The 267500-nt window shown below is 36.7% G+C and overlaps 12 protein-coding genes across 43 annotated transcripts in view; 8 read left to right on the forward strand and 4 right to left on the reverse strand.

The window, feature by feature from the left end:
* The window catches only part of LOC306870957 (E3 ubiquitin-protein ligase RNF185), a 10189-nt gene extending 167 nt beyond the window's left edge, over positions 1-10022 (forward strand). Inside the window, exons 2-7 of one of the 2 annotated variants that reach the window (XM_079418567.1) lie at positions 907-1110; positions 1207-1225; positions 1302-1414; positions 2281-2335; positions 5879-5996; positions 7146-10022. In XM_079418567.1, coding sequence (XP_079274693.1) covers positions 944-1110; positions 1207-1225; positions 1302-1414; positions 2281-2335; positions 5879-5996; positions 7146-7243 — 570 coding nt within the window. In that variant the 5' untranslated portion in view covers positions 907-943 and the 3' untranslated portion in view covers positions 7244-10022. The remainder of the gene's footprint in view (positions 1-906; positions 1111-1206; positions 1226-1301; positions 1415-2280; positions 2336-5878; positions 5997-7145) is intronic. The other variant, XM_079418568.1, reaches the window with a different exon arrangement.
* LOC306870958 (uncharacterized protein) lies at positions 8290-11403 on the reverse strand. Its single transcript, XM_079418569.1, has 2 exons — positions 11200-11403; positions 8290-10559 (listed from the first exon to the last, which is right to left on the reverse strand). Exons 1-2 carry the CDS (start codon positions 11342-11344, stop codon positions 10228-10230), a joined length of 477 nt encoding a protein of 158 aa, XP_079274695.1. The 5' UTR covers positions 11345-11403; the 3' UTR covers positions 8290-10227.
* Positions 11404-21865: 10462 nt separating this feature from the next.
* Positions 21866-25237, reverse strand: LOC306871606 (single-pass membrane and coiled-coil domain-containing protein 3-like; the record flags this gene model as incomplete). Its single annotated transcript, XM_079419671.1, has 3 exons — positions 25186-25237; positions 25027-25071; positions 21866-22547 (listed from the first exon to the last, which is right to left on the reverse strand). Exon 3 carries the CDS (start codon positions 22526-22528, stop codon positions 21866-21868), a length of 663 nt encoding a protein of 220 aa, XP_079275797.1. The 5' UTR covers positions 22529-22547; positions 25027-25071; positions 25186-25237.
* A 6654-nt stretch (positions 25238-31891) lies between these two features.
* Positions 31892-35199, reverse strand: LOC306871037 (single-pass membrane and coiled-coil domain-containing protein 3-like). Its single transcript, XM_079418700.1, has 3 exons — positions 35137-35199; positions 34978-35022; positions 31892-33233 (listed from the first exon to the last, which is right to left on the reverse strand). Exon 3 carries the CDS (start codon positions 33212-33214, stop codon positions 32537-32539), a length of 678 nt encoding a protein of 225 aa, XP_079274826.1. The 5' UTR covers positions 33215-33233; positions 34978-35022; positions 35137-35199; the 3' UTR covers positions 31892-32536.
* Positions 35200-55077: 19878 nt separating this feature from the next.
* On the forward strand, positions 55078-58213 carry LOC306871800 (single-pass membrane and coiled-coil domain-containing protein 3-like). The gene is made up of 3 exons (XM_079419968.1): positions 55078-55139; positions 55254-55298; positions 57096-58213. The coding sequence occupies exon 3, from the start codon at positions 57115-57117 to the stop codon at positions 57787-57789; it is 675 nt and encodes a 224-aa protein (XP_079276094.1). The 5' UTR covers positions 55078-55139; positions 55254-55298; positions 57096-57114; the 3' UTR covers positions 57790-58213.
* A 3659-nt stretch (positions 58214-61872) lies between these two features.
* Positions 61873-98211, forward strand: LOC306871066 (3'-5' RNA helicase YTHDC2-like). Its single transcript, XM_079418752.1, has 30 exons — positions 61873-62048; positions 62972-63116; positions 63883-63973; positions 64517-64716; positions 65618-65811; positions 67245-67411; positions 68289-68391; positions 68467-68623; positions 70011-70118; positions 70891-71039; positions 71146-71281; positions 73073-73199; positions 76702-76767; positions 76856-77034; positions 78147-78243; positions 78554-78641; positions 78735-78815; positions 79257-79339; positions 79424-79529; positions 80952-81071; positions 82079-82351; positions 83449-83575; positions 84766-84971; positions 85670-85868; positions 87385-87491; positions 88201-88475; positions 91443-91557; positions 92656-92862; positions 93523-93705; positions 97500-98211. The coding sequence occupies exons 2-30, from the start codon at positions 62978-62980 to the stop codon at positions 97551-97553; spliced, it is 4137 nt and encodes a 1378-aa protein (XP_079274878.1). The 5' UTR covers positions 61873-62048; positions 62972-62977; the 3' UTR covers positions 97554-98211.
* Positions 98212-101819: 3608 nt separating this feature from the next.
* LOC306871163 (golgin subfamily A member 2-like) lies at positions 101820-126688 on the forward strand. 16 transcript variants are annotated; one of them, XM_079418891.1, is made up of 28 exons: positions 101824-101935; positions 103412-103540; positions 104685-104768; positions 105906-106025; positions 107049-107101; positions 108068-108131; positions 108499-108558; positions 109292-109372; positions 110249-110287; positions 110366-110428; positions 111066-111159; positions 111811-111917; positions 112002-112060; positions 113782-113923; positions 114004-114093; positions 114186-114293; positions 115696-115783; positions 116158-116294; positions 118522-118740; positions 118817-118930; positions 119371-119595; positions 120487-120586; positions 120666-120754; positions 120900-121053; positions 121659-121826; positions 122836-122942; positions 123030-123183; positions 124902-126688. In XM_079418891.1, exons 1-28 carry the CDS (start codon positions 101888-101890, stop codon positions 125177-125179), a joined length of 3174 nt encoding a protein of 1057 aa, XP_079275017.1. In that variant the 5' UTR covers positions 101824-101887; the 3' UTR covers positions 125180-126688. The 16 variants fall into 16 exon arrangements, with proteins under 16 accessions (XP_079275027.1, XP_079275021.1, XP_079275030.1 ...); XM_079418899.1 differs by having other exon boundaries at positions 107052-107101; XM_079418900.1 differs by having other exon boundaries at positions 101838-101935; positions 103412-103531.
* A 1008-nt stretch (positions 126689-127696) lies between these two features.
* On the reverse strand, positions 127697-209711 carry LOC306871165 (dynamin-1-like; the record flags this gene model as incomplete). Of its 5 annotated transcripts, XM_079418917.1 has the most annotated exons (24): positions 209433-209695; positions 191112-191185; positions 189988-190137; positions 187941-188144; positions 186822-186920; positions 184532-184692; positions 180908-181050; positions 179808-179943; positions 178420-178487; positions 175243-175381; positions 171469-171555; positions 171321-171391; positions 170330-170381; positions 167936-167947; positions 166357-166470; positions 140012-140121; positions 138898-139009; positions 138779-138790; positions 138521-138691; positions 137549-137790; positions 135747-135953; positions 133561-133597; positions 131499-131547; positions 127697-129703 (listed from the first exon to the last, which is right to left on the reverse strand). In XM_079418917.1, the coding sequence occupies exons 1-22, from the start codon at positions 209591-209593 to the stop codon at positions 133576-133578; spliced, it is 2547 nt and encodes an 848-aa protein (XP_079275043.1). In that variant the 5' UTR covers positions 209594-209695. The 5 variants fall into 5 exon arrangements, with proteins under 5 accessions (XP_079275043.1, XP_079275041.1, XP_079275040.1 ...); XM_079418915.1 differs by lacking the exons at positions 133561-133597; positions 138779-138790; positions 167936-167947 and having other exon boundaries at positions 127701-129703; positions 138894-139009; positions 170321-170381; positions 209433-209708; XM_079418914.1 differs by lacking the exons at positions 133561-133597; positions 138779-138790; positions 167936-167947; positions 175243-175381 and adding an exon at positions 176785-176923 and having other exon boundaries at positions 127701-129703; positions 138894-139009; positions 170321-170381.
* A 3127-nt stretch (positions 209712-212838) lies between these two features.
* LOC306871832 (uncharacterized protein) lies at positions 212839-227978 on the forward strand. 3 transcript variants are annotated; one of them, XM_079420014.1, is made up of 16 exons: positions 212839-212922; positions 214305-214497; positions 214608-214732; positions 215817-215983; positions 216432-216525; positions 218368-218458; positions 218677-218741; positions 219761-219837; positions 220009-220206; positions 220409-220539; positions 222608-222701; positions 223504-223617; positions 224780-224878; positions 225032-225110; positions 225685-225806; positions 227317-227978. In XM_079420014.1, the coding sequence occupies exons 2-16, from the start codon at positions 214352-214354 to the stop codon at positions 227680-227682; spliced, it is 1968 nt and encodes a 655-aa protein (XP_079276140.1). In that variant the 5' UTR covers positions 212839-212922; positions 214305-214351; the 3' UTR covers positions 227683-227978. The 3 variants fall into 3 exon arrangements, with proteins under 3 accessions (XP_079276140.1, XP_079276142.1, XP_079276141.1); XM_079420016.1 differs by having other exon boundaries at positions 220012-220206; XM_079420015.1 differs by having other exon boundaries at positions 215820-215983.
* A 5401-nt stretch (positions 227979-233379) lies between these two features.
* On the forward strand, positions 233380-241587 carry LOC306871361 (surfeit locus protein 2-like). Of its 4 annotated transcripts, XR_013784327.1 has the most exons (8): positions 233380-233650; positions 233769-233920; positions 235406-235509; positions 235585-235791; positions 236422-236549; positions 238041-238348; positions 238462-238762; positions 239870-239972. XR_013784327.1 is itself a non-coding variant. In XM_079419214.1 (6 exons), the coding sequence occupies exons 1-6, from the start codon at positions 233576-233578 to the stop codon at positions 239951-239953; spliced, it is 750 nt and encodes a 249-aa protein (XP_079275340.1). In that variant the 5' UTR covers positions 233380-233575; the 3' UTR covers positions 239954-241587. The 4 variants fall into 4 exon arrangements, 2 of the variants coding, with proteins under 2 accessions (XP_079275340.1, XP_079275341.1); XR_013784326.1 differs by lacking the exon at positions 238462-238762 and having other exon boundaries at positions 239870-240025; XM_079419214.1 differs by lacking the exons at positions 238041-238348; positions 238462-238762 and having other exon boundaries at positions 239870-241587.
* A 2315-nt stretch (positions 241588-243902) lies between these two features.
* Positions 243903-254151, forward strand: LOC306871786 (NLR family CARD domain-containing protein 3-like). Of its 4 annotated transcripts, XR_013784372.1 has the most exons (9): positions 243903-244025; positions 244740-244913; positions 246240-246347; positions 246557-248551; positions 249018-249191; positions 250760-250924; positions 251608-251654; positions 251911-252488; positions 252599-252670. XR_013784372.1 is itself a non-coding variant. In XM_079419945.1 (8 exons), exons 2-8 carry the CDS (start codon positions 244759-244761, stop codon positions 252432-252434), a joined length of 3168 nt encoding a protein of 1055 aa, XP_079276071.1. In that variant the 5' UTR covers positions 243903-244025; positions 244740-244758; the 3' UTR covers positions 252435-254151. The 4 variants fall into 4 exon arrangements, 3 of the variants coding, with proteins under 3 accessions (XP_079276071.1, XP_079276072.1, XP_079276073.1); XM_079419945.1 differs by having other exon boundaries at positions 251911-254151; XM_079419946.1 differs by having other exon boundaries at positions 243931-244025; positions 244638-244913; positions 251911-254151.
* Positions 254152-254803: 652 nt separating this feature from the next.
* Positions 254804-267500, forward strand: part of LOC306871500 (surfeit locus protein 4) — a 12769-nt gene continuing 72 nt past the window's right edge. Inside the window, exons 1-8 of one of the 4 annotated variants that reach the window (XM_079419492.1) lie at positions 254879-255037; positions 255710-255775; positions 258446-258525; positions 258624-258810; positions 262079-262155; positions 262258-262301; positions 263828-264014; positions 265502-266933. In XM_079419492.1, coding sequence (XP_079275618.1) covers positions 258705-258810; positions 262079-262155; positions 262258-262301; positions 263828-264014; positions 265502-265768 — 681 coding nt within the window. In that variant the 5' untranslated portion in view covers positions 254879-255037; positions 255710-255775; positions 258446-258525; positions 258624-258704 and the 3' untranslated portion in view covers positions 265769-266933. Of the gene's footprint in view, positions 255038-255709; positions 255776-258445; positions 258526-258623; positions 258811-262078; positions 262156-262257; positions 262302-263827; positions 264015-265501 lie in introns of all 4 variants that reach the window. The other 3 variants (XM_079419493.1, XM_079419491.1, XM_079419490.1) reach the window with 3 other exon arrangements.

The raw sequence follows: 267500 nt of genomic DNA on the forward strand, positions 1-267500 counted from the left end.
AGCTAACAACAACATCAGCAGATTCTGACGCATTTCCACGCATCTCTATATATATATATCTACATTTCTATAATATTCATATTCGCTGTCTGCATGTGACTGTATATATATTCATTTGATATAATAATTAACTATATTAACAAATATTTTCGTGTATGTTTGTGTTTATCAAGGTTTGTATAGTTAACTCAAATTAAAACTTTTTTTAATTGAATGAAAAAACATTAACTGAAGATTAAATTAAGCTCAAATACATGTAAATAAAATATTGAAATAAAATACAATTCTCAATTTATTTAAACTCGGTGTAATAAAATAACTAAAACTGAAACAGAAAATGAATAAAATATATATGCTTATGTAGTTATGTTTAAAAATCAAATAAAACTACAAAAGTGAAAAAAACCAGCAAAGTCAAATCTAACTAATTTAACTACATTTAATTATATAGACATAATAAATATACACAGTACACACATATTATGTAAAAAAAAACTAAAAAAACTTATTTTGGATGCAATTAACTGTTTGACAGCACTAATATGTGTATATTGGTACATGGTGGTGTGTGTGTGTGTGTGTGTGTGTGTGTGTGTGTGTGTGTGTGTCTGTGTGTGTGTGTCTGTGTGTGTGTGTGTGTGTCTGTGTGTGTGTGTCTGTGTGTCTGTGTGTGTGTGTCTGTGTGTGTGTGTGTGTGTGTGTGTCTGTGTGTGTGTCTGTGTGTGTGTCTGTGTGTGTGTGTGTGTGTGTGTGTGTGTGTGTGTGTCTGTGTGTGTGTGTCTGTGTGTGTGTGTGTGTGTCTGTGTGTCTGTGCGTGTGTGTCTGTGTGTGTGTGTGTGTGTCTGTGTGTGTGTCTGTGTGTGTGTGTGTGTTTAATGCATGTGTTTCTGCTGTGTTTCTGTGGAGGTTGTGTATGTGCTGAGGTCATCGAGGTGAATGCAGAATGGCCAGCGCAGCGGCCAGCGAGAGCTCAGCTTCATCAGCAGTGAATGGACAGGCGTCCGGAGAGAACAGCAGCGGGGGGGCGGCTCAAGACGGCACGTTTGAGTGCAACATCTGTCTGGACACATCCAAAGACGCCGTCATCAGTCTGTGTGGACATCTCTTCTGGTGAGAGCCTGCTGAGTGATGCTCACGAGACTCTCAGGAAAGCTGAGCGTGTAATAACTGCTGTGTTTTCTCTCCTCTGTCTGCATCTCCTCCCAGCTGGCCGTGTCTGCATCAGGTGAGTGTTCAGTGATGATGCTCCTGTGACGTGAGCGTTGTATGAGTCTCCTGACCGTGTCTCTGTGTGTTTGCAGTGGCTGGAGACCAGGCCCAACAGACAGGTGTGTCCCGTGTGTAAGGCCGGCATCAGTCGGGATAAAGTGATCCCGCTGTACGGCAGAGGCAGCACCGGCCAACAGGACCCCAGGTACAGCTCTGTGATCCTCATCAATCATGCTTGTGTTCAGAAATATGACTAAATCATGAGGCAGCACGAAGTAGACTTTGTGTCCATCAAGATCCAAATCAAAAGAGAAAATAAAATAATCAAATGAGACAAACCCATTTGATTTGTTTGATTATACAAACATAATGTGTTTTTATTTTATTTATTTTTTTTACACACACACACACACACACACACACACACACACACACACACACACGCACGTGTATATATATATATATATTAGTGCTGTCAAATGATTAATCACATCCAAAATAAAAGTTTTTGTTTGCTTAATATATGTGTGTGTTCTGTGTATATTTATTTATACATAAATACACACATGCATGCATATATTTTATGTATTTTCATGTTTATAATTATATTCATATAATTTATTTTATAAAAAATATATTTAATATATAAACATAACATACATGCAGTATTTTTATATACATAATATATCTTATTTTGGATGAGATTAAATCTTTAAGTATGAAATAAACAAAAGCATATAAAAATAAAATAATTACAAATATGAATAAAAACCATAATAGTATCTCAATGATACTGAAATAACACTGAATTGAATTAATTGATGAACACAGGCACTGTAATTGATCTGATTAACGACTCTATTGTCTTCTTTAGAGCTGCTTGACAGCTGAAATTAAATTAGTTTCATAATTGATCAATTTTACGACATTACCAGTAATTGTCCTGTTGATCTGCTTCGACTCGATCTGTGTTGTGTAAAGCGCTGTAGACATGAATGTGATTTGACTTGATATACACACACCATGCACTGAAATATAAAACACAAAGTGAATTTTCCTTTATGATTTCAGAGAGAGGACTCCTCCACGACCGCAAGGACAGCGGCCAGAACCAGAGAACCGTGGCGTGAGTATAGTCTTCTCTCACACAGTAAACTAGCTGCGTACTGAGAATTATTCTCATTATTACTCCGTATAACCAGGTTCATAAGATTTTCCTTTTTTCATCAAAATGCTTTTTGAAGCTGTAAATAAAACAGATTACTGGAGTTTAAATTCCATTTCAGTCTGTCTACTTCAACATTGCTTGTGTCATTTAATGCAATTTCTTTGTCATTTTTTTGTGATATTTATTATCAATTTCTGAGTGAAAATTAAAAAAAAAAAAAAAAAAGACAATGACCATTGACAGTTTTTGAGATGTATGCACCACCAAAGCTCCTAAAAGTGTTTGCAATGCGGCGTGGATCATTGCACGAGACGTTTGTGATGAAACTGTTTGGTGGAGGGTGGCTTGTAGGTAATTCATTAGTCAAACGAGCGTCCCGCCGGGGCTTATTAAGGCCGTCTCTGTGGACCGAAGCTGGAAAGAGCTCAGCGCCGTGATGACAACATCTGACCATTAAGATTGCATCACGTTCTGCTCTCTCTCAACTCCTGAAGGTCTTGCATAAGGATTATTTATCATGATAATACTCGTTCGTAGTTCTGCAAAAACCACCATTAAACTCTCAGACGAGGCGTTGGTGATAATCAAAGTCTTCAGATGCTGAACAGACCTCATTTCATTGATTATTCCGGGATCAAACATGCTGAATCATTTGATCTGTTCATAAACAAATCCATCGTATGTTTTTTTTGTTCGTGCTTTTATTTTGTTTTGTTTTTGATGCTAACCCTGGAACAACATATAAAACTACCAAATTTTGATTATTCGCAACAAATAATCATTGCAGTTAATAGTGTTCGCCGTCTGTTTGATTACGTGTCATTTGTAACTAATTGCATGATTTACTGTACATCTCTGCCATAGTCATAAGGCCCTGTGAAATCCGTTTGATTTTTTCCCCAAATTCAGTTTTTCCATTTGAATTTTTCTGGACTCCTTTTTAATGGTCAAATTAAATTGTATTAATCAAAAATTAATTAAATGAATTAATTAAAATCATGAAACTTTTACAATTTAACATTAATTTTTTAAAAGTGTAGCAAAAATGACATGTTTAGGGCCGTATGAAATGTTTAATTTTTTTCTCACCTTATGTTTTATTGTTACCAAATTCTGTGTTTCAGCATGTCTAATTATTTGAATGCATACAAAATGTATTATTTATTCTTACAGTAGCCCCCCCCCCCCCCCCCCCCCCCTCAGAAATTCTGTATTTACATTTTACTGGTTATCAAATGAAATAAAACATTGATTTAATTTATATTTTAATTAATGATTAAAATATATATATATAAATTTATTCATTTAATTAATTTAATTAATAATTTTTTTGGCAAATAAAGGGGATTTACTATTAAAATGAGTATATTTTGTGATTATTTATTTGTGATTTAAAGTTGTATTATTTTTCAACAGTAGTAGTAGTTAGGGCTGGACAATAATTCAATATCAATATGTATCGCGATATATTTTTTTCAATAACGGTGATATGATATTTAAACACATTTCCGATATTTCGATATACATTACCAGTGTTTCTCATACATTGATGTATTTGTGGCGTTTGTTGAAATAACATGAGCACTGTATAGTAGTAGTAGTAGTAGTAGTAGTATAGTAGTAGTATAGTAGTAATTGTAGTAGTAGTAGTAGTAGTAGTAGTAGTAGTATAGTAGTAGTATAGTAGTAATAGTAGTAGTAGTAGTGTAGTAGTAGTAGTAGAGTAGTAGTAGTAGTGTAGTAGTAGTAGTAGTAGTAGTAGTATAGTAGTAATAGTAGTAGTAGTAGTGTAGTAGTAGTAGAGTAGTAGTAGTAGTAGTAGTATAGTAGTAGTATAGTAGTAATAGTAGTAGTAGTAGTGTAGTAGTAGTAGTAGTATAGTAGTAATAGTAGTAGTAGTAGTAGTGTAGTAGTAGTAGTAGTATAGTAGTAATAGTAATAGTAGTAGTAGTGTAGTAGTAGTATAGTAGTAGTATAGTAGTAATTGTAGTAGTAGTAGTAGTAGTAGTAGTAGTAGTATAGTAGTAGTATAGTAGTAATAGTAGTAGTAGTAGTGTAGTAGTAGTAGTAGAGTAGTAGTAGTAGTAGTAGTATAGTAGTAGTATAGTAGTAATAGTAGTAGTAGTAGTGTAGTAGTAGTAGTAGAGTAGTAGTAGTAGTAGTAGTAGAGTAGTAGTAGTAGTAGTAGTAGTAGTGTAGTAGTAGTAGTAGTAGTAGTAGTATAGTAGTAGTATAGTAGTAATAGTAGTAGTAGTAGTGTAGTAGTAGTAGTAGAGTAGTAGTAGTAGTAGAGTAGTAGTAGTAGTAGTAGTGTAGTAGTAGTAGTAGTAGTAGTAGTATAGTAGTAGTATAGTAGTAATAGTAGTAGTAGTAGTAGTGTAGTAGTAGTAGTAGTAGTAGTAGTAGTAGAGTAGTAGTATAGTAGTAGTAGAAGTAGTAGTAGAGTAGTAGTAGTAGTAGTAGTAGTATAGTAGTAGTAGTAGTAGTAGTAGTATAGTAGTAGTAGTAGTATAGTATAGTAGTAGTAGTATAGTAGTAGTAGTAGTAGTAGTATAGTAGTAGTATAGTAGTAGTAGTATAGTAGTAGTAGTAGTATAGTAGTAGTAGTATAGTAGTAGTATAGTAGTAGCCTATTACGCACATTCTTCTAAATAATAGTAGTATAGCCTATTTCTGGCACAGTGTCTTTAATATGTTAAACCTTTTATTTTGACGGGTTGCCGTGAATACCTTTAAAGTTCTATATGTATTTGATATGACGCTAGTTTTGCTCGAATGAAATGGTCAAATGCTCATGAAGTGTATTTATGTCCTCATTGAGACGGAAATATTTACAGATACTAGTCCATATTGCGATATGACTTAAGTGTAATGACCTAATTTTGATTAATTCATCCAATCTTTGATAAATTCCGTGGCATTCCGCGTTAAACTGTAAATACTGTGTTTATGACTGGATTCCGTGATTCCGTCTGCATCGAGGAACTCATAGGGCCCTATAGTCACCATTAATCACCTACACCTAAATATAATGGAGGAACTTAACATTTCCTGTAGAGCTGCTTTGCCATGATTTGTTTCGTGAAAAGCACTATACAAATAAACTTGAATTGAATTTAATTTTTTTTTGTAATTTTGGAGTTTGACAGTGTCATTATCATCATATAAAAAGTTTATTTGCAAAAACGGATAACTCAGTTTTTCAAAAATCTTGTTTTTATTACATTATCATGTTTTTATTGTGTGTTAGTTAGCTGTATTTGTTAGTTATATATATCAAAATAACCCGACTGCAGTTTGATTGAGATTAATTGGAATGCACAATAAAAGTGATCTATTTTTGCAAATTAACTCTTGATACATAAACAATTCTTAAATGTATTTATTTATTAATCTTTCATGTTCCAGAAATGAAAGAAAAGTTTGATGTAAATGAAATGTCTTTCTTAAGTAATAAATGTAATGTAAGTGTAATATAATGCAGTGTTTGTGTGTTTGCAGGGGTTTCAGGGCTTTGGCTTCGGCGATGGAGGCTTCCAGATGTCCTTCGGTATCGGGGCTTTTCCTTTCGGGATCTTTGCGACAGCGTTTAACATCAATGACGGACGACCGCCTCCAGGTGTGTGCTGAACCGTGTGAAAAACACTGGCATCATGTTTTCACTGCATGAAATATAATGCATGTTAGAGATTTTATTATGAACAATTCATCCGTGCATGTTTCTGAAAAGATGCCACATGCAGAACTTTTCATACAGAATCATTTAGTCTCTTAAGCTCCGCCCCTGCAAGCTTAAGCTCATCTGCATACATTTTTGAGAGCCACGCCCACATCTCAACATCCAATCAACAACTGATGCACAGAACCAAGCCCCGCCCTTCATTTATTCTTTAATAATAATCTGTTGCACTCAGATGTAGGTCACAACACAGAAGAATAGATCTGGTTCATCCTGACTTTACTCATCTTTATGTTTATGAGCGATTCTATAATTGGAGAAACATTTGGCATTTCATAAAGTTAAGAAAAAAACTGTAAATTCTTTCTAGTATCTTATCGAAAACATATTCAATTTTAATAATTCAATGCTTGCCAAAACACAAGTTACTTCCTTTTTTTTACTTTTAATGAAAAAACAGATGTCTTTATGGTGTTGTTTGTTAACTGTTACAGACAAATTAGGCAATGTGTAGAAATAACAATAAATCATACAAGGAAAATCCTTCTTGTATCACTAGCCAAACGGTCCTTATATTCAACATTTGGCACTGTTCCTTTTGATATTGTGGCAACAGTGTTGACGTTCTTCAAATAACTCTTGGTATAAGAACCTTTTTAGATTAAAATATTTTCTCAGAGACTTCTCAGTGCTTCAGATCTTATCAGTGAGGGAAAGTGACATCATTTCCTGTCTGTTACATCGCTGTGGGAGATAATGCCACCAATTTAAAGGCAAAATATGATACAGTAATAGCTGACGCAAGATTTATGGACACACGTTTTTATAAGAAAAAAGTTATTTTAAAACAATTGAATGTTGTAGAATTAAGTAAATGAGAACTTAGGCCTTTTATAAATAAAATGAATGATATATTTCAAAAATAAAATATTTTGATTACACAATTATGCATGATGGAAAAAATAATTCACACAATGAAATCATGATTTTGATACTATAAGACACTTTTTACACAAATTATTATATTGTTACTGACTTGTAACATCTTGTAATTCTTTGTTCTTAATTCTAATGTTTGTGTGTCGGCAGCAGCTCCAGGAACCCCTCAGCACGCGGATGAGCAGTTCCTCTCGCGCCTCTTCCTGTTCGTGGCGCTCCTCATCATGTTCTGGCTGCTTATAGCTTAAACGCTGAAGAACTGTATGATCCTGTCGGAGGACTAACGGCTAACTAACCCTACAGTAGTGCGTCAGGTTCAGCACCGGCTCTTTTTCTGTGAAAGAGATGCAGCGCTAGCGTTGTGATCCTGCGAGATGCAGACCACACTGTTTGGCTAATGTTCAGTTTTCTTCCCAGATATGATTTTAAATAAATGCTAGTCTTATTTCTCTTAAGACGAAATCATTATTGGGTTTTTCTATGATTACGGTGCCAAATGATGTCACTCACTGTAGCTAGTATAAAATCACACAAATGCATAAATGTACTTCCTAACAGTAACTTTAAATGCATCAGCGTTTAATTTGAGCTTATTTTAATTCATATTTTTGTTTGTAAATAACTTGTCACATGGGCTGAAGTAGAGCATTTGTTCTTTTAATTAATAATCAAAAATAAAAAAATTTTTTTTTTTTAATGGAGACTTGAAAGCACATGGAAATGATTTAAAAGGTCCTATAATACCTATAATATAATACCTATAATGTAAACTTTGAAGTTTTTGTGAAATATTTGGGAAAGAGATATTATTTGCAGTGTGAGAGGCATAAGCACATGTTGACTGTCCACATGATGATTAAATTTAATTCTAAATGTGTGTTTGATAGTTTTGTTTACTTTAGTGTTTGTTTTTCATCACAATTTCTTTCTTTTGTGCAGTACTGCCCCCATCCATGCAAATATCACTGCAGCTGTAGAGCGACTCGTTTTACTAATACTATTCTCTTCTATTAAACAAAACTAATCAGAATGATAACTGACTTCAAGTATTTAAACATTTTTCCAACATCAGCTTTCAATAGATTACAGCCCATTTGCACTGAAAGCATGTCTGAAATCACTAGAGCGCTAGTTTTCCTTGGGTTCATGTTCTTTATGAGTCATTGGAACAATAGAAAACAACAGAGCGCTTCATTTAGTCATGGGCAAACATTTCATTCTCTGTTTAGCAGTAGAGCACTTCTGAGCTTCTTAAGAAAATACCCCAAAATTATGAAGAAATGAATGCATCGAGGCAGTTTGCACCAGACATTTAATGCATAGAAATGCACTCAAAGAAAATGAGATAATATGAAGGATGCGTTGTGTTTTGACAATGTTATGACAGAAAAATCTGTCCACTAGCAATCCAAAAATGTTTGAACTGTAAGATTTTTTTAAAGAAGTCTCTTCTGCTCACCAAGCCTGCATTTATTTGATCCCAAATACAGCAAAATTTTATTTGAATATATTTTAAAATGTAATTTATTCCTGTGATTTCAAAGCTGAATTTTGTAGCATCATTACTCCTTCAGAAATCATTCTAATATTCTGATTTGCTGCTCAAAAAAACATTTATTGTGAAGTGACATTCAGCCAAGTATGGTGACCCATTCTCGGAATTCGTGCTCTGCATTTAACCCATCCAACGTGCACACACACAGCAGTGAACACACACACACACACACACACACACACACAGCAGTGAACACACGCACACTGTGAACACACACACACACACACAGCAGTGAACACACACACACAGCAGTGAACACACACACACACACAGCAGTGAACACACACACACAGCAGTGAACACACACACACACACAGCAGTGAACACACACACACACACACACACACACAGCAGTGAACACACACACACACACACACACACAGCAGTGAACACACACACACACACACACACACACAGCAGTGAACACACACACACACACACACAGCAGTGAACACACACACCGTGAACACACACCCGGAGCAGTGGGCAGCATTTATGCTGCGGCGCCCGGGGAGCAGTTGGGGGTTCGGTGTCTTGCTCAAGGGCACCTCAGTCGTGGTATTGAGGGTAGAGAGAGCGCTGGACATTCACTCCCCCCACCTACAATCCCTGCTGGCCCGAGACTCGAACCCACAACCTTTGGATTACAAGTCCAGCTCTCTAACCATTAGGCCACAACTTCCCATTTATTATTACTATTAATATATTGAAAACAGTAGAGTAGGGTTTTTTTTTCAGGTTTCTTTGATGATAGGAAGTTCAGAAGAACAGCATTTATCTGAAATAGAAATCTTTTGTAACATTATAAATGTTTTTATCATCACTTTTGATCAATTTAAAGCATCTTTGCTAAAAAGTATTAATTTCTTTAATGAGTAATGATGCTGAAAATACAGCTTTGATCACAGAAATATATTACAGTTTAACACATATTCACATAGAAAACAGATGATTTACATAGGAATAATATTTCACAATATTACTGCTTTTGCTGTATTTTGGATCAAATAAATGCAGGCTTGGAGAGTAGAAGAGGATTCTTTAAAAAAAACATTAAAAATCTTGCTGTTCAAAAACTTTTGATCGGTAGTGTACATATTTGAGTTTTTCTTGCAGTGTGATATTTTACGAAACAGGGTCTTTTGCAGCGATGACTAACTAAACCAAAGCCGAGGCTGTTTATTTCAGCACAAAGCACATTCAAACGCAGATATATACAGTGCTGCTGGAAAGTTTGTGAACCCCTTGCAGAATCTGTGAAAATGTCATTTTAACAAAATAATAGAGATCATACAAAATGCATGTTATTTTTTATTTAGTACTGTCTGGATTAAGATATTTTACATAAAAGATGTTTACATTTAGTCCACAAGACAAAAAAAGTAGCTGAAATTATTAAAATAACCCCATGCATGGTTGTTAATACTGTGTGTGGTTACCTGGATGATCCACGACTGTTTTTTGTTTTGTGATGGTGATGTGTGAACATCTTTTAAGTAAAATATCTTACTCCGGACAGAACTAAATAAAAATTAACATGCATTTTGTATGATTTCTATTATTTTGTTAAAATGACATTTTCACAGATTCTGCAAGGGGTTCACAAACTTTCAAGCAGCACTGTATACAGAGAGAAAGCCTCTGTGATGCTGAAGTGTTGGAAGGTCGCTGCAGAAGTCAGAGCTGCTCTTTGAACTCTGCGTCAAACATGATCTGCTGGATCTGCATCTTGACGGCGGCTCTGTTCTGCGGCGTCAGTCTTTTGAGGGCAGGGACGTAACTCAGGAGAAACAGCTCGTCCTCGTCGAAGACTCGCTTGGCTTTGAGGTTGCTGGCAGAAGCTGATGGCGTTCTCATGTGTATCTGCTCCTCAGGAGACTCCAGCTGCTCCGGAGCCTCGGCGTCACGGAGACGCTTCCTCTTTCTGAGGCGAGCGTCCAGGAGCGTCAGGCTCTCTCTGTAATGCAAGCACCGGCCGCCTTCTTCCCTCCTCAGCTTGCATTCCACCACTGCAGGGAAAAATTCAGTTACACAGCTGTTTATTCTACAAACGATTATCTAAAAATACTCAAAAAAAAAACAAACAATTACACTGTAAAGAAAAAAAAGTAAGTTCTTTCCAAGTTGCAAACAAAGATTATTGGAGTAGTTTACGTTCTACAAGAAAATATCATTCCAGTTTTAAAATGTCACATTTTCAATCTTACTATTATATCTCTTTCTTGACATCTTATTTGTGAAATTCAACAATTTCTGAGTGAAAATTGTTTCAACATTTTTTTTTCAGTGTACCCTGATATTAAAACATGCCTTGTGTGCACAGACTCTTAAAAATAGAAGATTTTTACTGGCATTGATGGTTTCATGAAGATCTTTAACATTCATGGAGTCTTTCCATCCACTGCATTGCTCAAAAGAGTCTTTATAATTGCAAAAAGGTACTTTAGATTATTAAAATGTTCTTCACACCAAGAAAAGATGGTTTTAGGAACTGATCACAGAAAGCTTCACCAAAGCAGTCCTTCTATGGCTTCATTGTTAAGAGCGCAGATGCTCATTTGTAGGATGCATGAACTTGTGAATATTATTTAATGCAGTAATTCCGCGCACGAGCTGTAAACTGAGGATATAATATGTTGACGCACTGACCGGAGAGACCGATGGACGCGGCGACCTCGCGCCACGCTTTCACGCGCCGCTCCGCGCTGCGATAATCGTGCAGCGACGCGTTATAAAGCAGCGGGTAAGCGCGGGCGCTCTGGATGAATTCCTCCGCGTCAGCCATCGAGTTCATGAGACGCGGCGCGGATGAGACGCGTTGTTTAGATCGTATTTCCGGATCAGCACGCTCGCGTCAGAAACGCGCGACTCACGCATCGCCACGGATTGGTAGATCTCAGCTCGGTAGCGGATTAAAAGTGGAAGAAAACACGACTATAAATCAGAACTAGCTCTGCTTTGATCGTTTAATCGATGAAGATCAACTCCGCTCGCGCTGTGATTAAATCTTTAAATCTTCTGATTGTGATCTTGAGCAGAAAACATCTTCACAATGATGATATATACTTATATACTTCATATATATCTCACTTAGAAAACAAATAGAGATTGTAAGTGTTAGAGTCAAATAAAGAGGAAAGATGTGTTTTTGCCGTTTCTTATAGCTTATTCAAACTGATCCCACACACACACACACACACACTCTCTCTCTCTCACACACATATACACACACACACACACACACACACACTCTCTCTCTCTCTCTCACACACACATATACACACACGCGCGCGCGCGCTCTCTCTCTCTCTCTCTCTGGTGTTTTGTGTCTGCAGCGGTGGAGTGTAAGCGCAGATGGAAGACGATCAGGGACAGATACATCCGCGAGAGGAGGCTGTGTCAGCTGCGGAGGGAAGAAGGCGACCGGCGCCTGCATTTCTGGCCGCTCACGTCAGAAGGAGGAAGCGTCTCGGTGAGCAGCCTGACGCCGCAGAACAGAGCCGTCAAGATGCAGATCCAGCAGATCATGTTTGACGCAGAGCTCAAAGAGCAGCTCTGACTTCTGCAGCGACCCTCCAACACTTCAGCATCTCAGAGGCTTTCTCTCTGTATATATCTGCGTTTGAATGTGCTTTGTGCTGAAATAAACAGCCTCGGCTTTGGTTTAGTTAGTCATCGCTGCAAAAGACCCTGTTTCGTAAAATATCACACTGCAAGAAAAACTCAAATATGTACACTACCGATCAAAGTTTTAAAATGTTTTTAAAGAAGTCTCTTCTGCTCACCAAGCCTGCATTTATTTGATCCAAATACAGCAAAATCAGTAATATTGTGAAATATTTGTACTATTTAAAACAGTTGTTTTCTATGTGAATATGTGTTAAACTGTAATGTATTTCTGTGATCTGCAGCTGTATTTTCAGCATCATTACTCCAGTCTTCAGTGTCACATGATCTTCAGAAATCATAATAATATACTGATTTGAAACATTTTTTATTCCCAGATCAGAGTCCAAAGACCAGATTTGACTTTCTGCTTTGTTTCTGTATAAATCTCCATTTGAAGTGGATTGTTGTAGTGAACAGCCTCCGCTTTCGTTTAGGTTTCATTTAGTTGGTTATTGGTGCAAACAACCTTGTTTTGTAAAGTGTCACCAAGTGGGTGGGGGGTTCTTTAAGGTATCAGTGTGGGGAAAAAGCTCCCTGATATTGTTTAAATGATCTCAAATGACATACATGAGAAATAATAATACAAATGGAAGTTGGAGAATTATTAATTATAGCTATATTAGAGCTTCTTGGTCCCGATCTGCTCATTCTGTTGCCTACATTCATCAGTCAGCTCCAATGAGGAACATTTCTGCAACCAAGGGCTCAAAGTAGACGTTTCTTTGCTTTTTACTTGTGCACTTATGCATTTTTTTGTCTTCATATTCATCCATGACTATAAAGCAATGAAACTGACATGGAGAAAGACACAGAATTGTAATTAATAACACATGTTGGCACTAAATGCATGTTCATAATTTCTGAGAGACAGAAAAGCCCATCAATGCCAATCAAGCAGAATCTGGAGCAAATAAAGCAAAAGACTCAGTCAGCAGACAGACGCTGTTTATTTGGACCTGCTTCTGATCCTCCTTATCTGTGTGGCTTAAGACAGATTTTGAAAATCCATTAATTCCTTGATGAAAACCACGCATAGACGGACGTGTATGACTACAAAGGATTTGTTGAGAATGAATGGAGCGTGTACAATAGCATCGCCTTTTATCAAAATGAGACTGTTTCAGTGATAAGACGGAGTCAAGTGTTTCTGCTGTTCACTTATAGGCTGTGAAACTAAGATACAGCTTGATTTTTAGCATCATAACCTATAAAACATGTTCACACAACGTGGATTAAAATGAACTGACCAAGCAAATATCAGACCATTTGTGCTTGTGTCTAATTATTAACCCTCTGGTGTTCATCTGGGGGTCACACTTGTGTTATTCTCGGTCAAAAGTGATCAGACACCTGAACTGTAGCTTTTTTTTAATTTTCAGTAAAATCAATGTATTTTTGTTCGATAATATTTTGTATTTTGAGAGAATTTCATGGTGCAAATGAATATTTATGCAATAATTATGATATTTTTTCCCATTGAAAATAATAACAAAAAAATTATAATATTTTTCTATTAGTTTTCAATTATGGCAGTAGGCTATTTCATGTTAAAATAGATACAATGCCTTTAAAATCCAATTTTTGAAGGCAGATTAGTGCCATCTGGTGGGAGTAAAAAACTTTGCAATTCCATAGTTTAGCCACTAGATTCCTATATCAAGTCAAGCCAAGTTGAGCTTTATTGTCATTCTGCTACATGTGTGGACATATAGTGGAACGAAATGTCGTGTCTCGCAGGACCACGGTGCTATATACTAGTTAAACCCAAGATAAACATACAACAATACAAGTATAAGAGAAAAAAAAGAGCATCTGACTATATAAATACTATAACTACTAGACCTAGTTGCCTAGACATACACAAACTGAGACTGTACAAGAACTTTACATATATACTGTACATGAAATTGTGCAAAAGGATAGAAATAAAAATTGTATATATATTTCATACATTAAATTGTTGTGCAGATTAAGGAGAGATTTTGTGGGAAGCAGCGCATAGAGCAAAAAGATTTGTAGTGCAATGCTCAAGTAAACATTTTCTTATTGAGTCTTTGTAGCAGGGAGTGTTCATAGAAAGTGTCTAGTGTGCATATAGTGGGATGAGTGCGTTACTACAGGTGGTTTGTGTAGCACACTCACCTGTGTGTAGCACACTCAGAATTGCACTTAGGAAAAGTTGTCACAGTATTAATGAGTTGGGTGGGTGGGGGGTCAGAGGGGGACAGGGAGATTGGAGTTAAGAGCTCTCACAGCCTGGGGAAAAAAGCTGTTGAGCAATCTGACAGAGCGAGCTTTGATACTCCGGTACCTTCTACCTGATGGTAGGAGCTGGAAGAGGTTGTGGGAGGGGTGGGTGGGGTCCTTCACGATGCTGTTGGTTTTGCTGGAGCATCGTGTAAGGAAGATGTCCAGGATGGAGGGGAGAGGGGCACCGATGATCTTTGCAGCTGTGTTCACTGTCCGCTGGAGGGTCTTGCGGTCAGCAGCACTGCAGTTCCCGTACCAGACAGTGATGCAGCTGGTCAGCACACTCTCAATGGTGCCTCTGTAGAATGTGGTGAGGATGGGTGGAGGGAGACTTGCCCTTTTCAGCCGGCGGAGAAAGTGGACTGTTGTCCCTTCTTGTTGAGTGACGTGATGTTGGTGATCCAGGTGAGATCCTCTGAGATGTGCACTCCCAGGAATTTATTGCTGCTGACTCTCTCCACGGTTGAGCCGTCGATGGTCAGTGGGGGGTGGTCAACAGAGTTTCTCCTGAAGTCCATCACAACCTCTTTTGTCTTCCCCACATTGAGGGACAGATTGTTAGCACCACACCATTTCGCCAGCTGTGCCACTTCCTGTGTGTATAGATCTACATAAAGGGCTTATAAAGGGATTTATATTTAGACATTTTCAAAGACAGCTTTTTGTAAAGGTTTAGATTTGTTTTTTTAATGTTGGTTTGAAATGTCAGTTTTTGCACTCTTGATATTTTAATAGAGTGTCACCCCTTCATTGCTGTGCACTTTTTTATCTGTATCGTGAATGATTGGTAGATTGTACACACAAAAAATTCTCTGTATTTTTGTATTATTGCATATTTATATTCCCCATTCATTTCCAATGGTGGTCATTTTTGTGTGACTCTTTTTTTTTAACGACCATTTATCTTTTTCAAATCAAGTCCACATTTGTTTGGGTTTTTTTGGTGTGTGGTCATGTAGCGACTGCCATAAAAGTAATCGAGTCTCGTACCATTCTGAGGAAGGAGCAATTTTTAAAATTTCAACACATTTAAAAAAAAAAATTCTGGTCTAAAATGACCGAACGACACCAGAGGGTTAAACGATGCTTTTCCAAAATTCACCCTAAAACTAAACATCACGATTCCTAAAACACTTGTAAACTTGGTTTTATTGCTGGGTTAATATTATATTCATAAAAAATCTAAGCACTCATTTAATACATTTCTGTGTGAGTTTGTAAAAATATCTCAGAGCTTTAAATATTTAACTTCATTAATTTATAATTGTTTATATACTATGTAATTGTTTTTTCACATAACAATTTTTAAAATATAATTTAAATAATGAATTTGTGGTATATATTTTAGTATCATTGAGATATAGTTTTTATTAAAATTTTGAACTATTATATTTATATTTTTCATTTTAATTGTAATTAGTTTTAGTACTTGTGTGTTTTGTCATTTTAAATCTTTTTTGTTTTTTAAATTGTCCATATAGCATTTATTAACTATTATTTCAGTTTTAGTTGCAGTATAATTTTTATTTCAGTAAATTCAGTATATTTTATTTAGTAGTTATTTTAGTTAGATAATAAAATAAAAGAGCTTCCTTGGCAACTAGCTGAAATAAAAAATAAAAAAAATTCATTTTATTTTATTTCAACTAATACATAAAAAATTATGTTCAGTCTTAGTATCTCTGTCACGAATCCTGGCCATGAACGTCCATTCGCTCACCACCAGAGGTCACTCGCTCACTGCATGGACTCTTGCACTGCACTACACTACACTACTGTTACACGCCACCTCAGACTACAATTCCCATCATCCATTGCACTGACGACACACAGCTGATTGCACTGATCACACAGCTCATTACACTCACAGGTGTTTCCCATTGACTCTGATCTATTTAAGCTGTTACCTCATTGCGAAGTCTTGTCATGCAAACATTTCTGAGCGTTTATGCCGTGTGTGATTTCCACGTGTATGACCTGGACCGTTTACTAGACTCTGATTCTCTGCCGCCTGCCTATTCTGATTCAACCTGCCTTGTCATTTGATTATCCTGTGTGTTTGCCGTCTGCCCTGATCTCTAGCCTGAACTCTGACTTTGATTCTGATTTATCTACGTTGTGTTTGAAGCCCGTGATTAAACTCTGCCTGTTTGACTTGCGTTCTGTTTTAATAAAGCTTCACATGGATCCTAACGTCACTGACTCCTCGTTACAATCACTGTAACACTATAGTTTTATTACTATTGTGAATCAGATTTTTTTTATTTTTTTTAAACAAGTTTTAGTTGCGTTTTTCTGGCACAATATCTACATATTTTTTTTTATTAACTTTATTTAATATACATTTGTTTTGTTCATTCTGGTCATTGTCTTACATTGTTAGACGTTCCCTGTCTTGTGTTTAAAAATTAAATAAATCAGAAAGGAAAAGAAAACAGGCGATCAGTATGAATGCTTTGATCTGGAGGGTTAAACAGGTGTGATATGAAGTAAATCTCATGCAAATGCACGAGCCAAAGCCGATCCTCTCAGAGACCTTCATGCTCTCCATCGACATCTAGCAGAATCAAAACACATAATGCCGTGCATTTCTTTCAGCACAACAATGAGGCTTTCTGCCTCTCTGTACATCTCATTTGATACAGTGAGATCTGATTTCTTGTCGACTAAAGCCAGATTACCTCAATCTCCAGCGCTCACTAACACCTTCACAAAACTGCCCAGATTAGCTGGGATTTTTCAGCCACTTTATACATTTTTTCCCCGGCTGTATAGAGGGATTATGTTTTGTCTCTTTGCTTTTAATCTATTTGGTAAATGGGGGTTTGACACAGACAGGGGGGCGATCCGGCTCTATATGAACTCGTTCTGCTCTGAACCTGACGGCATTCTGGCTCAGAACCAGCTACAAATGCCATGGACAAGAAGAGCTCTGCCTTCACTATCGACTGCATTCTGAGCGCAGACAACAACAAGATCCTGGGCTTGGAGAAGCTCTCGGCCCCGGGAGCCTGCGAGCAGAAACCGGCCCCTGAATCTGCAGCGAATCATGACTCGATGGACCTCAGATCGACCTGCTGCTTCTGTTCACACTGCGGAGAGGTTCTGCACCCGGCAGCCAGTAAGAGCGCTTTAATCACATCCCATTCAGTCAAAGACTTCTGCCTGATCTTAAAGAAAAAACACAAAAGATCTCAAAAATGCCTGTCACTTTTCTGCTCTGTTTTCAAATGTGATTCTCTTCAGTGGGATGCAGCAAAGCTATATATTATCGGGTTTTTACAAGATTTTTATATTTTTTACTTAATGAATTTTTGGTGTAAATCAGTGTTATTTTAGTATAATTGAGATATTATATTTTTACTTGACATTATACTATTAACTAACAATTATTATTTTATATTTTCCATTTTCATTTTAAAGTTTTAGTATTTTTGTTGTGCATTTTTGTCATTTTAGTGTATATATATATATATATATATATATATATATATATGTATATATATATATATATATATACTAAGTCTAGCTTTTATTAATTTTAATTTTAGTTGTAGTTATTTTAGCACATCAGGTTAAACTAAATGAAAATCAGAAATGTTTCCTTGACAACTAGCTCAAATAGAATAAAAAAATAAAAGCATTTTTTTATTTCAGTTGATATTTATTTTATTTCAAGTAACAAATGTTTAATGAGGTATTTATCATTGAGTTTTAATTAAATTTTTTAAATCAGTTTTTATTTTTATATTTTCAGTTTTTATTTTAGTAATTTTGTTCGGTGTCATTTTGTAATTTATTGTAGATTTTATTTCATATATGTAAATATATAGTTTAATTAATTTATATTTTAGACTTAGTTTTAGTCATTTTTGTACGTAGAAATGTTTTGGCTGAAGTAATTTTATAAAAAGTGTTACTTTTCATATTCTAGTTTGTTTCAGGTAACAAACATTTTCGTTTTTTTTATTTTTTTATTTTAGTTAATTATAATAATACTTGTTTTAGTTGTAAACTTGCTTAATTTTAATTAAAAATAATATTATACTGGTTTGATATTTGGGTGGAACATGACCAGACTTGTTCTCAATATGTTTGATTATATTCTCTCTATTTAATCTCATGGTTAGGATAATGTTGATCTCTGTGGTTTTTGTCGCTGCCAGCCTGTCATGCAGTTTGGGGTAAGCAGATGTTTGCAGAGACGTGCTCAATCGCAGAAGCTCACAGCAGGGAAAGCTTCGGTCATGTTCAGAGGAGGGTTCGGCGTCACCGCACCATCTTCACAGAAGAGCAGCTGGATGCTCTGGAGGATCTGTTCAGACAGAACCAGTATCCAGACATCAACACCCGCGAGCAGCTGGCCCAGAGAACACACCTGCGCGAGGAGAGAGTCGAGGTGATCCACCACTCGCCTGTGTCTGCATCTCAATAATCATGTCATATTTCACCCAAAAATTATTTACTTGATTTAAAGTAAAATCGAAAAAAAAAACTCTTAAAAATAAAGGTTTGTTATTTTAAATGGATGGTTCAGTGGAGAACCTTTAACAAGCCTGTTTCTTATTCTGGAATTTAAAAAGAAAAACTTTTTATCTCATAATTCAGAATTTTTCATGCAATTCAGAAAAGTCAGAATTGCAAGATGTTAAGTTAAAGTTGTGAAATATAAAGTCATAATTGTGATATAAAACATCAGAATTGTGAGATTAGGTTAGGTTAAGGTTAGGGTTAGGGACAGAATTGCGAGATCAGAATACAATTACAAGATATAAAGTCAGAATTGTGAAACAAAGTGAAACAAAGTGAGAATTGTGATATAAAATGTCAGAATTGCAAAGTCAGAATTGTGACATAACATGTAAAAATTGCAAAGTCAGAATTGTGAGATGTAAGGTCAAAATGACAAGATATAAAGTCAGAATTGAAAAAAACAAAGTGAGAATTGTGATATAAAATGTCACAATTGCAAAGTGAGAATTGCAAGACGTAAAGTCAGAAATGCAAGACAGTCACAATTGTGATATAAAATGTCAGAATTGTAAAGTCAGAATTGTGTAACAAACTCAGAATTGCGACATAAAATGTCAGAATTGCGAGGTCAGAATTGCGAGACGTAAAGTCAGAATTGTGAGACGTAAAGTCAGAATTACGAGATGTAAAGTCAGAATTGAGACGTAAAGTCAGAATTACGAGATGTAAAGTCAGAATTGTGAGACGTAAAGTCAGAATTGAGACGTAAAGTCAGAATTACGAGATGTAAAGTCAGAATTGTGAGACGTAAAGTCAGAATTGCGAGATGTAAAGTCAGAATTGAGACGTAAAGTCAGAATTACGAGATGTAATGTCAGAATTGTGAGACGTAAAGTCAGAATTGCGAGACGTAAAGTCAGAATTGTGAGACGTAAAGTCAGAATTACGAGATGTAAAGTCAGAATTGAGACGTAAAGTCAGAATTACGAGATGTAAAGTCAGAATTGCGAGACGTAAAGTCAGAATTACGAGATGTAAAGTCAGAATTGTGAGACGTAAAGTCAGAATTGAGACGTAAAGTCAGAATTACGAGATGTAAAGTCAGAATTGTGAGACGTAAAGTCAGAATTGCGAGATGTAAAGTCAGAATTGAGACGTAAAGTCAGAATTACGAGATGTAAAGTCAGAATTGTGAGACGTAAAGTCAGAATTGCGAGACGTAAAGTCAGAATTGTGAGACGTAAAGTCAGAATTACGAGATGTAAAGTCAGAATTGAGACGTAAAGTCAGAATTACGAGATGTAAAGTCAGAATTGAGACGTAAAGTCAGAATTACGAGATGTAAAGTCAGAATTGTGAGACGTAAAGTCAGAATTGCGAGACGTAAAGTCAGAATTACGAGATGTAAAGTCAGAATTACGAGATGTAAAGTCAGAATTGAGACGTAAAGTCAGAATTACGAGATGTAAAGTCAGAATTGTGAGACGTAAAGTCAGAATTACGAGATGTAAAGTCAGAATTGTGAAAAAAAGTCTCTTCTCAGTGTATATCTTCACAATTCTTTTATTTTTTTCATTTTTTTTATGCTGGCTTCCATGATGTGCTGTTATTTATTTATATTTAAAGATACTCTTTTGCATACATCAACAGCTGCAAACCTTGACTTTAATGCTGAAAGTCAATATAAATAGCGACTTTGTTTGTTGTAGGTGTGGTTTAAAAACCGAAGGGCAAAATGGCGGCGACAGAAGCGGCTTCCGTTCAGCCTACGAGAACCAGACAACTGGAATACAGTCCTTCATTGCGACTAACATGTACAATATGATATCAGGATCATATCTGTCTGCTGTGTGGAGATATTAAACCCCCATGAACACTAGAAGAGCTCATTCCTCTGTGCAAAACAGATCACAGATGAGAAGTGTTGAGTGTCACTAGCTCTTCATTTATCAACTGACATCATTTGTTTCATACTTGGTATTGAGTTTGCGTACTTGGTATTGAGAAATGCGCGCAGACCTAACGTTGCGTCACCAGACTATTTGCCTAAACTTGTCTGTAGTTTAGACCGCGATGGAAACGCAGACAGCAACAGGTCTGGGGGAAAACGTTCCTGGGACATATTGTTCCAGGTAATTTCGGTGGAAAAGCGGCTCAACCATAATATTTTTAAAAATTATGCGAATATGGAGGTTGAAATACAGTGCTGCGTGAACTCAAAAGTACTACCTTGCGAGCAGGGACTTTCTGAGGGGCAAATTTGTACCCTGAACTTTATTTAGATGCTGGTTCCTCTGGTGGAAACACACCAAGTACCGGCCCAAAGTCCCTAGTTCCTGGGGGAAAGTTCCTGCGGTGGAAACGGGGCTTTAGTGTTACACCGTGTCCTAACTACACGCAATGTGTGATAAAAGGTATCTTTTCCTTGTTAACTGGAGATTTTGTCCTAACTAGCTGTGACGATTCTATTTTAGAAACTGTTTCTATTTCTCCGCGATGCCGCCGCTGGAACAGCAACACCAAGTATGGCAATGATAATCTTAGGTACTGTTTATGTGCTTTATTTACTGTTTAATCGTCTAATGTATGGGTCACCAAACTTTATCAAAAGTAGAAAAACATGGGTTACTTGGATCGGAGTTCTGCTGTACTTTTATGGTTTTTCTAGTGCCTGGGAGGCTCAAAGTGAAGGTGATATAAGAACATTATATTTGTATTATGGGAAGAAGACGACAATCACACATGGTTTTATGACCCTTTAATTGCAGAAATGTGATTTATATCTTTCTTTATCAAATTCTACATATCATTTTACATGGTCACTTTGAGCTAAATTTCTATGTTTTTCAGCACAAACATGTAATAATTATTAGTTTATAATTCCAGCAAACACAAAAAGAAAACATTTTAACCTGATATTTTTTTATTCATTTAAAACCTCAATTTTGATTCGGACATAGGTAATGTTATCCTGATATTGTTCAGACGCTGGCCTGAATTCCTGCAAAGCTCTGTCATACTGTTCCAGATCCGCCTTAAGTTGATCACCCTCAATTTTCCCAATGATGGCCTCAACAATCATGTCGATCCCCAAGAACACCACTGCCAATGCAACACTGGCTAATGTACCTGCTCCAATTATAACATATTTTCTTGTTATGTTTGCCAGAATAATTCCTTTATCAATTAAATAGCCAAATAAAACAGTAGATCCCACAGTTGCAACACCACAAACCGTTTCAAAAGCCTTTGAAATTGCTTTAAAGTCTGTAGAAGACAGAGACAGGTTTCGCAGTTTCTCATACAGGGTGGGTTCCAGCTTCTCCTTCAGCTCCTTGTCAATCCTCTCTACCTCTACCTGTATCTTACGTATGCATCCAATTATCACATCACAGTTCTCCCGAAGAGTAGCACTCTCCTGCAGGTAGATATGTTCGAAGGAGCAACTCAAGTACTTGTTCATAGCATCAATCAGTTGGTTGGTGGCTCTGAAGTTGTTCTTCATCAGATCTTGAAGCTCTTGACTTCTGCGGATGAGCTGCTCCCTTCTTTTAGGATTTTCAGGGTAGAAGATGTCACTCCACATTTTTCTTTATATTAGGATCCTTAAGAAGATAAACCATTTTTAAGGAAACTATTATTAAATGGGCATTAATGCAAATGAGCAGTAAGTAAAAGGTACTGTCTGTAAGAATTAGAAAACCCTTGTTATTAGTGACGCTGGTGGCCGTGAAGTGAATTGCAGCTGTTGACAGAGAGTAACTAATGTTAGTGGACTCCATTTCCAAATTAACATTAGCTGGTGTTTCACTATAGTAAACTGACTGTACATCTTTCATGGGTTCGCTTCATAATTCATTTATCAATATATTTATTATTTTCACACGAACAATTTACAGAATCAAATATGCAAGTATTTCATAATTCATTTGATTCTTTTAGGAGTGTCGTTTTCTGAGATCAACGTAAACAAATGATTTATTTATTTTCCAGAAGAAATATTCAGTTGTCAGGGGGGCACTATGAGTTAATTCCGGACAGGATCTAGAAAAAGGTTGTTTGGCTTCTCAAAAGTGTCTAATAAATACTCGGTGTCCATGTTTCCCTTAAGGCAGGGACACACCAAGCCAGCGATTGGCAGTCAAGCCACATTTATTTTTGAGCATCAGTCGACTTGGTTTTCTTGGTGTGTTCCACACTGTTGTCTCTAGTCAGATGCTGTTAGTTTTTTTTTTTAGGCCAATTCAGTGATTCAGAGTTAGTGAGAGAAATAAATCTGATTGGCTGCTCAGTTTAGTGTACGAGTCGAAGGCTACATTCACACTACAGGTAAATGTGGACAAAATCCGATTTTATTTTTTTTTGCCCACATGTGACTCAAAAAAAAATGTTGCCACATTCAAATAAACATTGCAGGCTAAGTGTCACTAATTAAAGCTGCAGTCTGTAACTTTTTTTGGTTAATCACCCCCCCCCCCCAAAAAAAAGATCCAAATTCAATATTTGAGCAAGTACCAGGCAGTGTTCAAAACTATCTCCTTACTTTAGCCCAATTCACAGTGGTTATCTTATAATAATCTTTTCTAATTTGAGTGGTACGGGTAGGCTTTCATGGGAAATTCGAGCATGGCACTGCATCATTACGTCACGTCTGTAAACATGAAGTTTTCCCGGCTAGTAGGCTATCGCATGTGAGGATCATTTATAGCCTTTTCTCACAGCAGCTAGAATAATTAAATTGATCATTCTGATGGCGGATTGTGATCCAGAAAGGATTATGTGTTTATGAAACACATGTGAATGAAATTAAATTATATCATAGTGGTCTTTAACTCCTCCTTGAACTCCCTGCTGCCTTGTATCGCGATCTCTCATTGGCTGTAGATCATCATCAATGTAATTTTCACACAGCAGGATTTTGAATCACACTAATTTCAGGCGTTTGTCTACAATTTTGCAAAATATTTTGGTGAGTGAAAACCGGGGCTAAAATCATTCAGTGTCACACAAGGCACTGAAGACAAAACCAAAAACACAATGGGCCTCATTCATGAAACACGAGCAGAACGAATTTGTGTAAATAGTTCATAAAGCCGTTCTGATGTAAACTTTCAAATTCAAGAAATTCATGTTCATATTTTCAAAATGTTGATATGAAACACATGCTCATAGCTAGATGATCTGATACACATGCTCCCTACCACGTGTAAATGGTGCACACTTTCGCGAGCAATATCAAGCAGCAAAACGAGCAGTTTTATACAGCTAAAAATAGCTGGAAGCGGTTGAGACCGGAAGCTAGACATATTACATTTACAAATGGCCACGACCACTCTAATGGGAAAAATAAGGTGGATAGCGCAGTGAATGCTTATATGATTATCAATCAATGGGATGCTACATTTTATTCTTTCCGACATTAAAGCACTTGAATACGACAAGCTCATAATCACGACTTCATAAAGTGGGAAATAGGACATTTCTGATAGCACGTGAAGACAGCATAAATAACATAAATGACCTTTACACACACTGACATTCGAGGATTTCACATACATACAAAGGAGCTAAAGGACTAGAGACGATTTATTTTCTTTCTTTTTTTTTATTCCTGGACTTCATAAACATTGGCCTCAATCCCAAACCATATATTTTTTTAAACTGAGTATTCCTTCAAACTGTGAAAATTGTTCAAAATTTAGTTTTCATGTGTTTGTATTAAAAGTGCCAGCTGTTAATTCATTTACTATAAGTGTCCCAACGAGTCATTATTAAATCCTCCCAGAGTCGAACCTAGGCCCATTGTAAAATAACTCTTTTGCCCCGTGTTACACATGCAACTGACCGCATGAGCGTTGCACCATGAATAAATCGCTATCTGAATGCATGAGTTTTATCATTGAGATGCCTTGCAAACTTTGTTTTTTGTTTTTTTTACAGATTTCCACATGAAAAACAAGGGCATGTGAGCTGATGGAATGAAATTCCTGTGCCCACAGTGTCTGCATATTAACACCAAAGTTTTCTCATTAAAGTCAATATGTGTAGAATGTGTAGGAATTATAAGCACTTTAAAATACTCACAGCCTGGTACAGAAGACTCCTTTGTGGTCTCTCCTTTCTCGTTACCTTCAAATTAAAGCAAGATGCAAATTCTGTTATAAAACAAGTTTGTTTACTGATTACAATTTCTTTCTCTAGCAGTGGAAATATTGAACAAATATTGTAAGTTACAGTACTAACCCAAAGTTGTTCAATCAGAGACTTCTGGCTCGGAGGCACTCTTCAGCTCGTGCGTCAGCATCTAATGTAACTCTTGTTATCCCGGATATTTAAAGATAAATTGGTGACCTCCCCAGTGAGGCAATCCAGACTGGAAACGCCCCTCTGAAAAGACAAGCTCCTGTCCTCTCGTCTGTATCACTTCTCACCCACAGCAACAATCTTCCTGCTTTATTTCAATGTGATTTGTTTTATCATTATGTGATGACTGTGGCTCAGTTTGTAAAGTATGAGTAGCTGCTAGATCATTTTAGCTTACTAAGGTAACTTACTGGGCATCTAAATACAGATGACCGTGATTTATAACCATAAGAGAAGGTGCTTGTCAAGAGAAGTGTTGCCAAATTGGCAAATTGGTTGCTAAATTTAGCTTCTTTTTTCTTTTCTTCTTCCAAAAAGCTCCAGGCAAGAAATTTAGCTATTTTTAAAATGTATTTAGCATAAAAAAGGCACATATTTTCATCTAAATGACACAAAACGGGGAGACCATTGAACAGCTAGTCAGCCAAGCAGCAGAAAAAAAGTTGCTTCTTGCACTTGTACAATAATAATTGTTTATTTATGATACAGCATGTTATTAGCTTGTCACTTAGGTACACTCTATGAAAGAATATGTGAAAAATGGAAAAGCTACTGGTAATTTTCTGCCAATACATTGTGTTAAGTAGTAACCCTAAAACACAAAATTGAATGTGTAATTTCAAACACGTGAAAATCAATACAGATTGCTTAATATTAACACATATTTTTACAGACTTTTATTAGAGAGGAGATGAACTCCCAGTACACTGCTTAAAACTATTTTCAGTTTTACTAATTAATAAGAAAAAAAAAGATGAAATGTAATTAAAATATCTGATCATAAAGATGTTCTTTATATTCTTTTACAAATAAAATGCTATTTTATTTATTATTTATTTTAAATAAATTGTGTGCATGATTTAGCCTACTATTTGTTTTTTCCTGTATGTCATGTGCAGGGCTCCATAGATTGCTTAGCTTACAGATAATATGTTTTCTTTGAATCATCATTTTACCAATTATCAATATACCAATTTACCAATTAGATGCCTTGCTAATAACAATCTCTTCACAAACATGACAGCTTTAGGGGTTGTTTCAAAGCAGCTTCACAGGTCATCTCACAACCTTTTTCCAGTGAACCAGCAGTTATTGCTCAAGAATATTATCCTCATCATTTACTGTCAAGAACAAATCACACCCTTTTACTGGGTAACCTAAAAATTGCATATTAATTTCAGCCTTATCTTTCAACATAAGGCCAGAACAGCAATTCTGCTGAAGCTAGCTTTATTGACATCCTACACAGCGACTGACTCACTCCACATGCACTGAATAAGCTTTGCTCATAAATACATGTAATGCACATGAATATAGTGCAGTGTTTAGGATCAGATTGGATTCATTATGATTGATGAATATAATGCATGTAAACATAGCTAGTAATTGAGGAGCTTAAGCACTCGATTCAAGCTCTTAATGGAAGTCACTGATGATTTTAAAATTTATATTTTTATATTTATATTGATGTTAAGGAGCGATGTCCTGATGGCTTTCTGTGCTGACCTTGCAACTCTAGTCAGTGCTTTCTGATCTTGGTCCGTTGTGCTTCCAAACCAGGAGATAATACTCCCTGTGAGTGGGCTCTCCACAGCTCCAGTATAAAAAGTCCTCAGCACTTTTTGTGAGACCTTAACCCTAGCAAACTGTTGTAAATACATTGATTTGCCCTCCTCACAAGATGATATAGGGATGTGCATCTCCATAGCTGAGGCTGATGCAATACGCATCTCAATGCATAGCCAATGATACGATACATTGAAGATGCATATGAAGCAGCTACCGAAGCGATGCGATAAGATTCACCCCTATTACGATGCAGTGCGATTCGATTTCGATTCGATTCAACACAATGCGATTCGATGCAATGGAAAAAATATGATAGCTTTTATTTCTTTGGTTCAGACAGACAGTAAATCATAAATTAACTTATGTGTCTTCTAACGCCTCGAGGCCTGTTTCATAAAACAAGTTTACCAAATAGGCCAGGCTTATTTCAGTTAGTCTGACTCACTGTCAATAGATTTGGTTCCATAAAGTAAATTTAACAAAGATCAACCTCAGTCACTGTCAGTCCCGGCGCCATGCGATGTAACGTTAGGCGAAAGCCCTGGGTGTCACAGTTCGCAAGACAGTGATTCAACTCCCGACAGTGGTGCAGAGGCCTCAAGCAAGGGCCGTCACAGGTGGCAGCACCAGGGGACCTCGGAGTTGAGAAACCCAACCAAGTAATCTTAAAAAACTTTCCTGCACGTGTTTTCTCAGGCAAAAAAAGATAATTCAACAGCTCCTGGTATAGTAGGAGAGACTGGCTGGAGTACTCTATTCATGCAGATGCTGCATTCTGCTACTCATGCAGAACGTTTCCAGCGCCCTCCTCTGCCACAAACACCACATTTACGATTGTTGGATTTTGCGACTGGAAGCATGCAGTGGAAACTGGGAAAGGACTTAATAAACATTCAGACTTGTGAAGCTATGTGGAGGGACAAGGAGAGACGGATTCAGACCGGTAAAGAAATCACAACTTTAATCTATGCAGAACATTTGGAACGCAATAGATACTACTTATCATCAATAATCGATGTCGTCGAGTTCCTTGCAGTGAACCAGCTACCTTTTAGAGGTGACCATGAGGCTTTTGATTGTATGTCTGAAGATGGATGTGGATTATTTTTGTCCTTATTTGAATATACTTTGAGGAAAGATGCAGTGTTTGCCAAGATAGCGCAGACTATCCCACACAATGCTAGGTATACTAGCCATGACATTCAAAACAGTTTGATAGAGGTTATGAGTACTTTGGTGCACATAGTGAAAGAGGTTCGCGAGTCATTTTATACGATAAAAGTGGATGGAACTCGAGACCCGACAGGAAGAGAGAATATTGCGATAGTTGTGCTTTTTGTGAATGAACTGAATGAGCCAACTGAACGTCTTCTGACAATTGCCACCGCTGACCAGGGAGACGCAGAAACACTGACTGACACGATCATTGAAGAATTAACAAAAGCAGGACTGAGTTCTGGGAAAATTACCAGTCAGGTGTATGACGGCACCTCCCTGATGTCAGGTAAACATGGAGGGGTGCAAAAACCTCTCCAACAAAAATTGCACCGAGATATACCCTAAGTCCACTGTTTCAACCACCAGTTACATTTGGTGGTCACCCATGCTTTGGCAGCAGAGCAGGCCTTGGTGGACTTTTTCTCTATTTCTCTCTTTTCTAACACAAAGATATAGGCTGTAACAATGAATACATAAATAAAATGTGTCAGGGCTTGACATTGTGACAAAAGCAATATTCTCATCAGAGTTCAGTCAGCTTTGACATATTTAAATATGCATATTTGTGATATTTTTACCTTTATAAAGGGCATTTCCCCTTGTATTTTTAAATATATGCTTCATATTTCATTTTAAATTCTTAATTTTGATCCTTAAATTAAATTGTTTTAAATATTTTTTGAATATACAAATAAGAAATGTTGGAAAGAATGACACTTTTAAACAAACTAAACTGCCAGCGGTGATGAGAGAACGTGCTTGAGACAGTTTTCGACAGGAGAAATCAATCCACTGATTATTGGTCACTTTCTAAACAATAAAAGTGTAGCGCATCCACTAGTAATTATATATAAATTGGTTTTTACTGATGCAAATATTTTAGAAACGATGTATCGCGATACAAATGCCAACTTGTAGACGATGCACACTTTTTAAACCGATGCATCGCATCGTTAACTTTTTTTGTCGATGCACCGAGCGAATCGGGGAATCTTCCCATCCCTAATCTATATGCATTTTCCAGGAAAGATCTTATGTGAGACATACCCCAAGATATTTAAACCTGCTCACTCTTTCAACTGTGGCCCCACTGATCGTCAAAGGGGTGTAATTCCTCACTTGCTTCCTCCATAATCGACAATCATCTCCTTAGTCTTAATAACATTCATGGAGAAATTATTAAAATGACACCATGTGGAGAGAGCATCCACTTCCTCAAGGTAGGCCTTCTCATCGTTTTTCTAATAAGGTCTAAAACCACAGTGTCATCAGCAAACTTCACCAGTTTGTTAGAACTGTGTTTAGCCACGCATTTGTCAGGGCTCTACCCTGGCAGCTGTCTGTGTTGTCTTTGTTTAATGGTTCTTTGTTTGTCTTGTGTCTTAACACATTGCTTTGTCTTTGTTTGTGTCTACCATGTGTTCCTGTGGTCCCATCTCCTTGTTTCCCTTGGTCACGCCCTCTTGTTTAGCCCTTGCCTTGTCCTCGTTTCTTAACTGTGCTCACCTGGCCCTCGTGTACTTTCCTCCCTTTATATTGTGCTGTTTTTCCTCTTGTGGGTGCAGGTTTGTCTTGTGCCATAGAGACAGTTACTGACTTGCTGCTCTATTTTCAAGTCCTGCCCTGTCATAGTGTATCCTTGCTGCAGTTTTTGCTCTTGATTATCTATATTCTGATTTTTGGTTTTGTTCCACAGTAATCTAAAGCTCATATTTACTAATATCATCTTTAGTTGTTCATCAGTCTTATCTCTAGTCTTGAACTACTTTGATTTTATACTTTAGTTTTTAATTAGTCTCATTTAGGTAGTTCCTTTTACTTTTTGTTTTAATTATTTCCTTATTTTTCCCTTTTATTACATGTTTCTCCTCATGTTGCTGAGTATCTTCTAAAAATGTCTTGTCAGAGTTCCAATCCGGTTTTAGGAAAAAACACAGTACATCCACAGCAATTATAAAAGTATTAAATTATTTAATGGTTTCATTGGATAATAAAAACCATAGTGCTGCTCTTTTTATTGATTTATCTAAGGCTTTTGATCTCGTAGATCATGAAATTTAGAAGCAGAGGCTACTTAGCGTAGGTCTATCAGTAAATACTGTTGGATGGTTTGTTAATTACTTATCGGATAGATCTCAATGTATAAATATAGAGGGGCTCACTTCTAGTACTCGGAATGTAAAGATCGGCATACCACAGGGATCGGTTCTCGGGCCATTATTATTTATTTTATATATTAATAATATTGGGAATAACCTTGTCCATTCAAGTTTTCACCTATACGCTGATGATATGGTGATTTACTCTTCTGCACCAACATTGGACCAGGCTGTGAATCATCTTGTGAATCTGATTTTGATGCAGTTCAGCATACACTGAGCAAATTAAAACTTGTTCTAAATGCAGAGAAATCTAAATTTATGATGTTTACAAAAAGAAAGTCTGCACATTCAAACTTATGCTCAATTACTCTTCAGGGTTTGGAAATTGAAGTAGTATCTAAGTATAAATACCTGGGGTTTTTAATTGATGATTCTCTTTCTTTTGGGCCTCATATTCAGCACCTTGTGATGAAATTAAAGTTGAAACTGGGCCTTTTTTTTAGAGTCAAGTATTGTCTTTCTCTTGCAGCAAGGAAGAGATTGGTAGCAGCTACATTTTTGTCAGTGTTGGATTACTGTGATATCATATATATGCAAGCACCTAAGCATTGTTTACAGGCGTTGGATTCAGTTTATCATGGAGCATTAAGGTTCATCACAAATTCAAAAACCCTTACTCATCATTGTTCTTTGTACTCTCGGGTTGGATGGCCAGGATTGTCTTCCCGTAGACTTAAGCATTGGTATTTATTTATATATAAAGTCATTTTAGGTTTACGTCCCTCATACTTACAGCAGATTATCTTTCAAAAAGATGTAAAGAATTATGGGCTTCGCTCACAGGACTATTATCTTTTAAGCATCCCTAAAGTTTGTACTAATATGGGTAAACGGGCATTCAGTTATGCCGCTCCATTTGATTGGAATCAATTACAAGCAAGTTATGCTTAAAAGAGTTGGTATCACTAAGTGATTTTAGATGTATTTTAAAGGATCTAGTTGTAGAGTCACCTGATTGTAAATGTTTTGAGTGAATTGCACTGTAAAAAAAATAATCGTAAAAAAACGGTCAAATGACTGGCAGCTACGGCTGCCAAACAAAAACCGTAAAATAAATGAAAAATATCTTAATTCCAATAAAGTGCAAAAACTATCATTTTACAGATTTTTTCATTAAAAGTTTTAGAAAAAAACCCTGTTATTTCACAGGTTTTTCCTTGTTTGAATTAAGATATTTTACCTTAATTTTACGGGTTTTGTTTGGCAGCCGTAGCTGCCAGTCATTTGACCGTTTTTTTTTACGATTATTTTTTTACAGTGTGTGTATGTTTTTGTGTGTCAACTAATGTATTTTGTTTTATGCGTAACTAAATGTGCTGCCTATCTTGGCCAGGACCCTCTTGTAAATGAGATTTTAAATCTCAAGAGTTTTTAAATTTCCTGGTTAAATTAAAAAAAATGTGTAATTTAAATTGCTCGAAACAAATGTAAATTACTTAAAAACATACAAAATGATCAGAACTGTTTGTATTATACAGAGCTTCTGCAGTTGATCCCAGCATATCTTTATAAATCATATCCCACACCACACAGAAAGCTCTCCTGGCTCAGTCAGGACTCGAACCAGTGACCTTCTTGCCGTTTGGTGACAGTGTTATCAGTTAATGTTTAAATAAAACTGAATGCCGTCATATCTCATCTCAGGTGAAACTTTGAAATGTTTTTAATTTGTAGTATGCTATGGTTCACATGCAATCTGGTTCATGATGTGATCTCTATAAGAAGATATGACCATAGTGAAAAGTAGTATGTAATTAATACGATGCTTAAAGATAATAAAAACGTCAATCTGGGCCAATATATGCACAGACGGAAAAGATACAGAAACTTACAGGTGGCAGGGATGAAGTTTATGTTTGCGCTAGTGGTTTATATTTGTTTCTGAGAAATCTATTGAAAAACTAGAGAAACGTACATGGCTTTAAACAATCAGAACATTTTAACCGTTTTATATATATATATATATAAATCACCAAGTTAATTGAAAATGTAACTTTTAGCTGTATTTTATTAAGGTTATAGAAACAATCTCTGCTGCACTGAACTTTGTTACTACAGTAACAGAATTCGGCAGATATGATCAGATTTATTTCTTGAAATCTTTAGATCTAATATTTGTATTATAGGAAGACGTGGACAATCAGCCATGGTTTTATGACCCTTTAATAGCATTATTTTATTTTATTTTTCAACATATCATTTCACATTATTTCAATTCTCATATATTTCTGCATCTTTTAAGCACAATGTAATAACATTAGCTTATAATTCCTAGAAATATTTCAACCTGATATATTTTTTTCATGCATAAACTCAATTTTGACTCTGACATAGGTAATGATATCCTGATATTTTTCAGACGCTGGCCTGAATTCCTGCAAAGCTCTGTCATACTGTTCCAGATCCGCCTTAAGTCGATCACCCTCAATTTTCCCAATGATGGCCTCAACAATCATGTCGATCCCCAAGAACACCACTGTCAACACAACACCGGCCAATGCACCTGCTCCAATTCTAGCAAACTTGCCTGTTATGTTTGTCAGAATATTTCCATTCTTAAGTAAACAGCCAAATAAAACAGTAGATCCCACACTTCCAATGCCACAAACTATTGCAAAAGCCTTTGAAATTGCTTTAAAGTCTGCAGAAGACAGAGACAGTTTCCGCAGGTTCTCGTACAGGGTGGGTTCCAGCTTCTCCTTCAGCTCCTTGTCAATCCTCTCTACCTCTACCTGTATCTTACGTATGCATCCAATTATCACATCACAGTTCTCCCGAAGAGTAGCACTCTCCTGCAGGTAGATATGTTCGAAGGAGCAACTCAAGTACTTGTTCATAGCATCAATCAGTTGGTTGGTGGCTCTGAAGTTGTTCTTCATCAGATCTTGAAGCTCTTGACTTCTGCGGATGAGCTGCTCCCTTCTCTTAGGATTTTCAGGGTAGAAGATGTCACTCCACATTTTTCTTTATATTAGGATCCTTAAAAAGAGAAATCTGGTTTTAAGGAAACTATAATTGAACAGGCATTAACCTGCTAGCCTTCACCCCCCAAACTAAAACAGATACAGTTCAAGAAGCCTATCCACTAAAAGCATAAGTTTGGTCTCATTTGAGAGCACACATTTGGCAATTTATTGTAAGCTCAGAATTAATTATTGTCCTAACGAGAAAAGTAATTGATGTCATCAAAGCTTTGTAAAGTTATTAGAAGCATATTTTTATGAAATATCTTTTTGAAAATAAAATTGAACTTGGCCAAGCTTTAATCTAGAAATGCACTGCAGCTGAAGCCACACAACCCTGTTGAAAAAAACAACATATGCTGGTTAGGTAGGTTTTGAAGCATGGATGCTGGTTTCAGCTGGTCATGTGCTGGTCCTAAGCTGGTCCTGAGCAGGAGCTAGTTGCTTAGGACCAGCATAAACTAGCATCCATGCTTCAAAACCTACCTAACCAGCATGGCTCGGTCCGCTCCATGGGCAGTGCAATTATATGGAATACAATTATATGGAATGCAAATACCAAAATATACATAAATATAAAAAAAATGAAGAAAAAAGAATAAAATACAACAACAAATGTGCAAAAAAATAAATGTGCAGGACAGTATACTGTAAACTTAGTAAATAATAATATAAGCAGGAATGTGCAAGAAGAATGTGAATGGCTGTAAATGGTATTTACATAGCAGCAACACGAATGGTAGAAAATTATGAATAACTTACTGATTATTAGTGAATATTAAATGGAGTCATGTTGATGTAATGAGACCGAGTTAGAGTTTAGGAGCCTGATGGCCTGGGGAAGAAGCTCCTCCTAAGTCTCTCAGTTTTTGCCATCAGGCTACAGAACATAGCATGCTTCAACAGGGATCTGACCATGATCTATTTCAAATCTGAAGATGAGTCTAAAACTCTGAAATGTTTTGGTAACACTTTATTTTGATGGTCCCTTTTGAGCATTCTGTTGACAATAAGTACATTTGCACCTACATGTCAACTAACTCTCATTAGAGTATTAGTAGGCTGTCTGCTTCATATCTACTAACTCTTTATTGTGATGGTCTCCCAGCAGACATTCTACTGACTGTAAGTAACTTTGTAAGTACATGTCAACTTATTCTAACCCTAACACTAGCGGTTTACTAATACTCTACTAATGAGGGTTAGTAGATATGTACATGCAATGTTACTTACAGTCAACAGATTGTGTTAAAGGGACCATCAAAATAAAGCGTAACCAATGTTTCATATGATTTATATTACATGTACACCTCTCCAGCCTGCTTATGGCTCTATTCTTTTGTCTTTATTGATGGGTCATCCTGTGTCAAATGAAATTTCAGTAAATTACCCAGCTCAAATGTTTGATTTTGTTCATTTTTTTCTGTAGAATGACAGACATAAATAGTGATGAAAGCCAATATTAAATCTCATTAAGTGATATTACAAGTACTGAAGTATTTAAAGTACATCTACATTTTATTATTCCAAGTCTACTGAAGCCATGAACAGTCACTCTGTGAACAGTCATTTAATTCAAAAGATGCACCTGAACTTTAGCATGACACAAGTGGTCACAAGAGACGATGCTATTTCAAAACCAAAGCTGATGGAATGAAATTCCTGTGCCCATAGTGTCTGCATATTAACACCAAAGTTTTCTCATTAAAAGTCAATATGTGTAGAATGTGTAGGAATTATAAGCACTTTAAAATACTCACAGCCTGGTACAGAAGACTCCTTTGTGGTCTCTCCTTTCTCGTTACCTTCAAATTAAAGCAAGATGAAAATTCTGTTATAAAATAAGTTTGTTTACTGATTACAATTTCTTTCTCTAGCAGTGGAAATATTGAACAAATATTGTAAGTTACAGTACTAACCCAAAGTTGTTCAAGCAGAGACTTCTGGCTCGGAGGCACTCTTCAGCTCGTGCGTCAGCATCTAATGTAACTCTTGTTATCCCGGATATTTAAAGATAAATTGGTGACCTCCCCAGTGAGGCAATCCAGACTGGAAACGCCCCTCTGAAAAGACAAGCTCCTGTCCTCTCGTCTGTATCACTTCTCACCCACAGCAACAATCTTCCTGCTTTATTTCAATGTGATTTGTTTTATCATTATGTGATGACTGTGGCTCAGTTTGTAAAGTATGAGTAGCTGCTAGATCATTTTAGCTTACTAAGGTAACTTACTGGGCATCTAAATACAGATGACATTTACATTTACATTTATTTACATTTATTCATTTAGCTGACGCTTTTATCCAAAGCGACTTACAATTGCTATATATGTCAGAGGTCGCACGCCTCTGGAGCAACTAGGGGTTAAGTGTCTTGCTCAGGGACACATTGGTGTCTCACAGTGGATTCGAACCCGGGTCTCTCACACCAAAGGCATGTGTCTTATCCACTGCGCCATCACCACCCCAAACACATCCCAACATAAATCATATTAATGTGAATAAATCATATTAGTGATTTGAATATCACTAATATTCAAATCACATGAGCCAATATTTAGATGACCGTGATTTATAACCATAAGAGAAGGTGCTTGTCAAGAGAAGTGTTGCCAAATTGGCAAATTGGTTGCTAAATTTAGCTTTTTTTTTTTTCTTCCAAAAAGCTCCAGGCAAGAAATTTAGCTATTTTTAAAATGTATTTAGCATAAAAAAGGCACATATTTTCATCTAAATGACACAAAACGGGGAGACCATTGAACAGCTAGTCAGCCAAGCAGCAGAAAAAAAGTTGCTTCTTGCACTTGTACAATAATAATTGTTTATTTATGATACAGCATGTTATTAGCTTCTCACTTAGGTACACTCTATGAAAGAATATGTGAAAAATGGAAAAGCTACTGGTAATTTTCTGCCAATACATTGTGTTAAGTAGTAACCCTAAAACACAAAATTGAATGTGTAATTTCAAACACGTGAAAATCAATACAGATTGCTTAATATTAACACATATTTTTACAGACTTTTATTAGAGAGGAGATGAACTCCCAGTACACTGCTTAAAACTATTTTCAGTTTTACTAATTAATAAGAAAAAAAAGATGAAATGTAATTAAAATATCTGATCATAAAGATGTTCTTTATATTCTTTTACAAATAAAATGCTATTTTATTTATTATTTATTTTATTTTATTATTTATTTTAAATAAATTGTGTGCATGATTTAGCCTACTATTTGTTTTTTCCTGTATGTCATGTGCAGGGCTCCATAGATTGCTTAGCTTACAGATAATATGTTTTCTTTGAATCATCATTTTACCAATTATCAATTTACCAATTTAATTAGATGCCTTGCTAATAACAATCTCTTCACAAACATGACAGATTTAGGGGTTGTTTCAAAGCAGCTTCACAGGTCATCTCACAACCTTTTTCCAGTGAACCAGCAGTTATTGCTCAAGAATATTATCCTCATCATTTACTGTCAAGAACAAATCACACCCTTTTACTGGGTAACCTAAAAATTGCATATTAATTTCAGCCTTATCTTTCAACATAAGGCCAGAACAGCAATTCTGCTTGAGCTAGCTTTATTGACATCCTACACAGCGACTGACTCACTCCACATGCACTGAATAAGCTTTGCTCATAAATACATGTAATGCACATGAATATAGTGCAGCGTTTAGGATTCATATAAACAGAACCTGAAATCAGATTGGATTCATTATGATTGATGAATATAGTGCATGTAAACATAGCTAGTAATTGAGGATCTTAAGCACTCGATTCAAGCTCTTAATGGAAGTCACTGATGATTTTAATATTCATAGCCATTTACATTAATAATTTAGGATGGATAGTGTATTTGTAACGGGGCGAACGAGACGTGAGATGTATGGATCCATGTGCAGAGATTTTATTAACTGACATGGTCACATTCATGCATGGACCAGACAATGGCAAACAGGTATGTAGAAGACAAGACACAGAGTAGTCCAGTAAACAAAGCGAGGGTCAATCGACGGTGAACGTAATCCAACAGGGCAAAACTAAAACAGATAATCCAGGTACACAGCAGTAATCCAGGCAGGAGCAAATCGAGTCTGAACGGCAAGACGAAAGGGGTAATCCGAAATACACAGGCGATAATCAGAACACAGGATAACAGGCAAGACAAGACTATGACTAAACTATGGCAACTAGAATTGGCTCCATAAAGTAGCTATCACTAAGAGAGTGATATACGCTAAACAATACTCGGTGGTTAGAAAGAAGAAGTCCAGAAATGTTGGGATGTGTTTGTTTTTTTATTTGAATAAAATGAAAACTAAAAGACTTTCAAATCACATGAGCCAATATTTATTCACAATAGAACATATATAACATAACAAATGTTTAAACTGAGAAATTTCACACTTTTATCCACAAAATGAGCTCATTTCAAATTTGATGCTTGCTACAGGTCTCAAAATAGTTGGCACGGGGGCAACAAAAGGCTGAAAAAGCAGGAAATTTTGAAAAGATTTAGCTGGGAGAACATCTAGCAACTAATTAAGTTAATTGACATCAGGTCTGTAACATGATTAGCTATAAAAGGGATGTCTTAGAGAGTCCCTCAGAAGTAAAAATGGGCAGAGGCTCTCAATCTGTGAAAGAGTGCGTAAAAAGATTGTGGAATATTTTAAAAACAACGTTCCTCAATGTCAAATTGCAAAGGCTTTGCAAATCTCATAATCTACAGTGCATAACATCATCAAAAGATTCACAGAAACTGGAGAAATCTCTGTGCGTAAGGGACAAGGCCAAAGATCTTTGTTGGATGCTCGTGGTCTTCGGGCCCTGAGACGAAACTGCATCATTCATCTGCATGATTCTGTCATCAACATTACTAAATGGGCCCAGGAATACTTCCAGAAACCACTGTCGGTAAATACAATCCGCCGTGTCAACTGCAGATTCCAACTAAAACTCTATCATGCAAAAAGGAAGCCATATGTGAACATGGTCCAGAAGCATGTCTGTCTGGAGTCTTCGTGGTTCTCGTCTCGTCTGGATGTTCACCTGCACTGGATTCACCATCACCACTCGTCACCAGCACGCTGTCCATCTTGTCCCTGCGCCACCATCCCATCCGAGAGACTGTACTATATTTTTGTGTCATCTGACCATTAAATATTATTACTCACCTGCATCTTTGCTTCCGCCCCGTTCCTTGTGACACTTTGGGCCAAGGTTCATTTAAAATGGACTGTTTCAAAGTGTTCTATGGTCAGACAAGTCCAAATTTGGCATTCTTGTTGGAAATCACAGATGGATGTTCTCAGATTTCACTCTAGAATACTTTGGGATACAGAGGAGTTAATGATCGACTCAATGACTGTGAGGTGCCCAGGTCCTGTGGCTACAAAACAAGCCCAAAATCATCAGCCCTCTGTCACAGATCTGGAGGGAGGACTCAAATGCAGAATGTGTAAACAGATTTATTGAATAAACTTGTAGACAAGATGAGAGAGGGTGAGGTGGAGAGTGAACACAGTCCAAACAATAGGCAGTGAAAGGCTAGTAGACGGGCAGACTGGGAGAATGGCCAGAGTCCAGTCCAGGATGGTAGTCTACCACAGACCAGGGAGGGCTGCACAGCTCAAGGCCAGTGGTTAGCAGAGGTGGCCAGGCAGGAACATGTAGCGCAGCCCCCCCCCCCCACACTCAGGTCTCACAGGTCCTGCACAGGATTAGCTGTGTGGCAGGATCTCAGCCTACAGGACAGGACAGGGCAGGGCAAGACAAGACGAGACTAGGGACCGACGAAAGACTAAAACAACAAACAACTTGGCTGGGAATACGCCGAATCACAGGACTTGTTAAACAGAGCTAGTTAACACTGATGTACACACAACAGGTTAGAATAATTAACTGACAACACAAGAGGGAAAGGGAGACCCAAATAAAGGAGATGAGAACACAAGGAACAGGTGAGAACATTAAGACAAACGAGATCAGAGACATGAGGGGCAGGTGACAACACTCAGACAAACAAGGAGAGAATGAGGGGGACAGGTGACAAAAACTCAGACAAACGAGGACTAAACAAGGGGGCGTGGTAACAGGTAACAAGGAGGCAGGACAGGAGGAGCACATGGCAGATAACAACAAAGACAGAGCCATGTGCTGAAACACAAAACAAACATAGAAATATGAAACCAAAGACAAGACAGACAAAACAGTGAGGGCAGGATCCTGACACCCTCGCATTAGTGACTTTTGGTATGAGGTGTTTGTGCTGATATGCTTGTTAGGTTTTCACCAAACGTGCTGCTGTGCATTATGGCCAAACATCTCCACTTTGGTCTCATCTGTTCAAAGGTAATTGTTCTAGAAGAATTATGGTTTGTTCAGGTGTAATTTTGCAAACTTAAACCTTGCTGCCATGCTTTTTTTAGATGGAAGAAACTTTCTTCTGGCAAGCCTTCCAAACATGCCATACTTGTCCCATAATTTTCTAATTGTGCTGTTATTAATTTTTTAAATTTATTTATTTATGAGGCACTTTCACACAACTACCGGTTGATCCAAAGTGCTGTACAATACAGCTAAAATAAAACAAATAAGAGACAGCAAAACATCAAAACACAACATAACAATACAATTGACATGGTTAAATAAAAGTTATTGACAGATGTTTTTTAAGCCGGTATTTAAATACAGGCAAAGAGGGCGCAGCTCTAATAGAAGCTGGTAATTTGTTCCAATGACTAGGACTAGCAACAGCGACGGCTCGATCACCTCTGCAATGGAAGCTAGATCTAGGAACAGAGAGGAGACCAAGATTACTAGATCTTAGGGACCTATTTGGTTTATAAATAGAGATTGCCTCCGAAAGATATGATGGGCTTGATTTTGCAAAGATTTAAAAACAAAAGTTAAAATTGTAAAAATAATTCTAGATTTGACTGGTAACCAGTTTAGTGAAATAAGAATGGGCGAGATGTGGTCGAACCTTCATCTGCCTGTAATCAAACTTTCAGCAGCATTTTGGACCATCTGTAATATTATAGAAGAGTGACTTATTCCATAATATAGTAAATTACAGTAATCTAAACGAGATAGAACAAACAAGTGAATAATCTGTTCAAACTGTTTTACAGAGAGTAAAGATTTTATTTTGATAAAGGCCGTAAGTGGAAGAAACTTGATTTGACCACTGCACTAATTTGTTCCTCAAAACCCAGGTTGCAATCTAAAAGAACACCAAGATTTTTAGCACAGGGTGTAAAGTAGGAAGGGAGATGACCGAAATTAAGGGCATATAGTCTTCATATGATTTTGAACCAAACAAAATGATTTCAGTTTTGTTCTCGTTTAACACTAATAGATTCTGCTTTAACCATATTTGTAATTCATTTAGACAATTCAACAGAAGTTCTAAAAATTCTTTACTTTTTTGCTGCAAAGGAAAATACAGCTGAGTATCATCTGCATAAAGGTGGTGTCACAGATTAGCCAGGCTCAGTCACCAGTCAATCACAGCGCACTCCCTCACCTGAATTCTAATCACCTGCACGTCATCATTGGCAATCATCACGCACTCCTCAAATACACACACCTCACAACACTCCAGTCTCTGGTCTCGTTCCTACGAAGAGGACTACCATTGCAATCTAATCTCCATGCCTGACACTTACCGTCTTGTCTACTTACCTGCTGTGTTTCATCCCAAGTGTGTCAGCTCCTGAGTATCTGGTCCACTGTATTGGTGAGGTGTGTGGTCAACTCCTGTTCTGTGTCTCCTGTCAAGAGAAGGATATCCAAGTTACCAATCCTCCTGAACTCCGAAGTATCCTAGAATCATTGCTTACCTGTTTCATTCCATATCCTCTAAGTCTGTCAATAAATACCTGTTCTCATTACGTCGCGCAGTCCGAGTCCTACTTCTGTAACCGGTGGAATGACACTCCATATTTCTCAAAGATGGCACCCATTGACAGCATGAATATAGAAAATAAAACTGGAGCAAGAATTGAGCCCTGTGGCACCCCACAAGCAAGTGGGTGTGAGGGCGAATTATGTTGGCCAATAGAAACACTATAGCTTTTGTTTGTTAAAAAGATTGAAACCATTTCAGTACCTTTCCCTGTAACCCAACAAAGCTCTCCAGCCTGGAAATCAACATATTATGATCAACCATATCAAAAGCAGAGCTTAAGTCTAGAAGCACTAAAGCCATGGTATTCCCTTTGTCTGTTTCTAATAAAATATAATTTACAACTTTTAAAAGTGCAGTTTCCATGCTGTGTAGAGACTTAAAACCCGATTGCAATTTTTAAGGAATATTATTTGACATCAAATGGGACTGCAGCTGGGTCAATACAATTTTCTCAAGAATCTTGGAAAGAAATGGCAAGTTTGATTATAGGCCTAAAGTTATTAAAATTCGAAGAATCAAGATTGGGACTCCTTTAATAATGGAGTTACTGTAGCTGTTTTTAGACAGTCGTGAACAACCCCAGTAATTAGATTAGTGTTAAAAATAGTTAAAAGATCATGTCCAACGGTATTGAAAATCTGTTTTAGAAATCTAGATGGAATGATATCTTGAGAAGATGAAGTTGATCTTAGACGTTCAACAATGCCTTTACAGGATTCAAAGGAACCAGGCGGAAAATCGTTCCACAGCATTGGACCGCTTGATCTCTCAGGTTGAACAGAGTTCCCCAAGGGCAGGTTAGATCTTAATTTAACTGTTTTCTCACTAAAAATGTACAGAATTGGATAACGCTTTAGATTACAGGCCGCAATGTACCAAGTAATTAAACAGAATTTACAGCGTACCTATTTATAACTATAGAGTGCCTCCACAGTACCTACTCATAGGTATAAGGGAACAATATGCAACGTTTGGGGAATAAGGGGGTAATAACCTGCTGGATTATAAAGCATTTATACTGTAAGTATTTTATAATTAAAGGGCACCTATTCTGAAATTACGTGGTATGACACACAAAGTGCAATTTTCCGCGTGAGCATAACTTACAGCTGTACGTACGTGTAGGTAACTGGAAACAATGTGCAAAGTTTGGGGGATAAGGGGGTAATGACTTGGAATATTAAAAGTATTTATACTGTTAGTATTTCATAAGTAATGCGTAACTATTCTAAGAGTATGTGGTATGCATGACGTACTGTGTTTTGCAACAATATTATGATTTAGAACAAGTTGCCTTATTGTAATAACATAAAATATATGATGCAGTATATTTTACAGTACATATGGGGTACTTATTGTATTATTACAACATATATCTTACATGACACTGATACAAATAGTAGGCCTATACTATAGTATAATTTAGTAATTAACCAATTAATTTTATTAATTTAAGTTAAAAACCACCATAGTCGAGATTACTAAAGTATGGGGGAATTTTGTAATGAGTTTCTGGTATGATTTGGTTTAAAAATTGATATGAAAATTTACCTGATGAATTGTGTATGGTCATCTCAGCAGCGAATCATCTCCATTGAGGTGCAGTAGTGGAAAGATAGATTACCTGTTTCCAGCTGCTCCCAGAATATAGCATATAAATATACCATCATAATACACATGTACATTTACCGAATTGATGTTTTTTTGATAGCTGTGGTGCTGTTGGTGCACTTGAGCTTCCGTGTGTGGTTTGAGGCAAGTAGAATAAAATGTACTACAACATTTTTCTTAACTACTACGCAAACATACACCCTTGTTACGTGTAGTTACTGTGTAAGTGTAACATCCGCGGACTGTAATCTAAAGTGATGCCTTGTTACCCTCTTGTTACGTGTAGTTACTGTGTAAGTGTAACATCCGCGGACTGTAATCTAAAGTGATGCCTTGTTACCCTCTTGTTACGTGTAGTTACTGTGTAAGTGTAACATCCGCCGACTGTAATCTAAAGTGATGCCTTTTTACCCTCTTGTTACGTGTAGCTACTGTGTAAGTGTAACATCCGCGGACTGTAATCTAAAGTGATGCCTTGTTACCCTCTTGTTACGTGTAGCTACTGTGTAAGTGTAACATCCGCGGGCTGTAATCTAAAGTGATGCCTTGTTACCCTCTTGTTACGTGTAGCTACTGTGTAAGTGTAACATCCGCGGACTGTAATCTAAAGTGATGCCTTGTTACCCTCTTGTTACGTGTAGTTACTGTGTAAGTGTAACATCCGCGGGCTGTAATCTAAAGTGATGCCTTGTTACCCTCTTGTTACGTGTAGTTACTGTGTAAGTGTAACATCCGCCGGCTGTAATCTAAAGTGATGCATTGTTACCCTCTTGTTACGTGTAGTTACTGTGTAAGTGTAACATCCGCGGACTGTAATCTAAAGTGATGCCTTGTTACCCTCTTGTTACGTGTAGCTACTGTGTAAGTGTAACATCCGCGGACTGTAATCTAAAGTGATGCCTTGTTACCCTCTTGTTACGTGTAGCTACTGTGTAAGTGTAACATCCGCGGGCTGTAATCTAAAGTGATGCCTTGTTACCCTCTTGTTACGTGTAGTTACTGTGTAAGTGTAACATCCGCGGGCTGTAATCTAAAGTGATGCCTTGTTACCCTCTTGTTACGTGTAGCTACTGTGTAAGTGTAACATCCGCGGACTGTAATCTAAAGTGATGCCTTGTTACCCTCTTGTTACGTGTAGTTACTGTGTAAGTGTAACATCCGCGGGCTGTAATCTAAAGTGATGCCTTGTTACCCTCTTGTTACGTGTAGTTACTGTGTAAGTGTAACATCCGCGGGCTGTAATCTAAAGTGATGCCTTGTTACCCTCTTGTTACGTGTAGTTATTGTGTAAGTGTAACATCCGCGGGCTGTAATCTAAAGTGATGCCTTGTTACCCTCTTGTTACGTGTAGTTACTGTGTAAGTGTAACATCCGCGGACTGTAATCTAAAGTGATGCCTTGTTACCCTCTTGTTACGTGTAGTTATTGTGTAAGTGTAACATCCGCGTGCTGTAATCTAAAGTGATGCCTTGTTACCCTCTTGTTATGTGTAGTTATTGTGTAAGAGTAACATCTGCGGGCTGTAACAAAGAAATATTTTTATTATTTAACAATTTTAACAGATTTTTTTCCAAGAACAGAATGCAGTAAAAACTAATTTGCTACCACTTATACAAAATACAAAGAACTGTAAAACACACACACACAAAATCATGTTCTACATTTATTTTTAATAGGCATATTGTCAGTTTTTCTTTTCAGCTGTGGGCAAGAGTCGACAAATTTCTGGAGATCTTTTGCATATGCTTGCAAAGTTGTCCCTGCAGTATATGAGGAAGCAGAATAGTCCTCCCCCGCTGATGCAGTTTTCACCTATGATAACAATTAGAGAAAAATACATTGCAAAAAAAAAAACTGTTAATACATGTCAAGTTTCTGTAATGTAAAGAAGTGTTGCACAAAGCTTATATTTAACCAAATATATAAAATAAGGACTTCTGTGAGGACTCTGTATCACAGCAATGTTTCAAGGAAAATCTGTAAGAGTTGCCAACACTGTGATACGGTAAAGCAATAAATAATAAAATAACAAAGGACTACAAACGTATACAGGTAACTGGAAAATAAAAACAAGAACTTAATAGTATAACAAAATAGAGAATATGCGACAGTCAGTAGTTGACAGTGAATTCCACTCTGATGGGCTACAACTCACCTTAACCCCTGGGTATACCATGTACCTTATGATTTTTTTTAAAACTATGTTTATGCTCTCAGCGTCAAATGCAGAAATGCTAATTCATGCATTTATGACCTCAAGGCTAGACTATTGTAATGCTTTATTGGGTGGTTGTTCTGCACGCTTGATCAACAAACTACAGCTTGTCCAAAATGCAGCAGCTAGAGTTCTTACTAGAACCAGGAAGTATGACCACATTAGTCCAGTTCTGTCAACACTGCACTGGCTCCCTATCAAACATCGTATAGATTTTAAAATGTTGTTAACTACTTATAAAGCCCTGAATGGTTTAGCTCCTCAGTACCTGAGTGAGCTCTTATCACATTATAGTCCTCCACGTCCGCTGCGCTCTCAAAACTCTGGCCGTTTGATTTAGTCTAGAATATCATAATCGACTGCGGGCGGCAGATCCTTTTCCTATTTAGCGCCCAAACTCTGGAACAATCTACCTAACACTGTTCAGGAGGCAGACACACTCTGTCAGTTTTAATCTAGATTAAAGACACATTCCTTTAACCTGGCTTACACATAACACACTAATACACTTCTATTATTCAAATCCGTTAAAGGATTTTTAGGCTGCGTTAATTAGATAAACCGGAACCGGAAACACTCCCCCAGGGGCGGCTCCTGTCGCCCTAACATGACGACGGGGACGGCCACGGCCTCTGGGTGCGGGATGATTGGGGTGGTTTTGATGGAACTCCTCCAGGAGTAAAACCCAGGATCTAAGACTAGAATCGCAAAGGCCGCGATTTAAAACATATGTTGTATGTTTTGAAGTGCGGGCATTCACTAGTTATAACAACAGTGGGGGTCTCAGAGCGATGGTTCACTATTAAGAGGCCGAGTCCGCATTAGTCTATTAATGAGAAGAAACTCACTCACTCCATATAAAGAGTAAGTTGTTTTCGTTCCTTCATATGCATTTGGCTGCCTCCCAATAAAGAAATGGTATGTAAGAAGCATTTCACTTGTACGGGGTGAGCGGGGCACAAATGTGGGGTTAATTGTAACACTACATGATTTAAACATTTCCACACGCTAGCATATTGCTATATCATCACTAGGCTAGAGAAAAATGTCCCAAAGTTAAAAAATCTTTTGAAGATATCGCTGAACATTTATTTAATCATTGTAAAAGTAAATTTCTGGCTGAAATGAATTTGTCATCTTGGTTTGTTTAGGCCTATTTAAAATGAGACACATCTGTTTATTATTCTTACAATTATTTCACAATCATTTTAATCTCCAAACCGTTATAGATAGTTCTGCTTCGCGTCTTTTGCTTTGCTAAAATAAAAAGTGTTGGGTTGTGCTCCGCTCTCCCCTACACACACAGACGGATCACATAAGCATTTTCTGTGCTTAACACCATGATGAGCAACACTCTCAGCACGGATTACATTTCACCGGAGTGAGCTTGAATTTTTATGGACCTTTCATATACTCATCTGTAAATGAAGAAATTAAAACATAAATATTATTAGTGAAAATGTACATTTGTACTATAAAATAAAATGGTTATTTTTCTTAAATACTTAATTTCTACCATATTAAACTTTTAATTAAGATTAAGCTTACCGTAATGTCAGTTGTTTTTTATCTCAAATTATTTGGTGGGTCTTGAAATAAATTAGCCTATACATGTTTAGGTGGGTTGTGGAATGGAAAAGTTTGAGAACCTCTGTCTTAAAACATTCTGTTCTACAACTTTAACTGTGTATGAGTATTGGTACAATATACAAGACTGGTCTTACTTCAAAGCAAACTAAGCCCCCCCCCCCCTTGTTTTATTTTTTTGCTGTGTAATTTACCGTTTTATACCAATTATTTTCTTCTACCTTTTCCCATAAAATATTTGAATTTCTAATTTTCTTATAACTGATATTATGATTATTATCTACAATATGTCTATTATCTAAATATTTTTTGCTTTTCATCCAATTCTTATTCATTTTGTATTAAGTAAAAGCCACTGCCAGATTCAGATGAGAGTTGAAAAGTCAATTCAAGGCAAGTCTGGGTGCTGTATGGCTTGAGCTTGTAGAATTACAATATGCATTAGGCATGTGATGATCATCAGATATCTTTTCACTTTTTTGCATCTCTGACAAAAGAATGTGAGATCCTTGCTCATCTCTTTTTGAGTTGTCATCAGTTTGCACTTTGTGTCATTGGTCTTTTCTCGTCACTCTCTCCTGAGTTTTCTGCTTGTCTGTTTCCTTCTCTTTCCACTTCCTCTTTTCCATTTGTTGGCCCACATCTGCTTCAAAGTATTTAGATCATTTCATTAGCTGTTCCATCAATCATTCCATCTTCACCAGGGTGACTCTTTGCGAGTCGTTGCAATGGTCTTTCCCTCGTTGGCAAGGGAGGGTCGTTACTAGCACGCACTTCATCCCTTACTTCATGCTGTGTGTGGTTGTTGAAGCTGGTTGTCGTATTTTAAGGTTAGAGTTGTGGACCCATGTGTCACTTTGCAACCATTTTGCTGATCAATGCAAGATTCTTCCTCGAGATCATAACTGCAAACTCACTGGTTCTTAATGGTGGAGCAAACCATTCCCTGGCCTTGATGGAACTGCTGTCATCTGTAAATAGAAACCTTCACAGTTTTTGTTAGTGAGATCAAGCATGCTCATTTGCTCATCTGGCCTGTTATCCTTCTTGGTGTGACCTGTGGAAATTTCATGTGGGTTGAGGGCTGTCCTGGCCCCTTGAGCTCTCACAAATCCATTGCTGTCAATACAATGAGTATAGGGCTAATACCCATTTTCTATAATGCAATAAAGAATGTGGTTTTATTCAATTATCTGCATCCTTAGTCATTTTCAGTTCATTTAAAATTTATTCTCAACAATTTGCTACTTCTGGTATTTCTTTGTTTTATAAACTGAGTTCCACCATATGACTGGATAATTTCATAGGCCTATATTGCTCAGTAGCATAGGCCTTTTGACCTGGAAAACACTCAACCCACGTTAATTATGTTAACAATCAGAAAGACAATATTTTATACTTTTAACACAGAATCAGCTCCATCGTGATATGCTGAAAAGAAAGTTAGATGTGGGGTGGACAGAGCAATCTTGCTTGCTTTGCCTTCCCATGTAATGCACTGCACAAGTGTGCCACTGTTTTTCTTTCTGCCACAACAATGACCTAGGTCCTGACCAGGAAACTTAACCAAATTCATTCATGGTCATTATTTTACTGGGCATAATTTGCCCTGTGGGCCCACATATTAAAATTTGCAGCTGTTTTAGCAAAATACTTGATTTGCCTCCGTGTCTCATCAGACACCTTCTTTCACTCCACAACACCATCATTCATACTTTCTCACACTCTTTCACACCCCCCTTTTTGGCCAAAAACATGATTTTGTTTTTTTTCTTTTATTGAAATTTCATCTGATTGTGAACTGAATGGTTTTAACTGTGGAATGCCATGTATTCTGAATAGGATAAAACGAACTCTTTTCGTTACACTCTACTGAGCGTAGACCTGGTAGCATTACACATAGTTTCTGAATCTCAAATGCATCAGGACAACATCAGTCACCATAAAGTTTAATTTAACACCGCAGTATAAACCTCTTTATTTATTTTTTTCCAAGCAAAATCTAATAGATTAATGTGTTTAGAATCATTGTCGTAGGCATTGTGCAATTGAGAGAGCCAATGGTAATTTCTCAAATGTCACTTGCTTGTGTCATTTAAAGTTTAGTCACATACTTTTTGTAATTGCTCATGAGCTACTTTGAGAAGAGAATTGGAGATCTCTGTATAATGTAGGATTCATGACCATCAACATTTCCATCTTATTATCGTCAGTGATGACAGCATTTATGATTTCATGATTTTGGATCTCTGGAGTAATTATTATTATTTTATCTTTTTTGAAAATGGAGTGACCAATATTTTTATTTTATCAGTCATATTTTTTTATTAGTCATCCTGTCTACCCTTTTTTTATTTAAAATGAGTTTTTATTGTTGTTGTTATCTATTTATTTTACCTGTCAGATACTTCCTCTTTCACTAATACACTTCCTCAACACAGTAAAAAAAAGTAGCATCCTGCAGGGCTTTGCCTACCCGTACAGACCTCTGTGTACTTTATTACAAACAGAGCGGTATCCACAGGACTTTGCGCGCATCTCTTTTCTTTATCTGCTTAACGTTTATTGTTATCCTTCCAGGCCCACTTAACAATAAACATAGACCATTGCATGCAATGTATATCTGCTTAATGTCCACTGCCATCCTCCAAGGCCCTCTTGACAGTAAACACAGATTTTCGCATGCACAATCTGCCCTAATTCACTGCTATCCATCAAAGGCCCTCTTAACAGTAAAACAGTTCTGTGCATGCAATTATTTCTTCTGGATTCAAAACCCTTTGTTCTTTAAATTTGGAAGAGCAATTTTTAAGAGTCCTTACCACCAAGGGCTAGCTGGCAAACAACATAAATCATTTATATAAGCAAAAACTGCCTACCTTTTTAGTGGCCACTTAATTTGTGTTGCTCGTCAAGTAAGCCCAGCGTGGTCTTTCACCCTCTGCTCCTTTCCAATCCTGTTTCCCTGAATGGTTTCGACTCGGAGCTCCCGGGGCTGCTGCTTATGAGGTAGGTTGAGCCTGATTAGGAGGGTTTGAGATATGAAGTTCCCCGAGGAGCCCGAGTCGACAAGGGCGGAGACTGGTGAGTAGCTGCACTGGCAGTAAGGATAATGTGGAAACATCATGTTCAAGTTGAAGTGTACTCACCGCTGGGCGTGGAGGTCTCACGGGGCAGTCGGCGAGCAGGCTCCGTGCGTGACAGACAAGCGGTGTCCACTTGCATGGGTTCTGGTACTGGAGGCCCGGAGGCGGGTAAGGCTAGCTGGTGTGCAGCTGCGTCGTAGATCGCCATCTGGGAGAGAAGACGGGAATTCAACCCCAGTCGATATGCACTCAGCAGCGCGGCCTCATTCCATCCGCTGGTGGCAGCAAGCATGCAGAACTCCAGAGTGTAGTCGTCAATGGTGGACTCTCCTTGACGTAATCGCAGGAGTCGATCTTGCACGGACAGCCGTCCCGCAGAGACCCCAAAGACCTCCTTGAAATGGTTGGAGAAGGCTTCACAGGAATTAATAATAACACTCTGGGCATCCCAGCAGTGTTCATTTCGTTGACGAAGACTATGACGAAAAATATTCGTTAACAAACCTTTTTCACAGACAAAAACTAAATAAAAAGTCAGATATGATGATGAAGAATGTGACGAAATATAACTGACACTTTAGTCAACGAATAAAAATGAGACAAAAATATTAGGGAGGGACGAATGGAGAAGTGATCCAATCATAACTACTCTTTTTGTGGGACAAGTTGGGAAGAAATCCAATCAGAGCGAATCTTTGAGGGTAGGCTGACCTATGCAGAAGCAGCAGAGCCATTTTAATAAGCCGCGGCAAATGCAGGCGCAACAGCTAAACAAACACAGCAGCAGTTACACAGGAGGAGAACAAAGATGAGCTTGCAGACGATTGTCTCGCTGAATTAATATGAGTATAAATATTCAATGTCCTTAAATTGAATCAAATATGTACTATTATAGTAGATGTTGTGGTGTTGTATATGGCTGGACAAAGGGTGTGTGTGTGTGTGTGTGTGTGTGAGAGAGTCAGAGAGAGAAAGGGAGCGATCTGAGGAAATTGGACAAGAAAGAAAAAAAATCACAACTTGATTCCCCCATTATTCACCCTCACAGATACAGAAGACATCTGATGACAAAGATGACCATGGGCCAAGTGAAAATAAAGCTAGTGCTGCTAGTGCAACCCAGCAGCAGGCCATCTCTACAGCTTTCCTAAGTTCTTCAAAGTACAAAACTGAATCGAAGGAACAACAGACCAAGGAGCAGGCCATAGCTAGATGAATTGGACGCACAGGTTTACCACTCACAGCAATTGAAGATGAGGACTTTGTGCTAATGATGGAGATAGTAGATAGGACATTCTAAGACATTGTAGCCTAGCAGTTATTTAACTTCTCTTGAGGTACGTGAACATTAACAGTAGTGAATTTTCTGTATTTAGATACCTTGTGCAATGGCATTACAACCAATAGTTTTATCATTATTTTTGAGAATTGCACTTTATTTTTCTTAATGTTTTTGATTTTGCACAGACAGTAGAAGACAGTAAGTTCAGAGTTAGGTGGTTATCTATTTCAATTTTTATTGTACTTCATCTTGAAAGAATGTCATATGCATTGCATATCATTCAGGGACAATGCATATCTTTTTTAGGGAGCATGTATATTTATATACAGCAGGCCTTATGCTTATTTTATGTGAGATTATCTTTGTGAAAAAGCCAAAGTCAGTGTTTTGACATTAAAAATAAAATAAAATACATGTTTTGTATTACAACCGTTAAATCTGTGTCTGTATTGCATATTCAAACCTTAATACCATTCCAAAACAGACTGATGGATACTTCCAATGACCGGAAATTCTGGAGAAACATTTAGTCAAGTCAACTAAGTCCACTGTAGAATTAGTCGACTAAAATCTGCTAATATTTGGTCTACTAAAACTAGACTCCATCCATCCTGGAACACAAGGCCATAGAGGAGTACGTTGAGGAAGCTCTCAAACAGGTGTTCATTTTACCATCCACTTCCCCTGCCACTTCAAGCATCTTTTTCGTATTTGTTAATTTGTTTTTTTGTTTATTGTTATTCATTTGTATATTTATTATGTGTTTTCCTTTTGGATTTTTTAAAAGTTTGAAATAAATTTTTTGTGGGCAAAAAGGATGGAGGCTTGAGGCCCTGTATTGATTATTGTATCCTCAACTCACAGACTGTTAAGTTCAAGTATCCTCTTCCTCTGGTCCCTGCTGCTCACTTTCAGCATCATCAGCTCTCACCTCACTCCTGCAGAAAGGGCCCAAGTCTCTGTCGTGGACACCAGAAGCTACTGAAGCCTTCAATCAGCACAAGCAAGCCTTCAGTACTGCTCCCACCCTGGTACACCCCAGTGCCGACCTCCAGTTCATTGTGGAAGTGGACGCGTCCACTGCCGGAGTAGGAGCGGTACTATCACAGTGGCAGTGAGAACTTCTGAAACTCCATCCATGTGCCTTCTTCTCCAAGAAACTGTCCCCAGTGGACCACATCTATGACATAGGCGATTAGGAGTTGTTAGCCACCAAGCTCGCCCTACAGGAATGAAGACACTGGCTAGAGGGGGCCAAACACTGCTTTGAAGTCATCACTGACCAATGAAACCCTGGAATATCTTCAAGATGCCAAAAAACTGAACCCTCAGCAAGCAAGGTGGGACTTATTTTTCACCCAGTTTGAATTTACAGTCACCTATCTACCTGCAAACAAGAATCAAAAGGCTGATGCATTGTCTCATGTCTACTAACCTGAACCAGTCTCCACCGATCCTGAACCCATTCTCCCTTCCATTATCATCAGTCCCATTCTGTGGGCTCTCGACTAGCAGATTGCCGATGCCACCAGAAAAGAACCTGCTCTGCCGGAGATCCTAAGTGTAAGTTCTACGTACCATCCACTCTCCGCCTTACTCTCATGGAGTCAGTTCATACTTCTCATGACTCTGGTCACCCAGGCAGCCAACAAACCCTCTCGCTCCTCTGCAATCGTTACTGCTGGCCCAACATGACACAGGATGTCTCCCTATATGTAAGGGGCTGCTCAGTGTGTGCCAAGTCCAAAGTCCCATGTTGACTACCAGAAGGTGGTCCCCTTGCCAGTTCCTCAACGACCATGGTCACATCTCGGGATTGATTTCCTCACAGACTTACCCTCATCCGACGCCAACACCTGTATCCTGGTGGTGGTGGATCGCTTCTCTAAAGCGTGCAAACTCATCCCTCTAAAAGGCTTTAGGTTTCTCCAATTATTTCGACATTTCGTACCCGAGGACATAGTGTCTGATAGAGGACCTCAGTTTATAGGGCCTTTCGCACTGCTTTAGTTCCAGAACTAAAAGTACAGTACTAAAGTACTGGGACGATTTTGCGCGAACTATTTCCCAGTACCATTTAAAGGGTTGCATTTGCACTGAAAGGGGGTACAAAGAAATGATGTAAGCCGGTCGACAGCGACATCATTTGTACGCGGCGTTCAACAACGTAAACAAAGAAGAACAATGTTAACAACAGTAGGATGGAGGATGCTGTGATCGGAGTTGTGTTTTTGTTGTGTCTCGCGGATTTCACAATAATGGACATGGAATTTCGACATATACGTCAAGCGATTGAAAGAAGGGAAAGGAGGACTAAGAATCTCCAACGACAATTTTGTTACATTTCATTGAGGCTGATAGAAGCACAAGACGCCGAAGACGAAGTCTTCAGGTAAATGCCGTTTATAAATGCTCTCAGTATGAAACAATGTTTACACGGTATATGTTTACACTGTGTTTTAAATCATGGCGGGTGAGGGCGTTTTCGTATGCGTTTAGCCAATCAGCATACACTTATGACACAGATACAGTAGTTCCTAGAACTGTTTGTTCCTAGAATTTTTTTTTAAATTGTGTAAAATTTGATCATTCCGTCAGCGCTAGTCATGGCAACTTAATGTAAACTGCTATGAATGATGTTTAAATCATCAGTGACTTCCATTAAGAGCTTGAATCGAGTGCTTAAGCTCCTCAATTACTAGCTATGTTTACATGCACTATATTTGTCAATCATAATGAATCCAATCTGATTTCAGGTTCTGTTTATATGAATCCTAAACACTGCACTATATTCATGTGCATTACATGTATTTATGAGCAAAGCTTATTCAGTGCATGTGGAGTGAGTCAGTCGCTGTGTAGGATGTCAATAAAGCTAGCTCAAGCAGAATTGCTGTTCTGGCCTTAGTGATATGTTGAAAGATAAGGATGAAATTAATATGCCATTTTTAGGTTACCCAGTAAAAGGGTGTGATTTGTTCTTGACAGTAAATGATGAGGATAATATTCTTGAGCAATAACTGCTGGTTCACTGGAAAAAGGTTGTGAGATGACTCAATTTGATCTACGTGTTGCCTCACAGCCTGTGAAGCTGCTTTGAAACAACCCCTAAATCTGTCATGTTTGTGAAGAGATTGTTATTAGCAATTAAGGCATCTAAGAAGAGATTTTTACTACATAAATTTATTTTAGTACATTATTACTTATTAGTTTCATGTGTTTCTTAATTGTGTGATTTATTGTGTATTTTGTCTCGTGATTGCTGAGAGGAAAATGTTTACAAACTGGTCTTTTAGGAGCGGAATTTATACATTATAATTAAGTCCAAGCACTTAATCGCTAAAATGATGATTCAAACAAAACATATTATCTGTAAGCTAAGCAATCTATGGAGCCCTGCACATGACATACAGGAAAAAAATTGTAGGCTAAATCATGCGCACAAAAATAGCATTTTATTTGTAAAAGAATATAAAGAACATCTTTATGATCAGATATTTTATATAGGGTTACTACTTAACACAATGTATTGGCAGAAAATTACCAGTAGCTTTTCCATTTTTCACATATTCTTTCATAGAGTGTACCTAAGTGACAAGCTAATAACATGCTGTATCATAAATAAACAATTATTATTGTACAAGTGCAAGAAGCAGCTTTTTTTCTGCTGCTTGGCTGACTAGCTGTTCAATGGTCTCCCCGTTTTGTGTCATTTAGATGAAAATATGTGCCTTTTTTATGCTAAATACATTTTAAAAATAGCTAAATTTCTTGCCTGGAGCTTTTTGGAAGAGAAAAAAAAAGAAGCTAAATTTAGCAACCAATTTGCCAAGTTGGCAACACTTCTCTTGACAAGCACCTTCTCTTATGGTTATAAATCACGGTCATCTGTATTTAGATGCCCAGTAAGTTACCCTTAGTAAGCTAAAATGATCTAGCAGCTACTCATACTTTACAAACTGAGCCACAGTCATCACATAATGATAAAACAAATCACATTGAAGAAAAGCAGGAAGATTGTTGCTGTGGGTGAGAAGTGATACAGACGAGAGGACAGGAGCTTGTCTTTTCAGAGGGGCGTTTCCAGTCTGGATTGCCTCACTGGGGAGGTCACCAATTTATCTTTAAATATCCGGGATAACAAGAGTTACATTAGATGCTGACTCACGAGCTGAAGAGTGCCTCCGAGCCAGAAGTCTCTGATTGAAGACTTTGGGTTAGTACTGTAACTTACAATATTTGTTCAATATTTCCACTGCTAGAGAAAGAAATTGTAATCAGTAAACAAACTTATTTTATAACAGAATTTGCATCTTGCTTTAATTTGAAGGTAACGAGAAAGGAGAGACCACAAAGGAGTCTTCTGTACCAGGCTGTGAGTATTTTAAAGTGCTTATAATTCCTACACATTCTTACTTCCAAAAATTTGTGGTTAATACGCAGACACTATGGGCACGGTAATTTAATCACATCAGCTTTAGCCCTATTCAGATGGTAAATGTTTCTCATATGGAAATATAACCATACATTTGCATGACACCTCAGTGATAAAACTCAAGCATTCACTACTCATGTGGTCGGTTGCATGATTGCTTGCTGTGAATGAAATGGCACATGCTTAAAATAATGAGAATTATTTAATGTAGCAATAGTTTCCTATTAAATTATTTTCTATGTACTGGTTAAAAACAGGAATCTAGATGTGCTATATACAGAAGTTGAAATGGTTTGTCTCGCATTTATATCAAAATGGGGAATTTAGTGGAAATAAGTTAACGCAGCCTCTTATTAATATGATGTAAGCCTAAAGGTGCTAGGTTGATGTTTTTGATGCATACAATCATATGCATATGTGTCCCTGCAGCACAAAAGCAGTCATCAGTAACACAGATATATTTGTCGCAATAGCCAACAATACATTGTTTGGGTCAAAATTATACATTTCTCTTTTATGACAAAAATCATTAGGATATTAAGTAAAGATCATGTTCCATGAAGATATTTTGGGAGTTTCCTACTGTAAATATATCTAAACTTAATTTTTGATTAGTAATATGCATTGCTATGAACTTAATTTGAACAACTTTAAAGGTGATTTTCTCAATATTTAGATTTTTTTGCTCCCTCAGATTCCAGATTTACAAATAGTTGTATCTCAGCCAAACCTAGCAAACACAGAACGTTCCCCTAACGTTAGTTTTTGGTTCCCGTTTGATTATTTTTTGGGAACTAAATACTAATGTTAGGAAAACTTTCTTTTTAGGTTTTTTTTTTTTTTTGTGACCATAAAATAATGTTCCCAGAACGTTGCAGGGTGGTTGTTTTTAAAATAACCTAAGATAACTTCTAGAGAACAATGGTTAGTTTTAGGTTATTTTTATATATAACCCTGTAAAACTATCTTTCCAATGTGTGTGTGTAATGACCTATACAGAGCCCTGAGATTCGTTTAATGCAGCATTTATTAAAATCCAGAAATTATATCAATCAAAATAAGTTTTAATTTGTAATATTAAGCCAGGATAGGACACAAGCAGTGATAACAGAAATCATAACCTCGTGGGTTTGTTTCATCTTCACTTACTGCGTGCGCGCCTCTGTCTGTGTGATTACTGACCTGCAGTGGACTGGTCATACTGGAGTAAAGAGCTTAGGGAAACGTTACAATAACGTTCGAAAAACCAAAAACGAACGGTTGGGGACGTTCTAATAACGTTATGGGAACATTCTACAAACCAAAAACTAACGTTCTATTTCCGTTAAGAAAACCTTCCTGGCTAACCAAAAACAAACCATAAAAAATAACGTTCTGGGAACCAAGAATTGTTAGTAGGGAATATTGTCCTATCTTCACAAACGGAATATTGTTTGTGAAGAATTGTTAGTAGGGAATATTGTCCTATCTTTCCATTGATGAATTGTCCATTCATCAATGGAAAGCTTATTTATTCAGCTTTCAGATGCTGTATAAATCTCAATCTCACAAAATTGGCACTTAAGACTGGTTTTGTGCTCCAGAGTCACATATAAATTGCACACGTGTTTCTGCCAGAATAATGGCCCTTTTCTCCTTTTTGTTAAAAGCACTATATAAATAAAGGTGACTTGACTTGCTCACTTGCATTAATGTCTGTTTAATTCTAGTTTCCTTAAAATGGTTTCTCTTCTTAAGGATCCTGACATAAAGAAAAATGTTGAGTGACATCTTCTACCCTGACAACCCTAAGAGAAGGGAGCAGCTCATCCGTAAAGGGCAAGAGCTTAAAGATCTGATGAAGAACAACTTCAGAACCACCAACCAACTGACTGATGCTATGAACAAGTACTTGAGTTGCTCCTTCGAACATATCGCCCTGAACGAGAGTGCTACTCTTCGGGAGAACTGTACTCTGATAATGGGATGCATGTGTAATATAATGGCAGAGGTAGAGAGGATTGACAGGGAACTGAAGGAGGAGCTGGAACCCACCCTGTATGAGAACCTGCGGAAACTGTCTCTGTCTTCTGCAGACTTTAAAGCAATTTCAAAGGCTTTTGAAGCAGTTTGCGGTGTTGCAACTGTGGAATCTGCTGTTTTCGTTGGTTATTTAATTGATAATGTAGTTACTCTGGCAAACATAACAAAAACGTATGCTATAATTGTAGCAGGGAAATTTGCCTGTGTTAAGTTGGCAGTGGTGTTCTTGGGGATTGACATGATTGTTAAGGACATCATTGGGAAAATCGAGCGTGATCAACTTAAGAAGGCCCTAGAAGAATATGACAAAGTTTTGGATGAATTCAGGCCAGCGTCTGAACAATATCAGGATAAAATTACCTATGTCAGAGTCAAAATTGAGGTGGAGAAAGAAGAAATGCTAGCTTGAAATGCTTTTTTTCCCTGCCTGAAGTGTTTGCTGGAATTATGAATTCATATTTGTTATTAACTTAACAAAATTGTTATTTTGCTTAAAAGCATGCAGAAATATATGAAAATGATATATGGAATAATATGTGGAATGTGGAAAAAGAAAGAATCTAGTGCAAAATAAATCACAGCTCTGCAATTAAAGGGTCATAAAACCAAGGGTGATTGTCCACTTCTTCCATAATACAAATATGGCATAAAGAGATAGGTGCTGCTATCTCTCAATTCAATTCAATATTGCTTTATTGGCATGACTGTAAAAAATATTAATAATAATAAAAATTGCCCAAGCTTGAAATGTATGTGGAGAAATATAATAACAATGAAAAAATAAACATAACAGAATAAAAACATTATAATAATATAAACTTAAATAAATAGTGTAACAAATAAGAACTTGTGTGAACATTTCATACCACAGTGTTTAACATATAAACACACACAGGCTGAGGGTAACTGTGGTGGACAGTAGGGAAACACACTGAGGTCAGACATAATACACACATTACACACGTTCACCTGCTGTCTCTCAGGCTGTGGCACACACACACACACACACACACACACACACACACACACACGCACTCACACACACACACACACACACGCACACACACACACACACACACACAGACACGCGTATCTCGCAGCCAGTGCTGCTGTCTGTCCCTCTCCTAGTATGATCTTTATTTGTTCCTCTTCAGTCATGGCTGTAAAGTTCTTCATGATGTTTGTGAATTTGTTGATGTATATGTCTCTGATTGATTTAAATTGGTAACAGTGAAGTAGGAAGTGTGTCTCTGTCTGGATCTCTCCTGTCTCACAGTGAACACACACTCTTTGCTCTCTGGGTAAGCAGCTCTTTCTGTGTCTGCCGGTCTCGATGGCTAGTCTGTGCTCACTGAGCCTGTACTTGCTCAGGATCTGTCTCTGCTTTGTGTCTTTCACACTCTGGAGATATTCTTCTAATTCATAATTTAATTTTATAGTTCGATAGAGTTGTAATTTACTTTGTGTTTTGGTTTCTTGATCCCAGTGTTCCAGATATATATTTTCAGATTGTTTGATAATTTGATTGATTTTGATGTTTGGGTGAGAAGCAGTGCTGGTCTGAGACTGGCTAGTGAAGCCCTATTCGCACGGGACTAGTATTATCTGGGGACCATGTGTGATTTTGAAATGACCCCCCCCCCCCCCCCCCCCCCCCCCTTCTGAATTGCGTGTGGTGCATTCGCAGGGGATAAACGAAGCCTGTGATTTTACTCAAAATTACTGACTTATCTCCGGGTGTCAAGGCTTTGAGAGTCCCGTTCTATGGTCCAATTAGATGGATTTAAAAAAAAAAGAAACTAATAGTTTTGTGCCCTGTGTCATTTACATTTCACCAGGTTAAAATAATATCTCAAGCTTTATGCTTGATTTATTTGTAATACATTACACCTTTTCAGCTTTCTCTTTCTGCAAACTGTCTGGTGTAAGATATGACAGCATGCCAAAATACTCCATTCTTCGCGAAAGATGGATAAAAATCCGCACAGGAAACAAAAACCTTAAAAAAATGATATACGACCCGCGAAATGCTGGGCAAATCACAGAGATGCTGACTCTCACGGGACTAATATTATCACAGACAACCTCCACAATTATTACAAATGACTGGAGGTCACCAGCTGATACCAATCCCGTGTGAATAGGGCTTTAGTCAGGTTAGTAAGTCTCAGAACCAGCTGACTGAGTGGACTCTTTTTGGGGTATCTCTCACTCGCTCATCATTTGGAGACAGAATATGCACAGTGGTAATTACTGTAATATCAACAAAAATATATCAAATAAAACAATGTCCTTGCCAAGCATTACTGAGTCAATGAAAATCACATTGAACTACAGGTTTGTGTTGCTATACACACACTTTCAATCCCCTGAATAGAATTTCTTACAACAACACAAATCTGCAAAACAGATCAAGGGCTTCGTTAGTTGCACCAGGTGTGCTTGTATTTTATATTTTATATCAAATTAAATCAATGCATATATTTTGAGACAAAGTCCTTCTTAATTTTCAGTTTTGTTTAAAATAATTCAAGTAACAGTGTCACGGTCCTGCTGGTGTGCCCTGGTTGGCCACCAGATGTCACCGTGTGTGTGTGTTTGAGCACATGGCACCAACAACACACAACAAGCCATGTGCTCAAACACACACACACGGTGACATCTGGTGGCCAACCAGGGCCTGTCTGTTGTCTGACCCCGCCCTCCTTGTTATCTCATTATTGTTTCAGTGACTCCACCTGTGTCCTCCTCGTTTGTCTCCCCATTTATTCTCCTGGTGTCTGCAGTCCTGTGCTGTTTCGTTGTTTAAATGTCAGATGTTTGATGTTGTGTGTGTAGGGCATGTCTGCCTGTACTACAGTTCTCTGCCTGTTTTTCCCACTCGGGGTGGTTTTTGTTCATTTTTGTTTCATTTGATTATTAAGAGAAAGACCATTCTGACAGCAATTGAGTCTTCGTCTCTCTCCACCCGTGACAAACCGTTTTTAAATAACGAAAGAATATGTATAAGTATGGTATTCTGGGTAAAAAGCGCCCCCCACAGTAATTAACATGATAATTAATAGATGGCAGACTTTTCCATTTGTTGACATGGTTAGATTCAGATGGTAAATATCATATATTATGTTGGGTGTCCATATTAGAGATAATCACCATGTTTAGAATGAAACCATCATATTTAAAAACATGATATTAATCATATAATGAAATATCATTTATTATACTGTACATATACACAATAATTGGGGTATTTCCAGAAAGTTTTAAACATGCTATTGTACGGCCCCTATAGAAAGAACCTCATCTCGACCCCACCATGCATAATCACTACCGGCCTATTTCTAAACAACCATTCATTTCTAAGGTTTTGGAAAAAGTTGCACTCTCACAGTTCACTTCATACCTGGACACCAGGGATGCAAAACTCTGGATAGCATCATGGTCACATGACCATATAGAAAAAAGATAGCTCTTCCGGGCAAACAGAGTAGTTTTTAAAATGTATTTAAACTTCTTATTCTAACATAAAAAGTCAAAGACTCGTTTATTAGGAGCGAATCGGTTGAATGATTGATTCAAACTGGCTTATAATACAGTCACTTGTCGCCAGCTATTGATGTAACTGTAGTGGATATGTCGGCAGATCTGGGTGTAACTGATTCCATGTAATCTGGATTAATCAAATTAAAGTTTTAATTTACTAATATATGTGTGTGTACTGTGTGTCACGTGTCCGTTTCCATTTAGTTCCGTTTTGTCCTTATTTGGTATTTCCTGTCCTTGTTTAGTTAATTATCATTATTCCTCATTAGTTTGTGTTCTTTATAAGCCTTGAGTTCAGTAACCGTCTTCGTTGTGTCTTAAAGTTATGTTGATGTTGTATACGTTGTTTTTGAGCACCTTTATCCCATTAAAAAGCCTGATTGCACAGAACCCCTGGGGCCTGTACTGCTTGGGGACGACACAACACTGTATATTTATTATATTTATATAAATTCACACTCATGCATGTATATATTTCTGAAAACTGTTATATTTGTATATTAAATATATTTATATATTATATAACATATATATATAAATATATACATGCAAATATTTTCAAAATATACTGTATGTGTGTGTATTTATATACACATAATAAATATACACAGTAGCCTACACATATTGTGTAAACAACTTTTATTTTGGATGCAATTAATCATTTGATAGCCCTAAGCACAAAGAAAATGTGGGTTCAATGTTATTAATTATAAATCTAGTCAAATCTTTCAAAAAAAAAAATGTACATGAGAGCAATGCCAAAATAAATGAAACAAAGTTTCAGTCACCATGTTACAAAAAGAACAATTCAAATCAATTTCATTTTTTAAATTTAACAAGAAAATTATTTACTGGGTATCTACGTAAAATGTTTTAAAGGTTAATTCCTCGACTTTGTTTACCAATAGGTTTTAACCATAATACATCTTTAATGCGTGTGACGCACGCCGCTGACGTCAGTGGCTCGAGCCGCATGCGCAGACGGAGCGCCGCGTCAGTTTCGATTCTCTCTACCGACAGTAACACAAACCGCTTCGCATCGGTGACAGAAACCGAATCAAAGTCTCCGGATTCCTCACAGCTGTCTGCTTTCACCGGTCTGCTCTCCTCAGATACTCCAAACGCGTAAGATGATTTGGTTTTATGATTATCGTCCTGTGAATGAGCAGTGTAATGATGCTCCTGAAGCTCAATGAATGGACTCAGCAGCTAAAAACACAATATTAAGGAACATTTGAGGTAAAACACGACCTTTTCTTGTTCTTTATGCTATGTGAGCAGGTGTCAGTGTGGTGAGGACAGTATTTTAGCGTTAAATACATCAGTTGAAGTTAGCTTCAGAAGCTAACACGCACTGAGTTCTTTAAAACATCATTATATTTCATATTTATATCTTCTGTTTGCTTGTTCTAAATCTTACTTGGGTAGGTAATTATTATAATACAACTAATCAAGTCAAATACAGTACTTTGATATGATTATATCGCTATTACTGTGTTTACGGTAATTGCGGGACCAACACACAGGGAGCGCGCATTCAAAGCATTTTTCGTAATTCTTTGTTTATTTTATGTACATTGCTTAATATTCATGTTATTTATTGCTGTCTTTGTATCTGTATTAGGCCTACTATATTATTCTACCTGCATTCCATGCAAGATTCGTAGAAAAGGAGATATGGGACATTAATACACTTTAGAGGGATATTACGACCCTGTTTCTAATAAGCAGATGAAATGAATGGGCAGTTCTTAAACAGGACGTCCCACACTATATGCACGCCTCATATGAAACTATTTTACTGCAGCATTTTTGAGATATGAGATATTATTACATGTAGGTCCTGCAATTACCATAAGCACACTTAATTACAATCGCGCTGGCGTGACCGCGGGTAAATCATTGAAGATATCAGCTGTATTGTGAAGGCAGCTCATTCATACTCAATTATGTTAATAATAAAAGAACAATTAAATGCAGATATGGAAAATGCAGTTAAATGTGCAGTTACTGACACAATAATCCATTATTTCTGTTCTTGCATGCAGGGAGAAATGTCACGCGGAGGCCAGAAATCATCTAAACAGACGACTTCTCTGAAAGCCAAAGGACTCAAAGACATCAGGATCGATGAAGAGGTCAAAATCTCTGTAAATATCGCCCTGGAGAGGTTCCAGTACAGCGACGAGAAAGGTCTGAACTGAGGTTGAGAACAAAGCCGGCTAAAAGCTCTTTATCATCATTTATTGCTTTTCCATTTTTTATTGTTTTAAGGCATAGATGCCCAAACTTTTTAATACAAAGGGTCGAAACTTGAACTAAAAGTAAATGTTGCATTATATCCACCTATAATATATTAGTTTGTGTTTATCGTATATTATTTAGTGCGGTCAAATTATTAATCGCATCCAAAATAAAAGTTTTTGTTTGCATAGTATATGTATGTGTACTGCGTTTATTTATTATGTGTATATATATAAATACACACAAACAGTATGTATTTTGAAAGTATTTACATGTATATAAATGTAAATATTTATATTATATATAAATATATTTAATATATAAACATTGCATATTTTTATTAATAGCATCATACCATATTTTTCGTTCTGTATTTATATATACGTAATAAATATACACAGTACACACTCAAATATTATGTAAACAAACTTTTATTTTGGATGTGATTAATCGTTTGACAGCACTAATATTATTATTTTTACCCAATTAAACTGATAACAATTTTTTTTGTCAAATTCACTTTTTTTTTTAACATTTCAAAATAAAACAAAACCAAAATTATGAAAATATGCTTCAGTGGCATGTTTTTCCCCTATTTTTCCTCCCTCCTGTGATGTAGCATGGCAGGTCAAATCAAAGGTCATCGTGGGCCGACTTTGACCCTGCTTTGGGCATGTCTGTGTTAAGAGTTTAAAGATGCTGTTGTGTCTCATAGAGCTGGATTTCCCTTCTTCACTGACAAACTCTGAGAGAGCGTTCATACATCGGCTCGCTCAGTCCCTGGGTTATGTCTCAAAAAGCAGAGGGTAAGTTGAATTTGCAAGTCAAATGCAGTCATGCAGAACTGACTTTTATTGCACCTTTACAAATGCATGCTGGTGTACAGCATTATGGCTAAATACCGGCCCAAAACAAGACAGAGGTATTTAAGATTACATTTTTAATTGTTCTACTACTTTTTCCATGATCTGTTTTCCTGTTATTGGTTTCCGACTGAATCAGAGTGGTTTATTGATACCTTAGTGGATTTATCTCTTTCTCAAATGATTATTGTTTGCTCAGATGACCCCAGAGCAAACCTCTGTGCTGCTTTGAAAAACATTATTTTGCTTAAAGTCACTTTTATTTCTATAATGCTTTATACATTACAGATTGTTTAAAAGCAGCTTCACAATAATAAACAGGAAAATAACCCTGTTAATGTTGTAAAATTCATCAATTGTGAAGCAAATAAAATTTATAAGCAGCTCAACTGAAAACTATAGTTATTCAGTGCAATACAGTTCAATAACTCAATAATAATGTACATTATAATAGTAATGTGAATAATATGTGAACTGTTGTCGCAGGAAAGGCTCCAGTCGATATCTCACAGTGAAGAAGAAGGATGGGACGGAGGCGTCTCGCTCCATCATGACCTGTAACCTCTCTCAGAACTCCAGACACATGGTGCAGAGCCTGCTGCAGAGGTTCCCCATCACCCACAAAGAGCGCAGTGAACTACAGCCGCGCACAGAGAGAGCCGTCTTCCCTTCCCCTGACGCCAGCGGTGAGTCTCCTACTGCAGGAGACACCCAAACTCAAAGAGCTTCACCACAACCTGACAAAATAAAAGTTTGGTTTAACTTGAAGAAATTATGACAGAAATATATTCCTATTGTACAGCAGAATGTACTTCTCAAGTAAAATATTAGTAAAATTAATAATAGAATCATACTTATTTTAGAAGTAAATACGTTAAACCTCCATTGTGCAACACTTATACGATTACATTTTAAAAGATAAATTAAACTGTATACTTTTTATGACTATGTTTGATTACCAGCATTTTTTATAATAAATGCAACTTTTGATAATATCAAATTTAATATTAAGTCATAAATACAGAAAAAATAAAACGGGTAATATAGAATTTCTGAAAAACAAAACATTTGATAGGGCACTAATATTGTGAAATGCATTTTGATTAATAAATCATTTTTAAACATGCTTTTTATTTATTACTATTTAATTAAAACGTAGTGCAGAAAAATTAAAACACAAAACACTGAAGAAAAATAAAAATCATTATAAAATTAATTCTGACATTGCATTTCATAAGACCTTAAAAATTAAGTTTTGTTAAACCTTTAATAAATTGTTTAAAAATGTTTTTAATTATTTTTTATTCTTAATTATTTAGACATGCTTTTTGATTACTGAAATAAAATTTTAGCATTAGAGCAGAATCCAGATGAATCAACACAGGAAAAAAAAAAAAGTATTCAGAAATATTAAAACTGGGAAAAAAAAAGTAAAAAATAAATTTTAAATAAAAGAAAATGAAATTTGGGAAAAATAATAAAACATTTTTGGTAATATTTTTAAGTATGGTCTTCCATTTGAATATAAAATAAAATGTTTTTTTCTTTTTCGTTTTATGTTCTTCATGCATTGGCTGATTCCTACAGAGAGTAAAAGCAGGACCAGCGGGCGTCTGAGTCACGGTATTTCTCAGGTTCCTCAGAAACGAGGCCCGTCTGAACTGGACTGTTTCCGGAGAGCGCTGCCCGTATATGAACGCCAGGAGGAGATCATACAAACCATCAGGGAGAACCAGGTGGTGCTGGTTTTGGGTGAGACCGGCTCAGGCAAAACCACACAGGTGAGGACTGTCAGAATCAGGTAGTCAGCACTACTATTTATGTATTGAATTCTGCACTTTCAAACATTCAAACACTTGAGCTTATTTTTGGTGTAATACAGGTGAAATGCTCAAAATAAAGTAAACTTAAAGGGGTCAAAATTCCCTTTTACATGTTGTTTGAACTGAAGTGTGTGTTGGCAGTGTGTGTACACATCCACCCTATAATGATAAAAATCCACCCAGGGTTTTTTTTTTTTTTTTTTTTTATCCCGGTGAATGATAACGCTTCTCTCAAATCAAGCCAGTCTCAGATTCTTGGCTGTGTGACGTCACACAAACTTACAATAGCCTATATTCACGGCGTGCCATGAGCACTTATAAATTCAAGCAGATCGGAAATTATGAATCTGTAGTAAATATAAATAAAAATGGTCCAGTTGTTTATTTTCATTTAGATATACTTTCACTATCATCGTTGTGTTGTTTCTAAACTGAAAAGCATTTCATTTCAGATCCGTTTTTCACTCCGGTCATGAGAGCAGATATGGCAGTTCATAACACAGCAAGCGTCCTCCGTTCTAATGTGTTTTTAACTGTATAACTGAAATTTTAACTACTACCTCCACTATTACCCAAACTTGTAGTGTCGGTGTCCCCAAATCACAGAATGTGCTGCGTTGCCGACATCACGTTCCCATTTTGACAACCCTGACCTCTTGACATGATGACGCAGACGCAAAGTAATCGGTTTAACGTGTTTACATGGCAGAATTTTAATTTTGTTCTGGTTTATCCCACCCCTCTCAAACCGATTAGAATTTAATTTGGTTTGGGCATTTTTATTCTGATTGAGGTGTTTATATGGAGCATTTTCATTCGGATTAGACTTTTAAACCGATTACAATGCCACATATAAACGCACCTAATCTCATGAGAATGGCTCGCCATCCCACGGAGGAGAGGGGCGGGGTCAGCAGAGCTCATTAGCATTTCAAGGGACATGCACCGAAATGCCTCGCTGTGAACAGAGCTGTTTTTGACATGGTAAAATGGGTGTTGTATTACACTACCATTGAGAAATTTTAACCAAAGTACGTTATAGACGTTTCATTGAGACCCTAAACAATCATATCAACTTGTGGAAAATGGGCATCCGATGACCCCTTTAACATGAAGTGAAGCTAGCATATGCTGCGTTTCCAAATGCATGTTCAATGCAAATGCAGTACCTTTGATTTGAAATCACAATTTTCATGCGTTTATTTCATTTTGCATGGGATATAATTAATTATTAGATTTTCATCAACTCATGAACCCCATTTGGGAAACCCTGAGTAAGTGCAGAAATAAACAGCTGTTTTTCTCAGATTTTATTATGCCGAGTGTTGGTTTTTCTGGATTAATGCTGTTAACGAGAGAATAAATCAGTCTGATCTGACTCCCTCTCTTAGATCCCGCAGTTCCTGCTGGACGACTGCTGTCGGAGCGGGATTCCCTGCCGGATCTTCTGCACTCAGCCCAGGAGGCTGGCGACCATCGCTGTGGCGGAGCGTGTGGCGGCCGAGCGCGGCGAGAAGATCGGACAGACCATCGGCTATCAGATCCGCCTGGAGAGCAGGTACTGCGTTAGAGGCCTGAAACTATATTATCTGGGAGTTTGCTGATGATAATAATTCAGCGACGTTTTCTAAGAGTGCTTTTGTGCTGGTTGACTCTCAAAGGACAGGGTAAAAATATATAATTATATATATATATATATATATATGCCATTTTTTAATAAATAGCCTTATTAGATGCGTGCATTTTTTTTGTCAATCTGTTATTTTAGTATCATTGTGATATAATTATAGCTTTTGCTAATATTTTGAATTAGATTTAAAACCGACTCCGTTTTCTAAAACGCTTTTGAAAAATCGCTTGCCCTGCCTTTAATGATTTAATGAAAATGAATAATATTTTAATAAATGCATAAAAATGCAATGATTTTTTTAAATGCAAATTTAATTATTGAATGATTAAAAAAAATAAATAATGACAGCTGATTCATTAGGATTCATTCAAAATGTGGATTCATTAAATAAAGCAAAATAAGGCAAAAACAGACAAAATTGTGTTTAGATTGTAACTCACAATGTTAACTTGTTATTGAACTTGTATAAAATCAATATGACATTTGCAGTCATGCAGATATTGGGGAAAAATGGCACTTTTGCTGGTTTTATATTGTTAAACCATATAAATATGCCATTCAAACAGGCCACATCACACTCTCAAAGCATGGTTTGTTTGTTTTTTGCAAAGCATGTGATATACTTGTTAAATTTAGCTTGCACATTGTTAAAACAATAATTACGATATTATCCTAGACCTAGAAGATGAAACGCATCGCACACTCTTACTCTAGTCAGCATGACAGAACCATGTTTGTGCAGAAGTGTCTCCATATAAATAACTGCAGTCGTGCTGATGAATTGTGGGTATTTGCTCCTCCTCAGAGTTTCCCCTAAAACCCTGCTGACGTTTTGCACGAGTGGAGTTCTGCTGCGGACGCTGATGTCCGGCGACGAAGCCCTGTCCACCGTCACGCATGTCATTGTGGTGAGCAGTGCACTAACTCTAACTCTGGACAAGATTTCTCTGTGTTTTGGATCTTAATGGCTTCTGCTCCGGCAGGACGAGGTGCACGAGCGAGACGGCCTGACCGACTTCTTACTCGCTAAGATGAAGGAGCTGGTCCAGAAGACTCCATCGCTGAAGCTCATCCTGTCCAGCGCTGCCCTGGACGTCAATCTGTTTGTCAGATACTTCGGAGCCTGTCCTGTTATTCACAGTAAGAGAACAGATAGAAAAAACCTGGTCTTTATGATAGAGAAACAATGGCAACACTTTACAATAAGTTTCCAATTGCATAGATGCAAACTCCTCTTCTTTCAGTGACAACTCACTTTTATGAGATCAAAATAGGTCTCATATTTGCTTATTTGTCTTATTTGTATTGGAAATGTAAGACCGATTACCCTTGGCAGCTGCTCGTTGGTCAAACTAGTTCTTAAGACTGGCCCTTAAGTTAATGCAACTGGCCTATGGTTGATTCAATAAGTTAAAAAGGGTAATATTTTATGTATCTGAGGTCTGAGGTGTGGGAACAGTGAAGAGAGAGAGAGGGCAAACATTTAAAAAAAAAAAAAAACTTTTTGTCTTAAATAGCCTGCATAACTCTTCATCTTTCATAACATGGGATTTTGACCAAATATATTCTGTGCAGAGCATGCCTCCGATCCGTGCAATCTTCTCTTCTTACCTGTTTGCATCTCTGCAACTACATTAGTTAACATGAACAAACAATGAAGAATACTTCTAAAGCATTTGTTAATCTTGGTAAATGTTAATTTCATCATTTACTAATGCATTATTCAAATCAAAAGTTGTATCTGTTAATTTTATTGAATGGACCTGAGCAATCAGTGAACAGATTTTATTACTATTGTAAACAAAACGATTAATGAATACTGTAACAAATATAATGCATTAACTAACGGGACCTTTTTGCAAAGTGTTACCAAAACAGCAGGGTTGTCAGATTTCATAACTGAGTTGAATTAAAGTGGCCAAAACACAGTGGGGTTTCACTAATCCAACACAAGTTTTGTGACAATATAATTAAGTTGTGCTGTTATTTGAAGATTTTGCAGAAATGACCGAATTCTGGTTCTTCCTCCAGGAAATATAATAATATGCATCTATGTTAAATACAAGTTTCAATAGATGAAATTTAAAACATTGATTATTAATATCAAGTAATGTTTTCTGTATGAATAGTGCCGTTTATGGGTTTATTCAAGCTGTGAAATTAAACCTTTTATTACAAACTACACCTATATATTTAAATTTCAGTCTATTTTACTTCAATTCTAGTTTGTTTCATAGTGTTTTTCACCGTTTCAAAGCAGCTTCACAGAAAATGCGTGTTCAGGAATGTTCAGTGGCATGTTATTTAAAACAAAAATAATACTTTCTTTAATTTGCGTTTGCATTTCTGTAATTCCACATTGCTACCTTCAGGAATTGAGTTGGAGTTTATAAAGGCATTCTTAAGTTTAATTCTGAATGGAGCACAACCCTGATAAACATCAAATATGAATGTTTGTGTCATAATTCACTGGATTTGATGCCTTCAGATGCGAGTGTTGAATAGTAACGTTAAATTTTCTTTGAAGTCAAAGGTTGTCCATATGAGGTCAAGCAGCTCTTTCTGGAGGACATCCTGAGGACCACCGGCTACACCAACAAAGACATGAAGAAATATAAGAAGGAGGCGCAGAAAGGTGATTTTATAGCTAAAATACACACTACTGGTCAGAAGTTTGGGATGATAATTATGATTTTAATGTTTCTAGAAGAAGTCTCTTCTGCTCACCAAGGCTGCATTCATTTGATCAAAATACATTAAAAACAGTGAAATATTATTATAATTTCAAACAGATGTTTTCTATGTGAATATGTGTTAAACTGTAATTTATGTCTGTGATCAAAGCTGAATTTTCAGCGTCATTACTCCAGTCTTCATTCTAATATGCTGATTTACTGCTCAACAAACATTTCTGATTATTATCAATGTTGAACACAGTTGTGCTGCTCAATATTTTTGTGGAAACTGATTTATTTTATTTTTCAGGATTCACAGATGAATAGAAAAGTTCAACAGAACAGCATTTATTTGTAATTTTTGTGACATTATAAATGTCTTTACTGTCAGTTTCAATAAATTTAATGTGTAATGTGTGAATAAAAGTGCAAAATTCTTAATTAAAATCTTTTGAATGGTAGTGCATCACAATTTCCAGAAAATATGATGCAGCATATTAATGTGCAATCAACAAGCAAATCAGCGTATTAGAATGATTTCTGAAGGATCATGTGACACTGAAGACTGGAGTGAATTCAGGTTTGATCAAATACATTCACATAGAAAAAGATACTTTACATTAAAATAATATTTCATGGTTTTTCCTGTAATTTAATCAAACAAAGCAGTAATGTGTCCATCAAGCGAAATGATTACAGTAGTGAACCCTGCCTCTGTCTGTGTGTGGTCAGAGGAGAGACAGCAGACGTCTCTGACAGAGTGGTGTGACGCCCATATAGACGTCTCTCACCCGGACGCTCCGAGGGAGAAGACGCACACTTGTGTCCTGCAGGAGAACGACCTGCTGGATGACGGCGGCGACAGCGTCTTCAGTCAGATGGTACTTTCTTTGCATGTCATTCTTTCTCCTTATGCTGTTCAGAAATCTCAGGTGTGTTTGCTGGAATATGGTCTGGTTTCAAAGCATTTCTGTTGTCTGTGCACAGAGCGAGAAGGACGTGGCCACGCTAGAGCCCTGGCTGCTCAGAGAAATGGACACCTGCATCTCCAACATCTTCTTGAACCAAGACGCCGATGCCTTCGTGCAGCTCTTCAATCTGATCCTGAACGAGAACATCAGCGGTAGGGCTGTAACCAGGGGCGTAGTTGCACGATGAAATCGCAATCCCAATTAGGCAAAAGCTGTGATAGTCATGCGCATCTTGTCAGTGAAGCACGGTTCTGTGATCAGTAGTAAATCTCCATCTGAAGGCCAGAGAAACTCAGAAGAAATCCAGGAGATCCTTATAGCGGTTGCTGAATTAACAGAAGATTTCACTGCTTTCATTGAGTCAATGTGACTAATAAACACATGACTACGACAATATATGAGTTCTTCATATCATTTTCCTTATAATAAAGTATATACATTTATTCATTTAGCTGACGCTTTTATCCAAAGCGACTTACAATTGCTATATATGTCAGAGGTCGCACGCCTCTGGAGCAACTAGGGGTTAAGTGTCTTGCTCAGGGACACATTGGTGTCTCACAGTGGATTCAAACCCGGGTCTCTCACACCAAAGGCATGTGTCTTATCCACTGTGCCATCACCACCCATATATAATAATGCAATGCCTTTATCATTGCATAGAATACTATGAAATGCGTTGCATTATATATAAAATGCGTGGAGCATTTACTCCACAGAGCCGTAGTTCACTGAGAAGCTACGCAAACAGCTGTCATTATCGTGAATGACATCTTCGAAAATGTATGATGTATTTGAGTTCTATTGAGAAATTACCACTTTAAAATGCTATGGAGAAAGGCACATAAACTAAAAAGAGGAGAAAACATAATCTTGCACCAGCACTTAAAATCTTTTTAAAATACTCAAGACCACCTTGACTAGAATTTATCATGTTTTATTATAGACTTATTTATTGTTGTAAATTTTGTATTTATAATAGTTAAGGGAACAGATTTTCTCCTGTAGATTTATATTACAACCGTGGCATGTTGTAGCTCTTGTTTCTACATGTGCAGACTGCTACATAGATTTATATATTTAAAAAAAAGTCATTATTGGCCTGGTAAAGCTAGCCTTATTATAACAAATGCTATAGTTAAGAACTCTGGTACATTTTCATAAGAGCAAGTACAAGTCAGAATGGAGAGCAAAATGGGTTCTAATGAGTGAATATTCCAAGTGATGGCAAATATTAAATCATTAAAAGCCTGATGAACTGTTGAGGAGTAAGAAATAAACAATATCAATGTTAAGTTAGATTGACTTCCCATGGCATGTTGAATTAGAACATTCTGTCAAACTATAGCATATAAGTGAATAAATAATATAAAATACACTACATATACTATGTAAAAAAGTAATTGTTAACTAGGCTGTTACAGCTCGTTATTTTCTAAAGAAATTAAGTCTAGTGAGGAGCATTTTACGAAATATCAGACTATATACTTAATTATATTTCACTTTACCTTTTAGTGATCTCTTAATTATTTAATGTATGTTTAACTTTTATGAAACAAGTTTTGACAGCAACTCAAATTGTATAATTTAGAACTTAATTGAATGTGCAATTTACATGTTTGCATACAATTTATTAATTTGAGTTGTTAATAAATAGTAATTGAATTTAAGTTTGGGCTCTGTTGTTAATTGTAACCTTATAGTAATGTAAAAGGGCTAAAAAGACCATAAACTGAGGTAGATTTTTATCCCTAAGAAAATTAAAAAGCAAGTTATGTTTAGTTTTTTTCCTCGTACTGTACCGAAACCATACCGAACCGTGACATCAGAACCGAGGTGTGTACCGTGCCGCCATGTTTGTGTGCCATTACAGGCCTATATCAGCGGTAATGAAGTCCAGTGTGCTTCTGCTGTGCTGCTCTCATGTGTTTGTGCTCTCTCAGTGGATTACAGCCACAGCGAGACGAGCGCCACGCCGCTGATGGTGTCTGCCGGACGAGGTTTTCTCAGCCAGATGGAGCAGCTCCTCAGCATGGGTGCAAACGTCAACATCAAAGCCTCCAACGGCTGGTGAGGAGTCAGAAACACACAATTGATATCTACCAGAGCCCTTATTACTGTTAATTAAAGCTAAACCCATAAAAAAACACTTTCTTGAACAAAATAAACAAGCACCAAGTCATTGATCATACACTATATTGTCAAAAGTATTGGCACTCCCTTCTAATGAACAGGTTTGACTACTTTAGTAATTTCCATGAGTACAAATCTTAATGTTAAAACATGTAATGATATTCTAGGGAATTGTGTGCTTCTGATTTTATAACAACAGTTTGTACAGAACCCTTTTCTATTCTAACATGACAGTGTCTCTGTGTATAAGACACGGTTCAAAAAGACATGATTGATTGAGTCGGTGTGGAAGAACTTGACTGGTCTGCAGAAAGCTCTGCTGTGACTTTAAGAGCCAAAAACTCATCATCAAACACAAATGACTAGTGCATATGGGTTCAGTCAATACCCGATACTTTTGTCCATATAGTGTATATACACTGTAGTTTATATATATATATATATATATATACATACACACACACACACACACACACACACACGTATGTATGCATGTACAGGTGCATCTCAATAAATTAGAATGTCGTTTTTTTTTTTCTTGTAAGTTATTTCAAAAAGTGAAACTTTCATATATTTTAGATTTATTGCATGTAAAGTAAAACATTTCAAAAGGTTTTTTGTTTTAATTTTGATGATTAGAGCTTACGGCTCATGAAAGTCAAAAATCAGTATCTCAAAATATTAGAATATTTACATTTGAGTTTCAATTAATGGCCATCCCTACAGTATAAATTCCGGGTATCTCTTGTTCTTTGAAACCACAATAATGGAGAAGACTGCTGACTTGGCAGTGATCCAGAAGACAATCATTGACACAAAGAGGGTAAGTCACAGAGGGTCATTACTGAAAGCTGTGGCTGTTCACAGAGTGCTGTATCAAAGCATATTAAATGCAAAGTTGACTGGAAGGAAGAATTTGGGTAGGAAAAGGTGCACAAGGAATGACCGCAAGCTTGTCAAGCAAAGCTGATTCAAACACTTGTGAGAGCTTCAGAAGGAGTGGACTGAAGCTGGAGTCAGTGCATCAAGAGTCTCCACGCTCAGACGTCTTCAGGAAAAGAGCTACCAAGCCACTTCTGAACCAGAGACAACATCAGAAGCATCTTACCTGGGCTGTGGAGAAAAAGAACTGGACTGTTGCTCAGTGCTCCAAAGCCCTCTTTTCAGATGAAAGTAAATTTTGCATTTCATTTGGAAATCAAGGTCCCAGAGTCTGGAGGAAGAGTGGAGAGGCACAGAATCCATGTTGCTTGAAGTCCAGTGTGAAGTTTCCACAGTCAGAGATGATTTGGGCTGCCATGTCATCTGCTGGTGTTGGTCCACTGTGTTTTCTGAAGTCCACAGTCAACACAGCCATCTACCAGGAAATGTTAGAGCACTTCATGCTTCCTTCTGCTGACAAGCTTTATGGAGATGCTGATTTCATTTTCCAGCAGGACTTGGCACCTGCTCACACTGCCAAAGGCACCAAAAGCTGGTTCAATGACCATGGTGTTACTGTGCTTGATTGGCCAGCAAACTCACCTGACCTGAACCCCATAGAGAATCTACGAGGTATTGTCAAGAGGAAGATGAGAGACAGACTCAACAATGCAGATGACCTGAAGGCCGCTATCAAAGCAACCTGGGCTTCCATACACCTGAGCAGTGCCACAAACTGATCACCTCCATGCCACGCCGCACTGAGGCAGTAATTAAAGCAAGAGGAGCCCCAACCAAGTATTGAGTACATATACAGTAAATGAACATACTTTCCAGAAGGCCAACAATTCACTAAAAATGTGTTTTTTATTGGTCTTATGAAGTATTCTGATTTGTTGAGATAGTGAATTGGTGGGTTTTTGTTAAATGTGAGCCTAAATCATCACAATGAAAAGAACCAAAGACTTAAACTACTTCAGTCTGTGTGCATTGAATTTATTTAATACACCAGTTTCACAATTTGAGTTGAATTACTGAAATAAATGAACTTTTCCACAACATTCTAATTTATTGAGATGCACCCGTATGTATTTTCTTTGTTCTGTTTTCACTTTCACAATTTTGTTGTTTTTGTCATTTTTATTTATTTATTATATTTTTTTATTTCTATATAGATATATAAATTGTAGATGATATGTAATTAGTTTGTTGATTTTAGTACTTGAGGCTATACTAAAAAATGAGTAAAATATACACACACACATATATATACAAATTATATGCAAGTTATATAACTTGAAGTACTAAAATAACTAAAATGAAATGAGCTAAAACGATCAAATAAAATTAAAATCTAAATATTAAAGGAAAACTATGATATTTACCCTAAAATAATGATAATGATAATTAACCCTAAAATAAAATGAATTAATAAAACAAAATAATGGTTAATTAAAACTAGCCATAATATTAAAACAGCATCGTCTACCATGCATTATTTAGTCCTACCATAAAAATTAGTGTTTAATTTTTCTCTCAGATCCACTTGTAAAAAATATTATTTTAGTTAATTTAGTTTTTTATAACCATTTTGTGAAATGAGTTACAGTGAGTACAGTCACTTATAATATAGTTTTGAACTACTTCATCCTTCAGTAAAAGCTTGCTTTGCACATCACATTGTATTAAATTCATAACTCAATCAGCAATGAAATGAGCCGCTTGTATTGTTCAGATCAGATCAGTGTCCATAATAACTTGAGCTGCTAGTCTCTAACAAGTTCAGTAACAAGTAGGCCTGTCACGATAAAAACATTTTGTTGTGCGATATATTGCCCCAGAAATAACAGCGATTTTATTGTCATTTTAAGACCATTTTATGCCACTTAATATATATAATCCTAATATAACAGCATAATAATGCAAGAAGGCTTACACGCTTTCAAATGACAACAAACTTTTAATTCTTAAGAAAGTTTAGATCATGGAAATTAAGTTTCAAAATATTAGACGCACTAAAAGACTTGAATAAACAGTAAATAAACATTTACTAACAAAAAGTGCAAAGTAACAAGTGGAAGAAAAAAACTGCACAAAGAACTTGTTTGGAGATTTGTCCATCTACAGATTTTTCCCTGACTGTCTTTTCTCTGTAAATTAAGGGTGCACACTATTGCTGAAAAACACAGTCACTACTTAGCCATCAGATCCCTAAACAAGGCCATATCTGCAGATGAAACTCTTTCTGTAGAAGCTTTATTTGCACTAGCACCTCATGACTACACCACGTTATGTATGAGAAGCTGCAAAAGACACAGGTGCAAGTGGAATGCAAAAAACATGGTGACATTAATTTTTATGTAAGTATAATGGGCAATATATCACATCACCAAAAATGATTGAGGTCATATATTGTGCGATAAGTCGATATATTGATTATTGCTACAAGCCTAATAGCAATGTCAGCACTTTTTGAAACATCTACTAAACTAGTCAGTAAATGTAATGTTTATTTCAGGACGGCTCTTGACTGGGCCAAACACTTCAGTCAACCTGAGGCGGTCGATCTGCTGGAGTCTCACATGTGAGCCCTGCGTTTGACTTCATTTCACAGATTCTGTCTGTACAGCCCCTGCAGAGGGTAAGGGGTGTGTGTGTGTGTGTGTGTGCAGATGGTGTGTTGAAGCAGGTCAGCTGGACGAGTCGTCTCTGGTTCAGACGGCCACGTCAGAGCTGAATCCTGAGGACCAGGAGCTGCTCAAAGCGTATCATCACAGCTTCGACGATGAGAAAGTCGACCTGGATCTCATCCTGCATCTGCTCTCCAGCATCTACCAGAGCTCTGACGAGGGTGAGACCTCAAACCTGCCCTCATAGTCATATCTGCTGTGAGCAACAACAGACCTGGGCCCGTATTCACAACACTTTATATCTTACCACTAAGAGTTCTCCTAAATAGCAGTAAAAGTTTTTAGCAAAGATTTTTCTCTTAAATCCTATTCACAAAGCTGCTGAGATGAACTTGTGCTGAGGAATAGAGAGAAGACTTCAGCTCAGAGTAAAGGGGGCGGGGTTTATCTCTCTGCTATGGGTGATGTCAGCATGCTTATTAACTATGCACACAGTGATTGGCTGATTGATTTATTCATAGAAATATTGTTTTGAAGTCTTTATTTTGAATTGCTGCAAAGCTAAACCTTTTTTTACTATTAAGATTTTTTTTCCCCATTTTAAGCACAGTTCTTGATCAATTCTTATTATTGTTATACAAAATATTATTCTCATTACTGTTACACTGTAAATGTAATTTTAAAGTTTTTTGTAATGCTCGTTATTTTCAATAACTGCAGTATTTTTTTTATAATTCTCATTGTTTTAAATATAATTGATACAAATTTTTAATAATACTGATGGATTTGTATTACTGTAATAGAGTAAGTGTTATTATTTTACAGTAAGAGAACAAATAGAATGATTTTTTGTTTTTTTTCAATTTAAATAACATTAGCGACAGCAATAGAAGTACTATCATTGAGATACTATTATAGGTTTTTATTATTATTTGAGTCGGTTTTTATTTTTATATTTTCAGCTTTTATTTTAATTTCAGTTAAAGTTTTAGTAATTTTGTCTTTTTGTCATTTTTTTTGTATTTTTTTTTCACATTGTGAATATGTAATTATTTGTTGTATTTGTTGATTTGTTTTGTGCGATGTTTAAAAGTTGAGGGGGTTGATGTGCTTAAATGTCATGAAAATAATGAATTAATAAATAGGCCATAAAATGGGTGATTTTCTTAATGCAGACATTAAGTATAATTTCTTCTGTCTTTTGTTTTCAGGCTTAAATTTGATGAATATGTTCTCATGCTTCACCTTTACATCTTTTCAGCAGTTTGTCTTTTATTCTCTGTTTTAGCATATTAAAGTAGGAATTAATCAGGTTAATATTTTTCATTCTCAGGCGCAGTGTTGATATTTCTGCCCGGCTACGATGAGATTGTTTCTCTGAGAGATCGCATCCTATTTGATGATAAAAGGTTTACAGATCACCAGCAAAGGTCTGTGAGTGTCTGTAGTGTCAAATCCCTTCATCTTTCTGAGTATAACACAGTGTTCAGTGGGAAATTATGGACTTATTTTATCCATGGGGTTTTTAATTGGATCGTTTAAAGTGAGCTGCTTTTGCCCATCCAATGCTTAATTACATCAGAGATAATAAACAGTACTTTCAGAGGCAGAAACAGTCATTTACTGAAAGATTGTTTCATTTCTTGAGAATTGCTTGCAGTCAAACCAGATACATTTATGAAGAAAATAGATTAAAAAATGTCTTCATTGGTTATTGATAAACTAACGGTCCATGGCCAGGTTTCAGGTGTTCATACTACACTCTAGTATGCAGACGTCAGACCAGAAGAAGGTTTTGAGGAACACGCCTAAAGGTGTTCGCAAAATAGTGCGTATCGGTTTCTCTTGTTTCTATAAACTTCACACAGACTCCTTTAAATGTAAACAACTCTCTAAAAAACAATCTCGTCTCTCTCACCAGATTCTCTCGACCAACATCGCAGAGACCAGTATTACAGTCAACGATGTTGTTTTTGTCATCGACTCCGGGAAAGTTAAAGAGGTGGGTCTGCTGTTAAATTAAAATGTGCTGCTAATTTCCTCAGCCTCAGGTCATCTGAGATGTAGAGGAGTTTGTTTCTTCATCAGGTTTGTAGAAATGTGTCTCAGCAATGGATGCTCTGCAGTGAATGGGTGCCGTCAGAATGAGAGTCCAAACAGCTGATAAAAACATCACAATAATCCACACCACTCCAGATGTGCATGACTCCTTTCAAAAACATCTTAATGCTGGGTTTGTTTCAGCTTTTGTCTTCTCCAGATGTTAACTGTTGGTCTTATTCTGATGGCACCCATTCACTGCAGAGCATCCATTTCTTAAAATTACATAAAAAATAATATATTCTGCTCAAATGTAGTCCTTTTTTTACAAATCCAGTTTTAATTTTGTTTTACTGGACAAAGCGGCAGTCTAGAATGAAGCCGATCTTGTGTTGTGCTGCAGAAAGCCTATGACGCTCTGAATAACGTGACCATGCTGAAGATGGTTTGGATATCGAAGGCCAGCGCTCTGCAGAGGAAGGGCAGGTAATTCACCGTCCATCCGTGTCTCAAACATGAGGAGCGTGTGATTGTAGGACTGATGGAGACGCTGTTTGATGTGTTGTTTAGAGCGGGCCGCTGCAGACCAGGCATCTGTTTCCATCTCCTCAGCCGTCTGAGGTTCAACAACATGCTGGAGCATCAGGTTCCTCAGCTGCTGCGCATGCCGCTACAGGTAAACACACGCCACTGCACCAGAGGTCATACAACACAGCGGCATCGTGCCATAATAAAGGCCAGCCGGTGTCCAGTAGCAGTGGGCGGGATGACCAAAATCTTATATCACAATATGAGTCATTTTATATCACGATAACGATATATATCACAATATAGTTCTTTTTTTCTTTTAAAAAGGTTTTTGATATTAAAATTTGATACCATAGAATACTCATAATCCTTGTCACCAATGGCAATATCAAACTAATACAAGCCTAAAAAGAGACAAAAAAACAAAAACCTCCATCTCACTGAAGATCAGAGATGAAATAAGGATAAGAAACTAATTGCAAGCAATAGGATAAATAAACTACAATAAATAAGAAACGCTACATACATTGTGAATATGCTGCATACTGTTTTTAAATAGTATGTGAAACCGTTTGGAAGCTTATTTGGAATGAAAATATTAAAAAAGTTATTGCAACTTTGTCACAAAATTATGATTTTTTTTTTTTTAGTACAATTAAATTTTTTCTTCTCAGAACAGCAATTTTTTTTTTATCTCACAATTGCAATTTGTAAGCTTTGTAATTACAAGTAATCTGACTTTTTTCTTCTTAAATTCTGAATTTACATCTCACAATTCTTTTTTTTTTTGTTTTTTTTCAGCAAGGAATAAAAAAATTTAAAAGGTACTTGCGACTAGGGCTGAACGGTTTTGGAAAATTATTTAAAATTATTATTTATTTTATTTTTTAACCAATATTGCGATTGCGATTTAATATGCAAATATTTTTTAAAGCTCTTTGTTCTCTATTATTCAACAAAGACAAGCAATAAATCATTTTAAAATTATGCAATACATTTTGTTTTGTGAGATGTGAGATAAAAAGTTGCAATTACGGCTTTTACTGTTTTATCTGTGTTGTCATTCCATATGATCCAGAAGAGTCAGACAGTACTGTGCTAAACATATACATCACATTGCATGCTTTAAGCAAGCACTCTTATCTCAGAGATAAATACAAGTCTTTTGCACATTTAATCCAGTTTTGTGTAGAATGTGAGTCAAAAAAGAGATCATTAATGCAAGGACCAATGCAAAGTGCTTTCTTTTATACTGCACATTTTCAAAACAAGTCACATTTATTTCTATAGTACCTTGACCCTATACAATACAGATTCACAGCTTTACATTCATAAACAAGAAAACAACAGTGTTAATGTAAAATTCATCAGTTATGTAACAACTTCAATTTCAGCTTTAAAGAAGCTCTACAGAGGACAGGAGAGTCATTATTCAGATCAATTCAGTTCAATAATGATTCAGTTCAGTAAGAGTGTCAGTGTTGCAAAGTTCATCGATTCTGAGAAATTCTGCACAAGCCATAGACAAACAAGTCTTCTGTGTGTGTGTGTGTGTGTGTGTGTGTTTCAGGAGCTGTGTCTGCACACTAAACTCCTGGCGCCCATCTCCTGTCCGATCGCTGAGTTCCTGTCTCAAGCACCTGAGCCGCCACACCTGCACACCATCAAACACGCCGTACAGATGCTGAAGGTCAGACAATGGCTGCTTTTGGCCAAAGGATAATTTTATGCATGTAAACAGCTGCTTTCTCAGTTGGATTCAGAAATTCCTCATGCAGTGTTGTATACAATTATGTGCAAAAGTTTGCACCCCCTACAGAAATGTATTTTATTGAGCATCATATTTGATCATCAGACTTTTATGGCTCATATGTGAACGTGGACCACAAAACCAGTCATGAGGGTCAGTTTTTTTAAATTGAGATTTATGCATAAATAATCTTTCCATTCATGTATGGTTTGTTATGATAGGACAATATTTGTCTGAGATGCAACTATTTGAAAATCTGGAATCTGAGGGAGCAAAAAAATCTAAATATTGAGAAAATATTTAGTTGTTGTTGTTGTAATAAATAAAGTTGTTCAAATGAAGTTCTTAGCAATGCATATTACTAATCAAAAATGAAGTTTTTATATATTTACAGTAGGAAATTTATAAAATATGATCTTTACTTAATATCCTTTTTGACCCATACAATGTATTTTTGGCTGGTTTTGTGCTCCAGGGTCACATACAGTCTGATATAGTGAGAATATGGAGGAAAAAACAGCTCCGCTTTATTCAAACTGAGCAAAAATATGAATTCGCTGCAGGTGCTGATATTAATATGATCAGATCTTTATAACAGTAGAGCAGATACTGACATAAAATGATCTAAATATCAGCGGTCGCTCTATATCTCCAGTAATATGTCTCAGTAAGATGAGATGTAAATGATCCAAACATATAATGCAATGCTGATTGAGAGATGAAGAAATAAACGCTCCTCAGAAGATGTGAGATGAAGATCATTCCTCCGCTGAGGAACAGAGAAAGTAAAGCTTCTGGAAACAAACGCTCCTCAAAAGATCCTGATGATCAGATTTGAGACGCACTGATTTTACTAAAAAATGATTGATGGAGAATCAAGTAAAGCTGAGCTGCTTCAGTCCAGTAAGAGTTCATCTGGAAATAATATGACTAACTCTTCCACGCAGACCATCGACGCCATGGACCCCTGGGAGAACCTGACAGAGCTGGGCTATCACCTCGCTGACCTGCCCGTGGAGCCACATTTAGGAAAGATGGTTCTGTGTGCGGTGGTGCTGAAGTGCTTGGACCCCATCCTCACCATCACCTGCACACTCGCCCACAGAGACCCCTTTGTTCTTCCCGCTCAAGCCGCTCAGAAGCGTGCTGCCATGCTGTGCAGAAAACGCTTCACTGCCAACACCTTCAGCGACCACATGGCTCTGCTCCGCGCCTTTCAGGTCAGACTCCATCAAGATATCACTTAATAGAGCGGAGGAACCATGACGTCACTTTGTAGGCAAAAACCCGGAAGAGAGTTTGCATTTTAGCACTTCCATCGTCCCAGAGTCTCTATGGGTTTTTAAATGGGAGTTAGTAAAGTATGTTAACAAAGATATGACAGATTTTTGGTCCACATTATCTTTAAGGTGTCTAGTATTAATATATGAATTCACATATATTCAGTTTTGTTGAGTGTGGTCATAGAGTGAGTAAACATGTTGATTGCCACAATAGTGGCTGCTGGGATAACAGTGAACTCAGGTTTACATAGAAATCCAGTTGCAGTTGTTAGAGAAAATGACAAAATATTGCACTAAATCAAATGTTCAGATGTTACAAATAATATTGATGTTGTAATACTGATAGCACTAATATAAACATTTGAATATATCTGTTACAAAAAAGTAACAATTTAGTATTTTTTTTACTTTTATCTCAGTGTTTCAATAACATGTTCCAAGTATAAACAAGAAGTTAATATTGTGTTACATTTTAGACACAACATTCTCTGTTTTGATCAATTTCACGAATGAAAATGGTTCCAGTCAAAGTCACAGAACTGTTGAGCGTCTCTGATCAATACACAGCAGTGATTCGTTACTGAAACTGATTCAGTGACTCATTCATAAACATACACCACCTTTGCTTCTGACTGAATTGGCCTTTTGAACAAATCAGTTGAATCAATGATTCAATGACTCACGCCACCTACTGGCGCTTTGTTTCATATTTAGAGTATCTTTTTTATATATATAATTTTAAAATATCAATATTTATTTAAATAAACATTCATTTTTAACCACACATTATTTGTGCAATGTTGAATCCAACATTTCTTTCTAAAGCTACTGTTTGTAATGTCTATTCAATGTTTTTTTCATTTAAATGATCTTTGGGAGGTAATTTCTCAGCCAAAATTGATGTGCAATTAGTTCGTGATAAATTAATTGGCACATTGCATAATTAATTAGATAAAAAATTGTAATTGCTTGACTGCCCTAGTAATTATGCGGTTATGGTAATGAGCCGTGTGTGTTTGTGTGCACTGATGTAGGCCTGGCAGAAGGCTCGCAGTGACGGCTGGGAAAGAGCGTTCTGCGAGAAGAACTTTCTCTCTCAGGCCACCATGGAGATCATTGTCGGGATGCGGACGCAGCTTTTGGGACAGCTTCGAGCTACAGGTGAGATTTTCTCTGAGATTCTCCAGCAACATACACAAACCAGCATCACAAACTGTGATTCTAAAGAAAATACTGGTTGAGCATCTGAAAAAGATCCACTCATCCCATTTAGCATTTTGAGAGAATCACATCAGTCTATTGTTTTTGGGTTTTTTTACAGTGTCATTTCTTCTTATTCTAATTTAACTAGTATCTGTAATCAGCCTTGCAAAAAACCCTCTATTTCCACCACTTCTCTGATATACAGGCATGCTCTGAGTAAAATAAAGCTCTATCAGCAGATTTTGTGGTGTAATGTCAATGACAACAAAGCATTTTATCCCTCAGTTTGTATAAAATGACAAAAATCCTGTTACGCATATACAATGGAAGAAAATATGCAGAGCTAGAAGATTAATGTCAAAATTTAACTTTACAGCTGAAATAATAATCAAGATTGTACTGAATAATTAAAATGGCTCACATTTCTGCTCATTAAACTCTCTAGAACCAGTGTTGCTGTTATTAACTAAAACTATAAAAAAAATGAAATAAATTTGAAATAAAATAAAGTATAAATATTAGATTAAAAACTTTGCAACCAGCTGAAATAAGTATTAATTGAAGTACTAAAATGACTAAAACTGAAATAATTTTTTTTAAAGTGGAACACAAATATATATTTTTTTTAACTAAAATAGCAAGTCCACATATCAAAATTACTAAAACTTAAAATCAAACTAAAGTACTAAAATTGCTCAAACTAAATGTAAAATAAAAAATAATAATGCAAAAATTAAATTACCCCTAAACTAAAATAAATGACAAAAGAACATCATAAAACTGAAAATATGAAAATAAAAGTTCATTCGAAATATTAATGATAATACTAACTCCCAATATAATAGTATATAAAGAATACTAAAATATCACTGTCCAGAATTTTGCAAGTGCGAGTGGAAATGATTTTCTGGCATTATGCAACAGATGTCATCCGTAGAGCTTATACTGAACCTGAAACAGTCTTTTAAACACAGTTATTGAAATTGTTCTCATGGCTACTGCGTGAAGAATATAGAAGGACTTGATCTCAGAGTGTGTCATGGAAATACGTTAATGCTCAAAATCAACTTCCTGTGTTCATCTTTGCAAATAAGAGCTTTGTAAGAGTTCCGATCCGTCAGAAGCTCTGCTCTCGTGTGTTTCTGCAGGGTTTGTGCGAGCGCGGGGCGGCGGGGACATCCGCGACGTCAATCAGAACTCTGAGAACTGGGCCGTAGTGAAAGCTGCTCTGGTCGCTGGCATGTATCCCAACCTGATCCATGTGGACCGGGACAGTCTGAGCCTCATGGGCTCCAAAGAGAAGAAGGTTCGCCTCCACCCGACCTCTGTCCTCAGCCAGCCGCAGTACAAGAAGGTCAGTGACGCGAGAGGAGCCAAAAAATGCAGAACACACTGGTCTTATAAAAAAAAAAAAATTACAATTGAATATATATTTTGGTATTTATATGTTTGTTTGTTTTTATTATTATTTTAGTAAGATCAAAATTATTAATCATTATTAAATTACAAATGCTAAATAATAAATTAGTAATTAGATATATTTTCTTATTATAGAAAGAAATACATATAGTTATATAGTTTGTGTGTGTATATATACCTATAATATAATTAATTTACTATTATATTTTTGTGCATAGAGAGAGAGAGAATTTAATGTATTGATTAGCAATTATAATTATATTATAAAATAATTTTAAACTATTTTAAAATTATAATTATAACTTATTATTATAATTTATTAATTATAAATAATGTTGTTTATTTATAAAAAATTATATAGTTATAAAGTTTGTGTATACACATATATAAAAATGTATTATATTTTCTGTGTGTGTATATAGTATTTGATGTATTAATTATCAATTATAATATTAAATTTGAAATACTACAAGATTATACATTATAAAATAATATAATTTCTTAATTATTGTAATGTTAATTATTAATAATTTTGTTAATTATATATATAGTTTATGCTGTTTTCACCTTCTGCATGTTCAAGTAGATATCGATAAGCGTCTATTCACTGTATTATTTTTTTTCTGTACCCAGATCCCTCCAGCCAATGGGCAGGCGGCAGCAGTGGAGTCCCTGCCCACTGATTGGCTGATTTATGACGAGATGACCCGCGCTCACAGGATCGCCAGTGTCAGGTGCTGCTCTGTGGTCACGCCCCTCACCGTCGCCATCTTCGCAGGAAGTGCCAAACTCCCCAGCTCCGCCCTCCAGGAGCCCGACGTCCACAGAGGAGGTACCGCCTACCTCACAAATACACAAGTGTCTTTATAGACGACACGTCAGGTTAACTATGCTATACTATGTTTAATATTTTCATTTTCTAATTCCCAAATATTAATACTTACAACCTTTATAGTATTGAAGAGACTACATGGAATATTTGTAGAATGGAAAACATGGAAAATTCATTGGTCACACAGATCAGAGATATAACCGCAAAAAAAGTTTTTTTTATTAGCTGATGGAAAATTTTCTAGGTGGGACGCCACATCCAACAATTTTAGCACACACCCCAGTATGATTTATCCCAGTATAACAAAAGGAAAAGTATTAAGACTTGAAAGATTTTAAATAAAGATAATTGTTTTACCAAGTTCTAGATTGAGGGTGATAATGATTCCCACAAAACTATTTTCTGCAAGCTTTTTTCAAGATAAATTTAATTTTTTCACCTTTATTTATGTAGCGCTTTTAACAATACAGATTGTGTCAAAGCAGCTTTACAGTGTCAAATAGGAAAATAGTGTGTCAGTGATGCAAAAGGACAATAGTAAACACTTTTCAGTTAAAGGCCGTTCATCATTGAATTCAGTGACTATAATTCCAGAGCCGGAATGAAGAAACCGCCCCTGTATTTAATAGTATTATTTTTATGTGGTCTGTAGGGCTGTCAAAAAGAAAAAAAATCTAATTTAGAATATTCGTTAAATTGAAAATAAAAATCCACATTTGAAGCCACTGGATGCGGCGCTGCTACGTTCTTCATTCAAAATATTGCGGAAAAAGAGGACATCAATGCAAAGAAGATCTAGTTTGCGTCAAAACTGAAACCAAGCCGTTCACACAGAGTGCATACTTATTGCATTTTCTCGAGGGACATCTATCACCGTCACGCTCACATCTCGCACAAGAGAGCCGCATGAAGCATTGAAAATTAATGCAAGTTAAACATGTCTCCAGACGCTTTTTCCCCATCCCACTGCATCTCATGTTTTTAAATAGAAAAAGTACTATTTGTAAATAGGTTTTCAGTCTTTTGTATTAAACTATACATGCATACATGATGCTGTTTTGTTTCTAATTGTTTAAGCAACTTAATTAATTATATATGGTTTATAAACATTATTTTAAACATTATGCACTTTTTTCAAAGATAGTCGTATTATTTTATTGCTTTGAAGAAATGTGTATTAGTAATATTTTGCTCATTGCGCCCTCTTGTGGCCTCAGGAGAGAAGACAAAAGCTTTTTCCCCCCCAACTGAAATTATGCCTTTTAAATTTGAATATAAATATTTAAGTACAAAATTTGAATTTAGTTTTTCAACCATTTTGACAGCCCTAGTGGCCTTTGACATCAGAAAATGTGATTTAAATGGGCAAAGAAACTTTCTTATTGGATGTCAAGTGACATTTATTTCAATAGTGTTTTATACAATATAGACAGTTTCAAAGTTTATCAGTTGCGCTGTGTAAAACAGTGCTAAAGTGGTGTTTGTGTGTGTGTGTGTGTGTGTGTGTGGTGTGCAGCGGACTCTGTGAATGACAGCAGTGACAGTGAGGTGGAGGATCGCTCCAGCGCTCGTCTGGCTCACATCTGCATCGACGACTGGCTCCACTTCAAACTCCACCGAGAGGTGCGCTTCAGTCAACACTCAGACATTTCACTCTTAGCTGTGCACTGAATCTAATCTTTGACTTTCAGAACATTTAGCAATATACACAAGTCACTCTATATACTAACTTTTAGAAGTTTTACAAGTTTTTGAAAGAGTCTCTTCTGCTCACCAAGGATGCATTTATTTAAACAAAAATACAGTAAAAATTGTGAAATATTATTATAATGTAAACTAGCTTTCAGCATCATTACTCCAGTCTTCAGTGTCACATGATCTTCAGAAATCATAATAATATGCTGATTTACTGCTCAACAAACATTTCTGATTATTATCAATGTTGAACACAGTTGTGCTGCACAATATTTTTGTGGAAACTATGATACATTTTATTTTTCAGGATTCTTTAAATATAAAGGTTAGCATTTATTTCAAATAGAAATCTTTCGTAACTTTATAAATGACTTTACTGTCGCTTTTGATCAATTTAATGTGTCCTTGCTAAATAAAAGTATACATTTCTTGATGCTGAAAATTCACATTAGTACCTCAAACTGAATGTAATTTATTTTAATATAATATAAAAACATTAGTACCTCAAACTGAATAATAATAATATTAAAATGAACATTACACTACTGAAGAATGAATGCGCAGACCCATGACTGTGTGTGGTGTTTGTGTGTGTGTTTGTGGTGTTTGTGTGTGTGTTTGTGGTGTTTGTGTTTAGACGGCGGAGCTGCTGTTCGGTCTGAGGCAGCGCTGGCAGAGTCTGTTCCTGCGGCGAATCCGTTCTCCATCCAAGTCCTGCTCTCAGCTGGACGAGGCCACCATCCGCGCACTGGTGTCGGTTCTGTCGGCCGAGGAACAGAGCGCAGGCCTCCAGCAGCCCACCGGCATCGGCCAGAGACCTCGACCCATGACCGCAGATGACCCCCCGCAGACGCCGGCCGGCCGGAGCGCAGTGGAGCATCAGGAGCAGGAGGAGCGCAGAAGCCCAGACAGGTGTACCTCTGTGTTTTATACATCCATACGACTATGCATCATCACCAGTGTTGGGAAGGTTACTGCAGAAATGTAATAGGTTATAGATGACAAGTTACCCTATTTAAAATGTAATAAATAGTGTAACTGTTTCAATTACTTTATTAAAGTAATGTAGGGTCATTCCATTAAATCGGTACCTTTTCCACTTGGAAAAATTGAAAGAAAAAAAAGTTTAATCAATATTTTTTTAAATATCCATGAAATGAAGACACCTTAAAATGTCAAGAAATTGTATTGTCCAAAATATAAAAAAGGTGCGCACGTATCACAAACCCAAACAGGGCTCAGGTGCAGGAAAAGAAAGTCAAACTCTAGCAAAAGAACAAAGGTGATGTCCACACACTGTTATAACTGCTCCATAAAAAAAAATGTTTTTATTACTAGTGCCAAGAAATTGTATTGTGCCATCTCAGGCTATGATGTAATTTATTATTTAATGACTATTTTTCTACCTCATGTTTTGGTATTTGTCAACCCTGTTACCGACACAAGTGTTACTATATTTGCTATAGTTTAATTAGAACTCATATGCCACTGAATGATATAAGCATTAGCTCAATAATATACCGAGGGTGACCTTTTAAAATTTTTAATTTTACACAGACAATCTTTAAAAGCAGGGTCAGACCTAATCGATGTCAACCCTGTTACCCACGTGTCAAAACCTGTTACTCTAAAAACTAACAGATTTGACCATTTCAAACAAATGTGCTAATTGCTAGCTAATAGTCAATTTCACAAAAGCACATGTTGTATATTTTGAAAGGATTTTACTTGTAGATATTTATTATATTAAATGTAAGAAATAATTGTTTAAATGTACATTTTAAAAATGGTAACAGGATTGATCAATCATCAAAAATAGAGCATTATAGAGGAGTGAGAGAAACATGCTTGTGTGTTAAGTGTAGGAATCCTGGTTGAGAGAAGATGTAAGCTCCTAGATGTGATGTCACGAGAATGTACTTTATTTTACAGGGGTTTCTTGATGAAGGTAACAGGGCTGACATGAAATCTGAGGACACCAATAAAATGAGTTATATTTTATAGAAGAAATGCATACTTATGCTAAAAACAATGCTTAACAATGAGACTATATTTAGAACAAAATGCAAATGTAATATTTACATAATTTTGCCTTCATTGTGCAAAATAAAAGTCCTGCTGAAAAAGAAATATCATAGTGAGGGAGGAACTGGACAAAAACCTTACCCTTACCAGCATAAATGCTATTTAAATTATTTAAAATAATATTTAATTGACTTTTTTGATGTAATATTGATGAAAGCATACATTGTATTATGTTTTTAAATTGCACAATTATTATTTGTTATATTAAATCTATGTTCGGTTATGTCTTAGGGACGCAAAAGGCACCGATTTGGTGGAATGACCCTGTAACTGATTGCATTTGATTACTCTTCAACACTGATCGTCACAGAGATTTGACGATATGAATATTGATACAGCTGTCTCAGTTTTGGTATTGTGGCACGTGTGCAGCAGTGGACTGTGTGTTTAATTTTAATACAAGAAAAGCGTTTAAAAAACATAGCGGAAAAGTGAGTTAAAAAAATAAAAATAAATAGCATAATATACAGGCTACAACAAGGTTTAATCTGGCCGCAGAGGAACACAACCAGGTTGCCTGATATAAAGAGACCTAATCCCCGAAACAGAGCCTCACACTCGTGCAATACGGAAATATCTGCCAAGTGTGTTACTTATCTTTGTGAACCTGGCAACCATGAGTACACGCTCTCTCCACTGTGGATAAACACACTGGCGCCGTGTTTCTCTATTAACAGTGAAGCTGTGGCTTTAATTGCCTTAGAAACTATGATGTTACCAGCTCCTTGGTGAGAAAGATAATGTAGCTCTTCAGGGATTTTGTTGATAAAATTGCGGGGCAGCGCTGAGAATTTGAGTTGCTGAATGTGCTGTGAGCTACAGTGAAGACAGCGCATTGGTTTAGAACGCAGGTGTGGGTGAAGGGATGAGAGCGAGGACTCACTTGCAGGAGGAAATAGGGCTTTATTAATTATAAAATCAACAAACAAAAACTACCCCGTAGGGGAAAACAGACTGACAGGACTTCACACAGGGTAACATCGACGACGAACCGGCACAGGACTGCAAAAACAAGGAGATTATAAAGGGAGCAAATGAGGAGGGTAACGAGTAAACACAGGTGGGGCAAATTAACCAATAATCAGGAAACAAGGTGGGTGGGGTCAAGACAATTGACATGAGAGCACATGGCACATAGAACCAAACAAGACCAGCCATGTGCTCACACAAAACAAAAACACAAGCACATGGCCAGCAAAACAAAAATCACTAACCATGTGCAAAACAGGACATGAACACGTAGCTAATGATCCGAACACCACGCCCCAACATGAAACCGAGCACGCAGACGAAAGAGCGCGCGGCTCGAGCACACTCGAAGCCGCACGCTCACCAGAAAACAAGACAAGGAGCGAGTGTCAGGGCTCCGTCACAAAACCATGAATAAACTAGACCGAAGTGACAGAACCCTGACAGAGAGAGTGTGTTAATTTGTGAAATGATAACCTACCAGCAATGTAAAGATTTTTTATATATATATATTAGTATGAGTGCATTACAATATAAATTTATTAGAACGAGTACATTATTATTTATGGGTCTTTTAAACAAGATGTAGAAAATTGTACCTGGTGGAGAAACATATGCCATTATCTCTATATTGTACTGTGGTAGAGTTATGGAGGCGCTTTATAATGCAGAGCTCAACTAGTTAGCACTGGCCCTATAGTATGCAGTGTTTAATAAACAGCTGTTTTACTGAATTCTGCTGAGGTGAAGTTCAGTGCAGTCCTGTATCATGGCTTTGCTGGTGATGCACAGGTCCTCTGAATAACACTGTGATGTTTCCCGCAGGCCTTGGCTGGCGTCTCAGATGAAGAATCCCAGAGCTCTTCCCTCCAAACATCTGGGAGAAGAGAACGGCCCCGTGAAGAGCGCCGACGGACCCTCGTCCCCGTCCTCAGGAGCAGTACGTCACGGCTCATATACTTACAATTAACTTTGGTTGCAATTTAGGTCCAATATTTTTATATAATTTTTTTTTTTTTTTTTTTTAGGGCTTACTTTGGTCATACTTAAGTTCCTATCTATTTAATTATTTATTTATTTATTTTGGTTGCGCTTAAAACATTTTTTTTTAAATATTGTAACTTAAGTCCAACCAAAATGAGTCCTAAAAAATAAATAAATAAATACAAAAAAATATTGAAACTTACTGCAACCAAAGTGAAAAAAATATAGATTTTTTATAATATTGGAACTTATTTTTTTAGGAGTCTCTTTTTTTTATAGAATAAATTTTAATTTCATTTTATGTTTTTAGGAATGCTTTTGGTTGCATTATTGTAGTTTTCATTTTATATATTTTTTTCTATTCAGTGGTTCTCAGTCATCTTCGAGGCAACTCTAAAAAGGCATTAATTATAATAAATAATAACATTAAAATATTTTATATATTATTTTTTCCATTTTAATAACTGTTGGTTTTCATTAAAGAACATAGTTTTTTAAACTTTTGTGATCGCAAAATTAATCGTGATTAATCTAATATATCAAATCTCCTAGTTTGTTAATTAAAAAAGCAATACATTTAAATAAATAAATGGACTTTAATAAAATAATCTAATTATTCTCTAATTACAATGTCAACCTTTACTACTACATTATTAAAATCAAAAGTGCAATCTGTTAATATTATTTTAATGGACCTGAGCAACATGAACTAACAATAAACAGTTGTTTATAAACAATTAATAAATTAATATTAACTAATGTTAACGAATGAGACCTTGATGTTTAAAGTGTTACCAAAAAGGTTGAAAACAAGCAGCTTTTTTGACTCCATTGGGGAAGTATTTTGTTGGACAATGGTGGATGTTTGAGTCAAAAAGTTTGTGTTTGCTGATCTAAACGATTGTCTGTGGTAATGAACATCCGACTGGAGATATAACCGAATCTATCGGGTGAATTCAGGTGTCATTTGCTGCTGTAATGCTGAGCAGAAAGTGCTGTAATGGACCTGATGTTGTACTGCAGTTGTTGACTGATGTGTGTGTTATTAATGCAGCGCTGCTCGTCTCCGTCCGCACGTCTGCTGCGATCCAGCGTCTGCTACTTCATCATGAAGAGCAGTAACATGAGGAACATCGATCTGTCCCAGCAGAGGGGAATCTGGTCCACGACGCCCAACAACGAGCACAAGCTGACGCGAGCCTTCGTCGAGAGCAGCGCCGTCTTCCTCATCTTCTCCGTTCAGGGATCCGGACACTTCCAGGTCTGTGTCCTTCAGAGCGCAGACTTGACTTTCCCTCAACGCCATTTATGATGACACATACGTGACTGCCACCTTCCTACAGTTAAAGCAAGAGCTCACACAATTTTTTAAAAAAGGACAATAATTTGTCAAGTCAATTTATTTATATATTTTACAAAAGCTCTGAACCGCTGAAAAAATCTTAGATCTTAGATTATAGTTTGATTTATTGATGATTTATTTTTCTCTTGGAAAGTTATTTCTCTCTTCAAAAAAACATTAAACTATTTTCTGTCTTCAAAAAAAAAGACTTTTTTGGTATTCAGAATTTTTCTTTTTTTTTCTTTTTCTTTTTTCTCTTTTCAAAAAAACTTTTTTTTATTTTTTTATAATAATCATTTCCCCCTTCAAAAAAACTTCCACCTTAATTTTTTTCTTCATGTGTGGTTCAGAGTTTCTGTAATATAGCAGTTTATACCATAAAGATCGTGTCAAAGCAGCTTCACAGTAATCAACAGCAAAAAATAACAGTGTTAATGTTGTAAAATTCATCCATGATGAAGCTTCTTCAGTTTCAGCTGTAAAGCTCAGGTTTTGTTCTCCTCTGATGGCGTCAGTCGTATGTCTGGGTCTGGTGTGTTTGGCCAGGGTTATATGTCTGGTTCTGGTGTGTTTGGGCAGGGTTACGCGCGCATGGTGTCGGCGGTCAGCGGCGAGCGCTGTCTGGACTGGGGCTCGGCCGGTCTGGGCGGCGTGTTCGGGGTGGAATGGATCCGTAAGGAGAATCTGCCGTTCCAGCTCACGCAGCAGCTCCTGAACCCCTGGAACGACAACAAGAGAGTGCAGATCAGCCGAGACGCACAGGTCAGAAAACACACACACACACTCTCACACACAGAGTATGTTTAACTGATGATGATGACGGTTAATGTGTGATACGGCTGTCAAAAAAACAATTGAATTTTTAATATTCGTCGAGTTTAAAATATAAATCCACATTTGAATTTTAATCAGTGAGACACAAGATGTGAAGATGATGTAGGTGTCGTTGCATTTTAATGTTTTTTTTTTTGGTCTATCCAGCTGAACCCACTAGATGCGGCGCTGCTGCGTTGTTTATTCAAAATATGATGTTGATGTTGTTTGCGTCAAAACTGAAACCAAGCCGTTCACACAGAACACATATTTATCGCATTTTCTCGAGGGACATCTGTCACCGTTGCACTCATGTCTCACACAAGAGAGCCGCATGTTTAGAAAGCATGTAAAATTAATGCAAGTTTGACTTTTAAAAAACACATCTCGAGACTTTATGGCAGTTTTTCCCATCCCACTGATTCTCATGTTTTTAAATGAAAAAGTACTCTTTGAGATTGGTTCAAGATGGCGCCGCTTTGTTCGGACGGCGTCCAGGTCGCTCCGATAAGATTGTTTTTATTTAGTTTTTTACTTATTTTTACTTTCTCTTTTTACACATTTCACGTCGGCACTGATCACCTATAACAAAGAAACACTTTTGGACATTGGAAACCACTACACCAACCTGTTCCAGGACACTTTAGCCATGAATCCAGCATGGCCTCTGGAGATTCTTCGGAACGCAGAGATGAACAATACCCCCCCGAGGCGACGGATCAAGAAACGTCCATTCTGTCACGTTCCTGCTCGCCTCATCTGGAACATCTTTCCATTATTTGCCGCCCATTTTATCTGCCCCGCGAGTTTTCATCGATCATTGTTACTGCTGTTTACATTCCACCACAGGCGGACACCGGCTTGGCTTTGTCTAAGCTCCACGATGTGCTCAGCGGCTACATTAACAAACATCCTGACGCTGCCTTCATCATCGCGGGGGACTTTAACAAAGCCAACCTCAAGCAGGTCATGCCGAACTTCCATCAACATGTATCCTGTCCAACTAGAGGACCAAACACACTGGATCATTGCTACTCTCAGTTCAAGAATGCCTACAAAGCCCGCTCACTACCGGCTTTTGGCAAATCGGACCATGCCGCCATTCTCCTCACACCGGAATATAAACAAAGGCTCGTTCAGGAACCTCCGGTGCAGAGAGTAGTGACGCGCTGGTCCTACCACTCAGAGACTATGCTGCAGGCGGCGCTTGATGACGTCGACTGGGACATGTTCCGGGCGAGTTCTTCTGACGTCAGCGAGTTCACGGATGTAGCATTAAGCTTTGTAAACACGCTAACCGAGCAAGCTACAGAAACAATAACTATAAGGACATTCTCCAATCAGAAACCGTAGGTGGACAGATCAATCCGTGCCGCGGTTAACACACGCACTGCAGCTTACAATGAGGCTCTTCTGACCGGGAATATGAGCGAGTACAAAGCATCGTGCTATGCTCTCCGACGCGAAGTAAGAGCCGCTAAACACAGATACAGAGAGAGAATTGAGTCTCATTTCCAGCTCAACGACTCTCGACGGATGTGGCAGGGACTGAGGACCATCTGTGCCTTCGGAAACAAATCCTCCGCGGAGGTGAGAGCAGATCCGTTGCTGGCCGACGAGTTAAACATCTTCTACAGCCGCTTCGATGGCAACGGTGGCGGCGCGTCTCTGCCGTCCAGCATGTCAGGAAGCAGCAGGCAGAGCAGCGATGATCCTGTAATCACCGTATCGGAGGATGAGGTTCGGAGGGCGCTAAAGAGAGTGAACGTCAGGAAAGCAGCTGGACCTGATGGGATAACCGGCCGTGCTCTGAGGTCCTGCGCAGATCAGCTCGCTGGTTTGTTCACATCTATCTTTAATGAGTCCCTTGCTACCTCCGTGGTTCCCACCGCTTTTAAAAAATCCGTCATTATCCCTGTACCAAAGAACAATAAATCCTCTTGCCTGAATGACTATCGCCCAGTTGCCCTCACATCTATAGTCATGAAGGTTTTTGAGAGACTTGTAAAGAGCCACATTTGCTCCTCCATCCCTGATACTTTGGACCCTCTTCAGTTTGCCTATCGCCCAAACAGATCCACGGACGATGCCATCTCTCACGTCCTCCACTCTTCCCTCACACACTTGGACAGCAACAATGGGAATTATGTAAGGCTGCTATTCATTGACTATAGGTCAGCTTTCAACACTATAGTCCCCATCAAGCTGGCTTCTAAACTCACAGACCTCGGCCTAAACTCCTCACTCTGTGACTGGATTCAAGACTTCCTCACCGGCAGACCTCAAGTGGTGAAAGTTGGCCAGTTCACCTCAAACTCCATCACTCTGAACATAGGAGCCCCACAGGGCTGTGTCCTGAGTCCCCTGCTCTACTCTCTCTACACGCATGACTGCTTGTCCTCTCACAGCTCCACATCTATTATCAAATTCGCTGATGATACTGTGGTTCTGGGCCTCATCTCCAACAACGATGAGACCGCATACTTGGATGAGGTAGAGAGACTCACATCATGGTGCCAGGACAACTGTCTCTCTCTGAATGTGAGCAAAACTGAAGAGCTGATCATGGACTTTAGGAAGAGACAGCAGCGGCCCTACAGACCCCTGTGGAGAGGGTGAGTAGCTTCAAGTACCTCGGTGTAAACATCTCCGAGAACCTGACTTGGACTACACACATCCAAACACAGGTTAAGAAAGCCAGGCAAAGACTGTACCATCTGTGACAGCTGAGGAAATTCAGGGTCTCACCAGCAATCCTGAAAACTCTCTATTCAGGGACCATAGAAAGTGTATTGACTCAGTGCATCTCAGTGTGGTATGGAAACAGCTCCAATCAGGACTGCAAAGCTCTACAGAGAGTTGTGCGCTTAGCTGAGCGCATCTCAGGGTCTGCTCTCCCCTCTCTGCAGGACATCTACCTCAAACGCTGCAAAAATAGAGCTGTCAAAATCATCAAGGACTCTAATCACCCTGGTAACCAGCTATTCACTTTGCTTCCATCTGGTAAGCGCTTCCGTAGCCTGATGGCAAAAACTGAGAGACTTAGGAGGAGCTTCTTCCCCCAGGCCATCAGGCTCCTAAACTCTAACTCTGTGTCATAACATCACATGACTCCATGTTAATATCACCATATCAATAAGCTATTCATAAGTTTTCTCTACTTTTTTTTTTTTTTTTGCACATTCCTCTTTATTACTATTTAAGTCAACAACATACTGACCTGCACATTTATATTATATTTATATTTTTTATCTTTTATTTTATTTTATTCTTTTATTTTTTTCTACTTTTCTTCTCTTAATATTTGTATTCTATATAATTGCACTGTCCTTGGAGCGGACCTGACCTACATTTCACTGCTGGTTATACTCTGTATAATTGTGTATGTGACGAATAAAAACTCTTGAATCTTGGTTTTCAGTCTTTTGTATTAAACTATACATGCATACATGATTCTGTTTTGCTTCTAATTGTTTAAGTAAATTATATATGGTTTATAAACATTATTTTAAACATTATGCACTTTTTTCAAAGGTAGTCGTGTTATTTTAACGCTTTGAAGAAATGTGCATTAGTAATATTTTGCTCGTTGCGCCCTCTTGTGGCCTCAGGAGAGAAGACAAAAGCCCCCCCCCCCCCCCCCCCCCAACTTAAATTATGCCTTTTACATTGGAATATAATTTGAATATTGGTAATTGATATTGGTAAGCCCTAATGTGTGATCTGTGTGTGTGTTTGAGCAGGAAGTGGAGCCGCAGACAGGAAGTCAGCTACTGCAGCTCTGGGAGCGAATCTGAGCCCATCACATACATCACTGTGATCTTTACGTCATTTATGAGAATTAATGGACTTAAATCTTCTTCTTTCTGGCTGTATAACATGAATAGCTTGTTCTCAGGGTGAGTCAGGCCTCGTGAACGTCAGCGATAAATGTTTTATGAATCTTGTGTTTTAAACATCTTCACCGAATGCGTTGGCTCTGATCAGTTCAGTGTGCTGCTTTTAATTGCTGTGCAAATGTTTTTGTCATCTATGATGACTTTGCACAAAGTGTTCACTATTTCAGTGTTGAAATGTTTGTTTAGCAGATAAAGAGAAAAATATGAAATATTTTGTGAAACGGAAGGACAGTTTGTTTGGAATTTCTGTGTTCTCGGTTCGTTGTTTTGTCTGTTCGCTGATCATCAGCTCTGCTTGAAATAACTGACATGCTGATGTTGTGAATTAAACACTGAAAGCTGCTATAATAATCCAGCCTGCCATTTTAATAGTGAAAACAAAAAAAATACAGCAAAGTTGTTTTCTGTTGGTTGACTGTTCATTTGTGCCATCGTAAGTTTTTATGAATGTTCAGTCTGTTCATTTCTCATGTCATCTGTAGTGACGCAATTGTGTAATTTACAATAAAACATTGCAGATGTTTCTCTTGTACAGTCATGGAAACATTAGATCTGAAAAACTCATGAAAATTATTAAACACTCCAAAATTAATAATCTCTAAGTCATGGAAAATAATACATGAAAATTTAATAAAATCTCCAAAAAGTCAGGAAAATGAACCAAATCTCGAATAGTCATGAAAATGTATAAAATCTCAAAGTTATGAAAATTTTACAAAATCTCAAAGTCATAAAAATACTGAGCCCCTTAAAGGGACATTTGCAAAAATAAAAAATGAAGACTTTCATGTGCGCACGAGAAATGTTTTGCGAGCTCATATGTTAGAGTCACTGGTTGAGTCACGACTTGTGTGGGGAAGTCATGGCCTAATGGTTAGAGAGTCGGACTCGTAATCCATAGGTTGTAGGTTTGAGTCTCGGGCCGGCAGGGATTGTAGGTGGGGGGAGTGAATGTCCAGCGCTCTCTCCACCCTCAATACCACGACTGAGGTGCCCTTGAGCAAGACACCGAACCCCCAACTGCTCCCCTGTTTGTTTTCATTTCTCATTAAGGAGAGTTGACTGGGAGGGTGAGAGCAGAAAATTAAGTTAAAAAATAAGGGCCATCCTAATGTGTATTTCTCCAGTACCAACAACAGAACCGTTAACATCAGAGCTTATCGATACTCCGATCTTTCATAATTCAGCCCCAGGGCCCATTTAACCCGTTTAAATTCTTCCCAAACATGAAAATATCCAAATGATGTGCCATTAGTAACTCTTTGAAATAATCTATATTTATCTTTTATTATTATTATTTTTTTATTTTTGAAAAGTGTGCGAAAAATTGTGTTTTACAGGCAGTTTTAGCTTAAAATGAAAAAGAATGTAATCAATAATTATAAATTAATTAATTTAATAGCCTATTTGAAAACTAATTCTTAAAAATAAGCATGAAGTGCTAATTCTTAAAAATAAAGTCGTAATATTTTTACTCAACCAGGTAGTTTGAATACATTTGATGTAAAAGCTACTGGAATATAAAAAATGTCAAATTTTATCCATCCATAACATAAAAGTCATTTAGATCTAAGAGATTGTAAAAATAGTAAATAACAAACTTGAAGAAACATGAGGTCTGGTCTGTCAAAAAATTATTCAGACGATGCAAACTATTGAAGTGACAAAGTTGAATAGTTTCAGCAGATGGTTCTCTGCTGTCTGACCAGTCACTTCTTAATCTCATCGTAGTCTCCATCGATGGCTCCTGCTACAGAGGCACAGGAACATTAGGCTGAATAGACAGATGTTATATTTAAATTCACTGAGTATAATATCAGCATTGCTATTTTACTGTCTTAAAGATGTATCAGACTCTATTACATTCATTTCCAATGGATTTCATATTATTTAAACATAATGAACTGGAATCAATGCGCTTGTTTCACAAACAGCTTGTTTAATCAGCAATTGAGTCACGGTTAAACATGAGACTTAACCGTCCACGTGCATGATGGAGTGCATCAGAAAGGAGCACAATTACAGTACATCTGCTGAAATATTTATTATATACAGGTGCATCTCAATAAATTAGAATGTCATTGAAAAGTTCATTTATTTCAGTAATTCAACTCAAATTGTGAAACTCGTGTATTAAATAAATGCAATGCACACAGACTGAAGTAGTTTAAGTCTTTGGTTCTTTTCATTGTGATGATTTAGGCTCACATTTAACAAAAACCCACTAATTCACTTTCTCAACAAATTAGAATACACCATAAGACCAATAAAAACACATTTTTAGTGAATTGTTGGCCTTCTGGAAAGTATGTTCATTTACTGTATATGCACTCAATACTTGGTTGGGGCTCCTCTTGCTTTAATTACTGCCTCAATGCGGCGTGGCATGGAGGTGATCAGTTTGTGGCACTGCTCAGGTGGTATGGAAGCCCAGGATGCTTTGATAGCGGCCTTTGGGTCATCTGCATTGTTGGGTCTGGTGTCTCTCATCTGGTGTCCTCTTGACAAGAGTTCAAGTTCAAGGTTCAGGTCAGGTGAGTTTGCTGGCCAATCAAGCACAGTAACACCATGGTCATTGAACCAGCTTTTGGTACCTTTGGCAGTGTGGACAGGTGCCAAGTCCTGCTGGAAAATGAATCAGCATCTCCATAAAGCTTGTCAGCAGAAGGAAGCATGAAGTGCTCTAAAATCTCCTGGTAGATGGCTGCGTTGACTGTGGACTTCAGAAAACACAGTGGGCCAACACCAGCAGATGACATGCAGCCCAAATCATCTCTGACTGTGGAAACTTCACACTGGACTTCAAGCAACATGGATTCTGTGCCTCTCCACTCTTCCTCCAGACTCTGGGACCTTGATTTCCAAATGAAAAGCAAAATTTACTTTCATCAATTTTTTTATTTAAGGTTCTCTGACCCCGAGACTCAACTATTTTCTGCAGTTCTCCAGCTGTGGTCCTTGGAGAGTCTTTAGTCACTCAAACTCTCCTCCTCATCATGCATTAGGACGATATAGACACACGTCCTCTTCCAAACAGATTTTTAACATGTTTAGTTGATTGGAAACTCTTAATTATTGCCCTGATGGTGGAAATGGGAATTTTCTCTGCTCTAGCTTCTTTCTTAAAGCCACTAATTTGTGAAGCTCAATTATCTTTTGCTGCACATCAGAACTATATATATATATATATATATATATATTTATTTATTTTATTTATTAACATTTGTTGCTTATTGCATACTTTTTCATACACTATTATTTAAAAAATAGTAGGCAGTATGCACTGTGTACTGGGCAGTAAGCAGTAAGTATGCCATTTCGACCACAGCCAGTGTCTTCAGATGAATACATTAAATTTCAGCAAATGTAGCAGGTAATCCGAGATGGTCCTCACTGCAGAACAGGTGCAGGTGTGGTTGGATCTAGATGCAACTTCTCCCACCTTACATTTACCTAAACCCACCCATCTCCACCCCCTGATCCCTAACCCCACCTGTCTCCACCCGCTATGTGGATCTAACCCCGCCCCCTGGATCTTCTGCAGTGAGGGGCTACTGGGTAATAATTCCATGCATACAGAAAATTCACATACTATTCAGTTTTCACACAGCATACTGCAGTATAGTAGGAGTTGTATGATAGTATGCCATTCGGAACATAGCTTCTGTACTGATTTCAGTACACTTGAGCTATATTTAACAGATTCTGGCAAATATAGTAGGTCATCCGGTAACATCCAGGAAGTCGTGGCCTAATGGTTAGAGAGTCGGACTCGTAATCCAAAGGTTGTGGGTTTGAGTCTCGGGCCGGCAGGGATTGTAGGTGGGGGGAGTGAATGTCCAGCGCTCTCTCCACCCTCAATACCACGACTGAGGTGCCCTTGAGCAAGGCACCGAACCCACAACTGCTCCCCGGGCGCCACAGCATAAATGCCCACTGCTCCGGGTGTGTGTTCATGGTGTGTGTGCACTTTGGATGGGATAAATGCAGAGCATGAATTCTGAGTATGGCTGTATGTCACTTCACTTTCACTTTTATTTCATGCATACAGAAAATTTGCATACTATGCGCAGCATACATACTGGATACTGCAGAAATAGTAAGAGTAGTATGATAGTATGGCGTTTGGACCACAGCCTCACTCACTCTCTCTCTCTCTCACACACACACACACGAGCGCGCGCATGATCTGATGACGTGGTGCCGTTGGCTTCGCTCAGCTGCGCGAGAGGATGGCGGACCAGAACAGGCAAATCAAACTCGCTGCAGCCAAGAAAAAGGTATGTTTATGTACTTTCACATCTTCTTTTACTCTCTTTGTGACAAAACACAACTAACGATCGTAACTAAATCGCGTCCGAGTGTGTGTGTTTCATCTGTCATGTTGACATTCCACGTCTACCGGTCTCTCCGCGGGCCTCGCATCCGGCTGCCAGCACTCCTGGACGGGCGCGGCTCTCAGGAAAGCCCGGGGACTGAGCTAAGGCAAGGCCTGGATACGAACTCATTAGAATTTGACTCTCTATCCGCGTTTATAACGATTTAAACCCGTCAGAAATGCGCTTTATAAGTGTCTGTGAGTCAGTTTCAGTTTAACTTGGCATGCTAATGTTGTTAGCCTCTGTGTTTTGGCGTTATTAACAGAATAAAAACAACAACAATGTGAATCAGCTTAAAATAAACTAAAGCTACACCTTAATTTAATGTCATTTTAGAACTATTATTGACTTTAGGCTCATTTAACCAACTGATTAGTGTTAGCTTACTTGCTAACTGCTAGTTAAAATGACAGCTCTAGTTGAAACAGCTGGTTAGTTTAAGAGTAAAAGTGCTTAACTAATGATTTAATTTGCCCTCATTGTGCTCTTCACATGGCTGTTTTGAGGTTTAATTGATCAAATATGTGATTATTAGTGTTTTTGTTCAATGATCTAGGAAGGCAGCCACTTGGTGCCCAGAAGTGCTGTCTAGTTAGGGAGCTCGTGTCTGTACTAGGTTCTGATTCACAGCTGCTGTCCTTTATGCTGTCTGTGGCCTGGAAAGTCAACACAGCTTGAAAAAAATCATCCCTGGAATTTAAGTTATGGCAAAGCAAGGCTGTCATATGAGAGCTGATTCACACCCAAACCCACTCCTGCCAGCCTGACCTGCTACAGACATGTCCTCTATCACAGCACTGGACGGGAGGCTACTCTCAAGCAGAATGTGCACTTGTTGTCATATCTGAGCCTTTCTGTCGTGTCACTGGTGCAGTGGAACTTGATTGAGTTATCTTGATTTAGTTTGTACACACTTTCACAATGCATTCCAACCAGTGTGTTTAAACTGTGCTAGAATTAGGACAGATTATTGACTTGAGATTGCTGTGGAGTCCTTCTGCCTGTCAGTGGCACTGGTGCATTGATGCTTGATTTAGTTAAACAGCAGCCAAATACTTTAGTTATTAGCCAAAAATTAATATTAGCTGACAGTTTATTCACCTTTAGGTCATCCGAGATCAGGATGAGTGTGTTTCTTCATCAGGTTTGTATAAATGTGTCTCTGCATCAGTGTCTCAGCAATGGATGCTCTGCAGTGAATGGGTGCCGTCAGAATGAGAGTCCAAACAGCTGATAAAAACACCACAATAATCCACACCACTCCAGTCCATCAGTTAACATCTGGAGAAGACAAAACCTGAAACACATCCAGCATTAAGATGTAATATGATATATGTAATATCAAACATAAACTCTTTCTGCTCTTGTGTCCTGCAGCTGAAGGAGTTTCAACAGAAGACCACCCCATCCACAGGAAGTGCTGGACCAAAGAAGAAGAGGAAGGTTAAAGGAGGCGATCAGCTGGACGCAGCTGTGGACAGACACTCGCCGGACAATGTGAGTCAGGTGCGTAATCAATCCACGCCGCGAGAAACCAGATGAATGCTCACTGTCTGCTCTGATGGGGTTTGGTCATCTGCTGTGTTTTGACTGATTAATGATGCTTTCCCACTGAAGGAAGTAATCCTCGTTTCAGGAACTATTTGAGGATTTAGTCAGTTTTTGCACGTTGAATGACTTTTCCTCTTCACTATTTTGAGCCCTGTTTAAGCTTCTGCTTTTTGCACAGATTTATTATTGGCTTATAGCAATTAGTCATGTTTGCATGACACCAAACATCCAGTAAATAGACGCTTAATTACAGAGAGTCTGATTCAGGGTTATTAACATATTAACTAAAAATAAAACTGTTCAAAACATTGAAACAAAATATATAAATATTCAATAATTCTTTAACGCTGAAAAATGTTTGTTGAAATTGAAGCGCTAAAAGGACTAATTAACTATATTTTATTTTTGTATAGGTAACATTTCAATAAAGCTGAAATAACTAAAAATGTAAATGTTTATGAAAAACCTGAACTTTTTCTAGTTTTGGTTTAGTTTAAGTTGAAACACTAAAATTATTAACTAACTAAACTGAATAATTGCACTGTACAGATTCGGTATACATTGTATAGTTTTATATTTTTCATAACAATCTCAGCTCTGTTTTTTTCTCCCTACCATATTTCATTTATTTAATTTATATATTTTTTTATAAAATAATGTAATGTATTTAAAGATAAAATGTCATGTGTGTGTGCTTAATTCATTGTTGGTTGTGTTTGTTGTTGCACTGAGGAACAAACAAAACATTTCACTTCATTGCATCACAAGTATATAAAATGTTTTTGATTAAATACCTAGAAAATTAATTAACATTATTGCTGTCAAACAATTAATCGCGATTAATCACATCCAAAATAAAAGTTTTTGTTTACATAATATATATGTGTGTACTTTGTATATTTACTATGAATATATAAATACACAAAAAGTATATATTTTGGAAATGCATATACATTTATAGTTATATTCTTGTATTGATCTGACTCAGGCGCTTCTAACCCTTCATCTTGTGTTTCCTTTACCACGTTATCACGTTCTGTCTTCTGCTTCCTCCTCTCTCACACCTTCCCTTTATCGTCTGCCTCTCCTTCCCCTGTAGATTGAGAATATTCTCAAAGTTATGGTGTCTGATCTTAGTCTGACTAATGGAGTGTCTCAGGCTCCATTTGTCAACAACAGTCAGGTGAGCTGCTCGCTGCTCGCTGTCTTTCTCCTCCGTTTGCTCTTTGATTCATCATCTGTGTTTCCTCGCATGCTGTGAGATCGTCATCACAGGAAGAAGTCGATGTTTGCATCATCTGTTGCAATGTTTAAAGTCAGCATGAAATCACTCATTCATGTTTCCGGTGCGAACGATTCATCAGTGCTCGTTAATTTAAAGAAATACAGTAGATGTTTCACATGCTATATAAATTTGACTCATGCAGAAAATAATTTGTAGAAACCAATTGCAAGGAAATGTAACATTAATGTAGTGCTCTCAAACGATTAATCGCATCCAAAATAAAAGCTTTTGTTTACAGAATATGTGTGTGTGTGCTTTGTATATTTATTATGTATATATAAATACACACACATGCATGTATTTTGAAAATATTTACATGTGTATATTTGTTCATATAATTTATATTGTATATAAATATATTTAATATATAAACAACATATTTTTCTGAAATATATACATGCATGTGTGTGTATACATAATAAATATACAAAGCACAGTAGCACACACATATATATATTCTGTAAACAAAAGCTTTTATTTTGGATGCGATTAATCATTTAACAGCACTAATTTAATTACAAAGAAATGGCAAAAAAAACACATTGGGTTAAACGACTAAAAACAGTGTTTTTCTTGTAAAACACAGCAATCTCATTTGCTTTATTCTGCAACTTCATCAAATCTATTTGTTCATCAGTGCATGCTGTGAATGATTTTTCATGTTGAATTTAATGCATCTTTGACATGCCAAATTAAAAACCTTGCTATAGCACATATCACTGCTCTTTTGTTGATTTTGATTGCTTCCATTGTCCTCATTTGTAAGTCACTTTGGATAAAAGCAGCTGCTAAATAACTAAATAACTAAACGTAAAAGTAAGTTTCAGGGTCTTAATATATTGGGATTGACTATATGTTGAACTGAATGCCTGGAAATGTTTTTTTCTCCTTTATATGTGTGTGTTTGATAAAGATGAGAATGTATGAGCCGTTGAGGATAATGAAGACTGTTGTGCATCTGTACTGTGTGTGTGTGTGCGTGTGTGTGTTAACCCACTGATGGTCTAATGTGTCTCTGTCGCTGTATTGCATCAGGATGATGTGGATGCTGTGAACCGGGTCTCGCAGGAGCTGGAGGAGACCACCGCTGAACCCGTCTTTAACCCTGCTTCTGCTATTAACTCTGAGTGTGTCGCTGATAGCGCTGGCCTGCAGGTCTGTCTGTCTCAGTGTCGCTCTCCTTAGCTGGCTTCATCAGATGCGACATGCACTTTTACAAGTTGTTTGAACTGAAATGTGTGTTGGCAGTACACAACCACCCTATAATGATTAAGAATCCACCCAGTGTTTTCAAATCTAGTTAAATCATTAACCCCTTTCTCAAATCGAGCCGATCTCAGATAAAAGTAATTGAGGTGTTTTCTTAAAAATCTCGTAATCGTAAAACTTTAATCAAAATTGATGCTTAAAATCTGTCCCAGCCACCGCTACTTTATTACAAGAGTATCCTACTGATTCAGGGACAATAATTTTAAATAATTTAAATATAATATCATAATGCTAATAATACTGTAGACACACCCAGTTTTAGTCACTGAAGGATTTATTCGTCGTAAAATAATTACTTCATAATTGTATTGTAGTCTTGCACACATGCTTTACAGTTAATCTGAGTCGTGCATTAATTTGAGTGGTGACAGATATTATGGGAGTGGCTTGATGGAGCGCGGGATATGCAGATAACTTGATCTTGACCCTTAAGAAATGCTGGCACATAACAAATCTGTTGCAAAGATAAAATTTAGTGAATTGCTAATTACTACATTTAAAGAAAAGTTCTGTGCTAAAGTGAACCGTCTCATGAGAATGGCTCGTCACTCCACAAAAGAGAGGGGCGGGGTCAGCAGAGCTCATTAGCATTTAAAGGAACATGCACTAAAACGGCTTGCTGTGAACAGAGCTGTTTTTGACCGGGTATAAAGGATGTTGTTTTACACTACCATTGAGAAAGTTTAACCAAAGTTTGTTATGAACTTGTGGAAAATGCGCATCTGATGACCCCTTTAAAACAAAGCTGTTGTGTCTGTTAACAGTTCAGCTGTTGTTTGCTCATATTTCTAATCTGTTCAGTGTGTGTCTTTTAATTTAGTGTATTGCTTTGTCATTTTGATGTTTTCATGCATTTTCACTCAAGTCTTGCATCTCAGGTTTGTGTTTTTCATTCGTATGTTTTTCCAGCAGAAGTACACAGCAGATGCAAACGGCGATGAACATCCTCTGGAAGAGAACAGGTGAATTTACTCTTTATTTGAGAACAAGCTACTACAGAAATATCATGCCATGAACGTGAATCTTTGATGTTTTATGGAGTGCAACAGTGACAGCTCAGGTTTTCTCATGCCTTGGTTCTGGAAATATTTCAGTTCATTTTCTCTGATGCTTCTTTAGAAAACATTAATTAAATAGTTTTGAATTACACCAAAGATCTCTGTGATGAATCACACAGAACCAACGTTGATTCAAATAGTATTATTTTAGTATCCCTGAAATACTATCATATTTTTTAACCAAAATTTTGAATAACTTATTATATTTACATTTTCTATTTTAATTTTAGTTAAAATTTTACTCATTGTTTTTTGTTTGTCATTTTTTTGTAGCTTTTTTGTTTTTTCCAGAAATGTGTATTGTTTTATTAATTTTTATTTGTTTTAATTTGAGTTATTTTAACGATAAACTAAGTTAAAATGAGAAAAGTAGCATTGGCAACTAGTTGAAATAAAAAAGCTTAATTTTTTATTTCGTTTTGTTTCAGTTAATGTTTAATTAATTTCAAGTAGTTAAAAAATATATATTTTTTTAGTTTAGAATTTTTATTTTGTATTTTTTGCTAACTAGATTTACCCTGGATTCAAAGTGGAAAAGCATATAAAAATACTATATTTTTCACTTATTTTGCAGAAATGTGTCAAAGGCAATGAACTACTCATGCGATAATGTGAACAAAACAAATGACCATACAGTATAAACGTGTGTGTGTTATGTATGTTATCAACTTTAAGTAGTAAAATGTAATATACTTCAAGTTTAGTATATAAAAAATAGACCCAATCTAATGATAAAAACTAGCTTGCTGCTTTCTTCATGCAGACTAACTATACAGCGATGCCCTTGATTCTGTTTGTTTGCTATGCTTGTTTAGTTCAAGACTGTAACACCTCATAGTGTGTTCTGAGCTCGTATGTTTGTGTTTGCAGGCCGCTGTCGTCCACCGAGAGCCTGAGACAGATTTCCCAGCAGCTCAATGGACTTCTGTCTGAGGTGAGTCACGGCTTCAGTCTTTGGGTTTGGTTGGATTGTGATGCTATGATGTTATTAGTTAATGTTATTTTTTCCACCCTGCTTGATTGCATCAGTAGAAAAATCACTTCTGAAGTGGGTAGACTTCTTAAAATTTTAACTCCACAGGTTCCAAATTCTTTTGACCTTAAATGGCTTCAGATAATTACAAACATAAGTATAAACACATTTGCAAGACTTGGAATCGAAGCAGTTTAATTCCTATGTAACACTTGTGAATAACCCAAATATCAACATTTAAACCGTTCCAGAATTAACTGATCAAATGATTCAGGGCAAAGCTTTCAATTCTGATTCAGATTTTCTTTCCTTCTTGGGTTTAATGCAGTCAACAACATACATCAATGGAGACAGCGGCCCGCCGACGGTCAGCGAGAAGGAACTAGAGGTATATTGATATTTTTTTTACTATTAATTCACTTGAGCTTTTATTTATTTTTGTTTTAAATATATATATTTTTATATATATATTTATATTTTTATATATATTTTTTATATATATTTTTATATATAAATATATATAAGTAGACGTGCAAAGCTGTACAGCAAGGTAATTTAGTTTAGTCTAGCGGTTTATAATTACCACTCTGAAGGGTCAGTAATCTTGCTCAAGCGGGATAATCTTATGGAAGCACAAGTTCTTACGATGGAAATAGCTTGTAGTCTGTAGGGGTTTACAGCACTGGCTGATGCTGCAGTCTGTTAAAGAGCATCAGTCACTTGATATCATTTTCACAGTCATATCCCAGATTGATTCCCTCATGGTTTACAGACCAAATCAAGAACAATTTCATCTATTTCTGCTAAATATATCTGTACTACTGTAATCTATGTCTTACCTGGTATAATTGGTTATGTATCTGTCAGTATGTGCGTTATTGCAGTGTGTCCTGTAGGACTAGTTCTGGCATTTGATCCGGTGCTTCCATGATCTCCTGCTACACACTGAACAAACATCCTGTCATCCTGTTTGCCTGTTTATATCCCACATCACTCGGTGTTCAGAGAGTCCAGTTACACATGTAACAGATTCTTAGTGTTACACCATATCACCGCCTGTTTGCCGTCACATCCTCCTCTCTTAGTCTTTTATTTCTCTCTCTCTCTGTTTGTCACGTCAGACTCGCAACCAGGAGCTATCAGCGGCTCTGGACTCCAGCGCGCTCACAAACGCCCAGCTCACGTCCAAACTCCAGACGCTGGTAAGAGCGTGCGTTAAGAGGCTGTGTGTCCGTAACGCTCCATGCTGCAGTTCATTCATTCATATATATATATATATATATATATATAATAAACACAACAGGACATGATCACTGTGCTTTACAGAGAATAAAACTAAGATACAAATGAAAAAGAAAGCAAGCAATAAGACAAACACTCATTCAATAACAATGGAGTTTTTGAAGATGCAACATTTTTTGCTACTGTTGCTACCTTTAACATGCAACATTGTTTCAATTTCTAGTTTTTAAATGGTTTGCCCATTGTCTTGTGCCTCAGACGGTCGTCTTGCATAATAAGTTTAGATTTTAACTTTTACATTCATGCATGTAGCAGATGCTTTTGTCCAAAGTGACTTACAAAAGAAGAACAAAAGCTATTTTTTTTTTATTAGAAATTTAACTTTGCAGGTACAGTATTAATAAACACACACATATAATTAATGTTTATTCAGACACAAACGCATGGCCTAGTAAACTTTGCTTTACTCATCTGTTTGAGAGGTCATGCTGTGTTGTGATATACTTCCTTGTGTGCCTTATTGAGTTATAATAATACATAATAACTGTTTATTATTTTCATTGTTTCATTATTTTAGTAAGTTTTGGATTGGATTGCACATGTTAAGATTTGATGTTAGTAGTTAATATTAATAGGTTTGACGGTTTTAAAGAGCATTTTTCAGATCATACATTTGCACAATGACATTTAAAGATGCATTTTGAAATCATATTATCTTTAACGAAGCATTAACCTGTATTAACTGTCAGGTCTGTTTAACATGCTTGTGGTGGTCGGTTTAATGATGTATTTCTTAATAAGCACACATGAGTTAAAGGTTTGTTCACTGTTTTCAGATGAAGCAGTCTCAGGAGCTTTCTGATCAACTACAGAAGGTACAGTAAGCTGCCAGCAGTGTTATTAGATTGCTCATTTATGGTTTGTTAATGAGCGGCTCCTTGTCTTCTCATTAGGAGCGGAAAGAGTTTGAGCAGAAGTTCACTAAGGAGCAGGGAGCGATACGTGAGCAGCTACAGGTGAACCGATTGCGCAGGACTGAAGTCATGTACTGTTCGCTAATGAATAAGTATGATGGGACCGAATGTTGTACTGTAGTCATTTGCTCACTGAAACGTGAAAGTCTTGCACTTCAGCTTTGTGTATGAATGATATCAAAACAGAACAGGCTAGCTCAACATACAGACTTTCAGCTCTAGAAGTGAATAAACGTCCGCTGAATGCAGATGTGTGAAATCTCGATCACAGTCGGATGGAGGAAAAATACAGAAAAAGTAATAATTACCATTAAATGCATGGTTCACATTGAATGTGGCTTGAGTCTGAATTTCATCTATAAAAATTATATTAATACTCATTTTAGTTTTCTGAGATTTGCATTTAAATAGGGTTTTCCAAAAGGTAATGAACTCAGTTGGTCTTTTAAGGAAATATATATTTATTTAATTGGAAAGAAGCAAGATGTTTTATTGACAGCAGAAGTCATTTACAAGTTTTGGCTGTAATTAAGAGGAAATGTATGTGATGATAAAATTCCACCGTACAAATGGAACAGTAAATGTGTTGAATGTAATTTCATTGACATTAACTTACCAGTGTTGTTAATTAAATGAGGTTTTGTGTGTGTGTTTAATGAAGCGTGTCTTCCACATTCAGGTTCACATTCAGACCATCGGCATCCTGGTGTCTGAGAAATCAGAGCTACAGACGGCCCTGTCTTACACACAGCAGGCAGCGCGACACAAGACAGGTGTGTGTGTGTGTGTGTGTGTGTGAGATAACACATGCTCAGAATTGTGATATTATTTGGGTGATACTCAAAAAACATGCCCAGAACATAGATAAAATATTACAATTTAAACCAGTAATATTACAACCAAGTATGTCATGTTTGTATTTGTTGTACTGCCTTGATTTAAATAAGAAAACAATAACTGCATTAAAATAATTTCTTTACCAACATGCAGTGAAAACAAAGGTCTGATTAGAATCGATCTTTTTCTTATGCAAAGTATAATTTGGGTAACACTTTACTATAAGGTCTATTAGTTAACAACATCAGTAAACATGTACTAACTATTAATCTTAGTTAATATTAATTTCAGTATTTACTCTAATGCATTAATAAAATCACAAGTTGTGTTTGTTAACATGAGTTAATGCACTGTGAACTAACAATGAACAACTGTATTTTCATTAACTAACATTAGCAAAGATTAATAAAGAGTGTAATAAATGCATTGTTCATTGTTTGTTCATGTTAGTTAGTTAAACAAATGACTTTTTCTTTATGCAATATATAATTTCTTTCCTGTTTTTTTAAAGATGTTTGTGCCTTGTGCACATGTTCTTGATCCACCTTGTAATATACTAGCGTGTCCATCTGTGTGTGTTTGTGCAGCAGAGGCAGAAGATCTGAGCTCGCGGCTGCAGGCCAGTAAACAGCGAGTGTCTGAGTTAGAGAGGACGCTGTCTTCAGTCTCCACACAACAGAAGCAGTTTGAGAAGGTACCAGATCCTATTCATTATCAGCTGCATTTGACCAAAACGACACAGTTCAAGTTAAAAAAGCCTTGTCTGCTTTTTCTGCAGCATAATAAAGAGCTTGAGAAGGAGCGAGACAGTCTACGATTAGAGGTCTTCAGGTTTAGGTAAGACTCGTCAGTTGTTTTTTTACTCCTCATTCAGAAGCAGGTGTTATATGTGTCCCTGGAGCACAAAACCAGTCATAAGGGTCAATTTTTGGAAATTGAGATTTATGCATCATCTGAAAGCTGAATAAATAATCTTTCCATTGATGTATGGTTTGTTATGATCGGACAATATTTGTCTGAGATACAACTATTTGAAAATCTGGAATCTGAGGGAGCAAAAAAATCTAAATATTGAGAAAATCTCCTTTAAAGTTGTTCAAATGAAGTTCTTAGCAATGCATATTACTAATCAAAAATGAAGTTTTGATATATTTATGGTAGGAAATTTACTAAATATCTTCATGGAACATGATCTTAATATCCTAATGATTTTTGGTATAAAAGAGAAATGTATAATGTTGATCCATACAATGTATTGTTGTCTATTGCTACAAATATACCTGTGTTACTGATGACTGCTTTTGAGCTGCAGGGACACATATGTGACCTGTTCTGGCTAAATGAGTCACAATGAGCAAATTTTCCTAAATGATGTATGATTCGTTGGAGTCAGACGGAAAATGACTGAGCTACACCCTTTTGAATTCGACAGCAAAGTCAATTTAGAGAAAAATGGAGTTAAAGTTTTCTGAAGGTTCCAAAGCAAAATCACTCAGCAACATTACATCTTTTCCTCCAGTTCTTTTCTTTATAATAATTACTATATTAGTGGTCACTATATCACTTTTTGGTTACACTTTATTTCAAGGCGTCCTTGTTACAGTGTAATTATACATTAAAGTAACGAGTAGTATTAATTAACTACATGTACTTGCTAGATGGTTAGGGTTGGGGTTTGAGGTTACTTGCATGTAATTATGCATAATTATATGTTATTATAATAAATACATGTAACAAGGACACCTTAAAATAAAGGGTAACACTTTATTTTAAGGTGTCATAATACAGAGTAATTACCTAATTAAGTACTTAGTAGTAGCCGTTGTACTACCATGTAACTAAGTTATGGAGCAGCCTGTACTTACAGTTAGTAATTACGTAGATGTAATAGACAGCTACTGTTACACATGTTACAGACCGAGTCTGTTACACAGATACTAGTACACTTAATAAGTACAATCTTGATACATTTTAAGTAGCTTATGTCTGTGTACTTGCATTTATATTTACGTTGTATAATGTCTGCAACACACGTAACAATCTTTTGGTTACACAAGTAGCTCGGTCTGTAACATGTGTAACAGTAGCTGTCTATTACATCTACATAATTACTAACTGTAAGTACAGGCTGCTCCATAACTTAGTTACATGGTAAGTAAATTTTGTTTCATGTAAGTACAACGGCTACTAATAAGTACTTAATTAGGTAATTACTCTGTATAATGGTAACCTTGAAATAAATTGTTACCAAATAAAAGTAAACCGATGCAAAAAAGCAGTAGAACAAATGTAAGAAAGAAACAAATAATTATGCGTCACCTTTTTCATTTTACACAAATAATGATAATTTTAGATGTTTAATTACTGTTTTTAGCATGGGATCGCTAGACAAGGCCTTAATTAACTAATTTTTGTGAAAACCCAATTCAAATACGACATTTTTCCCTTTTTTTTTTTTGCCTGTAGCTCAAAATTAGACTCTGCATATTCAGACTCATTTTGCCAGCACGGGTCACATATGAGTGTGTGTTATATGACTATGTTCTGGTGTCTGTCAGTAATGTGAGCGAGGAGTCCAGGCAGCAGAGCTCAGAGCTGTCGGAGCAGCTCAAGCTGAGAGTAAATGAGAACAATGGCTTGAAGCAGGAGGTCGATGAGCTCCGTAAGCGGCTGGAGATGGCTGACAGCATGCTGCAGCAGGTGAGGAGACGCTTAAACATGTACTGCGCTCATGATAGAGTTCCTGTGATGTGAAATGCCTCTTCTCATCGCTCCTGCAGTTCTCCAGTCAGTCGGGTCCTGCGTCTGAGCACCAGCAGGTTCAGCTCCTCCTGGAGGAAAAGCACCAGGTAGAGGCTCACGCGGCTCAGGTGTGTGCTGCTGTAATTGGGGGCATGTTTGTGTCTGCATTAGTCCTGAACGTCCTCCTGAGTTTCCTGATTTACTCTCTGTGTGTGTGCAGCTGATGGAGTCGGTGGCTCAGCTGCAGGTGGAGAGAGATCGGTACGCTGTACAGATACAGGAGGAGGGATGCGTGTGGAAGGACAAAACAGAGCAGCTTCTGTCTCAGGTTAACACACACACACATACAATATTGCAAACAAAATTGTTGCTCTGTGTGTGTATATATATATATATATATATATATGTGTGTGTGTATGTATGTATGTATGTGTATATATATATATATATATATATATATATATATATATATATATATATATATATATATATCGCATCCAAAATAAAAGTTTTTGTTTACATAATATATATGTGTGTACTGTGTATATTTATTATGTATATATAAATACACACATACAGTATATATTTAGAAAATATTTACATGTATATACATTTATATATTTATATTCTGTATAATATTTTATATTATTATATATTTAATATATAAACATAAAATTGTTCTTAAATATATACATGCATGTGTTTGTATTTATATTATATACATAATAAATATACACAGTATACACACAAATATTATGTAAACACAAACTTTTATTTTGTATGTGATTAATTGTTTGACAGCACTAATATATATATGAAAACAGACCAAATGATTTAAGTAGTTGGGAATATGTGGGAAAGTATTAATAATCATAAAATGACTTGAGGGTAGTTTTATAAGGGATTGAATTTGCATAGAAAATTATATTTAAAAAAGTAAAAAAAATCTAATAAAATGATGCAAACCATCCTTTTAGGGCTGAACAATTTGAAAAAAAAAATTATTTTTCTGATTGTGATTTAAACCAGGGTTATTATAGTTAACTAAATCTAAAACCATAAAAAAGCTCTGTTACTTGAAATTAAATTAAACTTCAACTGAAAAAACCCTTGAATTTATTTTATTTCTGCTACTAAAGCACTTGTTGTTTTCATTTTATTTAATATCTTAAAAAAAACTCAAATAAAAATGGAAAAATATTTTTAAATAATAAAAATGACAGCAAAAATTATAATGAAAACAGAAAAATAAAATAATAAAAATAAAATCTAATTCGGAATATTAATAAAAACTTAAATCGTATCTCACTGACTAAAAAAAATAAGACCCATTTGAACGGTGATATGATAAACATGTAACATCTCATATTGCTGCTGCTTAGACATCCAGACGCTAAAATAAAGGTGTTCAAATTTTGGGTTCACTCTTTACAAGAACAAATTCAAACCTCTTTCAGTAACCATAAAGTAAACAAACAGGCCACAATAACCCTTTTAATATGGCTTTAAAATAATCATAATTCTGATTTGTATTGTGATCTTTATTATTATTAAAGAATCAAACTAAATAAGAACTATTACTTTTGTTGTAATAATGTCTAAAAAAAAAATCAACATAATAATATTTGATGTGTGTTGTGTCTGTGTGTGTGTGCGTACGCGTGTGTAATTTGTGTGTGCGCGTGTAATGTGTGTGCGCGCGTGTAATGTGTGTGTGTGTGTGTGTGTAGGTGCGTCTGATGTCAGAGGAGCGTGACAGCACTGCTGCTCAGATTCAGGAGCTGCAGGAGAAGGTCACAGAGCTGGAGAACGCTGCAGGTACGAGACACGACATTACGTCACATTTTCGTCACATTCTCATTGATCATGATGCAAGAAAACAAAACACAGACCAGTTAGCTTTTTTCATCATGTGTCCAGAAAGAACATTACATTTACATTTATTCATTTAGCTGACGCTTTTATCCAAAGCGACTTACAATTGCTATATATGTCAGAGGTCGCACGCCTCTGGAGCAACTAGGGGTTAAGTGTCTTGCTCAGGGACACATTGGTGTCTCACAGTGGATTCGAACCCGGGTCTCTCACACCAAAGGCATGTGTCTTATCCACTGCGCCATCACCACATTCAGGTTTCAAGTGAGGAAACACATTTCAGACAGAAACATGACAGGCTTGTGTTGTGTCCGCAGCTCTGATGAGTAAAGAGCAGGAGCTGCAGGCCGTGGCACAGGCCCCGGGCCCTTCAGAAAGTGAACTGGCCCTTCAGGAAACCATCAGCAGCCTTCAGCAGGAGCGAGACGCTCTCAGTCTGCAGTACCAAGCACAGGTGACCATGTGACGCAAGCTTCGTCACGCATTTATACTGGAGTGCCTTTGCTCTTAACAAAAATTCACAATAGACTCATGTTTTTCTAAATTTACACATGAAGATAGCTAGATTGTGCAGTATGTGCATCCTTATCGCAGTATGTTTAGATAAATATATATATTTTTAAACGCGTTAGACCAGCCGTTTTGACTCCAAGGCCCCTTCATTCGCCACAACGATATTCTAAGAGCCCCTAGCCCTAGTTTTGTTCTTGAAACTTATTTTAATGTATGGACACTTTTGGGGGGTGTTTTTTCAGACTAGTGGAAAGCAAGCATCCTAAAGACACTGTTAAGTGTTTCTTTTATAGCACTTTATCTATTTGTCAATAGATTTAAATTATAATACATATTTTTAAAGGCCGTTTTCTCAGAATGAGTTTTTTCTCCTGCACCGAGCTCTAAATCTCCTCTTCAGTAGCACTTACACACACCAGAGTCTACATCTTTATTCCTGTCTACGTCCTGAAGGTTTTTACAGAGGGATTTGTATCATTTGCTTGATTATATACATTTTAATCCCCCAAACATTGTGAAAAATTGTGTTTTCTGTCCGTTCTAAGCATTTTGCAAATTAGCGCATATTTCATTAAATAATGACTCATTAGTATATCTAAACCTAACAATTTAAAAACTTGTTATTAATTATTAATAATTACATTAATACATTAATAATTATTATTAACAATTATTAATGTAATCAACCAGCTGGCTAAGTAAGGCGATAACTATTAGGATTCTTTCTTTTTTTACCCTATCCACCTGCAGTGTCTCGCCGTTAAACATTTCAAATGAATATTAAGTCAATAAAATAATTATAATAATAAAAAAAAGTAGTTAGCGCTGAATATTCACATACTGTTTAAGAAATGAATTTACATGATTTTTCCAATTGTTTTACTGGATATTAAGGATTAAAAAATAAATAAAATAAACATATACTCAGTTTATACTCAATAACATTTTATAGCTTGGCATAACTAGAAAAATATATATTAATTATAAAATAAATAAATATAATGTTTATTAGTGCTGTCAAACGATTAATCGCATCCAAAATAAAAGTTTTTGTATACATAATTGATGTATGTGTGCTGTGTATATTTATGTATATATACACACATGCATGTTCATATTTCAGAAAAATTTTATGTTTATATATGAAATGATTTATTTATAATATAAGTTATATGAATATAAATATAGACATGAAAATATTTTCAAAATGTATGCATGTGTGTGTATTTATATATACATAATAAATATACTCAGTGCACACACATTATGCAAACACAAACTTTTATTTTGGATGCGATTAATCATTTGACAGCACTAGTTTTTATACAAAAAATATTTTTTATACGTGTAATTTTTTTTTTATCAACTTAAATGACATACAGATTTTTCTACAGAAACAGTTGTTGGGGATAAATTAAAATTAGATTTTTATTTTTTTTGTTATTTATGACCCTGCAGCACAAAAGCAGTCATGAGTAACACAGGTATATCTGTAGCAATAGACAACAATACATTGTATGGATCAAAATTATACATTTCTCTTTTATGACAAAAATCATTAGGATATTAAGATCATGTTCCATGAAGATATTTAGTAAATTTCCTACCGTAAATATATCAAAACTTCATTTTTGATTAGTAATATGCATTGCTAAGAACTTCATTTGAACAACTTTAAAGGTGATTTTCTCAAAATTGAGTTTTTTTTGCTCCCTCAGATTCCAGATTTTCAAATAGTTGTATCTCAGACAAATATTGTCCTATCCTAACAAACCATACATCAATGGAAAGATATTTATTCAGCTTTCAGATGATGTATAAACCTCAATTTAAAATAATTGACCCTCATGACTGGTTTTGTGCTCCAGGGTCACGTATCTTATTGAATACTTGTTTTGTCTTATTTTAAGTCATCTGAAGTCATATTGAAAACCACTGCATTCAAGGCTGTTAATTTGCATCTGTTTTTAACCGTAACTTTTAGACATGCATTTGAAATATGATGCATCACAACTGTAAATAACTTAAGTATAATCTTATTAAACAATGTGTGGTGTAAATGTTGAAATGCAGCATGGAGACATTTAGACCTGTACAGGCTGACAGAAACGTATTATGAAATCAGACACTCATTACAGAGGTATTTAGTGCTCTATTGTGTCCTGTAGGTGCGAGACAATGAGCAGCTGAGCCGGCTGGTGCAGGAACAGGAAGTGAGGATGGAAGAACTGGAGAGACAGGCAGAGCGGGCCGCTGAAGTGTCTCAGGATCGGCTCCAGATTCTGGAGGACGTCCAGAGCAACAAGGCCACCATCAGCAGAGCCCTGGCCCAGAACCGAGACCTCAAAGACCAGCTGGCTGAGCTGCAGAATGGCTTCGTCAAGCTGGTGAGGGACTCTAGCGACAGATGACTTACGTACGTTAACCCCTGACCCCTGACCTCTGACCTCTGTCCTCCTCCAGACCAATGAGAACATGGAGCTGACCAGCGCTCTGCAGTCCGAGCAGTACATCAAGAAGGAGATCGCTCGTAAGATAGGTCAGCTGCAGGAAGACCTGCACAATGCCAAAGAACAGGTTTGTGTCTGCATAGAAACCAAAGGAGAAGATGTTGTCTTGAAGCAGGGCTTGATGAAGAGCTAATAATTATATCCAGTGGGAAAATAAAAAATAAAAATCTTGATATAGCTTATTGCGGCTATCAAATGAAAGGAAAACGCAAGCAGCTGATAATCCTTTAACAATAAATCTGGTGGTTGGTTTATTTATAAACACACATATTAAATGTATTTATTTATAATATAAATTATATGAATATAAATATAGACATCTAAATATTATCAAAATATATACTGTATGTGTGTGACAATGAATTTAAAAACAACAAGTAAGCATTTCGTGTCCAAAGAGTGGCTGACAAAATATATTTGGGAACCTTTGTCTGAAAGGGACCCTGATTTTTGTGCAGCTGTAGTGTTTGCGCTCCTAACCCGACCGTGTGGTCTTCCTCCCATCAGCTGCAGGAGAAGTGTGGAGAGCTGGCGTCTGCGCAGGAGCAGCGGGATCAGTATCTGTCTCACCTGCAGCAGTACACGGCTGGATACCAGCAGCTGGTGACGGAGCGAGAACATCTGCAGCATCAGTTCCTGCAGCAGGCGCAGCTGATGGACCGGCTGCAGCACGACGAGGTGCAGGGCAAAGTGCAGCTGGAGCAGAGTCACGTTCAGCTTCAGGAGGCGCAGGTAAACACCGTCACATGACCATCTCCCACCCTACCATTAAACACTGCTGTTGACACACACAGAGTGTGCTTTTTTAATTAAAGACTGTATAGTAGAGATGCACCGATTGCAATTTTCTTGGCCAATTCAGATTTTTTTATTTTTTTTATGGGTGATCTGCCAATACCGATTTTTGCCAATTCCGATCTTCTTTCTAAGAACTATTACTATTTATTTGACCCTCTAACTCTAGCACTCTCTATTCTAATTCTATTCTTAAAAACAAATTCTAACACTAGCTTTTCCAATCTTTTTGTTTTCTATCTATTTGGTTTCTTTTTATTTATTACAGTTAAATCAAGGGTTTCACTCTTGGAAATGAAGATATAAAATCATTACTCATTAATTATTACATCCTGCTACAAAAGTAAAAATAATGAATAATTATTTACTATTGTGAAATGAATAATATAGTAAAAAAAATAGTAAATAATTGAATAAAGTAAAATAATATACTTTTTATTGTACAGTGCAATTATATTACAACAGTAATATGTTTCTGCTTTTAAAATATTATTATTAGTACTTTTACTACATAATGGTCTCAGAGCTTTAGGACATGAGTGCTTCAGCTAATAATAAAATGCTTTGACTGTGTACAAAAGTAAATTAACTTAGACACTCTTCAAATTTTATGCTCTTAATGTTGTGGCAGTTTCTTCCGGTGGTAAATGCTATCAAATATCAATCATTTTCAAGGTCTTGTATTGAAGTTAGAATTCCAGTTTTGTGCCAACACTTAAAGAAACACATGTAAATGAGCTCTGTTGTGATTGGATGACATTTCTGCCTGTGAAATGAGCAACAGCCTCCAGAAAGTGGTTGAGGTGTAAATATTACTGCCCCCTGCAGGAGAAAGTGATGCAGCTGGCCAGAGATAACGAGGAGCTGAAGACGGAGGTGCAGGACCTGCTAAACAGCTCTGCTCTGAACATCTCTCACAGAGACGACGGTGAGTCCCGCTTCACACCGAGAAACATCTGCTTCACAATAACTGTACTGATGATTACTGTCCCTGCTGATGTTAAAAGGTGATGGCTTGGAAAGTCATTCTCTCTCAGAGAGCTTCCAGAAGTCACACATCGTCATCCCAGAAGACTTTGACAGCAGAGAAGAGATGGTGAGTTGACACAAAATTTGCCGCATCTGAATGGATTTGGAGATTTACAGATATAATGGAGTTTTTTGAGCTCCGCCTGACATGTTTTCTTTATTAAATGTTAAGTTTCACTCGGAAGTGAATTCTTCTTCTCCTCTGGTTGTAGGAGGAGTTTATTCACTCTGCTCTGTCACGTCTGGAGGAAGAGCGAGATGAGATGAGCCGCCGGTTCGAGGAGGAGAGGAGACTTCATCACGCTATCCGACAGCAGATGATGGCCATGAGCCACGAGCATCCTCATCCTCATCCTCACAGCACAGGTGCTTCACTGCACTCAAATCACACAGACTATTTTATTTTGGGTTTTAATAAACTCTTTAAGACATTTGAGACCTGTAGTTTGAAAACCGGCTTTACACATTAAGATATTTTTTGAAAGAAGTCTCTTCTGCTCATCAAGGCTGTGTTTATTTGATTAAAAATACAGAAAAAGATTGCAATTTAAAACAGCAGTTTTCACTGTGAATATCTGTTAAACTGTAATGTATTTCTGTGATCTGCAGCTGTATTTTCAGCATCATTACTCCAGTCTTCAGTGTCACATGATCTTCAGAAATCATAATAATATACTGATTTACTGCTCAACAAACATTTCTGATTATTATCAATGTTGAACACAGTTGTGCTGCACAATATTTTTGTGGAACCCATGATATACTACACTAAAAACAAAGAAATTAATATTTTTTAATATATATTTAATATATTTTTGACAAGAGATGAAATTACGAAAAATTGACCCTTATGATTAGTTTTGTGCTCCATTTGTTCATTTTAAAATGCACAAAAGAAAAGCATCCAAAATGTGAAACTTTTGTTGGTTGGTGTAGGTGATCTAACTATAATGTTACTCTGTGGTTTGTAGGAGGCTCTGACGGGGTTCCGGTGGAGGTGCACGAGGCTCTGCGGGGAGCGATGGAGAAACTCCAGGAGCGTTTCACAGCGCTCATGCAGGAGAAGGTGGATCTGAAGGAGCGAGTGGAGGAGCTGGAGCACCGCTGCATTCAGCTGTCAGGAGAAACAGACACCATCGGTGAGACGCAGCTGATATACTCATGAAGCTCCTCTGCCATTGTGTGTCAAAACACATGAAGCGCAGGACGCCTCCACCTGCTGTATTTCTCATTTATACTACTGTCATGTCTAAATATAGGTTTGTCTAGTTATGCTATTTCTATTTAGTTAAAAAATATACATTTTAATACGTAATAGTAATAAATATTATTAATAGCAATTTTATTATATTATATCAATTCAAAAAATTAAAATCCAAGTCTATAGTCAGTATAAACCTTTATACTACTACTCAGTATTAAACGTATTCTATTTAATGTATAATATTAATAATAATAAGTACTAATAATTAATACTATTAATATTTAATATAGGAATTTAAATGTTTTAAAAGGAACAATTACTACTACTATATTAAATATATTTTTTTCTACTTGTGCTCAGTTGTAAACTATTTCTAATTAATTAATAATTTGCCCATATTTAGTAATAATATCACAGTAATGACATATTATCACTTCATAACACAATAAATATTTGTAGATATTTTTTGAATGCACTTTCCAGCAAACGACTTCAAATACTTCTATAAAGACTTTTTTACTTTGCACTTGTTTACACTTACACATCTCTAAACTAAATTATGCCAGCCCAGAGAAGATATCTAGATATTGGTTAAAAATGATCTGATTCTTTATTGTTGTTCTTTTTTCCTTTGCACTTAATCCGTTTAATCCCAATTTTTTCCCAGACATGAAAATGTGTCATTAGTAACCCTTTGAAATAATTTTTTTTGGGAAAGTGTGTGAAAAATAGTTTTATTTGTCGGTCACAATTGTGACCGGTGGGATAATGTGTATACTGAATATTTCTGCAGTCATAAACATTGTTATATATCTTAACCCAGCTGTTTGAAACTACATTCTAGGGTTGTTATTATTATGCATAAAAACGTTCTACAACACTGATAGAAATACAGTGATTGTGAATGCTGTTGTTGTGTTGTGTGTGTGTGTGTGTGTGTGTAGGTGAATACATCGCGCTGTATCAGAACCAGAGAGCCATCATGAAACAAAGAAACTATGAGAAGGAGCAGTACATCAACATTCTGGCCAAAGACAAGGAGGAGATGAAGGTACGAGGAGCAGCTGTGTGATGGAGTGATGAAGTGATGTCTGTGGCGTGATGTTAACCTGTGTGTGTGTGTGTGTGTGTGTGTCAGGCGAAGCTAGCGGAGCTGCAGGATCTGGTCATGCGTCTGGTGGGCGAGCGTAACGAGTGGTACAGCAGATACATGAGTGCCGTTGGTAACCCTGACCTCCTGTCCTCCGGAGGAGAGCAGCTCCTTCCCGCAGACGGACACACGGACAGCCCAGGTGCTACAGCACAGTCACGCTCACACCACCTCATACTGATTCAGTTCATTCAGCAAACCAGTTCAACCACAGGCGGCTACACTTTCAGAAGTGTTCGTTCAGTCCTGGAAAAGTTGTAAACCTTTTTATAGTTAATATCAAGTACTGTAGTAATAGTACTATTATTAATAATAATCACTAATACTACTGATAGTAAAAAAAAATTATGTATTAGGACTAAAAGGAAAATTATATAGTGAAGAATATGCCTGGCATTTAATACAGCTTTAACTCTTACAGCTCTAAAAATGTAAAGACTGTCGAGCTCTAAAGGAATCTACAGATCATCAGATTAGACAAAATATCATTTACTCTAATATTAAAATATTATGACCAGCTGATTGTAGGGATGGGCGATATCTTATCGTTTGTGATATACCGCTAAAGATTCTCTTCCCGCGATAATAATGATAGAGTCTAGTTACCGTATTTCTGTGTGCGCCAGTGTGGAGCGACATCGCGGAAGCAGACGTGACATTGAGGAGGAGTTTATCACTAAATGAGGAGCTCGAGCTCCTTCTGCAATCTAGAGCTGGTTTGGTCAGGACTGCACAGGGCACACAAAATCACTCTGAATAAATATAATACAGTAACACGTCTGCGACACAGTTCTGCGTGTGTATGAGTCTGTTTACAAACCTGTTGTCCAACAAAGATATCATTTATTGACATGCTTTTTCTCCAAATTAACTTCATAACATAGTTGAGTGTTTAAAATACTTATTTTTGTGACCAGATGTGGTTCATATCACAGAATGATAGTGTTATACAGTGATAAAGGCCATGTTGATTAGCATTGCATTATTTATATACATTCCTTATAAAAATACCCAAGATTGCTTGAAGAACACAGATAAACCATAGATGTGTCCCTCGAGCACAGAAGCAGTCATGAGTAACACAGGTATATTTGTAGCAATAGACAACAATACATTGTATGGATCAAAATTATACATTTCTCTTTTATGACAAAAATCATTAGGATATTAAGATCATGTTCCATCAAGATATTTAGTAAATTTCCTTCCGTAAATATATCAAAACTTCATTTTTGATTAGTAATATGCATTGCTAAGAACTTCATTTGAACAACTTTAAAGGAGATTTTCTCAATATTTAGATTTTTTTGCTCCCTCAGATTCCAGATTTTCTAATAGTTGTATCTCAGACAAATATTGTCCTATCCTAACAAACCATACATCAATGGAAAGATTATGTATTCAGTATCTGTATAAATTTAAAAGAATGGACCCTTATGATTTATGACTGGTTTTGTGGTTCAGGGTCACACATTTTGTGCAATCGTATGTTTATAGTCTTCAAGTTCCATCAGTTCAAATTTATCTATCCGTTTTATTCAGTGATAACTGGATCCCTTTGTCCATATCAGGGATTTCCTGGAGCGTGGTCAGTCTATTACTTCTGCGATGCATGCGTGTAGTTTCTGCGTAAGAGCGCCCCCTGGCTTCCAGTATGAATTAAAGTCATTACATCACTTGTGTACTCAGTAAAGATAATTATTTTCTCTAAAGAAACAGGATTCCCTGAATTATCCTCATTGATATCTTTATTGCAATAAATACCAGAAATATTGTGATATATTTTTAAGCCCATATCGCCCATCCAGAGCTGATTGTATATTCTGTGTTGTTTTGCTAAAATGTTCCGTCTTCACTCAGCCGTTCTGGACCTGAGCACAGCGGTGGAGGCGTCTACAGCGCCTCAGTCCAGTACTGACCCACAGAGTCGATCCCAGAGTCCCGAGAGGCCTGGATCTGCACCGGACGGCCCGTCCCTGAGGCCCAAAGAGGACGGCACGGCCCGCCAAATCATGCAGCTCCTGCAGGAGATCCAGAATCCTCAGTCCAGACCCGCTCCCTTCCTGGGAGAAAACCCCTGCATCCCGTTCTTCTACCGGCCAGACGAGCACGACGAGGTCAAGATCCTGGTGGTCTGAAAGCGTCCGGCGGGCCCAATCTGAACCGTACCTGCTTGGCTTCTGGAGAGAGCATTTGACGAAATGGACTCACGTATTAAATGGGTTTTCCCTCTTTGTTTCTACAGCGAATAAGAGAGATTTGATGACTTCTGAAGCTCTTCGGCTCCGTTTGGTTTGTGTGTAAACCAGTTATCCATAAGAATATCAGTTTTTGCTGCTCTTTGTCTTTTCCCGTCACCCATTTGTCCTCTTTCACTTTATCAAATAAGTGCAATAGACAGCTGACAGATCAGTGATTCATATATGATTCATTGGTTCAGATATCATTGATTCAGATGTAATGAACTCGCACACTAACTAGGGAATAGTAATGAGTAATATTGATATAATAAAGCAGGTCTAGACTGAAATGAAGAAGTGTTTTCTGAGAAAATCAGATTATGAAGTGTTTGTTCGGTTGCAAAGCATGTAGGGCAGAGTATTGAGAACGAAATGAATCGGATCAAATGAATCATTCGATCTGAATGTGCTTTATGCATCACATTGTAGGTTAGAATCGAGCCGAGAGGGTTCAGTGGACACAAGAAGTTAAAACAGAGTTGTTTTGCTTTCCTAATTGGGATTTATTGAAAGATGTCATTATAATCTCATCCCTACAAACACTCGAGCACCTTGTGTTTTTTCCAGAGCGTGTGACGCCGAAGCTTTCGAGATGTTGGCGATTGTTTGCGGTTAACTCTATGACGCTAGCATCCATCAGCCGAGAGTTTGGAGTGGCGTTTGTATGTGGAGTGAATGAAATGAGAGCTGTACATATATTAGAGAAAAAGATTTGTAATAATTCCTCTTAACGTGAGCAAAGCTTGAACGGTGAGTTCATTCATTAACATCCATCACTCTCATCAGATTTGGCAACACTTGTACCCGCAGCTACACCTTTAAAGAGTGTGATGCATTGTGCATGCCTTATGCTCTTTAGAAGAGTATGCATAGCAATCTACAGGTATTTACAAAATCATTCAACCGATTCTGAAGTAGAATGCATTGTGCATTGCTCTCTAATGCACTATATTTGCAGTGTTCTGTATCTGTATTCACCTGAAGAACATGCATGCGTGTTGATGGACTCTGAAGCTTCTGCATCTTTTCTATCTGCGCTCTCCATGTATGAATATATTTTCCAGTGATTCTTTTGGGCGTGGGCTTTAATCAGACGTTGATTGTTTTGCAGAAGCTGCACCGCGAGCTTGTTCATGTAACAGACGTGTAAATAGTGTAACTGTGTATCATACTGTATATTGACTGGGGGATGCTTGCGGAAGAATCTAGTGCGGAGAGAGGACGGGATGTTTGTGTGCTTTCATACTACGGCTGAACTAAAGGAGAATTCTATTTATTTGGGATAATTACACACTAATCTGTTTTAATCTAGACTGATGGAACACAATGAAGGAATAATGAGTAGTTTGAGCAGAAATGCTTCTGTGGTGATTTTCCTCCTAAATAAACCTGATTGAGCAAAATGAAGCCGTTTTATTTCTGCAGTTCATGATTTGGGAATCGGATATGATTTCATTGTCTGTTGGGGTTGACATGCAGCACATGGTTTGAAGTATTTGTTGTATATTATGATAATGTACTGCTAAAACTCTTGTAATAAGCGTTCTTTTAATGACCTCGCTGAGAGACTACATTCAATGTTTCCACATGAGATAAAAAAAACATGCTTTGGTAAATTCTAAGTAACAATGTCATAAGATATAATATTATATATGAGTCAATGCCAATTTTGACTCTCATAATTGAGTTAAATTGTCATGAAAAATGACATACCAAGTCATAATTATGAGATAAAAAGTTAAGACGCAAGTATAATAATTGCAACTTTTTATGTAATAATTTAGGCTTTTTAGGTCGTAACTTGTGGTTTATCAAAACATGATTTTTTTTTTTTTTTCTTATGTGGCAGCAATGACCTTCCATAGAAATACATCAGCACAGAGAAGAAAAAAACACTCAGCATTTCATTTCATATTTATGTCCCTGCAGCACAAAAGCAGTCATGAGTAACACAGGTATATCTGTAGCAATAGACAACAATACATTGTATGGATCAAAATTATACATTTCTCTTTTATGACAAAAATCATTAGGATATTAAGATCATGTTCCATCAAGATATTTAGTAAATTTTCTACCGTAAATATATCAAAACTTCATTTTTGATTAGTAATATGCATTGCTAAGAACTTCATTTGAACAACTTTAAAGGAGATTTTCTCAATATTTAGATTTTTTTGCTCCCTCAGATTCCAGATTTTCAAATAGTTGTATCTCAGCCAAATATTGTCCTATCATAACAAACCATACATCAATGGAAAGATATTTATTCAGCTTCAGATGATGTATAAACCTCAATTTTGAAAAATTGACACTTATGACTAGTTTTGTGGTCCAGGGTCACATATTTGACTTGTATGCTAAAATAAGTTTTAAATTCTCTGAAAACAAGAAAAATGACACAAAACAACGTCTTGTTACACTGAACTTTAATGATAAACTCATCCGAGCAGAGACAGAGCAGGACACGTTACACACATTCACGCGTTACACACTCAGTATTGTAACACCTTCCTGTCCAAACACAGAAAGAGGCCCGGTTTATTCCTCCGCACACTCCATTTCATAAGCTTCATTTAAATAAATCACTTACCCATAATAATTTAATATTCAATATTCATACATGTGGACTAGTCTCTAAACAGTGGAAGCACAATTTGCATAAATGCACCACAAAGATACGCAACACACTTAAGATACAGTATGTCCATGACAAACTCTTAAATAACAGTAAATCTTTTCCAGTTAGTGGGATTTACTAAGACTCGGAGTGGATTCTGGGAAGGTTTGGTGTGGATGTTGAAGACAGAAACATACTATTGATATACGGTACAGCTGAAACTGTCTGGTCATGCCACAACGTCAACTATCAGCAACAGGGGCCTTATTATATTTATAATTATTACAACAAACGACAGAATTACAGTCCACCGCTTTGAAGGGTTGTGTTCATATTTTCTCCTTTTCAACAAAACAAAAAAGAAAGCTGGAATGATTTCTATGCATGGACCAGCAGTGATATTTAATGTTTTGTTTTTGCTAGATTTTGATTTTCATAATGAATCTTAAATTACAGACAGGAAATCAGAATTTAGATACATTTGCGTAATTTCAATGCACAGGGACAGTTTGTCCACACACACATGAAAAATGTCCATTGGTGGTGCTTTAAGCTATTTTTAATGTCAAAGAATCACGTTTTTATCCAATAAGAACCGATCTCTGTCTGTCATTCAGTTTGGGGTTTGATTGATGCGGTGGAATCGACGTGCTTACACTAAAAATAGCTTGCAGCACCTGTAATCATATGTGGCTATGTTCAGAATATCTTACTACTGTTACTATTTCAGCAGTATATAGTATGTACACTAGTGTGCAAATGATCCGAATACCCAAATTACTGACTACTTTTGCAAAAATGTGCAAATTTATTAGACTTAAAATTCAAAAATAACTAATTTTCTTGCCGAATTAATCATGCAATGAGTTGATAATGTAGCATACTACTGTTTAGCACTGAATAGCGCACTTCTGCATGCTATTTGTTAAAAATAGTAAGCAGTATACAGTATATACTGTACAGCAAGTATTCGATTCTGAACACAGCCTGTGTGTGAAAAACCATCCCGAACGCTCAACAGTCTTCAGCATCAGTCTATACTCCTTTATTAAATCAGTTGTAAACACACACGCATCTCACCGAGCTCGAGAACGTCTGTTCACCCTAAAACTGCACTACTGTGTTTAAAATGACATGAACGTGCGATCAGCATAGATCCGACTGACCGCTGAAGATATTGCACTCTCTAATTCAATCCAGCCCCACCAAAGGTTCAGATTCACTAATGAATGAATGATTTGTGAGCATTATCACTGAAGGTGAACACACGTCCTCGTACCTCAGAGCGTTTCCATAAAATCCCTCTTTTAGAGCTTTTTTCAGTAGATAAACATCCTTTTAAACTGAAAAAGAGATGAGAATGATTTTTTGCAGTGTGGGGAATAAATGGCTTTGGAAGATAAAAGAAAAAAGATATTTTGAAGAACAAATAGTTTTGGGTCCCATTGACGTTCACTGTATTGTTTGTCCATACTATGGAAGTCAATGGGACCCGGAACCGTTTAGTTCTAAGGAAAAAGGAAAATTGTACAGGTTGGAAACACCATTTTTGAGTGAATAATACCTTTAACAGGGATTTCTAGGAGATTTGATGGTTGTGATACTGGATCTCCACAATGAGCGAAACTGGCTGCTCAAACCCAGGATGCAGGAAGCTTTCCGCGTTCCTCCGGGTTCTTTTGCTTGTGTTGGTGTTGTGCTGGTGGGTTTGGCTTGTTTTACTCGATGTGGGGAGGAACAGAAGAAGAAAAGGATGCTAAGGGTTGCTCTCGGAGCGAGAAGGGCCGCCTGTGTTTGACCGGCTGAGCCATGAAAGCAGAGAAGAAAGAAAGAGAAGAGTAAGCATCGAGACCAATGAAGCTCAGCAGATTGACAGGAGAAACTGTCCTCAGAGTCACACGGAGAGAAGACAAACCCCAGCATCTTTACCAGATTCAAACCTTTCCATTACTAACATTAATTAAAACACTTCAATATTACATAATAGTTCACGTTATTCATTTAGAATCAAGTAGAAATGTCATATACGTAGTGCCCACACAAACTATTTGTTCAATAAAGTCACCTAAAATGTCTAAATGTCAATCATTGTGTGAAAAAGTCTGCAGCTTTTTAAAACTTTTCAGATTATTTTGGAATCTCTATGTATTTTATTTAATTATGAATTGTAATTATTGTTTTTATTTAATATTTAAAATTATTTTGGTGGAAATTACTCTTGGTTCATATTTATTTGTATTAGTTTTTTTAAATATATATAGTACTCGCTCCAGAATACTTCATTCTGATTGGTCAAAATGCCTGAATAAATAGTGCTCATCCATTCATTTTTAATGATTCCATTACAATAACTCAATTTTAACAAATACAATGCAACAAAAATATATTTAACTGTAACCTTTAACAAAAACATTTAACTTTCAATTTAAAGACATGTTTTTGTTTAATATAATATTTCGTATCACTCCGCGTTAAAAATGTTTTGGCGCCAACTCGCGTTTCAAACTTTGGCGCCAACTCGCGTCTGAAGACTCAAACGGTCATTGCTCGGTTAAAAATGCCGTCACAGGACTTTTTTGTTTGTTTTGTTATTTTTAGGGTGACAAGGAAACGTTTAATTGATATTTGTTATTTGTTTTAAGTCGGAATTACTTCAGGAGACCATGGTGCACACAAACGTTGTGTGTTTTCTTCATAAACCCGGTTTAAATGTGGTGTGAGGAAACATTAGGAGCTTGTATGGTCAACAGGTAAGACTCGGATTATTCTCTGCCGCCGTGTAGTACAAATATTTTGAACTGTTAAACAAGTGTTTAATGATTATAAAAGCGTATTTAAACTCGGACGTATTTTGCTTTTTCAAAACACTGCTGCATGAAGATTCGAATCTTTTTTATTTGAATCAGTGGTTCGGAATCATGCGATTCATTACGAACGTTTCGAATCTCTGAACACATGAACCAGTGTTTAATGTTGGACTGATCTGAGGTCAGCTTTATAATTTAAGATCAGTGTTGATGAAGTATGTATACATGTCTCTAATCGGCCTGATCAAACTCTCTCAAAAACACACAAAGCACTATAAATTAATAATAGAACGCAAAATATACACAGACTTAATATTGAATAATTTGTAGATTATATTTAATTGAGTACAGTACACATGAAAAAATGGATTTGTTTGTAAGGCGTCGTCTTGTGTTATATATTGTAACGTTATTATATATTCTCGTTGATTTCCATTGTTTCGACCAGCAGGTGTCGCTAGCGTGCGCTTCCAACAAGTGAATCATTTTATGAACCATATGATTCATTTGAATCAGTTGAGTTTTCCTCATAAACACCCCTGTGAAAAACTGTCACTATCGAATGTAATGACATTTAGACATGGGACTTAAGTGCAAGTTATTTTAGTGTTGACTTAGATTGTTTAGATTTAAACAACTTTGTCCATGCTTTGTGTGCAACTTTACAGTCAGTGCTACATACAGAAAGAGACTCGTGATTCAGAGAGGGAAAGACTCGTGATTCAGAGAGGGAGAGACTCGTGATTCAGAGAGGGAAAGACTCGTGTGGAACTATGGGAAAGTTTATTACCCTTTGGGGGAGTTTGGTGTCGTCTTCTGGCCCGTGAGCTCAGGGACCACTGCAGCCCGACACACATACGAAACAAAAACAAAAAGAGCGAAAGTAATGAACAGAAATATAGATGCAGACACGAGCTCATTCCAGAAGATGCAGTTATCATGAGACTCCAGATCACACTTTGGAGAGATAATGCATCCATAAACAGCAGGAAATCAAGCGTCTGCTAGCCAAAAGAAGCTTGAAGATGACAGAAAGTAAAAGTGACAGAAATGCATTTATCAAACCTTGTGCTCGTTCCTCTAACTTTTCTTGTCAAGCTCGTTCTTTAAGATAAGGAGCATAAACAGTGATGGAAAACTCATCAACCATCTGTCAAAGAGTTTGAGTTCATGAAAATGTTGTTCTAGATCTATGTTTCCTAAATAAGGGCTTTCAAACTTCCAGCTCTCAAGATAAGTGTGTTTCCTTTTCTAAATTTTGATTTGACGATGACAGAATTCTGTGAAATGAAAGGTTAAACTGTGACAGAGGGTTGTATGATGTGTGTGTGTGTGTGTGTGTGAGCTGAGGAGCAGGAAGGGGAGGCGTGTCTGTCCTGGCTGTCTGTCACAGGTGTGGGAGGGGCTAATAGTCTAAGAGGGAGGAGTCTGTGGGTCGGTTGGGTCGAGTAGGTGATGCTGGGGGTCGCCGGCTGCCATGGAAACACAGAGAGAAGATGGATGAGTAACACACACACACACACAAAATTATGTTCGTTAAATGTGAAAGAATTTCGTTCAAAATATTTCGTATTAAAAATATTTTTCAATGAGAAATAGAATGATTTTTTTCATTGGATTTCATAAAGCATGAAAGCATAATCATTCAGGATATTTAATCTCATAGTTTTGCCAAAGTTGTGAATCAAATATCTCTTTTTATAATATGAATAACTTTTTAATCAAATTAATTTTAAATAAATTCATATATTTATTTATTGAAAAAAAATGAAATTGTATTTTTCACATTATCTGAACAAAGTCAAGAAATTAATTTAATGGTAATGAAATAAAATCTAAAATAAATACCTAAAAATATATAACAATCTACTAATAATTATTTAATAATACTAATTATACCTATTGTATAAAAATGTATATATTTATATAAAAAAGCAAAACAGCATTTTTGACATTATATAAAACAAAATCCAAGTAATCAATTTAATAATAATTAAATTCTAAAATAAATAAAAATTAAATAAATTATTATTTTATTTATGTTTGTTTGGTTACTCTAAACAAGCATTTTAGACATTATCTTAACAAATAAAATGCAATTAAAAATGATGTATTACTAATCCATGACTGAAAGATCTGTGCGTAACTGTTGTGTGCTTGATTAATATTGATCCTGTGCAGACAGAGACATGTTTAACAGCATTCAGAGATCACGCCATGACAGAATGAGATGCCATGAAGAGACAAACAACATGGACAATATGCATCTGACACTTCACCTTTGACCCCACTGTTCGGTTTCACCCTAAAGGTCACATGTGCAGCGTTTGACTAGATGTTTGTAGTGGATTTTATTAAGAGGGATCATAATAACAATGGCAAAACTGAAATAAAACAAGTGCACGGGGCTGCAGAAGGAAAGGCTTTTCAGATCTTAATTAAACGAAATAAAACCTGATGCACACATTCTGATGTAATGTTTGCACATTACAGCATCTGTTCTGAGACCTGCTGTCCTGGACAAGGATTTGATTGGCTGTTGTCACATTCAGTAATTTAGATCTGCTATAAACATGTAGAAGAATATTCTGTGTTATACAGCGTGATATGCTGTTGATTTACCACAGAAGACTCAGTTTGTTAAAACAGACCTGTCTATGGAAGCCAACTGCAGGTCACAGAGCTTCGGTTGCATTTAACCAGAACATTCCCCTGTAAAGAGTTCATTATCGTTTAAATATAAGCGTCCCAACAGATCATTTCTGGACTGCTGTATGTGTGCGTGTCGGAGGGTCTCAGAGACAGTCGGTCATGCAGAGGGACAGGGAATGGCGAGAGAACCACAGACGTACCAGAAGCGTTAGTCCTCATTGGTCACTGATTGTAATTCTGTGAAAAATAATCAATATCAGCAGGAGGGGTGAAGCCGGAGCGTTGGGAGGAGGAAGAGAGGGATGTGCGAGACACACACAGTTAACATGGAGGAGACAGAAACATCAACACTTCTCCAATCCAAGCTAACCAGAGACTGACGTCCAAAACCTCTGTCTGAAGATTTAACAGCCAATCATGAATTCAAAAGCATCTGGGATAAGTCAGAATCATCATGAGCCATTGATTTATGCAGATTTAGCAATTCAGAGGTTGTGCAGATCATTTATCAGGGACTTCAGCGTTAAAGTTAGGATTTAATACAGGTCAGAATGAAGGGTGTTTGTGTTGCTGTCAGGAAGCAAGCGTTTGCCGTTAGTGTTAGAACGAGTCAAGTCACACACGCAACAGAGGACAAATTCAGCAATGAACACAAATAAAACAGAAACATCCCTCCGGCCGTCCGGTGGACAGTTAGTAAAGCGTCTGTGTGCAGTGTGTGAGGTGCTGACGTGATCCAGACATACATGAGATATGCTGACTGTCAGAGCTGGGTGATATAGTCAAAATATTAAAATTACTGATATTTATAAGCCTTTTGGTGATATTTCATCCAGGTGGATGCTGCACACTGGTGGTGGTTGAGGAGATTCCCCCATTCCATGTAAAGCACTTTGAGTAAAGCACTATATAAATGTAATACATTATTATTATTTTGATGCACTAAGATTTCAGTTAAACAATCATTGTAGGCAAGATTCAAAATGCTAAATACAAGATGTAAACATAGGCAAAAGATTAAGTAATCCATTTGTAATTTTTTTTATCCATATCTGTATATTAAGTAGGCCAACAATTAAGATATTTTTTGAAAGAAACTTATTGAATTTACTATAAATTTATACATGCACATATTTATAATATAAAACTTCAATACTTAAACAACTATTTAAAAATTATATTTTTTAAATTAATATTTATAATTAACACTATTGTTTAAAATATTGGGTTCAGTTTGATTAAATTTTTTTTTCAAGGAGGCATTGAATTAATCAAAAAGTGCCAGTAAAGACATTTATAATGTTACAAGATTTCTATTTAAAATAAATGCAATTTTTTTGTGAATCCTGAAAAATAAAATGTATCACAGTTTCCACAAAAATATTGTGCAGCACCACTGTTTTCAACATTGATAATAATCAGAAATGTTTGTTGAGCAGTAAATCAGTATATTATAATGATTTCTGAAGATCATGTGACACTGAAGACTGGAGTAATGATGCTGAAAATACAGCTTTTATTCACAGAAATACATTACAGTTTAACACATATTCACATAGAAAACAGCTGTTTTAAATCATAATGTTTCACAACTTTTACTGTATTTTTGATCAAATAAATGCAGCCTTGGCGAGCAGAAGAGCTTTCATAAACACAAAAAATTTCCCCCAAAACTTTCAAATGGTAGTGTATTTATGCTAAAACAATGTATGAAAAATGCAACACAGAGATTTCTGTCTCGGGAAAAGGAAGGATCCTGAACCTAGTCTAATGATCCGATCTTTGAACAAATAGGAAATATTGTCACAATATTCGCAGTGTTGCACCAGCAAAATCATTGTGAATATTTGTTATATCACCCAGCCCTACTGAGAACACACTGTGCATCGAATGGTTTAAATCTGTAACGTTTGAACGATAATAAGAGAGACTATGGACATCTGAATCTGAACTGATGACACTTTAATAAACAATGAGCTGAATTTGGGTGATGGATTGCTTATCGTTTAAACGTTGGTATGGTGACCGGTTAACTCACCCACACCACTGCACTTACTCCAGCGGTCAGAGTCTCACACTCCGCGGCTGAGAGCAAACGGATGTTCGTATTAGACTGCAGGACTAGAAGGTTAGTCGTGTCTGAGCATTTCTGAATGCTGCATTGTGTGTCATTTCTGGTGCACTAGCATCATCAGACAGAATCAGTTGTCTTCCATTGGTTGGACAAACATATACTGTAGAACTGCAGATTGCAATTCTATTAGGTGGCGCTAGTGCTGCAGAAATTACACATTTATGCCTCAGTCTGAGTGCATTATGATAGTTTTCCAGCACAAATATGTTATTTCATTAGCAGTTTGTACTGTCTGAGGTAACTGAGTCTCACCTGGGCACGCTGGGTGGAGCGCGGTTAGGCCGGGACGGGACCTGGGGTGGGGCCCCGCCAAAGGGGTCCGGAGAGGCTCCCGGGCGAGAGGGAAGAGGTGGCCCTCCGGCAGCAGGGGGCCCAGGGGCCGAGCCACGAGAACCTGGGCGTGCCGGAGGCCCCGGAGGAGGGGCCCGTCTCTGAGGGGTCGGGCTGGTCGCTGGAGACCTAACAGAGAAATATTGTTTCTTCTTATTTTTTCTTACCTTTTTCTATGCAGCAACAATAACAAATTTCTCTTCGGTGATAATAACACATGACTTCGTCTTAATCAAAGTATGCTCATCTCACATTCCAGCAGCAGGTGGCGCTACTGTCCCTTATTACTGGATAGCACTTGTTTTAAACTGATTGAGGTGGCTGCTTCTGACATCATGACATAAGGCTGAGCTCATGAATATTAATGAGTGTTTGTTGCTAGGGAAGCTTCCTGAACTGTCCTCTTAAAGAATATAATTAATATTCATGAGCCAGGCATTAACCCAAACAGGAAGAGTAAATTCAAACAAGTACACAATGTATCTGTACGTACTGTATATAAGTACAGTATTATTATGGTTTATAATAAATAACGTATTTAAGGTATATATCTATTAGGATATTATTGTACTCCATATACTTTTAATATTTCAATAAATGAAATATAATAGGAATTATTATTATGGTTCATGATAAAGTATTTTATTTTTATTTGACCCTTTAACTCTAACACTCTATTCTAATTCTATCCTTAAAAAAAAATACCAACACTAGCTTTTCTAATCTTTTTGTATTCTATCTACTTGTTTTCTTTTTATTTATACAATTAACTAAAGCAAAAAGGCCTCTAACACTAGCTTGCTCTATTCTTTTTCTATTCCATCTGTTTTCTTTTTATTTATTATATATTTAAAAACATAAAAATAAACCTTGCTACATGTACTGTGTTAAGCTAACTGAGGCTTGTTATAGCACTTGCAATAAATCATTGCTCTTTTGTTGGTTTTAATTGCTTCTATTGTCCTCATTTGTAAGTCGCTTTGGATAAAAGCATCTGATAGATGACTAAAGTATGTATTTATTACAGTATAGGATATTATTTTACATGAATACTAAATAAAATATAACAATTATTATAATAGCTTATAATAATATTTATTCCAGTATAGGGTATTATTATACTTCATAACCTTTTACTACTTTTACTCTTTGCACTGTGATGATGTTGGAAATCTGGAGGATTTGCACATTTTTTAGGGCCAAAAATATCTAAAATGATAACTACTAAATAAAATAATAATCATAATAGAATAGCTATTTTATTAACACATAATTATGATTATAAATAACTTGTTTAGGAGCAGAGAAGTAATTAAAATTCTCACTGACATACATTGAAAAAAATGGCTTATCTTAGTATTATTGTCTTGTTTCTAGTTCCAGTGGGGTAAGTAAAATACTCTTGTTTTAAGAATATTTTACTTGTTTTAAGCAAAATGCACTTAATTTAGTTTTGTTTTTTTCCCTGGAAAAAGACTAAATATCTCAGTAAGTAATTTTGCTTATGTAGTAAAAGTATCTTGATTTTAAGAATGTATTTATTATTTTGAGATTTTGACTAGAAACAAGACAAAAATACTAAGATAAGCAATTTTTTGCAGTGTATCGAATGCCTATTTCTACTTCGACGGACTTTCATTCTTAACTAAAGACATCATTGCCTGGGCATTAGCCCATCAGTTTATCTGTGTGTCATCCATCTGTCCTCTCTGTCCTGAACACACCTTCCTCCAGAGCCGGTGCGCTGCACCTGGAGCCAGGAGTCGTCCACAGGCGGAGGCAGAGAGGTGGAGATGGTGGTGGTGCTGATGTCCCCGATGATGTTCAGCGCTTCTTTGAGTGCGTGGTACATGCGGAGCATTTCGTCGCGCCGCTGCGCCTGTTCGGCCGACTCCTCCATCAGCATGTTCTGATCTCCACACGAGTACAGCTGAGCCAGCAGCTCCGCATTGATGAACTCCTTCGTCTGAGAGATCAGATACTCACGTCAGTGTTCTTCAGTCAGGAAAATCTCTTTTTTTTTTAAATTTAGGGAAATCTAAAAGTGTGCATGGGCCAGTTGCATAAACTTAGCCACCATGTTAAGATTGTGTCTAAACAACTAGTTTGACCAACTAGCATTTGCCAAGGGGTCAGTCTTTTCCAAAACAAATAAGACCAATCTACCTTTGCATTTAAAAAGTTATGACCAGTCTTGAAGAAAAAATTAATTAGTTGACTAACTTTTTAAGACTAGTCTTTATGCAGCCAGTCCCATATGTAGTTTTTGTTGACTATCATACTTGATCCTTCAGGATTTTATGGTTCATATAGTCTGATACAGTAAGAATAAAAAAATATATATAAATCTTCTTTAAAGTTGTTCAAATTAAGTTCTTAGCCATGCATATTACTAATCAAAAATGAAGTTTTGATATATTTACAGTAGGAAATTTACTAAATATCTTCATGGAACATGATCTTTACTTAATATTCTAATGATTTTTGGCATAAAAGAAAACTGGATCATTTTGACCCATATAATGTATTGTTGGCTATTGCTACAAATACATCTGTGCTACTGATGACTGCTTTTGTGCTCCAGGGTCACATGTGATTTATAGTGTTAAGGACTGTCTTAGTTGATGATATTTCATGAATCAAGCCTTGTAGGGATTGAACTAACTGTTCAGCATCTCTGCTGCAGACGAGCTTACATTAATGATCATCAGATGCATGATGGTCTTGGGCATCAGGTCTCGTACTGTCTTGTTGACGATGCCCATGTAAGAGTCCACCAGGTTTCTGATGGTCTCCACCTGCCTCTCCAGCTGAGGATCCATGGAGTGCATGAAATTGTCCGACCCATTCTCATCTCCAGCGTCGCTCTACAGACAACCAGACACAATCACACAAACACGGAAAACAGCAATGCAAAAGATACATACAAACTCAATGCTACTCAAAGCTTGTACCTTATCCTTCTCCTGAGTGACGCCACGGGAAGCAGCGTGAGAGAAAAAGAAAAGCATTTTGAGGTGCATCATTTCTATTTATTCATGCCTACTCACATCTGATCAATCTGAACACACACCACCACGCGCTCAGGATAGACGCCGGCACGCAGGAACGACGCTTTCCACCCGTCCACATCCTCCTGACTCTCGCAGGCCAGCTCCAGCTGACGGTAGTCCTTATACACGTTCCTGTCACCACATTAGATGCATTAGATTACTCTTTAAAGTCAACATGAGTCAAATTTGAAAATGACTGTCCATACTTTTTTTTTAGCATGTTAAAGGTCTTTTAGTGTAATTGTACCTTCTCGTGTCTTTCTGCTGTCAAATCTTGACTGATTTTGATCAAGAAAGCGTCAGAATAACTGCAGTCATATCTCCAGATGAACTCTTACTGGACTGAAGCAGCTCAGCTTTACTTGATTCTCCATCAATCATTTTTTAGTAAAATCAGTGCGTCTCAAATCTGATCATCAGGATCTTTTGAGGAGCGTTTGTTTCCAGAAGCTTTACTTTCACTGTTCCTCAGCGGAGGAATGATCTTCACAAGCCTCCAAAACATCTCACATCTTCTGAGGAGCGTTTATTTATTCATCTCTCAATCAGCATTGCATTATATGTTTGGATCATTTAATTTCTCACACATTATTGGAGATATAGAGCGATCTCTGATATTTAGATAATTTTATGTCAGTTTCTGCTGCACTGTTATAAAGATCTCATTTATTTGCATTACAAGCATCAGAATTTCATCATATAAAAATCAGCATCTGCAGCAAATTCATATTTTGGCTCAGTTTGAGTCTGTTAATAAAACTGAGCTGTTTTCCCTCCATATTCTCACTGTATCAGACTATATGAGACAGAAAAGCCCGATGAACAAATATAATACTCAACAAAAAAAATAAACTGTTACATAAAAAAACATGGCTATTACTTTATATGTCAAGCTTTACAAGAGTAAAATAGAGCCTATTGAAATTGCTAACGCTGATCTTTCTGTGATTAATTCACCAATGCATGTTAAAAATATATTAAAAAAATTACTTCATCCATCTTTGCAATTTCTCTTTTCCCATAATTATTAATTTTGTTCCCACTGAAAATCCTGTTTTACTATGTCACATGACAAAAGTTAAGGCTTTTTATGATGGTTTTTTGCAATCATTATTAAGGATTATGACCTCTGACCTTTGCTCGGTGTTGAACAGGGCAAAGATGTGTTTGCTGGACATGAAGCCCTTCTCCACATCTCTGAACTTCAGATTGTCCACCTGTAGCATGTACTTCTTCTCTTTCTCCTGCAGGGAGCAGAACAGAGTTGACTGAGATGTGAGTGCAAACCAGAGAGCTCCATTATTACATGCTGATGGTGTTGGAAGAGCTCCTCAGTGAAGCCGATTGCTTTCAGTGACTTTGCCTTGAAATGATTCAACTAGACATTAAGACTTTGAAGAAAAGACAGAACAGAAGACAAACAAGTCCTATGCGTAACTAACGTGTTCAGTGTGTTGCTATGCGGTTGCTAGGGTGTTGTGCGTGAGTGGTTGCCAGGGGCATTGCTTTGCAGTTGGTCTTGGGTTCTTGGGACATGGGACTAAACACTGATTTTTGATTAGGTAAAGAAGATATGTGTGTATGCATGCAAAGTTAGTGCACTTTTTGTCTAATCTGTGGGATTTCCCCCCGTATTTTATCATCTATTAAAACCATAAATCGTTACCAATACAGTTCAATGGAACAAACCACTATAGTTAGCTAACAATGGTTTTGGGAAACCCTTGCCAAAAAGTAGTATACTTTAAGTTTATTTTATTAAGTATACTTAAGTTCAAGTATATTTTTAAGTGTAGTTTATGTAGTAAGCATACAAATATCAGTGTACTAGTAGTATAATATTTCAGTACTCCTTGGGACTAAATTGGCCCACATTCTAGTATATAAAAGTATACTTTAAGTATAACAGTTGTAAACTTTGAGTACACAACTAGTTTACATCAATGTTTTTAGCTTGTACTACAACTATACTAAACGTGAATTTATAGGTATACTGATAGTTTACTAATTAACTTCTTGTAGTAGCATTTTTAGTACACTTGGAAGTATAGTCTCTGTAAACTACTAGTTTAGTAGTTTTATACTGTAAGTATACTTGTATGTTTTCTTTAAGTGAACTTTACATCATACTTTAAGTATGCTACTATGTCCCTATTTAGTAATGTGTATATATTTAGTTAAATCTGTACATCTACTTGTAAACAAAAACATTTTATTCTCGCTTCACGCATTCTTTTTTTTTAAACACTTGAATGTGGGTAAGTTTCATAAATAAAGAAATAACCAACATTTTGAACAAAAAGCTGAAAAAAGACTGAATTGGATTCAGAACGATAATTAAAACGTAGATGGAGTCGATCAACACCCTGAAGCTTGACAGTCATTATTACCTCTTCATGGGTTGACATTTTATTCATAGCGTTACACAGTTTTGATGCTGTTTTATGTCTGATGATCGTGTTAGACTACATGTGGAAGCATGGGTTGTTTCAGTTTCACTTGTTTTTTTGGGGGGAATTCTGTACAGAAGATGTGTACTAGCGCCCCCTACCATATAACAATGAAAACACGGATTCCAGGAGCACAAGTATAGCTCAAATATATTTAGACTTTTTCTAAATATAATTCAAGTATACTTTAATGTCATTTAAGTACATTTCTGAGAAGTACATAAGAAGTAGACTAAAAGTACACTTTCCTATTTTTTTGTTTTGTTTAAAAGTATACTAATAGCACACTTGAATAAACTTATTGTTCGTAAAGGAATGCACCCCTAATTGATTAACAGTTAATACGTAGTGTTATGGGTTTGTTTAGATCATTAACATGAGTGATAATAACAGTGATGAGTGACTAAGGTAACAGAAAGAAAGAGTGCAGAGGAAAGAACAGGCTCCAGCGATCGCATGCGTGTGTGTGTGAGTGAGAACTGTATATATATATTGAGCAGAGTGATTTTAGCCTCCGCCACATGCGGCTGGAACTGATTAGAGCCGACAGAGCTAAAATAAAGCGTCTGGGCGGTCTGCAGGCTGACTGGTGCACCACAGTCATCAGGCAGGCCTTCAGGGGCCCGGAGCCCAGCGGGCAAGGCCTGGTATTCCCCTGCCCACCAGAGCGAGCACCGCGCCCTGCCGTAATGCCCGTAAAACACACCGGCCAGCTGGAGCGGACGAGAATAGAACCGGGCACGTGATGCTTCCCGCCGCGGCAGAGAGATTTCTGATTGGTGCTCATGAGATGTTGTAAAATCTCAGTTATGTTTCACTGAAGAATCGTTTTTTCTTCTCCTAAAAGTACTTAACGATAATAATCCAGTTGAAAACATTAACTAAAACCAAAATAAATGAAAAATAACAATATTAATAATTGCTTGAAATAAAATTAAATGTAAAATAATAATAATGTAAAAAATTCAGCTTATTTCATCTAGTTGCCAAGGCTACATTTCTATTTTTATTTGGTTTAAGTCAAAGTACTAAAACAACTAAAACTAAATCAATAAAAAATTATATAGACAAAAAAACAACAAAATTACTAAAACTTCAAAAGTGTAATGAAAATCCAGAAAAAACTGAATACTAAAAAAAAACTAAAACTGTCAGTGTATTAATTATTCTAAAATGTCACTGATTTCCAGTTGGATATGCTTATAAAATTAATGTGCATAATTAGTGAGCATCTTTGAAGATGAATTCATTATTAATTATTTCTTTATTAACTATTTATTTTTGTAAAAACATTTATAGTAGTAGTAATAAATATATATACAAAATGTGTTATTGTTTTTAGTACTGACCTGCATAAGATATTTTACATAAAAGACATTAAAATATAGTCCACAAGAGAAAATAGTAGTTGAATTTATAAAAATGAACCTGTTCAAAATCTTACATCCCCTTGATTCTTAACACTGTGTTGTTAGCTGAAACCAGCTGTGTTTTGTGTTTAGTGATGGTTGTTCATGAGTCCCTTGTTTGTCCTGAACAGTTAAACTGCCTGCTGTTCATCAGAAAAACCCCCCAGCTCCCACAAATTCATTGGTTTTTCAGCATTTTTATGTATTTGAACCCTTTCCAACAATGACTATGATTTTGAGAGCCATCTTTCCACACTGAGGACAACTGAGGGACTCATATGCAGCTATTACAGAAGATTCAAACACTCACTGATGCTCCAGAAGGAAAAACCATGCATTAAAAGCCAGGGGTGAAAACATTTTGAATGTGAAAATCAGGGTAAATTTAACTTATTTTGTCTTCTGGGAAACATGTAAGTATCTTCTGTAGCTTCTGAAGGGCAGTACTAAATGAAAAAAAAAAAGATATTTAGGCAAAATAAGAAAAAAGTGCTTCTAAACTCTGGAGGATTTACTGCGACCACATTTGGGATTTTCTTTCCTCTATGTTTTCATGACTGTCAGGGGTTTTCCGAGTGTGTAACGTGTGTCGGCTTGGTCAGCTGGACCTGGTGCTCATCATCAGATATAAAACATACAGTTGCCACGGTGCAGAGAGTATGACGTCACCTATAAAGCCATAGCAACCGTCTCCTCCACACACACACACACAGAGAGAGTGTCTCTGACTGGGAGCAGTCGCTCAGTGAGTCACTCTTTTCCTTCTCCTCAGCCAGATTTTGGGAAGAGAGGCTTGAGGTGAGGAGAGGAGGGAGACGGGTCTTCTGGGAGGAGGATTATACAAGAGAGACGAGTGCAGAGATGATAGGAAGATCACGGCTGTGCTCTTAAAGGAACAGTGCAGAGAAAAACGGACATTCCGTCCTCGTTTACTCTCCTTCATATTGCAAACCTCTATGACTTTTTTCTTTCTGTGAAACACAAAAAGCAGAACATTCACATTCATTTTCTGTACAAAGCGGTTAATGTCAAGCTCTAAAAAAGAATCTTAACAGTAGCTCAGATGATGTGTGCTATATTGTCATACTGAATGATAGCTTTGTACAGAAAACATAAATATCATTTTTTATGTTCCACAGAAGAAAGAAAGTCACAGAGGTGACAGAATGAGCCTTTTTGGGTGAACTGTTCCTTTCAAAATCAAAGTTTCTGTAAAAAAAAAAATTATTCACTAGATCCCAAACTAGAAACCAAAACACGTACAGAATAATGAAATGCTGTATCAAGAACTTTTTCAATCTTTTGAATCTTAGACAATCTGTCAAAAAGTAATTTTCACAAAAAAAGAACAAATTAAAATGAAGTTGATGTTTAGAACCATTAAGACGTTTTTGCATTTTATGATTATAATTTTGCATTATTTTAATGAGAATTAATCCGATTAATTCCATTATACTATCTATAATGGAAAAATCATAATTTAATGATACATTATTTTGATAAAGTATTTGTTTATTCTGTATTACCTATGTATAATACAATTTGCTGGTGAGATATATTATTTTTTTTTTTTATTTTTTTTTATTAAAGTCAGTCTCCAAATTATTTCAAATATTTAAAAACTATATATTAAAAATTATTTCAGTAACTTTTAAAAATGTTGGTGATATGAAATGATTTGACATGTACAATCATTTTGTTACTCCTTTTATCATGTCAAGCATTAATGCTCAAGGTGCAAAAAGCAAACAAAATAAAAGTTGATAAAATAAAATGAACTCAACTCAAACTATTTTAATTGTCTTAAAAATAGGCAAAAAAAAATCCTTCCTCCCTTTTTTATTTTATTTACTTATTGAAGGATGAAATGTGGCCCAGCAAAAAATAAATAAATAAATAAAAGGGGGGAAAAAACTTTTATTAGAGTAGATCTGCTCTTCTGACATTCCTAACTAAAAAAAAAAAAAAGGTTATTGCAACTTTTTATGAACTGTGAAAAAAGTCAGAATTGTGAGATATAAACTCGCAATTGCATTTTTTTATTTTTTATTCAGTGGTGGAAACAGGAAAAAGACCCACAGAGACTCATATACATATATACAGAGCAGCAGACCACAGCACTTGTGACTTAACACAATCTCACACACACACACACGCAAGGAAGTCATCAGAAGTCAGACATCAGTGTATATCAGTCGTGACCTCTGACCTCCCCAGGTCCCTAAACACACACACACACACTGAATGATTCTCCATATGGTCTTGTAAAGTCTCAATGGCTCTGGGCCTTTAAAACCTTGAATCTCTTAAAACATTGTGCCCTTGGTTTCAGAGCAGAAATCTGATCCGTCTCAAGACAGGAAGTTTGAATCGTGTCAGCTGATACGGAGGGTCCAATCAAACGAGGATCTAAATAACCTGCGGCTGATGACACGCAGAGTCAGATTCAAAAAACATTCCTCTTATTTTGTAACAATTCTTAAGAAAAAATATGATGTACATTTTTTGAGCATGTCTTAAGAAGTTCTCAAGAATTGGATAATTCTTACAAACTTAATTTATCCTAAGAAATCTGTTAAATTAATAGTTCACACAAAAATGAAAATCTGCTGAAAATGTTCTCACTGTCAGGTCATCCAAAATGTAGATGAGTTTGTTTCTTCATCAGGTTTGTAGAAATGTGTCTCATCAATGGATGCTCTGCAGTGAATGGGTGCCGTCAGAATGAGAGTCCAAACAGCTGATAAAAACATCACAATAATCCACACCACTCCAGTCCATCAGTTAACATCTGGAGAAGACAAAAGCTCAAACACATCCAGCATTAAGATGTTTTTAACTCAAATACATTGAGTCCATAATATAGCTTCCTCCAGTGAAAAAGTGCATCTCCTGTTGTCTCTCACATCAAAATCCAGCCACATATTAGTTTAGAGCTGTTTTAAACTCTGCTTGATCTGCAGATTTCTCTCCTGATTCAGACCAGAACACTTTTCACTGGAGGAAGAGTTAGTATGGACTCTATGTATATGAGTTAAAAACATCTTAATGCTGGATGTGTTTCAGCTTTTGTCTTCTCCAGATGTTAACTGATGGACTGGAGTGGTGTGGATTATTGTGATGTTTTTATCAGCTGTTTGGTCTCTCATTCTGACGGCACCCATTCACTGCAGAGCATCCATTGCTGAGACACTGATGCAGAGACACATTTATACAAACCTGATGAAGAAACACTCATCCTGATCTCAGATGATCCTGAGGCTGAACACATTTTCAGCAGGTTTTCATTTTTGGGTAAACTATTCCTTTAAAATATTTTTCATGAATCCAATCTAAGAACGTAAAATAATCCCTTACTAAGAACATTTGACTGCTCAGATCTCGCTCTTTCATTCCTCGCAGGACGTGTGGACCACAGTTTGAGACATAGCTGAGCTCTATTCTGAAACTCATTTCAGTTGAATCTCATTTCTGTTTCAGAGAAACGGATGAAACATAAACTAGAGCTCATTAGAGACGTTTCTTTTCTATGTCCAACCACACGGACAGAGCTGTGAATATTTTCCATTGTTTTGTTTTTGGTGTGACTAATACCAGCGCAATTATAAGAGCGGAGGAAGTTCAGACTCGATTCATAAACACACTTCTCACGGCTGACTGTGGCCCGCTGCACTAATCCAAACAAAACAGCCCCACAAACACACTTTTGAGACACATCATGTCCACGTTCATACATCCGAAAGAACACTCTGCGTCATTTGGAGCGTAGCAGGTGTGATCATACATGTAGAACTAAACCAAAAAATGAAGCAGTATGTAATGTGCTGCTTTAAGCCACATATGTGCGTGTGTGTGTGTGTGAGAGAGAGACTAAAAAGCGCTGGTGTCTTGGTTTTGCATCAAAGGCCAGAGAGACGCAGGGAGGCATCTGGGAGCAATAATGCCGCTCTAACCCCTCATTACCAAAACGACTGCGCCTAGAGCCAAGGCCAACAGCAATTTTCAAAATGCATGTTTTTTTCCCCTCTTTCTGTCTTTAATTCACAAAAGGAAAAAAGCACAGCGTCATTTTGCAGAAAGTTCCCTCATACAGCTCTGTCTCTTGACACACTTGACATCTACGAGCATTTTTGGAATAATGTCACTACTCCACAAGCTACTAACAATAAGTGTCTTGAACTAAACTTGAGCTTTTTAAGGAAGCTTTTTAATGGCAAAATTATTATTTGATATGATTTAGTTTTAACAATCCAAGGAGTATTTATCTGGGGATCTGTGGGTGACAAAATTGGTACATTAAAAAACTAAACTAAAATTTATGGAAGCGCCACAGAATAAAAAAAATAAACAAAGCAAATACAAAATGTTTTCTCACAATTACGGATTTACATCTCAATTCTGACTTTGGTTCTTGTAACTAAGAATAAACTCAGAATTATGAGATCTAAATTCAGCATTGCAAAATGCAAACTCTGAATTATGAGATACAAAGTCAGAATTGAACTTTTTTTTTTTTTTTTTTTTTGTGAGAAACTCGCAGTCACCTTTTTATTTTTTATTCTGTCTTCTATACAAACTAGCCCCGACAAGAACGTAAAAAACTAAGTGTACATTTATTATTATTTAAATATTTTGCAACATGAATAACTTTCTGATTTACTAAAATTAATAAAAAATTAAATACAGTAAAGTAAATACAGAACAGTAATATTTGGAGCTGACATGATACAAAAGTCACTACGTTTACTGCCTGATTTTTATTTATTTTTTGTTTTGTTGCAAAATTGAACTATATTATCGCTCAGCAGGTATACTCCCATAGGGCAATATGTGCCTTGTAGAAAATCTCAATTGCTTGTTTAGTTGGAAAATGTAAATAATATTTTTGCCCAGCTCTAATCGGCTAAATGTGACTTATATTGCAAACACGAACATAATGACTTTCTGTGAAGCAGCTTTAAAAAAATGTGTATAGTGAAAAGCGCTACATAAATAAATTTGACTCGACTGCTTTGTTCGTTTCCCTCCTGCAAAGCCTTTTGCTGAGCTCATATGACGTGATATTTGGAAAGAAAAGATCCGTCTGTGCTACAGCAAAGAGAAAGCAACAGCAGCACAGAATCCCTCCGAACACACACTAATGTGTACAGCAGCGGCGGCGCAGGCATGTTAACTGCATTAACCCCTCAGCGTTCCTGCTTTAAAGCTCCTTTAATGTCTCAAACAGCCTCACACGTAGGTGGAAAGGAGGACGGTCGCCCCTCATTGACAAGGTCACACGCTGACATCCGACATGCTTTTCTGCATGCTCAGGTTTTTCTGTTAGGCAAGAAACAAACATTGCATAACGCAACGTTGTGAAATCTCTGAGTTTACATACTATGTATGCGTGCATCAAACATTGCATCTAAGCTTGCACCTTCCTGTACTCTTACATTTGGCAGATGCTTTTCTTCAAATTGCATTGCATTCAAGAGAAACATTTGATCAGTTCATGCATTGCCTGAGAATTGGTGATGTGTTAAAATCTCTCTCTGGGTTTTTAAGACACCGTGTTAAATTAAACATAGTTAAAAGTAGAAAAACTTGGCAACATATTTATTGTAATTAAAATGAAAAGAAATGTAAGGAATGTAAATCTGAAATGACATGACAGTGTGTTTGGATTCACAGGCAGAAGTGAGATTTGAGTGTGTCGAGCCAAAATGAACTGAACATACTGAACTCTATCATTGCCACCCTCATAAAGAACAGAAATGTTCCCGACAGCCGGGAGAAGTTTAATGAGAGGACGATGGTTTGTTAGCAGTGAAGGGAGGTGTCACAGTAGCAGCGTATACAGAGTCGTGAAGTTAAGCGTCTCTGTGCAGGTTTATGGCGTTTACATCCTCTCAGTGTTAACTGAGAACTGCATTAGAGTTTTATTCACTGCATCAAACATGTTTTGAAAACCAACTGCTAAATAAAAAAAAACTCATTTCAAATAAAACTTTTTTTTTTTTAGAAATATGTCAAATTCAACCCATTATTGCATGCAATTAAGTGGTCTCAAACTTAATTCCTGCAAAGTTTGGCTCCAACCAGAAGTTTCTAGTGATCCTGCAGAGCTTGATTAGCTGGATCAGGTGTGTTTGAGTCGGGTTGGAGCTAAACTCTGCAGCCCTCCAGGAATTGAGTTTGAGACCAATTATTTTTGTAATTTTTTTGCAATTTTTTGTTCATGTAAATTGATCCTGTTTTCCAGTTAACATACATTCCATTAAAATTTACTGAAAATAGTTACATGCACTAATGTGATAAATTTGACTTTAATTTTAAATTAAACATTTAAAAAAAATTCCAGTAAAAATAAAAAAACATTAAGCTTTTTCTTTAATGAATAATTCATTTAATCGTATGCACTAGTGTGTTGAATCCAATATAAAAATAAATTTGAAGTTCAATTAAGACATTCAAAACATTTTTGTGTATTTTCCAGTTCAAATGTTTTAAGAAATAAAAATAAATGAATGCGTTTCATTTTAAATATTATTCATTTAATTCATTATATGCACTACTGTGTTAAACCCTTAAACATTTTCTAAACATTTTTCTTGAATTTTTCCGTTAAAATATGTAAATGTTTAAAAAACAAGACAAAAACTATCCATAGAGAGAGTGCTGAGGCAGCTCCCCGCGGAGGTGTTTCTGAGTCCCGCTCGAGTCTGAGACGAGAAACCGTAGCTAAAGCAAACACAGTCACCACCCAGAGCACCCGCCTGTGACTCACTACCCACAATACAACACTCACACCATCACTGCGGACCAGGAGAACGAGAGCTGGACAAATGGGTGGAGATTAACTAGAGAACAAGAATCTGAAGTGAGTCAGAAACGACCTGATTTTTACATTTCCTCAAAAAAAAAACATGAGCGCCGTTTGCTCGTACAAAACTCACCGGCATTATGCCAGGACGTTGCTAGGGTCTTATGGGTGGTTGCTAGGTGTTTTCTTACAGTTATTCATGTCTGGAGCACACACGTTGAACTTTAATATTATTACTATAGTTGTTAAGCAAGTCTCAGAGTACTAGTAAGATTAACCACTAAAGAGAGCAACAAAACAGTTGAAAAGGTTACTACGTTTCTATTGTCTCACACACTTCAGAAGCATCACTTTTAATCATGTCAACTGCAAGTATTAGAGTTGCACTGGAATGGTTTTGTATAGTGAGGAGTAGGGTTTTATGCGTTCAGTGGATTTGATTCACCACTGACTGCTAAACTCACATAAACCACACCGCAAATAAAACCGTTCTGAGACGGGGAAAAATGCAAAAACTTTTTTTTTGCAGTTTTTTGTCTCCTATAAATTGATCCAGTTTTCCAGTAAAAATAAGATCCTTTAACATTTACTGTAAATAATGACATGCACTAATGTGTTAAATTATTCAAATATGTACATTCGTTAAAGGATGTTTACATGTGAAAATTTCCATCATTTTACATGAGGAAAAAAATGTAATTAATGGCATTTCATTTAACTTTAATATGAATTAATCATATGTGCTAATGTGTCAAATCTGACATCTAAAATGCATTTGATTTAGATTAAATTAAGCATTTGAATGTTCTGCTAAAATATGTTAATGAATCTTTAACATTTACAATAAATCATCACATTCACCTAGGGCTGGGCGATAAAACGATAACGATATGTATCGCGATAGACACGTGAATGATATCAATAAAAAATGTGTTCGATAAAACGTTCGATATTTTTTATTCTTCGTCGGAAGAAAACAAAGGCTGCGAAGCAAGTTTGGTTGCATTTACAAAGGCACTCGCTCTCTGGTAACCTAGCAACGTAGGGAGTGACACGCTAAAAGCCAATCATGTAACAGTATATCATGTTTGGTTGCGCCATATCGTTGTCTCGTGTCTAAGTGCGCACGCGCGGCTGAGAGTGCACGTCTGCAGCCAGACCCTATTGGCTGGTCTGCTGGATTCCTCTTCATAAGCAGAAAATGAGTGCCGCAGCGAGCGAGGAAATTGTAAATAAAAGAGAAAGTCAGCTCCCAGTATGGCAGTTTTTGGATATTATAAGTCTGACCGTAGTCAGACCAAATGTCGTCTGCAAATTATGCAAGACCGTCGTCCCCGCCAAGACTGGTAATACCACGAACTTGATGTACCACCTTAAAAAAATATCAATAATTATCGATATCGACCGATATGAAACACTGATATCGTGATACAGTTTTCAGCCATATCGCCCAGCCCTACATTCACCGATATATGTGACATCATAATTTGTTAAAGGATTTTGACTGGAAAGCGAACTATTTTTTGCTCATGTAAATTGATCTGGTTCTCTAGTAAAAATGTAAATGTTAACATTTACTGTAAATAATCCCATGCACAAACACATTAGGACAAAACACACACACACTGAACTTTAATACTTCGTATTACCGTAGTTTATCATCTTTAAGTGAACCTAACTAAGTGCACTAGTAAGATGAACTTAAACAAGAGCAACATCTGTAAGAAGTGTCCCCTGACAGTCAGCTGCGCTTGGCTTTATATGCAGTCTCTCGTGGGCCGCAGTTACCTCCCACATCAAATCTGGTCCTGATTTCCATCCAGTTACGTGGGGGGGGGATCGAGGGTGATGCTGGGGGGTCATCCAGCATAAAGGCCTCTTTATTCACGCCGGACAGAGAAAGGAAATCGGCTTCAGAAGAAAAAATACGCCAGCGCGCCACAGGCCCGCACATCTGGAGTTATTACAAGCCCGCCGTCTTGCCAAGAAACTCCGACATTCCTGCAGCGCTACAAAGCCACGCAGCTCCCACTCACACACACACACACACACACACTCACGTTTTCCACCCGAACACGCTACATGCACCCCAACCCCCTCCCCGAAATGACACAACACATGCAGCAAATTAATGCGTTTCACTTCCTGTTGACCTTTGACCCTCCACTTCCTGCCGCCTCCCCGAAAAGCAGGAAAAAAATAACAGAAAGCCAGACGGAGGCGGGAAGGAGAAGAACGTCCCGCCTCTTTCTCCGCTCTTGCTCCTTGGCTCTCTCTCACTAGTAAAGTTAGTTAACAGTCCTCTGCCACGTCAAGCCTGCGAGTCACAGAGACCAGGCGCTCGCCGACAGATGCTGCCTCCAGGAGATGTTAGTGGATGCAGGTTTATGATTTATTCAGGAACATGGAATGATGGGAAAAAGCCATCGAGGTCCTGAAGATGGGAAAACTGAGACTAACACTCGACAAACACCTGGACTCGAAGAGGAGGAAGAGGTGCAGTATCTTCATCTTTTATTGGGGAATCTCGAGATTGATGATGTATTCGGTTTAGAGGCGGTTATATCACCAGCGGATCTGACGGGAATCACACAGCAGAACTAATGCGAGAGCAGATGAACGTTAAAATCATCAGCCGATTATTTCAGAGGTCAGTGAGGGCAAAGAAATGTGTGTGTGATTATCAAAGTCAAAATGCTAAATTAATCCCTGAATAACCAGAAACATAAAGCCTATGTATAGATAGATAGATAAACAAATGTATAGATAAAAATACATTGATTTAATAACTTAATTATATGTATGTATGTGTATATGTATATTTGAATTTATATTATAAAATTTGAATTTTTTAAATGATTACCAGAAACAAGTACAATTTAATAAGTTTTTATATATATATAGATCCAAAGCAACTTACAAATGAGGGCAATGGAAGCAATCAAAATCAACAAAAGAGCAATAATATACAAGTGCTATAACAAGTCTCAGTTAGCTTAATGCAGTACATGTAGCAAGGTTTATTTTAATTAAATAATAAATAAAAAGAAAACAGATAGAATAGAAAAAGAATACAGCAAGCTAGTGTTAGATTTTTTTAATGAAAACAAGCAGTTAGTAAATTAATAGAGTGCAAGTCTAAAAGGGGCAAGTGTATATATATATTATAATATTTTTGTCTATTTTTTTTATTACCAGAAACAAGCTTAAGTACTACAATTTATTAATGTTGATATATGTTTGGTGTATAAAAAATGTATAAAAGGCAGATGAAAGGTTTATCGGTTCGTACTAAATCCATGTACTTTCTTTAGCATGCAGCAGAGTTTTAGGGAATTTCTATGTGAAACATGACACCGCAGGGAACGCATCATCACTCTCCACAGGAAGTTTCCAATCAGAACGCATCATCATCTGTGTGTCTCACCTCCATATTCTGCCTGTTTCAGACTCCATCACAGCCTCGTCAGACTCGCACTAACTCTCACTATCACATAGCGACCGCAACGCAAGTTTGGTGCGCTGCGACGACCGGTTTAGTTGCGGACGCCCATCCCGCCTGCCCAGTGTTCAGACTACCTGTTCAGGAAGTAGCGTTTGTACAGTAGTCTGCACATTGGTTAGGCTGGACGGGGATGCTCGAGACGGCCCGTCGCCATGACGACTGCTGAACACATCGCCATGACGACGAGAGGAGATCCACATGATGACAGCGATCACACGACTGATGTGAATTGACTTCATGAATCATCATCTTTTCAGTGTGCAGTGATGTCAAAGAAAGTACGAAATACAAAATAAAGTATAAAATGATCCTAATGCAAAGTGTGAAGAGTGTCACTTTATCTTAGCAATTCACAGCGATGTTTCACCTACAATTTCAGACACAGACAATACTTGCTAAACAATGAACTTTGAGAAATGTCTGAGTTCATATTGAGATTTAGACTACAAATTTGGCAAATCTCAGCACATTTGAGACACTACTGTCGAGATCTCTTCGGAAACTCTGGAGAAACAGCTGAGATATGAAAGCGATTCTGTTTCTTTTGCATATTCATCTGGGTCTGGTTAAATAAGAGAGATGGAGTGAGTCAGAGAGAGAGAGAGAGAGAGAGAAACTAAAAACCAAAGATAAAACAGTTTCTCAATGGGTCTCATATGAAGATCTTCAGGCTTGTCTTTCACACGCTTTCAAACATCCAGACAAATGAAACCCAGATAAACATGTTTCCACTTAAGACTTTTCCTGGATCACAGTGATCCGAGGCCTTTACTTCTGCTTTCACACACACACACACACACACACATTGCAAAGATTTTTCACTATATGCCAGTTATAAAGGTAGGAAAAGTGTGTTTTGCGTATGTATCTTAAAAACATGACGCTCATGGCATGAGATGCTGGAAAAACAACACAATATGCAATGAAACTGCACTGGAAACAATTTTCACTCAGAAATGGGAAGTAACTGTAGAAAGACTGAACTAGTTTTTTCTTGTAGAACATACTCTTAACAATTTAAAAAACATATTTTTTACAGTGAAAACATAGCGACCATCACGATTTAACTATAGTTTGTGAAACAAACTGTACTCAGAAGTGAGTAAAATCTAACAAAACCTGACAAAAATAAGTAAAAGATGATTAATAAATAAAACAAATACATTTTAGCAATAGGTTTGGGTTGTTTTCATTCTCATTTAATTTTCATTAAATAAAGACAGAGGAAGCCGATGATAGATGATACACACTTCTCCGGGTGTGTGTTCACGGTGTGTGTGTGTGTGTGTTCACGGTGTGTGTGTGTGTGTTCACGGTGTGTGTGTGTGTGTGTGTTCACGGTGTGTGTGTGTGTGTGTTCACGGTGTGTGTGTGTGTGTGTGTGTGTGTGTGTGTTCACGGTGTGTGTGTTCACGGTGTGTGTGTGTGTGTGTGTGTGTTCACGGTGTGTGTGGGCACTTTGGATGGGATAAATCCAGAGCACAAATTCCAAGTATGGGTCACCATATTTGGCCGTATGTCACTGTCTAGAGAGTGAGTGTGTGTGCCTGTGTCTGTCTGTGTGTGTGTGTGTGTGTGTGTGTGTGTGTGTGTGTGTGTGATTGACAGGCCTTTGAGGCCATCAGGAGGGATGCTGGTTCATATGCATCCAGGTTTTTCTTCACTCGTGTCTTTTGTGAGTCACTGGTGCTCGATCTGCATGTATGATAATAGCAAGCAGATCCAGTATTACCAACGCTGCCTGCTTCCCCCAAAACACTCGAGGAGACGAGGGAACTCGCTTTGTGAGCAAAAATACATCTGCACTGAGATGTCAGGAGGAAGTGATGTCACTGAGACGCTTGTTGATGATTTTGACAGAGAGTGATGAGGGTCTTGACCCTCGTGTGTGTGTGTGTGTGTGTGTGTGTGTGTGTGTGTGTGTGTGTGTGTGTGTTTGAGGACTCGTCGTGTTCAAGCGTTTCTGCTGCTTTCTGAGCTCATTAGTGACTGTTTTACTTCCGAGTCGGACTGTGTTAGTTTTGGGGCTCTGAGTGCTGGGAAACCGACATCGCCAGCCCACGATAAAATAAATAAACAAGAGAGAGAGAGTGTGTGTGTGTGTGTGTGTGTGTGTGAAGGAGACTTTGTGTTCACAGACAGATGAAAGTGGACTACAGTGCCCCCCTCACTGTCTCTGCCCCACATGCTCCTAGTTAGAGTGACCCAAACCAGCTAACCACACACACACACACACACACATACACACACATTTCTTTGAAAGTCAATGGTTTTATGAGGAGCAGCCCTCTCTTGGCGAGTGTGTGTGAGTGTGTGTGACAGGTCAGGCTCTGGTATGCACATGTGTGTGCCAGCTTTACACGAGACGCCTACCCAGACAGCACTTTAAAGTCAACATGGAATCAGAATGCATTATAAATAAGTTTATTCACTTTAATTCATCAAGGATGCATTAAATTGATCAAAAGTGACAGTAAAGACATTTATAATGTTATTTCTATTTCAAATAAATGCTGTTCTTTTGCACTTTCTATTCGTTAAAGAATTCTAAAAAATAAAATGCATCAGTTTCCACAAAAATATTGAGCAGCACAACTGTGTTCAACATTGATAATAATCAGAAATGTTTGTTGATCAGTAAATCAGTATATTATTATGATTTCTGAAGATCATGTGACACTGAAGACTGCAGTAATGATGCTGGAAATACAGCTGCAGATCAAAGCAAGAGTTTAACAGATATTACATTGTAATAATATTTCACAATATTACATTTTACTTTATTTTTGATCAAATAAATGCAGCTCTGGTGAGCATAAGCGATTCCTGTGCGCTAATTTAGTATAACTAAAATACTTTTATAGTTTTTATTAATATTTTGCGATTTGTTTTTTTTTTTATATATATATATATATATATATATATATATATATATATATAATGAAATTGAGATTTCTACATCATCTGAAAGCTGAATGAATAATCTTTCCATTGATGTATGGTTTGTTATGATAGGACAATATTTGTCTGAGATACAACTATTAGAAAATCTGGAATCTGAGGGAGCAAAAAAATCTAAATATTGAGAAAATCTCCTTTAAAGTTGTTCAAATGAAGTTCTTAGCAATGCATATTACTAATCAAAAATATCTTCATGGAACATGATCTTTACTATATCTTTACAAATATACCTGTGCTACTTATAACTGCTTTTGTGCTCTAGGGTCACACATATAATTTTTATTTCAATTTTAGTACATCAAGTTAAACTAAATGAAAATAAGAAATGTTACAATAAATCCTAGCTGAAATGCTGAAAACTAGCTGGAATAAGTTTTGTGTTTCAGTTCAAGTTTATTTCAAGTAATGTAAATGTGCATGAGGTTAACATGTTGCCCATTAACATGCTGGCTGTTCACCAGTCCATCTTTTCATATAAATATCCACCCCAGCAAGTGTGACGATCAAAACGGGACGATTGAGTGAAACGAACAGCATCATCCTGTAACCTTTTCTTTGCTTTTCCTTTCTGAAAGACTGAGCACGTGTGGAAATCATCAGAGAAAAGCTCTCAGCAGGTCCTGCAAGCTTCGTTTAGCAGGAAAACCTTCCAGTGCTGGAAAATATCCCAGCCAAAAACACGCCAGGGGAAAAAGAGCGTCAAGTCAGCAGAAGCCACCAAAACGGGACGGCTTAAAAATAACCGAATTGAGATCATTTCTTTTCTATACCGGAAAACTGATATAAATAATTCCACATAAAAGTGTGGCATTAAAGCTGAAGGGAAAATGATGATTGGTGAGCAGCAGCCGTGATGGCGCCGCTGTTTGAGCGAAGCACGCGGGACGCTTCGAGGCAGCGATCCAACGTAAATCAAGACAGTGTTGCTTTAACTTTGAAGTGAACGATCAGTTGTGATGCGGTCATGAGACTGAAGCGAGACAGAACCGAGTTCACAAAAGCGTCAAGCCTGAAGTGTGTCATTTCTTGCTTGTTACTCATATCCTGTTTTAAAGTGTAGAGTCACACATTTGTAGGCTGATTACTCCAAATGTTTCACAATCACTCTGTTAGAGCACACTATTTCCCTGTTTAATACTGTAAAGCTGTTTGGCACTATCCACGTTGTAAAAAGTACTATTAGTCGGGGAGCCAAAGTCTCAAAAGCTCAATAAAATGGGTTGAACCTGACATGGTCTGCCATACTTTTTATTTGTGTTTTTTCTGTTAACTTTGACCCTAAGAACCAATAATTGGAGGGTCTGCTCTGCCGGAAATATTGCGAAAAAAAATTGTGGCCATTTTAGTGTATGCACCCTTTATTTTTTATTAGAAAAATGTGAAAAAATATTTTTTTCCTCAAATCCTCAGTGGGTTTGGTAGGCTGTCAATAAATGCATTCCAGGTACACCGAACACATATTCTGACAACATCCACTGAAAAAATAACTCTTAAAACACATTTCTACATGATTTTGCATTAATTTAATGCCAAAAAATTAGGTGTTTTCTCACTTTTTTCCAATATTTTCATCTTTACTTCACTGGCAATCAACTATTCCCCGAAGTTATGACATCAGTCAATATGTCATTCTTTTCACCAAACAGTATACTCATTTCACAGAAAAAATTATAAAAATCCAACCAAAATCAATGGATCTGTGATGATTTCACTAATAGTTGATCAGCAGGCTCAGAACCTCAATAGAATTTTAGGCTACTCTCAAAATTCCGAAAGACATGCTGGATATTTAACATGGTTTTTAATGTCTACATTGAGTATACTGTTTTTAACGACCAAGATGGCGGCGTGAACACATCGCGAGGCTCAGCGTCTCACCAGTTTTTGCAATTTTGCAGTATTTTTCCTGCTCATCTCGGGTCTGTTCTCACTGAACAGCTTTGCCTTAACATCATACACCCGACAGGAGCTTTTGGATATCGGTCTGCACTTTTCCAACAATCTTATAACCAATCATCGACTCATCCCGGAGATCTCCAGAACACCCGAGGCAACGCACTCTGCTCGGCCGGGCGGAAGTGCTCACAGGCGGCGCCGAGATCGTAAACAAAGGCGGGGGAAGCGTGGAGGACTAAGAGCTAAGCTAAAGCTAACACCGCACCGGCTCTCTTTACCCAGCATTTTCCTCGCTAATGTGCGGTCATTGGTGAACAAAATGGATGAGATACGACTTTGCATCACCCATAGTAAGAAACTTTTGGACTGCAATGTCATGGTTTTCACTGAAACATGGCTACATAACGACATACCCAATAATGCTATTGATCTAGCCGGACGTTACACGCTCCGAGCAGATAGAACGGCAGATGACTTCGGCAAGACCAGAGGCGGAGGATTGTGCATTTATGTAAACAAAGCTTGGTGTACGAACTCTGACATTGTTGGAAAACACTGCTCACCTAACCTAGAGTTTCTCATGGTTAAGTGTAGACCTCTCTATCTGCCGCGGGAGTTCACTTCCACCATCATAACTGCAGCCTATATTCCCCCGGATGCTAATGCCAAGCTTGCTATGAACGAACTGCATGCGGCCATTAGTAAACAACAGACTGTACACCCGGAAGCTGCATTTATTGTTGCGGGTGATTTTAATCACTCAAACTTAAAGACAGTGCTCCCCAAATTCCATCAGCATGTCTCCTGCCACACTAGAGGAGAAAAAACTTTTGGATCATGTTTACACAAACATCGCTGGAGCTTACATCGCGACTCCCCTCCCCCACCTCGAACAGTCTGATCACCTTTCTTTGTTTCTCACCCCCAAGTATTCACCCCTCATCAACCGTGTGAAGCCATCAGTGAAGACCATCAAAGTGTGGCCAATGGGAGCAGAGTCTGTACTTCAGGACAAGTTTCAACACACGGACTGGAGTATGTTTGCTTCTCAGGCTGCCAGTGGCTCTCACACGGACATTGACATCTATACCACCTCTGTACTGGACTACATCAATACCTCCATTGACAGTGTCACAACAGAGAAACAGATCACAACGTACCCTAATCAGAAGCCATGGATGAACAAGGAAGTGCGGCTCTTGCTGAAAGCCCGCAACACTGCTTTCAGATCATATGACGCTCAGGCCTACAGCATATCCAGGGCTAACCTGAAGAGGGGCATCAAGAAGGCCAAGCACTGCTACAAGCTAAAGGTAGAGGAGCATTTTTCCAACTCTGACCCCCGGCGCATGTGGCAGGGCATCCAGGTCATCAGTGACTACAAGCCATGCAACTCCACTCCGACAGTCACAGACGTCTCCTTCCTTGATGAGCTAAATGACTTTTATGCTCGCTTTGACAACAACAACAAGGAGACAGCCACCAAGATCACACTCTCAGGAGACCATCAGACCCTCAAACTCACCTCCACAGATGTCTGCACAGCATTGAGCCGGATCAACGCATACAAGGCTGCTGGCCCCGACGGGATTCCTGGACGTGTGCTCAGGACATGTGCAGAGCAGCTCGCAGGGGTCTTCACAGACATTTTCAACCTGTCACTCACCCAAGCAACGGTGCCAACATGCTTTAAGTCCACATCCATTGTGCCAGTGCCGAAACACTCCTCCCCAACGTGCCTGAATGACTACCGCACCGTAGCACTCACACCCATTGTTATGAAGTGCTTTGAGCGACTGGTCCTGGCACACCTCAAGAACTGCCTCCCACCCACACTGGACCCACACCAATTTGCCTATAGAAGCAATAGAAGCACCGAGGATGCAGTAGGCACAGTACTGCACTCGGTACTCACACACCTGGAAAACAACAACACATATGCACGGATATTGTTTGTTGATTTCAGCTCAGCATTCAACACCGTCATTCCCTCCAAGCTGACCACTAAACTTGGAGACTTGGGTGTTAACACCTCCCTTTGCAGCTGGATTATGGACTTTCTGACCAACAGACCTCAGCATGGTAGGTCAGGCCTCACCTGCTCCACCACCATCACACTCAACACCGGCGTACCACAGGGCTGTGTGCTGAGCCCATTTCTCTACTCCCTCTACACCCATGACTGCAGGCCTGTGCATGGATCCAACTCCATCATCAAGTTTGCTGACGACACCACAGTGATTGGCCTCATCAGAGACAACGATGAGACTGCCTACAGGGAGGAGGTACAGCACCTGGCTGCATGGTGTGCTGACAATAGCCTGCTCCTCAACACCAGCAAGACAAAGGAACTTATTGTGGACTTCAGGAAGAAGAAAAGTGGAACGCATGACCCCATCCACATTAACGGGATGGTTGTTGAACGTGTCTCCAGCTTCAAGTTCCTGGGAACCCACATCTCGGAGGACCTGACCTGGACCACCAACACATCCAGCCTAGTCAAGAAGGCTCACCAATGCCTCTTCTTCCTTAGGACACTGAAGAAGAACCACCTGTCTCCAATCATCCAGCGGAACTTCTACCGGTGTGCAATTGAAAGCATCCTGACCAACTGCATCACAGTCTGGTATGGGAACTGCTCAGCTGATGACCGCAAGGCACTACAGAGGGTGGTGAAAACCGCCCAACGCATCACAGGGACACCACTCACCACTTTTCCCTACAGCTGTTTCCCTACTAAACTCTGCCCAATGATACACCACTACAAACTCTTCACCCCTCCCCATCAAAAAAACAAAACAAAAAAAACAACCAATCTACACACTGAGTACTATGTACTGTAAATTTTTATTTCTATGCACTTTCAATGTTCATTGCACTAGTGTTTATATATCTTAATTTATAGCTTATTCATATCCATTTGTAATTATGTTCATAGTTTTTGCTCATAGTGTACATTTACTGCACAATCCATCTGTATAGTATGTTCATATCACCCATCCGTATATCATACTGATAGTATTTAAAAACTTGTAAATTATATCCATAGTACTACTGCCTTATCTGTATATTCTGTACATATGTAACATATTGTAGCCACTGTATATCCTGTACTTCTGCTTATTGCACTTCTGGTTAGATGCTAACTGCATTTCGTTGCCCTGTACCTTACATGTGCAATGACAATAAAGTTGAATCTAATCTAATCTAATTAAGCATCATGGCCTAGGCATTTTTTTAATTTCAACATAACCCTGTTCTCCCAATGGAAATGTGTCACACAAGAAATCTAATACAGCAAAATGACTTTCATTATTTTATTGACTCAGATGACAACTATTATAACTTCAACAGAACAAAATAATTTAACATAACTTAATTAACTAGGTGCAGGTCCCTGCGAGGTGGGATAATCAGGAGAAACTGTTCCTGTGTCTGGTCGTTCTGGTGCTCAGAGCTCTGTAGCGTCGACCAGACGGTAACAGTTCAAAGAGGGAGTGTGCTGGGTGTGAGGGGTCCAGAGTGATTTTACCAGCCCTTTTGCTCACTCTGGATAAGTACAGTTCTTGGAGAGTGGAGAGGGTTATACCAATGATTCGCTCAGCAGTCCGGACTACCCTCAGTAGTCTTCTGAGGTCAGATTTGGTCGCTGAGCTGAACCAGACAGTTATTGAGGTGCAGAGGATGGATTCAATGATGGCGGAGTAGAACTGTTTCAGTAAGTCCTGTGGCAGGTTGAACTTCCTCAGCTGGCGAAGGAAGTACAACCTCTGTTGGGCCTTTTTCACAATAGAGTCAATGTGAATGTCCCACTTCAGGTCCTGAGAGATGGTGATGCCTAGGAATCTGAATGACTCCACTGCAGTCACAGTGCTGTTCATGATGGTGAGTGGGGGGAGAGCAGGGGGGTTTCTCCTGAAGTCCACAATCATCTCCACAGTTTTGAGCGTGTTAAGCTCCTATTCTCTCCTATTCCATCCACTCCTCTCCACTCTTGTCTCTTGTTCAATTCACTCCTGTACTCTTCACGCTCTATTCTCCTCTCCAATCCTCTCCGCTTCTCTCCACTATTCTCTCCTCTCCACTCTTCTCCTCTTCCCTCTTCTTCTCTCCGATTCAATCAACTCCTCTCCATACCTCTCCACTCCAGTCCACTCTTCTTTCCTGGTCAATTCACTCCTCTTTTTTTCCTTCACTATTCTTCTCTCTTGTTCAGTCCACCACTGTTCTCTTCACTCTTTTCTACTCATTCCTCTCTTCTCTTCTGTTCAATCCTCCACTCTCCTCTCCACTCCACTCCTCTTTAAGCCCGGCTCACACTGTGCGATTTTGGCCACGATTTGGTCGTCTGAGACAAATTTTGAAAATCCTAAAAGATTCCTATAATCCTAGGCTAAAATCGGTTGTCTAGATCGCTGGTTTGACATGTTCACCGACAGCCGATTAATGGCCGTTGCGATCAATTTTTTCCTCCGATTAAATTCTGGCAGTGTCAGAAGATTTCAGACACTTTCCTGCAGTGTGACATCTCCTACGACGACCGTCAAACCAAGAACCAATAGGAGCACTGAACTTGATGACGCAATAAGCGAGACAATTTCAAACTTAAACTTCGTTATTTGTAAAAACAATATATGTCCAAAGTAAAGTTTACTTAAAGTTTATTTATTAAGGGGCAGGATGTTTAAACTCGAATAACAAAATTACCTTAAGCTCGCTCTGTAGAACTGGAAGTCCATAAAGTCCTCTTTTGCCCAGCCATGACTTGCTCCACACACGTCGTCTTTTTGTTTTTTTTTTTAACATCAAGGCATGTAATTAATAAAACTAACGCTACACGTTGCTGTTGTTTGCTAGCTACCATTATAGCGAGAGAACGCGGGTCACGTATTGATGACGTAAAACTCCGGACAAGTCTTCTTGAGTAGCCTACGTCCGTTTTTTATCGCGTCTTGACTGACGTACAGTCTGACATTAAGACAACTGTGATCCTACAGTCTGACATGGGGATCATGTTCGTACAGTGTGACAAGCAACAATCGCAAAAGACTATTAAAAATCACACAGTGTGAGCCCGGCTTTACTGTCCTTTCCAATCCTCTGCTGCCTTCTCTTCTCGCTAACTTTTCCTCCACAGCAAACCCAAAAAGATGGGGAAGTCGTGGCCTAATGGTTAGAGAGTCGGACTCGTAATCGAAAGGTTGCGGGTTCGAGTCCCCGGCCGGCAGGAATTGTAGGTGGGGGGAGTGAATGTCCAGCGCTCTCTCCACCCTCAATACCACGACTGAGGTGCTCTTGAGCAAGGCACCGAACCCCCAATTGCTCCCCGGGCGCTGCAGCATGGCTGCCCACTGCTCCGGGTGTGTGTGTGTGTGTGTGTGTGTGTGCGTGCATTTGTTCACTACTCACTGCTGTGTGTGTGCACTTGGATGGGTTAAACGCAGAGCACCAATTTCGAGTATGGGTCACCATACTTGACAATACGTCACGACTTTTTACTAAGATCAGAACAAAATCTGCAAATGGGAAATATTGTGCATTCAGGTGAAAGAAATCTAGATGTTTGACACTACTAGCTAATTAGCTTTTGACAAATCACTCACTCTATATACTGTACAGTACTATATACAAAAAAAGGATGCATAATATATAGTGTGTTTACATCTTACAGAACATTTGTATTGTTCAGTATTAACGTTTAGTGCAGCCCTTAGTGGCTTACTATCTGTCTGACATGAAAAACACTTCAAGGACAACACCAACCTTCATATAAGTGTATTTCTAATGATTCCTCACTCCAAACGTATCCCTGAAACAGCATTTATTCTCATATCTATTTCTTTACCTAGCAAGTCCATTTGAAATTTTCGCAATTTCTCAACTTCCGGTCGAAGCTAAATGGACATATAGGACACATACCCCTCGTAAAGTATACGATTCTGATCCAGTGTTAATTTTGACAAAACAAATTTTTATTTAGTTTTAGTCATAGTCTTTTGACTAAAATGCCATTTTAGTTTTAGTTATATTTTAGTCATCTGAATTGTTTTAGTCTAGTTTTAGTCAACGAAATACAATAAGATTTTAGTCGACTAAATGTAAAATTGAATGGGTTTGGGTAAATTGTAATGCATTAATTTAGAATTTCTCAAAAATTTCCAAACCCATTATATACTCCCAGAGAAAACATTTATTAATTAACCTGTTAATATGAATCACTTTTAAAGCTTGAACATGCAATACAGATACAGATTTAACTGCAGTGAGATAAAAAGTTTTCACAGACGAAAACGAGACTATAACTAAATAAAAAACAGCTTTAAATGACGACAACTATGAGGACAATTTAGTGACCGTTTCGTCAATGACAAAAAAATGTTGTTGATGAAAATAATGACGACAATTACAGTGTCAATGAAATTAACACTGTTCTGAGCATTAAAAAAAAAAGTAATTCTCTACCCCATTCCTGTGAGGAGTTATGGTCGTTTAAAGGAACCACAGAAATGAGCTAAAACGGCTAAAGCTAGCTAAGTAGAGAATGAATGCTGCTACTACAGGGATACATTTGGGATGAGGAATCATCAGAAATATACTTGTTTGAAAACTGGCGTGGTCCTTTCAGTTAATTACTATTACAATATCCATATTACCATTCTTTTCCCAAAACGCTGGGGCAGACCTACCGGTATTCACTGAAGTCACTGTCACTTACCACAGACAATGATGAGCAGCTTCGAAGTCCGTTGGTAACCATTGGTTACCGTTGGTTAGTTGTTCCAGACAAACTCATTCAAATTACTAAGCTCATGTGTGTGTGTGCGTACGTGTGCCATGATGTTAAATATCCAGCATGTTTTACAGAATTTTGAGAGCAGCCTAAAATTCTATTGAGGTTCTGAGCCTGCTGATCAACTATTAGTGAAATCATCACAGATCCATTGATTTTGGTTGGATTTTTATGATTTTTTCTGTGGAATGAGTATACTGTTTGGTGAAAAGAATGACATATTGACTGATGTCATAACTTGGGGGAATAGTTGATTGCCAGTGAAGTAAAGATGAAAATATTGGAAAAAAGTGAGAAAACACCTAATTTTTTGGCATTAAATTAATGCAAAATCATGTAGAAATGTGTTTTAAGAGTTATTTTTTCAGTGGATGTTGTCAGAATATGTGTTCGGTGTACCTGGAATGCATTTATTGACAGCCTACCAAACCCACTGAGGATTTGAGGAAAAAAATTATTTTTCACATTTTTCTAATAAAAAATAAAGGGTGCATACACTAAAATGGTCACAATTTTTTTTCGCAATATTTCCGGCAGAGCAGACCCTCCAATTATTGGTTCATAGGGTCAAAATTAACAGAAAAAACACAAATAAAAAGTATGACAGACCATGTCAGGTACAACCCAATTTTGAGACTTTGGCTCCCCGACTATATATACAGTGCTATTGAAAGTTTGTGAACCCCTTGCAGAATCTGTGAAAATGTGAGCAATTTTAACAAAATAAGAGAGATCATACAAAATGCATGTTATTTTTTATTTATTATGTTCTGGAGTAAGATATTTGACATAAAAGATGTTTACATTTAGTCCACAAGACAAAAACAAAATAGCTGAAATTATTAAAATAACCCCATTCAAAAGTTTGTGAACCATTCAGAAGTTTGGTTCTTAATACTGTGTGTGGTTACCTGCATGATCCACGACTGCTTTTTGTTTTGTGATGGTTGTTCATGAGTCTCTTGTTTGAGGATTGAGGGACTTGAAATTGTACTTAATTTATCTGGAAAAAAAATGATATTTCTACAAAATCCTTTTTTTGAAAATTTTTATCTTCATCCTGTTCAAAAGTTTTCACCCCCCGGCTATTAATGAATCGTGTTTCTTTCTAGAGCATCAGTGAATGTTTGAACCTTTTTTAATAGTTGTGTTTGAGTCCCTAAATCGTCCTCAGTATGAAAAGATGGATCTCAAAATCATACAGTTACTGCTGGAAAGGGTTCAAATATGCAAAAGATGCTGGAAAACTGAGGAATCTGCAGGACATGGAGGGTTTTTCTGAAGAACAGAGCTCAGTTTAACTGTTCAGAACAAACAAGGGACTCATGAACAACCATCACAAAACATCGTAGATCATCCAGGTAACCACACACAGTATTAAGAACCAAAGGTTCACAAACTTTTGAATGGGGTTATTTTAATAATTTCAGCTTTTTTTTTTTGTCTTGTGGACTAAATGTAAACATCTTTTATGTCAAATATCTTACTCCAGACTGTAGTAAATAAAAAATAACATGCATTTTTTATGATCTCTATTATTTTGTTAAAATTGCTCACATTTTCACAGATTCTGCAAGGGGTTCACAAACTTTCAAGCAGCACTGTAAATAATGGTGACTTGACTTGACATCCTAACCGACCTGACTCAGAAAACACGTCTCACCTCATCATCCTTGTACCAGGACAGTGATTCGGCCGTCAGGACAAACCAGTACTCCTTAGCGCCGCCCTTCATGATGCCAATGTTATTGATGGTCAGCCAGCCCTTCCTGATCACCTGAAACACACAAACATCATGAAATACTGGTTTACTGCATACTGTACATTATAGTATATCATGTTTCAAAACAACGATCTGTGTGCAATGATAAACTTATGAAACCAGAAACACAATATAACAGTGTTTAAATCATCCTTAAATCAAGATGCATTTACTGGAGATGCAAAATGGAGAAATGAAGTCTTCTTTTCTGGGAAATTCAACAAAATTAAGTTCATTGTATGCTTAAAACAAGAACAAATATCTATCAGTGGGCAATGAAAACTAGTAGATTTAATTTCTCATTTTGGTCAGATATTTGTTCATTTTATCATAAACTCACTTAAGTTTGAACAATAAAAAAAAAAGACTTTGCTTTTCAAGTAAATGTTTCTTGATTTGAGAATCTTAAGACATTTGCACTGAAGAACAGCTGTGTGTGTGTGCACGTGTGTGTGTGCGCGTACGTGTGTGTGTGCGCGTGTGTGTGAGCGTGTGTTTGTGTTTGTGTGTGTGTGTGTGTGTGTGTGTGTAGGACTGACACATGTAAATGTACTTCTGTATTGTTGTACTCTGACTCACTTCTGTCTCAAGTGGACAGATAAATAAATACTTCACTAAAAACCATTTAGCAAACAAATCAGGCTCTTTTCTATGAAGTGAGTGCTTAATAAGGTATAATACAAATTGTGATATAATATGAATTATAATCTGCACTTTATCTTCTCTTCTGTTCTAATGAATTGTTAAGTGAAACATGTTCAGTGACACATAAGATGTCTGAAACAATGAAAAAGAAAATTATTTTCATGCCATTTTCAACAAATGATTGAAGTTTTTTATTTATTTTTATGCCATTATGTTTTATGATTATTATGGACATTTTCATTCTCATTCCTGTAATCTAAAAACTCTTATTATCATGAAAGTCATCCTCTCTGGAAAATCAATGATTCTCATTGCAAACAATTTTAAGTATTAAACATTGCACTTAGAAATATTTAAAATAATCTTTCAATTTAAATCATCTCCAGACATGTTTAATTGTCAAGAACACAATGCAAACAAACAAACAATTAAAACAGCCCTAACATTTTGTATACAGAATATAATTTCTTAATTCTTTATATTTGGGGTGAATTATGGCCAGACATGTTCTTGACAGGTTTCTCTCATCTTAACACTGAACCGTAGAAAAGCTGCATGAAATACTGCAGTGAATGAGTGCTTGGACTTAAATAGAGAACACGCTTGTGTCAGGAAGATAAGAAGCAAACCCTCTGTAGTGCACACTACGGTCATCTTCAGTGATGCTACGGCTTCAGGGAGACACGGAGAAATGAGTTGATTGTGCAGTGAAAGCATCTTATGCAAGCGCTGAATACAGACTGCATCGCTGATCCAAAAGTCCATATTCATGAGTTACTGTGACGATAAACACTTGTGTAACACGTATGCTTTAGAAAACACACAGACGACTTACCATGATTTCATCCTGATGCATCGGAGTAAAACATGACAGGAAAAGAGAACACGTCAGTCTTGAAAACACAACTGATGTTGTAAAAGAGACAGAATCAAACACAGCGATCTGAGACACGCTCAGATTAATCTCTGGAGAATACAGATTCACCTCCACGTCTGATTAGAACAGATCAATGTGCCTGCAGTAATAGTGCAGAAACCTCATCATAATATCTGACCCTGGACCACAAAACCAGTCATAAGGTACATTTTTTTTAAATTGAGGTTTATACATCATCTGAAAGCTGAATAAATAATCTTTCCATTGATGTAAATATTATCTTTCTCAATATCTCTAAATATTGAGAAAATCTCCTTTAAAGTTGTTCAAATGAAGTTCTTAGCAATGCATATTACTAATCAATAATGAAGTTTTGATATATTTACAGTAAGAAATGTACAAAATATCTTCATGGAACATGATCTTTAATTAATATCCTAATGATTTTTGTCATAAAAGAATAGATATCAGCAAATATTTTAATCAGTATTTAAGAGAATCAGTGTTATACTGTTTTGTGATGAAGCATCTGATTTATAAATCCCAAGCCTTATATGCATTTAATGCACTGGTGCTGTTACAGGTTTGCACTGTTCTGCATTGATGACCTATTCAGCTTCTGCTGGGGCTCATGTCTCAAACACATTCACATCATCTACAGATCAATGCAGTGATTATGATTATACAAGTCTCTCTCAGAACTGAAGATCTGCATCTGCCTTATGATATGGTCATATAACTTGTCTGAGAACAGAAGAGGAAGTTACACACAAACACACATCATGCTGTCCCTCGCTGCCCTTAACAGCTGATTTGAGTGAAGCATCGGTGTGAAGAGCCATCATACAGCAGCACGAGCTCAGCCTCCATCATCAGCTCTCATGAGCCATTAACTTCAGATTTGATCACACGAGTATCATGTGATAAAAGCGTCTGCTAAATGCATAAATGTAAATGCAAAAGTAATATTTACTCTGCTAGGGCTGGGCGATATGGCCAAAAAATGATCACAATAATTTTATTTCATATCAGTCGATATCTATGATTATCACGATAAATGTCAAATCAAGTTTAAAGTAAGATTTTTGCTCCAAAGTGAAAGTTGTTGAACCAGACTGTTATTTATTTTACAAGATAAATGTATTTCTCAGTTTCTGCTTGTTCTAATGAGTGATATTGTTTCAAGTCAAGAAACAGGTTTGTGTTGCCTGATAATATTAATAATATTACTTATTTGTCTCTTAGAAATGCTTGCTTTTTTAGTAGTAGTAGCTGGAGAGCTACATTTTTGTTCATGATCACAATCAGTTACATCTGTAAGAATTGGAGCAACCTCATTTTATACGGTCAAATTTATTTATTCTAATTATTTATTATTATACATGTTTTATTTATCATTGTTCTTGCATAGTAGCAAACATTTATATCATGATAATAACGGTAAAAGCCACACATCGCACCAATACCATGGTAAAAATATAACTATATGGTTTTTAGGTATTTTATGAAAATGCATTTTGTATAAATGCACACAGGCAATAGCTTAATAAAAATACTGTGATATTATATTCCGTGACTCCTTTAATACATTTAATTCATGCATTAATAATATAGTAATAATATAGTACAATTCAATACCCATATTTCTGCCACAATACCACGGTGCAGTAAGTGTTACTACAGTAAATCCATGGTAAACGATGGGGATTAGTGGATTGAAAAGCCCTCCCTCGGTCTCATTGCACAGTGTTTCTCCTGCTTTTGTCAGAGCTTTCATCTGGCTTTAAAATCAGCGAGTCATTTCCTGAGTGGATAAACGGTCCATGTGGTGCTATTAACACGGTTTCGTTCTGCTTTTGGTGCATAAACATTATCGAACATTTATTGATCCCTTCATATCGTTTTGAAATTATATCGCAATGATCATCATTATCGATTCATCGCCCAGCCCTACTGGTGACCCTGCAATACAGTATCACACTTCTTAACTAGCTTAACCAGCAAGGCTTCCTTTGTCAACCAGCACTAACCAATCTGGACTGGTATGTAAACCCATCTCTTGGTTTATAACTAAACGCTGATGATGGAGCTGAACACGGAAGGTTCCTGTAACGTCTGATCTAAGATCAGATCTAAGATAAAGCTTGTACTTGATCTGAGAGAAGCATGAGAACAAACCTGGCCCTGGATCAGTTGATAAGGGCATGAAGATAAAGAATAAGAAACACAGATGAAGAACAGAGAAGGGCAGACGCTGGACACACTTCAGATGAGCATGATCAACATTCAACACAAGAGAAATTAATATAGTCTTTAAACGATGAGTATAAACGGCAGTTCAACCCCCTTCACCTGATTACCAGCCGCTTTCTTCTTGTTCATCTGACTGCTTCTCTGCTGAGCACTAAACAGAACAGAGTTCAGCTTAAATCAGTCATGTGCATACTACTCAATACCAGAAGAGTTCTTCAAATATCTGACTGTCATTGGGTAGCAATTAATATTCATTATAAACAATAATATTTTATTCTTATTATACATTTATAATTATATATTTAATAATAGTAATAATAATAATAATAATTATTAAAAAATAGTATTATATTATTTCTAATTAATATTACAATTTTAATCTTAGTAATAATATATATATATATATACACATAATCATTATTATTTTTCTATTATTATATATGTATTATTTATGATTAATATTAATATAATTTAATGTTAGTAATAATAGTTATAATAATTATTTTAAAATGTATTTTATATAATTTATTTATTATTATTTCTAATTAATATTAACAGTTTAATGTTAGTGATAATGCTAATAATAATATAAAATAATACTTATTAATTGATATTATATATATATATATTATGTAATTTAATGTTAGCAATATTAATAATAATAATATTAGCAGTAGTAAAATTAGTATATAATTTATATTAATAGTTATTTAATATTATTTATAATTAATATAAATATAAAAAATATTAATTTTTAGCTATTATTATTGTTGTTGTTGTTGTTATAATATAATATGATTGTGGCACTATTGGGTCATTTGATGTCCAGTGAACCATGTTAGAGGTCCAGGAAACATGAATTGCATGGAAAATAATAATAATAATGTTATAACTGTAATTATTTTTATTGCCTACATATTATATTATCATTGTTATTATTACTATTTAAATTTTTGTTTTCATATTATTATTCATTTTAATTAATTATCTATTCTAAAATGTGATTTTATGGTCGTTTTAATCACTTTTTATGATTAGGGCTAAATATTTGTGGCACTATAATGAGTCATTTGATGTTAACGTAACTCACTTGGCAAATCCGATGAAGTCTTCATGGTTGGTGTTCATATAAGCCAGCTCGATGTCAATCAGCAGCAGCACCTGACGACCACAAAGAGAAAAGGATCAAATAAGCCGCTGTTTAAAGCAGGTTTATACTGGGACGTGACGCGGCTCACCTGCTCTTTAGTGCGGCTCTCGCGGTCGCGGATGTGCTGCGTCACGATCCGCTCCATCTCCTCTCTCAGCATGGGATACTGGGCCAGCTGTGACACAATCACACGCGTTTGTGATGCAAACACCATATAAACACCACACCAGAGTTCACAACAGGTCGTGACCCGACGTGAGGGATAGTCTCACTAAATAATGAGACAATATAGATTGTCTTTGAGAGAAAACCTGTTGCAAAGTCTGCATACATCCACATAAAGAACACACTATTAAACATAATCTTGTATGCATATGTGGAGAAAACGAGCTGGCGTTAAGAAACTCAATCATGTTTGTATGCATCGACATACAGTATGTCACATGACTCTAAATTTCAGTGCATCACTGTAGTTATTGGTGACCCTCAGCTTTACAATGTCTCGAAATTCAGCCGAATCTAGGTGTTCTGTCCCTGATGAATCATTCACTGCAAGACCAGGAATAAGTCAGCTGTGATTTGATGTTGGGTAACACTTTACAATAAGGTTCATTAGAGTTAACAACATTAGTAAACATGAACTAGGACTGAGCAATACTCCTACAGCATTTATTCATCTTAGTTAATGTTAATTTAAGTATTTACTAATGCATTATTAAAATCACAAGCTGTGTTTGTTAACATTAGTTAATGCACTAACATGAATAAACAATAAACAACTGTATTTTCATTAACTAACATTAATAAATGCATTGTTCATTGTTTGTTCATGTTAGTTAATGCATTAAAGTTAACAAATCACACCTTATTGTAAAGTGTTACCGGATACTGTAATATATGATCAGTGTTGGGTAAGTTACTCTAAAACAGTAATTAATTACTAGTTACTAATTACATCTTCAACAGTGTAAAACTGTACAAATTACTCTCTCCAAAAGTATTTAATTACTTATTACTCATTACTTTCTAAATCCTATATCAACCTCAACAAGTTAATGATACAAAGACAGACATGAAACGGTTCTTTTAATTCTTTCAAATAAATAATAGATAACTAGATAAATGATTCTGCTCACACTTTAGATTAGGGTCCAATTCTCACTATTAACTAACTATTAACTTTGACTTTTGCCTCAATATACTCCTACTTATTAATACTTAGTAAAATAGTTAAGTTTAAGAATTGGGTCGGATTAAGGATTTAGAATAAGGTCTTGCAGACATTAATATGTGCCTTTTAAGTAATAATAAACAGCCAAATATCTAGTTAAATTCATGCTAATTACCAACTAGTTAATATTGAGAATTGGACACTAAAGTGTTACTAATATTCTTATTAACTCAAAGTATTTAAAGTGAGAAGGGAGCATATAAAGCATGCATTTTAAGGTTAGGCTTTACATTTTGATGTTAAATCCACTATAAATGTTTTACAGTCTATACACAGTATTAAGTTCAATTACATAAGAAGCAACTAATTAAATTACTGAAAAAATAAGAGTAATCCCTTGCTTTACTTTTCAAGGGAAAAGTAACTAAATTACAGTAACTAATTACTAGGTAACTAGTTAGACCCAACACTGTAATCTATGATGCTAATGCACTGGAACTTGTAGTCAGTGTAGAATGAACCACACACACACACACACACACACACACCAGCAGAGTATTTGGGGTTCTGTGCTCAGACGCAGGGATGCAGTGAATAGTGATCAGGGATCAGCGGTAGAAATGAGCGACAGGCGTAACAAACAGAGAACAGGGTCCTTGTGTGGATTCACACCGACGGCCCTCAACCTTCACAGCAAACGCTGCATAAATGAGGCTCTTTTATATCATATCATAAAACCACATGAAATCCAATGACATTACTGACAGCCCACACTTCATCTGGCGCTATTTCGTCCGACTTAAGGACATTTACTCGCCCTTGTGTCGTAACAAACGCGTATGATGCTCATTTTTTCTAAAGTGAAAGGAGAATTTCTGAAAAATCATAATGCAGCTCTTTTTCATTTCTGTCAAGCTCCAAAACCAACTGAACCGACTGTGTTTTCCTCATTCAAGAATCAAGTTTAAATTCATATTGCACCTTGATGCATGCATGTGTGCAGTAAACGAGTATGTTTGAATACGCTTCAATCTGAAGTGAATAAGGACTTAATCTTAGGTCCGTTCCTCACATAAAGCTTCAGATGACCTGCATGATTCATATTGACTGCTATTTTGCATATATGATGCTTTTATGGGTGTATTCTGGAGCTTGAAGATTCTTCAGAAAATCTCCTTTTGTGCTTCAAGGAAAAAAACAAGGACATGCGAGTTTGGAAGCTGAAGGTGAGTGAATCGTGGCATTTTTGGGTGAGCTGTCTCTTCTGGTTTTCAGGCACAAAACTTTCAGTCCAAATCCACAAAAGGCAGAATACAATGTTGGAGGGATGATGAAATGATAAAAGAGGAGAGAAAGAGGGAGCGAAAGAGAAACAGAGATGTTCTGGTGTGCTGGTGTAAGAAGATCTTCCAGTCTGAAGCATCAGTTATTCCATGAATGTCAAACAAAAGAGACGAGCCACAATGACGTTATTCTCTCACTAGAACTAAAACACACACATCCAACAGAAAACACACGGACAAGACCAACTGAGAAAACGCCAAACCAGGGAGCATGCGTTGTTAACACAAATTCAGTCTGGGGAGTTTGGAGGATATCTCTACGCTTTGGTAAAAAAGGACACAAGTACTTAGTAAATTAAACTGACACAGACAAAATAAACCAGGATGAGTGGTAAGGATAGACCGATTGTTGCTGGACTGATGGATGAATCCTAGTTTTTGCACAAACAAGATTTAGTCTAAACTTACATGAGCAATGTCTGAGAAGAAAACATGACAAGATCCCTAAACAGACGATACTGTAGATCCCTAGGAGTTCAGTGTAACGTTATTTGATCTTATATGAAATCACAGAACACATAACCAATGGCACGCTTTCTCTCAAATCAGAACTTGAAAAACAATGGGCTTTTAATGCCTTTTTTATGCAAAAACAACAACAAAAATTCAGGTTCAATATGACCTGGACATGTTAATCTCATAGACAAAATATACATTTAAATTTTTTAATTAGCATAAAAAATGTCAAATCCACATAAAAAAATTAGCTACTGAAACTAAATTAAAAAGTAAAATATAAAAATAATTAAAATACTAAAATACTAAAGTATATATATATACTACTAAACAACATTTTCTGAAACGTGAACGTATGTACAAGAAATATAACTTAAGAGACAAATATTTATGACTTGTCTGTCCTTCTTTTTCAAATCTGAATCTGATATTATTTCAACAGCAGATAAACACTCCATTACATCTGTCTTCAGCTGATCCTCAATTACACAAAATCAAATAAACGGCTAAACTGCACAGAAAAGACGTCACAATCCCACAATGCACTGCACTACACAAGCAGAATGAAGAGAACAGATAAACACTGCGAGTGGCCAGAATGTAAAGATGATATGATAATGAAGAGTAACAACGACAGTGACATTTCACAAAAAAATGACAATTTTGTCATCATTTACACACCTTTAATGTTTGAAAAAAGAGGTTTGGAGCGACATGAGGGTGAGTAAATGATGACAAAATGATATTTTTTTCAGTGCATTATTATAAAAGATCCTAAAAGCAGAGTAAAACATCCCCTACATTCATGACCACAGATCATGTAAAGTCCAGCCATCGGTCTATCCGTACATCACAGATAGACGAGGACGAACAGAGCTTCGTTCCGCTTTACCTTCTCACTACATTTGTGAATGGTGGAGACGAGTTCGCTCACAACCATATCTATACATTTCAGGCACGGCCCGTTTAGCTTTTGGATCTGCTTTTTCACTATGGCCTCAAAGGCCAGGTCAGGGGTGAACAGGCCCGTCCTGTAGAGGAAGTCATGGAGGAAGAGGAAGAGGAAGAGAGGAGGAAGAAGAGAGAGGATCCATACAGGTGGAAGAATGACAGACAGACAGCACAGAGGAAAGAGAAGGCAAGTGAGACATTTGGTTTCTCCTCAAGCCATTCGACAGCGGCTCGACCCATGGACAGAAGCTTCCAGAACACAGCTGTGCGAACCGAAGGCAGTCCCAGAGCTTCTTGCATTGTTCTCCTGCCATGCATTTATTCATCGAATCACAGGAGACTGCCGTCAGCCGCATCTCAGCCGTCCTCGAAGCTTCTGCCTCAAAAACAGAGAGCTCAGGACGCCGAGGTCTGCTAGAGGAGCACGTCCTTCATGAGAAGAAGACATTACGCTTGGGTTTTGGATGCTGGTGTGCATCGCTTTGCTCTGGAGAGTCATGCATTAAAAATGAATGCTGTTATAACCGTAAATACTGTAAAACTGCTACGGTAAAAACCTGTTCATTTGTTAACCGTGATGATGGTGCGTTCAAAACTCCAGAAAACACGTTGGATGCATTACAAGCAGCATATATATTAATAGTGAAATTAATTAAATCATTTTTTATCTAAAAGTTGCATGTATAAAATACCATAGTTTCTGAAAGGACAAAAAGTCGTCTTGTAATTTACAATGAAAAGCCATAAATGGACATTACCAGAACTGGTGTCAAACAAACTGTATATTTCACAGGGAAAAAGTCAAATAGCACCTTGAATTAAATGTGAAATTCAGAAGTAAAAAAATCTTAAAAATAGTTTTCTTGTAAAATTTAAAATCCTTGTTCTATTTATAACTTCGAAAAATATTTTTTTATGCAAGATTTTCCTTTATGGGTTTAAGTTAAGGTTTATTGCATTATTTTAGTGTCATGGATTGGAAAATAAATAAATAAAAAATACTAAATATGAAACAATGTTTTAAAGAATATTAAAAATGACTAAAACTAAACTAAATAGAAGAAATATAAAAACAATAGCATAAAAATAAATTCAAGCTATATAGAAGAAATGTGTAAAAACATTATGTCTAAATAAAAAATATTTATTTGGAGTATGTTTGACAACAAGATACTATTTCAGTCTTTCTACTTTAAATTTGACACTTGATTCAATGTGTTACTTGCTTGAAGTTCAATCTGTAAGTTCTAACAGGTTTTTACCAGCATAACCCAGCCTGGAGCAACATCAGCTGAATCCAATAGAAATCAAACAATGAACTTCGCTCATCCAGCGGAGAAGCCTCAGCGTCCACTGCCCTCCGTACAGAAGCTAATGCTGCCATTCTACCCAGAATCCCTCTGTCCACAGCCGCAAGCACACAAACACACACAGACCCCTGTCACAGCACTGGTTTGGCTCCAAGCCTCCAGCAGGCCTTTACCTTCTTGGTACACTGTCTAACGGTATTGACTAGCTCAGAAATGACCATGTCCACACATTTCTGGCACGGCTCTTTAATCTTCCCAATCTGCCTTTTCACAATGGTCTCAAAGGCCATGTCCGGCGTGAAGAGCCCAGTTCTGCCCGCCGGAGAGAACGGACAGGAAAGAATGACAGGCGGAGGAGAGAAAGAAAAGGAGAAATTGGGCGGAAAGAAGAGTGTTAATCCAAAAGAAATACTATAAGAAAAGAATGAAGAACTGAAATAATGTCTCCAAAGTCCTGCTGAAGCTGCGCTCAACTGTTACGTTTAACACATTTAAATATGGTGTTTAATGTATCAAATTAAGTTCAATGTAATCATTTAAATATCACTGAAGCTCAACATATCAGCAAAACTAAAGCTGAGATGAGAACAGCGCCAGTAGAAAGGAGAAACTGGAGAAAGAACGACGGAAAGGGTCTTAGTTTAGCATGTTAACTAATGAAATGATTTAAATATGGTTCACATTTAAACATATCTAATCAAGTTCAGTTTCATTATTGTCTGAAATATCAAAAAACTAAAACAAGAAAACTGGCGAGAATTAATTCAGCAAAAGTAATGTTTTTAGTAACACTTTATTTAAGGCGTCCTTGTTACACGGTACATGTACTTATTAATATAACAATTAATTATGCATAATTACATGCAAGTAACCCTAAACCAAACCTTAATCCTAAAACTAACCATATAGTAAGTGCATGTAGTTAATTAATATTACTCAGTACTTAAATGTATAATTACACTGTAACAAGGACGCCTTAAAATAAAGTGCAACCATGGGTTTTTTTTTTAAGGCATTTAGTTTTGATGCAAACAAAATAATATGCAACAAAAATTGGAAACACTTTACACTTTGCATTAATTAACATTAACTAACAATGCAAAATACTTTATTAATTTAGTTTATTAATTACAACTTGTTTAATATGTTTACTAATAGGACCTTATTGTAAAGTTGTTGTTTTGTTTGCATCAAAACAAAATTCATTAAATAAAAAAGTATAATATTAACGAATAATATTAAGTGCAATAAAGTTCTAAATGAAAACATTCTGAGGCATTCAGAAAGAATTTTCACTCAAAATAATGCTAGTAAATTTCAATTACAAAGAAAACTATAAGTAATAGTAATAAATTATAAAGAAATGCAGAATTAAACATGAAAATTATAATTTTTTCGTAAATAAAACAGTTTTTCTACTTATTTTTTTATATTTTTAGTGAAATTTAGCAAATTCTGAGTGAAAATTCTTCAAGCTACACCATTTTTATTTTTACCATATGTGTTTTTATGGTGGTTGTCAAAAAAAGAAAGTTAAAAACATATTTTATAGACTTTATGAGACATAATCTGTTGGACAAATGGAGGATCGTAAATAAGCCATATGGCAGTAATTATCAAGACAAAAGCCTGATGTTAGTCACTGAAGCCCAAACATCACGCTTCTGGTTAAAGACGAGAGACGCAGTAAAGAGCGGGTTCATTGGGTCTAATCACAAACCCGTCCTCTCCTGCTGCTCTGATCACACAGAGACTCGGAGGCGTTTGAGATCAGATGTGTGGCGTATAACACTGAAGGACAGACGTGCCTGATGCCGTGGATGTTCTTGATGGCGTAGCTGATCTCCTTGCGCAGCTCCTTCTCATCAAACTCCATCTGAGGACACACAACACAAATAATAACCAAATAAACCAGCAATCTAGAACCTCGTTTTCAGACCAGAATATTTCACCAAAAACTCAAAAGTTTTGCATTGTGATTTATTTTCATATTTCATCCCTCCTTAATTATTAGCAGCCCTCTGAAATGTGGGAAAAGTTATTTTATACTACTTTAATAATATAATATTGTAATATATGACCCTGCAGCACAAAAGCAGTCATCAGTAACACAGGTATATCTGTAGCAATAGACAACAATACATTGTATGGATCAAAATTATACATTTCTCTTTTATGACAAAAATCATTAGGATATTAAGATCATGTTCCATGAAGAAATTTTGTACATTTCCTACCGTAAATATATCAAAACTTCATTTTTGATTAGTAATATGCATTGCTAAGAACTTCATTTGAACAACTTTAAAGGAGATTTTCTCAATATTTAGATTTTTTTGCTCCCTCAGATTCCAGATTTTCTAATAGTTGTATCTCAGACAAATATTGTCCTATCATAACAAACCATACATCAATGGAAAGATTATTTATTCAGCTTTCAGATTATGCATTAATCTCAATTTCAGAAAATTGACACTTAAGACTGGTTTTGTGCTCCAGAGTCACATATATAATAATATTAATATATTATAGAAGTTATAAGAATCATTATGATTTTTTAAAATATTTTTTATGCTGCCCTGCTGCATTTATTTGATAAAAAATACAGTAATATGAAATATTTTAATATATTGAAATATATGTAATTACATTGAGTTCTTCATTTTAGTGACGTGTTTCTAAAAGCAGATCGTGGAGACGGAGAAGACAGAGAGCACACCCTGTTTGTTTTCTTTTTTTTCCAAAACCACAAAGTTTTGTTGTAATCGTGAGTGTACACAAAAAAAGTAGACACTTAACAGTTTGGATTGATGTATAACACTTATTTGTGTGACCAAAATTAACAGAGTATTTTAAGTGTCTTTTGCACTTATCTTAAAAAAAACGAGCTGGCATCGCCGGCAATACCGTCGACCCCAGAGGGTTTTAAATTGTAACAATATTTTATAATATAATTTTTTGCTATATTTTAGGGCTGTCATGATTAAAACAGCTGTTTTAATTGTAATAATATTTCACAATTTTTACTGCATTTGTGATTAAATAAATGCAGCTGTGCTGTACATGGGGACTCTGGTGGGCTGGTGTAAATGCAAAGCCTCGGACACATAATTCTTAATGCGTTTATCATGTCCTATCATGTGATTAGTGTGAGTGGAGAAACACCTCTGTGAGAAGTGCATATGTGCTCTCGCACCTTCACCAGCTCGAAGGGGAACCGCTCGTGGAAGATGCGATTGATTCTGGCTCCTCCAGACAGCTCATACGTGTCTATCTGATCTCCAGAGCCCTCGATACGCTTCTCGAAATCCACCGAGAACTGCTGCACCATCCTGAAACCAACAATACATACACTGAGCATTCATCATCTGTAGTTCTCCCTTACGGAGCAAAACTATATGGAAATATAATGCGATATGATAATACATTTCCATGTATTGGAAACTAGTGCTTATATTTTTCCATATACAGCAATATATGCATTGATAATATATGGCTATATATTAGGGGTGTAACGATACATGTATTCGTACCGAACTGTCACGGTACGAGCATCTCGACGAATCCAGGCGCTGATGTTTGGTTCACTGTGTTTTATTTTGAGAAAGTACCAACTGCGCTGTCAAGTTAACAGTGCTGGAACTGATGTGTTTTGTGTGTGTGTGTGTTTTGTGTGTGTGTGTGTGTTTTGTGTGTGTGTGTTTTTTAGCATATTGGAATATATTTATTATTCTGTATAATTTCTAATATACCGTTATGTCATTTAATATATTGCTCATTCATATATTAGGAAATGTATTTTCTTTGCGTAAGGGCTGTCTCAGTGAGCCTGAGGATCTGAGTTTCATTTGGAGCACAAAAGCAGTTGCATAAGCAGTAGCAATAGCCAACAATACATTGTATGGGTCAAAATTATCCATTTTTCTTTTATGCCAAAAATCATTAGGATATTAAGATCATGTTACATGAAGATATTTAGTAAATTTCCTACCATAAATATATCAAAACTTAATTTTTGATTAGTAATATGCATTGCTAAGAACTTCATTTGAACAACTTTAAAGGAGATTTTCTCAATATTTAGATTTTTTTGCTCCCTCAGATTCCAGATTTTCTAATAGTTGTATCTCAGACAAATATTGTCCGATCATAACAAACCATACATCAATGGAAAGATGATTTATTCAGCTTCAGATGATGCATAAATCTCAATTTCGAAAAATTGACCTTTATGACTGGTTTTGTGCTCCAGGGTCAGATATATTCGTTCAGAGATGGTGAATGTGATTGACTGACTGCAGCAGGGCTTTGGTCTTCCGGGACGGATCGTCTGGACGGAAGTTCTTGTATTCCTCCACTTCTTTCTCGATGGACAGCAGCTGGCTCTGCAGTTTAGCGCGCAGCCCGGGGAGCGTGTCACGGATGTGATTGGTCAGTTGCTGCAGAACAGAGAAGAGAAAACAGTGATGAAAATTAAAGACAATGACATTGAAGCTTAATGATTCATTTCTACAGTAATAATAGTCAACTTTATTTTTATATATAGTGCTGTTAAACATTGCTTCTCAAAGTGCTTTGCAAAGTAAAAGCAAAATATAAAACAATTTATACAAATGTAGAAAGTATTTAGTGGTTACAAAAAGTACTAGTCTTATAACATATTTTTTAATAATAGAATGTCTTAAAAAACAAATGGTATTATTTTAAGGACCTTTTAAGTGCATAAATGTATTTTAGTATTTTAAACATGAATACAGTACATCCACAAGGATTGATGATAACAGGTCAATTTATTCCTACTGTAACGTAATAAGGCGATTCACTGAACGAGTCGTATAACAAACTCTGCACTGGATATTAAAATCCAAAATACAATGAAAACACTATTTAATAGCACAGTAACAAGATCAGCAGATTAAGACATTAACTTGTGAGCACAAAACACAAGATACTTCTCTTTCAATATAATTAAGATTTTATTTATATAAACCTAAAACATAAACTAATCTAACACATGAACACAAGCATTCACACGCTGCAGAAAGAGAGAGAGTGAGGAAAGGATGAGTTTAAGAGAATGGAAATGTGAAATCCCAAGTTTATAGCAATATGTGCTATTGCATCGACCTGAACAACCATCAATCACTTATTTATCCCTCGCTTTGAGTTTCTCAATGAGGCTAAAGTTTATATTAACTGCACCTGATTCAGTTAGAATCTGAAGGTACTTGCTTGCGTTGCTAAGGGAATGCCTTGTGTCGTCGTCATTGCAGGAAAGGGGTTCCCCGAAGTGTCTGATTGGCTGAGAGTTCAGTAGTCGTTAAGTGATGTCTTGGGAAGCCGATGGAGTTGTGGCTGGTAGAAGTTTTGAGGCGGTCACAGACTGGAGTCGGAGACGAGGCGTGGCGGCAAAACTTAACTGAGTACGAAACTCACAACGGAAAAGAAAAGAAATTCAACTAAAAGAATAAAAGGAGGTAATGAGACTAGGTGGTTTTCTTCTCATTGTGGCAGCAGCTGGCAAAGAGCAGCGTCAAACACGGTGGCAAAAGAGGAGAAGAGGAGAAGGGCTAAGAAAGAGAGTTTGATGGTGTCCTGAGTTTTTAAACTCGGCTTTCAGACCGTCCCATCTGGACTTCTTGACCAATTAGATACTGTCCTTGCTTGGGGTGTTGCTCTGTTCCTCCACCAGATCAATAAATCAACATGTTATCTGTTCAGTCAGAGGTCCGAACTTTACAGGCTCTTGCAAAGTATACTTTTGAACATGGTTTCTTTAACAAGACTATGATGCATTTGACAAAGAGTTGATTGAAGAAACATTTAAAGCATGATTTTTCACACTCATACATACCAAACACGCATAGGAATCCTTCAGCTATTCAATAATGATTAAAAACACATACATAATATTTGATTAAAACATGATAGTCTAATATATGGGTTACAAACATAATATGGGGTTCTGCATAGAAATGTCCTTTTAGGATGATTTTATGTGCATATGAAAAATAAAGTCTTTGTATAGTTCTATGGAGAACGAAGGCATGTTCTTTAGACAAAGGAATATTGGTTTGGTCTGTCTTCTATGTGGGGGAGAAGTCAGTCTAAGGAAGCTCGTGAATTCAATTGTGGAACATGTGATGGCCATCTCTTTGACAATCAGTCTTGATTATTTGCTCCAAATTTGACGGTCTCCTTCCTGAATTCTTTTGTCTCAAGGTTGTAAGCTGTTCTGTGAAAGAGGCTTGCTGGTTAGTTTGCTTGCTTCAGACTAGCTGGAGCTAGGAATCTGATTTACGACGTTGTCCTGTTTCCTTGGGCCTCTCTGTGGGATTCCAGCTCCTCATGTTTCAATGTTCTGATCGCATCTTATATTTGTCTGATTCAGTCTCTGATATCCTACACTACGGTAATAATAATAATCTTTAAAGCACCATTAAAGACAGCTTCTCAAAATGCTTTGCAGTGCAAAATCAAAATACAAAACAATATATAAAAACATGCTACATATGTCAAGGTCATCTATATTAAATGTATTTATACAATCTAAATACCCTAAATTTTCTTTCAAATAAGAACATATTTTAGTCATTTGTGAAAATTCTGTCAGCTATGTTACTAAGCAAACACCCCTGAAAACTAAAATGTTTAATAATTGTATACTAAAACTTTATTCTATATAGCTCCATTAAAGGTATCGTCTCCAAATGATTTTGAGAAATGAGTGGAAAAAAATGTTTTCTATTCGAAGATAAAGCTGCTCGAGAACATGCAACACATACAAACATTTACTGATATCAGCGACATTAATATAACTATGTTATTATAATAACATTAATATAATGTGCATCCCAAAATGTATATAACACAATTTTAAACTTTTTTTAATTAAACTTTAAACAGATTGTGTGTGATGTGTAAAAATAAAAATCTCCTTTTCAAGAAAAAAAGGAGGAAAGGCATCTTTAAGTGGTAGGTTTTATTTCATTTGTGTTACTAGTGTGTTTTATTTTTAGTGTCTTTGCAGGTGCTTTCAGGTAAGTGATGATGTGACGCGCTAAAGTCAGTTGCTTTTTTGTTCTAACAATTCACAAAAATTCAATATGGTGATTTATCCTTTTATCCAGTAACCTAAAAATATTTAGCTGCTTATTGGTATGTGTAGGAAAATTATCAAAATTAAATGCATCACACAGACTGTATTTCACAAAGCATTAAAAGATCATGTAACAGTATTTGTATCTACCCTTACCAAAAAGAAGTATACTTTAAGTTTATTTTATTAAGTATACTTAAGTAAAGTTCAAGTATATGTTTAAGTATGCTTTATAAGTATACAAATATCAGTGTACTACTAGTATACTTGTAATATCAATACTCCTTGGGACTAAATTGGCCCACATTCTAAAAGTATACTTTAAGTATAGCAGTAGTAAACTTTGAGTACACAGCTAGTTTACATCAATGTTTTTAGCTTGTACTGCAACTATACTAAACGTGAATTTATAGGTATACTGATAGTTTATTAATTAACTTCCTGTAGTAGCATTTTTAGTACACTTGGAAGTATAGTCTCTGTAAACTACTAGTTTAGTAGTTTTATACTGTAAGTATACTTGTAAGTTTTCTTTAAGTGAACACTGAAAGTATACTTTCCTATTTTTAGTTTAAAAGAAGTATACTAATAGCACACTGGAATAAACTTATTTTTCGTAAAGGTAGCCCAATTAATATTCATGAGCTTGGTGTTTCCCCCACAGCTTTATCCTGCAGGTGCTGTAGCTCATCTACTGAAATACTGTTGTTATCTTTAAAACTTGGCTGTGTGTATGTGGCCGAAACGAACCAAACAGAGAGTTTAGGTTGATGTTCACACATTTCAGCTGTTAAAGTCTGTCTGATTGCTCTAGGTCTCACCTGGTTGAGGGTTTTCTGCAGGAAAGGTGTTCCCATGCGGTCGGCCAGGTGTCTGTAACTGGGATGAGACAGAAAAAACTTCCTCTCCGCCGCCATAGCAGCGTTAATATCCTTCTTCCCATCGATGTCTTTCTGACTGCGGTTCACCACACCGATGTACCCTGCAGAAACACAAACACACCAGCGCTAGATGGGTAAAGTGTGGAAGCCCGTCTCCACCACTGAATAAAAAATGTTAAAAAAGGTTATTGCGACTTTTTTTTATCTCACAATTCTGACTTTTTTCACAGAATTGTGATATAAACTTTTTTATTTTTTATTCAGTGGCAGAAACGGGCTTCCATAGTAAAGTGACTGCAGTTCAGATCATATGATCTCGGTGTAATTTGGTGAGAAATGTTGGAGTTCATGCTCAAATCTCTGATTGCAGGCTTTATTATGAACACAGTAAACAATCAAAGATACTCATTTGTGACCCAGGAGCACAAAGCCAGTCATAAGGATCCGTTTGTTGAAATTGAGATTTATGCATCACCTGAAAGCTGAAAAAATAATCTTTCCATTGATGTATGGTTTATTAGGATAGGACAATATTTGAAAATCTGGAATCTGAGGGAGCAAAAAAATCTAAATATTGAGAAAATCTCCTTTAAAGTTGTTCAAATGAAGTTCTTAGAAATGCATATTACTAATCAAAAATGAAGTTTCGCGGTTAGGATAATGTATAATTTTGATCCATACAATGTATTGTTGGCTATTGCTACAAATATACCTGTGTTACTGATGACTGCTTTTGTGCTGCAGGGACACATATATGTGATTTCTCTATTCCTGTGAGTTACAGGACATGCTTTTTTGTTTTGGGAGTGAGTTACAAATATAAAAAGAGAGTGAAAAAGAAAGAAACGTGTGGATTAAGAGTCACACGCCCCAATCTCTCATTCCAGTGACGTCGCTCGAGAAAGCCAGGATCCGTCTCGAGCGTGTTTGCCGTTCTCATGTTGGCCGTATTACACGAGCGGACCGCGCCGAGGGAAGCAGGAGACACGCTTGATGGGAAAACCAGAAGTGTGGACATGAGCTGTGAGTGGAAAACCAGCACGTCAGCACACTGCAGCCCAGACTTTCCCATAAATATCCTTATTGCCCAGCAAAGAAAGAAAGCAACGTTTTTTCCAGATGTGTCAATGAAATGAAGACATTGTCTGATTCTCTCTTTCCGCTGCAGCAGTGAGAAACACAGACGTTACTCCACCAGAGGGAAACAGAGAGATGAAGCTTGATCGCTGATGGAGCTGCTCCAGTATTACCTGCTTAAAGCTCTGCACTCCTTTACCACAGTAAACCACAATAACAAGATGCAGTTTCTTTTTTTTTTATCAAATCTATTCTAGACGTTTACATTTTCCTAAAAAGCAGAGAAAAAAATTGTGAAAAGATGTAAAAATATATATTTTAGTTTATTTATTTATTTTTGCATGAATGTAAAAAAACAAGTGAATTAATTTTTTTTTAATACATTTTTGTTTTGTTAATTTCAGCATTTATTAATGCATTAATAAAATCACAAGCTGTGTTTGTTAACATTAGTTAATGCACTAACATGAATAAACAATAAACAACTGTATTTTCATTAATAAACAGTGTAATAAATGCATTGTTCATTGTTTGTTCATGTTAGTTAATACATTAAAGACAGGGTATGCAATTTTTCAAAAGCGTTTTAGAAAACTGAGTCGGGGCCGAGTACCAAAACAAACTTGTAGCCAATCAGCAGTAAGGGGCGTGTCTACTCATGATGTGGAGGAGAGAGCGCTCGGTGAACAGCCGAGCCGAGCGACAGAAACATAGAGATGGCGGATAAAAAACAAAATAGGAAACGTCTGCGGAACGATAAGGCAAGAAGTGGGACCCGTGTAAATATGGGATCAGCTTTCCAGCGCTGGAGAGAACTCAAGGAGCAGAAGGCCTGCGATCGGACGCCGAGGTTGCTTTGTTTCTTCTGGATAGGTGAGTAACACCGTGTCTACACCGGACAACAGCTAAAGCCTGCCTACACTGGACGCCTGTATTTCAGCCGAGAATGTAGTTGTTTAAAACTCTAATTATTCTTATAATTTAATATAATTAAAATAATTAATTGCTGATGAATGAGGAAAATAAGTGGCTGGGGCAGTTGTTCAGCATAAAACAAGCAATAGAAACTGTTGTGAAGTATGCGTGAGTTGAAGAAATGGGATTTTGAAGGCATTGAGATTATTTGTTATCATGTTTTGATGAAGATGCTCACCTCTCCGCAGCGGCAGCAGCTTGTTCTCCAGGATGTCCCGAGCGTCGGTGCCTTCATCCATTAGATCGAGTTTAGTGATCACACCGATCGTCCGCTGACCTGCTCGCACACGCAAACACACACCGCATAAGAGCACAAGCACGGTCTGATGGTGAAACCAACTTAAAGCTGCATCCAGTTTCTTTGGTTTATGTTTAGTGCTGATCAAGGATTCCGTGGGTCTTTAAGAGCCCTTCCACAAATTAGGCCTTAAAAGGGTCTTACATCAGAGCTGAAAGTCTTAAATTCATAAAGTAATGGCATTAAATATTACATACACTGCAAGAAATGAGTATCTTGTTTTCCAGAAAAAATATCTAAACATCCTTAAATCAAGGAAAACAAGACAAAAATACTGCGGAAGAACATCAGAAGTTATTTTCAAACTTTACATTTCCTTGCTGAAGCTTAATAAGATGTGTTATATGTTCACACGTTATAGACAACAAATCATGTTTTTTCAATTAACCTCAATCCAACTGCAGTTGGGTTATTTTGACTAGGTTAAAAAATAACTAAATAAAACAGCTAACTAACACAAAACAATAAAAACATGATTTTTGAACGTTTAAAAAAACTGAGTTATCTGTTTTTGCAAATAAACTCTTCATATACTCTTCAAATCTCTGAGGAATGTTTCCAACACCTTATTGAATCCATGCCACGAAGAATTACAGCAGGTCTGAAGGCAAAAGGGGTCCGACCCGGTACTAGCAAGATGTACCTAATAAAGTGGCCGGTGAGTGTATTTAACATATATTGCCAAAAATATACCAAAAATGGCCAAAAAAATTGTAGAAAATATATTCACGTAAAAATATTTTGAAACATATTTTAGCAAATATATATTTTTGGCCATTTCTAAAAATTTTATAATGTATTATTTAAAAATATATTTGACTTTTTTTCTGTATGGGTGGGTTGAATACAGAATAATGGATTTTTTTTAATGCATCTTGTTTGTGAACAATGACACAAGAGATGTGAGGCGTTGTGTGTTTAGTGTGTGCAATTCTTTTTGTTTTGCCAGTGTGTGAGCGGCTGAAAATAACTGTGATGTGTGTTACAGATGACACGCACCCTGCGGGTCGACTTCTTTGGCGATCTTCAGGGCGTCAGAGTTGGCGAGATCGGAGTTGGCGGGCGACACGGCCAGCAGCAGACAGTTGTCTTTGGTCACAAACTGCATCAACATGTCTCTGATCTGCTGCTCGATGTCTGCGGGCTGATCTCCCACCGGCACTTTAGTCATTCCCGGCAGATCCACCAGAGTCAGGTTCAACACTGCGCACACAACACACAGTCACGAGTGCTCAACCACAGCAGATCAACATTCATTCCACGATAAAGTCTCAAATACTGAAAAATGCTCTTTACATAAAAACCCTTGTCAGAGCAACAAAGTTACCCCAAATACTGTCCCAACTAGTCAAACACAGCTGAACAAAGAATTTCATATTGTTGAAATATAAGGCTTTGAGAGCACTGCAGCATGAATAAAAAACTAGGATTATTGTTTTGCTGTTTGCTGACTTCATTTAAACTTTTTTGTAGCGCTGTCAAAGATTAATCGCATCCAAAATAAGAGTGTTTGTTTACATAATATATGTGTGTGTATTTTAAATATATTTATATATAATATACATTACTGTATATAAATGTAAATATAGACATGTAAATATTTTCAAAATATACGCTGTATGTGTATTTATATATATATATATATATAATAAATGTGCACAGTACACACACAAATATACAAAAACTTTTTATTTTCGATGCGATTAAACACGATTGTTCGTTTGACAGCACTACTTTTTTATACTTTTTTACACTACATACTTAGTTATATGTGTTGTACTGTGATGTAAAGAGCTCATCTTTTTAACATTTGTTGATTTCCGCCGTTCTTGAGGTTTGTGTCTAGTTTACAACACCCTGTTTGGGGTAAAAATAGGAAAGATAATACTTTTCTCTAAAGACATGTAAAGTATGTCTGTACATCTACAGTATGTCTGCTTCCTGGATATATTAGTCTCGTAAGATATCGGTGCTCCAGGACCGACGTGGCCTACCCCTGGACTAAGTTATCCATTAAGGTTTCTATAATAATTCACTAGGGATGGGTGATACCACTTATTTTGTTTTCGACACGATACCGATACTTTAATAGCCAGTATCGTCGATATCGATTCCAATATGATACTTCTAAACTGAACCTTTAAATTATGAAATTTATTAAATTATTAAATTATAAGAGTAAAATGGGTAATAATACCACAACGTATTTTAACATTCAATATGCCTCGATTGCAACTTATAAAATTATATAAATATTGAAATATATGCATAAATCGTTAAATACATAAATAAATACATAAATAAATAATTGCATACTCATGTACTAACAATGGAATCCATGCTTGTGATTTATTTATATATTTATTTATTAATGTGCCGACAACCGTAACCCTGAAAATGAAATGTGGAGGAAATAAATCAATAATTAATTAATTAAATGAATGAATAAACAAACTTTTTTGATTTAAAATAAATATGATTAAATATTAATGTATTTAATATAAATAATAATATATTTAATTATTTAACGATTTATTTATATATTTCAACATTTATTTAATGATTTAATTTAGAGTAATTTGGCCCTCCATATAAATAAACAAAATCACTGGTAAATAAAACCCTTTGTATCAATATTTATATGAGTATCGATACTTCAGGATCGATTTGCCCATTCCTACAATTCACTGTCATTTGTAGCTAAACATAAAATTGAAAATGTTGGAGACTTTTTACACATTTTTGTTTTTCTTCCAGGACAGAGAATGAATTACCTCAACGACAGTAATTGCTGTTTCAGACAAGAATTTTTCTATTAGCAAAATAATACAATCAGCATTGCATGAACAAACGCATTTAAATTGTCTAAACAAATCTTTACTGAGAAGAACTAAAAACTATTGAGAGAACTCAAAAGCCTCAAGTTGCCTTATTTTTTGAAGTGTTCTCAACTCTTCATGTTTTACAGTGCAAGAATCCACTGAAAGTGAGAATATCTGATGCTGTGAGCGAGGGCTGGAGCTTCATTAATGAATATGAATCTGACCGATAGGCGAGTAGACGCGCAGGTTGATGGGAACAGGTGATATGCCTTTATTCTGTCCCGTGGCACGATCCGTCTCCGCCTCGATCTCCTGACGCACCTCATCGAAATCCGTGAACTTCTTCCCCTTACAGTGGAGGAACTCGGCATATTCTGAGAGGAAACGTTATAAAACACATCATTACAGCAAAACTCTATGTAAAGCCTGACATATGAAATATAATAAGTTTATTGAACCTTTAGACAAAATATTTTACAATTTTAAGTTGAATTAAGTTAGCTGCTACTGTATTTGAAATTGTTTAATTAAATAATAATAATATTGAATAATTGTTCATTTATGACACACCTTGTTAGTGGCGATCAGTTAGTACACTGTAAGAAAAATATCTAAAACTGGAAAAGGTACTAGTAATATTTCAGGACATTATCTGTTATCTATGATCCGTTGTAATCCTATAACCCCAAAACACAAAATACAATGCAGGTAAAAAAACCTGTGAAATATGGAAATTCCCTCCATATTAACACAGTAGATTGTGCCCTATTTTTACAGACTTTTCTTAGAGTGTAGCACACTAACTAACTACTAATACACTGCAGAATGTGTAGTTTTATTTGTTTATTTGTAATCGTTCAAAAATGTGTAAGTTTTCAATAATTCAATGTATTTAAAAATAGCTATTTATATTTTAATATTATGCATTCATATTATTTTACCATCAAATCTAAACATGTATAAAATATTTTTTATGCTGAAATTTGATGTAGTGACAATTCTGCGTCGCGATTACGTAATGACATCATCGTGCAATGACATCACAACATCTTTTAGCAACAAATCAAGCTTCCTCCCTGAAAATTACTTGGCAGTAGGGATGGGCGATATTAAAAATATATCACGATATTTCTGGTATTTATTGCGATAACGATATCAATGATGATAATTCAGGGAATCCTGTTTCTTTAGAGAAAAATATTATCTTTCCTATTTTTTGTGATCATTACTGAGTACACAAGTGATGTAATGATACAATAAGTTATCGCCCGTCCCTAGTTGGCACCACTGAGTGAATCATGTCATTACAAAGGCATCTGATGTGTTTGTGTCCAGACCTGAGGCTCACCTGTGGGGCAGTTGATGAGCTGCAGGACGAGCGGACGGCGCGTGACGATGCCAGAGCCACGCGGGAGAAAATCCCTGTGCAACAGAAGGACAGCGAGGTGAGAGACCATCACAGCAAACACTGCAGCGCTCTGGGGGTCAAACCAGGACTGCATCTGATTCTAACACTCCTCTCTGCAGTGAAGACGCTGAACTTACTGACATCAAACAGTCTGATCATACACAAATACTGATTAGTGTGTGGATGCAAAAGAAATGTTGGAAGTAAAATACACTTTTCAATTTGTGACCCTGGAGCACAAAACCAGTCATAAGGGTCAATGTTTTGAAATTGAAAGCAGAATAAATAATCTTTCCATTGATGTATGGTTTGTTATGATAGGACAATATTTGTCTGAGATACAACTATTTGAAAATCTGGAATCTGAGGGAGCAAAAAAATCTAAATATTGAGAAAATCGTCTTTAAATTTGTTCAAATGAAGTTCTTAGCAATGCATATTACTAATCAAATATGATACTGTATTTATGGTTGGAAATTTATAATATCTTCATGAACATGACTGTTTTTGTGCTCCAGGATCATATTTAATATCAGCCTGTTTGCATTTCCCAGTCTATCAACATTATATTTGAATTGCCTAAATATAATAAATTCTCCTTAAAGTAGGTTTAATTTGATGCATTTTTTTAATTTTATTTTAGCTTGTTGCTAAGGCAACATTTCTCTTTTTTTAATTCAGTTTAAGCTGATCCATTAAAATAACTAAACCTATTAAATAAAAATTAATAAACACTATATAGACCTTTGATAAAAACAAAAATGAATAAAAATGACAAAAACAACAAAATCACTAAAACTTTATATAAAATTAAAATTAAAACAGAAAATATAAATAACATCTAAAAATATCAACAAACTATATCAGTGATACTAAAATAAGTTAGTTTACTTTATCTTAAGTACTTTATCTAAATATCACAGCTTAGTTTATGCTCTGTTGTGTGAATCTATTTCTGCAGGAAATATTTAACTGCAGTAAAGATGCCAAATATAATATATTCTACCTGAATTAGATTTAATTTGATGCATTTTTAAATCTTTTGGTCTGAGAACATGCAGCATTTGCAGAACAAATATTGTCAAGAATATGATGTGCTTCGGACCCGAGGTGGACAAAAAAACAACAACATAATTTCTTGAAGGTTCAGCAGTAAATACTGATGAATATTTCAAAATTGATGCACTGCTGACACTGGTATATATAACTGAATTAATAGAAATAACGACTCTGTTATCTTCTATAGAGCTGCTTTACCGCTGAAACTGAATTAGTTTTATAAATGATGAATTCTACAACATTAACACTGTTTATTTTCCTGTTTATTACTGTGCTCTGAAACAGTCTGTATTGTATTTGATTTGATTAACTTAATTAATCCCAAAGGGAAATTCACATGTTACAGCATCTCACCACAATACATAGATAAAAGAGAAAAGATACTGCACAATACGGTATTTCATACAGCCACCCTTGTTTCAAGCATCAAGCTACACGTAACTACTTGGGACACACAGTTATGCATCCTTACATACTGTGGTCTATTTGAGAGGTAGTCCATTAATCATCTGACCATACTCTGGTGTAATCCATTTACAAACTTATTACTAACTTATTCTTGAGTAATGCAGGCTGGATGGTGTTGAATGCACTAGAAAAGTAAAAAAATGTGATTCTAACGGTTACCTGAAGTCTCTAAATGACTTAGATAATTGCATTAGATAAAATAGATAATTGCATCATCAACCCCAGCACCAGTTTTGTAAGCGAACTGCAGTTTATCCTCAGCAGGACACACATAAATAGATCTAATATAAACAAGATTATGGTCCGATCGTCCCAAAGGAGGAAGCGTACAACCATAGGCTGATTTGTATAATCAGAATCAGAAAGAGCTTTATTGCCAAGCATAATTGCACATAAATAGATTAAATTTGTATGTACAGTTGTGACATATAATTGGAATAGAATAGAATTTGGAAGGAATGGAACATGACTTTTGACCTGATGGAATAAACATGACTTTTCATGCAAAATTATTTTTGAGCAGTATGACTGTGTTAAAGGAGAGCGTTGTGTAATCAATCACAGCAGTAAAGCACCTTGCACTGCTCTGTCCAGATGGCATTAGCTGCAGGTTCTCCTTGACAGCCATAAACACAAGCCGTATGGAGCGGTCATATGGACAGGTGCCACCCTCCCATCCATCCCATCACACCAGCCAATCACTATTGATCTGGAGCGGGACAAGATGAGAACGACCGAGTACACACACACTCCGTATCTGACTCAGCGATGCTCACATCAGCATCTCAAAGAGAGGTGAGTGATGTTTGCCTGAAAAACCCATCAGCATGATGTTATAGCATTGTGGCAGGTTGCTAGAATCGATTTGCAGTTGCTAGTGTGTTAATATAGCATTTTATATAATCACATTTTTGTTACTTGAAGTAAAATAAAATAAAATCTAATATTTAAAAAATGAGTTGCCAAAGAAATGTTTCTCATTTTCATTTAGATTACTGTACTAAAATATAAAAACCAAACTAAAAATAAATTAAAATAAAATACTTTAAAAATGACAAATTACTCAAACGTACAAAAAAAATACTAAAACTTTAAAATTAAAATGGGAAAATAAAAACTAATTCAAATTATATTAATAAATATTAAATATTAATAAATACTGTCCCAAGAAAATACTACTGAAAACATAAAATATATGTAAACTGAAATACAATTAAATATAAAAAAACCTAAATGCTAAATAAATAAATACTAAATTAACAAAAACTAAATGTTTTTTTTCTCCAAAGGAAACATTTTCATTTAGTTTAACTTGATGTATTAAAATAACAAAATTGAAACTGAAAAAATAAAATAAATAATAATAATATAAAAATGACAAAAAAACCCTCAAATTACTAAAACTAACTTAAATTAAAATAAAACGGAACATGTAAAAATAAAAGTTCTAATTAGTAAAAACTATAACAGTCTGTCAGTGATCTCACATTCTGTCCCAAGTTAAAAGAGGATCAATCAACCCCGAGATCTGCGTGCTGTATATTTATAAAATAGGTCATATTACAGCTGCCTAGATTAGAATAATAAAAAACAGAAATTTGACCCGGACGTTTCATCATGAGATTCACCAAAACACTGGCATCCCTGCAGCTGTGTGGCTCAGACACATCCCATAATAACAGCTAAAAATCACAGCAGCAGTGTGTGTGTGTTTCCCTGTGGAGGAGACGCAGAGGAGGACAAAAAGAGATGGATGTGATTCTCTCTCTCTCTCTATCTCTTTGTGTGTCTCTCGTCCCATCCCCCAGTGTCTGCAGGCAGCTGTGATGATGGACAAGAATCTAATCCCAGAGCTCCGCCTCCTCCCCCACCGCATGCAGCGTCAGCATCGCACACACACACACACACACACACACACACGATTACAGCACAGAAACAACACAACCGGCAGACGGCCAGAGAGAGCATTATCCTGCTATATTACATGCTAATGTGCATTAAAGGGGCAGTCAGAGATGGGCACAAATACATCAAAATGTATTTAAAATAAAAATACTGTGTGCGAAAATGTATTTAAATACAAATACAGTATTTTGTATTTTGAAAATACACAAAATACATTTGAAATTGGCCATCCAATGAAGTAACACTATTAAAGCCTGTTTACACCAAGAACGATAATTCTAAGTATTCTAAGTATACAGTGTAGTTGTGTCATCTCTCACTAAATGCTCAAGCTCTTTAAAGCAGAAATGATTCTGATTGGCTGTCAATGTTTTTGTCATTCATAATGTTTTGTGCTGTTATGGTTATAGTTGTGGTGTGCTATCTTCTATTCACGAAGAGGTGGCTCGTGTGCGGTATGCAAGTAGTAGTGTGACCGCTAACCGCGGTAAATAGTAACGATACTATTTTTGTATGAGCTATTGTTATCATTATGACAGCAAATATCTTTATAACTACTTGGATATCACACTTTTCAATTAATTGAATTTGAGTACATTTAGATTAACAATGGGTCTGGTTCTCATCTTATTGATGAACAGGTATTGTAGTTAGCGAGTAAAACTGCAAATTCCACCTGCAAATTATACTCAGCTGCCTCTGTAATACAACCCGAATTCCGGAAATGTTGGGACGTTTTTTATATTTGAATAAAATGAAAACTAAAAGAATTTCAAATCACATGAGCCAATATTTTATTCACAATAGAACATATATAACATAACAAATGTTTAAACTGAGAAATATTACAATTTTATGCACAAAATGAGCTCATTTCAAATTTGATGCCTGCTACAGGTCTCAAAATAGTTGGGACGGGGGTATGTTTACATCTCTTCTTTTCAAAACAGTTTGAAGACGTCTGGGCATCGAGGTTATGAGTTTCTGGAGTTTTGGTGTTGGAATTTGGTCCCATTCTTGCCTGATATAGGTTTCCAGCAGCTGAAGAGTTCATGGTCGTCTTTGACGTGTTTTTCGTTTAAGGATGCACCAAATGTTCTCTATAGGTGAAAGATCTGGACTGCAGACAGGCCAATTCAGCACCGGGAGTCTCCTACTACAAAGCCATGCTGTTGTAATAGCTGCAGTATGTGGTTTTGCATTGTCCTGCTGAAATACACGTCTTCTGGAGGGGAGCATATGTTGCTCTAAAACCTTTATATGCCTTTCAGCATTCATAGTGCCTACCGAAACATGCAAGCTGCCCATACCATATGCACTTATGCACCCCCATACCATCAGAGATGCTGGCTTTTGAACTGAATACTGATAACACGCTGGAAGGTCTCCCTCCTCTTTAGCCCAGAGGACACGGTGTCCATGATTTACAACAAAAAATGTCAAATTTGGACTCGTCTGACCATAGAACACTTTTCCACTTTGAAACGACGACGACGCTTCTGGACCATGTTCACATATGGCTTCCTTTTTTTTGGCATGATACAGCTTTAGTTGGAATCTGCAGTTGACACGGCGGATTGTATTTACCAACAGTGGTTTCTGGAAGTATTCCTGGGCCCATTTAGTAATGTCAATGACAGAATCATGCTGATGAGTGATGCGGGTCCGAAGGACAAGGACACCTTAAAATAAAGTGTAACCAAAACTTCAAATTAAACATTATATTTTTGTTTGATATTGACAGCTATTTGTGGGTATATTACATGTTACAAATGTTGTATTTTTTTAAACTGTTTTAAAGTTTTATTACATTTTTGTTCCTGAAATCCACCCTTCTGCTGGGATCAGAACATCTTGGATTTCCTGAGGATGAGTAAATTATCAGCAAATCTTCATTTCTGGGTGAACTATGCTTTTGAAAACTGAAGGGGAGCGAGAGAAACAGACAGATAGATAGATAGATAGATAGATAGATAGATAGATAGATAGATAGATAGATAGATAGATAGATAGATAGATAGATAGATAGATAGATAGATAGATAGATAGATAGATAGATAGATAGATAGATAGAGTGTTTGTCATTCAGGTGACCTTAGTAAACGTCCTACTGCTTGTTAAAGCTGCAGCTCTAACTGGTTATTGTTAACTCACACTCACACCTACACAACACCACCTGCTCCATTCTGTGTGTGAGTGTGTGTTTGAATAACACACAGCTAGATCTGTGCCATGCCAAGACATCCCTGTCCTCTCAATGTCAGTTGCGGTCGACAAACCTCCATACCGCAAGGTCACACACAAACACACACACACACACGACCACAAACACACAAGCACACGCACACACACACACACACACAAAAACACACAAATATTTGTCCGAGATACAACTATTTGAAAATCTGGAATTTGAGGGTGCAAAAAAAATCGAAATATTGAGAAAATCTCCTTTAAAGTTGTTCAAATGAAGTTCTTAGCAATGCATATTACTAATCAAAAAGTTTTGATATATTTATGGTAGGAAATTTACAAAATATCTTCATGGAACATGATCTTTATTTAATATCCTAATGATTTTTTGGCATAAAAGAAAATTGGATAATTTTGACCCATACAATGTATTGTTGTCTATTGCTACAAATATACCTGTGCTACTCATGACTGCTTTTGTGCTGCAGAGACACATATGATCTTCTATCGTGTGTCTTGTGTTTGCGAGCACACTGTTGTTGTGGAGCGTCAGATTAAAGCAGCGAATGAACGTGGGAGAATCAGATTAGAGGTAATCCTGTTGAGGCCGGCTCAGATTCAACAGTGCGCCGTGATTTATCAATGCACTCACCATCAATACAGAGGAGACCGACTGGCTTCCAACTGTCAGATAGTGATAGATTATAACATTACACATACTGTATTTGTGCAGTACAAACAAGAGAAACAACTGATGGCAGTCTAATGCTGCGGTGTTGAGCAGAACATCACATGATGTTTAATGGAGAGAGTGACAGTAATAGGCTGTTTCCTGCTCTCATACAGCAATTAAACCGTCTGCGAACATGAGCTGAGTCGGATAATAAATGAAAAACATAATCCTTCATTTCACTCACTCCAGCTGCTTATGTAATTCAGAGCCAGTATTATTTTAGTGTCATTGAGATACTTTTACAGTTTTTATTAATATTTTATGATTATGAAATATGAATTATATTATTAAAACGTTTTTATTTTTATATTTTGCCTTTTTCATTTTTAATTAAGTTTTTTTAAACATTTTAAAAAAATGTCTATATAACAAAATAATTTATATACAGATATAAAAAATAAAATAAAATGTTTATTATTTTTTATTTTAGTTTTAGTTATTTTAGTTCAAGTTTGTCACGCTACTGCAGTTTTGGAGCGAGGAACGAGGAGCAAAGAACGTGGAGACGCGGGACAATTCACAAACAACAGTCTTTAATATGCCAACATAGGGTAACACAGGACAGGCAAGAGACACACACGTAGCACGTAGACATTTGAGACCTGACAAGGAAACATGGGGCAGATTACATTTTTAATACAGAGTGAAACGAGGGAAATTGACGAGACACACCTGGATTCAACACAATCAACACGAGGGAAACTAGGTCACGGGAAGCACATGGGGAGCAAAACACACACAGACAGTCCATATTCGTGACATATCGCCCCCCTCCCCTCCCGGAAGGTGCGTCCTCGCGCAACAAAGAAACAACAGAAGGAGGGACAGGTGGGAACTTGGGAGGAGGGTCAGGAGGAGGACGGACACCCGGCAGACAAGAGTCCAGGGAGGTGACGACGGAGGGAGGATTCAAGGAGGAAACAGGAGGAGCCAGGGCAGATCAGATGGAGGGAGGAGCCAGGGAGATGACAAGAGGGACTTGGAGCAGGCGGTGCCAGGTGGGACCCAGGCCACAGCCATAATGGCGACCCACGGTGGAGCTGACAGAGGGAGGAGCCCGACGTGGGTGAGGGTGGGCTAACGACTCCAGGGATCCGACCGACAGCCTCGGAGCCCGAGGCGGAGACGGAGAGCCAATGAGCCAGAGTGACGGGGAGGATCCAGAGGGCCAAGGCGAAGCAGATGGCTCAGGCGATCGATATGGAGGCGGGGATCCGGAAGGCCGTGGTGGAGCCGGAGCGACAAAGGACCAAAGTGAAGCCGAAGGGAAGGAGGAGCCTGAAAGACGTGCAGCCTCTGTGCACGTAACACGCAAATAAACCTTTTTGTCAGTTGGGTCTTCTGTCACGGTACTGCAGTGTTGGAGCGAGGAACGAGGAGCAAAGAACACCGAGACGCAGGAGAATTCACAAACAACAGTCTTTAATATTTTAACATGGGGTAGCACAGGACAGGACAAGAGACACACATGTAGCACATAGACATTTTGAGACCCGACAAGGAAACATGGGGCAGATTACAATTTAAATACAGAGTGAAATGAGGGAAACTGACGAGACACACCTGGATTCAATGAACACAATCATCATGAGGGAAACTAGGTCATGGGGAGCACATGGGGAGCAAAGCATACACAGACGGTCCATATTTCTGACAAAGTTGAAGTTAATTAAAATTAGACATATTGCTTTGGCAACTATCTGAAATTAACCAAATGTAGACATTAATTTCATTTAATGAATTTTTTTATGGTTTACAGTTTTTTTTCAACTGCTTAAACACAAAATCTTTACTTGTCACACAATTTCTGAAAGCTGACACTCAAACAGCAGAAGCACACACCAAATTTGCAAAACCATACACTAATTATTTTCAAAACTTTGCCTCATTTTTTCAAAACTTTACACACAAATCCAAGAATTGCAGACACAAAATGCAAAATTAGGTACTCAAATCAATCAAAGGTACTCTTCCGGTGGCGCTGCACTGCTAGGGACTTGGACTCTCATGCTCAAACTCACCTGATACATTTGAATTCAGATGTGTGTTTTTGAATGGACTATTTGTGTTTTTATATGCTTTTTTAATACTTAGGTTTTGCCTTAAGTATTTTTCTATTATTTGGCTCCTGACGATGGTAACGCGCATGGCGGCTCAAAGACAGTTACTCGTTTGGATCCTGATTCTGATCCTGGCTCTCATGACTCTGGTTTGTCACACACATCCTACAACATCTTGTAACAAGGGGACGCCTATTATATATACAAGAGACGCTCTTTTGCAACTTCGGTTCTCTGGACCAACTACAGCGTCGGACCCGCCGAGCTTGGCGTTCGACGTGAGAAGGCCGCTGGCGGAAAGATGCCAAAGGAGAAGAGGCCAAAGAGGTGGCATAATCCCAACGTACAGGACAGTTTTGAAGAGCTCTAAACCTGTTGTTAAAAACGTGCAGGTGTGGTCGGAAAATAGTATCGAATCTTTGAAGGGCTGTTTCTTTTGCACTGATTGCGACATTTTTAATAGTGTTGATCTAGACAAAACCACGGAAGTAATAACTGATTATGTACATTTTTGTACGGACAACGTGGTTCCAAAAAGCAGGTTATTATTTATCCAAACAATAAAGTTTATATCACCAAGGATATAAAGCATTGTATCAATAGGGAAAAAAATGCTTTTAGAAATCGTGATCGTGTTGCACTGCAATCTGTTCAGAAAGAACATGCACTACAATCTGTTGAATCAGCTGCTAAGAGCGGCAAGGAAAAAATAAAGAGATATCTTAGAAGATAATTTTTATAAGTTTAATATGCAAAGGATGTGGAACTCGATAAAAAACATTACTAATATGCAACCGGCAATAAAAAAAATGTTTTTAACTAATGATGATACGCAAAAAGCAGATGATTTGAACCGTTTGATACTCAAAACTATAACCAAGAATCTTTGAAGGAATTGAGTTCTATAATTACTTCTGATCAAGGGGATAACAGGCTGTTAATTGATTCTAATTATGTCCAGTCACTATTTAAACAGATACGTCCAAAGAAATCTGCCGGCCCTGATGGTATCTCCTCTTATTTATTAAGAGCTTGTGCAGAGGAACTGTCCCCGGTTTGGTGCTCTATATTTCAAAGGTCTATTGACTCCAAAGCAGTACCAGCAATCTGGAAAAAGTCTCTTATTATTCCTGTGCCACAAATTGCACGTCCCCTGGAGAATAATGACTTTAGACCAATTGCTCTGACGTCAATAGTGATGAAGTGTTTTGAGAAGTGTATGGTATCAATGTTAAAAGCAGATGTTAACAACCACCTAGACACACTTCAGTTCACTTATAAGAAAGGTAGAGGAACGGGTGACGCTATCAATACCTTGACGCATTTGGTTCAAAATCACCTGGAGGATTCAGATGCTTGTGCTCGACTGCTTTTTATTGATTTTAGTTCAGCTTTCACTATTCAACCACGTTTTAATGAAAAAATTAAACCAGTTAGGCGTGAATCCTGCACTCATACAGTGGAATTATTCCTTTTTTACAGATAGAACTCAGAGAGTCAAAGTAAACGATAGTCTGTCTCAAGTGAAATACTGTAGTACTGGTGTTCCACAGGGCTGTGTCAGCTCACCGGTTCTTTTCACACTATACACAAATGAGTGCTTTAACAGGCACCCACAGAACTGCATTCTTATGTAATCAGATGACACTGCTATTCTAAGTTTACTGAGAAAGCAAGTAAACAAAGTAAAATCTAAAACACAGACACAAGGTATTGTATGAACTGTTATGAAACTGACAGGAGAAAAAGACTATCCCAGTATTCAGTCTCTTTTTGAACAATGTACATTGAAAGAGGCCAAAAGGATTTTAAGTGATCTGTCTCATGTTTTACATTCCAGCTAGGAACTGTTACCTTCTGGGAGAAGGTATAGGATTGTAAATTGAACAGATTCAAACATTAGTTTGTGTCTGTATCTATCAGGCTGCTGAATCTGGAGCATTGAGTGGAGCAGTTAAAAATAAAAATCTCTCTTCTTCTTTCTGATATTTGTGATGGTGTATATGGATGTGTATGTCTATTGTGTATGATAGTATTTTTAATTTTAGGTGTACCAGGTGATGTTGGAATGCTGGTTTTGAGTCTACTCCAAATTTCCCTACCAGGGACAATAAAGTATATTTCATTTCAAAATGCCTCACATCTCTTGCAAAATGAAGCACGGCATTCAAAATATCATAAACACATCTCAAAAGCAAACATTTGCAAACACCTTTGCCATAATATTCATTCCTGATAGATTTTTTGTGTGATACATAGAGAACTGTGTGTTATGTTTAGCAAAAAGTGTTTTATGAAATTGAAAACTGAGTCAAAGGCTGAGAATTAGTGTCTGGTTTTGCAGATTTGGTGTGTGCTTCTGCTGTTTGAGTCTCAGCTTTCAGAAACTGTGTGACAAGCAAAGATTTTGTGTGGAAGCAGTTGAAGAAAACTTTAATAATGATAATGACTAAGTAAAATAATACAAATACGATAATTCTATTTTACCTTACACCTGACTAAACCCTCATATTTACAGCTTCATTTCTACACGCTAGCATTATAGTGGTGGATTTTGGACATACGCCGCTCACATTTCCTTCAGAATTTAAAACTACTAGTTAATCACTGAGTTTTGCAGAATAAAGTCCAGCCGCAGGTTAATTTGGGTCGTCTGCGGCGCTGGCAGGGAATTGTGGAAATGCTGACCGTTCTTCTGGAGCTGTCCGTGGTGCTGAAATAGGCCTGATGTTCACACACAATCTGCTTCGTGAATGCTGGTTTGTGGTTCATACTAGGACTGGGCCATTCATTTTTTAAATCAATAATTTTATGTTTTGAACTGAAGCAATTATTGTATTGCATTCCATTTCCCGTGATGATCTTGTTTCATAGGTTTCTGTACAAGTAGTTGATCTTATTTTGCTTTTTAATATTGTTTATTATTTTTACATGATTTGTGCATTTTATATTTTCATTTTATATATGTTTATTATTATTGTTATTATGTAATTGTCAATTCACATTTATTTCCATAGTGCTTTATACAATTCAGATCAAAGCAGCAATAGTGTTAATGTTATAGAATTCATCAATTATGAAAAAAATAAAATAAATCAGCTGTAAATCAGCTCTACAGAAGACAACAGAGCCATTATTCAGATCAATGTTGATTCAGTTTATTCCTAGCTTTATTCTTATTTAATAGTATCAATAGTGGGAGTATTCAATCAAAAATCTGAGAAAAAAAAAAAAATATATATATATATATAAAAAGAGTTTATTTGCAAAAACAGATAACTCCATTTTTAAATTTTTCAAAAATCATGTTTTAATTACTTTATCATGTTTTATTGTTTTACTGTGTTAGTTAGCAGTTTTTTAGTTTTTTTTTAACCTAATCAAAATAACCCAAATGCAGATGGATTGAGATTAATTGGAATGCACAATGAAAAAACTATCTTTAATCTGTTTTTGCAAATGAACTCTTCATATATCGAGAGAGATTTAAACTCACATCTACATTTTTTAAATGTGTTTTTCAGTTGAATTATAATTAACGTAATCCACTGTTAAAAAGACAAGTTTTTTCTTTGTTCAGTGAATACATGTTTCTAAAGTCAATCAGTAATCGTGCTAAATAATTGTGATCTGAATATTGACCAAAATAATAGTGATTATAATTTGATTAAGCGTCCGTAATTCATGCAACTCTTCCAATCATTCTGGCGTAGAGCATCATGTGTGTGAACGCCTGCAGTGAATCTGACGCTGCTAAACGAGACGTGGCAGGGAAAGCGTGTGATCCGAGAGCGTTTCACAGCCACATCGATCGGCCGAGGAGCGTGTAAATCACCTGCAGTCGTCTGTCAGCGTTCATAAGACTTCATCAGTCTCGGCAGATTCAGAGGCCAAACAAACGGCTGGCTGAAGCTGATTTCACGCTGCCGCTCCAGATTAAGATGAAGAATGTCTTCATATCAGCGCTGCTTTAACACAACGCATTATCAAATCGCAGCACACAGAACCCTCACAGATTTCATGTAAAAATGCCATTTCATTTTCAAAGCGTTGTGTTAGACTGCTGCTATTATGAAATATGACATTTTACTATATGAGCAATTGTTACTCTGGAAGATGATAACTAATGTTAATGAATTTGTAAAATGTGATTTACATGTATGCATTTAGCAGATGCTTTGATCCAAAGTGACTTGAGTTGCATTCAAGGTATAGAGTTCATGCATTCACTGAGAATCGAACCCATGACCTTGTGTTGCAGACGCCATGCGCTACTGATTGAATTAACATTTTAGAATTTGAATTGTTTTGATCTTTCCAGCATGACCTCATTAGTTATTATTTATCATTCATAAAGTGTGTATGAACAGTTTTTAATGCTTGGATAGACAGAGATATGTACCATATCAATGTATATATATATATATGTACAACCACAGAAATGTTACAAATCCTGTTTACTTTCACAGGAAATTTATTCATGAACCACGAGAAAACTGTGCAATCTTTTGCATAACCATTTTATGCAAATCCATCGCATTAAAGATGACAAATGACATCATGATGGTTTAACAAGCAGTTGACCGTACCTATATATGCCCATAAAATGGAAAATGTCCTTATATATATTTTAAACATTGGTAAAATGATGATGGTGGTGGTGGCAGTATGTGACTGCAGACTAACTGTTTCTATTAAAAGTAAAAAGGATCAACAGCAAGCAGCTTAATCAAGGCCAACAGATTACAAACCCTGAAGAGATGATTGTGTGTGAATGCAATCCTTGAAGCAATGCCTTGATATTTTTGTATGTTACTTTTTCTGTTTCTTTGTTTTGAGCCTCATCACTGTTTTCCTGTTTTTGCTGAAATCTCATAGACATTTGTAGGTTCCCATTATGACAACATGCCCCACTTTAGAGGTCCAACACTTGTCAAATTACCTTTATTATCTATTTATTTATTTTTCTTGAGCAATATATACTGAAAAGTCATTAAGATTGGTTGTAAAATATGTACTGTCCATTTTGTTTATTTTGGAACCAAATTATTCTATGAATGAATTTAATCTATAAAATGTTTTTTTGTAACGACCCTATAGAGATACAATAATATTTTAGTATCACTGAGATAATATTAGTGCTTTTTAAATTAGTTTTTATTTTTTGTTTTCATTTTAAATTAGTTAAAATTTGAGTAATTTTGTTGTGTTTTTTTATAATTTTTATTAGTTGTTGTTTTTTTTTTTTATATGCCTATATTTTGTATATTTTTTTCTTTTTTATTTACTGTTATTTAGTTTTATTTCAATTAACTTTAATGCATCAAGTTAAACTAAATGAAAATGATAAATACTGCCTAGGCAACTAGCTTTTTTTTAAATATACTGCATAAATATTACAACAATGCTCACATCTTACAGCAGGTACAAATTTGAAAGTTTATGCTTTATTTTTATTTATAAGATGCTTTATTTAGAGGTTGCGTCACAGATTGCTCGTGTGCATCTTTATTTAGATGTAATTAGTAGTTTTCCAGAATAATTACAGTCTTTTTGATTTGAGGTCTAAATATAGGATGAGGCTTGTGTCATTATGGTGTAGAAGGTTAATTTTCCCCGATTTAAATAGCACACAATGATAGTGAGTACAGATTGTGCTTCCTCTAACCATCTGTACCCAGTCCTGGTCCTTCAGAAGATACAAAAAATTAATCCCTTTCTGTTGCATTGAATTAAAAATCATCAAAGTATGGTCTTGACATAGTGTGATTTTTTTTTATTCTATCAAGCTTTTCATCTAAATTTTTAATGACTAGATTTGTCTTTTTGTTTACAGGATGGAACTGACACTTCCTCAAATGCTTGTCTTACAGAAGTAATATCTTAATTTATGAACGTTGACACATTGGTGTTAATAAAACAGTTTGGTAATATATGTTGCTTTTACAGCATTAAACATAAGTGAAATCACTAAAACATAACAAAAGGGATAATAGTCAACTTTTGTAGCTTAATGTACAGAATGAAATGGAAACAGTTGGTTTATGTGTCTCTGCTCACACATGAGCTCCCTCAGCAGCAATAGTTGCTGAATCATGCAGCGTAACACTGAGTTATTCACACACACTGCAGAAAGAACAAACAAACATTCCTCCTCAAGAGACATGCAGCCCAAAACCACTCGAGCATGACTCAGAGCGTGCTGCTCAATGAATCAGAGGCTCAAAGCACTCCACCATCTTCCTCTTCCTGGACCAGAGACGGTCCATCACACACCGACTCTAGATAATTGTTTATGTCTGATAACAAACATGATGAGCATTGATGTAGATGTCTTGTGTCTGTTGTTTAAATAAAAACTGTTTACAATGAAGCAATTGTTTATGCTTTAGATGTTTATGAAGATGTTCTGGGTTAATAGAGTGTTTCTAGATGTTTACAAAGATGTTCTGGGTTTTTGGCGTGTTTCCAGATGTGTATGAAGATGTTCTGGGTTGCTGGAGTGTATCTAGATGTGTATGAAGATGTTGTGGGTTGCTGGCATGTTTCTAGATGTTTATGAAGATGTTCTGGGTTGCTGGCATGTTTCTAGATGTTTATGAAGATGTTCTGGGTTGCTGGCGTGTTTCTAGATGTTTATTAAGAAGTTCAGTGTTTTTGGGGTGTTTCTAGATGTTTATTCAAGAGTTTTATTTGTCACATACACAATTATACAGAGTATAACCAGCAGTGAAATGTAGGAAAAGGGGAAGGGGGAAAGGGACGTTCTCTGCATTTAACCCATCCAGGTACACCTGGAGCAGCGGGCAGCCATCAATGCGGCGCCCGGGGAGCAGTTGAGGGGTTCGGTGCCTTGCTCAAGGGTCTCACCTCAGTCGTGGTACGCCGGACCTGAGACTCGAACCCACGACCCTCGGGTTACAAGTCCAACTCTCTATCCATTAGGCCACGACTGCCCCCGTTTATGAAGATGCTCTGGGTTTTTGGGGTGTTTCTAGATGTTCACGAAGATGTTCTGGGTTGCTGGTGTGTTTCTAGATGTTCACGAAGATGTTCTGGGTTGCTGGTGTGTTTCTAGATGTTCACGAAGATGTTCTGGGTTGCTGGCGTGTTTCTAGATGTTCACGAAGATGTTCTGGGTTGCTGGTGTGTTTCTAGATGTTCACGAAGATGTTCTGGGTTGCTGGGGTGTTTCTAGATGTTTACAAAGATGTTCTGGGTTTTGGGGGTGTTTCTAGATGTTTATGAAGATGCTCTGGGTTTTTGGGGTGTTTCTAGATGTTTATGAAGATGTTCTGGGTTGCTGGAGAGTTTCTAGATGTTTACAAAGATGTTCTGGGTTGCTGGGGTGTTTCTCAATATTTACGAAGATGTTCAAGGTTGCTGGGGTGTTTCTAGATGTTTACAAAGATGTTCTGGGTTGCTGGGGTGTCTCTAGATGATTACGAAGATGTTCTGGGTTGCTGGGGTGTTTCTAGATGATTACGAAGATGTGCTGGGTTGCTGGGGTGTTTCTAGATGATTACGAAGATGTTCTGGGTTGCTGGGGTGTTTCTAGATGATTACGAAGATGTTCTGGGTTGCTGGGGTGTTTCTAGATGATTACGAAGATGTTCTGGGTTGCTGGGGTGTTTCTAGATGATTACGAAGATGTTCTGGGTTGCTGGGGTGTTTCTAGATGATTACGAAGATGTTCTGGGTTGCTGGGGTGTTTCTAGATGTTTACGAAGATGTTCTGGGTTGCTCTTGTGTTTCTAGATGTTTAAGAAGATGTTCTGGGGTGCTGGAGTGTTTCTAGATGTTTACGAAGATGTTCTGGGTTGCTGGAGTGTTTCTAGATGTTTACGAAGATGTTCTGGGTTGCTCTTGTGTTTCTAGATGTTTATGAAGATGTTCTGGGTTGCTCTTGTGTTTCTAGATGTTTATGAAGATGTTCTGGGTTGCTGGCATGTTTCTAGATGTTTATGAAGATGTTCTGGGTTGCTGGGGTGTTTCTAGATGTTTATGAAGATGTTCTGGGTTGCTGGCGTGTTTCTAGATGTTTATGAAGATGTTCTGGGTTGCTGGCGTGTTTCTAGATGTTTACGAAGATGTTCAAGGTTGCTGGGGTGTTTCTAGATGTTTACGAAGATGTTCTGGGTTGCTGGCGTGTTTCTAGATGTTTACGAAGATGTTCTGGGTTGCTGGTGTGTTTCTAGATGTTTACGAAGATGTTCTGGGTTGCTGGGGTGTTTCTAGATGTTTACGAAGATGTTCTGGGTTGCTGGGGTGTTTCTAGATGTTTATGAAGATGTTCTGGGTTGCTGGGGTGTTTCTAGATGTTTATGAAGATGTTCTGGGTTGCTGGGGTGTTTCTAGATGATTACGAAGATGTGCTGGGTTGCTGGGGTGTTTCTAGATGTTTATGAAGATGTTCTGGGTTGCTCTTGTGTTTCTAGATGTTTATGAAGATGTTCTGGGTTGCTGGGGTGTTTCTAGATGTTTATGAAGATGTTCTGGGTTGCTGGGGTGTTTCTAGATGATTACGAAGATGTTCTGGGTTGCTGGGGTGTTTCTAGATGATTACGAAGATGTGCTGGGTTGCTGGGGTGTTTCTAGATGTTTATGAAGATGTTCTGGGTTGCTGGGGTGTTTCTAGATGTTTATGAAGATGTTCTGGGTTGCTGGGGTGTTTCTAGATGATTACGAAGATGTTCTGGGTTGCTGGGGTGTTTCTAGATGATTACGAAGATGTGCTGGGTTGCTGGGGTGTTTCTAGATGTTTATGAAGATATTCTGGGTTGCTCTTGTGTTTCTAGATGTTTATGAAGATGTTCTGGGTTGCTGGGGTGTTTCTAGATGTTTATGAAGATGTTCTGGGTTGCTGGGGTGTTTCTAGATGTTTATGAAGATGTTCTGGGTTGCTGGGGTGTTTCTAGATGATTACGAAGATGTTCTGGGTTGCTGGGGTGTTTCTAGATGATTACGAAGATGTGCTGGGTTGCTGGGGTGTTTCTAGATGATTATGAAGATGTTCTGGGTTGCTGGCATGTTTCTAGATGTTTATGAAGATTTTCTGGGTTGCTGGAGTATTTCTAGATGTTTATGAAGATATTCTGGGTTGCTCTTGTGTTTCTAGATGTTTACAAAGAGAATTCCTCCCTACCAAACGCTCACACACTCAACTTTAAGACTTTAAAACGTCAGATCAAATGAAACAGTGACTGGTTTAGCAAACTAATAATAAGGCATGTAGTTTGTATTATATATTTAAGTGCTGTGTTCTATTGGTATTGCAGTGATATAATGCAGCATCAGAGAGTGTGTGTATCAGAAGAAGGCAGATGATGGCTGTTTAAGGCAGATATGTGTGGTTTTATCAGAAGCTCAGCTCAGGTTGAATCTACAGCTCTAGTAAACAACATCCCAGCAGCATCCATGTTTCATGCTCTTTCTTCACAGAACCAGAGCTTACAGTGTTTATAATGGTTTTCACCTTAATGACCTTGTGCATTATTATTATTATTGTTGTTATTAAAGGACACATTAATGGTGATGATGATGCACTAATGCATAATGAAGAATTCACTATAAATGAGGAGGATTATGTAAGAAGATTCAGTTGCGTTGCTGTGAACACGGCTGGTGTTTTTCACCGTTGCAGCGAATGATCCTCCATCATGTCTCAATAACATTTAAAGGTTATTATCAGGATCCTGACGATGACCTTTGCATATCATTGAGGTATGATGGGGGTTGCGACTGAGCCGGAATATAAGGTTAATGCTGCGTGCATTTGCAGTACGCGTATGATTATAGTGTATTAATGATTAATGTGTGTGTTTTAAGAAATGAAGGACTCACTTCCCCACGAAGTTCTCGAGCACGGAGCTTTTCCCGGCGCTCTGTCCGCCCACCACCGCGATCTGCGGCAGGTCCAGGTTCGCGTTCTGTCCGATGGCGGAGAACGCATCCTGCATTCGGTTGACCAGCGGGATCAGGTCCTCCATCCCCCGGTTCCCCATCGCGACTGACCGGCACTGCTCGAGCTTCACCGGAGAAACTGCGATTCCAGCGCCTCGGCTGCTTTATTTCTGCATTGATTATTCTCTCTCTCTCTCTCTCTCTCTGCGGTTCCTCTGAGATGATGAGCCGCTTTTCTCTTGTCGCTAGGCGGCGCACTTTTCAAGTAGGTTTTTTCAGCTGTTTACACAAAATCTTTACTTGTCACATAATTTCTGAAACCTGACACTCAAACAGACAGGACAGAAATATTGTTTTTTTCAACAGCTTGCACACATTTTCAACTTCGCCTCTTTCTTAAAACTTAAAAAAAAAATGCACGCAGAAAATGCAAAATGCCTCACATCTCTTGCAAAATGAAGCACTGCATTTACAGTTTTTCTCGATTGCTAACACACTGTAACTGATTCATTTGGCACAGATTTCCAAACCATTCAGACGATTCTCGAAACGTTTAACACATTTCACCTGCTTTCACACACACACACACACACACTCACACACACACACACACACACACTCACACACACACACACACACACACACACACACATGTTGGTTTTTGTGGTTTATGGGGACTCTCCATAGGCGTAATGGTTTTTATACTGAACAAACTGTGTGTGCTATTGCCCTACACCAACCCTACACCTAAACTTAGCCCTCACAGGAGACTTTGTGCATTTTTACTTTCCCCCAAAAACCTCACTCTGTATGATTTATAAGTGTTTTGAAAAGTGGGGACATGGGGAAATGTCCTGAAAAGTCACCTTCACCTTGTTATACTTGTGTCGTTATACACATTTATGTCCTCATTTGTCACAAAAACACACACATACACACACACAAACACCACACACACACACACACACACACACACACACACACACGTATGTTCCAATTTGCTCAGTGTTTTCTGCAAAACTCTACACAAGAACGGCGTAATTTTGCACAGGTTTAACTGTGTTTTCTTGTAGAAAACACAAACACAATATAACTAGAATCACAAATGAACAGAAATAGCACACATTTATCTATGTGTGAACATTAAGTAGCACAACTGATGACACAGCAGTCAGGGAGGGAAAGAAAAAACGAAGGGGACCATCATATTTAAAACATGATATTAATCATATTATATAATAAAATATAGTTTATTGTTACTACTGTAAATATATATTAAATTATTATTGGATCTCCTTCAATACTTTCAGAATCTTTACTTTTAATGATTAAAATGATTCTGTTAATATATTTTTATATTAATATATTTGAATGACAGTATATTTATTGAACAAAAATTCTTTTATTTTTCAAAATAAGCAGAAAATAGTACAAACATTGCTAAAGTGATTGTTGTGAACTAGTATTACAGTTTTGTACGATTGCTTACACCCTAAAATTAAAAATAACACACAGTTAGTGAAACCTGACACCCAAGGAGCAAAACTTCAGCCCAAATCTGCACAACAAGCACATTCTCAGCCTCACACATTGTTTTGCAAGACACTAAACACACTTCTCAACATTACACACAGAAATCTAACATGTTGTCACTTCTTTGCCATTTTAAGGCACTGCTTTCCAAAATACTACACGTATGAACCAGTTGATCAAACACGGCCCTCAGGTGTGCAGACACTTAGCTGCTTTACTGTAAACTCAACAATCAGGTGTACGCACTTTAAAAAGGCAACAGGTGAAATTTTTCAACAAAAATGAAAGGCAGTGTTTGCAGGAAGAGGAAGAGGAATGAGGAGAAACATCTTTGGGGGGCTTATGGATCCCTCCTTCTGTTCAGATCTGGCCACAAGACCTCGTCAACATCACAGGAGATGTCCTCGCGGGCTAGGCATCGGGGAAAATATGGCCTTGTGTGCCGAATCCACCCTTGGATTGATCCCCCCTCAATGTCTCCGCATGCCTCTTCCATTGCTTGCAGAAGAGTCATGCAGGCGTGTGGTTGCGATCATATGCTTTCCACCGCCACGCAGAAAACAATTCCTCGATTGCATTCAGAAAGGGGCTGTAAGGGGACAGGTATAAAAGTGAGAAATGGTTATGGTTGTTGAACCAGTCTCGGACCAGAGCTGCCCGGTGGAAACTAACATTATCCCAGATGACACCAAACCTGGGCTGCTGTGGTCTGTCCTGTTCACCTGCATGTAGTGCGTCTAGAAATGCAATGATCTGTCCTGTATTGTAGGGACCGAGAGTGGAAGGGTGATGCAGGACTCCTTGGACACTAATTGCAGCACACAAGGTGATATTTCCCCCACGCTGCCCAGCAGGCAATAGAAGCAATCAAAACCAACAAAACAGTTAGCTTAACATAGTACATGTAGCAAGGTTTATTTATTTTTTAAATAATAATAATATATATATATACATACATGCATGCATATACACACACATTGCACATATACATATAACAAATAGAAAACAAGTATAGAATAGAAAAAGCTAATGTTAGAGGCCTTTTTTTAAAGAAATCAAGCAGTTAGAAAACGAATAGAGAGTGCAAGTGTAGAGGGTCGAGCGGTTTGTTTTTACAGTAATTAAAAAAGAAAACAAATAGATAAAACAGAATTACAACAGAGTGCTAGAGTTTGAGGGTCAAATAAAGATGGAAGAGATGTGTTTTTAGCCGATTCTTGAAGATGGGATTGAGTGCTGCAGGTCATTCCAGCAGGAGGGAACAGATAGCCTACACATAACACAATATGATAAATTAATCAATAAAATAAATGAAACTAGATATCAGCACAGTCTTTGAACTGTTACGGTCTGGTGGACGCTACAGAGCTCTGAGCAGCACACAGACACAGGAACAGTTTCTTCCCTCAGGCAATACATCTCATGAACACTCAATAATAAACGTGGAACACACAACACTATCATACATTATTTATTCACCACACTTACTTATTTTTTCATTTCAAATTTGCACATATCAGACCTGTACACATAGTTGTCTATATTATATATTGTGTTTTTGCAGTTTTGTACATTGCCTATCTGTATATTATTATTTATTATCTGTGTCCTGTCTTTCTGTTGCACTGTGGAGCTTCTGTCACTATAACAAATTCCTCGTATGTGTAAACATCCCTGGCCAATAAATCTGATCTGATGTGATCTGATCGTGTAGTGTGTGGTCTGAGACGCAGTCGCTCCTCCGGTCCTGCAGGGGGCGCTGTGTGTCGCTCGCTATGATCGCGCGCAGACCGGCGAGAGTGTGTTAGCTTCAGCGCCGCTAACGTGACAGAGGAGGTTTCAGCAGGCTGCAGCTCGTTTCTCCGCTATTAAACTCATAAACCCGGCGGCAGAGTTCGTGAGTAGCTTTTATTCTGCAGGTCAGCTGACGCCAGAGTTCAGAATACGAGCGTTATGCGAGAGGTTTGCGGGGCGCTGGTGGTGTCGTGTTTATGGACGGCTAGCTCTTAGCGGATAGCACACAGATAAAGAGCACGGCTCTGTCCCAAACCCTGCCGAGGCGCCTATCTAGACAGCATCTTTCTCATTTATAAAATGCAGGTTTTGACCTTTAAACTTAAACAAGCTGTTTTGGGGGTTTTTTTTGCTACTAGAGTTTTAAATATGTAAATGGAGATCTCATTGTAAATGACTTCTGTTATGAATAGTTTTTATCTGAAATAAGCATATTACCTATTAAATAATGAACGGGTTGATTCAATAAAATTACAGAATTTATGCTATTTTTGATGTGTAAACAGATGCAATATGTATGGAAGCCCGTTTCTGCCTCAGAATAAAAATAGAAAAGGTATTTGTGAGTTTTTAGGTGTTTTTTGTGCACTTCTGACAGGAATTCAGATGATATAACAGATAAAAACTAGTGCTGAGTATATTTATTATGTATATATACATACACATGCAGTATATATTTAGAAAATATTTACATGTATATATTTATATTCTTGTAATTTATATTATATATAAATATATTTAAAATATAAACAACATTTTTCTGAAATGTATACATGCATGTGTGTGTGTTTATATATACATAATAAATATACACAGAACACACATATATTATGTAAACAAACTTTTATTTTGGATTAATTGTTTGATAGCACTAAACACAAAATTGCGAGGGAAAAAAGTCATAATTGTGAGATAAAAGTCATAATTACCTTTTTATTTTTATTCTGTGGCGGAAACAAAAAACAGAATTGCAAGATGAAAAGGAAAGTGTCAGAAAAACGAATACTTCTGAGTTTATATCTCACAATTCTGTGCTTGCTAGCACTTTACTTAAAGCTTTTATGCATAATGCATTATAAAAGTAGTTTTAATGCATTAATTAATGCACCTTATAATGCATTGTATGATCTCATGAATAATTATAATCACAGTGTTACCTGTGTTTATATCTTGCAATTCTGCAAAAAAGAAAAGCCAGAATTGAGAGACATAAACACAAAAAGAGTTAAAAATGTGCAGTGTTTTTTTATTTTTTTTTATTGTTTTGGAAATGGGCTTCCATAATAGATGTTCATGTCATATCATGCCCTATTTTAGTTCTAGTCATAAGTAATTTGTTAAAAGGAAAAATAGTCTATTGATCATTAATGTATCATTCACTTTTATGCATTGCTTATGCTCCTCTCTGGATAAAAGCATCTATTGAATGCAGGAATGTAATGCTCTGCACATGTTAAAGCGTGTTATGTGTGTGTTTTCTCTCAGGCTGCAGTGAAGCGGTGAATCTCTGGTATCAACAGGCAGACGTCAGCATGTTTAACCATCACCAGCAGCAGCAGCAGCAGCAGCAGTTTCATCAGCATCTGCGGCAGCTACAGCAGCTGTTCCAGCAGCAGACGCCTCCTCCACCTCCTCCTCCACCACAGCCTCCGCCCGCCCATCACATCACACACGCACGGTACCGCCAGCATCACATTCAGCATCACATTCATGACTCTATTATTTTGTGCTGAATATGATGCATGATGAACATGCATGAGTTTATATCCTCTGTGTTTGTGTTTTCAGGCCTATGGCGGTTCCCGCTCCCGCGCCTCCATCTGCCCGTATGGTGAACCTGTGCTCCGCCACGCAGACCATCATCGCTCCCAACCCCATGCTGCAGGGGGCGCTGCTCATGCAGCAGATGCAGGGTAAACTCATGCATCCTAATATAGCACGCACTATATGTGTCCCTGCAGCACAAAAGCAGTCATGAGTAACACAGGTATATCTGTAGCAATAGACAACAATACATTGTATGGATCAAAATTATACATTTTTCCTTTATGCCAGAAATCATTAGGATATTAAGATCATGTTCCATGAAGATATTTTGTGAGTTTCCTACCGTAAATATATCAAAACTTAATTTCTGATTAGTAATATGCATTGCTAAGAACGTCATTTGAACAACTTTAAAGGAGATTTTCTCAATATTTAGATTTTTTTGCTCCCTCAGATTCCAGATTTTCAAATAGTTGCATCTCAGCAAATATTGTCCTATCATAACAAATTATTTTTATTCAGCTTTCAGTTGATGTATAAATCTATTGATATTCTAATAGAATTTTTGTTAGTATTTTGAATTAGACTTTTGAATTAGATTTTTACATTGTTTTTCATTTTAGTTGAAATTATTGTAATTTTGTTAATTCCATAATGTTTTAAAATATGTTTACATAGTTTTAGTTTATTTATTTTTAGTTAAACGAAAATGAAACTGAAAAATATGAGCTGAAACAAGGTTTTTTAATGCTTTTAATTTGTTAACTCTAATAGCGCTGATATTGACAAAACAAGTTTCCTTGAGATTTTCTTTTCGAGTAGTACTCTCTTGATAAACCTACATTAGATGCATAGATGCACTATATAATTAGTAATATGTATCAAGTAAATATAATTGATATCACCTCAAAATCAAAAGAGAAAAAGTATTTTGAGGCTTCTTTCTAGAACCTTTATTTATGTATGTGTTTATTAATTTATTTATTTAGAGACAATTACACATTAATAATGCATAAAATAAATGTAAAATATTCCAGATTTAGCCAGTTATTATTTGTAGCATTTCTGCAAGACATCCAGGCATTTTACTTTTGAATTTATTTGTGATTCCCATTATTCTTTGTAGTGATTCTCTTAACTCTTAATACAGTCATTTTTTCCAAAATCTAATTTTAGGGGCAGGGCATCCTGTAGGTGTTGTATTGAGTGTGTTTTTGGTCCTGTGTGAAGCAGGTGGCATGCGTGGCTTTGCGATGGGAGGCCAGCAGTTTCCTCAGTTCTTCACTGCGGGGTCCAGAGCGTCTCTTCTGGGGCCTGTTCCGATGGGGGTCGCCATCAAAACCCCACACATGGGATTCCCACGACACTTCACGCCACACACGCGCTATTTCACCAATGTGAGTGTGTGTGTTATCAGCTGTGTATGGATTGTACATTTGAATTTTATTTTTGACATACAACACTTTTCATTATATAAATGATATATTATGGCATATTGAGCACGTCACCATTTTTCCCAGTAAATATATTTCTAAAGATGCTGTTGATATGAAATTTTCACCAGACATCAATAACAACACAAGCAATCCATACATACAAAGAAAACAAATACTTTTCCCCTGTGTCATTCCATTTTATTACACATAACTTAATTTATGAACTTATTTGTTTTGTTTTCTTTGTGTGTATGGATTGCTTGTGTTGTTATTGATGTCTGGTGAAAATTTCATATCAACAGCATCTTTAGAAATATATTTACTGGGAAAAATGGTGATGTGTTCAATACTTATGTTACCCGCTGTATTTGGTAAATCTGTGGCTCTTTTGCTAACTGAACGCACACAGGAGTTTCAGGCTCGTCAGCCGGACAGAAAGAGGGAAAATGAGCAGAAATCTGTGGCCAGCATCGACAGCCAATCAGAGGCCAGCAGCAGCAGAGGTAACTGTGCATGAACCAAATGTATATACAGAGATCCGCAATCGTAACAGAAAAGGAGGAATGTTTTAGTAATTCTACAAAACACTTGTTTCCTGAAGAATAACGACAAGCAGGATTGAAAAAACATACAGCCCTGCATCATATTTTCTGAATGAAATACTTGTTTCTTACTAATTTTGTGCTGGTTATTCACAAAAATAGTGTCAGTTTTGGTCTTGCATGTCACATTTTCTCACAAAATGCGTGATCCGTGCTGGCAAAATGAGTGTGAATGTGCACAGGCTAATTTTGAGCTACATGCACAAAAAAAAAAGTGAAAAATGGCGAATTTGATGTTTTTCTAGCGATCCCAATAGTAATTAAACATCTAAAATTATCATTATTTGTATGTTTTCTAGTACCTTTTCTCCTCTGACTGTTACTCGAAACGTGCGTTCCTGATAAATATACACACATATATAAAGAAATACAGTATTCAAGTATTCACACAAACATAATCTGTTATGCCTGAAGTGAATGTTTGGGTAAAAACATCAGATGTGAAACATTACATTAGATCCGTGCATTACAGTAGGTCTTCATATACAGGCCGTCTGTCTCATTAATGTTAATCTAACGATAAAAGAGGGAATCATTCACTGCTCTTGATTGAAATGCTTTTGTAGTTAATAATGTAATGAACACACTAAAGGGATTTTTACATTTTATTATTTGTTTTTCTTACTTGAAGGATTTTTTTAGATGTAAAATGAAAAAGGTAATGCATTATTTGTTTCTTATATTTGTTCTACTGCTTTTTTGCATCTGTTCTTGTTTATAAGAACAAAGATAAAATTTTAAAAAGGCTATATTGTGATTATTAATAATATTATTAAGAAAAGAACTGGAGGAAAAGATGCAATGTTGCTCAGTGATTTTGCTTTGGGACCTTCAGAAAACTCAATATTGTCTGACTCTATCGACTTTAGCTCAGTCATTTTACGTCCGGTTCCAACCAATCATACATAATTTTAAAAATCTTTTAATGGAGAATTTTTGTAAATTTGCTCATTTTGCCAGCACAGGTCACAAAAGATGCATTTCAGAGCATTTTTGCTTTTGACGACCATTTATAAGGTGAAGAAATCTCACATTCTCTCTTAATCAGCAGAAAAACACCTGAATCTGAGCCAGATTACAACTAATTATCACACATTATTTTATGCCTGATCCTGATTTTAAGGTTAGAATTATGGCCGGTAATAAAAGAAAAATGACATTTTTTTCTGCTTTTATTGCATCCAAACAGTCACAGAAAATCACAGATTTTGTGAAAAAGCTTATTTAGAAACTTGTTCATGTAGAGTTCTTTGACATTAAGTAGTATTTAAATACATTTCCACTCCTTTGAGGATTGTAAGTTAAATTATACATTTTGAACACATTGTTCTCAGTAAAATCAAAGCTTGAGACGTGTCTGTTTTTGTTTTGATAAGTGCATTAAAGCCGATACATAAGTATAGTTTGAAAAATCTTCATTATTTTGTGGCATGATGGGAATTAATTTTTTTTTGCATATCAGCAGGGTTTTTTTTTAATGCGGTGCTGATTAATACATACATGAACATATACAATCCACATACACCCAATAAAATAATCAAATCAGACAATTTGTTTTATACAATAAACAAATGCACAAAACATAATATAAATTAATTTAAAATATAGGAATTGTGCGATGTAGAATCAGAGATTATCATAGTAACGAAAGAGATGCAATAAAATGTTTAGAGCTCTTATAATCTATTTAAATATCTATTTATAATCTATGTAAATCATAAAGCATGTGTGTTTTGATGTGAACAGATGAAGCGTCCGCTGCAGCCGATCCGGGATCTCAGGAGTCTTCAGAGCAGCCCGACGAACCAGCGGCCAAAAAACACAAAACACAAGAGTCAGTGGCTTTACATCTCTCTGTTAATATCACAAGTGTCCTTAAAGACAACAGTTACTTGCTTATTGGGACAGATTCATTATGCACATCACTCCTCTTGTCACACTTTCATTGAGAACGAAGGCTGATTTGATCCGGTTTGTGACGTGTTCTGTTTGCTCTCGGTGTGTTTGAGTGCGTTTGAGGAGGAAAATCATGTGTTTTGTGTGTTTGTGCAGGTCAGAGGAGCCTGTGGAGACAGAATCAGCTCAGAGTGCTGAATATAAGAGCCCAGATCCTGCAGGTAAGGAGGATTTCACCTGATTAAACCTACATCTGTGACCAGCTGGGAGTGATAAAATCATTTGTTTAAAAACATTAAAAAAACAACAGAAATGATATTTGCAGTAATGCCATTACAATCGAGGAATGTTAAACCATGTCAATTTTAACACCAATTTTTCTGTAAAAATATGTTATTGACCTGTTAAATTGCCCTAACCGGGAATTATAGTGTTGTTTCAGTATTAGTTTTTAATTAATTATTTTTAGATTTTATATTTTCATTTTAAAGGTTTAGTATGTTTTTTTGTGCTTTTGCCTTTTAGTGGTTTTTGTCATTATGTCCATGTAGTTTATTTAATTTAATGTTTTTACTGTAATACATCAAGTTAAACTAAATGAAAATGAGAGATGTTGTGCAAGTTTTTAAAAATATTTTATTTCGGTTAATGTTTGTGTAATTTTTCTATTATATATATATATATGAGAGCGACACACACACATACAGCTTTGAAACCACAGGAATAAATTACATTTTAAAATATATTCAATTGGAAAACAGTTTTTTTAAATAGTAAAAGTATTTCAAAATTTTACAGTTTTTTTTCTGTACTTCGGATCAAATAAATGCAGTCTTGGTGAGCAGAAGAGACTTCTTTAAAAAACATTAAAAATCTTACTGTTCTAAAACTTTTGACCGGTAGTGGATGTGTGTATATATATATATATATGTAATATATATATATATATATATATATATATATATATGTGTGTGTGTGTGTATGTATTTATAATACATAATAAAATAAATATACTATATTAACTATAATAACTCCACGTGTAAATCCACATGAACGCCTCACAGCTGTGTAATAAGCGTCATGTTCTGATTGGCTGTGATCGTCGGGTTGCGCAGCACTTTCTTCTGTCTCTAGAAACCATGTGCTTTGAGCTGGAAGTCCTCTCTATAGATGAGCGTATAGTTATGTGTTATGAATGAGCGTGGAGTCCTCTTCCTGTGAGTGATCTGATGTGTTTCAGAGCTCACGCTGCAGGAGGGAGGCGGTGTGGACGGAGCGCTGGCTGCAGAAGCGGATGAACCGAGTCAAGTGGCTGAGGTTTGTACCATCATCTCTGTATGATCTAAGAGACCAGATACACAGTTTTCACCATAAAACAGGTGAAAGAATCACACAGATGCACACTGTAGGAGGAACTCGAGCTGTGGATAGTCAACTCTTTTTTTTCTTCAGATAATGTCAACATGTGTCTTATTTGTTTATCTTCAGCAGGTTGAAAACACAGAAGCTCCAGATAAAGAGGTTGAGCCGCAGATCAGCGACGGTCCAGACGACGCCGCAGGCTCCGATTCGCTCCCTGAGATCAAGGAGACCACAGACACTCCCGAGGAGGTCAAAGACGCAGCGGCAGAGACCTCTAACAAGTTCTTCTGCTATATTTGCAACATCACTTGTCATAACCAGCAAGTAAGTTTCTCTGATATCGTTTACATGACCCGATATATTAGCAGCATAATTGGTGCAAGACTTTGACAAGAATTATGATGCTTTTCATAGCCCTCACTGATGAAAAGCAGTTTGACCCATTGCTTTTGTTCTTCTTTTGCAAGTCGCTTTGGATGAACCCGTCTGTTAAATGCATAAATGTAAAGAAATCTTGTGTGTGCAGAATTTCCAGAGCCATATGAATGGACTGACGCACCAGCAGAAGATGATGGAGATCCAGCACATGAGCAATGCGTGTCTCGTTACGCTGCTGCCGCGAGTCCAGGAGTCCCTGCAAGGAGCTCGCAGAGACGGGTGAGAGATTCTGATGATTTAATGCATTTATGCTTCAGTACCTTACTGGAATCAGGCCATCCAAGATTAGGATGAGTGTGTTTCTTCATCAGGTTTGTATAAATGTGTTTCTGCATCAGTGTCTCAGCAATGGATGCTCTGCAGTGAATGGGTGCCGTCAGAATGAGAGTCCAAACTGCTGATAAAAACATCACAATAATCCACAGCACTCCAGTCCATCAGTTAACATCTGGAGAAGACAGAACCTGAAACTAATCCAGCATTGAGACTAGCGCTGGGACGATAAATCATTGCATCGCAAATCGAGAAATGATTCTGCATCGATTCTGAGATTTTCCGAATGCATCGCGATTCTTTCTCGAGACGATTCTGAGCTTAGTTTTAAACAGCAGATGCTTCAGAAACAGCGGTACTCTGCTTGTTTCCAAATCCTTACACACACTCGAACCTAAAATAATCATTCATAAGATTCGAAAAGGTTGAAGCGAATTACAAGGGTGTTCACAGTGGGCTGTGTTTACATTAATCTGGCGTCATAAAAGCATTCTGAGCCGAGGTGAGATTACAGACTCAGCCGAACACACAAGCGCTCTTCTTCATCAGCATTTGAGTGTGTGGATGAACACTAGCATAGAGCGCCATCTGCTGTTAAAATCGATGCTCAGAATTGATTCCAGAGGAATTGCGTTGCATTCTGAAAATCTCAGAATCGATTCTGCATTGATTTATCGTCCCAGCCCTAATTAAGACTTTTTAAAAATAAAATCTGAGTCCATAATCCATAATAACTCTTCCTCCAGTGAAAAAGTGTTCTGGTCTGAATCAGGAGAGAAATCTGCAGATCAAGCAGAGTTTAAGACAGCTCTAAACTAATATGTGGCTGGATTTTGATGTGAGAGACAACAGGAGATGCTCTTTTTCACTGGAGGAAGAGTTATTATGGATTATTAGGGGTGCGTCGATCCGATATTCAGGATCGGTATCAGCTCCAATATTGGCATTCTCTGTCAGTTCGGGGTATGGGTCAGACTAGATCAATCCAAATCTGATATTAGCCGTATACTACTGTGTTATTGTTAAGCCCCACGAACGCCACAAAAACATCATAAAGCACCATAAAGTTTTCGTGCACTATATTCCAATTGTTCTGAAGCTGCTACATAATTTAATGTGAGGTAGAAATGAATATTTAAGTCTAGTTTACTCTGTCTGTTTTCCTCCATTCAGCGTTCACTGACGAGTGAAGACGATCAAACTCTCTTCAAGATGATTCAATGTTCATAATATTATACTTGACCTGTAAATAAAGATAAATGTTTTTTCAGAAAAGGATTTATCTTGGAGTTTCGTTTTGTTTCGTGTTAGATCACAACACTGAGTAGAGAGCACTATGTTCTTCACGAGCACAGAGATTTAACACTGTTCAAAGAAAAGGCTCAATAAACTATCACACAGATTTAATGCACTACGCATCAATGTCTCTTCCCTTGGTGCTTTGAACTTTTCTATGCGGAGTGCTGTGATTATTATTTTTACTTAATTATTAATAGCCTTTCTTGTTCATATAGAGGTTGATGCCTCATTACTGTGCTGTACATTTAAAAGAAATGTCTTTTAATTTTATAGTAGGCCCTATATATTTATATATAAATATATTACTCTTTTCATGAATGTATTTTACAACCATACAAAGAGCGATGTGTAACATTTTACCAGATTTAATCCAACACTTACTCACTTGTTATTCATTTTGTTCCCCATAATGTTTTTTTTTTCACTAAAATTGAGATTTTATGAAATTATTGTGCACTCATTGGCAAACTTTTGGTGCATTACTACTTTATATTCTAGAAAATAAACAACAGATCTTAATTGAAGAGGAAAATTTCAGTTATCTTTCCTGAAATGCACACACTATATTTAAAGTTGCACAGCTCGTAACTGAAAGCATGCTCATTTTTGTCCTCAGTCTCCTGTTGCAAGAGTGATATGCGTTTGTTTTCACTCCTCTGTTTTTACGCTTCACGCCGCCTGTCCTTCTGAACGGTCTGTCCTTCTGTTGTTGCAGTGAGAAGAGACCGGGTCTGCAGAGATGGTGCTCCACCTGCCAGATGCACTTCACCACTAACGTCATGGAGCATCGCAGAACCAAGGAGCACAAGGTGAACAGGACAATATTCCTAACCAGGGCCCGTATTCACAAAACATCTCGAGGCTAAAAGTAGCTCAAAATCACTGATTCAGGAGAAAATCTTAAATATAATGGGTCTGTCAGTCCTAAACGTACGACTCCTACATTTTAGCTTTAAGAGTATTTCACAAAGCGTTTTAGTGCTAAAACTAGCTCCTAAATCTGTGAAAGGATAGGAGCAGTGAAGAGGAGTCCTCAGCCACAAACTATCCTAAAATAACTGTTGCCGGCAATCTGCCTCGGAGCATAAACATCTAGAAACATTTGAGAATTTGAAATTATGCAAGTTTCATGATTTTAAATAGTTAGACATGCTTTTTGATTAAAATTAAATTTAACCATTACAAAGGAGTCCAGAAAAATATATTTAATATAATTGTAATTGTAATCAGAAGAGAAAGCGTGTTAATGAGGTGACAGAGCTGTAATCTCTCTGCTGTGTTTTGTCTGGATCAGCTGTGGAAGGAGTCGGATCTAATAAATCAATAAATGTGTATAACGACACAGGTATAACAAGGTGAAGGAGACTTTTCAGGACATTTCCCCATGTCCCCACTATTCAAAACGCTTATAAATCATACAGAGTGAGGTTTTTTTGGGGAAAGTAGAAATGCACAAAGTCTCCTGTGAGGGCTAAGTTTAGGTGTAGGGTTGGTGTAGGGCAATAGCACATACAGTTTGTTCAGTATAAAAACCATTACGCCTATGGAGAGTCCCCATAAACCACAAAAACTAACGTGTGTGTGTGTGTGTGTGTGTGTGTGTGTGTACAGCGCTGTAGCCGCTCGTCCAGCTCCAGCTGCACCGTCTGTAAGCTGCTCTTCAGGACACACAGAGAGTTTGTGGAGCACATGCAGTCGACGGAGCACAAGCAGCGAGTCGAGCAGGTGATGATTGATTATGTCGTGTTATTAATACGGTGAATCAAAATCGATCTTTCACTCTTGAAATGCATTGAAAAGTGTTGGGGACGATTGTTTCTCTTCAATGGAGTGTAATATTCATATACGGCATCTGCAACATGCAATTTCCACATAATATCATTTTAATTTGTCCTTTAGTTTGTAAACATGAACAGAAATGTATTTCGGAGTAATGCACTTAATACTGTAGTCTATAGCACATGCAGTGCACTACACTGTAAAAAAAGAAAGAAAGATGTTTTATTTGCCATTTCTGTGGAATTATTTGTGAAATTTGAGCAAAGTTTTAGAAAGTCTCTTGTGTTTTGGACATTTTTTTAAATAGTTTTATTTTATTTCCATCTTGTTTATTTTAGTACATCTAGTTAAACTAAATTAAAATGAGAAAAGTTGCATAGGCAACTAGCTGAAATTAAGTTTCATATTTTATTTTATTTGAGTTTGTTTTATTTCAAGTAAAAAAATATTTAAATGTATTTTTGTTTAAAAAAATAATAAAATAATTAACTTATTTTATTTCAGCTAGTAGCCAAGGCAACCTTTCTAATTTTCATTTAGTTTAATTATTTAATGAATTAGTGTTAAAGTAATTAAAACCCAATAAACTAAAACTAATAAGTAAAAAAAAAAAAAAACTTTATAGATAGATATTTAAATAATGACAAGAACACACAACAAAATTACTAAACCTTTAACTAAAATGAAAATGAAAACATAAAATATAAAAATAAGATCTAATTCAAAATATTAGCAGAAACTGTAATAGTGAAAATAAAAAAAATTTATAAGGCTAATGTAAGAATAAATTTAAATAAGTTATTTTATGCATTCAAATAATTAGACATGCTAAAACAGAATTTGGTCAGGACAAAAATAAAATAGGGCCCTAAACATGTCATTTTTGTTAAACTTTTAATAAATTGATGTGAAATTATGCAAGTTTCATGATTTTAATTAGTTAGACATGCTTTTTGATTAAAATTAAATTTAACCATTACAAAGGAGTCCAGAAAAATATATTTAATATTTATATAAAATATAAAAAGATGTAATTGTAATCAGAAGAGAAAGCGTGTTAGTGAGGTGACAGAGCTGTAATCTCTCTGCTGTGTTTTGTCTGGATCAGCTGTGGAAGGAGTCGGATCTGATGAATGCTGACATGTTTCTGGGTGAAGAGGACGGAGAGTGCAGCGACGACGAGAGAGAGGAAGAGGACAATGGGAAGGTGAAGATCTTCACATGTGTGTGTGTGTGTGAGTGTGTGTGTGAGAGTGAGAGTCTGTCTGCGTGTGTGAGTGTGTGTGTGTGTGTGTGTGTGCTGCTGAGCTGGTGTGACTCTGTGTGTGTGTGCTGGTGTGACTCTGTGTGTCTCCTGCAGGAGGGCTTGTCTGCACAGATGGAGGTCACCCTCGAGGATCTGACCGAAGACGAGGAGTTCGACTCTGACACGGTGTACGGTGAGTGATCATCAGCCACAGACCTCAGGGTTTACTCCCCTTTTGTCACTTACAAAATGTTGGAAGTTTTTTGTTCATATGTGAGCAATAATCTTTCCATTGATGTATGGTTTGTTAGGATAGGACAATATTTGGCTGAGATACAACTATTTGAAAATCTGGAATCTGAGGGAGCAAAAAAATCTAAATATTGAGAAAATCTCCTTTAAAGTTGTTCAAATGAAGTTCTTAGCAATGCATATTACTAATCAAAAATGAAGTTTTGATATATTTATGGTAGGAAATGTACTAAATATCTTCATGGAACATGATCTTAATATCCTAATGATTTTTGTCATAAAAGAGAAATGTATAATTTTGATCCATACAATGTATTGTTGGCTATTGCTACAAATATACCTGTGCTACTCATGACTGTTTTTGTGCTGCAGGGTCTCATATCAGTATTATATCACTCATCTGCTCGCTAGATATCAGCATCATCTTCTGAAAAGCTGTCGATCACTAGTTACACTGAACCTTCTTGTTCTCAGATGTGTTTGAAAAGCATTATTGATTATTCATTCATCGGCAGGCTCGAGTTTTGTGGTGCCCGTGGCTGGTTTCCTCTGTCGTCTCTGTAATCAGTTCTATCACTTTGAGTCTTCGGCTCGACACACACACTGCAAGACGCTCAAACACTTCCAGAGTCTCAAGGTACGATCCGATGCATGTTTCTCCAACAAGCTGCAAACGCAAAACTTTGTCGCTTTCTGTCACCTTTTTGAAGCAAAATAAATATGTTTATTTGTATGTATCAATAAATAATTATTAATGTTATGCATTTATTAAATACTGCAGATTATAAATTTGATTTCGGTTCATTTGCTTGTTATTTAGATTTATTAATATTTTGTGTAAATTGTCCTGTTTCCGTTTATTTCTAGGCTCAGATTCTCATTGTTTTTGTGCCAGATAAACACTTCTTGCATAAATGAGATCATCTTGTGGTTAGCAGTTGGTTAGTTTATGGTATACTTAACTAACTATTCAAAAGGATAGCTTGATTTTATTTTTATAAGTCTGCAGGAAATCAAAATTGATGTTCTTAGTTCATGTTCCTGCCCTAATTGTGAACAATTTATCAGGGAATTTTATTCCAAAGGGTTTGTTTTTTAATCATTTTTCATCTTTTAAAAGACTTTGTTTCCTGTTATTTGTTTCAGTCTCATTTTATATAGAGACATTTTCACCATCTTGTTATAGTAAAATAATATTGATCAAATATCCTGCATTTATTTTCTCTGGAATCAGTGTTATTTTAGTATTATTTATATACTTTTATAGTATTTATTCATGTTTAAAATTAGCGTTTATTTTTGTATTTTCAGTTTTTCATTTTAGTTTTTAGTCATTTTGTTATTTTTGTCATTTTATTTTTTAAATTTGAGATTTTTAGGTTTGTTTATTTTAGTTTTAGTAATTTAATTGAATGTTTTATTCATTTTGATTATTTTTTACGTTTTCAAGTAGCTTGTAACTTATCATTTTTATTTCCTTTTTTTAGAGTTTTTAATCTAATATTTGTTTTATATATTTATATTATTTTATTTAAAGTTATGTTCAGTTTTAGTTAGTGCTGTCAAACGATTAATCGCGATTAATCTTATCCAAAGTCTTGTTTATATAATATATATATATGTGTGTGTGCTGTGTATATTTATGTACTGTATATATAAATACACACACATGCATCTACATATGTATGAAAAATGTTGTTTATGTGTTAAATATAGTTATATATAATATAAAATATAGGAATATAAATATATACATGTAAATATTTTCAAAATAATTCACGTAAATATTTTCAAAATATATTCTGTACGTGTGTGTATTTATATATAAATAATAAATAGTACACAGTACACACACACGTATTATTTTGGATGTGATTAATCACGATTAATCGTTTGACAGCACTAAATTTAGTTAACAATAACACTATTAAATATCCAATTTTACATCATATTATAGAAACAAAATGTTTCTGAATAGTTTGCTATTGACTCATTAAGTCAGCTTCCTCATAATTAATTCAATATTATTATAAATGTATTCCCTCTAATATGAGCTTCAGAAAGGCATCAGAATTGTGAGCAGTCATGTTAAATTAGCAATAAAGTGCATCAGTTGTTAATGATAATGTTGGTTTGTGATTGTGCAGCGTTACAAAGCCTTAAAGAAGCAGGAAGACTCCGGCTCAACCTCAGCAGAACCAGCAGACCACATCAGTCCAGATCAAACCGCTCTCCTCCCAAAACCAGCTCCACAGACCCTGCAGTCCTGCAGCAGTACCTCACATCCCAGCGCCAGCAGCAGCCGCGCACAGGAAGTCCAGCCGCTCGCACAGGAAGTCCAGCCGCTCGCACAGGAAGTCCAGCCGCTCACACAGGAAGTCCAGCCACTCACACAGGAAGTCCAGCCGCTTGCACAGGAAGAAGCTGTGGAGCCGGAGCCCGAGGAGAAGAGCGGCCGGGGCCGGGGCAGGACTCCTGCTAAGAGACGAGGACGAGGAGCGAGACGACGCTGAGACACACAAAACTGTATCTGCCTCAGAGGACCTTAGTGAAAGCACCCGCCCTAGACCGATTCCATGGGTTTGTGCCACAGATTCAGCCTCTGACCCTGTTTGCCATGAGCACACGGACCTCAGACGAAGGGAATGATGGGATACGCCGCTGGAGCACGTGACTCTGAAGGGTTCACTTCCATCGAAACATGTTCAGCTCAGACTTCAGCCCAAAACCAGCCAGATCTACATCCATACCTACCATCAAAATTAAATACTTCAATCTTAGTCCTAAAAATAGGTCTTTTAAAGCAGTTTTTCAGCATTTTATTTATATATATATATATATATATATATATATATATATATATATATATATATATATATATATATATATAGGATTTTCTAGACAAGTCAAAATTGTCTTGTTTACAGAAAAAAAGTCAAAATTAAGTGAGTTTTTGCTTAGAACAAGCTAAATAATCTGCCAATGTGGTAAGCATAATTATCTTGTTTTCTGTTTGTAATAACATATTTCTTACCACATTGGCAGATTATTTTGTCTGTCTGTGTGTATATATAATGTTTTTAATATATAATTATATTTATTTTTTACAATTATAATTATATATAATAAATATGCTAAAATGATTATTTTAGGACCATTATTTATTTAATTATGATATTTATTTTTTATGATAATTGCACACCTTCTCTCCAGTTCTCAGTTACTGTAATGTGAAATATTATCCTCATTACTGCAAAGCAATAATGGCATTATTGCAAAACAGTTGTTGCACTGAATTTAATGTATGCCGTTTTTAATCTTAAAAAATGAATAAGATATGATTTTGCATTACAGTAATGTTACCTTTCGGGGGAAAATGTGCTGAATTGTCATAAATAATAATGTCACAGTGTGAAACACACTAAGAGTTGTACGTGTTTGTGAGGGTCTGTTTGGGTTTGGTGCTGTTTTCTGAGAGACTGACGCTGGACCGACTCCAGAATGGAGCAGCATTCATAACCAGAAGATCCAGAAGAGACACCATGTTCCTGGACCCATGGCTTATTTCTACACACACCGAACCTGTCAGCAGTTCTAGTTTAGCAAACAAGTCCTTTCTGTTTCAGCTGATTGTATTCTGGACAGTCTCACGACGAAAGAGAGAAACAAAGAAAGAAAAATTATATTTTGCAAAAAGAAAATGAAGCCAATTCTTGGGACTTTTTGGGGTTTTCTATTGTGACATTATTTTCATGATAATAAAGCACATTTTCCCCTCATTCTCATTACTTAAAACTAATTTAAAACAATAATTATATAGTGTAATATTACAGTAATGAGCAATATTACAGTAAAAAAAAGTGTGTGTGTATATATATATATATATATATACAGTAGTCAACATTCGAAGTGGATCAAAAAAGTTAATCAAAGACAAGAACACATTTTGGTTTTAGGACAACTTTGATGAAAGGTTTTGATCCACTTCAAATGTTGACTACAGTATGTGTCTATAACATAAAACATAAAAAACATACAAATGTATTATATATGCATAGTATATATTCATTCATAAGAATTTGGGATTAAAATGTGCATAATTAGCATGAAAATGAGAGTTCAAAAAGTATTGATGGGACCTAAATATGCTTCCTTTTTGTGTAAAACTTTATTTCTTTGTGTTTAGGAGTGAAGTTTGACCTGGACGTGTTTTTGAGAGATGGTTAGGTTTCCTGTGTTGAGCTGTGTTGGTTTGATCTGCTGTTTGTGTATCAGAGGAGTGCTGATTATAAGTGGAGTTGAATTGTATTGTTTAGTTGAACACTGGAAGCGTCGGCAGGAATCTGTGCTGATGGAGAAGCACTCTTCACAACAAACCCTTCTTACTCCTACAGCATCAGACCGCATCTCACCCCAAAATCTGACAAAAGACAAATGTAACTTTAATAAAATAAAGCCATTTTTTGGTTTGTTTTTTTTTTGCTATTTTTAATTTTTTTCTTGCCGTTTTTTTTTTTTGCTATTTTTGTAGGACCATACAGATTTTTGTTAACACTTTACAAGACATTTATTCATCTTAATGTTAATTTCAGCATTTACTAATGCATTATTAAAATCACAAGCTGTGTTTGTTAACATTAGTTAATGCACTAACATGAATAAACAACTAGTTTCATTAACAAAGATGAATAAACAGTGTAATAAATGCATTATTCATGTTAGTTAATATATTAACGAATGTTAGCAAATGACACATTGTAAAGTGTTACCAAATGTTTTCTCACATTGTCACATGATTTACAGCATGACAATTAAACACATTTTGCTATTTTTTAATCACTGGCAGTGTAACAATACAGCCTTGATGCATAAAGTGTATGTGTATATATATATATAATTTATTTTATAATTTTTGGGTTGAAATGTGAGCAGTTCATGTTCTCTTTGAAAGGAAGATATGTGTTCATCTTCCGTCAGTCGTGTTATTGATCGATCAGATGCATGTGATCAGATGCGGAGCTCATTTCCAAACTGTATTCAGATTACAGTCAAATCTTATTGATTGTATGATTGCTGCTGCTTCGTTTGATGACTTGATTTGTTATTGCCAGAATAATGTTGGAAATTTAATTTTTCATGTTTCTTATGGAAGGAACCGCTCAAACGTTTCACTGTTTTTTTTTAGAAAACCAACCATCAAACTAGTTCCCAGTAGTCAGGTTAGCAAGACCAGCTTAAACCAGCTGAGACCAGCAAGCCACTTCAGGCTGGTTTAAGCAGGAGATGCTGGCTTCATCTTTAATGGAGATGGGCTGATAGAGGAAGGATTCTGCTAATAACTGCAGCTCCGTCATGGACTCGTGATTCTGATTATGAGCAGATGATAGTGTTTTGAAAGAGGAAGACTTCATTTAAGGCAAGCTAATCACCAGATCAGAGCGGTGTGTCTCATATCCTGTTTTTATTCAACAGCTGACAACAGAACCAGAGTGTTTTATAGCTGCTGAGCTTCATGTGTTTCCCATGTTTGTTTGCTGCATTTGGCTCATTTTCATTTCTATTAAAACATTTGATGATTACAAGGACTTTTGGATTATTTATGAACTTTACAACTTGACCGTTTACATCCTTGATCATAAAAAAAAAAAAAAAATCCCATATCAGTGTTATTTTAGTATCGTTGAGATGCTACATTTACATTTCATCCTTCAAAACGTTTTAACGTTATATCTTCTTTTTATTCAGTCATGATGCCTTCATCCATAGTAGGGCTTTCCTGGAACATCAGCATCAGTTCTATTACTTCTGTGAAGCATAAGTGGATTTTCTGTGTGAGAGCGCCCCCTGGCGTCCAGTATGAATGAAACATTACATGTGTTCATAGCACTCAATAATGGCCAAGCCATCCTATTTTGGGTTAAAAATCTGAAAAATAATACCTCTCTCTAAAGAAATGTTAAGCAAACATACAATAATCCACGCTTTTAGCAGTGTGCAGAGGTTTACAGGAGCTTTTTATTGTTCATTTGTTTGCAAAAGAACTGAACTAAAAACCGAGGTATGCACTGAACCGTGGACTAACTGCATCCCTAAAGCTTTTATATTTATAGTTCATTATAATAACTTTGTCACATATTCATATTGCATATCATATGAGAGTAATAAGCCATTAGAGGCTTTAATCTAATACAGCACAGTTTAGACAGACATCAGTACATATTCTACTCTACAGGTGCATTAGGATGTGAAGGGGGTTTGTTCCTCTAGTCTTCGGCGGACTCTGACTCTTCATCTGGAGGAGGATGAGGAGGATGCTGGTCTCTGAAGTCTCTCCGAGCCTGTCTGTTGGACTCCAGCAGCTCGTCTGGTTTTCCGTTCAGAGCCTCGTTTCTCTCGTCGGTGTCGTCCAGACAGGAGTTGATCTGGTCCAGCATGGAGGAGACAGCAGCCAGACATCTAACCTCACTCTTCATCACCACACCACGTTTACTACGGACTCTTCTAACATGATTCAGATATTCATTCTGACTTTCAGTCGTTTTTATATCATTGCATATGTATAATATGTTATATTAGTATTATTATTTTCACATTATAATACATTTAAATTTTATACATAATTTGTAATGAATAATAAAAATGTAATAACACACACAAACATATATATATATACTTATCAATAAATACTGATAAAAATAATATATTTAAGTAAATTAATAAATACAATAAAAATGTAAAATCTTTATATGAAAGTTATAATTAATATATTAATAATGATCATTATATTTTTAAATACATTTCTATTATATTTGATCATTGTTAATAAACATTAAAATATTTTATAAATACAAATATGACCAAATCTATTTTTATATAATTAGTAAATAAAAATGTGTACTGAATTACATTTTTATTATTAATATGGAGTGACTCATATATATATATATATATATATATATATATATATATATATAATTGGAAGATGTATGCATATATGTATATCTGTGTGTGTGTCTGTGTGTGAGTGTGTCTGTCTGTGTGAGTGTGTGTGTGTGTGTGTGTGTGTGTGTGTGTCTGTGTGTGTGTGTGTCTGTGTGTGAGTGTGTCTGTCTGTGTGAGTGTGTGTGTGTGTGTGTGTGTGTGTGTGTGTGTCTGTGTGAGTGTGTGTGTCTGTGTGTGTCTGTGTGAGTGTGTGTCTGTCTGTGTGTGTGAGTGTGTGTGTGTGTGTCTGTGTGAGTGTGTGTCTGTCTGTGTGAGTGTGTGTGTGTGTGTGTGTGTGTGTGTGTGTGTGTCTCTGTGTGTGTGTCTGTGTGTGTCTGTGTGTGTGTGTGTGTGAGTGTGTCTGAGTGTGTGTGTGTGTGTGTGTGTGTGTGTGTGTGTGTGTGTGTGTGTGTGTGTGTGTGAGTGAGTGTGTGTGTCTCTGTCTGTGTGAGTGTGTGTGTGTGTGTGTGTGTGTGTGTCTGTGTGAGTGTGTGTGTCTGTGTGTGTGTGTGAGTGTGTCTGAGTGTGTGTGTGTGTGTGTGTGTGTGTGAGTGAGTGTGTGTGAGTGTGTGTGTGTGTGTGTGTGTGTGTGTGTGTGTGTGTGTGTGTGTGTGTGTGTGTGTCTGTGTGTGTGTGTGTGTGTGTGTGTCTGTGTGTGTGAGTGTGTGTGTGTGTGTCTGAGTGTGTGTGTCTGTGTGTGGGTGTGTGTGTGTCTGTGTGTGGGTGTATATATAATATATTGCATTAGTCAGAAACTATTAAAAATCATCAGTGAGAACAAATAGAGTTACAAACTAATTCTAAAGTAAAACATCCGGGTATATTACAGTAATAAGAATGAGATGATTGCAGTGAAATTAGAACGCATCTTAATTAAACGCATTAATTCTTAATTGAATTCATCTTCATCCTCCATGAGTCCATCATGGATCTCCGTTTGGTCCAGACATTTTTATAAATAAAATAAAATTATTATAAATATATATATAATATACTGTCTATATAAACATGTTTAATAAAAGTGCTGAACGTGAAAGAGACGAACAGCTCAGTATCACGAGCGTCCTGTAACGCGCCTCATCAGAAATATAAACCCCTGCTGTCTCAGCTCCAAATATTTCATTAGTCTAAATACTGATTATATTAGAGACAATATATTAATTCTGAGACGACTTTAAAATCTCTTACGACTTCGCGGCTTTAACAACGACCGTTTCTGGCATTTCGCTGGACAGTCCCTGGTCCTACGTCGGCGTCGTGTTTATATGACGTCGCGCTACGCAGCATGTGCACCAAAACAGAAGCGTTTATCTTCTTAGTTTGTGGTTTAGTGTGTTTTTTATTTCCAGCGTTGTTTTGGTAATAATTACAACAACAGGTTTTCCTCATATAGACTTAGTTTGTTAATATTTTATTTTTGCTGTTATGGAGGATTTACCGGAAGATTTGAGATCGTTTCTACAGAAGAATCCTTGCTTTCAGCTCACAGACTCGAAGAAGGTCAGAGTTATGACTCGCATGGCATCTGTTCTGATGATCAGTATGAAGAGCTGAAGGCGTGTGTTTGCTCGTGTCAGATGATGTTGAGAGTTTGTGTGTTTCTGTCGCTGTTTGTCAGATCCGCTGCTCTCTGAACGAGCACGAGTTTCCCTGCAGCCTCCCCGAGCTACAGCGCTTCACCGCGGGGAACAAATACAAGAAACTCCGCGCTCAGGACGAGTTCCACTACAGTCAGTACGAGCCGCACATAGTCAGCAGCACTAAACAGCCGTGAGTACACTACACTACAGTACACTACACTACACTACAGTACACTATACTACAGTACACTACAGTACACTGCACTACACTACAGTACACTACACTACAGTACACTACACTACAGTACACTACAGTACACTACACTACAGTACACTACACTACAGTACACTGCACTACAGTACAGTACACTATACTACAGTACACTGCACTACAGTACAGTACACTATACTACAGTACACTACACTACAGTACACTACACTGCACTACAGTACACTACACTACACTACAGTACACTGCACTACAGTACACTGCACTACAGTACACTGCACTACACTACACTACAGTACACTACACTACAGTACACTGCACTACACTACACTACAGTACACTACACTACACTACACTACAGTACACTACACTACAGTACACTACAGTACACTGCACTACAGTACACTACACTACACTACAGTACACTACAGTACACTACAGTACACTGCACTACAGTACAGTACACTACAGTACACTGCACTACAGTACACTACACTACACTACAGTACACTGCACTACAGTACACTGCACTACACTACACTACAGTACACTGCACTACACTACACTACACTACAGTACACTACACTACAGTACACTGCACTACAGTACACTGCACTACAGTACACTACACTACAGTACACTGCACTACAGTACACTACACTACAGTACACTACAGTACACTGCACTACACTACAGTACACTGCACTGCACTACAGTACAGTACACTACACTACAGTACACTGCACTACAGTACACTACACTACAGTACACTACACTGCACTACAGTACACTGCACTACAGTACACTACAGTACACTGCACTGCACTACAGTACACTACACTACAGTACACTGCACTGCACTACAGTACACTACACTACAGTACACTGCACTGCACTACAGTACACTACACTACAGTACACTGCACTACAGTACACTACAGTACACTGCACTGCACTACAGTACACTACACTACAGTACACTGCACTGCACTACAGTACACTACACTACAGTACACTGCACTACAGTACACTACACTGCACTACAGTACACTACAGTACACTACACTACACTACACTGAACCATATTTGTTTATATTTGTGTTTTGATGTTGTTGTCTTCTTTTATGAGGAATAATTTCATTATTGAACAGCACTTGGTCAATGCTCTGTTGTTTTAATAGTGCGTTATAAATAAACTGATTTAGGTGTCATTTCTTTTCAGTCTTGGTTTATTTCCAGTTATCGATTTTAATGCTTGTCTCAGTTAGTTAGCGAGATGACATTTCTAGTTTTTCATCTACTGTTTATATTTGGTTTTATTTCAATGAACAAAAATGTTTTAATAGTTCTAGTTCCAGATAATAACTCGGGCACAGTAAGAACATGCATTAATAAAGTGAATGAGTTTTGATTTCATATTCATATATTTGCGTTGTTTTTCCTCAGAGATCGTCTCTTCTGCAAGCTCACATTACGTCACGTGAACCGTGTGCCGCAGCATGTTGTGCGTCACGTCAGCGGCAGACGCTACAGGAGGGCTCTGGAGCAGTGTAAGTCACAGCCCTGTTTCTTTGACCATCACAGCTCTGCATGAGGTTACTGAGCGCTTGTGTTGTTGTGGTCAGACGAGGAGTGTGTCCGGCAGGGGGTGGAGTTCATTCCTGTGCAGCTCAAGCAGAAGAAGAGACCCAAAGAGGCCGCAGGAAGTGAGGATCGGGCCACAGGAAGTGAGCGGCGAGGCAGCAGGAAGCAGGACAGCGGCGTCTGGACCCTGAGCTCGAGCGACGGCGAGGACAGCGACTCCTCGGACAGCATGTCCGATCTTTACCCATGTCAGTGCTGCTCTTCGTTCATAGTGCTGTCAAACGATTAATCATCTAAAATAAGTGTTTACATAATATATGTAACCCTCGAGCACAAAACCAGTCATAAGGGTAAATTTCTTGAAATTGAGATTTATACAAAGCTGAATAAATAATCTTTCCATTGATGTATGGTTTGTTATGATCGGACAATATTTGGCTGAGATACAACTATTTGAAAATCTGGAGTCTGAGGGAGCAAAAAAATCTAAATATTGAGAAAATCTCCTTTAAAGTTGTTCAAATGAAGTTCTTAGCAATGCATATTACTAATCAAAAATGAAGTTTTGATATATTTACAGAAAAATTTATAATTTTGATCCATACAATGTATTGTTGGCTATTGCTACAAATGTACCTGTGCTATATATATATATATATATATATATATATATACACACACATGCTTGTATATACTTAAGAAAAATAAGTTATGTTTACATATGAAATGTATATAGAATATAAATATATACATGTAAATATTTTCAAAATATATACACAGTACTCACACACACATTCATGTAAACAAAAACTTTTATTTTGGATGTTATTAATCGTTTGACAGCACTAATCGTTAACGTCAGCCGTGTATCTCTGCAGCGTCGGTGTTCACCGTGAAGAAGCCGGACGATGAGCAGAACGCCAGTGATGCTGAGGAAGATGATTTTCAGACCGATGATGATGTGTCTGAAATGGAAGTAGAAAACCAGATGCAGAAACGCAAAAAGGTGAGTGTGACTGAATCAGGTTTGCTGTGATAATGAAAGTAAAAAATGTGATTTACATGCAGTTAATTCACAGTGTCACATACACTATATTGCCAAAAGTATTGAGTCACCTCCTTCTAATGAACAGGTTTGACTACTTTAACATGTTTGACTACTTCAATTTCTATGAGTACAAATCTTAATGTTTAAGTATATAATGATATTCTAGGGAATTGTGTGCTTCTGATTTTATAGCAACAGTTTGGACAGAACCCTTTTCTATTCTAACATGACAGTGTCTCTGTGTATAAGACACGGTTCAGAAAGACATGATTGATTGAGTCGGTGTGGAAGAACTTGACTGGTCTGCAGAAAGACAAGTCCTGATCCCAGCTGAACTCCTCTGGTGTGACTTTATATGCAGACCTTGAGCCAAAAACTCATCACCAAACACCAATGACTTGTACGTAAGGGTACTGACATTTTAGACACGTCCAAAACTGTTGCAACAGATGGAAATACAATTTTTAAATACATGATTTATGTTTTTATCTTTGTTCTCAGTTTTGTTAGTGCCTTCTTCTGTTCTAAAGAAGGGGGTGTCCCTTTTTGGCTCAAGGTTTTAATAATGCCTCTGAAACGAAGTGGCCTATAAGTGAACTGAAGTGAGTAGTCTCGTTGAATTGTTTAGAACCCAACTTGATGCGCCCTCTATAGCTGCCCAAGAATGAAAGCTTGCCATGAGAGGACGGGGAACTTATATTGGCCTGTGAGAGAGTGTGAAGAGGAAATTTGCTCTTTTGAGTATGTGGGTCCACTGTCCGAAGTCGAAGTATAAGTGGTGGTGATGGCGCAGTGGATAAGACACATGCCTTTGGTGTGAGAGACCCGGGTTCGAATCCACTGTGAGACACCAATGTGTCCCTGAGCAAGACACTTAACCCCTAGTTGCTCCAGAGGCGTGCGACCTCTGACATATATAGCAATTGAAAGTCGCTTTGGATAAAAGCGTCAGCTAAATGAAAATGAATAAAAGTATAAGTGCAGAGGTGACCGTGCTTTCTCTGTTGTTGCCCCCAGACTCTGGAATGAATTACCTATCACAATCAGACTTGCTCCCTCTGTATCTGCTTTTAAGTCTATCTTAAAAACTTATGTTTGATAAGGGTAATAATAATTTGTATTAATACTTTCCTGCCTTACATTTTATTTTATTATACTTTGTGTACTTTTTAGTAAATGTGTTTTTATTTTATTTTTATTCATCTTTTGCTGTAAAGCACATTGGACAACCAGGGGTTGTAATTAATGGTGCTATATAAATAAATTTGCCATTGCCATCACAGCGGCAAAACACTTGGGTATGCACCGCACCTGCAGGATGTGACCCGCGAGGAACAAAACTCCATCGCTCAGGTGTTCAGAGGGATGGAGGATGAAAGTGAGCTGTTTTTGAGGCAGTTCTGTCTGAGGCCACAACTGATCCTCTCCTCTTCCTCTCTGCTGGATCAGGTCAGCTTAGAAGGCTCAGGGTCCAGCACTACTCGAGGTCGGGGACCTTGATGCTTCGAAAACTGGAAACGCTTCGCCATCCGGGAGTGCTGCTGAAGCCCAGGCTCGGACTTCTGTTGAGGCAGGGGTCTTCTGGTGACTAGCAGTTGCGGAACCGGAGCGCTTGGGGAAGAAAGTGATGCAGTGCCTGCGACGTCTTCTGAGCCTCCAAAAAACACCCTGCAAACCCATCCATGGTGATGCTGAACAAGCCCTTCGGCGAGACTGGCGAGTCAAGGAAGGCCATCTTTTCAGCGTCCCTGATCTCGGTAAGGTTCAGCCAGAGGTGGCGCTACAGCACCACAAAGCTGGCCATCGTCTTGCTGATTGCATGTGCCATTGCCTTCGTAGCGCGCAGAGCCAGTTCTGTCGCTGTGCACAGTTCCTTGAAAGCCTCCTGGTGCTGTTGGCTGGACTTGTCATTACTGTGGAGAAGCTTGGCCTGGAACACCTGAAACATTGCCATCGTATGCAGTGCTTATCCAGCCTGACCGGCCGCTGCATACACCCTTTTGGCTAGCGCCGAGGTGGTCCTGCAGGGCTTGGAGGGATGCACTGCATGGGCCTTCAAGCCGAGAGCAGGTGGTGGGCACAAATGAGCAGCAACTGCTGCCGGAGCCTCCCCACTCTTCTGCGTCTGACGCTGCCAAGGACACGGAGTCGTCGGGCGGTTATGTCTTCATGTAATTTTTGCTATATTTCTAAAAGCACTTAAAGCACTTTGAATTACCACCGTATGTGACGTGCTATAAATAAATGTGCTATATTCAATTTTGGATGCATTTATATCAGGCTTTAGAGTGCACCATAGTACTGAAACAGCTCTTTTGAAAGTTTGTAATGATGTACTCCTCTCTACAGACTGTGGAAATTCTGTTATCTTTTAGAACTAACAGCAGCGTTTGATACAGTTAATCATTCCATTCTCATTTCTCGTCTAGAGCACTATTTGGGCCTACGGGGGTAATGATCTGAAATGGTTTGCATCTTACTTGCATAACAGATGTTGTGCAGTTAATATTGCAAACCACACTTCATCTGTAGCCAAGCTTACCTGTGGAGTCCCACAAGGTTCTATTCTTGCTCCCATTTTATTTTCTCTCTATATGCTTCCGTTGGGGAATATTTTTAGGAAACATGGAATTTCCTTCCATTGCTTTGCAGATGATATTCAAATCTACTTACCATTTAAAAAAAAAAAAAAAAAAAGATATAAATGATATCTTCGAGGTCTTTGCAGCCTATTTGAAAGACTTAACCAATTGGATGTCTACAAATTTCTTGTACCTTAATGAATCGAAAACTGAGATGATTGTGATTGGTCCAGCATACCTTTCTTATTTCAATTCATCAGCCCTCCAGATCGCTTAGGTCAGTGAATCAAATTCGACTAAAGGTGCCGAGATGTAGACTTAAATATAGGGGGGATTGAGCGTTTGAGGTAGCCGGTCCCAATCTTTGGAAGAGCTTACCACAATACATTAGATCCGCACCCACTTTGTCCATTTTCAAGCATAAACTTAAAGACTACATTTTCTCTCCTGCTTTTAATATATATGTGTATATATATGTGGCCTTTTGTTTTTTTCTTATTTTACCTTTGTTTAAGGGTTATATTGTTTTCTTTTTGTTGGTATTTAGTTTTATCTTTGAATTGTAAAACACCTTGGACAATGAACATTGTAATTATATGGTGCTATATAAATAAAAGACTAAGACTATAAATGAACTTGCCTTGCCTATGTACATGTTTTTAGGCTTTAATGTGTAACTTCCCTCTTGTTTTTCAGGTTCAGTCTGTTGGATTTACTAAGAAGTTTAAGAAGAGCAAGAAGAAGGGTTTTAAACATGTTGGCAAAGTCAATGGAAAATAATAAAGTTTGTAACTCATGGAAACGGTTTTCACTGTCGTCGTTTCTGGATCTGAATAAAGGTATTTTCATACGTAAAGATGCCTGTGAGTGTGTTTGACAGCACTCTTAACAGATTTACATCATAGCAGTCTTATTGTACTGCCATTGAGATACTATTATGGTTTTTATTAATCGTGTACATTTTAGTTTTTTTTTCTCTTTTCCTTTTAATTTGTTAGGTTTAGTAATTTTGTAGTGTTGCCATTATAATCTATAGAGTCAGAACTGTGATGCTGTCTAAAACCTGGATGCCTGAATCTCTTGCAGAATTATGAACAAAATCTGAGTAGAAACTAGTTTTCTAGAATTTGCGTATATTAATATAAACTAATTTATGGGGAAATGTGTGCTGTTCGCTTTGGCCGAAGTTTGTGTGTAATTTGTTCTAGCAACATGCAATATTTTTGTACTTCCCTTTCCTGTTCCTTGGTAAAAGGTACTTGAGTTTGCTGTTGTGAACGGCTGTTTTCTGTAAAGCTCAGTGTCTTCAGCTCTCAGACGTTAACACACACTGTATTATTGAATCATTTGTCAATATGGAGCTCAGGTCACTTCATCTATTGCCCTGTACGTTTGTCTGATAATGCTTCTTTATATGACTGATTGACATAATGAAGCCTGTATTACAGTTAAAGTGGGAATTCAGTGTGTTTAGATCCATATTGGAAACACTGAATGGATACTCATCTGGTTTAAAGACTCTTCAGTCGTTCCTGTTCACACTGAGAGAGAGATCACTGTCACATCAGATGCATCTCACACGGGCAATTACAGCTGCAGAGGAGAAACCAGACCGGACCGGACCAGACATGAGTGATGCTGTTTCTCTGACCACAGGTCACACACATAAATACCACAATAACCTATCTGACAGATTAGGAAAAGATCTGCTAATATGACTACTACGGCTGTCTGTAGTTTAGCAATAGCTGGCTTGCATTTGTTCTTTTCTTTTGTTTAAACATTTTTTCTGTCTCTCTTTTCTCATGCATGTGTGTTTATCATGTGTAATGCTTTTTATTTATTATACAATTCATAAAAGCAAAAAACGCCTCTAACACTGCTCTATTCTTTTTCTATTCTATCTGTTTTCTTTTTATTTATTATATAATTTTAGCTCCGTCTACTGTGTTTAGCTAACTGAGGCTTGTTATAGCTCTTTCATATCATTGCTCTTTTGTTGGTTTTGATTGCTTCTTTTGTACTCATTTGTAAGTCACTTTGGATAAAAGCATCTGCTAAATGACTAAATGTGATGCTGAAGCACTTCCTCCTAAATGCCATATTTATTGAAAAAAATACAGATTTTGCATGATCTTGAGATTGTTAAATTAATGTTTTAATTATTAATTGCGACATTTTATACATTTTATGTACACTGCATAGTGTATGTGAAGAAAGATTGGAAGAAGTCTCCTCTGCTCAGCAAGGCTGCATTTATTTAATCAAAAATAGAGTACAAATTGTGAAATATTTCAATTTAATAAAATTCAATTTTTATTTTAACATTCTATATTATTATAATTTAAATTCTCTGTGAATGTGTTAAAGTGTAATTTATTTCTGTGAATAAAAGCTGTATTTCCAGCATCATTACTGCAGTCTTCAGTGTCACATGATCTTCAGAAATCATAATAATATACTGATTTACTGATCAACAAACATTTCTGATTATTATCAATGTTGAACACAGTTGTGCTGCACAATATTTTTGTGGAAACCGTGATACATTTTATTTTTCAGGATTCACAGATGAATAGAAAGTTCAAAAGAACAGCATTTATATGAAATAGAAATATTTTGTCACATTAGAAATGTCTCCTTTGATCAGTTTAATGCATCCTTGATGAGTAAAGGTGTTAATTTCTTTAAAAAGAGAGCTGACTGATTTGTGTGTTTGAGTTGGTGTTTTTCAGGTCTGTTCAGAAGCGTCGCTCTCGAGCTGCTTGGTTTTCTGCTGGTGGTTTGCCCGTATCTGCTGGCGTCCGTCATACTGGATCTCAAATGCTGCAGATCTCACCGCTTTAGCATTCATCTAAAAGCTGTTTGACCTTATTCATGAAATGTAAGACTGAAGCGCAGAGGTCACATGTAACACACTCTCACTGTCTATGCTTAAGCTGTGTTTCCTTAATGAGTTTCCTTCCTTTGTTTTCTTTTTTCTGTAGACTCAGAAAATCTGCAGAATTTGATTCACTTTTATTAATATCTGACTGATAATAATTATTAATAATAATATAATCACTACTACTGTGTAATATAATAAATGTATTTAATAAAAAATATTTTACATAATTATTATAACATATAATTATTATTGTTGTAAAATATTTAATAATAATAATGAACAATATGTATTCATATTTGTTATAATATATTATTATTACCCATGTAATTTAAGTAGTATTGTTATAACTATTATTATTATTCTTATATTATTATTATAAATTTAATTTATGTAATAATAATGAATAATATTAAATATAATTTGGCATGATTATTATTTATAATTTATTGACATTTATTTAATTCACTGTTTTAATACAACTTTCATATTACACTATGTAAGAAGACTGCTAGATGCTTATATTTTTTTTATAAATAAATGAACAGGGTCATTAAAAAGATATTCTCTTTCACAATTACAAAAATTAGAAAAATGTGAAAACGCTCCATTGTGTCTTAAAATGGTTATTTATGAGATTATGCAGCAGGCAGGAACCTCCTCCTTGGATACTTCTGGTTTCCGGGCCAGTCGACAGGGCTGCGTTCATGGTCCAGCCCTGACAAAACGGTGCCAAACGTTTATTAAACTGAAACGGTGGTGCGTTGAACCTGTTCTGATGACGCAAGAGTTGCAGCTGAGAAGGCTGTTCTTTGTGCTCTTTTTGAAGAATTTACAGAGCCTGATCAAATCAGTATAAATAGGCTAAAATAAAATACGCTCAATGTTACAGTCACTGCCGTCCAGAATAAAAGAGAAGGGATCTGTGGAAACTGGTTAATTATTGGGATCCAACATTTGCCTCACATTTCAGGATGAAAAGAAATTTCATGTGAAGGATAATCCCCTTCTTATTTCAGAGACTGTGTTATGATCTATATGACCTTATTATTTGTATTGTGAGTATTAGGCTTATCATTATTGCTGATCCCTGCTGTTGTGCTATGATATTGTAATATTTACCTTTATATAATCAGAGGAGCATAGAAAAGTTTATAAAACTCCACAATACAATAGCAAAATATATAAATATGTATAATATTTTTATGTTACATTAATTAGTGTCTAGCATTTGAGTTTAAAGTTAAAAGTGAAGTGGTCTTGCCACTTAATGTGTTTGGATTGAAATTTAAATTCCAAATTATCTAGGCATGATTGTTTATATTTCCAGTTCTGGTTTGAATTTAAAAATTAAAATCAATATTCACAATTAAGCAGTTGTGTTAGATAATCTAGTGTGAGAACTTACCTGCCGATGGGGCAAATTGTGCACATTCTCTATTCAACAGTCTACAACTCCGGAATGAGATAAGATATGAAAATGTAATGAATACAACATATGTGCCCAAGACTTCCTTCTTTCATTTGGTATGGCATGTATATATTGTGATGTATGCTCAGTAAATGTGTGTGAAAAGTGTGACAACATACCCCGCTCTCCCTGCTTGCTGTTGTGAATTTATTTTGATGTTAATTACATTTACTTACAAATTCATCATCATCTTGTTGATGTTATTATAAAACTCTTATGACAAACATGTCTTCTAATATCTTCAATTGTTGGCTATAGACAGCTGCAGCGGACACATTTGTGAAGGACTTCACTTGGACCCATTGTGTGGTCTGTCTCTTTAACACCGGGTGGTTTATCTACATGTTGCTGCTGATTGGGCTGACATTTCTGACACATCCACCAAAACTGATCTTAAACCCTGTTGCACACCGTTTCCAGGAAACATGTCGTTGAACCCGGAAACCGGAGCAAAACGTTGCGCAGCGGTCAGCGGTCTGATCCTGAACGAGCCCGAGGTAAGGACACCTCTATATTTTGACCTGTAAATATTTGCAGAATGTAGAAATATGCTGATAAATGACGTGCAGCAACAAACAAACAAGCGTAGCTCCTTTTAGGAACCGGTTTGTGTTTCCACAGCCTGAAGTAGATCGGGTTTTACGAATTTATTAATGAACCGTACATTTGTTATGAAATCCGCTTAGATATAAATAAATAAATAAATGCATTTCACCAGCGAATTGCTCTTCAACAGCGATGTCATGAAATATAGAGAGAAGCAAAAGCGAAAGTTCAAACACAATTCTCGAGATGAGCTGTGCACTTCTTTCTTTATTCTTTATCTGTGGAAGAGAATCGCTCAGTTACTGCACGATAAATAACAGAGAGCACCTCTCACATTATATACAGTGTTACCCATGCAGGCCCTTTCCGACACTCAATGCATTTATTTTTAAAAAAGGTAATTGCGACTTTTTATCTCCCAATTCTGACTTTTTTCCCCAGTCTGAATGTAGCTGGAAGAAAAGCGAGGTTTACATTTTTATTTTCTTCTTTGTGTTGTGAGCATCTACAGTGTGGTTTTGTGTAGAGGGTACTATGCACTGAGTGGCAGCATTGCTTTTCAGCGTGAATGCAAGAAGGGGCTGACTCTGACTGCAGACTTGCATTCTTGCAATGTAGCCTGAGCCTTATTTTAAGCTTCATTTTTGATGCACTGACTTGCCAAGGAGAGAGAAGAGGAGGGCAATGATGCGCTGTGAGGACAGACAGGAGGAGGAGGAGGATGCTGTTCGGAGTCAGACAGCAGCATCTGCAGTCTCTAGCTGTGTGTCTATGAAGAGTGACGGCTCCATGCACAAACCTCCTGGCTTCAGTGATGGAGCAGGAACCTCTAATTCTAGGTAAGATCTGTCTTTAGATCCTGATGCTTTCCCCTTCATATTAACAAAATATGCCTTCACATTAGGAGTGTGTGATATTTATTGTCAACAATAATATCGTAATTGTTGTTTTAACAATGTGCCAGCTGACGTTTTCAAGATTGTCTCTCAAAACCAAACAAAAACACGTCTTGAGAGTCCAAAAGCATTCACTGCATGATGAAGCCTATTAGATTGCAGTTACAATATCCCTATAATTCAAGATAATGAAAGAAAAAATATCCATTTATAGGTTTTTGTTTATGTATGAGATATGATGTAGTAGTGAAGTAATAGAACACAAGCAAGAATGCTGTTTTCCCAAATATCAGCACATGAGCACGATCATGAATGTGATGTTGATTTTCTAAAAGAGTCCAACAAACAAGAAATTAATATTGAGTTACATGTTACACACAACGTTGTCTGATTTTTTCGTGTGTGTTTCGCCAACATAAAGAGTGCCAAACAAAGTCGAAGCAGAACATTTGTGCGCCTTTGTCGTTCCTGAAAGAATCTGTTATTGAATGAATCACTTGAGTCAGTGATTCGTAACGATGATCACTTGCTTCGTTTCTAAGTGAATAATCACTAAGCGCCGCATTTTTGCATGTATTTGACCATTTAGGCATGCAGCTTGACCTAAAGTTGACTTTACATGTCCGTGTTCTGTTCCGTCTCTGAGCGCAGGCACAGATATCCTCCTGAGGAACAGCGCAAGTTCTCATTCACGCTTTTATAAACATGAATAAATCTAATATACCTCAATAAAATAAATCAAGCAGGTCCCAATTTGCAAAAGTCACGATACATGATTTTACTGATTTGCACGTGAAATTGGGCTTTTATGGAGGAACAAAAGCGCACCGCTGGAAAGGGGGCGCAATAATCGGTTTATCTCGATTATTGTATTTTCATATTTGCTGGAGGCCGAAATCGAAAACTTTTGTTCGATTAATTGCACAGCCCTAAATTGCGCACACTTAATTTATAGACCGAAAACTGTCTTTCAGATCTACCTTTTAATGATTTTTGGGGTAATATCGCTAAGTGGCTGCTCTACCTGTAAGTTCTGTTAGTCTCTTAACATAATATTTGATCAGAGAGAGCTTTACATTTATGCATTTAGCAGATGCTTTTATCCAAAGCGACTTACATTGCATTCAAGTTACAGTTTTTACATTTTATCAGCTCTTGCTTTCCCTGGGAATGGAACCCATGACCTTGGCATTACTAGCGCCACGCTCTCCTATTTGAGCTACAGGAAAGCCTTTATTTCATATTAATATTTCATATGAATATTTCCAGACACCACACTCAGACAGCAGCATCTCCAGTCTCTAGCTGTGTGTCTATGAAGAGTGACTGCTCCATGCACAAACCTCCTGGCTTCAGTGATGGAGCAGGAACCTATGGGTAAGACTATGGGTGTGGAAAGAAATTAATAAATAAAATAATAATAATTAACAATAATAATTTTCTGTGATTAATCAAGTTAGGTGCTATTAATCGTGATAATCAGGGCTCAATAAATCTGAGATAGCTGCTATATATATATCTAATGCTCGCTGAGATTCACTTATAATGTTAGTGTCATTTTTTGGGGATGCCGATTCTGCTCACAGCTCCATTGAAGCTGCCGATGTGCTCTGTGCTGCCTGCTGTGAGAGAAAGCTCAGGGTTGTGAAATCCTGTCCGACCTGCACTGCGTTCTACTCTGAGACCCACTTTAGACAGCACTCTGCAGAACCAGCCCTGCACACACTGTTGGAGGAGACTGGAGCTCTAGATCGGGATTTTCACCAACTACTGGATGATGCCTTGCAGAGAGTCAAAGAGAAACACAAAACCAGGATGAAAGGGAAGTATGAGAGCTTATTTGAAGGAATCAAACAACAAGAGAACCAAACCCTCCTGAACAGGATCTACACACAGCTCTACATCATCGAGGGAGAACGAGAAGGAGTGAATGAAGAACATGAGGTTTTACAGATGGAGAAAACGCCCAGACCACAACAATTACAAGACACTCCAATCAACTGCAATGACATTTTTCATCCCTTACCTGAACCAGGCTATGAGAAGAAGAAAAGAATGAGAAAAGACCAAATCAAGACCGTTCTTACTAAAGGCATCGCTGGAATCGGAAAAACCGTCTCCGTTCAGAAGTTCATTCTGGACTGGGCTGAGGGAAATTCCAATCAGGATGTAGATTTCATGTTTGTGCTCACATTTCGAGAGCTAAACTTGATTAAAGACCATCAGTACAGTCTTCACAGGCTTCTGCTGGACTTTCAACCTGGACTTCAAGATCTGGACCCAAAGGTGTATGATTTATGCAAAGTTGTGTTCATTTTTGATGGTCTGGATGAAAGCAAAATGAAACTTGAGTTTTCAAACAGTGAGAAAGTTTCTGATGTGACTGAGATTTCATCATTGGGTGTGTTGATGTCAAACCTCATCAAAGGGGATCTGCTTCCATCTGCTCTCATCTGGATCACCTCCAGACCAGCAGCAGCCAATCAGATCCCCTCAAAATACATCAACCGTCTGACAGAAATTCAAGGATTCAATGAGCCACAGAAGGAGGAGTATTTCAGGAAGAGAATCAGTGATCAGCATCAAGCCAGCAGAATCATCTCACACATTAAAGCAGCAAGAAGCCTCCACATCATGTGCTACATACCAGTCTTCTGCTGGATCTCCTCCACTGTGCTTCAGAACATCATGAAACAAGATCACGGCGGTGCGGAAATCCCCAAAACTCTGACTGAAATGTACATACACTTCTTGATTATTCAGACAAATATAAGAAATCAGAAGTATGATGAGAAAGACGAGCGCGATCTACAGAAACTGCTGCAGTCAAACAGGGGAGTGATTGTGAAACTTTCCGAACTGGCTTTTAAACAACTGATGCATGGAAATATCATGTTCTATGAAGAGGACCTGAGAGAGTGTGGCATAGACGTCACTGAGGCCTCTGTGTATTCTGGGATTTGCACTGAGATCTTTAAGGAAGAATATGTGATTCATCAGAGGAAGGTTTACTGCTTCATACATCTGAGCTTTCAGGAGTTTCTTGCAGCCTTGTATGTCTTTTACTCCTATGTAAACACCACTTCTGATGCCTTGAAAGTTTTTGATTTGCTTCATAATTTGCATAAAGGAGTACTGGATAAAGCGCTAAAGAACGAGAATGGACGCATGGATCTTTTCGTCCGGTTTCTGCTGGGCATCTCGCTGGAGTCCAATCAGAGACTGTTACAGGGGCTACTGACACACACAGAGAGCAGCTCAGAGAGCATCATGGAAACCATAAAGTACATTAAGGAAAAAATCAAAGAATGGAAAAACACTCTTTCTGCTGAAAGATCCATCAATCTGTTCCTCTGTCTGCTTGAAATGAACGATCAGACTCTGCAAAAAGAAATCCTGGAGTTTCTGAAATCAGACAAAGACTCAGAAAAAGAGCTCTCTGCGGCACACTGCTCAGCCATAGCCTACATGCTTCAGATTTCAGAGGAGGCGTTGGATGAGCTGGACCTTAAGAAATACAACACATCAGAGGAAGGGAGAAGGAGACTGATACCAGCTGTGAGAAACTGCAGAAAAGCTGTGTGAGTACGAATTTCTATGAGAGTTCAATTTTACGGAGTCTAGTCAATGCAATTAATGATGTGACACTTAAGTCTTGAGATATTATATTGCTTAACACAACTTTTGGTGTAAGTAGCTTGCCTTTTAGTAACATGAGAAGTGCTGCTTAACAGTTTCGAAATCACTTAGAAAAGTACAAATTTAGACAGGAATATACAGTGAAAAAATGTTTTGGATAGAAAAGTTGTGTAGGTATACCATCGTCACTTGCACTTGAACTTGATGCAGGCAGCAGCTGGCAGCCAGTGGAGCAAGACAAGGGGCTACTTTATGTATATAAGTGCTATATAAATAAAGGTGACTTGACTTGACAAGGAGAGGTGTAACATAGCCTGTCTTGGGTTCACTGAAGGCGAGTCATGCTGATCCCCCTATAGTCCCATTTGAACAGAAAATCAATGAAAAATGTGTTTTGCTATCTTTCAGTCTTTCCGACTGCAAAATCACTGATCAGTCCTGTGAAATTGTGGCCTCTGCTCTACAATCGTCAGACTGTCCACTGAGAGAGCTGGACTTGAGTAACAATGACCTGCGGGATTCAGGAGTGAAGCTGCTCTCTGCTGGATTGAAGAGTCCTCACTGTCAACTGCAGATACTGAGGTATTTAGGAATCTTTATTAAATGTGACCCTGGACCACAAAACCAGTCATAAGGGTCAATTTTCCGAAATTGAAAGCTGAATAAATTATCTTTCCATTGATGTATGGTTTGTTAGGATAGGACAATATTTGATACAACTGAGATACAACTATTAGAAAATCTGGAATCTGAGGGAGCAGAAAAAAATCTAAATATTGAGAAAATCACCTTTAAAGTTGTCCAGATTAAGTTCTTAGCAATGCATATTACTAATCAAAAATTAAGTTTTGATATATAAAATTTACAAAATATCTTCATGGAACATGATCTTTACTTAATATGAAGTGAAGTGACATTCAGCCAAGTATGGTGACCCATACTCGGAATTCGTGCTCTGCGTTTAACCCATCCAACGTGCACACACACACACACACACACAGCAGTGAACACACACACACCGTGAACACACACCCGGAGCAGTGGGCAGCCATTTATGCTGCGGCGCCCGGGGAGCAGTTGGGGGTTCGGTGTCTTGCTCAAGGGCACCTCAGTCGTGGTATTGAGGGTGGAGAGAGCGCTGGACATTCACTCCCCCCACCTACAATCCCTGCCGGCCCGAGACTCGAACCCACAACCTTTGGATTACGAGTCCGACTCTCTAACCATTAGGCCACGACTTCCCCATATTCTAATGATTTTTAGCATAAAAGAAAAATCAAACCTTTTTACCCATACAATGTAGTTTTTGCCTATTGCTACAAATATATCTGTGCTACTTAAGACTGGTTTTGTGGTCCATGGTCACAAATGTTAAAATTAAAATTAAATCATATTCCCATTATTGTTATCAAATTATTTAGGACCTGCTTTTAAACGGTTACTGTCATAATAACTCATGTTCACTTATTTCTGAATTCACATGCAATGAAACAACACACAAAATGTAGAACGCAAAGACTTCTTTTTGAGCTGGAATGACCTTAGGCATTGAGTCTCAGCATGCCAGACCCCTGGTTTTCTCTTTAACAATTATGAGCTGTCACATCTCAAATCAGCTACGTGTTTCTAGCAATTGTCCTTGCAAATATTTGTTATGCTTAGAATCTCGTCTCATGTTAACGGTTAATGTTGAGTTTTGAGTATGTTTAACTGTCTATTTGAACTAATGCACTCCTCACTAAAGGCAGATTATTATAAATTTATAATATAAAATCTGATGGTGGAAGATACTGTGGCAACACTTTACAAAAAGGTGTCATTTGTTAACATTAGTTAATGTATTAGCTAACATGAACAAACAATGAACAATGCATTTATTACACTATTTATTAATCTTTGTTAATGCTAATGAATGAAAATACAGTTGTTCATTGTTTATTCATGTTAGTTCACAGTGCATTAACTAATGTTAACGAACACAGCTTGTGATTTTAATAATGCATTAGTAAATGCTGAAATTAACATATACACATGAAGAGTGGCAGACCATTTACAAATCTTTACTAAAAGGCGTTTGTATTTAATTGATACACTTGTCTCTTTGTAGACTGTCTACTCTTATAACCTCAACTTGATGTCTGTCTTTAAAGATTATCTGGCTGTATGGTGACACAGGAAGGCTGTTCTTATCTGGCTTCAGCTCTGAGCTCAAACCCCTCACATCTGAGAGAGCTGGATCTGAGCTACAATCATCCAGGAGATTCAGGAGTGAAGCTGCTCTCTGAGAGACTGAACCATACAAACTGCAAACTCAAGTATGTAGCATTATGGCATTGCAGTGATGGTGTGTTTTATATAAACTAAGTTATGTAAAATAACTTGACTTTTTTTAATTTATTTTTATTTTTAGCATATGGAACTAGGATTATTTTTATTATTATTATTGCAAATAAAGACATCCAAAATATCCCCAAAGGATATCTGCAAACAATTTTGTCCTCAAACTATATTAAAGTATGCACACACTCAGACCTATGGGTCATGACTTCCACTTGTCACAGTTGTTTTTATGTTAGAAAATATTCTTAACAAGTTTAAAACAAAAACAGTATGCATTGGTGTCAAAATTCAAAAGTATGGCATAAATGTAACCAAGAACAATTAAGGCATGCTCAGAATTTGAGAAACTTTCTAATACAATAACTTGACAGACCAAATACAGTTTAAGATAAATAGTCGGTGTTCCAGGTGTGTATAGATGTAGCATGCCACCCACTATATATATATATATATATATATATATATATATATATATATATATATATATATATATATATATATATATATATATATATATATATTTTTTTTTTTTTTTTATGTAAACCCTGGTTTTTATATAGTTATTGTAAGCCATTTATGTTGGCTTTGTTCTATAATAAATCATCACAAAAAAAATGTATGGCACAAATGTAAAATTGTGTGTTGGTGTTCTTTGTAGTTTGGACCATGGAGAACATTTCAGAATCACACCAGGACTACACAAATGTAGGTCCTTTTGTTGCTTTACACACACACACACACACACACACACACACACACAGACACACACACACACACACTATAACACTCAGACACACACACACACACTATAACACTCAGACACAGACACACACACACACACACACACACACACACACACACACACACACACACACACTATAACACTCAGACACACACACACACACACAGGGTTGTCATAGATTATACAAGATATAATTCAAATCTCTCTCCTTGTGTGCAGATACCTGTAATCTCACACTGGACATAAACACAGCAAACAATCATCTCTGTCTGTCTGAGGAGAACAGAAAGGTGACGCGAGTGGAAGAGGAGCTGCCTTATCCTGATCATCCAGAGAGATTTGACTGCTTTGAGCAAGTTTTGTGCAGAGAGAGTCTATCTGAACGCTATTACTGGGAGGCTGAGTGGAGTGCGACGGGAGCTGGACTGTCAGTGACGTATAAGAAAATCCAAAGAACTGGAAGCGACTGTAGGTTTGGCCTCAATGAAATGTCCTGGAGTCTGATCTGCTTTGATAACAAATACTCAGCCTGGCACAGCAATAAGAGAACCAACTTACCTGCCCCTTCTCCCTCCGCTAATAGAGTAGGAGTGTATCTGGACTGGCCAGCCGGGAAGCTGTCCTTCTACAGTGTCTCTGACACACACACTCTTATTCACTTACACACATACCACGCCACATTTACTGAGCCCCTCTATGCTGGATTTAGGCTTTATCCAGATTCTTCAGTTTCACTGTGCTAAGCTCATTGCACACTGCCTCCGAAATTTCGTCCTTCATAAAAACATGTGGATCAGGTGCGATTTTCTGCGTTTTCACATCTGTAGCAAGCATTTGATGAATATGAAAAAACTCATATGAAAAATTTTATTTATAATTTTATTTATAAATGTCTGATATTTACAAGTGTTTAGGTCAGGAGCTGGACAACACCAACAAAACCTTGCCTCTGAGACAGATCAAGCTTGCTTACTTCCCCAACTAACCAAAGGCAGGATTGGAAAGAAATGGAAATGTGTGGATACAAACAGTGGTGTCAGTCTCTCACACTACCAAAAATAACCATGTCAAACGTCAAAACTGGCCCAGTTGAAGAATGACCTGCCTAGCTCAACCCAAGCTGCTGAGGCTTTCACCATTTTCAAGTCACTTAAATATAATCATCATTAAAATTAACGTTGGTGATGTGGAGAAAAAAGTGTGTGCATGTGGTCAGAAAAATACTTGACTTGGATTTCCTCTGCTTCAACTCTTTACTCTGTTTGCTGTGTGGAGGCAACCAAGTTTCATCAGAATTAATTCTACAGTGTTTTATGTACAGCTGTAGCTTGAGGATTATAAGCGAGTTTATTATGTTACTGAATATCTGTTAGTGTGCTTTGTTACTTTATTTATGTTCTCATTCATTTTATTTCATAGCTTTTATTTTTTGACCCTGCTTACGTATTGCACATTACTAGTGTGAGGATTCATTGGCGTATGCTATTATAAAGCAGAAAATCCTTACAATTATCTGGACTGTGCATTGCAGGCACTTTGAGAAACATATAAATCATTTTTTAATGGACAAATAATGTGAAAAATGTTACATAGCTCTGGGAATGTTTTGTTATTAAAAATTGCCTGTGATATTTTCATGCTATGACTGAACCACATGCTTTATAGCAAAATAAAAGGAGAATATAAAATCTTTTGAACTGCAACAATTTTCAGAAACTCCAGCTCTTTTCCACTGTCAGCTCAAGAATCATTTAACTGAAGTAGAAGGTGAACAGCGTGTTGTTCTTGGTGTTGAGAATGGGACTACTGTATATATATATATATAATCTGAATATATACTGTTGTTACATTCCATTCATTCGTGTACATATCTGGCTTAAAATGACCTGTAAGTGTAACCTTATTCCCTCGGCAAACAGCAGGTGGTTTGTGAAGTTCATCTGAAGATGGCAGTGGAGTGCTTATAGTGGTTATTGAGCTCTGGCTCTTTTTCCTGTTCCACTGAATCTTAATGAGGGCGTACTAATATTTCATACACATACAGCAGTGCTCAGCTGGTTTTGCGTCAGGATTTTAACGTGACATCTATACGTTGCAGTACAGTATATGCAGACACTGTTGTGTCTTGTATCTTTGATATTCTTGATTACTTGTGTAAAATTACGGACATGTACACATGCAACAGATGCATCGGTTTTATTTTTGCCCTTTTATGGAGTTTTTGGGAGCATGGATAAATATTTAAAGTGTGTGTGTGTGTGTGTGTGTGAGTGTGTGTGTGTTTTCCAGCTTGAAAATGAACTTGTGTGCTGCTGTTACAGAGACGACAGACAATCTACATGATTCTGTCTCATGATTCTCTGTTTTCTTGTTTTTTCTCTTTTTTTACTTCTAGTTTTGTTTGTGTATTGTATGTATTAAAATGTGCTTGTTTTATATATATAAGAATTCAATATTTGCATTTTATGTTTTGCTTTTTTGTGTGAGTAGACTACAGAAATTTATTCACTTTTATTTGTCTAACTTATCTAATAATAATAATGTAATTTAATATTAATAACATGTTAATGATAAATAATAACTATTATGAATTATATGTATAATTATAATAAATATGAATATAATTACAATGCTAGTTATAATAATACAATTAGTAGTATGTTTGCATGTGTCATTATTTAATTCGTGCAATAAATGTAATTTATTAAAATAATGTTTATTTAATAAAAATGATATGATCAATAATATTTAGAATATTATGGATTATATGTATAATAAATATACATACATAATACATACTTTTGAATATAATCGTATAATTATTATAAATTATATAATTTATAATAATAGTAAAAATAATGTCAAATTAAATTTATTTAACAAGAATATTATTAATATTATTCTAGATGGATTTTATGTAATAATCATTGTATTATTAATTGTATTATTTTGTATAATAATAATGTGCATTTTGTATCGCATAATTATTATAAATATAATTATATAATTATTATAATGTGCAATGAAACGTGCATATCACACGTATACTAAAAACAAGTTATTTTGTAGTAAAAGACTGTTCCGCTGTGCGTGCGCGCGCGCGGTTGAGTATACGTGGCTCGCGGGAGGCCGCTGTGCACGCGCTCGTGGAGAGGAGGTTTTTTTGGTAGCGGCGCGGTGCATTGTGGGACGGCGGCGGTGGAGGCCTAGGCAGGCAGCAGCAGTTGTGAGTGTTTGACAGACACACGCGTGTTTACATTAGTATTGGGCTGATTATCTCCGCGCTGATCGGTGAGTGATGGCGCGCGAGGATCTGATGAGCGCAGCGGAGGACGCGGCGGATCAGGTGCGCCAACCAAACAGCGGCTCTTCACGTGCATTTAACTGTGCATGACATGCATATGCATGAGAAATATATCGCATTATGCTTTGTTAAAGCAGTCGGTGCGTGTTTGTGTGCATTAGTCACTCACATATCCCTGTTTAATAAGACTTTCCTGTATATTCTTACTGGGAATTTACATTACTCGCCTTTGAAAATGAAATGCATGTTCATGCATTTAATATAGAGACAGATACTGGTTGCCAGATGATGTTAGAACATATTGCAAGAGGAGGTAACTGCGATACAAAATGCACATTTAATGCAAGTTCACATTGTCATGCTTTATATTAAATGAGAGGCTGAACCTGCTCTGAAAGTGTAATACTGCTCTCTTTAAACTAAGAAATCAGTTCTTAACATGCTTAAAGAACAGTTACTGCTGTCACTTTCCTGTACTACTGTATTTTATTGAGAGTATGGCACTGAATGGGTTGAGAAATGCCTGCAGATGATTGCTCAAGCACACAGGCACAGATAATAATGACCTTTCAAACACGTGCACTGCTTTGTTTCTTGCTTTATAAATCCTGTTTGCAGCAGTATTAGTGGAGGTTTTTATGTTTTGCATGCTGTAAAGTGTGTTTTGCTCAGGTCATGTGTGTGATTTTCAGCATATGTTCTGGTTTGTTTCAGGATGTAACTTAAACCCTCTTCTTGCAAATCTGCAGTCTAAATGTGGAGAAGTGTTGGGGTTACTGGGTGAAGCCAAATGCAGAATGAATATGAATTACTGATGCTGCTTAATCTTAAACATGTATGTTTGAGCGCAGCTGTTTGGTTTTATTTGGTGCTTCAGAATCTGATACAAGTCTGTACCTGCAGGATGATTCTTCTCTATTATAATTTATTAAACTACAATACTAGTATTTTTTTTTTTAAACAAAGGCAATGATAAACAAAGTTATTTTTTTATAAGTAGTCAAACATGTTCATTAGAAGGAGGTGACCCAATACTTTTGACAATATAGTGTATATGTATATATATATATAATATAATATAATATAAATATAATAATTATTTTCAGGTAGTTGCCAAGGTATTATTTAATTTAGGTGAGTTGATTTTTTAGTTGATACTAAAATAACGACAACTAAACTATTTAAAAAAAAAAAGAAAAACTAATAAAACTATACAAAACAAATTACTAAAACTTTAACTAAAATTAAAATTTAAATATAGAAAAATCCAACATATGATTTTATTAATATAAATTTATTAAATAGTAATATTAATTATTAATTAAAAACTACAATAGTATCTCAATAATGCTAAAACAATACTTGCCTGTATAGTTTCATTAATTAATATTTTTTTTATTGTAGTTTTATTTCATTTGAATTATTTTAGTAGATCAAGTTAAACTAAAGGAAAATGAGAAATTAAATAAAATGTTTATTTCAGTTTTAATTCAAATCATTTTGTCCTTAGTAAGACGTGTTTTCCTGGTGGATATCTTCCGATGCTCTGCTGTAGTCCTGTTTGTCCTGTTGTTTACTGAGCTCTTCACTAATAAGGAGCGCATAATCTCTCGTGGTGTCATTCCTGTAACTGAGCTCTGATTGGCTGTTAGGTCAGTCACACTTTGCGTATCTGCTCAGTGATTGGCTGCTGTCGAGAGCTGATGTGGTCTATTTTGGCTCCTGGAGCTTCAGTCACAGAGCTCGTGTTTCACAACACCAGACGCTTCCGATAAAATCAAATCATACTGTTACAAAATGATGATGCAATCATCGAGATCTCTTCAGAGTCTGTAGTTCCTCAGATGTTGTGTTTTAATAATTGTGTGACCCAGGAGCACAAAACCAGTCATAAGTGTCAATTTTTTTTAAATTGAGATTTATGCATCATATTGAGAAAATCACCTTTAAAGTTGTTCAAATGAAGTTCTTAGCCATGCATATTACTAATCAAAAATGAAGTTTTGATATATTTACAGTAGAACATTTACTAAATATCTTCATGGAACATGATCTTTACTTAATATCCTAATGATTTTTGGCATAAAAGAGAAATGTATAATTTTGAGCCATACAATGTATTGTTGGCTATTGCTACAGATATACCTGTGCTACTGATGACTGCTTTAGTGCTGCAGGGACACATATTGATTTCTTTCGATGAGGTATTATGATGTCAGAGTAAGATGGAATTATTTCAGTAACTGCTAAGACTCTAAAATTCAAAGTTTTTGTCATCTGTTCTGCGTCATTCTGACAGATGCTTCGTGCATTTAGGACAAAACCAGTGTTATTTCATGCACTGCTCAATTTTGACCAATTTGACCTTCCATATCATGTATTCTTGTACAGGAAACATACATTTGAGTGTTTATTTTATTGCACTTTATGTATTAGCATCTGTCCATTTCAGTATTTGAAAGAGTTTTTTTTCTCTCGTACATACACCAAGCTTGTATTTGTTTATATATAATTTACACTGATTTATACAACATTTTATTCCAAAAAACATGGTGAGAATGTGTTTGTTTTCTGTCTGTTGACAGTATTTTCTGATTTATGGAGTGATAAAAAGAGAAATCCAAAGTCCCCTCTGGAAAAACCTTAAATGTTCAGATTTATGTTCTGGAAATGTGTGCAAATTAGTACATATTTAATTAACAATGCATATTAGATTATTTATTATTTTTATGAAATTGGATTTGTGTGTTTGTTTTCATAAACAGTAAATATCAGTCAATGCATTAAGTTTGTTGGAGATTTAGAAATGGCTTCTCTGTGATTTGGACAGCACTGCTTTATCTTGCATTGTTTAAGGCTTGATGATTATAACGTTTAGATTAAATGCTACTATCATTTCTGTTTTGTTTTTTTATTTTTAGACTTATTCCCCCAGTTTCACAGACAAGGCTTAAGGCTAGTCCTAGACTAAAATGTAAGCCTGAGCTGTTTCAACTGAAATAAATGTGCACTGACTGATCTTAAAATATGTCAATGCCTTTGTTTTGTCTCAAGATGCTCACCAGTAATGTTTTTTTTCTAAGCATGTTTATAAAAAGTACTTAAATGTCCTAATTGAACTATGGCCTAATCCTGGCTTAATCTAAGCCCTGTCTGTGAAACCGGGCCAGAGAGTTTAAATTAAAATGTAATGATTAAAAATGATTAAAATGAAAAACAGTCATTTTCTATTTCATCTTTTGTTGCTTATTTAAACTATTTATAATATTTCAGAATATTTATATTTAATATTTAAATTAAAGCAATATGCCACAGGTGAATAAATAATATATATATATTATGCATATAATTATTTCGATTTATTTATTTTATTTTACCTCACCTGTGGCATCTTGCTTTAATTGTCCTGCTGTGACTAAATGCTCAGTATAGTGCTGTTTTCATGTTTAGTAGGATTATTACAGGATTTAGTGTTTTGTGTGTGTTGGTCATCACCTGCTGGACGATAGACAGGTGAAGCGTGTGTCCAGGTGAGTATGAGATCATCAGGCGGTCAGTGTTTGTCTGGTGAGTGTCAGATGTGCGGCTGATGGATGTAACCTGATGTTTGCGGCTCTTGTGTTTGCAGTTCCTGCGGGTCACGAAGCAGTATCTGCCTCACGTCGCTCGCCTGTGTCTCATCAGCACCTTCCTGGAGGACGGCATCCGCATGTGGTTCCAGTGGAGCGAGCAGAGAGACTACATCCAGGCCACCTGGAGCTGCGGATACTTCCTCGCCAGCAGCTTCGTACTGATCAACCTGATCGGACAGATCAGTGAGAGACACACACACACACACACACACACACACACACACACACTATAACAGACAGAACAGGATGACAGAATAAGATGACAGTTAGGACGACAGAACAAGACGACTGAACAAAACGACAATAAGTGTGACAGTAAAAACAACAGAGAAAAAGCAGGCAGGACGACAGATTAAGGCGACATCAACAGACAACATGCACTGATTTACCTGAACAAGTAGGCAATGACTGTAGACAAAGACAAATGTATAGTACAAAGCAGTCGACTCATTTTTGACGCAAATGGAACCTCATAGGTAAAAGCATAGATTATTATATGTTTGCTTAACATTTCTTTAGAGAGAAGTATTATTTTTCAGATTTTTAAAATAGGATGGATTGACAATTATTGAGTGCTATAAACACATGTAATGTGTGTTTCATTCATACTGGACGCCAGGGGGCGCTCTCACACAGAAAATCCACATATGCTTCACAGAAGTAATAGAACTGATGATTAGGGATTGGCGATACCACTTATTTTGTTTTTGATACGATACCGATGCCTGTATCGTCAATACGATGCTTCTAAACTGAACTTTTAAATGATTAAATTACTAAGACTAAAATGCTTAAAATGCAACACTTTTGTTCTGACGGTGTAATTTATATTAACATTTCAGAATAGAACATGATCAATATGAACCTTTAACATTCAATTTTAATAAATTTAATTGCACAAATTAAGAAGGCTACAATTTTTAATATGTTTATTGTGAAATAACTCAAACAGAGTTATGTTTTTTCTGCATTGCATTGGGCTGCGTTCTCAAAAACATCAATGCTTTATGATACTCTTGTGAAACTCAGGCCTGTTTGAATGCAAGGCAAGGCAAGTTTATTTATATAGCACATTTCATACACAGTGGTAATTCAAAGTGCTTTACATTAAAGAAAGTGAAAGTGCGCTGTCAGAAGTGAGTGAACGCTCTCTGAGATCGATTGATTCTGCTTTGCTACATTTGCATGTGTTCAGATGAGCACAAAAAGAGTTATTTCCTACACAATTATTTGCTGACAGATTATTTGTCCAATTTAATCCATATTGCTTGCATTATTTTTTTGTTAAATACACAAAGTAACTGGTAAATAAAACACACCTTAGTATCGATATTTAATACTTTCGATACTCGCATCAGTATGGATATATATGGATACTCCAGGATCGCTGCGCCCATCCCTGCTGATGATGTTCCAGGAAATCCCTAATATGGAAAAGGCATCGCTGTTGCAGTAACTGAATAAAAAAAGATATAACATTAAACATTTCAATGAAATGTAAGGACAATAAACACTCGTCTGTGACAATATATGGTTTATATGTGTTCTTCACGCCTTCTCGGGTATTTTCATAATGATTAAGTATATGTGTAAGCCTTTCTGTGATAAGAAGCCACATTAGATCACAAAAGGAAGTTATTTCAAACGACTGATGATGTGACGTAAAAACAAGTTTTCTTTTGTTGCACAACAGGTTTAGAGATGTTTATCATTGCTTGTAATTACAAGGGAAGATGCTCGGTGTGTGTTGCTAATGCACGTTATTAGCGGGGAAACATTTCCTCATCTCATCTCAGCACATGAACACACACACACTGGCCTCATTTTTTCCCTTGTACTGGTTTTGTGGGAAAGTGAACTGATCAGAAACTGAAGTTTTTTTTTCATGTATACAGTATACAGTTTAGCATTATTGTACAGTAATGTCCCATCAGTCAAGTATTCCAGAAAAACATATAATCATACATATTTTTCTATATACACTTAAAATTGCAACAGGTAAAAAAATAGCATCGAGGAAAAAAAGCCCATTATATTTCTGTGTTCTGTTCACGGCAGTGTTATTTTAGTATTATTGATATATCTAATATACTATAGTTTTTGTTAATATTTAGAATTTTTTTATTTTATATTTCCCCTTTTTCATTTAAATTTTTAGCTATAGCAATTTTGTATTGTTTTTTTTAACGTTGATATAGTTCTTAGAATTTAATTTATTTATTAGTTTTTAGTTTTAGTATTTGAAACAAAAATTAGAAATATAGCTGAAATATGAAGTTTTTAATTTTATTTGAGTTAATATTAATTTCAAGTAACAAAAATGTTTTTATAGGCAAGTTTATTTATATAGCACATTTCAATATGATTTAATATGGTTTAAGTTTTTGTAAACTATAGCAATCCTGTGGGATCTCAAGTTTCTCAATCAAGAGCAAAAATCAAGAGCAGCGAGCGACTCCAACTTTTCTTTTAATGTTTGAATAACATTGAGACAGATCTATATTAAGACCTACTGTAATGCATGGATCTAATATAATGTTACACATCAGATTTTCCCAACCATTAACTAAACGCTTGTGTAAGACACAGATTATGTTTGTGTGAATCTCGGCAAGACATATTTCGCAATAATGCAGGGAGATTGCACGCTCTCAGAGAAGTGCATCTTATGCATGCTCTTTGCAAATGTCAGTCAGCACGATCGTTTTGTTTTCAGCATGGGTTTGAAAACCTTATTTCACTGGTTTAGACTCATGTCATCGAGAATTCGATATGTATAATCACAAATAACAATAAACCCTCAACTTGAGAAGCAGCAGCAGTCGTCCAGAAAACGGTGCTCCTTTCAGAAAACGTACATATAAAGATCATTTTAGATATTTAATTACTATTTGGGGCATTGGGATCGTTAGAAGAGGGCTTAAGGAACTCATTTTTGTGAAATTCGACCAAAACTGACAATTTTCACTTCTTTTGCCTGTAGCTCAAAATTAGTCCGTGTGCATTCTGACTCATTTTGCCAGCACAGCTCACAAAAGTGACCACAAAACCAGTCATAAGCGTCATGTTTTCGAAATTTAGAGTCATCATCTGAAAGGTGAATAAATAATCTTTCCATTAATGTATGGTTTGTTATGATAGGACAATATTTGGCTGAGATGCAACTATTTGAAAATCTGGAATCTGAGGGTGCAAAAAAATCTAAATATTGAGAAAATCTCCTTTAAAGTTTTGATATATTTATGGTAGGAAATTTACTAAATATCTTCATGGAACATGATCTTAATATCCTAATGATTTTTGACATAAAAGAGAAATGTATAATTTTGATCCATACAGTGTATTGTTGGCTATTGCTACAGATATACCTGTGCTACTGATGACTGCTTCTGTGCTGCAGGGTCACATGTGACTGTACTGTGGAGCTGATGTGATGATGTCTCGTCCGCAGGTGGATGTGTTCTGGTGCTCAGCAGAAACCTGGTTCAGTACGCTTGCTTTGGTCTGTTTGGCATCATTGCGCTGCAGGTGAGTGAGCAGCTCAGGTGCGTCTGTGCTTCTGTGTAATTGTCTGTCGTTTGGAGTCTGAAGCGTGCAGCACGTGTTCATCAGCGCATCTCTGTGTTTCAGACAGTCGCCTACAGTATTCTGTGGGACCTCAAGTTTCTCATGAGGTGAGTTCAGATGAATAAACACCGTTCACACTGGAGCTGAATGCGGAGTCACTCCTGTTTCTCTGCTGAAACCAGTGCGAGTTTAGAATCTTTCAGAGACTGCAACAGTTATTTTCAGTTTTTAACTTTTTTAGTTAATTTTGTGCTTTTTTATTATTTTGGTAACACTTTACAATAAGGTGTCATTTGTTAACATTAGTTAATGTATTAAATAACACGAACAAGCAATGATCAATACATTTATTACACTATATTCATCTTTGTTAATGTTAATAAAAATGCAGTTGTTTATTGTTTATTCATGTTAGTGCATTAACTAATGTTAACAAACACAGCTTGTGATTTTAATAATGCATTAGTAAATGCTGAAATTAACATGAACTAAGATTAATAAATGCTGCAGAAGTCTTGTTCGTTCTTAGTTCATGTTAACTAATGAACCTTATTGTAAAGTGTTACCATTATTTTTTTTTATAATATGTATCTAAGTTTTTATTCATTTTCTTAATTAGTTTTAGTTATTGTAGAACTTCAAATTAAACTAAACAAATGATGTTCTGTTCATACTGGTGTTATTTTAGTATCAAGATACTGTTATAGTTGTTACTATTTAGATTTTATTTGTATATTTTCTGTTTTCATTTTATTTTAGTTAAAATGTTGTTGTTTTGTCATTTTTAATAGCTCTAAATATTGATATATTTTTTTATTCACTTTTATTATTTTTAGTTTATGTAGTTTTTTTTAGTTATTAGTTTACTTTAGAACTTTAAATGAAATAAAATGAAAATAAGAATTGTTGGCAGAACCAGTTGAAATAAAATCATTTAATTTTTTATTTTATATGTATGTGTGTGTGTGTATATATATATAAAGTAATTAATTCATTTAATTGTATTTATTTTATTTATTTGTGTGTATATGTTTGTGTGTGTGTGTATATATTATTAGTGTCTTATTATTTTTTATTTATTTATTTTTCATTTTATTTCAGTTAACATTTACTTTCAAGTACCGGATGTGTTTTTTTTTATAGTTTGAGTTTGTTAACGATAATTACTCTGGTTCACTTACAGTTGTTTATATTATAAAAACCAAACTCAGTCCTTAAAATGATTAGGTAGTGAAACTGAATGACTGATTGTTAATGCAATGTGTGGCACAAGATGTGCTAGTAATTCCCAGTATTTCAATGGTTGCTAATATTACTGTGGTCTGTTTTCTGTGCAGAAACACTGCTGTTGTTATGAATAGAGTGCTGTGATTGGGTTTTTCCACTTTTGATGATCTCTATTGCATATTTACACTGAAAGTCATCAGGTCCTCAACACACAAATGCATGCATAAAAGAGATTCCTCATGAACAAAAACACCAAAGCCATCAGATGCATCTTTCCTGTGTGATCTACTGTATGCACAACCGCAGTCCATAATAAAGTCTGACCGCATTCAGTGTGCACAAACTCATCATTTGAGCGGGGAACGCTGGTGTCTGTGTGTGCTGAGGATTGTGTGTGTTTGTGCAGGAATCTGGCTCTGGGTGGAGGGCTGCTGCTGCTGCTGGCCGAGTCTCGCTCTGAAGGGAAGAGCATGTTTGCCGGCGTGCCGTCGATGGGAGAGAGCTCTCCGAAGCAGTACATGCAGCTGGGCGGCCGCGTGCTTCTGGTGCTCATGTTCATGACGCTGCTGCACTTCGACTCCAGCTTCTTCTCTGTGAGTCTCCTCAAGAGTTTCAGCACACTGTGTGTCAAATCTGGCACCTTCAAATAAACCTTAAACATCTGGGCCCGTATTCCTAAAGATTCTAAGACTCCTGTTAGAGAGCTCCTAATTTAGCTTAAATATTTCTAACTAGGAGTCTTAGCTTAAAAGTGATTCAGGACCAATCACTCTCTCTCTCACACACACATTATATATGTGTATATATATTCTTTATCTTTTATTTACATACAGTGTTTTATAGGAAATGAACAGAGACATATAAGCCTAATAAGTGCTGTAACAGACCCAAATCATCACTGCTGCATAGTTGCATTTTTCCAGTTGCCAAATATGTTAATGTAGTGATTACATCCATTTCTGGTGCTACGGCATTTCAGCGCGGTGTCTGAGATGTTAGCGTGTCTCTAATAAGATCAGGTCACATAAAGAAACTCTTAAGCCCCTTAAAAGTCCTCGTCCGTACTCCTAACAATTTTGGACCTTAAGACCTCTTTTAAGAGTTAAGATGCTTTCTGAATTACTTTTTTCTTTACTAGGATCTTTTCTTTAATTTTAAGAGGAAATATCCACATTTCTAAGAATTTTTTTTATTTTGTTACGAGGAGCAACTCTTAGCACTAACATTTTTCATGAATACAGGCCCTGGACCCGTACTCACAAACATCTTAAAGGGATAGTTCACCCAAAAATGAAAATTCTGTCATTAAGTACTCGCCCTCGTGTCGTTCCAAACCCGTAAGACCTTCAGAACACAAATTAAGATATTTTTTAAGACTGTAACTCATGGAGAAGGATAGCTGAATAAATTGTTATTATTGTTTTCTCTGCGCATAAAAAGTATTCTCGTAGCTTTATAAAATTAAGGTTGAACCGCTGATGTCACATAGACTGTTTTATTAAAGTCCTTGCTGCGTTTCTGGAGGATCTGGAGGTCTACGGAGGATCAGAGAGCTCTCGGATTTCATCAAAAATATCTTAATTTGTTTTCCAAAGATGAACGGAGGTCTTACATGTTTGGTACGACATGAGGGTGAGTAATTAATGACAGAATTAAAATTTTTGGGTGAACCATCGCTTCAAGGCTAAAAGTAGCTCATAACTCACCGATTCAGGAGAAAATCTTAAAAATAATGGGCGTTTCAGTCAAATAATTAATACAATAGTATGTAGCCTTAATTTGGCACCTAATTGCACAATATTTTATATTTTCAGTATCAAAGTATCAGGACGTGCTTGATTGTTTATACTGTTTATCATTAGTTTGTACACAAAATGTAACTATTATTACACAGCTCTAATCTGCTTAATGCCACTATAATGCATGAGGTTATTAAGATATTATAAACATTAACGTTATGATCTTCTGTGAAAAGCACTAAAGATCTTGACATCTCTTGCTGCCGTTGTCTTTTGCAGAAGCACAAGTTCTGATCTTTGAGAGTTGAATATAACTCTGTTTTCAATGTGTTGTCCGTCAGATCCTGCAGAACATGGTGGGAACGGCGCTCATGGTCCTGGTGGCTGTGGGCTTGAAGACGAAGCTGGCCGCGCTGACGCTGGTGCTGTGGCTCCTGGCCATCAACGTCTACTTCAACGCCTTCTGGACGGTACCTGCCTACAAACCCATGCACGACTTCCTCAAGTACGACTTCTTCCAGACCACCTCGGTCATCGGAGGCCTGCTGCTGGTGGTGGCGCTCGGCCCGGGCGGCGTGTCGATGGACGAGAAGAAGAAGGAGTGGTGAGGAGATGTTCACGAGGAGCCCGAGACGCCAGAGCTCGCCGCAGTGCATCCGTTTATTTTTAGCGCATTGTTAAATCCTGGAGTTTTATTTACCGCCTCGCCCTGCGTTGCAGCAATGAAGGAGATTCCGATTCGTTTCAGTTTCGTTTTGTGTTTAATAATGAAACCGTGTTTATGGAGAAGCGTTCTGTGGGATGTTTGTGCCGTTTCAAAGCACTGTGAGAGATGTAGATGTACATGGAGTGCATCAGATCTTCCTCTCTCTCTGGACTCTTTCTCATGTTATTTGTGATGCTTTGGAGGGATGATGTTCCTGAGGGCCTGATGCATCAGACGTCTGTGAACTCTGAACTGTAGGCGTCTCGGGGCGAGTTTTGCCGTTTGTCAGATTCTATTGTTTTGCAATCGACGCCGGATGAACAGGACGCTTATCCAAGTGTTTTCTGTTGATTCTAAGAAAGACAAGTCACTGTATTGACTTTTCAGAAGGTTATATTGTGTTTTTGACTTTGGGTTTTCAGATCATGGTGGAAAAATAAAGCAAAACGATTTAAATGTGTTTGTGTGGCGTTCTAAATGACTGCGTTTATGTGCATCCTCGTGATGAGAGTAATAAAGCAAAACTGCCATTGTTTTACTATGTAAACACAATACTTGATGCAATTCATTATTACAGCCATAAATGTAGTAAACTTAATGCTGATTTTACAGGCATTATTGGTATAGTCTCAGTTCTTTTAACTGTGCTTCTCGATTAGGAGATGCATTAAAATAAGACAAAAAGCACGAGAAAGCAAGTCGTTTCTTATCTTAATTCACCTTTTTCTTAAGTTCAGTTGCTGCCTTTTGGAATAAGTATAGTCGTATAGCTTAAATTTAATTGGTTCAATTGTTTTGACGAGTTAAAGTAATGGAAAGATGTATGTTGCCATGATGTGTTAATCATATCATTTTTGAAGTAAACAATATTAAAAAATAAATGTGAAGATAAATATTTCAGATCGTTGATCAGGGAGTATTGCAGTATTGGACAGGTTACGATGTTTGAATAGATATGAGTTCATTTTAGAGTTTATGTCTATATAAGTTGCTGGATATCATGCAAGGACAGTTAATATCAGCATGTTTGCTCTGTTGGTCTTTTATCATTTTAATTAAATAATTTTAAAATTAACATGTCTTTTCCTTTTATGACTTTTAATTTCCTTTATTAATGAATTGGACTCTACTCATAGCTACTTATATTCAAATAAATAACCTTCACAATCATGAATTATCTTGTTCATACAGTTCAGAACTGATAATAATAATGAATTGAGGGTTTTTTTGTATTACAGTATGAGGAAATATAGAAAAAATATGATTGCTTCATTGCTTTTTGTTAATGTAATGTGTGTATGTATGTATATATATATATAATTCATAGTTAAACTGTATCAGAAGAAACTGATCTTGATAATGTCAGATAACTTTGATAGAAAGGTATGTAATGGATTGGGTTGAGTAGCTGTCAGATGTTAAATTTAAGAACACAATTAGATAAAACCAATTTAGCTCAACCAATCACCAAGCAGTGCTTCATTTTGTTCAGTCTGTGGTGGAGAAAGATCAAATTAGCAATTAAAGAAAAACACTTCAGCAAAACATGATCAGCTCAAAGGGTCTGAATCATTTTTGGTCCCAAATCTTTATCAATTTTACTGGTAGTCCACTGTATGAATAATTTCTGGGTA

This window comes from Barbus barbus, assembly GCF_936440315.1.
Source record: "Barbus barbus genome assembly, chromosome: 6".
In the NCBI taxonomy this organism is placed as follows: Eukaryota; Metazoa; Chordata; class Actinopteri; order Cypriniformes; family Cyprinidae; genus Barbus; species Barbus barbus.

Bases quoted from the DNA above. Each gene is read 5' to 3' on its own strand.
- LOC306870958 (XM_079418569.1), bottom strand. From the start codon at position 11,344: ATGAACTCGATGGCTGACGCGGAGGAATTCATCCAGAGCGCCCGCGCT. The intron at 10,560-11,199 runs GTCAGTGCGTCA...TTTTCCCTGCAG, and splicing joins CGCGTCCATCGGTCTCTCCG to TGGTGGAATGCAAGCTGAGG.
- LOC306871037 (XM_079418700.1), bottom strand. From the start codon at position 33,214: ATGTGGAGTGACATCTTCTACCCTGAAAATCCTAAGAGAAGGGAGCAG.
- LOC306871800 (XM_079419968.1), top strand. From the start codon at position 57,115: ATGTTGAGTGACATCTTCTACCCTGACAACCCTAAGAGAAGGGAGCAG.
- LOC306871066 (XM_079418752.1), top strand. From the start codon at position 62,978: ATGTCACGCGGAGGCCAGAAATCATCTAAACAGACGACTTCTCTGAAA. The intron at 67,412-68,288 runs GTACTGCGTTAG...GCTCCTCCTCAG, and splicing joins CAGATCCGCCTGGAGAGCAG to AGTTTCCCCTAAAACCCTGC. The intron at 78,816-79,256 runs GTGGGTCTGCTG...GTTGTGCTGCAG, and splicing joins ACTCCGGGAAAGTTAAAGAG to AAAGCCTATGACGCTCTGAA.
- LOC306871163 (XM_079418891.1), top strand. From the start codon at position 101,888: ATGGCGGACCAGAACAGGCAAATCAAACTCGCTGCAGCCAAGAAAAAG. The intron at 111,160-111,810 runs GTGTGTGTGTGT...GTGTTTGTGCAG, and splicing joins GGCAGCGCGACACAAGACAG to CAGAGGCAGAAGATCTGAGC. The intron at 116,295-118,521 runs GTGACCATGTGA...TGTGTCCTGTAG, and splicing joins GTCTGCAGTACCAAGCACAG to GTGCGAGACAATGAGCAGCT.
- LOC306871832 (XM_079420014.1), top strand. From the start codon at position 214,352: ATGTTTAACCATCACCAGCAGCAGCAGCAGCAGCAGCAGTTTCATCAG. The intron at 219,838-220,008 runs GTTTGTACCATC...GTTTATCTTCAG, and splicing joins AACCGAGTCAAGTGGCTGAG to CAGGTTGAAAACACAGAAGC. The intron at 222,702-223,503 runs GTGAACAGGACA...GTGTGTGTACAG, and splicing joins GCAGAACCAAGGAGCACAAG to CGCTGTAGCCGCTCGTCCAG.
- LOC306871361 (XM_079419214.1), top strand. From the start codon at position 233,576: ATGGAGGATTTACCGGAAGATTTGAGATCGTTTCTACAGAAGAATCCT. The intron at 233,651-233,768 runs GTCAGAGTTATG...GCTGTTTGTCAG, and splicing joins AGCTCACAGACTCGAAGAAG to ATCCGCTGCTCTCTGAACGA. The intron at 233,921-235,405 runs GTGAGTACACTA...GTTTTTCCTCAG, and splicing joins GTCAGCAGCACTAAACAGCC to AGATCGTCTCTTCTGCAAGC.
- LOC306871786 (XM_079419945.1), top strand. From the start codon at position 244,759: ATGATGCGCTGTGAGGACAGACAGGAGGAGGAGGAGGATGCTGTTCGG. The intron at 244,914-246,239 runs GTAAGATCTGTC...GAATATTTCCAG, and splicing joins GCAGGAACCTCTAATTCTAG to ACACCACACTCAGACAGCAG. The intron at 251,655-251,910 runs GTAGGTCCTTTT...CCTTGTGTGCAG, and splicing joins CACACCAGGACTACACAAAT to ATACCTGTAATCTCACACTG.